This window comes from Eulemur rufifrons, chromosome 8 (assembly GCF_041146395.1).
Source record: "Eulemur rufifrons isolate Redbay chromosome 8, OSU_ERuf_1, whole genome shotgun sequence".
Lineage (NCBI taxonomy): Eukaryota > Metazoa > Chordata > Mammalia > Primates > Lemuridae > Eulemur > Eulemur rufifrons.
Window position 1 is genome coordinate 106,286,422 of NC_090990.1, and position 274,131 is coordinate 106,560,552.

Below are 274,131 nucleotides of genomic sequence, written 5' to 3' on the forward strand. Positions count from 1 at the left end.
CTCTAAATAATTATTACTTTTTGATCTTAGAGTTTAGGCATTCTTTCTCTTTCAAATACTGGCCCATCATTACCACCACACTCAAACATGCCTCTTACTGCCCTGCCCTCTAATATATATTTCTCATAGTTTGATGGGTTCAGTTACTATATTATTATAACTATATAAATTTTATTCAGAGTTCAGTCACATTGGATATGTATAGCAGGGACAAAAGACCAGTATCTTCAGGGACACTCTGGTGGATAAACTTCAGGGATTTACTTAATCTTTGGTCACTCCTCCCCCTCTGTTTTCCTGTTCCAGGTAAGTAATGGATCTGATGGGCTCAGCTCAGGTCAAATCCCCTCTCCTTGAGCAGGGCATCTTCATGAATGGTTCCAGGAAGACACTGTCCAAAGAGGGAGGGATAGTTCCAAGAGAGAAAGAAGCAGGTGCTGGGGCAAAATGAGGCAAGCAAATACTAGGGCAAAATGTAGGCAAAATGAAGACAAGAAGAAAACCATGTCAGTTCTGTGATGGGAATATGCAGTATAAGACAGACTTAGGGTGAGGGGAAAAAGAGTTTTGAGAGATGTCCACTGCGGATACACCTCTATGGGCTGGAGCCACACACACCTGTTGAGGGCTCAGAGGGGCGGGGAGCTAATGAGAATCTGCCCTTCCCAACGTGGGGGGGGAGGGCAGGGGATGCTGGTGAGGGGACTGTCCTGGTCACCAGGCAGAGATGGGGCCTGAACTAGGGCAGTTCTGGTAGGAAAGGAAAGGAAGGGGGCATCTTGTCCTTGAGGCAGAGTAAAATCCTGAGCTCAGGTCTTGATAGGGAGTGAAGCTACCCTGGCCATGGGCAGCTAAAGATGGTTGGCCAGATAAGGGGACTGAAACGTGTGCGCTATAAACTTGCAGTTCCAGGAAAGGAATAGTTCTGGGAAAGGGCCCTTGGGGAGAGGAGGGAGGAGACCCGATTTGGGAAGGGGGGTGGGTTGAAGAGGAGTGTGTGCATTGCTGTGCAGAAGCCTGCTGGTTAATCTGACCATCCCCTTGCTCAGTCTCCTGGCCAGACCCCAGACTCTTTGCCCTAGAAGTGCACAGTTCTCAGCCAGGGCATCTCCATCCCAGACTAGTCTCTGGGGATGTTCGTGGCCTTAGGTGCCCTGGCCTTGCAGTCGTCCTGCAAGGGAAGAGATGGGGGATTCAGCAAGTTCTTGACTTGGCTCCCAGTCACCTGTGAACCTATTTACCCCCAGCCCATCCCCCAAACAGTGAAGAGAAACTTTGTAAGGACAAATGCCACACAAGACGGTCTGGGCCTTGGGCCTTCCAGTACAGCCCAGTCCCCAGGACACAAAAAGGGGACTCAACCCTCCTGCTGGAGTGTCCCACAGTGAGGAGCCAGGTCCCAGGAGGCAGTAGCTGAGCTGTCAGGGTGACCGCCTGGCTCCTGGCTGTCCTCACCCTTTCTCCTCCCTCCGTCCTCCTCTCCCCCTCCTCTTTGTTCTTTCCCCTCTCTCTATTCCTCACTATCTTCCAGGGTCCCTCACCCCCTTCTCTTCAGACCCTCCAGAGTCAGCCCTCAAAACACACTTACGTTTTAGTCTTTGTATCCGCTTAAAGTTTCAAAACAAGAGGGATTTGGCGGCGCCCATTTTGTAAAGGTCCTTCAGGAACCCTGACCAACTTTTCCCGTGGGTGAGAGGAGAACGGAAGCGTCTCCATCTGGTCCCGTCCTAAGGCGTCTTCTCCTGGGAGCGGGGTCCCGGCAGGAAGAGGTAGCCCCGGGGTGCCCTCGCCCCTCGGACCGCTCAGCTCCTCTTCGCGGGGAGGAGCCGGCCACGGAGGAGGAAGCCCTGGTCCCCACGGACGCCGGGGGCCCGGCCGGATTCCAAACACTGGCTGTGTGAGGACTGACAGAGGCGATTCCCCGGGGACAGGGGTCACAGTGTGGGACGACAGCAGCGTCTGGTCGCCATCCCCGGACGCGCGCAGGACCGGGACCGCGGCCGCTGGCGGGGGAGGGTCCGCTGCAAAGATGCGGCCCGCGCAGGTAAGGGCGGGACCCGCCGTCCGGACGGGGCCGCCACGCCCCAACGGAGGGCGGGATTAGGGACTCCGGAGCACAGTGTCCCACATGGATCATCTTCTGTCCCGAGAGACACGGCAACGACCCAGCTGGGCGAGGGAAAGAAACCTCGGGGCCTCGGATTCGGGGCGGCAGCCCTGTGAGTGCAGGAGACTCTTCTCCCCCCACTCCCAGGCCCGAGGGTCCCACGGAGCAGAGTGTGGGGACCGGCTGGGTCGCTGGACCCCTTGGCTGCAGGGCCAGGGCCTCCGACTGCACGGGGCCAGGCGGGCTCGCCAAGGACAGGGACGCCCAGGCTCGGTCTCCCCGACTCCATGTGGCGTCAATTCCTGTGTGGACCCGCCACCGTAAGAACCCGGTTTCTGGGACCCCGACTCCCGAGGAGGGGGCAGGAGAACGCGGAGTACGCGTAGCGAGACGCAGGAGGGACGCGGGGACCTGGGGCAGCCTGTGGCCTGCGGAGCTTCCTTCCGGGACCCAAAGCTTCGTTTCCCCGAACCAGGACGTGGAGGAGACGAGGAAGCAGAAACCACATTCCATTCACTCTTTCATTCTGTGTTTGAGACGCAAGTTTGCTTTCCAGAATCACTTCTGGCCCCAGAGTAAAATGTGTGCTCCAAACGGAAAGGTTCCACCGAGACTTGAACTCGGATTACTGGATTCAGAGTCCAGAGTGCTCACCATTACACCATGGAACCTCCGGGGAAGGCTCTCCTGACTCGTTGGAGTCGGACAAGTCCTTTTTCAGGCCCCGTCGTTTGGAGATTTTCCTTCCCAATATCTCTTCTTGTCAGACAGGACCCAAACACCACTGGCCTGCAACAGGAGTCGCCCCTGACTCCCGTTCTCTCTGCCTGTCTCTGTAGCGCTGTATCTGCGAGAATGAGATTAAATCCCTATTGGGAATTAGGGACAGGGAAGAGGTTTGTGGGCCTCCACCAAATCCACTTGCCCTTCCTGAGTTCCTAGAGTTTCCTGGCCTGATGTAAAATTTCTGCCTCCTTCCAAAAGGTGTTCGTTTCTTTTTCTATGCAATTGTCCTCTTCCCTTTGTCCATGCGCTGATGACCTTCAGTACAGGATTTGGAACATCCTGGGATTTCTTTTTTTTTTTTTTTTTTTTGAGACAGAGTCTCACTCTGTTGCCCGGGCTAGAGTGAGTGCCGTGGCGTCAGCCTAGCTCACAGCAACCTCAAACTCCTGGGCTCAAGCGATCCTCCTGTCTCAGCCTCCCGAGTAGCTGGGACTACAGGCATGCACCACCATGCCCGGCTAATTTTTTCTATATATATTTTTAGCTGTCCATATAATTTCTTTCTATTTTTAGTAGAGACGGGGGTCTCGCTCTTGCTCAGGCTGGTCTCGAACTCCTGAGCTCAAACGATCCGCCCACCTCGGCCTTCCAGAGAGCTAGGATTACAGGCGTGAGCCACCGCCGCCGGCCAACATCCTGGGATTTCTGCTAGCAGCTCCTCTTCCTCCTCCTCCCCCTTTTTTTCCTCCTCCTCCCATTCTTTTCCTGATCCCCCCTCTTTCTCCTGCTCCCCGTCTTCCTTGCTGTCTTCCTCCTCACCCATTTCCCCCAGCTCCCTCCAACTCTCCACACTTTGCGTCCTCCTCCTCTCCCCCTTGGCTAGCACTCGTCTTCCTTCTCCCACCGCACCCACCACCACCCACACACAGTCCAGACCAATACAGGAATGGGCTGCTGCTGTCTGAGGGGAGGATGAGGAATACGTTTCTCTGTGCTCAGGACCCTTTGGGGGTTTCTTCTGGAGTGGCCAGGTGGGGTGACACCAATAGCCACTCCTCCAGGGTGGGCAGAACTGGCCGATCCAAGGCAACTCCATACCTGGGGTACCCCAAAATAGGCACATTCCAGTTCCTGTTGGAAAAGCTAGGTCCAACTGCCAAGTCCAAGGAAACTGAAACTAGTAGGAGCCCTTTTCTTTGCAAATTGAGTTCCAAGTGGAAGGATCTTGGTGGCTCCATGTGCCCCCTGGGTCAGAGTATAGGGATCTGCATTATCTAGAATGCTGCGGGTCCCTGGGACACCTGGCTAGAACATGTCCAATGAAAAGCAACTCACATGCCCCATGCAGATGTAGGCAAAGTTTCCCAGTGACCTAGGCACTCACTCTTTCTGTCCTTCTGATGGTGTCTGGAGCCTCAGTGCTTCATGCTTTTGGCCTCCACCCTAGGGGCGCTGCCAACTCCTCCTTTCAAGGGCATTGAAGAAGTCTCCGCACCTCTGGACACTGAACTGTTGTCGTTTGGTTCGCCAAGAGCTGTCTCCCACAAGGTGGGCAGAAAGTAGATTGCTGTCAGATCCAAAAGGTAAAAATCACATGGCATTTCCAGCTTCAACCAGACAGAAAGTCGTCTCTCTATTACGATTCAGATTCGAAATGAAGATGTGGTTCCTAAACATCACACCTTGACCAGGGTGTGCCACCCATGACCTGCAGAGCTGTGATCTGTGGTCAGGTGTAAGTCATTTTACATATGTAGATGACAGTGTTCTCTTCTGGACTTTCCGTTAGTGGCTAGCTGTGCACATGCCTCTCTATCTCCCTCTCCCTCTCCCTCTGTCCTCCCCCTCTCTCCCACCAACCTTCCCACTTTCCAGTCTGTCCCCTCTCCCCTTCTCTGCCTCTTCTCACTCTGCTGCCCCACTTCCACCTGATTTCTCCTCTCCAACTTATGTGGTTCACCCCCTCTCTGCCCACCCTGTTCCAGACTAAGGCTGCTGCAACATCCCAGTTGGGGAGCTCTGTATGGTTTCAGATGGTGCCTTTAGACACCTCTAGACATCCAGTTTCCAGGATGAAGAAACATGGTTCAACTGCTAGTATAATGATTGAAAAAGAATGCCACTTTTGAAAGCCTTTCACATCCTCCCATTCTGTGATCCTTAAAAATGTATAGGCCACGGGGGAATTCTCGGTTCCCCCAGGATCCTGTTGTCAAATACCTTCTTTCACTGAGCAATTTGAGCATCTATTAGGTACCAGACCCTGCTCTGGGCTAGAGATATCACCGTGAGCAAATCTCAGGTCCCTGTCTCACAGAGTTCTCCTCTGGAGGCGTGGGGAGAGGGCAGAGAGGTAGGGGTACAGCCAGTTCGTGTCCTTCCCATGTGCCCACCTGCCAGGTCCTGAGGGACTGGCAGTGAGTGCAAGGAGTGAAACACGATGAAGAAGGGCAAATGGATGACTTCAGCCCGAGGGGCCGCGGCCATCACCTGCAGCTGGGCGGCCTCTGAGGCTGCTGAGGCATGCGGGGGGGTCCTGGCCTGGTGTTCTGGCCAGTGCCCCAGCTTCTCTGTGTTGATGCCCAAACCTGCCTAGAGGCGAGACTCAATATTTCTGGTCCCAGCAGATTTTGAATGTGTTTTCGGAGATTGATGGAAGAGTTGGGGGCACACTCTCACCCCATGGTGACAGTATGCTATTTTGCAATATTTCATCTCTGTGGCATAACTGGCTAGCATGTAGCTGTTACTGGAAAAAGACTGGTAGGTTACACCCACCCAGGGGTGTTCTTTACCTCCATTCATTTTTCTTGTTCTGATTGTCTCTCAAAATTCACAAAAGTCTCAAGAGCTACTTCTCTCTTTCAGGCAGGGAGCACACCCTGCAGCTCTCAGCCCCTCCAGCCTCCCTTCTCCCGGGACCTGTGGGCACCGCTGGGGCAGCTGCCGAGTGTCAGTGGTTCCTAGCATGCACCGGGTTCTGCCCTCTGGGGTGGTGTCTCCCTGTCCTTAGCAGATGCCTCTGGTCTCCCTGTACTGTCTGGCGCTCTGAGGCTGTCTCCACTAGAGGGACTCCCAAGGCCAGAAGTAGAAGGCACAGGAATGGAAATCACAGCTCAGACTCCAGGTTGGTGCACCTCCACACGCAGCATTAACCATGTAATAACAGGATGGCACCAAAAATTTGATTTGGGGCTGTCACATCCTAGCTTTAAAAAAAAAATAGACTTTTTAAAAAAAATTTCAGAATGTTACAGAGTACAAATGCTTGGGTTACATGGATTGCTTTTGTACTGCCTGACTCAAAGTTATAAGTGTGCCCATCACCCAGATAGTGTACATTATTTTTTAGAACAGTTCTAGGTTTACAGATAAATTGGTGTTGATCTTCAGTCTTCTCCACCCACCAGGCTCAGCAGGGAGCTGCCAGAGGTGGAAGAGCACGAAGCTCCCCATGACTCACTGGCTGAAGGTTACTGGGCTCCTTTAGTTCACCTTGAGCAGTCTGACACCCACCATCCCTACAGGAGCACCTCGCACTCACTGAGGCATGGCAGCCTGCCCTGCTCTGCAGGTGGCCTATGAGTCCTCCATTGTGAAGGTCATGAAGCTCCACTGGTCTCCCAGGCAGCCTCTGTGCAATTTGTTTCCTGCAGCTTGTGCAGAACAGGCTGAGACATGCCATCCCTGCAGGCAGGCACTGAAGACTCATGGTTTTGAATGTGGCTCTTGGATCCAGATTGAAGCACAGGCATCACATGTGTGGAGCTCTGCTCTTCTCTTGTCCCTGGTTGCTCCCCTCTCACCCGGCCCCTTCTCCCAAGAGCATGCTATGCTGTTGGTATCAGGACAGAGCAGAGGGAGGAAAGGTCAAGGATAATTGCAAAGTCTCACCTGGAGAAATCTGTATAACAGACCTTCTTCTCTAAGACAGCTCTTTCTCATGAAATTATGCTGCCACCTGCATTTCCTGAGCCATGCCCTCCACTCTTCTCTGGCCATCCACATGTGCCGGCAGTTTTGTCCAGTTATTTTGGAGGTCTGTTCTCATGATTCCTGTATCCCAAGCCAGATTCTCTATGTCCTCTGAGGTGGCTTCCTTCCAGCTGAAGCAGTCTAGTGTCCCATCCACTACATGTGGCCATAGTTTGCATCCTCTGTGCAGCACAAGTGATATTTGCCATGTGGGTTTGTAGTTTCAATCCTGTGTCTAGTCTCTGTGTTACATTCTCATGTAAACCATCAACAACCAGTGTGCTGGTCTGAGTTATGAGCCGGGCAGAGCAGTTCCCATCCCCATGATCTCCAGACCATCCCTCCTGTTGAGTAAGAGCCCTTTAAAGTAGCAGCTTTGTAGGGTGTATAGAGAAAAAAAAATCCAATCTTCATTTCTCATAATTCTCTCTAGTTTGTGTACTTCTATTGTGGGAGTTTTATGTGGATTATTAGGAATCTACCCATCAAATTGTCTTGCAGTAAGAGCAAGCAACTGTGTGATGTCCTCCAATACATCTGAATATTTTGTAACAAAATTAACCATTAAAAATTTTGTCCTCCATCCTATTTTGGTCAGCAATTGCCTTTTCATGCTGGGACCATCCTCCTTCCTGTTTTCCATTTCTCTCTGAGCTTCAAGGAAGCAGAAGCTTTTCCCAGGATCACAGTGATTCACAACACAGAAATGAAATGCACACTTATTTTGCATCTGTTGTATGCCATGCCCCTGCCAGGGAGCTCCGTATACACTATAACCCATTCAATCCTCAAGGGACACTCTCAAGTAGGCAGTGGTGTCTAACACTGAAGCTGAGTGGCTGAGGACACCCAGGCTCAACAGGTGACTCAACTTGCCCGGCGGTGGGAACATTGGCCCACCTCTGCCTGACTCCACGGCTCAGGATCTTTCCATTGTTCTGCAGTTGGATCAGCCAGTGACCAGGCTGTGAGGGTTGTTCACCCTTTCCTTTTCTCTTTTGTAGTAAATTATTTTGAGCTAATTTTAGGCTTAAACAGGAAAGTTGCCAGTCTGGTAGAAAGCACTGCTGCGGCCCCTCCACCCATTCCCCAGTGACTGACCCTGGGTGCACTTAGTGAGCAGGGCCAGCGGCTCCTCCTGCCTTCCCGGTGGAGACGCAGCTCCATGACGCTCTGTGGGCCATCAGCCAGAGACTCAAGGTCCTTGTCTCTCCCACCCCTGTCCCCAGGGTCTCTGCTCTCACCTTGGCTGTCCTGGGGCCATTGTAAAGTTGCAGGTTTTGTCTCAGAACCACCCCTGCCAGGACTGGGCTCCCGTGAGGAGGAAGGGAAATGACCAGACACGAAGCCTCAGAAGTGAGATGAGTGTTGGGGGGACGGCCCTGCCAGGGCATCATTAAACACAGGCCAGGAGAGGGCAATTCATCTCTGTAGGCAGGTTCAAATGCTACAAGGATGCCTCCTGCGTGGGGTCCCTGTGAGAACGTGTGAATAGTGTGCACAGCTGGGACCACAGCAGCGGTACCACAGATGGTCTGCCCTTCCCATCCTCTCCCTTCAGGTAAAACCCCGGTGGAAACAGCACGAATGTAAACGAAATTGTAACTTGATCTTTCACTGAGTACTTTCCCCACATGCCCAACTAATAATATGTACAGTACTTTGGAAGTTTGAGAAAATGTTTTCCCTTTTCCTCAGTAAATGCAAAGACTATTCAAAGCATAAGCTTACTAAGACTTAGTATTCTGGAAAAGACAGATAAAACAACATGATGAAATTAAGTAGTGATAATTAAAAACATTCATACAGCTTTATAGTCTAAATAGCAAATGCATAGGACCAGAATTGGGAGACCCAGGTTTGACCCGTCTTTCACCAGGAGTTTTGTTGTTTCAAGATGATTTCTGCATCAGCCCAATATCAACTATCGTAAAATCTTAGTGAGTGTCCTGTGTGACTGATGGTTAATGATTGGCAAACTGTGCCTTGAGCAACAGTGGAGGGACGCCAGGCCGAGGGAGGAGCTTGTGGACAAAGACCAGGACACTGGAAGGCCCTGGGTGCAGGGCTGGGGGCAGGGAGGGGCAGCCTGACTCCAGGGGAGGATTCGTATAAGGGAGTGGGGGGAAGTGATGTTGGATAAGAACTTGGGGCCACAGTTAGAAGGACCACAAGGCAGGGGGAGGAAGTGGAGTCGTGTCATGGGCTATGGAGTGAAAATTTCCATGAGAGACCAGGATTTCAAATATGCATAGAGGATGAGGTGCTCAGGCATTGGGACCCCCTAGTTTACGCCTCTTAATGCTTCTACATGTTCAGTTAGAGAGGTAGAAAAATGAACTCAGGTGAATCTGAAGCCAGAGAATATAGGAGAGCACTGCAGTGAATCAAACTTGGGGCCAGTTTTATGAAGTTCCAGAAGATGGACAAAAATGCAAGACAATCTTTGCCCCAGACACACCCAGTTTAGAAGGTGAGTGATTTACCTGACACTGTCAGAAGGAAGACGGAATTCTTGAAGGCCAGCGAGGTTGAAGCCATGGAAGGGGACACGGAGAGAAGCAGAAAGAATGGTGTGAAGTAGGGTAGGTCTACCGAGTAGTTCTAAATCATGTTGTCATATAATGAACACTGGGTGAGCTTTGAATTAGCATGAACACCTTGACCCAACACGTTGAATTCTTATTTAAATGGACCTGGGTGTGGTTTGAGCATCAGTATTTTCAAAAAGCCCCCCCTACTATGCATCTAAGGATTAGCAGGACTATGGGTCTGATAGTGTCTCAGTGAGCAGCAGACAGCCACATACACGGGACACGGGCCATGTCTGCTGCTCACTGAGACACTATCAGACCCATAGTCCTCCTAATCCTTAGATGCATAGTAACCCAAAATTGGAAATTCTAGTAACCCAAGCTGACCAGAGGCCTAAAAAGCTCTTCCCTGTCCCTAATCCCAGGGTGGTTCTATCTCATTCTCTGAGATGCAAAGCAAAGGAGGCCAACAGTGAGCACGTGAGTCAGCAGCGACTCCTCCTGTTTCAGATCGATGCTACTCGGGTCCCTTATACCAACAGAAATGCCTGGAAGGGAGTAATGCAGTAATGTTCTTCCTCAGGTTTGCAATTAAGTTTTTTCATTAAACAGTTCCAGTTAAGTTATTTAATTTGACACAAGATTAATAAAAACTCACCACAGTTCTGTTTAATGGTAAAATGTCCCTGTTCTCCTGGTCACAAGCAAGATGACATTCCCATCCCCTTTGCAGTTTCATGTGCCTGTGGGCCTGACATTCCAGCCAATGAAATGCAAAGCCAAAGGCTTTGTGAGCCACTGTGCCCAGCCTGGGTCTTCATTTCTTAACAAGACTCTTGAGCTATGTAAAACTTACATTAAGCAAATATGTATGTTTTTCTCTTGTTAACCTATCCTTTGCTATAGGGGCCTTAGCCATGAACCTTGGATGGGGAAAGGAAATCTTTTCCTTTCTGCTATATCTTGGATATGGTTTATTTGTCCCCTACAAAACTCATGTTGAAATTTGATCCCCAGTGTGGTAATATTGGACCTAGTGGGAGGTGTTTGGGTCACGGGGGCGGATCCCTCATGGGACGCTTGGTACTGTCTTTGCAGTAGAGAGTTCACATTCTGCCCAGACAGGATGAGTGCTCATGGCATGGATTCGTGCCCTGGAGAGGGGGTTGTTTTAAAGGCGAGGCTCCCTACTTGGTCCCTCTTCACACCTGCCCACTTCCCCTTTGACCTTCTCAGCCAGGTTGTGATGCAGCACAAAAGCCTTGCCAGGAGCCAAGCAGATGCCAGCTCCCTGTACGCTGGCACCACCTTGTGCCAAATCAACCTCTTTTCTGTGTAAACTACCCAGCCTCAGGGGCTCCTTCATAGCAACACGACCCAGACTAAGACACTCCCCTACAACATCACGAATCACATCATACAGTGTGTGCACTCCCTCGAGCCGTGTTTATGGTTCCCACAGCCAGCTTATCCTGCAACATCCAGAGCCATTCTGAGCTCCAAGAGAATCCCAAGTATTGGCTCTCATCTCCCAAGCTCAACCCAGAGACAATGCACTTTTAGAATTTACAGGACTTTCTGGGATTTGTTTGGCTGCAGATGATACTCTGAGTACAGAAATAGACAAACACAATATTACGTGGCCATACCACTTTATTTCTCACCCTAACTGTAGTGGTCTCAACGAAAATGGGAACGGGCAACTGAAACACTTGGTATTCAAAACAGGATATGGGAAATATTTCAAAGTTTTGGTTAATGCATTAAATTATTGTGTCCTCACATTGAATTTAATGGCAAGTAAAGTGAGAAATTCACTGAAAACTTTTCTTGGTTTTACAGGTGGAAATGAGGGGCCAAGAGAGAATGAAATTATGCAACTCAGTGCAGCTTAGAATCTTTCCCGTCACACACGGTTTTTCTTTCATTTTGCCTGATCCTGTGGTCCCTTGCTCAAGTCTAAACATATTTTACCAGGGAGGTAGATATCAAGGAACAATACACCACAGTCATGCCATTAAATACGGTAGTGCATGTTCCTAATGGTAGTTCAGGCTGGGTTATAAGTGCACATGGCCACATTATGGCTACCTTTGGATGCTGCCCCATTATAGCCTTGCTTATGCTTCTCCTTGGCCCCACCTCCAGGTTATAGAGCACATCTGAGCTGGCTCCATTACTGGGGAAAGGATGCAGGTCAAACTGGTAATAAAATGTAAATGGAGGTGATGATAGCAAACAGATGTGTGCTCATAAGTAGGTTATGATGCCAGAGAGGATTGCAACATGCTATTTCTGAGAATAATACTCTTAGCTATCTCTGAAATCTGGCACTGAATAACAAGAAATACCAGGAGAAAATATCTTACCTTTTCTCAGAGTAAGACAATTGAACTCCTGCTGATTTATAGGCGGTGGCCAAAACTCCCCCTGGATAGTTTGGGAACGGAAAGGAAACAGTGTTTCTTTCTGTTGCTATTATCTCCCTTCAGTGGAGGGCTGCTGGAAAGAAAGGTATCCCAGTCAATTTTTCTTATGAACACCCAGCAATGAACCTCCTGGCAAACACCTTCATGATAGTTACTATTGGGAGAGCCCTTACCTCTGGAATGCATTTAGTAAGACACATCTGGTCTATGTACAACTGATTTTGTAATCAAACAGAATCTGTGGATTTCTGTGGCTTAGTTCCCTGGGAAGTATCACATGGTTTATGTAACTACAAATAGAGGTGACCAAAACCATCTCCATTTCCTCCAGACCATGTCCTGATGTGGGAAGAAGGCTCTTGTGATTAGTGTAGGTGTCTCAGACTTCTTGTTGGTTTGCTTGTGTCTCACAATTAATTTTGTCCTTGAAAATGTCAGTAAAACTGGATACTACACAAGATTATGACTTTTGTGAGTCTGATTTGTCCATCCAATCTCTTATGTTATCTCCACTTTGGGTGGATGTGCTCATACACAATTCCCTGACCTTTCATACAATAGTCCCTGTTAGCCAAAAACAAACTAGAATAATCAGTGTAAAAGGTGATTGGCAGATTCTCTATTAAATGGTATTTAGTGACTTTCATGGCCAAATATGCTTCTTAATTGCCTTCCAAAAACATATGTTGTTCTTTTCCATGTGCCCATTTGCAACTACAAAAGTCCAAAACCATATTTCTCTGATACCTTCTGATCCTTGTCATCAACTTCAGTCATCTTAATCTATAAATTGAAAGTCCCTTTTTTATTACATGGTCTTAGAGGCGAAGGCATATGTTTAGCTTATTTAAGTGCATAGGGAGACTACTGTTTCTACGCACACCACCGGAGCTGACCAGTGCTCTTTGTTCTCAGTATTCATGGTAAAATTTTTATATAGAATATGTTCTGCTTTAACTTATTCCTATGGAAAAAAATGAGTTCCCAGTATGCAAGTGACTCAAGAACCAATCGTCACTCTGAAAGCTAGCTTTACCATGCTCAGAAGGTTCTGGCTAATAAGCTTTGTACCTCATTGCTCAATATATGACATATAGCATTAACATTTTTTTTTAATAGCACTCCAAGTAAATCATTGCAATGTGAGTTTAAGTCAGTCACTTGACTTTCATTAGGTTTCATTTCTCCTCAGGTTAAGAAGAATGTGGACAACAATGTTTTTGTTGTCTCCTCTGGGCCCTGGAGACTGTTGTGGGAGGGGGACCAGAGCCATGAGGAGAAGTGCAGGATCCCAAAAGTATGTGACAAGAAAACAAACAGTGAATAAATCTATAGAAAACAAAGGTGTTTTAAAATTATGGTGGGTATGAGGAAGCTGTGATTCTTCTCTTCAGGTTGGAAAAAAGTCTCTTGAGATGCCCCTCATAAGTCAGAAAGTGCCACAGGGCCCCACCATAGGTCACCTTGGAGCTGTTGACCTTCACAGACAAGGCTCAGTGTGGCAGAGCCCTGGGGCCACTGGGCTTCTCTCTGAAGGTCTCCAATGACAGGGACCGTCCCTCCAGGAGCCCCTTCCAGGATGAGCTTCCCTCTGCTGATCCTTCCACACATTCTGTCAAAACTTTGAGGCTTTCTCCTCGTTCATTCTTGCATGTGCAGAGAAAAATGTCAAGGCAGCACTGTTTCTCATCTTCTTTCTACGGAGGCCTCTGTTGAAATCATCCATCAATTTGTTTCAGTGAAAATTGTCCTTGGGGTTTTTCCTCAAAGGAATATGTAAAATTTTAACACATTTTGTTTTTAGTCTTTACCAGTCTTTCACATACTTTTGAGAGTGTGGAGTCAAAATCTGAGGATGATACTCTATTTGGATTATACCTAGTTAATTTAGTGAAAGCATATATTTCCTGCCTGCCCATTAGTATCGCCATTCACATATCCTGTTACAATGTAGACTCAATTTCCCTCCAAGGCAGCACGTTGGGTTTCCTGTAAATTGAAGGCAATTTTGACATCTCTCTCCCTGCTTCATCCTCCATTGATATGTGTGGTTTGTTTTGATTTTTAATTTCTATGAAAATTAAACCCTGTATATGTAACTTATGAATTTCACTACAATTCCGTAGGGTCTCTTTCCTACTTGTCTGAGTCATTTAAAACTTTCCTACGTATCTCCCTGAATGCATGTAGTCAATAGGATGCTATTCATTTTCAAGAAGAGTGGACACAAGGGCATTTTCTGTGGAAAACGATACTAGGTCTGCCTGTGTTGGCACATACCAATGACCTCTGAGAGCCAAGGGAAAATATAGGTCATGGCCAGGGAGAAGATATACGTCAAGTGTACACAGTACTGTTTAGTGGTCAGGCAGCTGGGGGTCAGGAAGAGAGGTGTGGCAGAAAAGAGGGTCATCTCCTAACCTACATCCTACTCCTGGTTTGCCAGCCTGGGATGTGGGAGGTTCCCATGGCATGGCTATGACCTTCCTGGATTGCCTAAGCTTGTGGTTTCACACCGGTGACAATGGCCAACTCCACAGGTTCCACTAAGCATTCATGACTAAGTGAAGGAAAGACAGGGCAGAACAGTTTTCAAAGTTGGGGTCCACCTCCATCTCACTACCTAACGAACTGAGGGATGATATCGCTGTGTGAAATAGCTCAAAAGTACGTTGTGTGGTAGAAAAACATTGTTGTCCACAGTCTTCTTAACCTGAGGAGAAATGAAAGCTAATAAAAGTCAAGTGATTTACTTAAAGTCATGTTGCAATGATTTACTTGGAGTGCTGTTAAAAGAAACGTTAATGCCATACCTCATGTATTGAGCAATGAGGGACAAAGCTTGTGTGGGATGGGGAGCTGTGTGGTGGGGTCACTCGCTCAGGAGCCACCCCTGTGCTGCCCTGTTCCACAGGGACCTCTTCAGTGACCCGCCCTCTGTAAACTCTTATTCACTTCAGCTTATCCTGTGGATTTGGAGAAAATTGGGTCACTGACAAGAGGCATACTGTGTCTCTCTTCGTTATTTCCCCGAACACAAGAGGCAGCAACTGCGATCTTCAAGAGAACATCCTTCCCCTGGGCTCTGGGAACCTTCAGCACTAAAAGGAAAGAGGCGAGCTGAGGCTGGACTGTCGGAGCCCAAGGCTCAGGTTGAGGGACTCTGCTGTGGAACCCCACTCCCTAGAGGAAGGAAGCTCCTTCTGGAGGCCACGAAGGACAACAGGACAGCAGTTGCACTACAACTGCTGATTCCTTGTATTTTTATCCTTATTTTAAAATGAATTAAAACATTTTCCTGTGCCTACTGTACCGAAAGAATAAGTTGGTCTTACTCTCTTTCGTCCGAAAGGCCGCGCCGGTCCGTATGGCTCTCTGTCTGCAGATCCCTCGGGGACCACAAGAGGGCGCCGTGGTGCTTCCCTCGGAACTCGCCTTGCACTGAAGCGAGATGTCTGCTGCCTTCAAAGTTCCTGGGAGATTGTGGGCTGGATGTTACCCCTGGGTGTCCGAAGGTTCCTGACACTTGGTCCCACCATCCCAGGGGTCACCTTAAGTCTCACGCTGCCCAGTCCTCGGGAGTAGGCTGTGGAGGCTCAGCCCCTCAGGTGGCGCCATCTTACTCGGTCTCCTCATGCACAGGTCCTGACCAGAGAGAAATGTATTTGTGCTTCTCCGGCTGGTGCAAAATATTCCCTTATCTTTCTCTCAGATTGCGGTAGTCTTTTCCAGTGCCCCGGGTACCGTTGCCCTGTGTGTTAGGGAAGTGGAGGAGGAGCAGTAAGAAGACAGAAGAGGAGGGGAGGGAGGAGGATGGCAAGAAGAGGGAAGGAAAGGGCTGAGGAAAGGGACGGGACAGGAGGCAACATATGGGAGGAAGAAGGAGGCAGAGGAAGGGAAGGATGGGAGCTGAACCACGTGGTGGTTCTCTTGCCAAAGACTGACGACCACTCTCTGAAGCCCCTTCTGTACACACACCCTGCCCTGGTCTCTAATCCCCCACCCTCCTTTCTCCCCAGGCAAACAGCCTCTCACCCCTTTCCCTTCCCCCTATTCTGGGGACTCTTTCATTTTACAATTTTTTTAACCCCCAAAATGCTTAGATTGGCTAAACATAGGACTAATTCCACTGTTTGTGTGTAACCCAAAGCACAGGTATGAGTGGTCCTCTGCCCAGGACACACGTACAAGAAGGAACATAGCCACATTGTGCCCAAGAGCCACAAAGTGGAAACAACCCAAATGTCCATCATTAAGAGAACAGATAAACAAATTGTGGTATATTTCATTAGCAATGGAAATGGATGAATCACTATTGACTATTAAATCCATAATTTTTAGTGAAAAAAAAAAAAAAGCCAGGCATAAGAAAACATATATTGTATGATTACTGGTTAAAAGCCAGACCTGTTAGGAGTTCACAATAAACAGAAAATTATAAAGTAAGGACTGAACATCATGAAAATCAGATAGTGGTAATTGCTAAGGGCGGGAGGGGAGCTATGATCAGGAAGGGGCATGTGGGAAGCCTCTGGGAATTAGGAATGTTCCAGGTGGTGCTTACATGTTAAATTATAACATTGCAATTTACACTTACATATTATTCACCTTTCTGCATATCATATTACACAATTAAAGAAAAAATATCATCATTTCCTGTCAGTACATATCGTACCAGGAACCACACTGTGCTAAACGTGCAGGTGGGTTATTTCAATCTGCACAGCAGGATGATCTGTGGGGTCTGATGTTGTCCATATGACACATGGAGGAAGCATAAGAGGTGACCCTCCCAACCAGGCTGGTGATGATGCCAGGACTGGAGGGGGCCCTCTATGCAGAGATGGAGACCACAGACCTGACCTAATGTCCCTGGAATGACAGCAGTACCTCCGAGGAGCTGGGAAGCTGAGACATTCTAGAGCCTTGGACTGTGGTGCCAAGGACTGTACAGGGGTGAAAGAATCATCTTAAATCTCGGGCCTTTCATAGCAAGAAGGGTGTGACCTTGGCAGAGCAGAGCACTCCTCCACTGCTCCCGGGTCCTGTGGGCCTGTGGCTAGAGCGCCACTAGGGCAGGGTTGCTGGAGTGTTCCAGATGTCTGAGAGGCATCTAGACAAGATATCTAAAAGCAGAAGTGAGGTGAGGGTTGGTGTTCTCCAAAAGAGTCCAGCAAATGTGGAAAGAAGGGGCAGCCAGAGATGAGGCAGAACCTAGAGGACATGCCCTGAGGTTCCCGCATCCACTCCTCATGTGTCCCCAGAAGCTCGTTCACCTGTAAACGCATGTGAGCGCGCGTGTGCACACACAGTCTCACGCACATGGACAGCAACGACGAAAAAGAAAAAAAGTGAAGCTTACAGCAATGGTAAAGTGACAACTCTGCAACCTTTTACTTGAACTTGTTGGCACAGGGAGATGTCCGGACGGAAAGGGCAGATAGTTTGCTTCTGCGCAGTGAAATGCTGTTGTAGAGGTAAATCTGAATGATGACCCTGCAGGAAACAGAAGTCGACCTAAGGATCTGATGAAGCCTGAACATAAAGGTCTTTAGTATACTCTATGTGGCCCCCGACCATCTTGTCAGAGAAGTGCTGCTCTGGTAGATGTCTATTTGTGAAAGAAAAACTTTTTAAAGGCCCCAAAACTAATTAGAGCAATGTAGATTAATGTTTTTTCTACATAGATTGTTCCTGGGATTTTCTTTTTAAAGGTTCATTTCCTTCAGAATTAAAGTGGACTCTAAGCTCCATCCACAAATTGCTTTCTGTGGCTGTTTTTGGTTTGGAGTTCATTACGAGGGCAGACATGATTTCTTTTCCTGTACTTGTTATCATTCCTGAAATGGAATTTCAGGCTGATCTTGGAATAGTGCTTTGGGATATTAAGCAGAAGTGAATAATGGAAGTTGGGTGGATATGAGTCACATAAAACTGACCAAATTTTCTCTCAGCTCTCATTTATAGCATGATGAGCCTAAAGAGTCGGTTAAGATTTCCATTGCTGTCAGTTGCTCCAATTTCAGTAAAAACGTTTGGCATGAATTAGCAAGTACATATGCCAGAGGTGGTGCATGAGCTCCTTGTGTCTGGGAAGGGAGTGTTTTCATGGTATTTTAGTTTTGAACTAGATGTTCCTGTCTCAGTCCAGCCTCTAGCTGGTGATGAGTTTTTCTCTAGCATGAGGCTTTTCTCACAACCACTTTCCTCTTTTCTGCTTTAAAAGAAAAAACTATAGGGATGAAGCTTTTTGTTTGAAAGTAGAAACTATTTAATTATATCTGGCACTACAAATGTATTCTCATTTATATTCTGCATGGGAAACGGGAAAATGCATCTCAAATTTCATTTTCTTTGCTGTCAAGTGTGAGAAATGTCTGCACTTCAGAAATGGACGAGAAAGGGGATCCAAAGAAGGAAGGCGAGCAAAGGGGAGGCATGATAGGTGGGAAGAGAGCTGGGCCATGATAGTGTCACCGAGTCAAAGATATCAGCACTGTAAGATTGCCCTTGACTCAAGTCTCGTGCCTCTGGGCAGCTCCTGTACTATTTTATGTCTCTTACTGGCTTAGGTGCTAAGCTCGCCTAATGGACTGTCAGCCTCTGGAAGATTGGGAACTGCTCTTATTTTGACATTCCCAGGACAGATTTTTAACAAACTATGGTTATTGAATGAGTGACAACCAGTGGACTCAAATAAGTATGATAAATGGAAAACATTAATCCGAATTTTTGAAGTTATTAGAAATCTTCTGAAATGCAGTTTTAATATAAAGAAGAGAAGCTGAACTGCAGGAAGTTAAAGAGAGAAGTGGGTGTTGAGGAAGGAGGAAAGTTAGCAATGGGTTTGGATAACTTCTTCAAGACTTTGCACAGAAAGGGTTTCCTAAAGAGGAAGAGAGAGAGAGGTACAGGGCAGAGCTACAGGGGACAGAAACTTTGTTCCTGTGACCCACCATAGAGCCTTGCCTAGACTAGGAGATCAGGCAGCTAGAAGAGGGTTGGCTAAGAACTGGCTTGTTGGGAGGGGGTTACTCTTATACTTGTTAGTGGGGGGTAAATTAGGTGGACTTGTTGCTGGGAATGGGAAAGGAAGAAGACAGGGAGTTATAGTCAGAGAGTGGAAGTGCCAAGTGTGAGATCTTGAACTAGAACAATGAGTGTCTTGTAGAGAGGTCCAGAAGGTGCGTGCGCTGTGATCTGGAGTGGATATGGAGGTCTGTCAACTTGACAAAAGTAAGAACTCTTGGCTCAGATGACCTTATTTACCCTCAGCCCTATGCTGACTTCCTGACAGACAGGAGGGGAAAGAGGGAGGAGAATATAAGCCGTGTGCATAAGTCATTCAAAGAAGTGGAAATTGGTCCATAAGCACAACAGACAGAAATGAGATGACTGAAATTATAGTATCTAGTATTTTCATTTTTATAGGAAAATATGTTTAGGCAAATTTGGACTTGAATCAATCAACTTCCCTAATTAGTTGTGTCAAAAATGACACTGTATTTACTGATTCCCTCCTATGTAAAATGAGGAGTTAGAATACGTTTATTTCCTCTTCTCTGTTTTCCTTTCACTCTGCAGATTTTGTTTATATGATCTGGGATTGAAAAATTCATTTAAAAAAAAGAAAAATTCATTTCATAATATTATTATGATGATTGAATTTTAAATGTCATGCATCTTTTTAAAAAAATTCTTGATATTCACAATGTTTTATAACCTAATTTTTAATCTTTTAGACTTAGTTTTATATGAAACTTGATTTGCATTAACTATCATACTATTTATGTCACAATTTTTTCATTCCTGAGTTCTTTATTTTGATTATTTTTTTCAGTCATATAGCCATAACCTTTGAGTATTTTTTTTTTTTTTTTTTTTTTTGCGGGAAAGGTACGTGTTGGCATATATTCAGAGCTCTTGGATATATAGAAAATCTCTTTTGATCTAGTTGCTTCATACACAAATGGCATCTACTCAGTGACTAGCTTTGGTTCCATTCCTGGCAAGATCCAGCATCACTTCATGGTTTTTCATGTTCCCACAGAATGGTTGTAAGTAGCTTCAGTAACAGATATTTCTTGAAGAGCTATTACATCCTATATATATGCTAAGCGCTGTAAGAGACAGAAGAAGAAAAAGATTCACTTGCCTCCCTAGGTATTGCATTCTTGGGTCAAAAATTAATCTCATGAAGCTCCTAGAGAATTCCTTTGCTTGTTGTGGAGAGTATTGGGGTTTCCTCTTCCTTGGTAGCTACCCTGCCCTCTCTCTCTTTCAAAACAAGTCTTCAACCACTATTTGTCTAGGTATACTCTCTTTTTTTATTATTTCCGTCTGAGTACTTGTTGAGCCCTTTGAATTTGCAGACTTAGATCTGTTCTCAACTCAGAAAAGAGTGCCCTTGCTGTATGCCTTAGTGCCTTCAGGAACAACCGTTACCTTTGCATTGAGTCTTCCATCTTTCTTCCCCACAGCTCAGATCTTCTCTTAATATTTCAACTTGCTTGCTTTTCCCTTTGTATTTACAAGAGCTTCTTAAGATTTCATTTCTTATGTTCTTTTTGTGCAGTGTCAGTTCCGTACTTTATGGCTTCCAATCCTGTTTTTTCTTTGTATTGCATTCTTATTTGCTTTAATAATTACCCTTCTCATTTAGATCCTCTGCCTCTCAGCCTTCCCTCTTTTCATCAGCGTCTGATGTCCTACGTTATTTTCCATTTCTTTATAAAACCTACATATGTGCAGATGTCTTGAGAGCACAGAACCAATTTTTTCTAAAATGTATTAGCTTCAGAAGTGAATAATTTTCCCAGTATGTTTTTCATTACATCTCAAGTGTTATGTCCTCCATGTTTTATTTTGTAGGATCATTTAATCGGTGCCGTGTTGGTTTTTGCCATTTTGCTCATTCTGTGCAGAGTAACTGCTTGCTCATAAATAGGGGAGGTAGGTGCTATATGGATCCCCTCACTCTCAGCCTGGCTACAGCTAGTTTTCCCTCCCAGTGAGGTGAGGGGCTCTTTATGGAAACTGGCTTAACAGCCTGCAGCCTAAGGAAGTGGGGAGAGAGTGAGGGCCCCTCCCAGGGAACCGAGCTTGGCAGCACTGTCCCCTCTGTGTGGACAAACCTCTGTGGCAGGGGTGAGCTTTCTGAATGCCCAGCCCTGGCCCAGCTTCCATGGCTCTCCATGCAGTGGCTGAGCCTGGGTGCTTTTTGGTGCAGCTGCATCTGGAATGTGCCGCGATACACTGCAGACTTCTTGCTGCTATAGCGGCCACAGGGGCTGGACTCCCCAGTGCTTGAAATTGCTGTTGACCTGGAAGGGTGAGATGGAGTTCAGTCCATTCTGCTCACTGCAGCAGAGTGTGCTTTCTGAAACACAAATTGGATGGAGTTGTTTCTTTGCTGACAACGCTTCAGTGGGTCCTCCTTGTCTTTGGATCAAGTTCCATGGCTTTGCGTGTCACTCCCTCTCCAGCCACGTCTCTCTCCACTCTCCCATGCATGCCTTGTAATTCAGCCACACTGTTTTTTTTCATTGCCTCAAATGAGCCATGTTCACTCTTCTATTCAAGCCCATACACATCACTTCCTTCTGCCTGAAATACTCTTACCCCACCCCCTTCTCTACACACGCTCGCACACACTTGCACACTCGTACACAACCTGGCAGACTCTTCCTATGTGCTCTACAGGCTTTCCCGTAAAAGCTTCATTCTCTAGTTTTTCTTTACTGTCCCTACTTTGTGCTCTGAAGGCAACAAGTGTGTGTTAAAGCAATTATTATCCTATGTTATCATCGTTTGTGTGGTTATGAAACTTCTATGTGAAGGTCTGCAGGGTAGAAGCTATGACTGTTTGGTTCACCATTATAAACCCAGTGTGCACAGGTCAGGGTCTGGCCCGTGGTGTGCATGTGTGGGTGTGTGTTTATATGTATATATTTGTTGAATAAACAAATGAATGGATGAATGGTAGTGCTCAGTTTTCCAGTTCCTGGCTTGACCTCATCTCTCCCCATTCATAGCTCTTTTTACTTCCTGAGATACTTTAGTATGTTTTTTCAGTGTGGCCCAGGTTTGTGCTAAATGTAAAACCAGACTAATGGTATATTGAAGATTATATTTGACAATCAACGTTAAGCACTTGTCACCATGTCCTGTGCCTAGAAATAGCTTACTACATCTATTTTTACTGTTTGAGGTCAGTAGTGGCATTGGGGAGTAAAGAGAAAGTCTGTCCTTTCTCCCTGAGTGTCCTGTCGGTGGCAGGGTTTGGAAGAGGAGGACCGGAGAGCTCTGCGGGAGACGGCTGACCGGGGTGGTGTCTGTAGGGGAAGCTTAGGTTTCAGTTAAAGAAGGACGGTGTCCACCGTGACGGAGAGTCGCCCTTGGGGCATAGGTGAAGGGTTAGGGGGCAAAGGCAAGGTGAACTTGAGTGTGGCATAGATGAGAGGGAGCGTAGTGACAAAGGAAGGGGACTGGGACACGAAGTTTGAGTGTGGATGGGTGGATATAGATAAGGGGGTGATGGAAACTTTGGGTATGAACAGAACAGAGACACCGTTAGTTGCTGTGAGAGGGGCGAGGTGAAAGCTGGTTATTATTTGGGGATGAGGTTGATTCAAGGAAGAGGAAACAGAAGCAGATAAACATTCGTTCAGCAAGTACTTACTGAGCACTTCTCAACTAGCAGCATCAGCTGGGCACTGTCCTAAGTGCCGGGGTCTCAGTGATGAGGGGAACAGGCTCCCGCCCGTTTCTTCATGGAACTGACAGTCTGGTGAGAAACACAGGCAGAGATCACGTAAGTACCTGAGGAATTTGGAACTATAATGAATGCCTTGCAGGGAAAGTAAAGAGTATCAGTAGAGCATATTAATAGGCAGAAATAATTGAGGTTGGTGTAGGCAAGGTGATGTCTGTTTGAGAAAGTGACATTTCAGCTGTGACACTCAGATTGGGCAGCCCCGTGGACGCCAGTGCTTACACAGAGTATTTCACCCGGCTTTAGTCCCAGCAGGTCGTAGAACAGTCAGGCGTGTCGTCTGTCCGTTACCTCCAGCAGCAGCATGGAAACGTGTACAGAGCAGAGGTTTTATAGCATAGAGGTGACAGGAATGCTCCGTTGTGTATGGCAAGGGATGAAACTCCAGAACTCAGGAGCCCGGGTGACTGCTGGTTGGAAGGATGTATCAGAGACTGAATTCTCTTGATTTAACCATGAAGCGGAAGGTAGCAGGGCCAGGGAGGGGCCGGCCAAGCTCATTTTCTATATGTTCCTCGTGTGGGGACCGTTGTTGCAATGAGAGTTGACCCTTAGCAGGACCACTGGCGTGATGAAACTTTTCCCACAGACGGCACCGTTGAGAGATGACTGGGAAGGGGGAGGGCTTCTCCACAGACTGCTAAGGCTCAGCAGTCTTTCCTTTCCTTTCCCTTCCTTTCCTTTCCTTGTCCTTCTCTTTCCTCTTCCCAGTCACGTGTCAGATTGATGGTTTGCTGGTGGTACCTTGAGAGAGCCACAGTGAGCATTTGTGTCCCCGTGTGCTACGGCTTATAAATGATGTGTGTTCAGTGGTCCCGGCTCACTTGACTGGAGTGTGGAGTGGATGAGGGCCGGGCCATGGTTTTCATGTCAGTGCACTCTTGGCTGCACTCTGTTCTATTTGCTGCCATAGGTTGTGCACATAGTCTCACTCATAAATCCTAAAACCATAGGATGGGCCAACAAGAAAAGTTCAGCGTGAAAGTGACCCCATTCCTGCAAAACCAGTACCCACTACTTATATCAGTTGTCTTCCCCTACTTCCCCCAACAGTCAGTTGAGATTCCCCTTCTCCATTTTGAAAACTAACTTGTTCTGCATTTAATCTCAGATCCCAAACGTCTTTTTCAAGATGTAATGATTTCCAATTTCCAATTCTTCTGCCAACTGGCTGTGCAGACTTGGATAAGTCACTGTACCTCCCTGGTTCTTGTTTCCTCGTCTGTCAACTGAGCATGTTAATTAGATGTTGTCTGAGGTCTGTTCCTCCACTGACACCTAGGGTCTAGTACAGTGCCTGATGTGTATACTGAGGTCGGTGGCAGACACTGTCCCTGCCCTCCTGGAGCTAATAGTGTAGTGAAGGAAGAGCCTGTAAAGAGTAAACAAATATAAAATCACAGCACGTGGTATACACCAGGAGGGATTGAATGGAGTAGATGCAGTGGAAGAGAATCATGGGGAAGTGTACACTTGGAGATCCACTTTAGTCACAAGACAGGTAACTAGTCCTGTGAATAAGGGGAAAGAGTGTTTTGGGTGTAGAGAGAAGCATAGGCAGAGGCTCCAAAGCTGGAAAGAAGTTAATGTTTGGGGATCCAACAGAAGCCATTGTGGCGAGAGTAAAATGTATGAAGAAAAGTGGATCTTGATAAGACTGGAGCAAAAGGAATGTCCACATTATGTAGGATAATGTGAGTTGTGAAAAGTGTTTTTAGTTGTATTTGAATGACTGGAAGTTTAGGCAGGAAGCAATGTAATCTGGTTTTTATCTTAAAATTATTTTTCAGGCCATTGTGTAGAAAATAAATTGAAGAGGAGTAGATGCGGGACTTCCAGTAAGGAGGCTGTTGCAGCAGTTAGGAGAGAAATCCTGATTTCCTACAAAAATGTGCTGGCATGTGAACTGGAAAAAGAGAGATGTGAAATATACGTAAGAGGCAGAAGTGATCAGCCAGAAAATTAGCAGTAGCTGTGGGTGATTCTCAGTGTTTTAAGGTTAATGTATCAGCCAAGTATTGAGCAAGGTGACCTGTCACGCCATGTTAGTCCAGACACATAGTGGCATTAGAACAGAAGGTTTCTTTAGAAACAAGTTGTTACTGCTTTCTCTTTTGCACATAAGAAATGAGAAGGATGTATCAGCCCATTGCCGTAGCCCTCACCTGCAATATCTGGCAGGTGGAAATTACTAAGAGGGATTATTGCTGCCCTCAGAAACTTGCCTAACTGAGCTTTGTGCAACATATATTGGGAGTTCACCAGCAAAGTTCGTGTGTCGACATAGATAATGATACATGCTGAGACTTGTTGAAGATTTAGTAGCTTGGCAGGGCATGGACACAACACAGCTCTCTCTTTCCACCAGAGGCTTTTATTTTTAGGTAGCTCATAAGTTAATGCTCTCTCCTCCTCCTCTGCCTATTGACAGAGTCATTGCCTTTAGTCCCTCCTATGTGCTACTGCCAACTCATTTACAAGCACATTGTTGATCATGTCGTTTTTCATCCATGGACCTACACTCTGCTTTACTTATTGTATCAAGTTCAGAATTCATATTGGAATTCAAAGCCCCTCCCTTCCTCCCTCAGCAAGCCTTCTCCCTCCAGCCCAGGCTGGTCTTTCTTGCCATGGAGTAGTGGGGAAATGCCAAATGACCTCGGACCATACACCTGACGCGTATAGGTGATCACCAAGAACTTTTCCTATCCTAATGTCTAGTGACCTTCTGCCTTTATTCCTCTCTGCTATGAATGTCCCTTCACTGTCCTATGCATTTATGGCTTCTCAGGGACCAGGGACCTAGTCTGTAGATCCTGTTGGTCAAATCCAGGGCTGTATACTCAACTGTGTAGCAGCCAAAGAGTGTCAGATTTAAGTCAGACTGACTGGGTTTGAATGACGGCGCTCTCACTCACCACCTTTGTGAACTTGGGAAGCTTATCTACTCTTCTGAGTCCTGATTTCTTATTTTTGGGCCCCTGCATTGGTTTTCTCCTGTGCCGGGGGGGTGGTGACATGAAGGAAGTACAGTGTCTCAGCAGATGTCCCATTGGGAATTTTGGAAGAAGCAATTATAGTAATGGCCAACCTGGTTACCGTTTTCCTCATTCTGAATTTTAGAACCAGTTGATAGAATTGTAATAATGAGGAAAAAAACATTTGGCAGAAATGAGGCTAAGAGGGAATGTTTTTCTGGAGAAATGTGCCTGAACCTTAGAGAAAAGGGATTCCTAGAACAAAACCAAAAAACTTGGGTTGGCACAGGTCCGGGAGGGACAAGATCCTCCCTGGACATAAGACGTAGACACTAACTCCTCCTAAGGCACCCCTCGCTCCTCCTCTCCTGCTGCCCAAAGCGCTGCGCAAAGGGGAGAGAAGATCTGAAGGTAGAGACATGGAGGTCCTTGGGAGTGAAAGGTGTTCCTCACTCTCCTCTGCTCCACTTAGAGGCGTGGCCAACGTCAAGCCAGGTGTCCCTCAGCACACACTCATGAAAGACCTGCCCCTGCAAGCAGAAATCCCAAACACAGAATTTTGTTAACAGCCTCGTTCCAGACTCTGCCAGGGCTTGTCATCATCTACAGACTGTGCTGCAATGCAGGAGTTAGGACAGAGGAGTGCCTGTTCACCTATCTGAGGCCACCCCAACACTGAGTCACAGACTACATGTCTACAGACCTAGAGCGACCCATAGAGTGATGGTAACAGGGAATACGTGTATAGAAGGGACGCTTCTTGCAATGCACACTTTCTATTCATAAAATGTGTTGTCACCATTTATTGTTTAGCATGGGGCACAGGCACAGACGTCGAATTGATCAAGCTGCGAGAGGCAGGGGGACAGGCAGACAATCGTTTTGTTCGTTGGGATTCTGAGAAACAGAGTTGTACTTTGCAAACCACAGTTATTCTATGAAACCCACCACTTCCACAGCTTTAGTGTTCAGAAAAGCCATGAGGGGATACCCAAAACTTGATCACAAACCGAGGGGGCAAGTGAATATTAGGGAAATAAAATGCACTGATTTGTTTCCAAAACAGGATCATTTATTCGCTGATCAAAACTTGTGGAAAAGTTTGAGTAAAAAAGTACTGGGAAAAGAATGGAGAGCCTTTGGATAAATGATTAGCTTGTGAAAAAAATGATCCTGTGTTACTGAGCCTGTGGATTGCCTGGTTACTGTTTAGGCTTCTTGACAGGCTTTGTTTGGGGCGTTTTATCTCCAGCCTTTACTGTAGGCTCTTTCTGTTTAGTTTTTCCTTCGGGTGGTTGAGCTGGAGGTGTTTCTTTCTGTTTGCATTTTAAATAGTTTGCTATCGCTTCCCGAAAAAACACAAAAATCACTGAGAGGACTAATAAAAGGAGGCGAAATATCATGATGAACACAACCTGAAGTGACGAGGACACCTCTATTTTTAGCAGTCCAGGAGGCCCACTGTCGATGCTCCCTCCATACCCCTCCTCCTCACAGAATGGCGGGGCCCAGCCATACATGCAGTGGCAGTTTCTTCTATTGTTGCAAACACCTCGGCCATTGCACTTCTCAGGCAAACAGTCAAAGTTCAAGACTGAGCTATTGATGCAATTTTTGTTAAAACATATCCGGTTGTCACCACAGGACGTGCCATCATTTATCACCCCTACGTCAGGTATTCCCAGGGGTCTCATGGCTAGATGATAGCCTGTGCCCCAGCACACGAGCTTTTCTGCCTGCAAATGAGAAGAAATTATAGTAGTATGCTCTGGCAAATCAGGAATGGTTTTGACATTTACGCACTGTAGCCTGCCGCATATTGAATTTTGTTTGTCACACTTTTTATAGGTTCGAACTCCTGTGATCTCACAGTTACCATATTGATCACCCATTAAATTAACTGCATCATAGCACTGATGAGGAGCCTCCCTGGCGTCAGGTCCAAAAATGCTTTGGCACTGCATAAATCTGGATCGGCACCGCTTACTGAAACAACGGCCTTCATACTTGCATGGGGTTCCGTCTTGTTTATAAAAGTCACTCGGGCAGAAACTTGAATTACCATCACAGTACTCTGCAAGGTCACATTCATTTTTTTCTTGCCTGCATATGTATCCAGATGGACGAAAGTGGCATTCATCACAGCAAAGTCCAATGCTGCAGTTGGCACCCTGTCTCAATTTACAATTTGATTGGCAACACTTGTTTTGTTCACAGTCCTCTGGGGAACCACAATCACATTCCTCATCTTCTTCCACGATTTTGTTTCCACATCTCTTAACCACATAACCCATTCCTGGGATATTATTTAGACATTTTGCTCCTGAATATACATGTGCAAAAAAATAGACATAACTACAATTACTAAACCCAGTGCGCCCTGTGCCCATGATGCAACTAAGCCTACCCTTACATTGGCAGTACTCTCCATCATGTAGCATTCCCACAGCATGGCCTAGTTCATGAGTAGACCAGGTGGCAGGGCCAAGGATATTTGCATCTAGTAAAGAGCTTGCTGATCCAGCATAGTCTGGAGAACACACTCTTCCAAATGACCATGCAAGGGCATCAGTGTATTTTTTATGAACATATAAATGTACCCAATCTGATGGAAGCCGGCTATTTAGCACACTAGTTTTATATAGTAAAAATCTGCCTAAAACTTCAGCTAAGTTGGGATATCCAAGATGTACTCTGTTATAATCTGTCCATACTTCAAGAGCTTTTAGATGTATCCTCACATGGACATCTTGAAAGTAAGTGTCCATAATTCCAGTCAAAAGAATGGCATCATTTATGACTTGAGAAAGATTGTTGTTCACAAACCTGTATCTATTTTGATCAAAGAGCAGGACCAATTCCAAATACTTGGGGTGTGTATAGGATCCATGATAGTCCCTTAGACTAGTCAGGGACTCAGCCTGCCTTATTCGCCCTTCTACTTCACCATTACTCAAGCCACAAGTGTGATTGCTAAGCTGTTCTTTCTTCAGGAGATAGACCACATGTTCAAAACTGGAAGAGGCCTTAAGGGGCTCGATTTGGTAATGTTTGGCATCAATGTTAAGTACACCGCGGAGACTTCCCATGCATGTACTTATAGTCACTTCAGAGTCGTCAGACCCTTCCACAGAGCCCATATAGTTGCAGCCCTCGGGTATATACGGGTGATCCTCCAGCAGTTCCCCCTCTTCTGTGAAGGAGAAAACGCGCAGATGTCGGGGCAACAGAAACCTCTTGGGCCGCAAGTGGAGGACATGCTTCTTGCCTCCCAACTCCAGGAGGTATGACACGGGACTGTCCGCACCCTGCTCACTTCTCTGGAAGCCGAGCTTCTTGGGGATGGTGATTTCATAGGAGTCAAACCCCCATTCCGGGTGAAAAATTGTATCTTCGCCAAGAGAGTCAACAACGAACACCGCCAGAACTAGCACAGGGAGCGAGCAGCCTTGGGAGAGTAAGACCCACGCCGACCTCATTGTTCGCTCCGCAGTCTCTGTTCCCCACTCAGTCCTGCAACTCCGGCCTTGAGTCACATTTCCGCCGCCCGCCGCTAGAAGCGCCGGAGCGCAAAGCGCGGAGCTCCCAGAGTTTGGGGGCCTCAGGGACCCCAACCTCCCAGGGCTCGGTCCAGCTGACTTTCCCACCAGGCGCGTGCCCTGTCCAACGCATCTAGTCCGTTTTCTGGGCCGTGCCGTTGCGTGCACGAGGAAGAATGGAGGGAAAGGAGGGGAGAATAAATGAGAAAAGAGGGGCTATTGGAGCGTGGGATGGAAAGGGACGGCGAGCACCCTGGGAAACGGAGGAACAGAGAAATAGGAGGAACAAAAGAAGACTTGCTGAAGGCTCACTACATCTTGCGCGGTTCCGTCTGTGTCTACGCGCCCTAGGACACACAGGTTGGAATCCCCAGAACCCGCCAGAGTCCGAACAGAGCCTGAGAGCATCAGGGTAGACTCGACGTCGCCACCCCAGCCCGTGCAGCACCTCTGGCTTCAGCTGCTGCCTTCAGAGAAGGTCCTGCGGCTCCAGCTGTGCGCCCAGGCAAGAGGAAGGTTCTGAGCTCATCTTGCCCGGTGGTTCTTTCTGCTGTGTGTCCCTGGGGTGCCTGCGATCAGTGTGATTTTTCGTGTCCACGTGCAGTGGTGGGAGAATCTAGAAAAAGTACTGGTAGAAGAGCACGACCCAAGAGCTTTCAGAGAAAGGCAAAGAGCTGGTTATGTTTGTAGCGGATTGATAAGGGAGGAGGCGCAAAGGTAAGAAGACCCAGCTCAGACCGCAGACGGGAGGGCAAATCCCGGGCTCATGAGGTGACTTGGAGGGATTCTGGCAGAAGACGAACATTTTCAGTTTTGCTCCTGGGAGCATCATTCTGGCTGCGTTTCAGGAAAAGATTAAAAAGGACCAGGCTTGAGTCAGGCAGACTAGTTAGGAGCTCTTGTACCAAGACATGTTGTCTGTCCTGAAATCACGGCGAAAATGAAAGTATCGCCAGGTGTGTTGAGGTCCTAGTTCAGGTTGCAAACCAGAAATTGCGGTTTCCCTGGTCTGTAAATCTGTTTGATTTTCTCAAACCACACCTAGCGGCCTAAATTGAAGAGGGCAACTGGAATCTATTTCCTGGATCCATTCTATTTTATCATCGTTTTCATTTCTGTACCACTTTTCTTTAGGCTGTTTAAGAATTTCTTGATGAAAGACACCAATTCATCAATTCCTATTGCTACAATACAGTCTGTGTGCTACACTCGGTAGCATCTGCATTTTAGATCCAAAGCCGTGTGGAAATACCCTGCTTTGACACATTTCTCTTTATTTACAAAAATTATATATGGGATAATATATTTAAATTGGCTGATATGTTATGGGATATTTATGTATATATATATATATGTTATGGGATAATATATTTAAAGTGGCTGATATGTTATGGGTGCTCAATCAATTGTAGCAATTATTCTAGCACACGGGAAGGAAGGAAACATTAACTGAACAATGTGCTGAGTAAAATTCCATAAGGGATACAAATAACCCTGAATGATACAGGGCAGCAAATAAAAGCTTCCATTATCCTCCAACCCTGCATGCTCCTCCGATACACTCCCTCCCCTGATGGGACTACTAGGTTTGATTCTTGCTCAATCTTTTGATATGTCTTTAGAAGTACAGAAATTATAATATATTTTAAGGCATTAGGTCAAGTGCAATAAGCCAGACCCGGAAGGACAAATACTATGTAAGCTCACTTATCTGTGGAATAAAATAGTCAAAATCATAGAAGCAGAGAGTAAAATGGTAGTTTCCAGGTTCTAGAGGGAGGGAGAAAAGGAGTGATGGTTAAAGGGTACAAGGTTTCTGTTACGCAAGTTAAATAAGTTCTGGAGATCTACTACAGTCTAGTGCCTATAGCTAATAGTACTGTATCATACGCTTAAAATTTGCTAAGAGGGTCTATCTCTTAGTGCATTCTTACTACAGACACATACAGAAAAATAAGTAATACTAAAAGGAGTGGGAGGAAACTTTGGGAGATGAGGGCTATGTTTAAGGCCTTGCTGATGGTTTCACAGCTCTATATTTACCCCAGCTCACTGAGATGTATACATTAAATATGTACAGATTTTTACATGTGATCATGCCTCAATAAAGTGGTTCAAATAAATACATAGGTACATACTTTTCATATTGTTTTGACACTCGCTTTTTTTAAGTAGAAAACATATTGTAAATAGTTTTCTAGGTTTAGATCATTGCCTCAAATAAATGCATACTATTCTACAGTATGGAAGTAAGTATTTATTTAACCATTTCCCTCATGTACAGTTGTGTTTTTTAAAATTTTACATTTATCTTGTTTATAAGGTTTTTTATATTATGTCAGTAAATATATATGTATGTATTTACAGTTTATATGTATATATTTATGTATAAATACACACATTTTTTGCTCCTTGAAAGTATTTCCGTAGATTTCTTTCTTTTCCTTCCTCCCTTCCTTTCTTTTTTTTTTTTTTTTCAACAGAATCTTGCTCTGTTGTCCAGGCTACAGTGCTGTGGTGTCAGCCTGGCTCATAGCAACCTCAAATTCCTGGGCTCAAGCGATCCTCCTGCCTCAGCCTCCAGAGTAGCTGGGACTACAGGCATGCGCCACAATGCTTGGCTAATTTTTTTTCTATTTTTAGTTGCCTGTCTAATTTCCTTCTATTTTTAGTAGAGACGGGGTCTCACTTTTGCTGAGGCTGGTCTCGAACTCCTGAGCTCAAGCGATCCTCCTGCCTCGGCCTCCCAGAGTGCTAGGATTACAGGCGTGACCACCATGCCCGGCCTATTTCCATAGATTTCTATAATTGAAAGTGTTAGATCAAAGAAAATTCAAGTGCTCATATTGATTGCTATTATCAAAACACCTTCTAAAAATCTTGTCCTTCTTTACAAACCATCTATAAATCAGCACTGTCCAACAGAACTTTTTGTGATGATGAAAATGTTGATATTGTCCAAATACTATTGCCACTAGCTACCTCTAGTTATTGAACACTCAAAATGTGGCTAGTGTGACTGAGCAACTGAATTTTAAACTTTAAAATTTGTTTAATTTAAATTTAAATAGCCACATGTGGCCAGTAGCTGCTATGTTAGACAACACAGGTATAGAAAGTCCCTATTCTTCCAACATTTCCAGCAGTATATAATATCTAACTCTTTAACCTAGGCTCACATTAGAAAAAGAAGGTAACTCGTTATTTTAATTTGAATTCTCTGATTATTAGTAAGGTTGAACATATTTAGTAACTGAAAACCAATCTACTTTTTTAATTCTTAAATTTGTCTGTTCATATTCTTTGCCCATTCTTCTATTACATGGTTTGTTCTGCTTTTACTGATTTGTAGGAGCTATTTATATAATATGTTCTGCTAATCTGTAGTCACTAACTTTTACCATAGTTTCCACCATGCAGAACACTTTAAGCCAGTTCGATTTCAGAGTTTCAAGTCATTCTTCTGTACTCTCTCACTTTATGTTTGTAAAAATGTCTAATATTTGCTTTAACAAATTTCTTTTAGTATGTCTCTGATTTTTTAGTATGGAATACAATTCTGTATCCCATCTAAGGTAGGATTCTCTTATTATTGGATCAATGTATTGAATAATCCTATAACTGACAAAAGACACTATAAGTGACTCTCACAAATCAATGAGAAAAGGACAGATAATCTAATAGAAAAACAAACAAATGAGTTTAACAGAAACTTCACAGAAGATGAAATTCATATGGCCAATAAACAAATGGAAAACCATAACAACAAATGTTGGCGTGGATGCGGAGAGACAGGAACACTCATACACTGCTGGTGGGACTGCAAACTAGTGCAACCTCTGTGGAAAGCAATATGGAGATAACTTAAACAGATACAAGTAGACCTAACATTTGATCCAGCAATCCCATTATTGGGCATCTACCCAAAAGAACAAAAGACATTCTATAACAAAGATATCTGCACCCGAATGTTTATAGCAGCACAATTCACAATTGCGAAGATGTGGAAACAACCCAAGTGCCCATCAATACATGAGTGGATTAATAAAATGTGGTATATGTGTACCATGGAGTACTACTCAGCTATAAGAAACAATGGTGATATAGCACCTCTTGTATTTTCCTGGAAAGAGGTGGAACCCATTCTACTAAGTGAAGTATCCCAAGAATGGAAAAATAAGCACCACATGTACTCACCATCAATTGGTTTCACTGATCATCACCTAAGAGCACAATTAGGAATAACAATGATCGGGTGTCGGGCAGATGTGAGTGGGGGAGGGGATGGGTGTATACATACATAATGAGTGCGATGTGTTTGGGGATGGACAGGTTTGAAGCTCTGACTCCGGGGGGGGGGGGGGGGTGCGGTGCAAGGCAATATACATAACCTAAACTTTTGTACCCCCACAATATGCTGAAATAAGAATAAAAACAAACAAACAAAAAACAAATGGAAAAGTTCTCAACCACACTACTACACAGAATACCGAAAATTAAAGCTGCTATCTGATGCTATGCCCATGAGGTTGGCACCTGTAGGAACTTCCACTCACTGCCCAGTCCACCTCAAGTCTCTGGTCTTGGACTTCAAATGCAACACTTTTTGGCCACCCCAGGTGTGGCCCAGGTGTGGTGCAGGCAGCAGTGATTGGCCCTCCAGAGGGGCACAGGTAGTAAACCTTTGCCGTGTCTACATGGTGCCAAGTCTGTAGACACTCAGAGTGCATGAGATGTGGGAGTATGGCTACCTCCACCTAGATTTCAAAGGATGGCACAGAGGGTCATGAAGCCTAGGCTGAGAACTGTCAGAGGGAGGGGCTGCCATAGAGACCCCCTACTAGGGCATTACCCAGTGGAGCCGTGGGGAGGGGGCCACCACAGATAGCCCGCACTAGGCCAATGTCTAGTGGAGCCATGGGAGCGGGACTGCCCCCAAGACTCCAGAACTGTAGTGCCACCAGTGTGCAACTGCAGTCTGAGAGAGCCTCAGGCACACAACTGCAAGCCCTGAGAGCTGCTGTGTGAGCTATGCCCAGCAAAGCCATGAATGAGGTAGTGTGGAGCCTTCAGGGTCCAACCCCTGCACCAGTGTGTCTGGAAGGCAGGACATTGAGCCAAAGATGAATCTCAAGCCTTAAGATTTAATGTTGTTTGCCCTGATAGGTTTTGGAATTACATGGGACCAGTTACCTCTTTCTCCCTTCCTATTTCTTCCTTCTGGAATGGGAAAGTCGATCCTATGCCTGTCACATCATTGCATTTTGGAAGTACATAAGTTTAATTTCACAGGTTCACAATTAGATGGCAATTTGGCTCAGGATTAATTATACTTTGATTCTCACCCATATCTGATGTAGATGATATTTAGATGAGATTATGGACTTTAGACTTTTGTGTTGATGCTGGAAAAAGTTAAGACTTTTGGGGTTATGGGGATGGAATATGCATCTGAGAACGATTTAAATTTTGGGATGCCAGGAGCAGAATGCTGTGGTTTGAACGTTTCTGTCCTCCCCAAATTCATATGTTGAAACTTAATCCTCAATGTGGTGGTATTAAGAGGTGGGCCTTTTGGGAGATCATTAGGTCAGCAGGCTCCACCCCCATGAAAGGGATTAGTGCCCTTATAAAAGAGGCCAGAGAGAACATGTTTGCTCCTTTAGCCATGTGAATACCCAGCAAGAGGGTGACATATTTGAAGTAGAGAGAGAGCCCTCACCAGACACTGAATCTGTTGGTGCCTTGATCCTTCACGTCCCAGGCTCCCCAACTGTGAGTAATAAATTTCCATTGTTTATAAATTACCCATTGTAAGGCATTTTGTTATAGCAGCCCAAATGGACTAATACAGAATACATGTATAATTGGTAAAATGAATTGAGGAAATGATTACCAAAACTGTCAGGGGAGTTGTTACCTGGAGAGTGAAGGAAAAGGGCTACAATCAGGAAAGGATGGAGAGGGCAAGCAGGGAATGGTTGGTGTATCTTTCAAGATGCTAGGGTATTGGCAATATATTTCTTGACCACTAGAAATTGCTTTATGTATTTGTTAAATTATTCCTGAAAGTCACATGCTCATTTCTGTATGTGCTTATTATACAATTGTTAAAGAAAAACTTAATATAAGTTAAATTTAACAAAGTTTTTTTAAGCAGGTTCAAGAACTGGGCAGCATTCTGAATCAAGGCTTGTTCAAATACCTCCACCTCCAACTTGGTGAGCTATATTTATGATTAGAAAACAAGAAATGACATACAGGAATGACCTTATTGGTGCAGTTTGGTGTTTGCCTTATTTGGGCATAATTTGGCAGTTTTCAGCCTGAAATTGGGTGAGAGTTCAGCTGCTATAATTGGCTGAGACTAAGTTGCTTGGTTACAAAGGTATACTCCTAAATTAGATTACAACTTGTTTACACATCAAGCTAGGGTACAATTTAATACCTTTGAAGGCCTCTTTGAGCCAAACTTTATTACCCAAGTACAGAGGCTACTTTCAGCCAAATGTAACACAATGAAAAAGAAAATTATAATTATATAAATAGTTTTGTCTATTTTCCTAGGTGACACATTTAACTATGTTTTGGAATCATTAATCTTAGGTTGAAAGATTAGCTTGAAGTCACGAAGTTATTGAAGGAATAATGCTAACAGATTAAATATGGCTGATATTTTGATTTACATTATAACAAATTATATCAAAAATGTGTTTTGTCCCTTCCTATGTTTTATTTTCCTCCTAAAATTAAAAAAAAATAAGAAAGCTTCAATGGTCAGTGGCTCTGGCCTGTAATCCTAGCACTCTGGAAGGCCAAGGCTGGAGGATTGCTTGAGGTCAGGAGTTCAAGACCAGCATGAGCAAGAGTGAGACCTCATCTCTACAAAAAATGGAAAAATTAGCCAGGAGTGGTAATTAGCCAGGAGTGGTACCTGTAGTACCAGCTACTTGGGAAGTCGAGGCTGGAGTATTGCTTGGGCCCAGGAGTTTGAGGTTGCAGTGAGCTATGACGAGACCACTGCACTCTAGCTCAGTGACAGAGCAAGACTCTGTCTTCAAAAAAAAAAAAAAAAACAGCATCAAGCTTTTGAGATGGGCTTCATAATTCATTATGTTCCTTTTGCAAAAGAATTGGTAAGTAAGCATTACAAAGATTCTAAAGGGTTTATGACTTATTAAGATAAAACTAAGAATAACACAAGGCAATGTTTATTTCGCTACAAAAGTGATCTTCTGTATCAGCTTGAATTTACTCAGGGAGAGAAACCATACAGTAATTGAAGTGGGAAAATGTAATGTAAAAAATTATAAATTGAAAGAAGGGATTGGTATAACTAGAGTTTGGCTAGTGAAATCTTAAGAGAACTCTAAAGAACATTGGAATAGTGGATATAATACATAATACAGCAGATAGTATATAATAATATATAAATAATATAATATAATCTAGCCTCTATGCTTAAGGTTGAATAGTGTCCAAGAAAGAGCTTTCCTCCCCTCAGGGCTGAGATCCATGGGCACAGCCACGACTCAGCTGAATGGCAGAAAAATCAGTGAGGTACCACATCAGAGGATCTTGCCAGAAACCCAACCTCTAAGGTACTGGGGAAAGCTGTTCACAGGAAGGTGTCTCACTGAGGTGCTGATGGGCATTGGGAAAAACTTTTCACAGGAAGGTATGCCCAGGTCGGGGGGTGGGGGGGGGGTGTCTGGGATTGCTGCTGGCTGCAGGGTGCCTCTGGCTGCTGTATACTGCAGATGCTGGGTGCTGGAGAAGCTGCCACACTGCAGGGGCCTGGAACTTGGGAATTCACTTAAAACACTGCAGAAGGAGTCTGTCCAAAGAGTCACCAGAACCAGGAAAGAAAACCTCTTACTCCTGACAAATCTCTTCAGCACTCTCTACTGACAGAGCTTAACACAGTGTCAGCTAGCAAAGCAAAAATATTTACAGGACCCAGATCTATTTTCACTGAACAGGCAAAAGGATGATTTTAGAGCTAAGAGGCAATAAATCAATAATCAACACAGTCTTCTATGAGGAACTAGATTTGCTAGTTAGGAGAGGCAAGATTACAGAATCCTAGTTAGTGCTCTGTTTCTCTCACTCAGATGTATGAGGCTGGGACAAAGAATCAAGTGTATTTATTTCCAGGATGATACTTCCTGAGGCAGAGATGGAGCTGCTGAATCCATGTTTTTTCCCCAGTGTTCTCCATTAGATCAACAGAGGCCTCCAAATCTATGCCACTCAACAAGCCAGCTTTTCTTATCTGACATGGGTAGATAAACTCCTGTACTCTGCAGCCAGAATGTAGTTAATTTCCTTCGCAATTTGGTTGGATTCAACTAGTCACTAAGAGGAAAGATTCTGATTCTTTAGATAGTTTCTCTTGTCCCCTTTAATGGCAACGAGCTCTAATAGTTTGGGTGTTTTTTCTTTTTGTACTTTTTATGTATATAATCAGAAATAAGCAACGACTCTTTTGTTTATTTTCCTGCCTAGAGTTAGGACTTCCAAACCATGTTGAGTGTTAAATGAGAGAAAGCTGTTGTCTACATTATACCTAACTTTCAATTTTATAATGTCACATTAAGTATGTAGATTGCTATAGATTGTGGTGGGGTTTTGAAGTCCCCAACTTTTATTATATTGGAGTCTATCTCTCCCTTTAAATATAATAATATTTGCCTTATATATCTGAGTGTCATGGCATTGGATACATAAATGTTTAGAACTGTTGTATCCTCTTGCTGAACTGATCCTGTTATCATATTAACATGATGGCCTTCTTTGTCTCTCTTTACTGTTTTTGACTTAAAGTGTGTTTGATCTAAGTATTACTACTCCCTGTTTACTGTTTTTGACTTAAAGTCTGTTTGATGTAAGTATTCCTGCTCCTGCTGGCTTTTGGTTTCTATTTGTATGGAATACCCTTTTCCATTCCTTTCAGTCTCTCCGTGTCTTTATAGATGAGATGAGTTTCTTGTAGGCAGCATTTAGTTGGGACATGTTTTTTCATACATTTGGCCAGTCCATATCTTTTAAGTGGAAAGTTTAATCCATTTACATTCCAGGCTATCATTGATATGGGAGGGCTTATTCCTGTCATTTTATTAATTGATTTCTGGTTGTTTTATATATACTTTGTTCCTCCCCTCCACCCCCATTATTGTTTATCGCTGTGGTTTGGTGGTTTTCTGTAGTGGTAACATTTGAGTCCTTCCTTTTCTTATTTGTATGTTGGCTCTACCAGTGGCTTTTATACTTTCATGTGTTTTCATGATGGTAGATATTATTCTTTTGCTTCCAGGTATAGGAATTCCTTAAGCATTTCTTATAGGGCCTGTCTAGTGGTAATGAATTCCACCAGCCTTTGCTTGTCTGGGAAAGACTTTATTTCTCCTTCATTTATGAAGGATAACTCTATTGGGTATAGTATCCTTGGTGGGAAGGTGGGGTTTTTTTTGGTTTTTTTGTTTGTTTGTTTGTTTGTTTGTTTTGTTTTGTGTTTTCCCTTTCAGCACTTGGAATATATCGTTCCATTCTCTCCTGGCCTGTAAAATTTCTGCTGAGAAATCTGTTAGGTTGATGGGGGTTCCCTTAAAAATGACTAGACATTTTTCTTTTGGTGCCTTTAGAATTCTCTTTGTATTTGACTTTACATGGTTTTCCTGTGATGTGCTGTGCAGAAGACCTTTTTGCATTGTATCTATTTGGATACCTCTGAGCTTCCTGTATCTGGATATCTAAATCTCTTACTATACTTGGGATTTTTCCAGCTATTATTTGTTAAATAGGTTTTCTAACCCTTTGGTTTTCTCTTTACCTTCTGGGACACCAACAATTCAAATATTTTCTTGCTTTATGGTGCTCCATATGTCATGTAGGCTTTGTTCATTCTTTTTTCTTTACTTTTGTCTGGGTTATTTCAGAAGACTTGTCTTTAAGTTCTGAAATTCTTTCTTCTGCTTGATCTAGTCTATTTTTGAAGTTTTCAAATATATCTTTTATTTCAGTCAATGAATTTTTCAGTTCTAGAATTTCTGTTTAGTTCTTTTTTTAATGATGCCTAGCTCTTTAGCAAATATCTCATTCTGAGATGTTTTTCTGATTTTATTATTTTATTTTATTTTATTTTATTTTTTGGTATTGCTTATCCATGTTCTCTTGTATCTCATTGAGCTTTATTTATTTATTTATTTATTTTTGAGACAGAGTCTCACTCTGTTGTCCGGGCTAGAGTGCCATGGCATCTGCCTAGCTCACAGCAACCTCAAAGTCCTGGGCTCAAGCGATCCTCCTGCCTCAGCCTCCCGAGTAGCTGGGACTACAGGCATGCGCTACCATGTCCAGCTAATTTTTTATATATATATGTATTTTTAGCTGTCCAAATCATTTCTTTTCTATTTTTATTAGAGACGGGGTCTCGCTCTTGCTCAGGCTGGTCTTGAACTCCTGACCTAGAGCGATCCTCCCGCCTTGGCCTCCCAGAGTGCTAGGATTACAGGTGTGAGCCACCGCACCCGGCCTCATTGAGCTTTTTAAATATAATTTAAATATAATTAAATAAAATTTAAATATAATTTTTAAATTCTTTTTCTGGGATTTCATAAATTTCTTTTTAATAGGAATCTGTTGCTGGAGAATGATTGTGTTCCTTTGGAGGTGTCACATTTACTTGCTTTTTCATGTTTCTTGTGTCCTTACATTGATATCTGCACCTCTAGTGTAATAACCATTGCTTTTTCCAATTTTTTGAATTTGCTTTTGTAGGGGAAGACTTTTTCTTGAAGATGTATCTTGGTGTTGGTTGGCTAGGGTATTTTGGCTTTGATTCTGGGTGCATGCAGTAGTGTAGTCTCTGTATGATTTGTCTATAAACAGCATTAGTGGTTTCTGTTATTTTCTCAGTGGCTTAAGGTGCTGTTGTTAGTGGAAACTGTGGTGACGTTTTGCTGGGAATGGGGATGACAAATGGGCCAGTCCTTGGGTCCAAGAGGTGGCATCAGTAAGTGAGCCAAGTATGCCTATCTTTAGACCCCAGGGCAGCATATGCTGGTATTGGTGTTAGCAGATCGATGTAGGGTGATTCTTGGGCCTCCAGAGAGCTTTCCCAGGTGCCAGCAATAGCAACAGTGGGAGAGGTGGGTGGGTGGGTCTTTGGGCCCCTGGGCAGTGGGCATGGCAGTAGCAGTAGTGGGAAAACTCTCTGGCTCCCAAGCAGTCTGTACTGATGTTTGGGCCAGTTCCTGGGTTCACAGGCAGGATGTACAGGTGGGTGCCATCTGTGGTGGTAGTGACAGGTTGGTTGGTTCTATCCTCAGGCCCCCAGGAGAAGTGCTCAGGTACCAAAGGTGGTGGATGGGGCAGAGTGGTCCTCAGGCAGTGTGGTCGGGCACTTGGAGGGCAGTTCTGGTCCAGGCGGGCCTATCTTCAGGCCCGAGTGGTGCATGTGGGCACTGGCTATGCTAGACAGGGGTGGGTTTATCCCCACATCACTGGCAGAATGCTCGGGTAGGGGTGACAGTGGGTGCACTGTGACCCTGCTGCTGGGGAGGGTAGGATTGCTTTCAGTGGCAGCGGTAGGCAGGTGGCTGAAGAGAGCATGCTTTGGCCCGAGGTGGTGGCTGTGGGTATGGTAGCCTGTCCTAAGCATGCTTGTAAATGTGCAATAAGCCCACTTCTGGAGGCAGGTGGGGTCACTGCCAATGGCTTGTGCAAGAGTCAGCAGCGGGGGTGGCTGGGGAGGTGGGATGTCAATGGGACACCAAGGATGTGGAGATACAGAGGCTATTGGGCCCCAGGGCAGGATGCAGTCTGCTCGGGGCTGGGCTCTCAAAATGATGTCTTGCTGTAGCTGCTTAGGACTCAAGGGTGTGTGGGACCAGCATGCGCTCCTTCTCTGAAGCAGTGCCATCCTGTGGTCTCCAGGCAGCTCTCTATGGGTTCTCTGTGGTTAGGATTGCAGGAGTCCATTGGGAATGTGGACCACTGGGTGGTCTCTCACCCTTTCCCCACACTGGGGAACCTCTCTGGGCTCCACAGCTGATCCCAGCCCAGCAAACGGCCTCACTTCACTCTCCTTGCCTTACGTGTTTCCTGTCACTTGTCTGTTGAATTCCAGTGTTCTTAGATGATCTATTGGAAATGTGATCATCTCCTTGCTGATTTGGTTCTTCTTTGTGGAGGAGACGAGTACTAGAAGCTTCTAGTCAGCCATCCTGAAGCCTCTTCTCCAGGTTTGCAATTTTTTAAAAGGTTATTGGATGGAAGATGTGTGTATAGTGTGTGTGTTTGCTATTGTAAATGTGGTCTTCTTTTCGATTACATGCTCCAACTGGCTTTTGTTTATAATAAATTAGGTTGTTTCTGTGAATTAAATTTACATCATTTTATTTACTGAATCCTTAATGGTTTATGCCAGTTTTCCAGCAAGTTTTCTTGGATTGTTCAGGTCTTACTAACCTTCTCTCCCATTCTTATATGTAAAACCCTATAATAACCACAGGTACTATAGGGTTTTATTAAGTATTTTGTAAATACCCCTCTTTGATTTATCCTAATATGAGTGTGCCCACGCTTTGCGACTGGAACTTAACTGGTGCAAATGTTTTAAATCTGTGGTCCCCAACCCCCAGGCTGCAGACTGGTTACAGTCCATGGCCTGTTAGGGACTGGGCTGCAGAGCCGTGCCCCACCTCCACTGCCCGCCCCCGCCCCCATGGCTCCCGTCCGTAGAAAAACTGTCTTCCATGAAATTTAGGAACTGGGGGTCCACACAGAGGAGGTGAACAGTGGGCGAGCCAGTGAAGCTTCATCTGTATTTACAGTTGCTCACCATCGCTCACATCACCACCTGAGCTCCACCTCCCTGCCACAACCCACCCCCACTGCCATGGAAAAATTGTCTTCCATCAAACTAGTCCCTGGTGCCAGAAAGGTTGGCGACTGCCGTTGTAAATGTATTTTGCTGAGCTCTAAGTCAAAAGAAGGGAGAGTTCTATTCTGTTCCACACATTCACACACCTACACCTATACACACACACCCTGACATACACCCTATGGCTGGAAAATTTAGCGGCAGAAGCAGTGACAGGCTCACAGTTCCCCATTGCCCACATTCTGGACGGCATGTGAGCATTAAGGAGGGTTGTTCTGAAAGAGGAACCAGCCCCTCGCCTTGGGCTGTGGCCTCCTTAGCTGCATGACAGAAAGGCACCCACCCCCTCCTGCATGCTCACGGTCCAGTGCCCAAGCCTATTGCTCTAGCTGTGCTACAGGGCAGCACATGGCCTCAGCTCTGCTCCCCTGCTTGGCTTTCACAGCTGGGAGAGCCCTGAATCCTCCCTGCACAATCAAGGGTTAGGTTTTAAGGCTTATAATTGCAGAGGTAGGATGTGGTTAGTGACCCAGTGGCCTGCACCCAGATCTACTGAAGTAGATTTTCACGGAGCAAGTTTTACTTCCCTAATAGTCTGTAAGAGGCACCTCCAGCTCTGAGAGACTGGTCTGCAGAGGTAGTCCTTTCTCAGCTCTCAAATTCATTTTCTTCCTCCACCATTATAAAACCCAACATGAAGACGCAAATGCATTTTATATAAAATTAAAACACTCTGGGGATAACCAATAAATGTTACTAATGGTGTTAAAACATATTTGTGCAGATCTTAGAATAAAGCTACTTTACCTGCTTAACAGAAGCACGTCCTATTTCAAGTCAACTTGTTTTAAAAAATACTGTTACAATTTATAATTATGCAGGTGTGATTCAGAAGTTTCTGCAAAATAATGGAATATGGAAATAAGATGCTAAAGTTGACATAAGACTGCTCATGCCACACATACTACCAGCAGCAAATATTCATGTTCGAATGTGTCACTGATGGACTTTAATGAATACATGTGTGAATGTGAACTTGGTTACATATTCACAAATTTATATGCAAAATATGATTTTATAATCCCATATATTAAGTTCTATACAACATTTGAGGAATATCACAAACCAATGGTTTAGGTAACAGCATCATTAAATTGCCTATTGCCAATTCTCAATTCTTGCTACAGCAAATACTCTCCATTCCCACTGGAAGGCACTTTGTCCTAAGCATCTGTCTGTTTGTCACCAGCTATGGGAAGTGCACAGAAGAGTGCCCAGCCCTATGATGCTTCCTATTAGATGGAAGCATTCCTCAAAGGCATTATTTATGATCTGACTAAAGGAAGAAGAAAGCAGCTTAATGCTAGGCCTTGTGGCATTCAGAATGAAAGGAAAATTATTTTTCTCTCACCAAATTAGGACATCATGAGGTAGCCGTTGCAAGGCCAGGAATGCAGGATTGGAAAATAAGAAATACAACAACACTGAGCTTGACATGTAACCTTTTTTATTTTGTGATAAAAATGCTTTCATATAAATTTCATCTTAACTACTTTTAGAATGAAACTTTGAAAAGTAAAAACAAAGTGTACATTTTCCTTACTATGCATAGTCAGGAATATGCGGTCATTTTGTGGTTATTAGGTTTCTCATACAAACAGATATAATACCACTTTTAAGAGAAATGTACACAAGGAAGTCATCATAGTACCAGTTATTAGTGGGGGCCTCAGGGCATATAAACGTTTCCTCCCAAATAGTCATCATACATTCAATATATTGGTTAAGGCCAAAATCCCCAAACCACCTGCCAACAAAATATTATACCTTTGGTTCTTTTCTATGCAAGAAACTGGCAAATTTAATAATAAGATGATATAATGGACTTGAGCATCATAGCTGATTGCTTACACTAAAATCTTTAACTCTCAGTCTTTCTTTCCCTCAAACCTCTCCCTCCCCCACCATCACATAAATCAGAAAATGATACTTAAAACAAAACGTAAGAAACAAACAAACAAACAAACCAACCTATCCCCAAAGGCAGGCAAGAGGAGTCAAAGAAAGGAAGAATTTATAAAAATAAAAATTAACCAAAAATAGGGGAGGATCTATATATGGCATAAAAGATGTGTCCCATAAAAACTGAGTCTCTAATTCAGAACCCCAATGAGAAAGTGATTACCCATCTTACCTTCCCTTTTATTAGATACTACACAATTCAAAGAGTTCTTAAAATTTAAGAGACTGGTAAAATGCTTGAAAGGCAGTGTTGTCCTGCTCATCACTGAAGCCTGTTGTCTGTAATGACACCTTTCACATTGCCCTCCCCCAAACCCAAAGGTTCCAAATTAAAGTATCCCAAGAAAAAGAAACAAGCAAGTTAACCTTATATTGTGCTTGGGGAGGAAGGAGGATATAAAAGATCCAAGCAGCTGGTCAGAGGCTGATACTCTCAGGAAGTTGGGGCTGGAGAAGGAGGGCAGAGGGGGCAGATGTATTGTGGGCCAGAGAGGTCTGTGCAGATAGGTTCTCCCCAGCTGGGAACAATAAGTGGGTCCAAAGGTAGAAAGTCACCATTTAGAATGATAAAATGTTTGTGCACTATGAAAAAGGCTGGTAGAATATTGCCATGTGAGAGAATAAAACAAAATGAACAAACTTAATCTGCTTATATCAGGGCAGAACTAATTATTTTTGCTGGTTTAATGAACTTGGATGGGACAGCAAAAACCATTTGTTTGACATACCAACAGAAACCCAGGGTTTCCATAGGGGGCCTCAGAAAGATTGGTCAGATACATGGGGATCACTGTTGTACACCTCCAGCCACAGCAGGAATGAGAACTATCATCGAAACGGAAACAGAGTAAGCACTTCACCTGTTAATACCTACAAAATGCCCCGGCAGAACTAGTTGCCCAGGTGTCATGAGCATCATAGCACTGGATAGGAATGACAATGTAGCCATGGGACCAATTATTAACTGATCCAGGGAGAAGAGGAACAAAACTTCCTCCTATTTCTACAGTTAACTAAAATGCTTCTGCCCTTGAAAGAGAATCAAGGGTTGCCAAGACCACAGATACAGACAACAGATTCAGGGGAGGTACCATCGTAGTCTGAACATAAGGATGACAATGATGAGCAAGTCTGTAGTTGTCCATTAATCATCTAGAAGGTGACTCTAAGGAAAGGACAACATCCCTGGTAAGTTTCTAAGTTAGTTGTCAAAGGGAATTTCATGACTGCTTCAGAGGAAAAGAAATGGTTGCAAAACATAGCAAAGGCTGCCTCATACTCTTCCTTTCTCAACCTTCTTATAGGGCTGTCTTGGACCCTAGAAAACTAGTCCAGCTTTCCATTTCCTGCACTTGAACACAGAAAATCCATGTCTTCAGTGGGAACCTACTGGTGCACCAGTAACTCAGACCACAGTGTGGAGGGAAGACTGGTGAACAAGCCTGTGATCTGAGAGAGAATCACGAAGTACAGACTGTGATCACCAATAAAAGGAAGATGACTATCACTGGGTCTCTTGGGCTGAGGAAAGCTCGGTCCTAAATGGCAAGGGTGTATCATTTGAGACATTTTCTTCTGTGGAGATGGAAGGAAAGGCTCAGCAGCTAAGACTAGTTTCATCTGCTGGATGAGTGAGTGAAACAGGCCTAGGGTTCTAAGATCTGGGAAAAACGTGTTTCAGCTGGCAGTCAGTGGCATGCTTGGCAGTAAGGGGAGGGACCCGTGTGTGGGTAACTGTTCCTTGTACGAGTTAGCTTATCTCTTGGCCATTCCAACATTCCAACCCTTTTTCTGGTTTAAAAAAGGGGAGGGGGGTCATACTAACTAGGCTACCAAGGACAAAATCTCACATTGACCAGGCCCACAAAGAGAAAAACAACTGACTCATATCCTTCCCGGCAAAGTTTATATGAAGACTTGCATTGAGACAAGAGAAATTAAGGTGCAGCCTTTTGAAGGGATCTTCTACTCTAAAAATTGGTTTGAAGAAAAATATTCTGCTCCTCTTCTCTCTCTAGGAATGATATATGTAGAAGAACACAATACAGTATTTTCTAAAAAAACATACTTGAAAGGTTTATGCTGAGAACCACAACCAAAGTAAACTGTGAGACTCTGAGGGATGCTGGGAAACAGGAGGGAAGAAGGAGGCTGAAGTTGCTGAGGTTGCTTTCCAGGGCAGGAATGATTCAAAGCACAGAAGTCTTGCCCTATAATATGCTGGTAGGGCTACAATCACAGAGAGGTGCGAAAGTGAAAGCACCAAATGAAGATGAAGGAATTTCCAAGGATGAGAAGATTGAGTCAACTCATGTAGAATTCCCGGGCGCAATTCCCAATAGGACTCTAGCGTAGCATCTTCTCATGGATATGGCAGAAGCCCCCAGGGCTTAAGATGTAGTCCAAGCTGCAAGAATATCTGGGCTACAACAGGCATCCATCTTATTCTCCAAATAGAAAACAGTAAACATGGCCCAAGGCTTGTATTCATTCTGCATTTTCATGAACTTGGCTTGATGAGTAAGGGATTAGAAGGAGCCATGTCCTCCCCCAAAAATCTTGCAGATACCCAGTGAAACTAATAAATTGCTTCTTTTGCATTATCTGAAAAATATGAACATCTTCTCTCTCCTGCCTCCAGAAGCTGGTTCCAGAGATTTCTTCATTTCTCTCCCGGATGACCTTCATTTGTTCCTCAGCAGCATTTGCAATAGGCAGTTTTGTCCTTACACTGGAGGCAGACTCTTTCACGCGTAAACCTGCATGTTGCTGTGCGGAGGCTCAGACATGTGTGTCCCAGGTCCTCGCTGACCTCCTCCAGCACCCCCAGGAGTAGGGCTGGTGGTCACATCTGACCAGTCAGAAGCAGAGTGGGGTGATGAACTTGACCACTGGTCAGGGGACTCTGGGGAGGGTGTCAGGTAGGGATGCTCACCCTGGAGGTGACCACTGTGACTGGGTGTTCGCTCGGCAGTATTTGAGGAAGCATAACTGTGCTGTGAAGGGGGCGTGGGATACTTGCCCACTGAGGCTGGGAAAGGATGATAGGCTGGGAGAATGGTCTGAGCCACCTGCTCATCCTGCTGGGGCATCATGGCAGTAGGGAACGCCACACTGGGCAAACGGGCCATTTCTGGGATCTGGTACATGGTGGGCAGGGGGCCCGCAACAGCTGGAGGACAGTTGGCCTGAGGCTGGGGAGCCCCAGCTGGTTGGGCGATACTGCCTTTGGGGATGAGCTGGAAAGTCACAATGGGGGGCAAGGGCTCCCGGGGGGCAGCCATGTGTTTCCCTTCAGGCGGCCTGCTCTGGGGAGCCATGCCAGGGTGGGTGGCCTCAGCTGGAGCCAGGACCATACCAAACATCTCATTGTACTGGGTCTCATTCACCTCCACGCGGTTCATCCAATCCGCTGGGACTGTGACTGGATGGAGCCTACCCAAGCTCCCGGCACTTCCACTGCCTGGGGGAACAATGTGGTGGTGGGACAGCAACTGGCTCACTGAAGGAAGCACCGTGCCAGCCCCATGAGCCAGAGGCTGCATTTCATGAAGGTTAGAGAAAGACAGTGCGTGCTGTGCATGGACCGGGGCAGCGGGGGCAGCAGTGGCCAGCATGGGGTTGGGTGAGGCCTGCAAGATTCCAGGGGATGTGATCATTGGAGAGGATGTGGTGTCAGAAACGTATGTGTGGGGAGACTCTAGGGAATCAACAGGAGATAACGTCACTGAGCTCTCAGAGAGTTGGACCTTCTCGCTCAGAGACTTCTTCCTCCTACTACCCTTGGCATCCTTGGCCTCCTTGGCAAGGTTAGGGAGGCTAGTGGGCATGGTACTCTTGGTGTTAGGCCGTCTAGGCTTCTTGCCCATTGGGGTGTGCTTCAGACTGAGGAAGGACCTGTTGGACCCACAGATGACAGGGGAGAGAGCGGAAGTCAGCACTGTGCCTGGAGGGCTTGGTGTCACATTGTACTCATCCAGGAGACGCACAATGTCGTGGTGCATGCGGTCCCGGGCCACGTCCCGGGGAAGACGATCCATGTGGTCTGTGATGTCTCGATTGGCAAAATGGTCTAACAGGATCTTGGCTGCTTCATAGCTCCCCTCCCGGGCAGCAAGAAACAGGGGTGTCTCTTCCTACAGAAAAGGCCCGCCACAGAACACATTTTAATAATACTCTTGAGAATACAGCAGGGTTTCTCAACCTTCCTTATTATCATCCCCTTAAACATTTTTTCTTAATTGTCTACACCATGAAATATCAATAGCACAGATTAGGCTGTGCATCTACCTATGTACTGAGTGCACAACTGTGATTTATACATAAAAAGAACTCTCCCCAAAACAAATTTTGCCCCGTAGGGACATCTCTTCAGCTGGGAATTCATAAAATAATGCATATGCTGAATCAGAGACTCACTTAAGAGTACTAAGCTTAGCAAAATAAGCTTTTAATGGGAAAAGGAGTTAGAAGTAAGAAAGGTAGAAGGAGAATAAAGTAAAGCATGCACAGAACTGGGAAAAATAAGAGAAAGACTCCAAGAAAGATGACATAAAACTTGTGCAAGAAAGAACTAAAATAAGGGAAAAGAGGAAGTGAATGAGAGAAGATGAATGAGAGTGGGAACATGACAAAAAACTCAGAGAAAGAAAGCCAAAGAGGAAAACTTCACGGTATTTGAAGATAGAAAAAAAGAACAGCAGGAAAAAAAAATGAAAGAAAACAAACAAGAGAAGAGGGAGTAAGCGTGAACAGAAGAGAGAACTGGAGAAAAGGCAACGTCAGACAGAGAAGCGGCAGGGAAGGTTGCACTAAGTTATCTCCAGCCCAGACTGGCGCAAGCCGAGTACTGAGTGGGCAGAGGCTCCATCCTGACACTCCCCTGGACAAGCCCAACATCCTCCATCAAGCTCTCCCAGTTCCTGCCCAACCTGCTTCCATCTTTGCTGTATGTACCACAAGAGAAGCTGTAAGAGAAAGGCAAGGGCCTCGTAACTGGGGCACTGCTACGAGCCTCAAGCTCAGGGCCCGCACACTGTACCTTGTTGTCCTGCATGTCTCGGTTGGCCCCATTTTTCAACAGCAAAAGAGTCGCCTCCACATTATTGACAGCAGCTGCCCAGTGAAGAGCAGATTTTCCTGAAGGGCAAAAACATTTTTATAAGCAGACATATCCCACTCTTAGTATAAAGCACCACGACTTGTATGACTAGTACAAGGAAACCTTGAACTCTCCAGAGATCAGCAGAAAGCCAATTCTTTGTGGGGGCCTATAGGAAAAAGTAGGATCTTCCATTCCCCTGTTCTAGAAATACTTGAGTACAGGCTGCGCAGCCTTCAGAAGACCTGTAGGTAGAAGGATCACTTGTATGAGGAATCCATGTCCTCCACATGGCAGTTGAAGGCAATAATCTATTTATTCATTTATTACACGCCAGAATGTATATTTAGGATATCCCAGAACTCTCTCAGTGAAGTCAGCTCTTATAAATCCTCTTATCAAGAGTGGTATGCCCAGGAAACTACACAGCAAACCTTTCATGGACCTGCTTTAAGGTCCAAAAACTCTCACTAAAAAATCCCTTCTCATCTTTTACTCATTTTTTGTTTTTTTTAAAAGGCAGAGTCTTGCCATTTTGCTTGCCCAGGCTGGACTGGAACTGCTAGGCTCAAGAGATCTTCCTGTGTCAGCCTCCCAAGTAGCTGGGGATACAGGTGTGCACCCCCATGCCTGGCTTCTGTTCTCATCTTAATTAGGGACCTCCCACAACTCGGTTCTCCAAGCTCAACATGAATGAATGAATGCATAAATGAAGGAATGAGTGAATCGCCCATGGATCCAGGTCTGAGACAGTTCTTTAAGGATGATTTTCCTCCTCGGCAGTATGCTCTGAAGGGAAGAGGCCAGACCTCTGCTTCTCGTCCCTACCGTGGTCATCCACTGCATTCACGTCTGCCTGGCAGTTGATCAGTTCTGCCACCATTCCCTCCACGGCCAGGCGGGCAGCCAGGATAAGGGGTGTAGTGCCATCGTTCATCCTGGCATCTAGATCAGTTACTCGGTTGCGGATCAGAATCTAGATGAGGAGAAAGTACAGAAAAGAGAGTCACTTGGATGAAAGAAAACAGTGAAACTCAGAGAAGAAACAAGGGCAACAGAGCGAAGGCTACACTGTAAGTACCTGGAGGGCAGGGAAAATCTTGTTATCTTTGTGCCCAAGATTCTATCATGGCCAATCAATAAGTATTTGTTGAATGAATAAATAAACCAACCAATGGATGCTCAAGGCATAATGGCCCATGTAAAGTGATGGGCCTTTTATTTTCTAAGAAAAGAATAGGGATGTGGGATCACAACTTCAGTCATGGTGTCATTCAGAATGCTTCCAATGTCCTCATAAAGATAAAATAAAAAGGCATCAGGGAGTATGCTATGACCTCATGTCAAGAAAACTACCATGTGACCCAGCAATCCCACTGCTGTGTATATATCCAGAGGAGGAGAATTTAGTGTATCAAAAAGAGAATCTACACACCCACGTTTACTGCAGCACTATTCACAATAGCCAAGATTTGGAATCAAGCTAAGTGTTCATCAACGGATGAATGAAATTGTACATGGACACAGTGGAATATTATATAGTCACAAAGAGAATAAAATCCTGCCATTTGCAACAACATGAATGGAACTGGAGAACATTATAGTAAGTGAAATAAGCCAGGCACAGAAAGACAAATCTCACATGTTCTCACTCATATGTTGGAACTAAATATTAAAAACAATCGTTGTCATGGAGACAGAGAGAATGATGGTTACCAGAGGCTGGGAAGGGTAGCAGGGACGGGGGATAAAGTGGGCATGGTTAATGGGTGCAAAAATATAGTTAGTTAGGCAGAATGAACAATATTATTGATAGCACAACAAAGTGACTACAATCAGCAATATTAGGGTATATACTTTAAAATAACAAGAAGAGTGGAATTGAAATGTTCCTAACACAAAGAAATGATAAATGCTTAAGGTGGCAGATGCCCCAATTATCCTGATTTGATTAATTCATATTGTATGCCTGTATCAAAATATCACATGCACCCTATAAAGATATACAACTGTTATGTACCCATAATTTTTAATTATTAAAAATAAAAGATATAAAAAAAAAAGAAAAGAAAATTGCCAATGAGCAGCTAGAAGCCCATATAGTCAGGCAAATCTATACAGAGTAGCTCATATGATACTAGTGAAAGGTTTTATAACAGGTATCAGGCTCATCTGGTACATGCATTTGGGAGGCATCTTCGCAAACCAAAATATCACTGACTAATTACCAGAAAACTGGTGTTATCTCCTGTTGTCTCTATCACAATGACTGTATATACCTAGGTCAGTTTGCCTGTCTCCCTTTTCCTGCTTTCCCATCTAGGAAGCATGACTCTTAACACCTGCCCTAATCTCTCAAATAATTTAATACATTCGATATTAGTGCCTTAAAAAAGATAAAATATTATAAAGCCATAGAGAATTCTTATTATTCAAACTAACTCTTCTCATGTTCTTTACCTGGAAGACACCTTGGGCATCAGCTGCCACCGCAGCATGGAGAGGGCAGCGGCCCATGTTGTCCTGAGCATTGGCATCTGCACCTGCATCCAGCAGACGCTTGGCAGCATCAGCCCTTGAGTAGCGGGCTGCAAGGTGCAGCGCCATCTCACCAGTCCGATCTGTCTGGGCCTGGAGGCTGGCACCCTGGTAGACCAAGTCTGTGATGATGTTGGCAGAGGAGTCTTCTGCATCTTCATCTTCATCGCTCATATCTGAGCTGCCTCCTCGGAGAGAAGCCAACATCAACGGCGTGCACCCATCTGTAGGAAAGGAAAATTCCAAAAGGTATTCAAGGAGGAAAAGGAGTTAACCCTATTGTTGGAATGGTTCCATTTGAGTAAAATTATGCTTAGGGGCAAAGAATTTCTGTACTTCTTGTGGTAACTGGCAATTAGTTTTACATCTGCCACACACTTTTCCTCTGATAATGTCATTTCTGTAAAGACTAATGAGAAAGTAAGAATTTTTTGAAGCTGGGGGCTCTTCTCTAAGTTAAGTTTTTCTGTTCAAGTGCTAGGTTCTTTTAAATTGGACATTTAAAAATATCTAATATTAACAGAACTTTATGTATAAGGTATCAACTAATTCTCTATCCTCTGCTTTGGGATATTATTTTTCTACCTACTAAAATCTAATCCATGTAATCAGCCTGTTTAGTCTCAACACACTATATATGAAGCAATGTGAAATCCTCCCCTTTCTTCTAAGTTCATAATTTATCCGTGTCTGTATTCTTTAAGCATTCATTTCCTCAAGTTGATTTAGCATCTGTGAAACTGGGAAGGGACATATGTTCAGGTGGGGCAAACACAGGACAGCAACGCAGAACCAAGGGCAAGCACAGCCTAGTGAAGACGGGACAGTGTCCGGCGCTGACCTGGGCCCCGGACGTTCACATCCAGCACATCCACCTCCTGCTCTGCCTGAGGGGGAGTTAGGGCCAATGACGGTGTCCTCCGGATGTCTGCAGCTTCCAGGTGCTGCTGTGTCCATGGGCGCCGATCAATGGGGTCATCTTCTTCTGAGAGCAAGGCCTCGTCTTCAGCCTGGAAGGGGAAAACAATGCTTCCTCTCAATCTCACCTCCTCCAGAAACTGCTGACAAGGAGCTGGTACAGTCTCCTACCTCCCTTCCTCATTTTCCGTCCAATTTTCTCTCTCTTCGTACTCTGACTATCCACTTTGGCTTCCCACTGCTTTGCTGACGGGGTTCCTGCTTGCCGCTCCTGCATCATGTGGACAGTTCTCCCCACCTCCCCGTCCCAAACTCTAGGCTTTAGCCTTAAAATGCTACTTCTAGATCCCCAAAGCACCATATTCTTGCTTCTGAGCCTTTGCCCATGTTGTTCCCTCTGCCTGCAATGGTCTCCTCCAATTCTCAGTAGGTAGACTAACTTCTACCTACCCTCCAAATAGAAATTAGACTTTACTACTTCTTGTTGGTCCTAGAAAGCACACTCTGCTTACCTCTACTTAACTGACCCTGTCACACTACATGGAAGTCTCTACTACCACATTACAAGTTTCTCAAGAAGAGGAAATAAGCCTTCAAGGCTGCCTTCCTGTACTTAACACAGTACCCAGCACGTAGCAAGCACTCAGAAAAGATTGTTGAATAATAATAATTATGATAATCTAAAAGCAGCTAGCCTTTACTGAATACTCAGTACGTGAAAGGAAGTAAGTAAGGTACATTACACCAATTGCTATATTTCATCCTCATAACAACTCACAGAGGAAAGAGTTATTATTATCCCATTTTACAAGTAAGGATAATCAAATACAAAGTGGTTCAATAACTTCTCAGCTACTAAGCAGCAGAGTTTTGGACCTGAATCTAGTTCTTTTTTTTTTTCGAGACAGATTCTTAATCTGTTCCCTGGGCTAAAGTGCCATGGCGTCAGCTTAGCTCACAGCAACTCCTAGGCTTAAGCAATTCTTCTGCCTCAGCCTCCCGAGTAGCTCAGACTATAGGCATGTGCCACCATGCCCAGCTAATTTTTTTGTATATATATTTTTAGCTGTCCAGATCATTTCTTTCTATTTTTAGTAGAGACAGGGTCTCGCTCTTGCTCAGGCTGGTCTCGAACTCCTGAACTTGAGGGATCCTCCCGCCTCAGCCTCCCAGAGTGCTAGAATTACAGGCATGAGCCACCGCGCCCGGCCTGAATCTAGTTCTAACTGTAACTAAAGCAATGTCCTTAACCATCTTGCTCTACCGGCTCCCGGCCATGGTTAGCTATGGACAGATGGTCTCCTTTTTCACCGGAGCCTCAGCCCAATCTACCACTTGCTTCTATATGGTCTCAGTTTTGAGGGCTCAGGATGTGGAGCCTCCAATGTCAGTGGTCACTGGATCTCTTTCACTGTTTGATTCCATCTTCTCTTACAGAAGGAGAAGTGCCCATCAGAAGATAAGGGAGCGATCTAGCCATGAAGGAATTCCCATTTACACACATGAGTTGGCTTGACTACTGTCATATGACACTAGTGGAAGAAGCCATGTTTGTTTTAATATTTTTAAAGATTCCTTCTTGAAAAACATACATAAGAAACCCAAGGTCATCAATGACCTGAAGATTCCTGCTGTTCGTGAGAATCCGGGATAGCTAGTTGGGGCAACATATAATGACCTTTTTCTCCCATTCAGGACACTCTAGAACTAAAGGACAGAAATTTGAAATGCAACCAGATAATGGCTGACAATGATGGTTCTACCACAGCCAGCTTACCTTGACTTTCTTTGGCTGGGGCCCTTCATCATCAACCCAATGTTCGCTTGTTCCAGAACCAATCAGGTTAGCCTCTGAAACTTGCACTGAGAGATTTCTGATGTGGTTGATTATAAAGGGGAAAAACAAGAGCAGAGCTGATGTCATAAACTAATATAAACACAATGATTTTCTCAGCACTTTTTCTACCATGACCCCCTCCCATGGCTATACCAACTTTTGGGGGCCTTGGCCCAGAGAGGATAGGCTGTATTTTATGTGACATTTCCTGAGCATTCATCCTTTCCCTTCCCACTGAGCCAGAGCTTACAACTGAAGTGGGCCTCAACACAGAAGGTGAGCACCACTGTGATAATATGTACAGAACAGATGAACCCACACCCAGACTGTGACTGAGATTTCATAGTCACTCACAAGACAATAAGAATCACAGTCAGCATGATCCAATGTCCAGAGCTTAGAATTTAAGATGACTCAATGAAATATACCGTGCTATGCATCCCTACTTATTCCTGTGCATAGTGGTTTATTGGCAGTGCCTCTTACTTCAGTCCCACAGCATCCTGTCCCACTGGCTCACGACGCTTGTGGTTGCTTGCATCTCGGCGAAGGGTGAAACCTTCAGGCAGCCAGAGAGAGCCATGCTTACGCTTTCGTTTTGCCATGATTACCCCCAGCAGAATAATGAACAGGATAATGACAACAGCAACGGCAAGTAGATAGAGGAGCTGAGTGGGTTTTGGAGCCAGGGATTCACCTGAAAGTCAGGAGAGACAGGGAAAGTGCTGAATAAAACATCAACCTCTCAATATCAGCATTAAATTCACTTAGAGGGCAACTCTGACCTCACCAGCCCTGAGAAGGAGAGGGCTGCATGTTGAAAAGCATAATCCAGTGCTGACTTTCCCTACCCTTCCCCTCCACACCACTGTCACTCACTGACGACAGACACGAGAGGGTACGACAGGGTCCCCTGGATCGCGTGAGAAGCCAGCAGAGCTGCAGCAGCATCCGTGTTCTTGAAGCACTGGTCTGAGTCTTGAACACACTGGCGGTTGTCAATTTCCAGAAAGACCTTAGAGCTGTGGGATGCCAAGGGAAGAGGAGGAAGGGACATGGGGGAAACAGAAGGGTGCAGGTACAGCAGGTGAGTCCCAAAGGGTGACGTGGCCTTCCCTCCCCACCTTCAGCATCATGCTTCCCCACCTTGGAACACTGCCTTCAGAAAGGTCACAGAAATCAGAATGCTGTCCCTCTGGGTGCTAAACACTAATTCCCATGTTGGAGATTATCTCCCCTTCCTTTGTCTGGCTGATCTCAGCCTTCTGATGGAGGCAACACTTGACAAAGCGAGAAGAGCGCTAAGGCTGGTGTGTCTAATGCTTTTCTTCTGAAGGTTTTCGGGGTCTTCTTCTACCCTTTCCTGCCTATTCAGTGGTACTCAGTGCTATCTAAAAATATACCCTTGGACATTTTTGGTCCTTAGTCTCCTCTGTCTCTGCATCAATATCTCACCTAGCTGGAGGGCTGAAAGTTTGGGGATATACCAACAAACAGTGGAGTGTGAATCATAGAGCAACTAAAGATTATTATTCCTTGTCAAAGAGACTTATATTATAAATAAAGGCCTGACAATAAGGTAAGGATTAATATAAAAGGGGAGTCACTAATAAAGGAATCTAAAGCAACTCTGTCACAAGAGGCGGCTGGAGCTGTGGGCAGCATGCTCCAGCTCACCTTTCAGGACCCCAAGATCAAGGCAAGTCTTCACCCTGAAACAGAAGTACTGGGATAATGGGCTTGTCTTAAGTGGTGGGCCATTCCATTTGCCTGAGGTTTGCATTTTTGTAGGTTGAGTTATGGCTTCTGCTGTGTATCAAAGTGCTAAGCTTTAGAAAATTAAATTTTATGAAGTTCAGAAACCAAAAACCTTACCCAGCCACCTCCTGTTCTTGTTCACCAGGAAGGGACCTGCGTGTTATCCTCTGCCTCTTCATGGAAGCTGACTTCTCACCATAATAGGGATACACCATGAGTTCTCCCTGGGAGTCCCGTTTGATGCGCAGGTTGGTGTGGAGCAGGGTGCCCAGTGCCCGCAAGAAGCTGCGAGCATCCTGGAGCAGTTGTTCAGGTGGCATTAGCACCACAATAACCAGGGTACCCTCCGCCAGGTTCTCAGGCCGGTCAGCAGCACAGTCCAGTCCATCCCAGCCACACTCCTCGCTGTTGCATCCCTGGTCACAGTGGTTGTCTTTGAAGTGGTCCGCACAGTATTTGTCATACCTAGGTAGGGAAAGGCCAAGGAGGGAGAGAACAGGGAAAGGGGCTCAGACTAGACTGGAGCTCTGTTTAGTTTTTCACTTGGGACTACCGTGGATTGTCCTACCCAGCCTCTGCAGCCCATAGCAGGACCCAAATGCCCGGCAAAGCCTTCTTTGACTTTCCTATCCCTGATGTTATAGAGTCTACATAGTCTATGCCTCTCAGCACTGTTGAGTGTTCCCTGAATGAGGAACAACATTGTGCTCACTGTGCTGGGGCTTAGGGACTCCAAGGCCGTTCACAATCTTAAGTCAGTTTTTTAAACAAAGCTGCATATCTGAAACAAAAGTCAACCTGGTTCATGCTTCCTCTACTTTGTATCCACTGCCCCTGATAAGGTAACAATGGGCTGTAGGAAGTGAAAGGCTCCTCCAGAAACTGGATAAATAGCCCTGAACCAACAAAAGTTGCTATACCAGAAAACCATATCCATTTGGCCTATCTCTTTCCCTTTCAGGACTGAATTCCAACTACAGAAGGTAAGGGGGAGAGGTATGTCCATATAGGATACCAGGTGTAACTTGCACAGCCTCTTTCAAATATTGGAAAAAAGAATTAGAATCCTCAAACTAAATAATGCACAAACCATTTCATCTATACCCTCCTCTCCTCCTCCCTCCACCTCCCACCCCTTGATATATTTACACCATTTGGTACAACTTGCCATGATAGCTCAGAAAAAAGATTAGGCGTCAGGAACAGCTATACGTGCTTTGGCAAGTTCTTTAACCTCCTAGGCCTTAGTTCCCTCACCTATGAAAGGTCACTAACAATACCTATGCCTCATAAGGTTGTTAAGAAGTGGGTTAAATCAGATGGAATGATTAATAGGAAAGTTATCATGTAAACCATAAAGCATCCTATAATTGCAATAATAAAGACCAGAATGGTTGAGAGGCCTAATCTAGCTCACACTTCCTGATAAATCTAGCTGGGGAAAACCAGTCTTAGGGAACGTAATGGGGTAAAGAGAGAGAGATACAGACCTTTCCATCCATCCTGCAGGCAGGTTATGTGAGAGGCTGCCTGAGAGTGGGTAACACCACTTCCAAAAGTTATTTCCCCTGGGTCACGAGAGCAGCAGGTGAGAAGGCAGAGATAGGCAGAGAGAGGGGGTGATTATGCAATGAGCATTTCCAGCCCTCTGTCAGCAAGGGAGAGCACAGGGTAGCGTGCGATGGGACAAGGCTGGCACCATCTGAAAAGCAGAGGCAGCTTGGGCTGAAGCGCTGGAGTGGTTAGAAGCAAGAACCAGAAACCAAGGTGTGTTAGTGACAGTTCCCCTCAGCTCCTGGAGAACTCGATCCCTTACTTGCACGTCTTGCTGTTCCCCTGGCATTCAAAGTTGTCAAACAGGCACTCGGCTGTGTTACACAGTTCATCACACTGGTTGTTGATGTAATCCCAGCAGGGAAGCGGCGAGGAGCAGTTGGCCCAGGGGTCCTCCATAGTGAGGGAACAGTCACCCCCATCCCACTGGCAGGCGTGGCTGTTGCAGGCCTCATCACAGACGCCATCCCGGGCTTTGTCGGCACAATACTGACTCAGACAGGTGGCCGGAGGGGTGCTGGTGGGGGCCATGTAGAGTTCACAGCGGCTGCCCCAGAATGGTGGCGGGCACTGGCAAGAGTAATAAGGAGGCTGGCGCTGAGGGTAGCAGCTGCCCCCGTGCTGGCAGGGGCCACTCGCACAGCCTGATTCACAGTCCCGGGGGTCGGGGCAGAAGCAGCGGGGTCCTGAGGCAGTGTGCACACACTGCTCCCCTCGCCTGCACTTCACGTGTCCACAGCTGCTCTGGCACCTTGCTCCAGAGAAGCCCTGTGGAAATCAGAGAAGAAATGAGGATGGCGGGCAGACTCTTGAGGGTATTTCCCATGTTCCCCCCCAATCCCCTCTCTTCCAGTCACTAGGGAGATAAAGACTAGGGGCACTCAGCTAAGATCCCTCCATGGAGCCTCCTGGACCAAGTTCAAGGACAGAACTCTTCAAGTCAACCTACAGGTCAGGGCTGAAGGTTCCATGGGATGAATGTAGAGTTCTCTCACTTGAAGAGCTCACTTCCAGAAATTAAGTCCATAGGTCATAATGGGATAAAAGTCAGGTCATGAGGTGACACACTCTCTCTCTCTCTCTCTCTCTGTGTGTGTGTGTATATCTTCTCCAATCATTAACTCACTCATATAATGTATTTTGCAGGAAAAAGTCATATTGAGAGTTTTGGGCTTCTAGAAAATCCACATCTCACTTCATTTTTGTACTTCCTGTTCAGCCCAAGCCAAGGTTACTAGATAGGTTTCCTTTTGGTATCGCCCCCACACACGGATGTCTGTTTTAGGGAGGTTTCTGCCCTTGGCAGTTGCAAAAAAGTTTATAGCAAACAGCTAAAAGTAAGCTTCTTTCTATTAAGAGGCAACTTGCTCCCGAATGGTCTTGCTAAAGAATGTAAGTGGACAGCGTTTCCACCAACTCTGGTCGAACCTGGGCAGTGAGACTGCACTCCAGCATGGGACCAAGAAGCCAGAGATGATAGCCCTATTTTCAAGGGGACATTTCACCCTTCCTTTGGTTTTCTCTTGGTGCTTCTGAAGGTTGACAGTCACAGATTAGGAAGCTCAGTTTCTTAACAGTGTCTAAACAGCTTTAAATGGGAAAACTCAAGCACTTTCTTCTGAAAGAGCTTAAAATCAAGAAACTTCCCCATCACAGAGTTTGATAAAACCAGGTTTAATTTCAGTTTTGTCACAGATTGTACGGAAGAGAGAAGGCCACTTAAAACTGCAACAGGGCACTTACTGGGGGGCAGCGACAAATGAAACCATCAGGCATGTTGCTGGCCACAGCACAAGTTCCTCCATTCAGGCAAGGCATCTGGGGACACACATCCACGAAGGTTTCACAGTGACGGCCTCAGAAGATAAAAAGGGGCGTTAAAAAGCAGAAGTAGTAATGGCAAGCTACTGAACAAAACCCTGCTGGGTAGGAACCAGCCACGCATGGAGCAAAGGGTGTGAAGTTCAGGTTCTAAGCCTACAGGAATCTGAGTAGACAAAGAAAACATTCACTGGATCTCAACAAAATTGTCCATTCCTGACTCAGGCCAGTCCCCTCCTCTGTTATGCCTACACAATATGCACATGTGGCAGACATCTCCAAACCAACTCACACAGCAGGATGGATGAAAAATGTGACTCAAATCCCATCACACACACACACAAAAAGGTAAATCACACCTCATCTTATTGAAGTCACTTTAGCTTTTGTAAGTTGAAGGAAATAGTTAATAAATTGCTGTAGATAGATTGTCCATGCTCTTTCTGTCCCACATTGCCTCAATAGGTATGATGGTCATAATGGAGTATTTCTCTTTTGATATTAATGCATCCAGGGAACTTCCATATTGCACAATCCACCCCCCACCCCATTCTTTATAAAATTCCAAGATTCTCAATCTTAAAAATTGGAGGGAAAAAAGGCTAGAGATGGGTTCAGGATGTAGCAGAGTTCAGTTTGTCAAATTATTAAGAGACTACTGCAGCCTATTATCTGACTCCCAAGGATAATACCCTCAGTATAAAAAATATAGCTATACCATCAAATTGGTATTAACTGACTTAACTGACCAACACTGAAGTACACATACATTAGTAACATTCATCAGTGTCGGGCAGGTGGTGGGGGGGGAGGGGTATATTCACACCTAATAGGTGCAGTGCGCACCGTCTGGGGGATGAACACGCTTGAAGTTCTGACTTGGGTTGGGCAAAGGCAATATATGTAACCTAAACATTTGGACACCTGTAATATGCTGAAATAAAAAAAAATACAGCTACACACCCCAGAAAATGCAAGACAGATTTCAAATTTGACTATCTTATGATCTTGCCACATCTGAATACAAGAAACTGTATTAGTCCCCAAAAGTCACCACATTGCTCTTCTCCAGAAGTCACTAATAAGTGCCTGTGATAAAGCCTCTATCCCAAGGCAGGGCTTGGTCATCTTTATGGCCTATGATGAAAAGAAAGAAGCTCGAGAAAGACTAGGAGCATGGGCAAGGCTTAGCTGGGCAGGGCATATTTGTGACTACTGTAGCTTTCCTATTCTGTTCATATCTCATTAACTGACTTTTGGTTAAACACACCCCAGTTTGGACCTGTTCCCTTTGAGTGTCCTAACAGGTCCTAAGTTTCTCCAGGTTCCAGGGGTGGAAAGATCCTAGTAGGAGGAACTACCCAGTAACTCGTTACATGTCAAAGGATGCAGGGTGAGGAAACCAGAGTTAGATGTATGTAAGGTTCCTGAAAACAAAATGTTATTTTGCTCAGATGAAAAGAGTTCTGTGGATGGGTGGTGGTGATGGCAGAAAAACAATGTGAATGACTAAACGCCACTGAACTGTACATTTAAAAATGGTTAAGATGGTACATTTTAGGTTTTGTGTATTTTACCACAATAAAAAATGTTATTTTGCTGCACTATTCCCAACATACAATTTTTTTATATTCCTGCTATATCGTGATTAATCAATGCATAACAAAGAGCCTCTCAGAAAAAAATAAAGGTAGAGATTGATTACAACATCCATGGAACATAGACCTATGAAAAAAACTGGGCCCTTAATTAAGCCGGTCTTGTTTTTTGTATGTAAGAAAAGGTTCACTTGGGTCTGCGACGAGTCACAGGACCTGCACTGCTCACTAAAATGCTCCTCCAAAGCAGAGCGGCCAGGAGGCTGCAGAGGCTCTCACCGGTGAAGGTGCTGCGGCAGACACACAGGTAGTCATTGGTGAGCTGTATGCAGTCCAGGCTGCCCTCAGAGCTGCAGGGGCTGGAGAGGCACTCGTTGATGTCCCCTTCACACCGCTCCCCAGCAAAGCCAGGGAGGCAGTGACAACTGTAGCCCCCAATCCTATCCACACACTGACCACCATTAAGGCAGTGGGGACCCCCAGCACAGTCGTCAATGTTCTCTTCACAAAGTAGGCCTGGGGAAAAGAGAAGAGATACAAAATTATGAAAATCCTTTGAATGCTGTTTCCCAGCAAGGGAAAACCACCCTTGCTGGCACTGTCACAATTAATCCGACTACACTCCTCAAACTGAAGTGTAACCGTTCAGGTTGGGCAGAGCAAAGCACATCCTCAATCCATGGCAGCTGCCATCCTCTGGTGAGCAGCATGAGCCAAGGAAAGACCAGGTTAGGCCTCCACATGTACTCTCCCACACAATCCACTGCAGTAGTACCCTATGGTGTAGGTATTAATACTATTATTTGTGCTAGCAAAGACAAGGAAGCTGGAGCTCAAGAGAGACTCAGTAATTTTTGATTAATTCATTCATTTTAATTCAAAATATAAAAACAGCTCAAAAAAGAACATAACTTAGTAAACACAGCTACACACCATATAATGATGTTTCGGTCAACAACAGACCGCATATCCTACAGTGGTCCTATAAGATAACAATGAAGCTAAAAAATTCCTATCGCCTAATGACATCATAGCATTATAATGTTGTAGCTCAATTACTTTATTTATAAATTTAGTGTAGTCTAAATATACGGTGTTTATAAAGTCTACAGTAGAGTACAGTAATGTCCTAGGCCTTCACATTCACTCACTGACTCACTCAGAGCAACCTCTAATCCTGAAAACTCCCTTCATGGTAAATGCCCTAAACAGGTGTATCATTTTTTATCTTTCATACTGTATTTTATTGTATCTTTTACATTTTCTAATGTACCTCTTCTTAAATATATTTAGATACATAAATACCATTGTGTTGTAATTGCCTGTTGTATTCAGTACAGTAATATGCTGTACAGGTTTGTAGCCTAGGACAATACACTATACCATATAGCCTAGGTATGCAGTAAGCCATACTATCTAGGTTTGTATTAATGCACTCTATGATACTTACATAATGACAAATTGCATACTGACATATTTCTTAGAATGTATAACCATTGTTAAGTGACACATGACTGTATATAGATAGATTACAGCTATATATAAAAAATATTGGTAAGAAGTGGAACTGAATTTTGAATGATATATATTTTTAAGTTTTATAATCATTGAGTTTGTTTTGTAAAATAGTATAAGTGTTCTAATGCCTTTTTTTTTTTTTTTTTGGCAACAGGGGCTTGCTCTGCTGCCCAGGCTAGAGTGCAGTGGCATCATCACAGCTTACTACAACCTCAAACTCCTAGGCTCAAGTGATCCTCCTGCCTCAGCCTCCCAAATGGCTGGGACTACAGGTGCGTGCCACCATACCTGGCTAATTTTTTTTTTTAATTCTTTATTTTTTGTAGAGACGGGGGTCTTGTTATTGCCAGGCTGGTTTTGAACTCCTGAGCTAAAGTGATCTTCCTGCCCTGGCCTCCCAAAGTGCTAGGATTATAGGCATGAGCCACCGCGCCTGGCCATCTAATGTTTTTTATTAAAAAAAAAAAAAAGAGAGAGAGAGAGGGAGCAAATATGCTGCTAGGAGTTCAAAGGTGATTCCATTTTAAACAGAACTTATTTAATATATTATAAGTGTAAATAAGCCATCTAGTATGAATATCTATAAACATTTTTTTTAGAAAGAAACAGAAAAAATGACTATTCTAGAAATTATGTGATTAATTCAAAAAGCTACAAAAGAAAGCAGTTCTGTATTCCTGCCATTTGCACTTGTAGTATACATTAACAAAAGCAAGCAAGGCTTTAAAAGAAAGAAATGTAACTTAAAGCCCCATTTTCAATAGCAATTCAGAAAGATAAAATATCTAGGAATAATCTTAACAACAAATGTGCAACATCTGTAAGAAGACAACTTTAAAATTATCCTGACACAAAAGGAGACTTGAATAAATGGAAAAATATACCATGATTTTATTAGGAAGACTCCTCACCATATGTCAGTTTTCTCTATACTAATTTATTAATGAGACCTCAATAAAAATTTTTTTAACAGACAAGTGAAAAAATAAACTATAATCATAACCAGGAAAACCATGAAGAAGATCCTTAATAATTAAAACAGATTGTTACTGATAAATTAATAGAACAATGGAACAAAAATATTTCAGAAAAACACCCCCCAAATATACATGGGAATTAGAATTTGATAAACGTGTCATCTCGAAGCATTGTATAAAAGATCAAATATTCAGTAAATTGTGTAGGGACAAATCAGTAGCTATATGGAAAAAGTGCTCCAGGATTCTAGTACTTGAAGAAAATATAGGAGAATTTCTTTATAATCTTAGAGTGTATAAGATATTGCTAACTATGACTCAAAATCCAGAGGCCATAAAAAAACTGATAAATTTAACTGTATTAAAAATAAAAAGGCTGCATGAAAAAATTGCCATAAAGAAAATAAAATATAAAAAATAATATATTGGGAAAATATTTGCATTTTGCATCATAGACTGTTTTTTTTTTTTTTTTTTTTTTTTTTTTTTGAGACAGAGTCTCATTCTGTTGCCCAGGCTAGAGTGAGTGCCGTGGCGTCAGCCTAGTTCACAGCAACCTCAAACTCCTGAGCTCAAGCGATCCTCCTGTCTCAGCCTCCCGAGTAGCTGGGACTACAGGCATGCACCACCATGCCCGGCTAATTTTTTCTATATATATTTTTTTAGCTGTCCATATAATTTCTTTCTATTTTTAGTAGAGGTGGGGTCTCGCTCTTGCTCAGGCTGGTCTCGAACTCCTGAGCTCAAACGATCCGCCCACCTCGGCCTCCCAGAGTGCTAGGATTACAGGCGTGAGCCACCGCGCCCGGCCCATAGACTGTTAATTTCCATAAAATATGAAGATCAACAACAATATAATGGACAAAAAAAGACACAGAAAGGAACAGAGAAACCCCAGGAAAAGGAAAACCAAATGATTCTTATATGAGAATACATTCATCCACATTGAGAAGAAGCTAGTATGTTGACACATTACATTTTAGCAATATTGATTAAAATTACAGGCCGGGCGCGGTGGCTCACGCCTGTAATCCTAGCACTCTGGGAGGCCGAGGCGGGTGGATCGCTCAAGGTCAGGAGTTCGAGACCAGCCTGAGCGAGACCCCGTCTCTACTAAAAATAGAAAGACATTATATGGACAACTAAAAATCTATATAGAAAAAATTAGCCGGGCATGGTGGCACATGCCTGTAGTCCCAGCTACTCGGGAGGCTGAGGCAGTAGGATCGCTTAAGCCGAGGAGTCTGAGGTTGCTGTGAGCTAAGCTGACGCCACGGCACTCACTCTAGCCTGGGCAACAAAGTGAGACTCTGTTTCAACAAAAAAAAAAAAAAAAAAAAATTACAAATGCACATATTATCCAATCCAGCAATTCCATTTCTGAAAATTTATTTTACCGATACACTTAATATGTATGCAAGACAACCCAAATGTCTATTACAAGGACACTGGTTAAGTAAAATATAGCATGCCTATGAAAGGGAATTGTGCAGCTATAAAAGAGATTGAGGAAGTTCTGTATCTTAATATAGAAATATCTTCAATTAAGTAAAAAAATCAAGAGAAAAAGAATGTGTCTAAAAATCTATCTTCAGAGTAAAAAGTAGAGGAAACAAAAATATCTTTGTATTTGGCTTCTACATACATGAAGGATATATTTTTTAAAAACTCTACAAAGTTACGTAAGAAACTAAAAGCGGTGGTTACCTGTTTGTGGGAGAGGGAGAATTTGTTGTTGAGAGAGGGATGGGAATGAGAAGGAGGAGTCTTTTTACTGTATGCTTTTTCTATGTGTGTGTGTACATGTTTTTGGTCCATGTGTATATATGCATATATTACCTTATTACCTATGCACAAACGAAATCAAAAACAGGAAAGAAAAAACAAAAAAATAAAAACAAATAAAACCAGTGTACTCCCAGTCTCACAGAATATTTGACACTTAGGGACTGCTTGTAAAATGAGCAAAAATGCCTATCTTCCCATCAGAATGGAATCACCAGTAATAAACAGACCTGCCAAGTGAGAATGAATTCCAACCTCAGCCTAAACCAAAGTAGGAGGGAGGGCAGAACTGTTACAGTTTAGCCCTTGACCTGTGCAATTGGAGGGGTAAGCAGGCCAAGACCCAAAGCTCACGAGCATAAAGACAAAAACATGTATTGTGGTAACTCTCACAATGAGGTTATGGGACTTCAAAGTTTCCTGTAATGTTCACTAAAGGTCAGAGAGGTTAAGCCAGGATAAAAAAAAATATTGTTCCACATATCTAAACAAGCACACATGGTATAATAATCCAAGGAATTCTAAGAAAGATAAACTCAAAAGAGATCTACACTTACGTACATCATAAACTGTCAAAAGATAAAGACAAAGAAAGAATCCTGAAAGCATCGAGAGAGGCAACTTATCACATACGAGAAGGGAGCCTCAGTGAGATTAGCAGCTGATTTCTCATTAAAAACCATGGACAACAAAAAGCAGAGGCGTAGCATATTCAAAGTGATGAAAGAAAAAAGACTGTCAATAATAGCGAAACTATTATTCTAAGCCATCCTTAACAAATGGTTAGAGGAGATAGAAGTTTTGTTGTCTTCTAAAATGATACATTCTATGACTGGGCATACATAATTAATAGAAAGTTCATGGCACAGCAGAGATTTTAGAGTTCCATGAACATCCATGTACTCTGCCACATTTCCCAGCCTCCCTTGAGAGTCAGATGGAGACCATTTAATAATTCTGGCCAATACACTGTGAGCAATATCCATGTGTGTTGCTTCCAGATTGAGCTAGTAAAAACCTCCTGCACAACCCTTCAAGTGTCTCTTTTCTCCTGCTATTGGAGGCCTTGGAGGCCAAGTGTTTCAAATCCCATATCCAGAACAGAGAGAAAGGTTAGCCCAACACATACCTGACTTTATTTGCGTGACAAAATCACTGTTGTGTTAAGCCTTGAGGTTTAAGGTTGAATTAGCTACCACCAGAATTGTTGCTAGTCCTAACCAGTGTAATTACTGAAAGGTGCAAACTAATAATGAATTGGAATTGACTTCTCCTCTTTCAACCATTGATTCTTCAAATACAGAACAACTCTCTTCTCACATTACAAACTTTCCAATATTTAAAGGCTGTTTCTCCTTAGTTTTCTCTTCCTCTTTGAACTTATACCTCAATATCTAGCCTACCAGTGGGATACTTTTCTATTTTAATTTAGCCAAACCGATCTCGAGGAAGGTAAATTATCAAAATTCACTGATTCAAAGTTCTAACTAAGACCATATAAATACTTCTCTGACACTCTATTGTCTTTGACACCGAGGAGAACAAATTTCCCACCATTGTGGATGTCCTTTCCTTTTACACTTTTTCCACAGCCTGCTCAGAACAGGCACCAGCATAAGTCAGATTTCTTCCAATGAACACTACTCAAAGCTCCTTCAAACAGATTGTAGGTGGAAGGGAGGCAGAGGCATTGCCCTACCATTCACAGTCTTGGGTTGCATCTCATTAGTCCTCTCTGCAATTACTAAGGTACAGCCTTAGGCCATCAGCCTCCCCGCCTGGGTTTATAAAAGTAGGCAAATATTTTCATTTCATTCATCATTCTCCCACCTTATGGAGGCAAGACCTGGCTAGTTTAGAAAAATACAAAAGCAGGTAAATGTGAATTATTTAAGAGACCCTTAGTTGCTTTCCCTTATCTTGATGATCAGCCTGATTTTGTTATAACATTATGTTAGTTCCACATTCTGTGTTTCATGGGACATAAGATGTCCAACAACTGGACAAAACTGAGAACATAAACCAGAGCCTCAGAGCTACCAAGAGATGAGAGAATAAAATGGCGTGAATTACCAGGATGCAGACTACATGCTTGGAATGAAGCTAGTCTCACTGTCTTTAATTTTTTAAAATCCCTTCAATACTAAGAATGGGTCTATAACTTAGAAAATGCTCTGGGTGGAGGATGATGAGGCTGATTTCATACCCCGAGTGCCTGGCGGGCAGGAGCACTTGAAATGGTTCACAAGGTCGATACAGGTGCCTCCATTCTGGCAAGGCTGATTCTGGCACTCATCCACTTCATACTCACAGTTGACACCCTGATATCCTGGGACACACTGCCAGGAGGAAGCAAAAAGGACAAGAAATATTGCATCATTATTGGAAACAGACCATGAGAGCAAGTGAGATCTGGAACGTTACCGTGACCCTTTGCCTCCTCCCCATTTAGCTTTCATGTTTCTCTGCTAATCCTGTGCGAGACAACCTGCAGCTTGCTGGCATTTGTTCAGTCCTCTTCCAACTGAAAAGGCCACTTGAAAGGGAAGGCAAGGACTGAATATTCTCAGGGATATTTCAGATATGATCTCCGTGCAAAACTTTCATTCCTCCTGTGTACAGGTTTCCCCATCTTTAAAATATATATTCCTTTGTATGTGATGAGAACCCCATGACTCAGCCAGCCCGTGTATGTGGATGGTAGTAAAGACATAGTACTTACTGATCTCCAGGTTTGGGAAATTGCATGTATGTGTGAGAAACTGGCTGAGACGGGGGAGAGGGGCAGACAGAGAGGGGGTGCTGGATGGCTGTAGTGGTTGGAAGGATCTCAGGGCTAACCAAGAAAAAATATATGACTACAAGGTGGCTTTTTTAGGCAACACTTTGACAGATTTGCACATGGGGGATAGCCCTCACAACATAGGGCCTTCCAGAAGGGGCAGGGTTGAGGGGAGGAGAGTGAGCAAACTCTAGGAGAGGAGGGTGGTCAGAGGGTGCTTATGAGTCTCCAGTCTAGTGATGTCCGAGTCTTGAGTCTACTGATGTCCCTCAGCAGCCCCAAGGCAGGGTGCAGGGTCAGAGAGCTCTGATGGGCAGCATCAGCCTGGAGTCTTTATGGCCCCAGGGTTTATCTTAACCTAACTTATCCTATGGCTAGCAGGTGTTGGCTGTAGTTTTGCAGGATATGCCAACCAGGCAGGCTCTAAGTGGCTAAAAATCTGTTTATTTGGGCTACTTTTAAAACAATCATATGTATAAAAATTTGGGTTTGGTGCTGGTAGGCTTCTGATTTAATGGGCCCCAGTATGCTGTGAAGAAATAAACAACCTAGGGGTCAAAACACAGAGGCTATCTTTGGCTCATTTCTATAACCGTAGAGAAGGCAAAGCTTTTCTTAGTGCTGCTTGATGGTCTGACGTGGTATCAAATTAAGTCTCTGGTGTTTTGTTAATATCTCACTCTAACAATTATCAGCCCAGACATTAAGAAGACAATGACATGTCCTTTAAAGACACCTAATTCCTCAAATATACGCATGTAACACTTAGCATGGTGCTATGGGGAACAGGCTGAGCAACATTTTTTGTTTTGAGAGAATTATTAGTTGACTGATCAATGACTGTACATAAAGGTGACATGGGCCAAAGGGACACTCCTCAAAGTGGCTTCTCGTCTATCAGCTGCTATTCAGAGAAATGTCAGCGACCGCTGGGCTGTGTAGGCCTGTAAAATGCACTCTGGTGGTGATTTTTGGCTCTGAATCCTAGAAGCAAGCCTGAGGAGGTGGGATGGTTCTAGACCTATATAAAAAATCTTACCAGGGCCATGCTAACTTACTGCATAGGGAGGCTGAAAGAACCAGTGATTGCTAAACACTATGATGGTGACTGGTAAAAATCTATAAATTGCAAACACAAGACACAAGCTGTTAAATTTAATATCCTAGTGCTTATTAACAGCTGCACAATCTCCTGGGAGGTCTCTGACCTCTGCCCGCTCTGTGTCCTCACCTCACATCTGTATCCACCAATGAAGTCACTGCAGGTGGCCCCATGCTGACAGGGGTTGGACGTGCACTCATTGAGCTGCTCCTCGCAGTAGCTCCCGGTGTAGCCCAGGGGGCACTGGCAGTGGTGCGTGTTGCCAGCACTGATACAGACACCTGAGTGCTGGCACAAGCGGTCAACAGGCACACCTGGGAAACCCAGTGAGGAAGAACGATCACAGAAGAGCACACAACACCCTCCAGGTTCAGACCAACCAATGAGCAAGCAAATCTTAAGCCAGCTGACACACATCAAACTATTCTTATCTAGTTCTTCACAATCCTCAGCAGCACATTGTATTAAAAATAAACATGCCCTGAAAGTGGAATATGTCATAGTTTCATTTCAAATACATCTTTTTTTGGAATCTTTAAGCATATTCCTCTACTCTTCCTTCTGTCTTGGGCCCTTTCTCCAGAGCCTTGCCTGTCCACTCTAATCCCACAGTAGCAACACCTGCCCTACATGAAGAGGGCAGGGCTTACCTCTGCGGGAGGCTGCCACCTCACAGGAGACACTGGGCACGTCACAGTAAGCACCAGCCCATCCAGATGGACATAGGCACCGAGACTCTGCTTTTTCCTGAACACAAGTCCCTTTGTTTTTACACGGAGACCTGCTGCAGAGGTTTACCAGGGTCTGAAACAGAGGTAGAGGTGCACATACATCAAAATCCAAATACTAGAAATGAAGAAAATAGGTTCCATTGTGTTACAAGAAATCAAAGGAAAGAACACTAATTAATTACCAAAATAAAGAGCCCTTACCCAAGCCTTAAACTAGATCAAGTGTTCCGAGGTACATCTAATCAATTTTATATACAGTAAGTTCACACTTGGCATCATTAATAGATTCCTGGAAACTACAACTGTAAGCAAAGTCAGTTTCCAAAATGTATAACAAAATCAATTTTACCATAGGCTAATTGATATAAATGAGAGTTAAGTTCCTACAGCATATTTCTGGTCACAAAAACATCACCAAACTTCAAAATAAAGACCCAAACCCTTCTAATATCAAATATTGAAATAAATGTGAGCTATACATACATTTATGAAAGATTAATAAAAACAAATTGGAAATAATTTATCCAATTTTTGGTGAATCAGTGAGTGATGGCAGTCATAGCGGTGGTAGGTTAATTTAAGAAAGAAACATTCGCAAAGTGAAAATTCTAAGGAGCACCTCCGGCCGGGCGCGGTGGCTCACGCCTGTAATCCTAGCACTCTGGGAGGCCGAGGCGGGTGGATTGCTCAAGGTCAGGAGTTCGAGACCAGCCTGAGCGAGACCCCGTCTCTACTAAAAATAGAAAGACATTATATGGACAACTAAAAATCTATATAGAAAAAATTAGCCGGGCATAGTGGCGCATGCCTGTAGTCCCAGCTACTTGGGAGGCTGAGGCAGTAGGATCGCTTAAGCCCAGGAGTCTGAGGTTGCTGTGAGCTAAGCTGACGCCACGGCACTCACTCTAGCCTGGGCAACAAAGTGAGACTCTGTCTCAACAAAAAAAAAAAAAAAAAAAAAAAAAAAGGAGCACCTCCTACCACCATGCAGTTCAAAACCAACAACAAATATGGTAGGCTCACTGAGCACTTTTGTCCCACATTATTTATTGGTGTGCATTTGTATGATTATTGTAAACTTTACGAATTTTATTTTATAATAATTTGTACATTCATTCATTCATTCATTTTCCAACTTGCTTATTCCAGTTCAGGGTTGAGAGTGGTTGAAGCCTCTCTGGCAGCTGAGGCTAAGGTGGAAACCCCTCTCATCACAGGATATATTCACACCTACACTCACTCAAACCTGGACCATTTAGACATACCAGTTCACCTAATGCGCACATCTCTGGGATGTGGGAGGAAACTCTACCTGGCGAAAACCCACACAAACACAGGGAGAACATGCAAATTCCACACAGACAGTAGCCCCAGTCAGGAATCAATTTTTATTCTCCTCATCATAACAAAATGAGGTCAAACAAAAAGCACGTTATTTAAGTCTAATTCCCCTTAGCTCTGCTATTTAAAAAGTTCTTATCACAAAAGTTTAAGAATTCAAGGAAACCCAATACACTAAGTTATTCCTAATGCTCTAGACATAATTGCATCTACATATATGGGCACCCTGTAGGCCTAGAAAGAGGTAAAGCTGTCACATAGGTTCATACTTCCTGTGCTAATTCCATGTGAAAAATCCACATGGGTCTTAACCAAATCTGTCTGTGGTGAATATGGGCTAAAGGACCTAAAGCCTGTTAATAAACCCAAAACTGTCAAAGAGCTTATTTCAAAGGGGAGACATTAGGCTTATGAAAAATGTGAGGCAAAGAGTGCAAGAGGACTAGCACCTTTCATGTTCTTTATTCACATGGAGTGGCTTGGCTCCCTGCGGACAGCAAGGCCACACTCACTGGAGAGACTATTGGAGGAAGGGAAGAGTGCTTCACCAGCACTCCCAATCTACACTGTGAGAATGAGAAGAAACCCAATGAAAAATGCCCCCCGATCCACAGAATAAGCAACAAGCCGCTTCACATGAGGAGGTGTGGGTTTGCACATCCCACACAGCCAAAGCCTTATTGAAGTGCACCCTGTAAGTCAACTTAAATTTTGTCATTTATTTCTATGTTCTTTGGAGTTCCATTATTCTATCATTGTTAAAGAGGTGAAATGGCATAAAATTAAACACAATGCTGTATGGCATACAACCCTGGAAAAGTTACTTTGAAGTTTAGTTACTTCTTCATGAAATGGAAAGGTTAGACTAGTTGCCTACGAGGGCTCCTTCCATCCTAAGAGTCTATGAAAATGTATATTTACATATTTGAATTTAAAAGATATGTAAATAGTTTGCTTTTGAGAATGTTACAACATTACAGGACATGATAATTATTATTATTATCCCCTTAGATATTGCATCCGCCCTTTAAAATTTTTTATTGTTTTCTCTCTTTCAGTGTTTTCTATATAAAAGATACCTATAACTATGTGTTTACTTCCTACATGTATTTTTCTGCAGTTCTTGGTTGGCCTCTAATAACAATCTTACATGTGTTAATCCATATCATATTGCTGGTGTCACCATTTTAGAATCTACCAACTATTAAGAAGTTACCCAGATTTATCTTGGGGATACTCCTGAGATCCATAATTTTCTCTTTTAGAAGGGGCTTATTCTGCAAGTGAATAGGTGTAATACTCAGCTGCTCTTGGGGAGCTGAATGAATGGGAAGGAAGTTAATTACCTGACAGTTTTTCCCGGTGTAGCCCAAGGGGCAGGTGCAGTGGTAAGTACCCAGGCCATCAACACACGTTCCCTCGTTCAGGCACGGATGAGAGTTACATTCATTGATCTCATGGAGGCAGAAGGGACCCGTGAAACCCACAGGGCACAAGCAAGAGAAGGAGTTAATCCCATCCACACACGTGCCACCATTGAAACAGGAGCTGAGGAACAAACAGGGAGAACCACATCAGCCACCCATCTGGTGCCTTGGACCTGCTATTTGGAAAGCAAGATTTCTGGAATATAAGATGTTACAGAGGCAAATACTCTTGAGTATCCCAAATTCCTATATCCAGTAAATTTTATTTTTTTCCAAGCTAGACTGGGTGACAGAAGCCCTGAGTGCCAACCTTTCTATAAACAAAAGGCTTGGGAGTATTTAAAAGGCTGAATTTACCATAAATTCCTAGGGAAAATGAAGTTTTCCAGGTTTTACCCACTCCTTCTATGTTTTTCCATGTATCATCTTTCATTGTATCCCTAAGTCAATTTAATTTATATGAAAAGTGCTAAGTAGCTTTTCACTCTAGATTTCCTTATGAAAGAGAAATAGAACTATTAATACAATAAAAAGAAATGAAACATATCTCCCCAAAATTACTTAAAAAGTAGTAACAAATCTGCAGAGAAATAGGAATTTTTAGATCCATTGTCAACTGAAATAAACAAGAGACCAAGGGAAGAAGAGAATAGAATTAATTGTAGCTCTTTCTGCTCCCTAAGCAAGAAATAAATGATGATCCACTCCACTAAGCTTTTCAACCTCTGACTTTTGACCTTCTAACTATAATAACTACATCTACCAGGAATCAAGAACTGGGCAATAGGAGGCCGGGCGCGATGGCTCACGCCTGTAATCCTAGCACTCTGGGAGGCTGAGGCGGGTGGGTTGCTTGAGGTCAGGAGTTTGAGGCCAGCCTGAGCAAGAGTGAGATCCCATCTCTACTAAAAATACAAAGAAATGATTTGGATGGCTAAAAATATACAGAGAAAAAAATTAGCCATGGCACATGCCTGTAGTCCCAGCTACTCGGGAGGCTGAGACAGAAGGATTGCTTAAGCCCAGGAGTTTGAGGTCGCTGTGAGCTAGGCTGACGCCATGGCACTCTAGCCAAGGCAACAGAACGAGACTCTGTCTCAAAAAAAAAAAAAAAAAAGAACAGAACAGAACAGGGCAATAGGAGATGATGGTGGAGTGGGGCCCAAGTGGATGCCTCATCCCTGTCCCACAATCCTAGCACTGTGCTCTGAAGTTTCCTCCCCTTTCTCCCTTTTTCTCATAAGACACTGCTGCACTGGTTGCTTACCTCTCGGTGCACTCATCGATGTTGTTCTCACAGTGGACTCCATCAAATCCTGCCTGGCACTTACAAGTGTAACTGTTGACATAGTCAGAGCAGGTCCCTCCATTCTTACAGGGTTCACTCAGACACTCATTCATGTCTGTCTGGCACTTATCCCCAGTGAAGCCCGCAAGGCAGAGGCAGGAGAAAGTATTCACTCCATCCACACAGGAACCTCCATTCTGGCAAGGATCTAAGCCATCATGCAAGAATAACAGCAGTGTCAATTTAATCTTAGATTCATAAAGGTGAATAACCTGAATTAAGTCACGTGAAGGGCAGCACAAGTCTGACTTTTTTATACTTGACTTCTTTATGTCTATTTTGCCCTGACTTGCCCATTTATGAAAATGAATTCACTAACACCTGCTTGAGATTTTTCACCTGTTTAATCAGCGGTATAAACTTCATCTTTATCACCACTTTTACAATTTTAGTCTTGTAAAATTAATAGAGTCATAAAACCTGTCTTGGTCCCTCATACATTTTGCAAATCAAACATGTGCCCAAACATACAGAATATCAGAACTATCAATCAATATTTTCAAAAGCTATATGTGACAGTGGAGTGTATAGAGGAAGACAAAATTGATACATTCATTTTGTTCTGGGCATATAACATAAAAAAATTCTCTCTCTCACTCTCCCTTGCTCTCTCCCCTCAACCATTAACTCTCTCTTTAAATTTAGGAAGCCTCACTAAACAACGGTTTGGGTTTTTTTCCTTATTTGAAATATCACATAGCTTGATCTTAACATATTTCACATTCATAGCAATTAACTGACAAATTTTCAGCTACAATCATGCCATGGCCTTCCGCAACATAGATGGCATACAAGCCAGAAAAAGAAAAACAAGATGTAACTACTGCTCTTAAGGACCTTAAAATGTAATTGCAAAGACAGGTCATAAATGTAAAAAGAAAACTAAACACTAGAAGGTAATGTGATTCCTATTTTATTAGAGGGATATTTAATATACCTTATTCAGCTATTGAACTAATTCCATTCTAAGGCTCATCTGCAGTCTCTGTTAGAGCAATTGTAAATATTATTTTATCCCTTCTTTACCACAGTACACAGATATTATAATGTCTATAGCATCTTTCAGAAAATTTACCATCCACAATTTACTGTATTATTTTAAACTCACTGTATATGTTGATGGTCCCACTTCAATAGAAAAAAATTTTAAATACTAAATATTTTGACTGACATATCAATTAATATGAGAAAAGAACCCAAATAGTTTGATCCCACTTCCTAAAGTTCTCCATCAATTGTACCTTGGACATATTTTTTTTTTTTTTTTTTACTATTTGTCACACAGTGTTAAAATTATTTAACTACATGTCTTTCTTCCCTAATAGACTATGAGCTTCATGAAGGCAGGAGCTAGGTTTTATTTATCTTGTCACTGCCAGCACCTAGCATGGTAGCCTCCAAATGATGATCTGAAATTATATATCCTGTGAATTAAGCTGCCATTATTCTTAATGAATTATGCTAACCTCATTTGAAGTTCAATGATTTAATCGGCACTCAAGTAACTGAGGACTGACCAGCATGCACATGAAAGCTGGGGGAAGAACTACCATAAATAAGCAGGCAGAATAATCTCCAGAGTTTTCACTGGGCTAAGAACAGTGCATGTTCATTCAGTCAGAACGAATAAACTGTAGCATTGAGCACAGTCCTAAAAGACTACTATTTTAGTAGTGAGGCATATTAGCCCTATTCTAAAGGCTGTTCTGGACCCACCTAACATACTTGAAGTAAAGAATCAAGAAGATTAAACTATTTCCAAATAATTGAATTCCTGAGCAAAGATCAAAAGCATTTACAAGATTTTTTTAAAAATTCAGTACGGAATAATATAAAATTTACAATGTCTACATCTAATCAAAAATTACCAGGCAGGCAAAGAAAATACACTTTAATGAGCGGAAACACACACAGGAATTTCCCATATGGTAGAATAGTTGGTAAGGACAAGAAAACAACTATTGTCGACTATAAAACAACTATACTCCATATGTTCAAGAGGAAATAAAAGCATGAACACGACAAAGAGAAAGTTGTAAGATAGACTCAAATCGAATTTCTAGATATAAAAATATACTATCTGAGGGAAAAACATACTAAATGGGATTAACAGTAAATAAGACACTACAGAGAAAGCAATTATTAATAGTTAACTTGAAAATATATTTAAATGATAAATCTAAAATGAAAGACTGAGGAGAAAAAACACCAAAAAATGAACCCCAATCAGAAGAAACATGAAAACACTACACCAACAGGCATCATAATAAAGTTGCTAAAAATCAGTGGAAAGAGAATATCTTAAAAGCAGCCACAAGTGAGAAAATTACATATAAAGGAATAAATACAAGAATTACAGCAAATTTCTCCTCAGAAATAATGCAAGCTGGAACACAACAGGATAGCTTTAAAGTGCTAAAGGGGAAAGTCAACTCAGACTTCTACTACCTGTGAAAATATCTTTGAAAATTAAGGCAAAATAAAAGTATTTCAGATACACAAAAGCGTAAGAATTCATCACCAGGTGATAAGAACTACAGGAAATATTAAAAAAATTTCTTTGGACATAAGAAAAATAACTGATAGAAATGCAAATCTACACACAAAAATGAAAAACAAAAATTATAAATATATAGGTAACTATGACTTCTAAATTATTTTTCAAATTTCCTGAAAAAATAATTGACCATTAAAAACAAAAATAATATATTTGGAGGGTTTAATAAATTGTGTAATAAAAAAAAAGGGACCAGGAGGAATATACATGTAAGTATACTGTTAGGAGGTTCTTATACTCTACATGAAGTGGTATAATTGAAGGTAGATTATGATAAAGTTTCATACTGTAAATCCTTCAACCATCACAAAAAAGATATAGCTAATATGCCAGGGAAGAAATAAAATGTAATCACAAAAATATTCAAGTATTCCAAAAGATGATAGAAAAAGAGGGAAATGGAAACAAGAAACAGAAAGAACAAAGTTAAAGCAAACAGCTAGATGGCAAATTTTAAACCTAGTCATATAAAAAACTACATTAAATTTAAAGTCTCTAACCACCTCTATTAAAAGACAGATATTGTCATATTGGAGGAAAAAAGCAAGACCCAATATATATGCTCCTCAAGAAACCAATTTTAGAGACACAGGCCAAAAGTAAAAAGATGAAAAGAATATGCACCCTAATGATAAACAAAACACAGCTAGAGTAGCTATATCAATATCAGGCAAAGTAGATTTCAGAGCAAGGAATATAAGTTTAAAAAAGGCCATTTTGTAATGATAAAGGGGTCATTTCTTCAAAACAGCTCAACAATCTTAAATGTTTATGCACTTAATATCAGAGCTTCAAAATACATTAAACAATAACAGAATTGCTAGAGAAATAGACAAATATACAATGACAGTGGAAGATTTCAATATCCCTCTGTGAATAATTGACAGAATAAGTAGACAGAAAATCAGGGAGGATAAGACATTCTACCAAAACAAATTCAAAATAGACATTCCTCTCTCTCAAAGGGAGAAGAGACAAACACTAATATCAGCAACAAGAGAAGGAAAATGACCACTGATAGACATTAAAATCTGATCTGATAGACATTAAAAATACAATAAGGGAATATTATGAATTACTCTAGGCCAGCCAATAGACACATATTACCAAAACTCAATTAAAAATAGATAGCCCGTATGGCACTACGTGTATTAAATGAATTTATAGTTAAAAACTTTCCTAGAAAGAAAATTCCATGCCTAGATGTTTGGAAGAAATATAATTATACCTGAACTCTTCAGAACATAGAATGGAACAGTTCCCAATTTGTTCTATGAGGCCAGCATTGCCCTCCTATCAAAACCAGACAATTATAGTACAAGACAAGTGGAGAACAATATCTCTCATGAGCACAGATATAAAAATCCTTAACAAAATTTTGGCAAGTCTAATCCAGTAATATATATAAAGGATAATATATGATGACCAAATAGCATATATCCCAGGAATTTAAGATTAGTTTGACATTGGGAAAATTAATTGACATAATTCACTTATAATAAAAGACCAAAACCAAATTAAATTACCACCTCAATAGATACAGAGAAATCACTTGAAAAAAGAATCAACATTCATTCGTTCATTATAAAAAGAAAAAAAATCTCAGTAAACCAGAAGTACAATGGTAAATCTCTCAACTTGATAAAGGGTATCTATGAAAAACCAACAGGTAATATGTTACTTAATGGTGAAAGACTACATGCTTTTCTCCCAGGATCAAGAACAAGGCAAGATTGGCTTCTTTCACCTCTGCTATTCTACATTTTCTGACTGTCTTAGAGAATATAATAATGCAAAATAAAATAAAACAAAGGCATATATTGTGGAAATAACAGGCATAAAGGTTGTCCTTATTTACAGATGACATGACTGTCTCTGTAGAAAATTCTTGTAACCTACACTAATCTAAAAGCTAAGCTAGGAACCTAGAACTCATAAACTGAGTTTTTTGAAGTTACAAAAAAAAAAAAAACGTTACACTTGACTTTTAACTCATGTAAAAATTAACTCAAAATAGATCATAGCCCTAAAGGTAACAGATAAAAGTATAAAACTTTTAGAAAAATTTTAGGAGATAGGCCGAGCACAGTGGCTCACGCCTGTAATCCTAGCACTCTGGGAGGCAGAGGCGGGCGGATTGTTTGAGCTCAGGAGTTCGAGACCAGCCTGAGCAAGAGCGAGACCCCTCGTCTCTACTAAAAATAGAAAGAAATTATATGGACAGCTAAAATATATATAGAAAAATTAGCCGGGCATGGTGGCGCATGCCTGTAGTCCCAGCTACTTGGGAGGCTGAGGCAGAAGGATCGCTTGAGCCCAGGAGTTTGAGGTTGCTGTGAGCTAGGCTGACGCCACGGCACTCTAGCCCAGGCAACAGAGTGAGACTCTGTCTCAAAAAAGAAAAAAAAAAAATTAGGCGATAAACCGTGATTTTGGATTAGGCAAAGGTTTGTTAAACAAGATACATTAAGCATGGATGATAAAAGAAAATCAGTACACTGAATTTCATCAACATTACTTCTAAAGATATCAAAAGAGCAGCTATACATTCGGAGGAAATCATTGTAAAGCAAACATCCGACAAAGAAATTGGTATCTACAAGATAAGGAACTCTTTCAACTCAATAATGAGAAGACAACCCAATTTTTTCAAATGGGCAAAGATTTGAAGAGACGTTTCACCAAGGAAGATACGCAGATGGGCAAAGAGTACACAAAAAAATGCTTAACATCATTAGAAAAGAGGTCAATACAAATGAAAATCACAAAGGAATACATTTATACACCCACTAGAAGAGCTTAAGTTTAAATGACTGATATTATCAAGTGTCCCTGAGCATGTGGTTCAACTAGAGCTTTCATACAATTCTGGTAAAAAATAAAAATGGGACAACCAACTTGGGAAACATTTTGGCAATTTCTTTAAATATACACTTACCACATGATCCACCTATCCCGCTACCATGTATTGACTCAAGACAAATAAAATCCTATGTCCACAAAAAGACTCTTTCACAGCAGCTTTGTCTTTAATACCCCCAAACTGGGAAAATATCCCAAATGGCCATCAACTAATAAACTGTAGTAAATCCATACAATGGAATATTATGCAACTATAAAATAGAATGAACTATTGATATAAACAACATGGACAAGTTTGAAATATTATGCTAAGTCAGAACCTTTCCCCCCTCAAAAAAATTATGCTTATATGACTGCATTTATATAAAATGGCAAAAAAATCATTTAATCTATAGTGACAGAAGGTAAACCTATAGTTGTATGAAGTAAGAAAGCAGGAGGGAAGGCTAAATTATAAAAGGATAAAGATACTTTTAAATACGTTCATTATCTTGGGTGATAGGGTCAGTTGTCATAGGTCAAAATTTGTCAAACTGACACTTAAAATATTTGCACTTCATTGCATGTTAATCATACCTCAACAAATTGTTTAAAAAAATGGCTGTCCTGGCATTGTTCCTACTTTGTCAATGTTCAAAAATTCATAGAGAAATGAATGCTGAAAAAGGATTCCATTGCCACAAATCTTAAAGACACTATCTTCAAAAGAAACAGTTAAAACACTACTGTTAAATACTCTCCATAAATGACTACTACAGCTGATGTCAGCATGAGAGGCGGCAACCTACAGCCAGCTCTCCCCTGCGTCCTGTGTGTCCTCCTCTCCCTCTGGGGCTCAGGACCTGCTGCCATACTCACTCGCAAGGCAGTCATCGATGTCCTCCTCACAGTCTACACCACTGAAGCCTGGAGGACACTCGCACATGTAGCTGCCCTGGGTGTTATGGCAGAGACCGTGGTTCATGCAGGGCTTGGAGACACACTCGTCAATGTCAATCGTGCATCGCTGACCTAGAAACACAGGGCAAGAAACAACCCAGTTTTTGGAAGCTGATTCCCACAGTAATCTGTGTAGGGCCTAAACTTAGCTGGTGTGGGCGGGGCAACTCCAGGGACATCCTGGTTGGTCTACTTTGGGAAGTCCCATGAAGGCTTCTGTGCCCCTGGGAAGTTATTGCCAAGGGGCTAAAACTCACTGTAGAAAGATAATCACGGTTTGAGACTCTCAGGTTGGAGTCTTCCAGCCTCTAGGGGGCCCCAAAGACATGGACAATGAAAAGGCTCCAGTTAGCAGCTCCTATGCAAAGCCTGTGCTCTTGACAGAGGTGGGCAGGCCCCAGAACACCAGGACCTCTCATTCATCTGACGCCCTCACCACTGTGTTTAAAGTTCAGAATGCATGTTCTTGGTATCTCCACCCCCATGCTGTTACCTTGCCAGCCAGGAGCACACAAGCAGGTGTAACTCTCAAAATTTGGCGCCTCTTTGCAAACAGCAGCATTCTCACAAGGATTTGGGGAACAGGGAGCCAATACAGTCTGACAATTCTTGCCTGGAAAGCAAATGACAGTGTTTACAATAAAGAACCAGCCAAGAAAATGAAAAATTCCCCAAATTGTATACCAAGGATGTTCTCAGAATTCAAGTCTAACGTAGTGGTTAAGAGGCTTTGGAATCTGAGAGACTCATGGTCCTTTCTGTCTTGGCTCTGACATAGCTGTGTGATCTTGGGTAAGTTATTGATCTTATCTGAGCTCCTCATAAATAAAACGGGAATTAGAATAGTATGTAACTCATAGAGAATTTGTGTGCATTAGATGAAAAAATGCACGGTAAGTCCTTATTCCCACAGAGCCTGGAGCACCGAGTAAGTGCTCAACCACTCTTGGGCTGCTGTCATCTTCACTGTTACGTCGTGAGTATTTACATGGATTTGGACATCTGCATCAGTCGGGTGTGATGATTTCTGCATCTCCATAGCTAAGATTCAGCTACTCAGAAACTCAGCCACACAGATCCACCTGTGCGTGGCAGAGAAGAGGCAAAAGCATGGCCTCCTGCTCCTCACAACCTCTGTGGGCCTGTTCCATAACGGAGAGGGGGTGAAAGAAGGCACTTCAGAGGAGGGAGGCAAGGAACCAATTCTGACTGTGAGGCAACCTGTCTTCTCATGCCTATACCAATGACACTATCTGCCCACCAATACTTCCTACCTAGTATGCTGGGTATATGCTTAAAGCAAAAACAAACAAAAAATTAAGTAAGAATGCTTTTATTAAAAGAGAGATGAGGTTCTCTTTAAAGTCAAGTTACAACTAGTTCAACTTTAAGTTTCATGCTAAAATTTTGTATTCAGAAAGAAGTTACAGTTACCACAAATTTTCCTTAACATAGCCTCAGGCAGTTTCCAATGTATCTGATCAGATAGTGGCTTACATGGGCAAGCAATGCTGCTTATCCCTTATTCTGGACAAACTCCACGAAGCTTAGAAGCCCTAGCCAAAACAAGAACTAAAATGTGAATCTGCAGAGGCTTTTGGTCAGATATAACTTCTCCAGGGTCACACATAGTAAATTCTTTAATTGGGATCCTTCTCTGGAAAAAAAAAAATCAACTGCCAGCATATAATCAAATATTTTCAGTGTGTCTGAGCAGCATGATGACCAAATAAGTTACTGTCCAGATAAGCTGTATACCTCTGAGACACATAGCAAGTAAGCCTAGGATGTGGTTGACCATGGTGACATCTCCTTATATCTCCCCACAGCCATCAATTCTCACTCTTTCTGGCTGTACATCACATGATCTTCTCACTACCAACAAATGTGATCAGAACTGTCACTATGGAGTGATATTACTTATACTGCCTTTGTCCAGGGATAGTTAGGGACCTCCTATAACTCTGATTTTATAAACCAAGCAGGTTAAATGCAGTTTCCCTACATTAAGATTTCTTCCATAAGGGGCACAAAGGTAACAAGGTAGAATCAAGACCATCAGATAACACAGTCATGCTTGTGGTCAGTCTGCTACTCTATATAGGTTAGAGTCACTATTAACAGCTACTATTAACACGCAAGACTCCAGGGAGGAAATACTCGGCCATGCGCCTCCCTGCATGCTGCAACCTGGTGAAATAGGCAAAGCCATTGTCCATGTTTGTGCTTTGTTCCCCCTGAATGAATAAAATGGAAGAAAAGAAGATAAACAAGCCACAGAAATCCAATCACAAGATGACAGTAATAAGGCAAGACAAAATAAAGCATAAACGTCCTAAGCATAATTCAAACATAACACCTGAAAGAAAGAGCACCTGATGTGAAGTCACACTTGTCTTCTCAGTGTGCAACAGCCATCCAAGGGGTGACACCGCTGAGTGAGGGATAGCAGAACTGAACGTGAGGAGCAGAATGGAAGTTAAGAGGAAAAGCTTTGGATTCTGAGAGCCTTGTGTGGACTAGATGGACTGCTTACCTACGTGACCATGAGCAGGCGAGCTCCCTTTGTCTCAGCCTCCTCATGTACAAAACGGCAATGGGAACTTCCACATTGTAGAATTATTGAGGGATAGATTAAATAACCCAACATATAAAAAGCATCTAGTATATGACAAATTACTGATAAATGATAGTTGCATTATTGAAACTAAAACTAACAGGGTAAGTCCTGGAAATATAATGGAGTAAACCACGGAGGCCACAATGTTTTTTTTCCAAAGCTCAAGATCCGGTCAGTGAGGTCAAGAAGGAAAACCAGGGAGTGAGTTCTCAGAACAGCATCGTTGCCCCACAGACCTGGGTGCTGAGACTCAGGTCCTGGCAAGGCATGGCCAAGCATCCCCTCTGGTCCCTGCTGGCACCTGCAGGACCCACCTGTGTATGGCAGCACACAGTGGCAAGTGTAGCCATTTATGTCATCAAGGCAGGTCCCTTGGTTCAGGCATGGATTTGAAGCACATTCATCAATATTCACCTGGCAATTATAGCCTATAGACAAAAAGGGAAAAAAACAGAAACAGTAAAACTTTCTGTCAGCCTCCTCATTATCTTGATTATTAAATACTAACCAATTTGCTTGGTTTTACCTAAAACTAAACACCTGTGAAACGGCATTCTTCAGGCCGCTGGAACACCAGTTCATTCATTTCAGCCACAGGTCCATGACGTACAGTTAGTCAGTAAATGCCAGCACTCAATGAGTCGAAAGATGAATGGTAGAACAGTATGTTCTAATGATCAGAAAGCCTAATACTCCTCCAAATACATGTAACTTCTCAATCATGAACAGAGAAGTTCATTAAGGGTGAAAGCCTGTTCCTTGATCTAAATATAAACCCTTTGCATACAAATCCTGGTCAGGAAAAGGGATAACCTTTTAAATACATTAACCAAAGCCTCTGATTTCTGTCTACTCTTTCATATGTATAGTCTCTACCAAGCTGTTTTCTCCTGATGCAAGGCATGAAACTTTCTCCCACTAAGAAAATGAGAAAAAGAATGAAGGATTAGTGGGGACAGGACATACTCAAATATTGCACACCTTTGCATCTTCAATAGGGCCTCACGCAGAGCCTCACACTGTGGCACTGTGCCGAAGAACACGATGATCTAGGAGTACAGAGGTCTGGGTTCAAGATGTACCCTGCTCCTCAATGGGCACATGGCTTTGGATTTTACTTGCTGATTTTTATTTTGCTTACTGATAAGTCTCAATAAGATAAAGAAATAAAAGTGCTTTTAAATCAATGAGTTTCATTGCAAATGTAATGCAATATATCAGAAAATTAAAGACTCGAATATGGTCTCAGAAAATTTTCAAGTAATTCAATAAATTGGCTCTAGAACATACTGATGTATCACAATAGCCTGGCACAATGTTTGAGTATGGAATCAATGAATAAGTGCACAGATGAGTACAAATATTAATATAAATGATTTAGCCATTTGTGTCTCTCTGGGAGTATCCAAGAGAAAATGTAGAAATGTAGAAATACAACAATAATAACTCAATGAAAAGATTTTACATAATTCCCACAAGTATATATTTTTCCAGAAGGCCATAGGTAACTAAGTATCTAAGAATATCGCAATGTGTAAAAGAGTTTGTTGAAAGGGTTCTGATCACATGGATTCATCCATGATAGTATTGCTATCATAATTATAGTAAGTACAACATTTTCATTTTATTTCCATATATCTATTTAAATTACCATGGAATAAAACCTGGACCAGGAAGCACACAATTAGACACTTGTCCAAAGCTGTATAAGTGGGGTCTTAAACTGCTCATCTTAAATATTACTGCTTCAAAGCTCACCTCAGTGCTAGCTAGAAGGTAGAAATTATATTTATTCATGTTTTTATTCCCCAAGTTATTTTAAGTAATAACTGCTCAATATGTTTACTAAATGAATGAATGAGAATAAAGAAAAAAAACTAAGAAGTGAGTCAAGCAGTATGCAACAAGACAAAGCACAGACAGAGAAAGATGCGCTTTTATTTTCACCTTTAAAGCCCTTCTTGCAAGTACACCTGTATCCATTCACCAGATTGTCACAAATTCCTCCATTCTGGCATGGGTTAGAAAGACATTCATCTTTGTCCACTTCACAGTTGATGCCAATCCAGCCTGCATCACAGAGGCACTTATATCTGAAAGAAGACGGAACCTTTTACTGTGGGAGGTGCAAATGTACAACTGAGTCACAGAGAGAAATGTAGGACTTAATTTAAGAAATGGGGGATAGAGGAACTGATAAGGTAAACTAAGTTCATTTCCACTTTTCTCTGGACCTGTACTTGTATCATGTTGCACATGATGTGAATCATGTGGACCACCTAGGCCATCCAGTAAAGACACCTACATGGTGCTTCCCTGGCTCACCAAGAAGCTAGTGAAATTAATTAATTGTAATGAAATTTCATATGTAAACAATGGTTGATACAATATTTTGGGACAATCTGAAGGAAACATTTAAGTAGATAAATCTGCACAATGTATTTTATTACACATAAAACTAAAGCAAAACAAACCTTAGAGTCATTTGTTTCTGGTGCAAAATAGACGTCTAGGAAATAGGTCACCAAGAGGGACTAAGCCACTCTGATGCAATCCTGGGATGTCTTACATCTAAATTATGCTTTATTCTGACCTGAAACCTGGCCTCAGAAAGCACCTAGCAGGAAAATGTACAAGAATGAAAGAATCTGAAATATATAATCTCCAATTTGAAGATCATTAGCACTTAAATTATAGTATCAGAAAATAATAGCCTCCCTCTCTGGAGATCTTTAAGAAAAAGGTAGATGGATATGGGTGCTTTGAAACCTGCTCTACTCTAAAACAGGAATACTGAGTTAATTCATTTTGAAATAACTTTATTTCTCACTTACATCTAAAAATACTGTTTATTATTTTATCCGTTGGAAGTTTGGCAAATGGCAAGGCCCAAAGCCCTGTCCTATGGCAAGCAGAGTAAGAGTATAAGACCATCTTATAGGACCTAAAGTCACACTCCGTAATTCTAGAATACTGCCAACACTTCACATGATCCTGAGGGGCTTGCCAGGTGCATATTTTTTACCAGGGCCACGAATAAAGTTGTCTGAAGCAGCTCTACTTCAGAGCATGTGCTGGTACTATAAGGGAACAGAGCTGAGCCATGTTTAAGCAGGGGGAAAAAAATCAAAGGCTAGAATATTCCTTAGAAATCAGTCCTGTAGTAAGTACTGAAAGCACAATCACTAAAGCCTCATAAAATAAGCTTGGGCTCTTCCCATGAGGTCCTTGCCGATGACCTGTATGAGGGAGGCATTCCTCCTCATTTCCCACCTAGGTCCTCATGGAAAGTTGGTGCCAGCTTCCAAGGATGAAGCGGTGATTTAGAAGGCTTTGATGCAGACTACCAAAATCTTCAATCAAGTCTCCGCTCATGTCCCCAGCTGACTTCTTCAAGCTATTGCCTGCACTAAAAACCACTGTCTTGACACAGGTCAGTAAGAAACCATTCACACGTGGCAGCTGCTCACCCACTAAGGCCTCCAGTACAGTTTCCGTGGATGCAGGGATTGCTCAGGCACTCGTTCACCTGTGAGTAGCAGCTGGGGTGATGGGGCCCCTCAGGGCACATACAGCGAAAACCGTTCACATCGTTGATACATGTGGCACCCTTGCGACAGGGATTAGAGACACACTCATCAATGTCAATGTTACATCTCTGCCCTGTAGAGAAGAGGGACAGTGTTACTCACATTCCAAATTCTTAGGGAATAGACCCAGAACTAGGAGACTATTGTGTTGACACTCCTCATCTGCACAGGCCTTGAGGTGCTTTGGGGCACCAAATGCCAAGATCTAATGCCAACAGTACTTAACGCCAACCAAGGAAGGAGCACTGACTTTTGTTAATGAAGCAAAATTAACTTAAGGCTGGAACAGTGCTGAAGTATTTTCACATGAATTTCTTTTTCCTTCCCTCTTGGAAATGGGGAAATTTCACAAGATTTTAAAAAGGAATGTGAAATGTTACCAAAGATAGTTTCTCCTCTTATTGCTGTCCTGAGTATATTCAAAGAAGCTTTCCTTAATGTCCTATCTGCTGATTTACCAAAAATTCATTTTTTCAGTTAGCCTCTTATATTTCTAGTCAAAGGAATGTTTAGTGAATCAATTATTAATTTAATGATTAAACTGATTATAAAGAAAATCTATTTTATTTGCATTCTTAGAGTTGTATTAATCCATTTTTTAAATCTCAGGATATAGAGTCCCTAAGCATACTTTCATTGTCGTTCAATGATAGAGAAAACAATTCAAGGTCTCCCAGCCTAGACATGTGGTTCTCAAACTCTAATATATGTAGACTACCTGCTTAAAGTACTTATTTTAAATGGTGATTTCTAGGTCCCATCACTATAGACTGTGAAGGGTAGAGTCCAGCAAAACACATTTTTTTAAATGTAAGGGGTACAAACAATACATTTTGATAAATTCTCTTCTAGACAATTATTACTTACCATCATTTAACAGTGTAAATGCTGAGAGTGTATGAAATTGAAGTAAATATGTCTTCCTCTAAGACATACACAAGATTGTACTTTGAAAAGATGTCTGCTATAACAATATTTATCAGGCTAAATAAAGTAATATAGGACAGTTATATAATTGTTTTGATTTGTTATGTTTCAAATAACTGAGATTTAACTACATATTCCAAAATGATATGAAATTTTAAAATTACCCATAATTCCATAAATGAATAGCATCAAGCAACTGCTACTAAGGAATTTATAAATTTCAAAGAATACAATGTTCTAATTCAGATTAAAAAGTAGTCATTTTTTTCATTTAAGAAACAGCAATCCTGCATTTAGAACAGGACATTCCCAGTGAAATACATACCCACCCATATAAAGTATGAGTATTAACCTTCTTCACCCTCCATTGCTCTCTAAGCCATAATTGGTGGTTCTTGTGGTAAAGACCCATAATCTGGAAGTGGTTGCTGTTTTCCTCTTAACTGTTTCATTAATAACTTATTTTGAAATACTATTTCCCTTGGCCTTGACCACTGATTCTTTGAGATGTTTGTCACTGGCACCAAGATATGAAACAGAGCTCTTCACCCACAGAGCCAGCCTCAGCCTACAAGGCCACGGAGGATAAGAAAAAGCCTTTTTTTCACTTTTGGTCTTTTTTGGAAACATCTCCTCTGAAGCTGCTCCTCCCAAGATTACTTCATTTTCTTTTAAATTCTTTGCAGAATACATTTTCAAGCCATCTTTTTCTAAGAGTGTTAAGTGCCTCCTTGTGCAGTCTACTGTGTCGATTGACAGATGCTCCACCAGCCAGGTTCTCCCTCAAGGAGTTTCCACCTGGCATCAGAAATATCCACTGCAAAGTCACGCACCCTTGTTGGACTCAGTAACTACTGAAATGAGAAGTTGCCCAATGTTTCTTATTCCCGAGGCAGTCAATAAATTGGCGTTTAACAAATGAAGGCATGGTATAGTCCACACTTATAGTGTCTGGAGTTGGATAGCAAAAGTGCTGCATTGGAGTTCCATTCATTCACTCATTCAGCAACACTTACTGGTGTCCCCTCTGCGCTAGACACTGCTTTAGACACTTGCTGTAAAGATGATTAAAGGAGGTCTCTGCCTTCTGGGAATTCACAGTCCTTACTGTGACTCACTAACTAAACATGGGCATGTATGAAGTTTCATCTCTCAGTTGCCTTGTTAAATGGTAGTAGTGGAACTTCCTTTCTGGACCGTTGTGAGAATTCAGGAAGACACTGAATATGAAGGTGCTTTATAAACCTGAAAAGTAGTTTACAGGAGTATCATATAATTTCTTACTTTCCCCTATTCAAAGAGGTCTAGGAAAACAGAGAACTTAGTCTCAAAACCAAAAAACTCTCCCTAAAATCTCAAAGCTGTTTAAAATGGTAAATGAAAAAAGCATTAAAATAAAACAAGGGAACGAATAAGATTCCTCACATTTACCACTCATGAGTATGTATACCACAGTAGTCTGTAATATTTTCTGCAGCTCATTTGAAAAAAAAACATCTCAGACACAGCAAACAGTTCCAAGGACAGGGTACCACCTAGTAACCAAAACATTCCATTTCTTGGTTATGGAGTTTCATGCTACACCTCAAGTTTATTTTAGAATATTTTTAGCCTATGTCCTCCCTTCTTGACCTTCCTGGTTTTCCGAATGTTAAAAAGAGCAAAAATATGTTTCACCAGTATTTCAAAAAGGAAAAAAGAGTCCAGTAGAAGACTTGCATAAATCCAAAAAGACATTATGACAGGCACCTACTCAGGCTGCCCAGTGTCGTGGGAAGGAGCGTGGCCCCGGGGTCAGGCTATCTGGGATGGAATTCTGGCTGCAGTGCACTGGTAACATTATTAACCTCTCTGAGCTCTGCGTTTCTCATCAGTACCATAGGAACAATAATAGTAGTGACAAGTAAGTGACATTTGTCACTTAATTTAGTGCCCAGTTCAAAATAAGTCCTTAGTAAAGGTTAGCTATTCTCTTCATATTAGCCATTGAACAACAATGGCCCTATTATCCTATCTAACAGGGATTTTTGTGTGTGTTCACTTAATTCCCACTTGATCTTGGGGTAACAAGCTTTAGGACACAGAGGGCTACCATGGCAGGGCTGGGCTGGCACGAAAGTTTTCATCACACCTGGCTTCTCAGTGATTGTCCACTGAACAGGGATCCCTGTGACCCATCTGGGCCACAAACTTTCCATGCCAAGCAGGAGAAATGCTTGTGAAATAGAGAGCAAAGGACACTCCTGGCAAATGAATGACAGATATTCACTTCACTTGACTCTGGCTGCCTTTTGCAGGCTCTGTCAAAAGCTCCAAAGGCTGTTTCTCAAACAGAGTGGAAATGACTGTATGGAAAGTATCAAAAGGCAAAATTATGTTAGTGGCTGCTTGTTTGTGGCAATGTCCAGAAATAATAGAATGCACAGTGTATGCCCTGTCGTGGTGCCAATAACAAACTTAGGTGTGTCACCAAGGGGCTCCACATCTCCACAGTAGCCGCCTCCAGTCCTTTTGATCAGGAAGGTAAAAGGTAAGGGTAATATAAGCAAGTAAAGAGAGGAAAGGGGTGTGTGTGTGCACACACGTGTGTGCACACACATATGTGTGCATGTGTAAGTGGACTAGCTGTTTATGCTTTAAGAAGAGTAATATTCAAAATTATTTTAGCCATTTACTCTCTTCCTCCTGAACAGAATTATCTTACTCATGCCACCCAAATTAGGGGGAGGGTTCCCCAAATTCTGACTTTATCCAACAATCTCCTAGAAGAGAAAGTACCCAGAAACCAGCAGTTAGTGTTTTCATAGAATTGTACCTTAACTATGGCTTTACAGAATGCATTGAGTACTACCTATAGAGGAATAAAGTTGGCTTTGGAAGCCATATAACTCAAGTAAAAAAATGGAAACCTATGGTCTATCTAGGAATTCTTTTTAGGTAGCAATAAACACATGATTTAAAAATCCTAATGACACGTTTGAAGCTTTGACTCAGGGGGGGAGTGGCAAGGGCAATATACGTAACCTAAACTTTTGTACCCCACCAATATGCTGAAATAATAAAAAAAAAAAAAGAAAAAAAAAAAATCTACCATATGACCCAGCAATCCTACTGCTAGGTATATACCCAAAAGAAAGGAAATCAGTATAAAAAATAATAAAATAAAAAAAATAAAAATAAAAATCCTAATTAATGAAAGGTGTACTGTTTCAGTTTAGGAAAGGTATGTAAGAGGAAAACTGTTCAAAGCATCAGGGAAACCCACTTCTAACCTTCTAAAGAGACACAGAAATAAGAGATGTTTGAAAATAACTTTCCTTTTGGTGCCATTTTCTTAAAGTGATAGGCTGAAGGAGGGGCTTTCCAATAAAAGGAGCATTACCTGTGAATCCCGGTGAGCAGACGCAAGTGTAACGATTAATGCCATCCATACAGACACCGTGGACACAAGGGCTACTTGCACAGTCATCGAAATTAATTTCACAATTAACCCCTGCAGAGAAAAGCAAAGAGAAACCATTCAGTATTATCACAGAAATACCATGGCTTTCTGCCTGTGATGCTATGTTAAGAAATCTAAGAAGAATCTAGCCAACCTCAGACAGGATAAAGCAGCAGTTCTCAAAGTACAGTCCAGAGACTTTTCAGGGGTATCTTGAGGTCCAGAGGATTTCCATCAGTCATACTTAAGCCATTATTTGCCTTTTTCACCATGTTGACATTCACAGTGATGGTGTACAGGCAAAAGGGACAAAGCTGATGGCATCGTGGCACAAATCAGGGCAGTGGCTCCAAACTGTACCAGCGGTCATTCTCTCCCCCACTTCCACATGCCCACAGTAAAGGAAGCAAGCGAAAACACCAGGTTCATTTAAAGGATGGCTTTGACAAAGAAGTTAAAATGATTAGCTTTAAAATTTTATTCAGTCTGAAACCCTGAGTGTCTACTATCCCATGTGATGAAATGGGAAGTGCGTAAAGCACTCCTGTGGCATGCCAAGTACAAGAACTCTCTCCAGGAAAAGCAGTCGTGGGACTGCTGGTGTTGTGAGCTGAAATAGCTGCTTTCTTCATGGAACCTCATTTTAAATCAAGAAACAACTGACAGACAAACCAGGGTTATTCAGAATTGAATTTATAGCAAATATTAAGAGAAAGGAGTAAACTTGTGAGTTCAAAGAAAACAAATGACAGAATTTTAAGCCAAAGATAAAATTTGAGCTTTCAAATCAAAATTAGAATTTTCAAACTTGTACCCATCACTGTAAGTTTGACACTGACTGTCAGTGTTACATGCTAAAGTTCAGGATAAATCTTAACAGACTTGGGTAACTTCCTCCTGACGTATGATGCCTTATTCCAGGTCTATTCTGCAGATGATTGGAAGGGTTTGGCTATGTTAACACAAGTTTAGATTTGAATATGGATAACTAAACAGTAGGACTTTATCAATAATTACTATTACTAGTTTGTAAAAATACTCATGTTATTTCACTATTTTTTATGACTTTAGTGGTGTGCTTTCTGGGAATCATCACAGAATACTTTGGTAGCTTAAAATGCCTAAAAATAAAAACTGGCAATAAGAATATAAAAAACAAAACATTCAGGACAAAATGCCATACTTATGATTCACTCACACTTTGTACTAATGTTTACTGATAATAGTTACAAAGGGAACAGGCTGAGTTACATCCATTTTACATGTGACTTGCGCAGGGCCACACAGTCAGAGCAGTACAGCTAGGATCTGAACCCTGTCTCTCTGGCTCCACGGCTCTCTTTCCACAACACCATGTCGTCTTTCTGTCACTAACGGGGCTGCACCACTTCACTGACCAAAATAAGGAAAGGATTTCCATATTCCTTGTAGATCAGTGGGTATCTGCAGATGTTTCTAGCCCTTGACTAATAACCCCCCTTCACACTCAGTTCATGAAGGCAGCACCCCACCATGAAGCCCTGGTGATCCAGTGGGACCCCAGACCCCTGTCCATGGTTTATCTGAGCAGGAACAGACATGTGGATCAAGCTGGGCCAACAAGATTCTCTCCCTGCAAGGTTGAAATGTGGACTGTGTCCTCTGCTCTGCAAACTGCCCTGCTTCCTGCTAGTTTCTCCAAATCCTCATTATTCAATTCTTGCTTGGAATCTGTAAGAGGCTTCTGTGCGCTTTCACCACATTGTTCTGTTTCTTGGTTTTGTTGTTCCTTACTCGTTTGTAAATGATTCTTAAGTTAGCTCAGGTTGGTCTCTGTTACTTGAAACCCAAAGAAACTTACTTAAAACAGTTTTTGCCACCATAAAAGCTCAGATGAAAGTGACTCTGGGTACTACACCCAAGTACCTAGTGAGTGAACACCACAATTTTAAGGGTCAAATTGTAAAGTATCCCTTCCATCCACACCCCTATCCAAACACCAAACTACCAAGTTAGATGATTTTGTAAATGGATCAGGGATTCTTTTGTAGAACTTGAAAGTCTATTCATAATACCTTACTTAATAGACTTTCCACCTAAGTCCCTGGTGCATGCCAGCTCTTTATCAACCCATTACAGACCGATATTTCTTTATGTTGCCTGCATCTCTTTGCTTTAATTCTCCAAACAGCTGCAGGAATGGATTTGGCAGGTTCTGAGAGATTCTGGGTCTTCCTTTCCTCGCCCTACCTGCAGACAACTCACACTGACTTCTTTCCTTCTCAGTGACAGCTACATACACCGTGTCTCTCTGTCCTCCCCCGAAAACACACCTGATACAACCTGGCACAAGGATATAATCCCAGAGAAAACAACTGCTTGCCAACCCACCCCTCACCCAGGTTTCCAGTATGTTTGTTATGATGGGAATGATAGCAAAGCCTTAAACAGTCCCTCCATTCTAAAGGCAGCCATTCAATTGCTTGTAAATCTCTCAAATTTCTTTTCGTACTGCAATTTCTCATGTCTGGGGACCAGCCTGGAAGCAAATTGCTTTTGGAAGTTTTCACAAAGATCTATTCAGCCCTTTTAGTGAGTTATCTAAACGTGGGGAGTCGAAGGCATTTTCAGCTGTGACGGCATGGGATGTTTTTTGTATGCTTGAGCAATTCAAAAAGGACTTTGTTTTCAAACTTGGCATGTATGAGGCCTTGGATAAAGACCAGGGCCTTTGACAGGTTTGAAGAAATAGATTTGGAAATAACAAAATAAAATGAGGGCAACTAACTACTTTTTTACCTCTGCCCCCTACATAGGTCATTTTCTTCAAGTCCAGAATGAGTTCTTAATAAATCACTCCCTTATATTGGCAGGTTCCCTTCAAACAAAGGCACATAGTGGTTAATCTTCCACTAATGTATTTTCCTTTGATCTGGGACATAGTACTTCTCTGTCCATTAACCACAGTTGTGACCATAACCATTCATCTAATAACTAAAGCAGAATCCAGTGAAACCTGTGAGATGCTGCAGCCTGAGAAAATAGTTTAAAATTCACCCCCACTCCACAAGGAACAGATGCCCTCCCAGCTAACAAGCAGAAGCAGTCACTCAACCAGGGTCAGGGAACAGCACTGAACTCAGGATGGGAAATGGCAGTCCCACTTTACAATTGCTGTGTTGTGCTGCAAAGTACCTTCTCTCCCTTAGAAGCCCCCAAGATGCCTAAGGCCCCACCAGGGAAAGAGGGAGAAGAACAGTGTTACATTAAGGAGACTGGACTGTAAAAGAGGAAGAGAGGAAAGAGGGAAGAGAGGAAAGAGGGAAGAGAGGAAAGAGGGAAGACAGGAAAGAGGGAAGGAAGGAACGGAAGGAAAGGAAAAAGGGAGGGAGGGAGAGACTTCATTGATCTGGGTAGGGGTGGGGGGTTAAAGAAAAACTAAAATCAAATCAAGCCACAAAACTAAGAGGGTTTTCAATTTTAAATAATAATTTCAATTTTTGAAGTGGTGTGCCTCCATTTAGCAAAAAACATATATACATAAAATCATCAGCTTTATAAAATTCTCCACTGGCTAGGGCCATCTGTCTTTGAGATATTTATGTGTATGGCTTTGGCTGTGCTTCTCAGAATCAGGACTATTCTTTACGTATCTGAGCATATGCCAACAGTCTGAGACACTTGTGTAAACTGTTTTTGAGAAACAGTGAAAACCCCAAACCAAACATAAACAGAGTGGGCTTACCTGATGTGCCCGGCTGGCAGTTGCACTGGTAGCCGTTCACCAGGTCGATGCAACGACCATCGTTCAGGCAAGGGCTGCTGTAACACTCATCAATCTGGTCACTGCAGATGGCACCCATGTACCCAGGATTGCAGATACAGGTGTAGGAATCGATACCATCCTGGCACTGGCCATGGTGGCAAGGATCGGGGTCACAGTTGTCGATGTTCTCCTCACACAGCACACCGGTGAAACCTTTGAAAGGAATTTTACCAAGGAGTCTCAAAAACCAAGGCAAATGCTCCACACCTGAACACAAGTGGAGCTATATAGTTTTACCCCATCATCCCAAGAATGATCAATTAAAACTGCTGGCCTTGAGCAATAGAAATTGACTATGTGCATTGATTTAGGAAGCATGCCTGGAGATTTGTGCTTAAAATACAGATTTCCAAATCAAATTTTAGAACTGACATACCTTTATGACTGACCACTAGTTTCGCTACAAAGAAGCTTTAACTACATCTTAATTTCTTATTGGGCTTCAGGCTGTAATAGCTCAAAACATTTTTCCTTTATATATTTATCTTTGTATTCTTTTCCTTCCAAGCCCAACATACAGCTTAATTGTTTCATGTATTTTATCTTCCCATTTCTGACTTTGGGGGGGGGGCAGAGAATTTTTTTATTTCTCTCAACCCCTCCCAGAGTCTTATGTTTATATACTGGTTTTAATGAATACTTGTTGAATAAAAAAAGCAATTATGAGCATTTAAAAGTAAAACAGACAAATAAGAGTTCCTGTTTTCCAGGCTTAAATAGACCAACATCACACCTCTCCCTAAAAGGCTCCATTTGGCCTCTCCTCCCTTTTAAACATGAGTTCAAGGTTTTAATCTCCAGTGAAGCTTATCCTCCACAAAAAGAATCTGGCCAGGCAAAGACAAAACCTGGAAGTTCTCCAAGAAGAGACAACTATTTGTAAAAAGAGAAGGAAGTTAAAACGCTCTTCTTAACTTAGTAGCTCTATTATTAGAGATATTAACTTTTTGTACTGATCTTTGTGACTAAATTTGCTTTTCTGTGATTAGAAAGAAATCACACACATAATGCCTATAATCCTTTAATAATTGATTCTCTAAAATAAAATAATGTCTTGAATTATATTGATGACTTCTTTCTCAACCAGTCAGATAATAAAGAAGTTCACCTCTTCTAGTAATTTCTAGCCCTTCTCTACAATATTGGTCCGTGCAGAAGCAAGTATGTAACAGGGAATGCTTGGCTTATTGAAATCCACACCCAAGTGAGAAATGTGAGTGCAGACTCAAAAATGTGGAATATTTGTGAATAGATCCTTTTGACTCTAGAAGTCAGCAAAGAGGACCCAAACTTTTCCAATTAGAGCTCTCACATGTGTGCAAGCGCGCTCTCTCCCCGCCCCCCCCATCGTTTACGCACCTGACTCTCAATAGCATTAGGTGCCTTTTATGCAAAAAAAAAAAAAAAAATCTCTACACTTGTTCACATTCAGCCCTTAGATTTCTGGGCCTTTTTTCAGTCATTTGGCTCAAGAAATAAAGAGACAGGCCTCCTACTGAGAAGCCCCGGTGAAAAAAATAGCTTTTAACTGGAATTCTTCTCTTTCCTAAAGGAGTAAATCAAGCCAGCTGGAAATCACTGCTGCCAGAATCTGTCCTAGAAAGACACAGACACCAAATGGAAATATCCAGCCAGACCACTGTTGTGGCGGGGAAGGAGGCAGGTGTTGTAGAAGGAGACAGTGACAACATCAAAAATCCGTTGGAAGAAGCTCTCTCTAACACAGAGTAGTCCCTGGGAGTGCACTGGCCTGGTAGAGCAGATAGCAGAGGACAGTGACAGCCAGTCTGTTTTGTTCAGACGGACCTACCGTGGGGAAGAAAAGTGAGAAGAATCTCACCTGTGGCACACTGACATTCGTAGCCATTCGGGTGATCGATACACTTTGCCCCATTCAGACACGGAGTACTGGAACAGTCATCAATATCAATCTGGCAAACCGGCCCGGTAAAACCTTAAAAAAAGGCACAGCAGTGACACAAATCAATAGATTATCCTGTGTCTTCCTTTACTATGAGGATGATGTCTAAGGAAGGGCGGGTTAGGTTACTGGCAGGGATTATACCAATGGGCCAGCAAGTACAGCGCCCAAAAGGTCACTTGATTAACTGGATGAAGCTCAGGGCACTTGTGGTATATATCCACCACTGTTTCTTGACAGCACAGACTTTACCTCTAAATAAAGCAAGTAGGAACAGAAATGTTTTAGGCAAAACCCTCAAACAAGTAACTGTAGCTTCACAGGCAACAGGAATCCTCTCTCTGAAGAAACAATGGGAGAGGCCATCGTCTATGGCAGACAATTTGGCATATACTCAACCATAGCTTGGGGGAAAAAGAGGAAAGACAGAAGATCTTGGAAAAAATTGACATGTGTTGTCTATTTCTGAACTCGTGGGGTGAAATGTCTAAAAATAATAATCTCACAGAGTGCATTCAAGAATATGACCCATGGGAAAAAATAAATCCTGAATAGCCTAAAACTAAGGCTTCTGTGAAGTATGAGCATTCTGAAATATATACACAGACAGAGAGGTCATGGGCCATTCAAGAATAGACTTGGACTTCTGGCCACAAAGGATTTGGAAGATATACTAGCTAAAACAAATTCCCCATTTCTGTACACACACACTCCTATCACCAAGTACTCATTTTAATGATTTCCTCATGTACAGCCCACACACATTCTCTCCCTCCTCCCTTCCCTGTGGTCAGCTGGCTTTATGCTTTAAGAGAAAACAGAGGAAGGGGGTGGGGCTTACCAGGTGGACACAGACACTGGAAGCGATTGACTTTATCCACACACTGCCCATTGTTCACACAAGGATTGCTCTGACATTCATTTATCTCCAATTCACAATGCACACCTTTGAAACCTGAACAAAATGGACCACACAAGTGGCTTAGAAGGAGAGAAAGGCGTATTCCAGCCAAGAAAGCATAAATTTTCAAAAATGGCAATATCTTCTGTGAGCATGAACACTTCTGCAAAGAGAAAAGAGACTCTGCCCTGATGGGAACTAGTCACTCTAAGCATCAGCAGGACAGAGGAATACTGTGAGACATCCATGTCACTGCAAAGAGGGGTAAGGGATTACTTTCAAAGATACTGGGAAGACCTAGCACATAAACAAAGACTGTTCCACAGTTTTTGTGACCAATCCACACCTTCTGGACTGTGCCAGGCCCAAAGTGTCCCCACTCTATGTTCCCAAAGACCAGTGAGTTGGGCTCTGGTTGTTCACAGGATGCAGGTCAAGGTCAGGAGGGCTTTCCAGGCCAGAGCAGCCAGCATCCTCAATTAGGCAGAGCAGCCAATGTCAGCCACCATTTCAAACTGGATTTGGCTGCATCCTCTGAGGACTCAAAACATTGTCTCTGCAGAAAAGCTCCAGAATACAACTAAACATGTGCCTCACTATGGATAAATGGCAAGCTCCTATATAACTGTAGGTAAAATTTATTTCTATAAATGGAATGGTGTGGTATTTATAATAGATCAGGAGATCAGAAAAGCTTGCTATATAAAGGATTCTTATAGTAAATCATTTCTGAAATTTTCTATTACACGTATCTGGATTTTGACATAATAGGCTTGTTTAATTTGGTCTACATAGCTCTAAGAATTCTAGTACTGTCTTACTCTTCAAGTAAGGGGTTTGCCTGGCAACCCTGACTTCCTATAGTCCCCAGTCAGCATGAGGAATTAAATGTTGACAGAGCTCATGAAACCGCTCTGCTAAGAGAAGTGCAGTGCAGTCCCTCCTCTCTAATGGGCCCATTTACCTGGCATGCACAGACATGTGAAGCCGCCAATCTTATCCAGGCAGGTGGCATCATTCTGGCAGGGGTCTGAGTGGCACTCATTGATGTCCATCTCACAGCGAGGCCCTGCGTAACCCTTCAGACACTCACAGTGGAAGGCACCGTCCGTGTTCACACATTTTCCTGCATGCTCACAAGGATTGCTATTGGCTGGAAGACACAAACACTGATTACTGGGATCAAAGCACTTTGAAAAATTTTCCAAAAATGTGAACTATAAAAGAGGGTCTGATGGTTATAACATCAGCACTAGGGCTTTACTAATCTCACTCTTAATTTTCTATTTTCGTCCTTAATTTAAAAAAAGAAATAAGACTAATCTCAACTCTTGTGTCTTTTTGCTATTTCAGTTTCTGCCCAAACTGTCACTGAAGTAGGGCTTTCTATTAAGAATCAAGTACAGATCTTCCATATACTTCATTCCCTGGATAGACTATACGGTTACAGAGACACTGAAAGGGTTAGCTGTAAACATGGAACAAGAGAAATCTGAGGTTTGGTGTAACACACTTCTAGAGTAAAATATGCTTCAGCTTCAACACTTGCTGAGCTGGACAGACACTGGAAAGAATAAGAAAGGTTCTGTGTACTCACCCATGGCACACTCATCCACATCTTCTGTGCAGTCAGCCCCTTTGTAGCCTTGTGGGCACGTGCAAATGTACTGCCCATTCAGGGGGTTGGTATCACACAGTGCCCCCTTGTGGCAAGGATTGCTGATGCATGCATCATCCAGATGACACAGGAGACCTGTCACAGGGTGGGGCAGAGGAGACTAAGAGAAATGTCCCTCACTTGGGGAAGTGCTTTCTCTTTCACCAAGGAGGGAAAGAAAACCTTGTGATCACTTCCTCACAATCCAACATGGAGATTTACAGGCAACTTCCCCTTTGCCCAATCCTACCTTGTGGACATACTGCAGCCATCAGCAGAGCAACTAGTTACTCTGGATAATCCTAGAGCTCTGACCCTGAGCCCTCATCCAGACCTCCCCTCCAGGGCAGAAACATTTACAGCCCAGAAAGTAACAAGAGGGAGACATGAAAATGTAGATATGTTCCAGACTGTGTGTCAGATTTAGCAAATAAAAATAGAAGATGCCCAGTTGAATTTGAATTTCAGATAAATGAAAGGTAATTTTTTAGCTTAAGTATGTCTCAAATATTCTACACGTCCTGTATTTTATCTGGCACCCTACTTCCCCAAGATTATGTCACCTGAAGATCACGGAGTCCCCAACATCTCACTTGCCTTAGAAGAAAAAAGCCACTGAACGTCATCAGCCTCTACTACAGCAGGCTTTTTAATAGCATCAACATTCCTGCCTCAGGTGCCCCCAGGTCTCTAAAGATATTACCAGGCTTCCTGTTTTGTGTAGTTCACATGGGAACTGGATTTTCCAGTCTGCAATTAACTTAAAAACAGGTAACCAAGGCTTCTACCACAAAGCTGGAGGTGGGGCTTTTGGGAAGGCACAAGTGTATTTCAAAACTGCTGGGTAGAAGTTCTCCCAGCTAAACTATCTTCTTCCATCACATTACTCCCTACTTTGCTCTTCTACTCCTAGAACTAGTAGCTGTTAAATTGAGAGGCTAGTGCAATGTTAAACTCTGTAGTCTGTAAAAATCTTTCCTTAAAGTAATATTTTCATAGACATTGAGGGTTCAAACGCACTTCAATGTTTCTCTCCTGACAACTCCTTCTGAGAAATAAATGCATTATTTCTTCTTAAAATGAAGTCTGTGAATCCATTTATTAGTCATTTTGTCTTAATACCTGACGTGCTTTTAAGTCTAACATCATAAGGAGTTCAGCAGATGCTTCAAAGACAGTAGTTACTAACTTTCCTTTTTTGGAATGAAAAACTGAAATACATAGAGTTGAGAGCTGAAGTTTTAAGGAAGATGACTAACTTCATAGCACTATGGCCAGTAGATTACATTTCCAGAAGAACAGTCCTGAGTGATATGTTTCTACAGATGATAATTCAAAAAACTCAGCTATTGAAATGAAGGAGAAGACAGAAGTCCTGAATGCTCCCTGCCCCTTCCCTGTTTTCCAGCTCTGTCCTGCTGGCCTTACCTGCCTTCCCCTCTGGGCACATGCAAGAGAAAGAGGCCACACGGTCGATGCACGTGGATCCTGGAGTGCAGGAGGCGAAGGCACAGTCATCGATGTTCTCACTGCAGTCATCTCCACTCCAGCCATTCACACACACACAGCCATAGCCTCCATTGCGGTTGGTACAGGTGCCCCCATTCTGACAGGCATTGGGTTGCAGCAGGCACTCATCCACATCCTCTGTGCAGAACTGTCCTTTTGGGGGAAAAGTACCTTTGATTAGGGCTCTTGAGTCTCAAAAGATTAGTACTGTACCAGTCCCTGTACACCTTTATGTGGCCTGCCTGAAATTACGGCAGGTAGAGCTCACAGTAGGCCAGACACTCACATGAATTTTAAGGCCACCTTGAGCCTTCTAAATGATATTTTTTCAGGGTAAGTCATTTCAAGAAGAACTCTGTGCTCAGAAGTTGCCATCACTAGAATCTCTGACAACCTATCAAAGAGAAGGTAAGACCTGTAGGACCCTTGGCTCAGTGAAATCCCTGAGTCAATGAATATACAAGCAAAAAGAACTAGAAGAGTCTAGGAGATGAGCAAGGAAAAAATGAGAAGGAATCTACGTGTCAAAATGTTAGGGCAACTGTCTTACATCTTGACTGTATAATGCCAGTACCCTGGTTATGATATTGTAGAACAGTCCTGTAAAATGTCCTACAATACATCTACATCTACAATACATCTACAGTACAAAGGGTCCAGGGTATCTCTTTATATTAATTCTAATAACTGCGAGTGAAACTACAATTTTCTCAAAATAAAAAGTATAATTTTTTAAAATGTTAGGGCAAGCAAGGATAGTGAGAAGAGATTAAGGACAATGAAAAGCCCTAATAAAGTGTGGATGTGAAAGGTAAGGCCGAGAATAATGAGATTGGAGCAAACTGTGCTCAGCTTTAGGCACCCAAGCTTGAAGGGTGTGGATTTGTGGAATAAGACACAGGAAGTCCACCCAATGTAATAAGAGATGGAAAAAGAACTAGTTTGCTCTACCTGAAAAAGAGCTCACTGAAGGACGCGAAACATGGGACCACCTATGGCTAAGCTGCAGCAACCATGGGGACCATGGCAAAGGCTCTCAGGCCCTTAACAAAGAATAAGAGGATATCACCAACTTACAACTAAGAAATCTGTGATTAACAAAAGCAGTTTAGTGCCAGGCCACATGAGCTATAAAATAAATTAATGAATTGGTCCTATGTGAGGTCTTTTAAAACCAGCTTCAAGAGCTATCAAAGGGAACTAAAATTTAGATCATCTGAATTCTTTAAAACATGAAAAGTTGCTGACACTCAAAAAAGATCAAGGTGTCCTTCATTCTTCCTTTGTAAATGAAACTCAACAAATAATTTAAAAAGGCATTCTGATGAAGAGGCCTATTAATGAAAAAATACACAATGTTTGTACTTTGAAAATTCCAAGGCTAGCCACAGTCCCCAGAATACCTAACAACTCAACTGGCTCATATATTTGTTGAAGGCCTATACTGCTGGCAGACGCTGGTTGTGTCTGACCTAACCTAACTGACCACCTTTTCTTTACTCCTATCTAACGCGCACCTCCATTACTATAGAGCCAATATCACTCTATTCCAATTATTCAGTTGCACATCCATCTCCCATGGCTTGGCTGCAAGCAGCCTCAGTTTTGAGATTTTTTTCCCCCAGTGAAGAGCCCACTGCCTAGGATGGCAGGACAGGTATGTGGAAGTCTCTGGAACTCTATGCTCAGCATCCCCCTTCCGTGCTCCTCTCCTCACTCCATCCATATAATTCCTGAAGGAAACACCATGTTTTTACATGATTGCACCCTCCTGGCCATAAATGACTGATCTAGGATCAGCATCTGATCCAAACTACATCACTGTGTCTCTTTCCCAAATTATTGGACTAGAGATACTTTGCCACATGGCACAAAAGGATGAGGAGGCTGGTCTGCAGACAAAGTGGCAAGAGTGAATCAGAAGTGCACAGAGAGAAAAATAAAATCATGGTGGCATTCAAGTTCTTGGTTCCAGTTCTTCCTAAAGCTCAACTCCTCCTGAGTTCACTCGGTGGCACAGCCATTCTCAGAGATGTCTCTTGCAAAGGGTTGTCCTAATTTGAGATGAAGAACTGCAGCCAAAAGTTATTAACCAATACAAACTGAGTGAGTGAGGAAGGGAGTGAATGAGTGAACTATTAAGGCAGTGAGTGAGGGAGTTAGTGAGGGAAGGAGTGGGGTGGTGAGTGAAAGAGGGAGTGAATGAGTGAGTGATTAAGGTAGGGAGGGAGGGAGAACTCATTGGCAATCCTCTCTCAAAGGGCAGATAATGTCATTTACTATAAAAACTTTTGCTCCCTTACAGTGCTAGCAGAAATGCTACCTGAAAGTAATGACAGCTGCGTTATCAGGATGCAGGCAGGATTGAGAAACGAAAACACGAACAAGTAGAAGAAGAGCTGCTGTACCTTGGGAAATTGCTGAGTCTTGCCTATTAAACCTATGCTGCTCACCAACCAATTTAGATGTCATTTTTCCTTATTGAGGCTCCGTGATAACTCTGAGTACCATAAGACACTGTGTGTTTAAAAATATTTTGTGTGCATTTCTTTCTTTCTTTTCTTTCTTTTTTTTTTTTTTTTAAAGAGATGAGATCTTGCTCTGTTCCCAAAGCTGGAGTGCATTGGCATGATCACAGCTCACTACAACCTCGAACTCTTGGGCTCAAGCAATCCTCTTGCCTCAGCACCCTGAGTAGCTGAGCTACCAGCACACACCACAAAGCCCACCTAATTTTTATTTTTATTTTTTGGTAGAGATGGGAGCTCCTTGTGTTGCCCAGGCTGGTCTCGAACTCCTGGCCTCAAGTGATCCTCCTACATCAGGCTCCCAAAGTGCTGGGGTTACAGCCATGAGTCACCATGTCCAGCCCTACATTTCTTATTCATTATAATAGACACTGATATAATGTAGTAAGACAGACCAGGTAAATAAAACAATGCCTGCAATGGAAATCTGGCACTCTTAGGAAAGGAAACCAGTAGATGCTGATTGCTTACTACGAAGCAGACATTGTGCTTGGGGCTGTCACAAAACTTATCTCATTTATGGCTGAGGGAACAGGCTCAGGGAGGTAAAATAACTTGCCCATGTGAGGCAATGAGTGCAGCAGAGCTGGGATTTGAACTGGGATGCCTGATTCAAAGATTCTCAACAAAGACTTGAGGTATGAACCTGACCACATCAAACTGTCTCTGCATGCCTCGGCTTTCCCAAGGGCACGCAAGCATGGGGAATTGAAGAGGATAGAGGAGGGGAGGACTAAGATAATGACTCAAACAACAGGTTACTAGAAAATCTTGTGACTGCAAACTACTGTGAAAAATAAAAATGTACTTTTGGGTTACAGTTCATTATTTTTTCAATGAGACTGACTTTTGAAGATTAGATGCCTTCCCTGAACACCTTAGTACTATGTGTCTGTTAGATTGTGTTTGTTAGAGACAGGAAATCTAGAGACCCAGGAGCATACTGGCTTATAAGTAACTTTCCACAGGATGAGTCACCTTTCCCTAAGGTTTAGGTACATTTCTCTGGAACAACATTCTATCCCAGCCTTATTTTGGCCACATGTTTTATCCCCCTTATTACAATTCTATTAAACAGTTCTAAAATTCAGAATGAATTTAGCAAAATGGTAACCAGGTTGGCCATTATTACAATTGCTTCTTCCAAAATTTCCAGTGGGACATCTGCCGAGACACTACACTTCCTTCATATCACGACCCTCCTGGCACAGGAGAAAACCAATGCAGAGGCCCAAAAATAAGAAATCAAGACTAAGAAGAGTAAATAAGCTTCCCAAGTTCACAAAGGTGGTGAGTGAGAGCGCTGTCATTCAAACCCAGTCAGTCTGACTGTAAATCTGACACTCTTTGGCTGTTGCACAGTTGAGTATGAAGCCCTGGATTTGATCAACAGGATCTACAGACTAGGTCCCTGGTCCCTGAGAAGCCATAAATGCATAGGACGGTGAAGGGACACCGATAGCAGAGAGGAATAAAGGCAGAAGGTCACTAAATATTAGGATAGGAAAAGTTCTTGGCAATTGCCTACAGGTCTTAGGTATATGGTCCAAGGCCATTTGTCTTTTCTCCACTACTCCATGGCAAGAAAGACCAGCCTGGGCTGGAGGGAGAAGCTTTGCTGAGGGTGCTAGGGTCCTGAAGATATTGAAATGACTGGAGTGGATTCTTCGGCTGGGGTATTACAAGAAGGAAAGATTGGAGGTCATTTGAGGCTATGAATTTGAATATGAATTCTCAACTGGATACAACAAACAAACGAGGGTGCGGATGACATGACCAACACTCTGTCTGAAGATGAACTGGACAGTAGAACATAGGAGGGAGCAAAAGCAAACACCTTTCTTTTACTAGGGAGAGAGGGAGAGAGCATTAACTTATGAGCTACCTAACAAATAAAAGCCTTTGGTGAAAAGCGAGAGCTAGGTTGTTTCCATGCCCAACCAAGCTACTAAATCTTCAATTCAAACAAGTCTCAGCATGTATCATCACCTCTGTCAACACACAAACTTAGCTGGTGAACTCCCAAAATGTTGCACAAAGCTCAGTTAGGCAAGTTTTCCAGGGCAATAATTATCCTCTTAGTAATATCCACCTGTCAGATATTGCAGGCTACTGCCCTTTGGTATCAGTAGTAAGGCCTAGTTAAGTCCTTTCCATTTCCTATGGGCAAAAGAGAAAGGAAATAACCTGTTTTAAAAACTACTCTCTTGAATGTCACCATGAGTCCGGAACAATCTGAAATGAAACGTCAAACTACAAAATGCTTAGGTGATACCTTAAAACACTGAGAGATACGTACTGCCATGGACAATGTTCTAGCTGATCGCTTTTGCATTGTGAATGCACTCAAATCCATAGCTACTCTTCATACATTTTACTCTTGCCACAATGGCTTCTGTTGGATCCCCAAACATTAACTTCTTTCTCACTTTGGAGCCTCTGCATATGCTGCTCTCTACACCCAAAACACTCCTCCTCCTTCTTCACAGGACTAGTTACCTGTCTTGTGACTAAAGTGGAACTCCGAGTGTACACTTCCCCATGATTCTCTACCACTGCATCTACTCCATTCAATCCCTCCTGGCATATACCACGTGCTGTGATTTTATATTTATTTACTCTTTACAGGCTCTTCTTTCACTGCACTATTAGCTCCAGGAGGGCAGGGACAGTGTCTGCCACTGACCTGAGTATACACATCAGGCACTGTACTAGACCCTAGGTGTCAGTGGAGGAACAGACCTCAGACAAAATCTAATCTAACATGCTCAGTTGACAGACGAGGAAACAAGAACCAGGGAGGTACAGTGACTTATCCAAGTCTGCACAGCCAGTTGGCAGAAGAATTGGAAATTGGAAATCATTACATCTTGAAAAAGACGTTTGGGATCTGAGGTTAAATGCAGAACAAGTTAGTTTTCAAAATGGAGAAGGGGAATCTCAACTTACTATTGGGAGAAGTAGGGGAAGACAAAGACAGCTCATTGTACCACAAGTCAGATGACATGATACTACCAACCCACCATTACTAAAATAAGTAGTGGGTACTGGTTTTGCAGGAATGGGGTCACTTTCACGCTGAACTTTTCTTGTTGGCCCATCCTATGGTTTTAGGATGAATGAGTGAGACTATGTGCACAGCCTATGGCAGCAAATAGAACAGAGTGCAGCCAAGAGTGCACTGACATGAAAACCATGGCCCGGCCCTCATCCACTCCACACTCCAGTCAAGTGAGCCGGGACCACTGAACACACATCATTTATGAGCCGTAGCAAACGGGGACACAAATGCTCACTATGGCTCTCTCAAGGTACCACCAGCAAACCATCAATCTGACACGTGACTGGGAAGAGGAAAGAGAAGGACAAGGAAAGGAAAGGAAGGGAAAGGAAAGGAAAGACTGCTGAGCCTTAGCAGTCTGTGGAGAAGCCCTCCCCCTTCCCAGTCATCTCTCAACGGTGCCGTCTGTGGGAAAAGTTTCATCACATCAGTGGTCCTGCTAAGGGTCAACTCTCATTGCAACAACGGTCCCCACACGAGGAACATATAGAAAATGAGCTTGGCCGGCCCCTCCCTGGCCCTGCTACCTTCCGCTTCATGGTTAAGTCAAGAGAATTCAGTCTCTGATACATCCTTCCAACCAGCAGTCACCCGGGCTCCTGAGTTCTGGAGTTTCATCCCTTGCCATACACAACGGAGCATTCCTGTCACCTCTATGCTATAAAACCTCTGCTCTGTACACGTTTCCATGCTGCTGCTGGAGGTAACGGACAGACGACACGCCTGACTGTTCTACGACCTGCTGGGACTAAAGCCGGGTGAAATACTCTGTGTAAGCACTGGCGTCCACGGGGCTGCCCAATCTGAGTGTCACAGCTGAAATGTCACTTTCTCAAACAGACATCACCTTGCCTACACCAACCTCAATTATTTCTGCCTATTAATATGCTCTACTGATACTCTTTACTTTCCCTGCAAGGCATTCATTATAGTTCCAAATTCCTCAGGTACTTACGTGATCTCTGCCTGTGTTTCTCACCAGACTGTCAGTTCCATGAAGAAACGGGCGGGAGCCTGTTCCCCTCATCACTGAGACCCCGGCACTTAGGACAGTGCCCAGCTGATGCTGCTAGTTGAGAAGTGCTCAGTAAGTACTTGCTGAACGAATGTTTATCTGCTTCTGTTTCCTCTTCCTTGAATCAACCTCATCCCCAAATAATAACCAGCTTTCACCTCGCCCCTCTCACAGCAACTAACGGTGTCTCTGTCCTGTTCATACCCAAAGTTTCCATCACCCCCTTATCTATATCCACCCGTCCACACTCAAACTTCGTGTCCCAGTCCCCTTCCTTTGTCACTACGCTCCCTCTCATCTATGCCACACTCAGGTTCACCTTGCCTTTGCCCACTAACCCTTCACCTATGCCCCAAGGGCGACTCTCCGTCACGGTGGACACCGTCCTTCTTTAACTGAAACCTAAGCTTCCCCTACAGACACCACCCCGGTCAGCCGTCTCCCGCAGAGCTCTCCGGTCCTCCTCTTCCAAACCCTGCCACCGACAGGACACTCAGGGCGAAAGGACAGACTTTCTCTTTACTCCCCAATGCCACTACTGACCTCAAACAGTAAAAATAGATGTAGTAAGCTATTTCTAGGCGCAGGATATGATGACAAGTGCTTAACGTTGATTGTCAAATATAATCTTCAATATACCATTAGTCTGGTTTTACATTTAGCACAAACCTGGGCCACACTGAAAAAACATACTAAAGTATCTCAGGGAGGTAAAAAGAGCTATGAATGGGGAGAGATGAGGTCAAGCCAGGAACTGGAAAACTGAGCACTACCATTCATCCATTCATTTGTTTATTCAACAAATATATACATATAAACACACACCCACACATGCACACCACGGGCCAGACCCTGACCTGTGCACACTGGGTTTATAATGGTGAACCAAACAGTCATGGCTTCTACCCTGCAGACCTTCACATAGAAGTTTCATAACCACACAAACGATGATAACATAGGATAATAATTGCTTTAACACACACTTGTTGCCTTCAGAGCACAAAGTAGGGACAGTAAAGAAAAACTAGAGAATGAAGCTTTTACGGGAAAGCCTGTAGAGCACGTAGGAGGAGTCTGCCAGGTTGTGTACGAGTGTGCAAGTGTGTGTGAGCGTGTGTAGAGAAGGGGGTGGGGTAAGAGTATTTCAGGCAGAAGGAAGTGATGTGTATGGGCTTGAATAGAAGAGAGAACATGGCTCATTTGAGGCAATGAAAAAAATCAGTGTGGCTGAATTATAAGGCATGCATGGGAGAGTGGAGAGAGACGTGGCTGGAGAGGGAGTGACACGCAAAGCCATGGAACTTGATCCAAAGACAAGGAGGACCCACTGAAGCGTTGTCAGCAAAGAAACAACTCCATCCAATTTGTGTTTCAGAAAGCACACTCTGCTGCAGTGAGCAGAATGGACTGAACTCCATCTCACCCTTCCAGGTCAACAGCAATTTCAAGCACTGGGGAGTCCAGCCCCTGTGGCCGCTATAGCAGCAAGAAGTCTGCAGTGTATCGCGGCACATTCCAGATGCAGCTGCACCAAAAAGCACCCAGGCTCAGCCACTGCATGGAGAGCCATGGAAGCTGGGCCAGGGCTGGGCATTCAGAAAGCTCACCCCTGCCACAGAGGTTTGTCCACACAGAGGGGACAGTGCTGCCAAGCTCAGTTCCCTGGGAGGGGCCCTCACTCTCTCCCCACTTCCTTAGGCTGCTGGGCTTTTAAGCCAGTTTCCATAAAGAGCCCCTCACCTCACTGGGAGGGAAAACTAGCTGTAGCCAGGCTGAGAGTGAGGGGTTCCATATAGCACCTACCTCCCCTATTTATGAGCAAGCAGTTACTCTGCACAGAATGAGCAAAATGGAAAAACCCAACACAGCACCTATTAAAGGATTCTACAACATAAAAATGGAGCACATAACACTTGAGATGTAATGAAAAACATACTGGGAAAATTATTCACTTCTGAAGCTAATACATTTTAGAAAAAATTGGTTCTGTGCTCTTAAGACATCTGCACATACGTAGGATTTATAAAGAAATGGAAAATAACATAGGACATTAGACGCTGATGAAAAGAGGGAAGGCTGAGAGACAGAGGATCTAAATGAGAAGGGTAATTATTAAAGCAAATAAGAATGCAATACAAAGAAAAAACAGGATTGGAAGCCATAAAGTACGGAACTGACACTGCACAAAAAGAACATAAGAAATGAAATCTTAAGAAGCTCTTGTAAATACAAAGGGAAAAACAAGCAAGTTGAAATATTAAGAGAAGATCTGAGCTGTGGGGAAGAAAGATCGAAGACTCAATGCAAAGGTAACGGTTGTTCCTGAAGGCACTAAGGCATACAGCAAGGGCACTCTTTTCTGAGTTGAGAACAGATCTAAGTCTGCAAATCCAAAGGGCTCAGCAAGCACTTAGATGGAAATAATAAAAAAAGAGAGTATACCTAGATAAATAGTGGTTGAAGACTTGTTTTGAGAGAGAGAGAGAGAGAGAGAGAGAGAGAAGAGGGCAGGGTAGCTACCAAGGAAGAGGAAACCCCACTCTGACATGACATTTCTCTATAATACTCTCCACAAGAAGCAAAGGAATTGTCTAGGAATTTCATGAGATTAATTTTTGACCCAAGAATGCAATACCTAGGGAGGCAAGTGAATCTTTTTCTTCTTTCTGTCTCTTATAGCACCTAGCACATATATATACGATGTAATAGCTCTTCAAGAAATATCTGTTATTAAAGCTACCTACTTACAACCATTCTGTGGGAACGTGAGAAACCATGAAGTGATGCTGGATCTTGCCAGGAATGGAGCCAAAGCTAGTCACTGAGTAGATGCCATTTGTGTATGAAGCAACTAGATCAAAAGAGATATTCTAAATATCCAAGAGCTCTGAATATATGCCAACACGTACCTTTCCCGCAAAAAAAAAAAATACTTAAAGGTATGGCTATTTGACTGAAAAAAATAATCAAAATAAAGAACTCAGAAATGAAAAATTGTGACATAAATAGTATGATAGTTAATGCAAATCAAGTTTCATATAAAACTAAGTCTAAAAGATTAAAAATTAGGTTATAAAACATTGTGAATATCAAGAATTTTTTTTAAAAGATGCATGACATTTTAAAATTCAATCATCATAATACTACGAAATGAATTTTTCAATCCCAGATTATATAAACAAAATCTGCAGAGTGAAGGGAAAACAGAGAAGAGGAAATAAACGTATTCTAACTCCTCATTTTACATAGGAGGGAATCAGTAAATACAGTTTCATTTTTGACACAACTAACTAGGGAAGTTGATTGATTCAAGTCCAAACTTGCCTAAACATGTTTTCCTATAAAAATGAAAATACTAAATACTGTAATTTCAATCATCTCATTTCTGTCTGTTGTGCTTATGGACCAATTTCCACTTCCTTGAATGACTTATGCACACGGCTTATATTCTCCTCCCTCTTTCCCCTCCTGTCTGCCAGGAAGTCAGCATAGGACTGAGGGTAAATAAGGTCATCTGAGCCAAGAGTTCCTACTTTTGCCAAGTTGACAGACCTCCATATCCACTCCAGATCACAGCGCACGCACGCACCTTCTGGACCTCGCTACAAGACACTTATTGTTCTAGTTCAAGATCTTACACTTGGCACTTCCACTCTCTGACTATAACTTCCTGTCTTCTTCCTTTCCCATTCCCAGCAACAAGTCCACCTAATTTACCCCCCACTAACAAGTACAAGAGTAACCCCCTCCCAACAAGCCAGTTCTTAGCCAACCCTCTTCTAGCTGCCTGATCTCCTAGTCTAGGCAAGGCTCTATGGTGGATCACAGGAACAAAGTTTCTGTCCCCTGTAGCTCTGCCCTGTACCTCTCTCTCTCTTTCTCTTTAGGAAACCCTTTCTGTGCAAAGTCTTGAATAAACCCAAACTCATTGCTAACTTTCCTCCTTCCTCAACACCCACTTTTCTCTGGAACTGCATTTCAGAAGATTCCTAATAACCTCAAAAATTCTGATTAAACCTTTGCAGTTATCATATTTATTTGAGTCTGCTGCTTGTCACTCATTCAATAAGCATAGTTTGTTAAAAATCTGTCCTGGGATTGTAAAAATAAGAGAAGTTTCCAATCTATCAGAGGCTGACAGTCCATTAGGTGAGCTTAGCACCTAAGCCAGTAAGAGACGTAAAATAGTACAGGAGCTGCCCAGAGGCACGAGACTTGAGTCAAGGGCAATCTTACAGTGCTGATATCTTTGACTCGGTGACACTATCATGGCCCAGCTCTCTTCCCACCTTTCATGCCTCCCCTTTGCTCGCCTTCCTTCTTTGGATCCCCTTCTCCATCGATTTCTGAAGTGTATACATTTCTTACACTTCATGTCTAAATCCTCCCTTCTTTTCATTCCACATACTTTCCGGTACAGACTTGATACATTCCCATGATCCCCCAAAAATGACTTAGAATCTGAGTCTCTAGCCACTACCTTTATTCTGAGCTTGTGGGTTTTCCTGATATATGTTTTTCACTTGGAACAGTCACCTTAAATTTACCATCATCTCTACCCTATTTCTCTATCTCTGTCAATAGCCCCTACATTCTCCCATTACTCAGATTAAAGCAGAAGTTAACTCTTCTCAATCTCCTTCCTTACCCCACCAAGTACTTACATCATTCCCAATTCCTACCCACGTTTCTTTCAAATTCACAACCATTCATACTTCTACCACCTATTGTGGTTATATGTAGACTTTCTTATTTCTTCCTAGTAAATTTTACCACTCTTTAAACATAGAAATTAGTATTTTTTTCTTTGTGTCTCTTATATATAGTATCTAGCACAGTATATTAAATGGAGTAGTTAATTGTCCAGTAAATATCTGTTATTGAACCGACTCACAACCATTCCATGGGAACTTGAAAAACATGAAGTTCAGTCAAAGCTAGACACTGAGTCATGGACCACAGGGCAGGAAAGATCCTTTGGTGTCACCTCTAGCATTCTGCAGGGCTATACTATCCACTCGCCTCTGTTTCCACCATGTTGGCCACTAATCATCGCTGGGACTTCTGGGATGAAGGTGCTTCAGGTTAGTACTCCAGCAGTCTGTGCAACTGATGGGAGACTGGAATTGGGGTCAGGAGGCAGAATTCCAGAGAACAGGCTTATTGTAGAGTCCTCACAATCAAGGTGACAGCAAAGAAATTGAAATTTGAGATGTATTTCCCCATGTAGAATATAAATGAGAATACCTTTGCAGTCCCAGACATAATTAAACCATTTCCATTCTCAAACAAAAAGTTCCATCCCAAAATTCTTAAAAAAAAAAAATAAAAAAGGCAGAAATGTGGTTGTGAGAAAAGCCTCATGCTAGAGAAAAACTTATCATCAACTAAAGGCTGGACTGAGACAGGAACATCTAGTTCAAAATTAAAATACCATCATGAAAAGACTCCCTTCCCAGACACAAGGAGCTCATGCACCACCTCTGGCATATGTACTTGCTAATTCATGCCAAACATTTTTACTGAAATTGGAGCAACTGACAGCAATGGAAACCTTAACCAACTCTTTAGGCTCATCATGCTATAAAGGAGAGCTGAGAGAAAATTTGGTCAGTTTTATGTGACTCATATCCACCTAGCTTACATTGTTCATTTCTGCTTAATGTCCCAAAGCACTAATCCAAGACCAAGCTGAAATTCCATTTCTAGATTAATAATAAGCACAGGAAAATAAATCACATCTGCCCCAGGAGTGAACCCAAAACCAAAAGCAGCCACAGAGAGGAATTTGTGAGTTGAGGTTAGAGTCAACTTTAATTCTGAAGGAAATGAACCTTTTAAAAGAAAATTCAAATAACAATCTACGTAGACAAAACATTAATCTACACTGCTCTAATAAATTTTTGAGCCTTTTAAAACCTTTTTTTCCCTTAAATGGATATCTGCCAGTGCAGAACTTCTCTGATAAGATGGCTTGGGGCCAACTACAGTATAATAGAGACATTTGTACTCTGTCTTCATCAAACCCTTAGGTATACTTCCATGTTCTGAAGGAACATCTAGTTATTCAGATTTATCTCTATACCAAGAGTCCTATGAAGAAGTAAACCATCTGCCCATTCTCATTCTCTAACAACAATTTCTTTTTTCCACCTGAGCTTAAACTAGTGCAAAGAGTAATAGTTTTTGGAGGCACAAAGAAACTCCATTTAGACAGCCACGACAGGTAAAAAGGCCTGAATTAGACTACAACACAGTTCTGCCCATAGGTGATGGAGAACCACACCAGTACAAGGCCAACAGGCTTTCTTCCACTGATGCCAACGTAACGCCTCACCTATGGATGGCTACAAGTCTATCCCTCTACCTCCAAAGATCAGTATGGATGCTCCCACTTAGCAGCAGCATGTACCCACACACCATCTTTGAATCCAGAGTAATGCTGTCCAACAGAAATATAATAAGAGTCACAGATATAATTTTAAATTTTTCAGTGGTCACTAAAAAAAAAAAAGGAACAGGTGAAATTAAATTTAATATTATATTTTATGTAACTCAATGTATCCAAAACATGATCATTTTAGCATCTAATCAATATTGAAACATCATTGAAAAGATATTTTACTTTTTTTATACTACGTCTTCAAAATCAGGCATTATACAGTTACAACACATCTCAACTTAGACCAGCCACATAGCAGATGTTTAATATTTAGTAGTCATGTGACTCATGACCACCATACTGAACAGCATGAATCTAGAATGTTTAGCATGATAGTTGTTTTCTGAATAAATGAAAAGATCAAAAAGATTTTTATTACATCACTGATTCTCCCAATACCCCAATGAAGTAAGTAAGAGGTAACAGTTTCCTAAAAAGCAAATAAACCCTTCTAAGAAAAGGAATCTGATATTTACCCCAAATCAAACCATGAATAAAGCTGGAAAAATTTCTGCTCATCTTGAAGTCCAGAACTTGGTACATAAGACCTAGCCTTTTATGTATGTGCACTTACAAAACAAAACTGTAATTATCAGGCTCTTCTCATTAAAAATATGGCAAATTCCCAAATCTCCATTTATTTAAAATTAATGCCCAGCTTTTTTTCAGACATATAATCCCACATATTCTTTTTCAGATAACTAGCAAACTTATTTCCTATTCTACTAGCCTATTCTACCCTTTTTCTATTTTTTCAAAAGCCAGACCAAACAGTTCATGCTTCAACTCTACAGCTGGAAATTGTAAAAGGAATTCAGAACAAAGTTGTAATAAAGCTCTTAGGTATAGTGACAAAAGCACCAGACTGAATATAAAACATTCACCATAATGTTAACTTCTGACCTCAAAGTAACCAGCCAGGTTCTTAAAAAGGAAAAACACAAAGAGTAAATCACTAAATCTTAGAATAATAAAATTATAAATTGACTTCTCAATCCATTAGAAAGACCCAAAGTCCTTAAAAAAATAGACAAGGCAACTAATAGAATCAACTCTATAGAGAAAAAAAGCACATATTTGGAGTTCAACAAGCCTAGATTCTAACCCTAACCCAACCACTATGTGCCTTGGGCACGTTATTTAACCCTTTTGAATATGCGTCATCATCGGTAAAAAAGATATTTACTAAATTCTACCCCTATTACAGTTCTTGCAAAGACTGCATAAAATAAAACATGGTAATTAGCTTGTACGGGGGTGCTAATGTTAGTTAGCTTCTAGACCCCAGCCACATTCATTTCCTCAATTTGTATAAAGCACAAAATACTAATCTGAATTTATAGATCCAATATCAATAGAAATAGAAGCTCTATGACACAGAATTTTCTTCTGTTCTTCTCTTCATAATGGGCTAGGGGCTGGGATGGTAACCAGCCCAGCTACATGCTACTGAGAACAAAGGTTTGTAAGAAGTGCTAGTTAACTGCTGTCATCAACAGTTCCACCGCCCCATAACTTGGTATCTCCTTCACATCAAGCATATGCTAATGTCAGTATAAATGTGGTTGAGTGTTATCACAGAGGAATGCATGGTGTTACTAAGGGAGTCCAGAGGACAACACTTAGCTCAGCCTGGAGAGAGGTCAGGGGAGGCACCCTGAAGAAAGTAACCACTTGATTTCCATCAGGCAGGCAAAAAATGGTTTAAAAAGGGGGAGAAGTGGAGAAGGGAAATCCAGAGAAAAGGAAGAGCATGAACGCAGACATAGGATGTAAAACAACACACAGTAATTATAGGAGAACTGGAAGCAGCTCTTATTGCTAGAGTGTGAAGTGCTGTCAGATGCATGAGAAGACTAGGGAAGAAGATAGGGTTGAGGCCATATGGGGCTTTACCTAACAGAGAAAAGACCTGGACTTTATCCTGTTGATGGCAGGCAGGGCGAAAAATAAGGCTTGTCATTGGAAATCAAAGAAATTGCATTAACAGCCTGAACAACATAGCGAGACCCTGACTCTACAAAAAAATAGAAAAATTAGCTGGGCATGGTGGCGCCTGCCTGTATTCCTGGCTACTGAGAAGGCTGAGGTAGGAGGATCACTTCAGCCCAGGAAATTTGAGGTTGCAGTGACCTATGATGATGCTACTACACTCCAGCCCCAGGCAACAGAAACTCAGTCTCCAAAAAACAAAAAAGAACTGGCATGAAAAACTGAAAAAGAGGAAGGAAATCTGTGATAGAAAACCAAAAACTGAGGATCACTCTAAAAGATAGACAGCAGATCAAAAGAAATAAAAATTACCACATTAAACTTATCCATATCCTCTGCCACCCTTTCTGGAAATACAAAAACACAGAAGGAAACATCTTTTAAAGACTTTGATAGAAAAGAGGCATTTATTCAACCTCCTGGGGTAGGAAATTTGGGTAAAGTATCATTTCACTGGGAAAGTTTCCCCCAAGACCAGACCTTCCTAATTAATATCAAAGCAGGAAACCAAGTGTGGTATCAAAGAAAAACCAGCAACAAAATTACAATGCTGTTTGATCTTCATTGGCATCAGAAGCCTCAGTACCATATAGCGTCACTCTCCCACACGGCAAGCAAGAGATTAGAACAGGGTCAAGTTCCTAACAAGTATCTCATCTTGCCCAATACTGTGAGGACCATTAAAAAGAAAAAAAAAATGTAAATCTTTCCAGTTATCATTTCTCATGTAATTAACTTTATAGTAATTTTCTAATTTTAAAAAACAGCCTCTGAAAAATCTACCATAGAAATGGCAAATCTAGAGAAAGGAAGAATGTGACAGAAAGAGCAGAGGCTTAGGAGTAAAGTCCTAGGATCAAGACACCATGAAGAAATTCTAGGGGAAGTCCAATTTCTAGGGAAACCCAGTGGGAAAGTATAAAAAAGGGCAGTTTGAGGATTAACAGCAGAAATGTGTGCCCTTCCAGGAAATCATGTTAATTGAAGTTTTAAATCCTTTTTGTCTTTTTCTATTCAGTCTATAGCTCTCAAGAGTACTCTAAGTAATTAGATGCTACAGATAAGGAAAAGCAATTCAGAGACGCTAAAGAATATCAGGTAGTAATGGCTGCAATCCAACATTAAGACTTCCTTGCAGGAGACAGTCCATCACTAGACTGTAGTTTCTTCTTATAATATTAACTTACTTCTTGGGTTTCCACATTAAATCAATCAATTTCTCTGGAAAAGGCTCAGTTCTTAGTCCCTTAATCAGTTCTTAACTGTCTCTACTTTCAGTAGATAGATGAACAGATATAAAGAGAAATTAGAAACAAATGTCTACATAAAATCACTCAACTTTCAAAAATAAGTGAAAAACCTTCCTAAGACACTGTCAGAAACTCATAAGAAGCTGTAAATTAAGCAGTACTACTCTTCTAATGTCAGAGGCAGAAAAATCTAATTTTGTCCTGTGTGCAAAAAGGGATAAAAGAAACAAAAAACAGAAATGTAGGATGGATATCATAAAAATACCATCATCAAGAGTACCTGCCTGACCCTTTGCCTAGTTATGTGACACAACAATATGGTGGGATAGATTTCTGTCCATGAACAAACAATAAGCTCTGAACTCTTGTGGTCTGCAATTTATTTTGGCATTTCAGTATATTTTTTCCTCTCAAATATTTATTAAGCATCTACTATGTTACAGGCAATATGCTGCTTTTTCCAGATAAGCAGCTTAGGGTCTATTAGTATGGGGTCTATTAGTAGGGTCTATTGTAATGCTCTTCTCTCACATCTGCCACAAGAACTAGCAAGGTGCTGAGTTCAGAGCAGCTGCCCAATAATACCTATGAAAATATGTCTTTGAGTGAGCACAGGAGAACATATGGGATTAGCATTACATCCATTGATCTAGCATGGAGACTTCACTCAGTTCACACACTAGATCCAGACCAGCCCTAAGATAATTTGTAAAAGGTGCTGACTTCATTAACAGTCTGCCTCTGGTTACCAATCCACACCCCACTCTGGTGGATGCACGAAACTGCACGTACCTGTCCACTGAGGGGGGCAGCGGCAGTTGTAAGTATTGACCCCATCCACACAAACCCCTCCATTCTGACACTTGTGGTTAGGGCAGTCATCAATATTCCGCTCACAGGTGCTCCCTTCAAAACCTGGTAAGAGAAAAACAAAAGATGAATTCTCGTACAGAAGAAGTGATCTGCCCTTCTCCCACAGGACATAGTCGTCAGAACAGACCTGCTTCATGATTTCAGTACAACAGCCAGCAGCTGCTCAGCCCAGGACTCAGCTCATGAAAAATCCCCCAATCCTCTGTCTTCTCTGGCCTCAAGCATAGGTAGACAGTCAAAGTGACTCATGCCAATGACACACCTTCATAGTTACCTCACAAGTACTTCAAAGTGTTTTCATGAAATAAAATCCCAGGAAAGATAAATGTCTAATTGGGACAGACATTCACTGGTTCTAAAAAACAGGGGTATTAGATTTTCCCCAGCTCCATATCTAGTCTAATGGGAAGAACAGAAAAAAGACTACCTAATTAAAGTTCCTTTTATTTTTTTCTTAGGATGATTGCTCAAGGAGGCCTCCAAACTAGGTGGGCAATGGTGTTGGGGGGGGGACACAGGAAAAACATTGAACTTAAAATATGAAGATATAAGTCAAGTCCCAATCTCCCCACCTATAAGCTATTTAATACATGGTAAGTTAAAACTCTGAATCAGCTTCCTCATCTGTAAAACAAGGCTAATTCCACTTGCCCAGCCTGCCTTTCTAGATTGTTGTAAATGCCACATCATGAGTAAAGTGCTATACAAATGTTAAACGCTAGCTGAAAATGGGGTAGCATTATTACTAATTAAACTTACCAGCACTTCAAATTCTTCATGCTCTTCTCTAAATTTATAGCATTGCTTCCCTCCTCTTGATTTTTTTCTTTTATGAAAAATGAACCCAGCACCTCAAACTTCACTCTAAGTGCTCACAGTGTGGTCCTCTGTAATTTACATATTGGGCTACTTCCTTTCTCTTTCTTGGCTACCAAACCCCTGAGCAAATAAATTAGAAGACTATCAGCTTTAAGATAAGACAACGTTCAGTGAACATTCTCCTACTTGAAATATAGTACAATTAAGTATTTGGCCTCCTCAAAATATCCGTTAAGATTCCTCTTGCTCAGTCAAAACATTTATTGGGTCTTACACTAGGCACTGGTGATATAACACTGATTACAAGAGACAGAGTCCCTGCATCCATGGCATTTACCATCTAGTCAGTGAGACAGACATCAGTCACACCTTGCTTTATTCACTCCTTACCACAGTTACCCTGGGATTCTGTGTCTGCTCTGCTACATTGGAACATGCTGGTTTCTCCAAATACAGTGGCAGTCAAGTAAATGAGCATAAACCAAGTAGCCAAAAAAATTACCAGGAAATCAATTTACAGAAGACAGAAATAATTAAAAGCTTAACTGAAGGAAATTATATTTTTCCAGGTATTTGGTACTCTGTTCATTCAAGTGCATAAATAACTACATGAGCCTGAGAAAGGCTATGGACTTTTAAAAATTTATCATATTTCATATTTCTGTTTAATTATATGAAAAGTCATACAAATGGACTAATGAGTCAGAAAATGATGAACTGTTCAAGCCCATCCCTAATTATGATTAAGAAAGTGAAGCTGAATCTACAGATCTATCATGTAGCAGTCCCTGAATGAGGACTGAGGTCTGTGTTCCTACTCTAGCGCTCTTAATGAAGTCATTCTTTAGAAAAGTTAAAGATATGGTTTTAGATGGTTGGAGGAAATGGGCTCCTGGCCCACAAGTGCTAGAACTTGTGTGGTCTGGTGATGTACTCAAACTGGTGATGATCATCCTCTCCTTAACTTGATCTCTCTGGTGACTAAGACTAAATAGGGTTGACTGGGGCATCAGGGAGGTAGTAAAGCCCTTGTAACTAAGCTATAAGGAATAGAAACTGGCCCTGACTTGATATTAGCCAGTGTTACAACTAACTGAATTTATCAACAAATTTGTTCACAAATTAAGAAAGCAGAAGCATAATCAAAACAGATAAGAAATAAAGTATTTTTTTTTTATGACTAATTGACTGTTTTTTAGGTAGTTCTTCCCTGTCTTACCTAGGTAGATAGGTAAGAAGGCAGCTAAGTAAAAGAGTTAATTCTGGTTAAAAGCATGGCCTCTGAGGCCAAACTACCAAGGCTCAACGTTTTACCATGCAATAGCTGAGTGAAAGTGGACAAGATACTTAAAATTTCTTGGAGGATAAACAGTATCTACCTCAAAGGGTTATTGTAAAGATTAAATGAGTTAGATATAAATAGCACTTAATTCAATAAATGGTCCTGGGATAACTAAATGTCCATCTGCAAAAGAATGAAGTTGTATGGACCCCCTTCTCATGCACAAAAATTAACTCAAAATGGATCAGAGAACTAAAGGTAAGAGCTAAAATTATGAAACTCTTAGGGGAAAAAACAGTAAATCTTTGTAACTTGGGCTAAGCAAAACTTTCTTACATAGGACCAAAAGCACAAGCAACAAAAGAAAAAATAGATAAATCGGACTTCATCAAATTGAAAAATTTGGGCTTTAAAGGATTCACCAAGAAAGTGAAAAGACAGCCCACAGAATGAGAGAAAATATTTGCAAATAATATTATCTGATAAGAGATTTGTATGTGGGATATATAAAGAACTGTTACAACTCAATGATTCAATTATAAAATGGGTAAGGGATCTGAATAGATACTCCGCAAAGAAGATACACAAATGATCAAAAAGCATGTGAAAAGATGCTCAACATCATCGCCTATAAGGGAAATGTAAATCAAAACCACAAGGAGATATCAATACCTATCCATTAGGATGGCTATGATAAAAATGACAGATAATAACAAGCATTAGCAAGGATGTAGAGAAATTGGAACGCTCACACACTGCTGGTTGGAATGTAAAATAGTGTACCCAGTTTGGAATACAGTCTAACAGTTCCTGAAAAGATTAAACAGCATTACCATATGACCCAGCAATTCTGCTCCTACATATATACCCAAGAAAAATGAAGACATATGCTCCACACAAAACTTTTACAAGAATGTTCACAACAGCATTATTTATAATACTCCTAAAGTGGAAGCAGCCCAAATGCCAATCAACTGATGAATGGATAAATGTGATAAATCCATACAATGGAATATCACTCAGCCATGAAAAATGAAGTACTGATATGTGCTACAAGATGGATGGACTTTGAAAACATTATGCTAAGTGAAAGAAACCAGTCTCAATGCATATTGCATGCTTCCATTTATATGAAATGCCCAGAATAGGCCAATAGAGACAGAAAGTAGATTAGTTGCCAAGGGCTGGGAGGGAGTTAGAAGAAATGGGTAATAACTGATAATGGGTGCAGGGTTTCTTCTGGAGTAAAAAAATATTCTAAAATTGATTTTGGTGATGGTTACACATATCTATTAACATACTAAAATCCACTGAATTGTATACTTTAAAAGATCAAATTGCACAGTATATAAATTAAATCTCAAGAATGCTATTATAAGAGGGGGAAAGCACTTAAAATAGTGACTTACACATATTAGGTAATATTACTACATATCAATGGTATTAGAACATCCCTTAGAGATTGTCTACTCGAACTCTCTTACGTTACAGATGAGGAAGTTGAGGGCCACATGGCTGACTTACCCAAGATTACATAGCTAACAGGTTAAGAATCAGTGCTGAATCAGAAACTTTACCCAGTGTCAGTCAGTATGTTTTCTGGAACTCAGAGTTTCCTTTCAACAATGTGAAAAACCGACCTTAGGTCAAAAGTTCCCCAGTCTGAGAAAACCAAGCCAAATCGGTTCTCCAAAGTTAAGACAGGATTTATGCTTTAAAAACAGAGATACAGAACTCTTTTTGGAAAGAACTACCAAATTCTTATAAGAAACAGTCTACCCAAATGGGGAGAAAGGACTATCTGCATAAGTTACAGTGCAGTCACTCCTTAAAAATATATGTTAAGTTTTTAGGGGAAAGGGAAACACACAAGTCTGCAGACCCTTGGGTGGGATGGGTGTAGCAGGTTCACGGAGAGGCTCACATGCCATACTAAAAGGAGTCTGCTGCCTAAAGCCAATTCACATCCTTAAAAGGCCAATAGGAGAGAAATTAAACTTAGAAGAAAAATTTTAAGACTGTGCTGTTATAAAACCACAGGCCACTTATCTGATTAATGATGGCAATGAGGGTGGGGAGCAGAAAAGAGTCACTGTCATCCCACACAGAGGAAAGCACCTCTCAAGAGAGTGTCCTGTCTTTCCATTTCAGACCCTGATGGGCAGGCTCAGTGGAGAGGAGCAAGAAGAGAGCAGAAAGAGGAAAATGAGATGACACAACCAGGCTTCTCTCAGGCCAGGCTGAAAGTCCTCAGGAAAAGCTTCCACGAACAGGGAACGAAAGAGTGAGGAAAAAACAGGGAACTGGACAAAGGTGAAAAGAGACAAAGCTACTTTTTTTTCTGGAAAGAGTCTGTCATAAAAGCAAACCTTTTAAAACACAAGTAGTATAACCCTCAAGAAAATGTCACATGGCCCTGAGTATGGGAATACAAGAATGCCTGTCCTGTGCTTGCCCCCGCTAGTTTTCTTGGTACCAACTTCTATCCTTTGATGGGCCCAGGCTAGCTCACTGCCCCCATGGCTGCCCCCGTGTCCCTGTCCCTCACCCACTTGGGCTTGCTGCTCCCACCTGCCTCCCCTGATATCTCCCCAGTGATCTCCACTTTTCTTCTAACTTTATCACCACAAAAAGCCAAAGAAATGATGATAGGGAGTCAAAAAATAATTTAAGTACGTTAAAAAAAATGTAGAATATAGGAATTCTCTTCTGTTTATCATGTTCAATTCATTCATTTGTCAAACATTCATTAAGGCTCAATTTTGTGCCAGGCACTATCTTGGGTACGAGAGGGAAAAGTTAAAACGAGAATGTCTACTTGAAAAGATGAACAGATAAACAATTTGATAAGTGTTGTACTAGAGGTATGCAGATGCTAAAAGACCTTAGAAGGTCTCTAATCCACATGGAGGCAGGGAATATAGAAGGCATTTTAGTGAAATAGGGTACCTTTGACAAACAATAAGGGACAAGTTCTATATAAAATGGGAAGAAGGTATAAAAAGTTATAAAATGGGAAGAAGTTATAAAAAGTTATAAAATGGGAAGAAGGTATAAAAAGTTGAGGAAGTCGCATAGGCAAAAACACCAAGCGTGAGAGAACAGTAAGCACTTCCAGGAAAATCAGGTAAAACTGGACTTGGGACCAAAGTCAAAGGAGCTAAAATAACACATCCTGGAAAGTGGCATGATCATTTCTGCATCTGCTCCAGAGAAACCTGCCAAAATATGATTAGCATAATACCCAAGAGAACATCACATGCCCCTGAGTGTGAAAATGCAAGAGGGAATTATTTCTAATAGTTCTTAAGCTCAGCAACAACTGAGTAGACACAAAAGCCACAAAGTGTGTTTAAGCTTTATTTTAATGCTACAGTGATATTACACATATAATCAGCCTGTTTAGTGTAGAGGTGGTTTACAAAGGATAAACCTTCATGTTTTGGAGAGGACAGATCAGACAGCTTTTTATGAAGTTAAAAAAAAAAATCACAGAGGAATAAAGAGATGTGGGAGAGAAAAAAAAAGGGAAAGTATATTAAGGACTGTCCAACCCAACTGTGAACTCACAAGGGATGGCCAGTAGATTCAAAACAGCCCACTGTTTTCTGATTACTGGTGCTACTTTATTAAAATAGCCACAAACACAAGACCATTCTAACTCATTCTCTCCCCACTGGTTGGCCCTAACCCAAAAATACTGGGAGTCAGTGATTCAGTAATTTATTTTCATGCTCTAGTTTGTTTTTAAGTTAAAATTACTGTGGCTGAGTGCCCCTCCTTTAGCTTTTGTTAAAGACTTTACACAGTGAAAGCTCATTAAGTGTCTAGAATATTAACAGTTACAGATCCAATGAGAAAATGAAATGTAGTTCCTTGATTTGATTCTATTAGTTTTCTCTCAAAGAGTATTTTTTTCCCTCCCTCTCTGGAGGAAAATTTCTTTCTATGTCACATAAGATGAGTCATTTTTGCAGTTTTAATTCCCTCCCCATGAGTCCTAAAATAATACTAAAATGCACTCACAGTGACTATAGTACCCTTTGCAGAAAAAGAATTATAACTTAACCATTTAAATATAATCACTATGGCATTCACAGACTCAGAGTTGAAAAAGATTCCGAAATTTCTCATCCAGTATTAGTGTACGAGGACAAAAGGAGAAGTCAAACTAAGTCTAGGGTGCAGGACACCAGGAAGAAATGAGAAGACAGAATTTATATCCTCAATACTCTGACACAATACTGAACACATACAGCCAGTCAGCCAATAAATATTTGTGGGCCTATTATGTACTGGACACTGTTCTTAGGTGTTTGGGATACATCACTAAACAAAAACAAAGATCCTATCTTTCATTCTGGAGAGGGGAAGAAGAGGCAGTAGAATTGGAAAAGACAGACAATAAACAATAGACATAATGAAGTAAATTACATAGTACAAATTATATAGTAAGAAGATAGGAGTTACAGAAAAAGAAAAAAAAAAGTAGACCAGGGTCAGTAATTAAAGGGGTTGGGGAAACAGTTATAATTTTAAATAGGTTGGTCAGGGTAGGCCTCAATTAGAAGTGCAAAGACATGAAATGTGGTGGGAAGCAGCCGTTTGGGAGTTGTAGAATACTTGAACATGCTACTTTGCTTCCTGATGACTTGGTTTCCCCATTTTTAGAACCAAAATAATAATTCTTTTCAAATAAGGGTGCTATTTACATTGAGGTGGTGACTATCATTTGAACTAACATTTTAGTCACTTGACAAGTGTGAGGAGCAATGGAAAGAGGGGCTAGGAGATGGCATACCATTATGAAAAAGGGCTTTTTAAAGAAAACCATCTCTAGGCACTATTTCCCTACATGGAAATAAAGTGAACACTCTCCAAAATCCACCTGGGACATAAAAACAATGAGCATAAAATCTTACAAATTGTTTTAAATACATATTTATTCATAGTATCACTGCATCATTTATTGTTTTGAATTCTTTTTGAATTTCCTTCAATACATTTGTCCAAAGCTGAAGCCATCTGTTTTAGATCATGGGACCCTGCAAGGCAAGAACTAGTCTACTTAACTTTTTAAATATCTGCACAATGATATATAGACAGATGTAACAAATACTATTTCATTATAATTAGGAGTATCTCACTTTTCTTATAATTGAATGTATTTTTTAACCCAAACAGCTCAAATATTTCACAAAAAGTTTCATGTCTTCACACCTTTAAGAAGCAGATGAGCAGTGTGGTATGGTACAGTAAGATGCACAAGCACAGGCTTTATAACCTGCCTGGGTTTCAGGACCCAGCCTAACCACGTATCAGCTATGCAACATTGGGTAAATCACTTAACATCCCCAAACTTCAGTTACTTCACTTGGGAAAACTTGAAAAATAATACCTGTCCCCAAGGATTTTGTGTAATTAACAGGTGGGGAAGTACCTGGCATAGTACCTGGACTCATAAAAAAATGTTAGTTTTCTCTTTGTCAAATCTTCTCCCCACTTGCACCCTTCACCCTGATCCACATATACATACACACACACACACAAACACACACACACATGCCATCAGTGAATAAATAAATTTGTCTTGCTTTAAACTACAAACAGAGCCTAAGAGACAGCCAAGATCTCCTTACTCCATCCCACTAACCCTGGCAGCCTCTCGACTGCGGAATCCCTGGTTATTTCCTTTCTCAAGGAGGAGATACTATTCTAGTTTGACAGATCCTTTCCTGGACACACTCTCAGAATTCCCTAAGGTTCTTATCGTGGCTAATGGATAACAATGCAGAGACTATGGGAGTGAATAATCACTCTCTCCCAGCTAAAAACTTCCTTTATTGACTTCTCTAACTTCCCGTCAATATCTTGCTGCCAAATCAACCTCTTACTCTAGGCAACTATTAAAAGTAATTTTCTTAAAACTGAAAAATTATTTAGCCTTTAACAAAAAAATCACACTAACCTTAAATACTAGCCAATAGGACTATCAGAATATTAGACTGCTAGAATATTTGCAATATTAAATTGTTTACATTTCTATTTTCTGTCTTTAATCCTTAAAATGCAAACAAATACAGGGATGAAGAAATCTACATTTTAGTTATTTCTTCTACAAGATAATGTGGATTATAGTAATATCAAGTTAATAAACATTATTTAATATCAAGAATGATAGCATTTTCTATTCTTTATTAAAAGAGAAACTAAAATACAATTAAATAGCTTGTTCTTGTAACTTGTTAAACGATACCAAGTTTTCATTTTGACTGTGTGGTAGTGTCTTGTACTGCTGCATCCTAAGCACACAGCACTGTGTCTAGAACATAGCAGACAGTCAATAAATTTTCACTGAATGAATTTGGTGGTTTTATACTGGGGACCAATATATGACCTTTAATCCCCAAAAGATAAAATACACAATCCCATTATATGTGAACCATATTGACAACACCAGAATCTGAGATCCCCACTCTGAAAGAGTAGCTAGAACAACTTCTTTTTGAGGCAATTCTGCTAACTTAGCACATTATTCCCCCCTACAGTTTTCCTTCTTTTGTTTTTGTACTAAGGATATTTGTATAAAAACAGGATCTTTGTTGCTTAGTAATTCATCTGCTCCAGCTGCTTATGTTCTGTTCCCAATCAAAATTCTTGGTTTTCAGCCTCCTCACCATTTTTATAAGGAGTTAAGTGAGTTGGCCAGGCTTGCTCCTTTCTCCCTCTCTGTGGAACACCAGGCCCCAGGTTCCCAGGCACGGTCGTCTTTTTGCTTCTATCTTGGGGTTGTATGTGTGCTCTGGGGGACTTACAGCAGTGAAGAGTATGACAAAGCATTGTGTCACACATAGTTTCTCATACATCATCTCATCAAAAGTGCTCATTGACCCACAGAGGACCTCCTCCTCAGTTTCAAAATTCTCCAGCTTCAAGTTAGGGCAGGGATACCCCAAAGTCAGAGAGGGTACTTGGGAGAGAGTTCTGAAGCCTCTGTAGCCCAGGGAAAATCATGAAATGGCAGATGGGTGCACTTAGGTGGATAAGAAAACAATGAATTACTCCATGAGAGGCAAAAGCATATAGGAAAGCTGATTACCTATTTTTAGTGTCAATTCAGTTAAAAGCACTTTATTAATCACACATACATATTTTCCAATGTCTAATTCTCACTGTGTTCCTTTCCATTTCAGATTTGCCTGCCCCTTTCCCAGAGCTCTGTTCCTCTTATTTCTCACCGTGCCTCCAAAACGGACAATAAACAATTTTCTAGCCACTCATCATCATAAACCCTGACATGTTAAATTATCCCCTGCTCAGTTTATGGACCACAGTGGGCCCATAAAACTCCTCCCTCACCAGCAACCCACCCCACACAAATTTCTCACTTCCCCTTTTCTCTGCTTTAGGAAGCTTCGTAAAGGAGCATTTGAGCCACACTTTCCACCTTCCTCCTGTGCTAGGGGTTTGTCCTCCAACCCCAGGACACTAGGGAGCTCCTTACCTGGAAGGCAGTTGCACTCAAAAGTGAAATCACCAGTCTGCCGGCAGGTGCCTCCGTTGACACAGGGGGAGGGTGCACACGGTACATAGACGCTGTCACAATGCTGACCTGTGAAGCCCTGGGGGCACTGGCACTGGTAGGAACCAGGCAGGTTGAGGCAGGTGCCACTATGCTGGCAGTGTCCTGGAATGTCACATTCATTGACATCAGTCTCACACTTCTGCCCTGTGAAGCCTGCAAGGCATCTACAGGAGAACTGGTTGGCCACAGTGGTGCAGGTACTTCCATTTGCACAGGGATGAGACAGGCAGGCATCAGTCCATTGGCACAGCTTACCTAAAGGAAGGATAACAGAACTCAGTACTGGTCACAGAAATAGGAGTCAGCCCCATCCTCGACTCCCCCACTTCCCCATGAAATAGGTGACATTAGGGAGCTCTTGCATGGAGAATTTCTAAACTCTGAACTTTACCGAAGGCCAAACCAAAGTCACTTCAAGACCATCTGACACAGGGCACTCTCCAAGACCCTCATTCGAGACACAAAGACTCAGTGGATGGAGCACACAGAGTGAACTGCAGGTTAGTCACATGAGGTCCAGTCCTGCAGGATTCTATCAGATCCTGTGGCAAATGAGGGTCTGGATCCAACTACTCTCTCAACATCTTCATAATCTTTGCACATGCTGCTCCTCTGTTTGAAATGCCATCTTCCTTTTTGTTGACCTAGCAAACTCTCACTTATCTTGACAACTCTGCTCAAAAGTCACGACCTTTGTAAAGTCAGTCATTCTTTATGCCACCCCCTACATGCACGCACACACACACAAAGTTTGCTATTTCCTTCTATTATACCACCTGCCATCCTGGCAGGGGTTAGGTACCTATAGTATGCTTTAATATCATGTTTATTGAATAAATAAAACGTATTGCTATTTAGTTACTAAATAGACCCATTGGTGATAGAAACAGGCCAATACTACTTTATTTCCTTTAAATACAACGCAAACACATTCTGGGAAACATTTTATTAATTGTTGTCTTATTATAAATATTGTTTGATGTGTCTGAAGATGATGAAGGCTCCCTATGTATCAAAAGAAATAGAATCTTTCATGAGAATAGAAGTCTAGAAAGGTAATTCTGTGGATTCTGTCAGGTAGGAAAGTACCAGCAATAGCAGGAAGACTCTGACATGTTGAATCCTAAGGCATGACTCTAAGGGAAGCAAAGCAGATTCTTTGAGGCAGAAAGAGAGAGAAAAAATATGTTCATGGAACTAGTAAATTTGGTATTCATGTGGCTTTTTGTTTTCATTAGCCCAAGTCTTTTATTTTTTAAACTAAAGAGATGAAAGCTGCCTGAATTTATTAATACTCCAACTGGTGGTCTAGGAAAAGATCCAAATCTCTGACACCCCCTTCCCCATAGAAGAGCAACTGAGGGACATGACAGCTTTTCTAGCAGAGGACAAGGGTGGTACATGAGCACATAGCAATGTTCTTTGCTTATCAGGAAATGTCAATCAAAGGGGAAGGGAGCAATGCAAATATGGGCATAGCACATGTATCTTAGGGTGCCAAACAGAGAGAAAATGAAGGAACTGCTATTTTTCTTCCTATTTTTTTCACTAAGATGTATTTCCTTACAACAGAGAAGAGACACAAATGCTTACTTCTGCCAACATGGATATCAGAGTGTTTGCCTACAACTGAAACAGAAAGGTCCCTGAACTTGGTTTCCCTTTTATATTATATATAGGCACTAACTTGCTGCCTCTGCTTCTTCATCTATGAGTGGAGATGAGGTAACAAGGTCTGACTAGGTGAGGTATAGGACTATCACAAAAACCAAAAAGATTAACTTGATCTGTGGTGATTACTAAAGTGATAGACAAAAGCAGCAGATGTAGAAAGATGGTCAGAACCCTGGAGAACACCAAGAAGAGATCTTTTTAATGGCAAAGGAAGAATTTTTCATTTGGGGACCATTTCAGAGCGACATTTTAATTATGAAGAAGGCATTATTGCCATTTCCACTAGTCAGGGTTAAAATGTTTTAAATGGGTATGCCCTTTCTTTTGCCTTATGGTAGCAAAACAACTAAAAATTGACAATCATGAAGAAATTACTCTTGTAATCACCAAATCTCTTCAATGACTTACATCATCAATACTAGCATAGTCATGATGGAGATAATGGATCATCCTAACCAAGCTCTACCCCCACCAACATCTTTCGAGGAAAAATTTGCAGAACAAGTATTCCAAACTAACTGATCCAATCTAGTTTTCTGAGCAGACTTTTCATTTTTGGCTTAGTAGATCTACAGAATCATTGATTGAGTGCTAAAAGCAGGCGAAAAAATAAAGAATGTTTTTCCTTTTCTCCTCTAATTTAATAAACACATATAGTTTACTTTGAATAAAACCTAGGCTCACTTCTAAAGAACGATTATATATAAAAATAATTGTAATAAAATGTGACATAAAAATAACAGAAACTTAGAGACAAACTGCCTAAAGGAATCATAAAATGGTCACTAAGACCCACAAAATTTTATTTATTTATTTATTTATTTTTTTCTTGTTATTTATTTTTTTTGACAGAGTCTCACTCTGTTGCTTGGGCTAGAGTGCCATGGCGTCAGCCTAGCTCACAGCAACCTCAAACTCCTGGGCTCAAGAGATCCTCCTGCCTCAGCCTCCCAAGTAGCTAGGACTACAGGTACTCACCACGATGCCCAGCTAATTTTTTGTTTCTATTTTAAATTGCCTGGCTAATTTTTTCTATTTTTAGTAGAGATGGGGTCTCACTCTTGCTTAGGCTGGTCTTGATCTCCTCATCTCAAGTGATCCTTCCGCCTTGGCCTCCTAGAGTGCTAGGATTACAGGTGTGAGCCACCACGCCTGGCCTAAGACACAGTTTTAAATAACACTGGGAAATCACCAATTGTAGAAAAGGGCATTCCAGGCCAAAGGGTGTGCAAGTGCATGGAGGCAATAACAAGTATGACATTTTTCAGGAAATGATGAGAATATGGTGTGACTGGACACAGATGCTTGTAGGGAAGTCAGCCTACAAAAGATATAAGCATTCAGGGGTGAGGAACCTACAGGCTCAAGGCCAAATGTGACCCTCCAGATTGCCAAGTGTGGCCCCTCTACAGCACATAAGGTAAAGGGATTTGTTCTGTGAAGTCTGGATTCAGTCAAAAGGCCACACACAAGGATCCAGAAGGCCGCATGTTCCCCATCCCTGTGTGAATTTGCAGTTTATTCTATAGATGATAAAAAATCAGTAGACATTGTAAGCGGGTGAGTTTGTTAGAAGATATGCATTTGTAATTAAAGGTGTTGCAATATGATGGCTGAATGAGATGGGGAGAGAATAAATGCAAGAAAACCCATTTGGAAACTATTTCAAGAGTCCAGGTGAGAATTAACATGGCCCTCAACCATAGAGTAGCAGAGAAAGTGGACAGAAGACAGGTGAGAGGTAATTCAGAGGTTAGGTTGGGTGACTTGAGTTTAAGTGAGGTAAGGACAAGGGAGAGGGAGTTTCTAGTTTGGGTATTTGCAGTGTACACTGGTGATACTCATTTCTATCAACATGTTGAGTTGGAGGCACCTGCAAAATTCCCAATAAGAATGTGTAACAGATAGTTAGAAACATAAGTCTGAATGTCAGAGTGGGGTTGGAGCTAAAGGGATGACTACATGAGTCATCAGCAACTGAGGAAGACGGCAGAAGAGGAGGCAATGGAAGACAGTGAGATTCCCTACGGAGAGCTGGGGTATAGCTCAAAAGAGGGCTCAAAACAGTGCTCAAGGGAACACAAAAATTTAATGGCTAAGGACAAGGCAATGGAGAAGAAAAGGAACAATCAGAGTTCAGAAAGCCAGAAAAGCCAGTGCCCTAAATGTCTAGGAAGTGGGTAATCAATAGCATCAGCAGCTTTTCTTCTGGTGATAGTGTATTTCTTTTAGTGAAACAATTCTGATCCCCAATTCTGACATATATACTTTAAGCAGTCAAATACTTCTAAATATCTGGCCCTTTCTCTTTCTCCTTCTTCACCCCTTAAACTCTCAAAACGAAGTTACGGACAGTTGTCTGGAACATTCCAGTTCCTTATCATAATGTTAAATGTGCACCAGAGTCAGGGACCCCTTAAGAGCCAGATACCAAGATCTAAAAGATGCTAAATAAAGGTACCTGCTGAAAGTAGGAAGTACAGGTTTGAGTCCCATTTGTTACCTGTAAAACCAACTTGGCAGGTGCATTCATAGGTATCCCGGCTGAGCATATGGCAGGTGCCTCCATTCAGGCAGGGGTGAGACACAAAGCAGGGGTGAGAGGTTGAATACTGGCAGTCCTCTCCTGTAAACCCTGGGGCACATCGGCATGTGGCTTTTCCCAACATGGCCTGGGCCACACAGGTCCCACCATTCTGGCAGCGGTTCTTCTTACAGGGGTCTCGATGTTGACAGTACTCTCCCAAGAAGCCCTCCGGACATCTGTATGGAAAAGAGAGGAGTCCGTGAAAACACCTGACTTCTTTTAAGTCCATACACTTACAGTAAGACAATACAGTCCATTCAAGAAAACACTAGATTGTGAATCAAGAGACCTAAACATGCAACCTGTAAAACGGCCTTTTATGAGAAGGAGGAGTGCTTAGTGAACTCAACCACATACTCGCATGTCCTTCTGAGTCCTGGCAGGTGACAGAACACCAAGTATCTGATCCAGCAGGGTCTACCATAGCCAGTCAGCTTGACCCTTATTTAAGGCAAAATATACTATAGCTTTTATCATGTAGGTGTCAGCTGGGCTGGTGTAACAGCACCTCTTTGTAGAGCACTGTCCATACTTGTCTGCTTAAATTCATTTACTTTTTCATTTTAACTAAGCTATTTGATAGGATTAAGATGTTCACATGATAATGTACAAATGTGACTCTTTTATTCACCCCAATTTAAAATATATAAGGTATCATGTGCTTTTTCTCAATTAAGCATTGAGAAATATAAGTTCTTCTTTCTCGTTTCTACTAAAACATCAATTGGCCTATACCTAACTTTCTGGGTTATACTCGGGTAACAAAGACTGAACAAAGAAAGCGGAGGAGGTATAAGAATGGAGAAGGGTTCACAGTGGCATTTAAAAATTTGTTAATATATAGGTAGCAAGTAGTTTTTTTAACTAAATAAAAAGGCATAAGATAACATAAAATATCTAAGATACCATATAAACACCAAAGTGAAGGAAGGACACAATTCAAGAATAACATTCTATAACATTTGGGGTATTGAGGAATCTTTATACGCCACCCTGTGATTCATAAGATGCACAACTACCTCAAATTGTGTGTAATATTTATGACAATTTTCTCTTAACAATATCAAAAAGACATGAGAAGTCTCCATTTTCATAATGAAGAGGTTGTTTAAATGGCACCCCTAAAAAGCATTTAAAAGGAACACAAAGAGGGTTGGGTGCAGTGGCTCACATCTGTGTTCCCAGCATTTTGGGAGGCCAGAGTGGGGGGACTGCTTGGGGCAGAGAGTTTGAGACCAGCGTGGGCAACATGGTGAGACAAAACATGATGAGACAAAAAATTTAAAAAATTAGCCAGGTGTGGTGGTGCATGCCTCTAGCCCCAGTTACTCAGGAGGCAGGGGCAGGAGGATCACTGAGCCCAGGAGTTTGAGGTTGCAGTGAGCTATGATCATATCACTGCATTCTAGCCTAGGCAACAGAGTGAGACTCTGTCTCAGGAAAAAAAAAAAAAAGAACACAAAGACTTTGACTCTAACTATAAATTTTGATATTTGGGTGGTGCCCCAGATATTTGGTTCAACTTATTCCTTCACTTTACTTTTGGGGGGATAGAAAACCAAACCTAGAAGACTGTTCCACCATTATCTCAACGATAACATGTTTAAACCAAACTCTACATCTTCCCCCCTGGAGACCAGCTCCTATCATGCCTTCCTATGCCCAATCCCTGGTGTCCTGATTCTCCTAATTGCTCAACCTGAAGCACTGGGGTCATGTTTGACTACTTTCTGTCTCTGCCAATCATATCCAAGACCTTTCATTAGCCACTGGTTGGCAAAGTGAGGTCTTCAGGGGTCACCATTATTGAGAAGAGAAGGAAGGCCAGATATTAGGGTACTAAGACAGAACATGCCCAGAATTATGCAGTAGCTAAAATGTCTGGAGGAGAAAACAGAGCTGGTAAATAGCTACAGTGGTAGTGATGCAAATGGTCACACCCTCCTTACCCCTTCCCAGAGCTGTATAAGGTAAATGTGGCAGAGCTAGGAGTAGCTGGGGCTCTGAGCATCTTCATGAGTAGGTGAAACCAAAGACCAAGATGCAATGAAGCATTCGCAGCACTGAAACTAATGACTAGCTGAAGGTAACAGTGAGGGGTTTGCACTCAGAAGGTCAGCTGGTGCTGTGACCTTGGACAAGTTATATATCCTCATTGACTATCCATTCTCTCGCATTTTAAATAGTTAAGAGGGCTACCTACAATCATGGGATTGCTGTGAGAATTGAACAAAATCAAGTATGAAAAACCTTATAAATATTAAAAAGTTTTGCAAGGGAAAAACATTTTTTTCTCTCCTTTGTGCTTATTCAGGAAAATCTGATGCCTTATTGAAATCCCAGCCTGATTTGATAATAGTTTTTTTTTTTTTTTAATGTAGAGGAGCAAAAAGTGCCAATGTGGCATAGCTAAAATTAACCCTGAGATATATCATTAAAAGCATTTGCAGCTTATTCAAGAAATGTGTTACAAATGATGTTAAAAACTGTAACACAATTCTCATTTATAATGACAGTCTTCTGGGCATTAGGCCTGGTTGATGACTCTTGATTCTCCCATATGGGAATTATTCACCTTGTAAATAATGGCAAGCTTGTAAACCTGGGTGGGCTTTGCCCAGCTTTTCTCCTGGACTATTACCCCACCCCCCTAGCACTATCCTGTGGCATCTGCTAAGAGAATGCAAATGCATTTAATGAAAACATAAGGTTCCCAGGAAAACAAAAACAAACCATGAAAGTTTCTGAAGCCAAACAGAATTATTTCTAAATTATCTGTTTCTATAGTTTAATCCACATTGTTCCTCCCTACCAAGCATGGAAAAATAAGTTTCAAGTAAGATATGTTTAAGAAACCAATAAAAGTTGAGATTGGCAAAGAATAGCTTGTGGATCTAATTTGGCCCACTGCCTGTTTTTGTATGGTCTGTGAACTAAGAATGGCTGTTAAATTTTTAAATGACTGGAAAAAAATTTAAAAAAGGATAATATTTTGTGACATTTAAAAATTATGTAAAATTCAAATTTCAGTGTCCATAAATAGTCTTATTGGAACACAGTCATGCTCATTCATTTACAGATTCTCTATGGCTTATATTGCACTACAACAACAGAGCTAAGTAGTTGCAATGAAACCACATGACCTACAAAAATATTTACTCTCTGGCACTTTACAGAAAAAGTTTGCCAACCTTTGAGTAGAGAATATATGAAGCCTAATTCTACAAATAACAACCAATGTGCTTATTAATAATGATGAGTTTCCATAAAGAATATTAAACTCATAATATTCATTTATTCATGCAACAAATGGTAAGTGCCCACTACGTGCCAGCCATTTTTCTAGCACTAGGAAAATCCTCGCACTCATGGAGTTTAAACTCTAGTAGGGGAAGACAAAAATAAAATTAATAAGTAAAAGATATATATATTAGATAGAATTAAGTGCTATGAAGAAAATAAAACAGGAAGGGATAGAGTTGAGGATGGGGTAATGGGGTGGGTAAAAAGAGGTATTTCAGCTTTAAATAGGAAAATTAGAGAAGGCCTCACTGCAAAGGCAACATATGAGTTGAGACCTGAATGAGGTGAGGGACTAGCCACGAAGATATCTAAGGGAAAAATGTTCAAAACAGAGGGAACAGCAATTTCAAAGGCCCTATGTTTAAGCAACAAGGAGACATGGAGACCTACTTCTGTGGCTACACCAAAGAGAGTAAGAAAAACAGCAGCAGAAAATAGATGAGACCTGTAACTGGAATGTGGATCGTGGGGGGCTTTTGGGCCACTCACCATAAAGAAGGATTTAGGGTTTTCCTGTAAGTGAGCTACTGCTTAGATATGATGTACAACAGACTTACTCTCCTAAAGCCCATGTACAGAACCACATCTTTTCTCTGTGTGGAACTAGACCTACTGTTGGTATAATACAGACTTAATTTCTTATTTAAAAGGTTCTAGAGGGATGGTTCTTTACTTTTACCTTGAAACATATACAAGTCTCTTTTAACCTAGATTTTTCATTAAGTCCCATTTCCTTTTCCAAACTCTTCTTCCTTCACAACCAACCCTCTATGATTATAGCCTAATTTCACAGACATTTCTCTCTTTTCCATCTACTTCTTACTTGTCCTTTGTGACAAAACTTTTATTTTATTTATTTATTTATTTTTGAGACAGAGTCTCACTCTGTTGCCCGGGCTAGAGTGCCGTGGTGTCAGCCTAGCTCACAGCAACCTCAAACTCCTGGGCTCAAGTGATCCTCCTGCCTCAGCCTCCCGAGTAGCTGTGACTACAGGCATGCGCCACCATGCCTGGCTAATTTTTCTATATATATATTTTTTAGCTGTCCATATAATTTCTTTCTATTTTTAGCAGAGACGGGGTTTCGCTCTTGCTCAGGCCGGTCTCAAATTCCTGAGCTCAAACAATCCGCCCGCCTCAGCCTTCCAGAGTGCTAGGATTACAGGCGTGAGCCACTGTGCCCAGCCCAAAATTTTTATTTTAATCATTGCCTAGAAACTATGTTCTAAGAGCAATGACTTGCCCTCTGTCAAGTGGTCTCATCTGAGATGTCATCATAAAAAAAATTCTCTCTCCAATAGGAGGTATTGCTGACCCCTCCATGCACCATTTTTATCTTTTACCCTTGGCCTCTATGACTCCCTCTATTCATCTCAAAGCCTGATGAAGTCTTAGTCTAGATTGCTGATTCCCCTTCTCCTTCTTCCCCATCAATTACAGCCATCTGAAAGTTTAAGTCTGGGGTTAAACTCACATACATTTGCTGCTGTCGCTGTTCACTTGATTTTAAACAACCACCTTTGTGTAAATGACTCCAAAATATTCTGAAAGCCATCTACCCTAATATGTCCTGCTACTACATGAAACTAAACAGTTGGAAAAGGAGACCATTTTCCCACGAAACTTTAATTCTTCTATTTTTCTAAAGCACAGTTTTCTAACTCACAGTGTAAAGTCACTTTTAGTTAATCCCATTAAGTGGTATATAATTTACTACGATGTTCTGACAAGTCTTGTTAATTGACTTTCTATAATACTTATCATTCATGTTCAGTTTTTTTTTTTTTTTTTTTTGATACAAACTCTGATCATCTTAAAAACCTTAGGCTAGACATCTTGTTGCTGGCCTTTCCCCTACTCCCATCCATCCTTGGAAAAATAACACAACCTTGAGATTCAAGGTACACTAAGGTAATTTCTACCAAATGAAATAACATTTTTAAAATATTTCTGAAAGATGTTCACTAGCCTCTGCTTGAATACAAGCATGTAGTGCAGTACCTGCCAAATAGTAAGAATCTAATAAGCAATAAGTTATTATTGTTCCTGCTGTTAAGAGTACAGACTCTAGGCAAGGTACATGGCTCACACCTATAATACTAGCACTTTGGGAGGCTGAGGTGGGAGGATCATTTGAGGCCAGGAGTTTTAGACCAGCCTGAGCAATAGTAAGACCCCATCTCTACAAAAAATAAAAACATTAGCCAGGCATGGTGGTATGCACCTATAGTCCCAGCTACTCAGGAGGCTGAGGCAGGAGGATCTCTTGAGCTCAGGAGTTCAAGGCTGCAGTGAGCTATGATGAAACCACTGCACTCTAGCCTAGGCAATAGAGGGAAACTTCATCTCAAAAAAAAAAAAAAAGAAGGTACAGACTCTAGAACCAGACCACCTGGATTTCAACCCCAGCTCCATCATTTACTTGATACGTAATCTTGGGCAAGGTACTAAACCTCCTCATTGTAAAACAGATTTAATAACAGCACCTACCTCATAAGGTTTTTAAATAAAAACACTTAGGTAGATAAAGCATTTAGTACACTATCCAGTACATAGTTAACACCACATATTTGTTAAGTAAAGTAAAATTACTGGCTTGCTACTTTAACAACAGAACAGACTTCAATGCTGGTGGATCCCATTGTCAGAAAGCTTTCTTCAAATTCTACCTCCTCTCCTAGGTATGTACCCAAGATAACTGAAAACATATGTCCACACAGTAAGAATGTTCATAGCAGCACTATTCATAATAGCCAAAAAGTGGAAACAATCCAAATGTCTACAAGCTAATGAATGGATAAATAAAATGTGGTATATCCATATAATGAAATATTATTTGGCCATCATAAGGAATGAAGTTCTGATACATGCTAAAACATGGATGAACCTTGAAAACATCAGGCAAAGTGAAAGAAGCCAGACACAAAAGGCCAAATATTATATAATTCCATTTATGTGAAATGTCCAGAATAGGAAGATCCATAGAGATAGAAAGTAGATTAATGTTGTCAGGGGCCAGGGAGAGGAGAAATGGAGAGTGAATACTGAGGAGTGCAGAGTTTCCTTTGGGGTGATGAAAATGTTTTGAGATTAGATAGTGGTGGTGGTCCCACAATTCTGTGAAAATACTAAAAACCACTGTATTGTACACAGTGAAGGGTGAATTTTATAGTATGTGAATTATATCTTAACTTTTAAAATAATAAACTGTCTCTCTACAATTTCCAGGCTATCCCTCCTAGAACAAAAAGGAGCAAACCTTCTGCTTCTCTTATACATAGCCCTTCGGGAATCTGAAGATAGACATGTTGACTCTTTGTTTTCTTCTTTTCTAGGGTTCAGTGCTTTGGATGATTCCTCCATATAAAGTTATTTCCCCATTTCCTCACCTTTTTTGGTAGCTCTTCTATGCTTAACACAATAGTAGTAATACTCATAAAGACCAATATTTTTAAGCACTTACTATGTACTATACATTTGTTAAGTATTTTACAGCTATTATCTCTTTTATTACACCTTACAATGTTATATTATAATCTCCATTCTATATAAGAGGAACTTGAAGCTTAGAAAAATTAAGATTTCACAGCTAGTAGATAGTAGAGGCAGGATTCAAACTCAAGTATGACCCTAGAGCCAGGGTACTTTGATACTGAGCTATCCTGCTTCCTCCCACTGGAAGATTCCAGTTCATTAAAAACCTCTAAAAAATGTGAGGCTCAAAATAGAAAACCACATAACATATGTGTTCTCACCAGGGCAACACAGACTTGAACCATCACCTCCTGACCTGGACCCTATGCTTCTACTATCTCAGCCTAAAGCTGTGTTCACTTTTTTAGAAGCCATAAAATACCACTATGTGCTACTGAAGACACACACAGCTAAAAAGTTCAGAGCTTTCTTTCACATGAACTACTGTTGCGCCATATTTCTCTCATCCTATACTTGTGCCACATGTTTTTGAACCCAATAATTGGAACTGTCATTTATTCCTTTTAAATTTGCCACGTTGAATCTCTACCCCCAGTTTCCTTGATTGAGACAACTTTTACATTATATTCAATCACAAAATTTCAGCACTGAACCATACCTCACAAACCTATTGGTCTGAACTCCTTATAGCACTGACGAGGACACCAAAACTAATTGACCTGCCCAAGTTTGTCGTATATGAATTTAGCATTTCCACCAGTTTTACAAAGATATTCCTATCTTCACTAGATCTTTGAATAACATAGCGTACTGCTAAAAGTGTACTACTAAGACTACTAACAGTGTACCAAGACCTATTCAGTCAGTTCTATCATCCTAATGGGACCGGCATCCTACCCACACTTCTCCATAAAGACAGTCTGGAAATTCCTTGCTGAAACTAAGCACACTATTTAAAGAATAATCCTTCTCAAGCATAATTTTGATCATGTCACTCTTCTGCTCAGAAATTAGCATTAGGACTCAGCCTTTCAAATCCAAGGTCCTTGGAATCTCTAACCTATTTGTCTTCCCTATTCCTACCATCTAACCATCTTACTCTTTAGCAATCCATGACTCAAACACTCCAGATTATTTCCACAATCTTGTCTACTGTCCCCTATATAAAATCTTCTTTCTAATTTCCAGTGAGTAATATTATGCTTCCATTCTGAGATGTCTCCAATGTACATTCCTTTCTTCCCTCTGTCTTTCAAAGATCTTCTTAAAGCCTATGTTCTCCAGTAAGCCTCCTCCAAACCATCCACCCACCTCTGATCCTTCCAATAGCAAATGCCATGCCATGCCATGCCATGCCATGCACTACATTGTTTTTACCAGTATGGCCCTTCTTCATTTCAGCCATTGTTATGTCTTTCCTGTGCTTCTCTCAAGCTCCCATCTAGATAGTTTTTGTGCAAAAGAGTATGTTTTAAACCCCTGGTGCACATTCCTTGAATACCATGAGTACCCCAGTTCCACTGAGCAATTGATTCTAAGGTAGGTTAAATTTCATACGATAGATAAAGTCAGTCTCTCAATGCAAATCTGCTACATGATCCAAATCTGCCTGGTAGAACACAGGCCAAATCAACCCTAAGAGTCATCCTGAGGTATACAATTATACTTCATACCCCAGGAAGCTAAGCAGAATTATGAACATGGGAAGAAGGGGGAGTAATGGGTGAGGCTCCCAGAAATAATGAACCCCTGTTTCCTAAGGCAGGAGATCTTTCAACTCACAAATCCCTGCTCAACTATAATGTAAAGATACCATATACCCTGCTAGTCTAAATGGGAAGTAAGACTCTCTGCCTGGAAACAATGAGATGGCTCAAGATGAATTCGTTTAGAGGCTGGAGACATAACTAGATAAACATCCAAGTTTCCTCACAAATCTATAATTCTATTAAGTTACCCACTTAATAGAAATTTTGAAAAACAGTCTACCACTTAAACTGTAAGAGTATGTAAAAAGCTTTCTAAAAAATAACCAAATAAATCTAACAGTTGCCTTTTGTTCTCAAAACTATATGAATGCCTCCCTCCTGCAGGGAATTCTCAGTGATTTCCTTCTACTCTACCCCTAGCTTTGGAACTCTGAAAGAACATAGTTCACAGATGAGGCTGTGAATACAGGGAAAACTTTGGGGGGTGGGGGGTTCCCCGTAAAACAATTCCATAAACTCGTCCAAATACTTATCAGGTCCATACAGATACATTCATGATTTTTTCTTAAAAGTCTGCCATTTCTGACATGAAGAGATCCACTTTTTCATTGTTACTGTTCAAACACACACACGGGGGAATGGGTGAAGGGGAGGGCAGGAGGGAGGAAACGAGAGAAAAACAGGGATTCCTCCTAATGGAACTAGAAAACATTCCATTTGAAAGGATACCCATACAGTCCCCCCTCACTGAAGCAGATGAAAACCAGACCCCAACTCTCACATGTCACCAGCAGCCTGGATTAGTTTACATGTAGCCACTTTACAGATTTCAGCAAAGCTGGGATTTGAATAGCAATTCCAACCTATCTGGCAATGGCTGCAGTTCAGGATCCGTCTCCTTAGTGATACAGGACAGAAAAATTTGTTCTTTCACGTTTCTAAGTGAATAGCCACTCGTCTAGAGAAAAGCTTAAAACAGTGTAGCAGCTTGTGTCAGCTCCAAGATGACTGAAGTCTGAGCAGGAAATAAGCCCCTTTTCCAAATAAAAGCCAGTGTTCTCTCCCCTTGTTTTCTCCACCGAATGTTCTGTATCAGCAGGGTGAGCCCAAATTGCATCCAGGGCTTTGCTGCAGCTCTGTCTTTAGCTTTTTTTAGTGAGGATTTGTCCATTAAAAGAAAACAACAACAAAGCAAAACTCCACCACATACAAGAAGAAAAAGGGAGCCGTGCTTTACAAAACAGCTATTTCAAAATCATGATTTTTAAAAAACTATACAGAATGTGGAACGAAGGGGAAAAAAATGTCTCCTGTGGGTTGTGTCGGCACTGCAGCTGCTCCTCATTAAAGCTCCTCTTTACTCCCTCTGGGCTAGTTTCCAGCAGAAAATTCTTTAAACAGAACTCTGCTTTCAACCCACTTTCTTCTTGCTCCGGGCCTCTCGGCCCCCCAATCCGCAGTGGCAGCCTGCCCTAGCTGAGCTCTAGAGGGGGGAGCTGTCGTTAAGGTGAATGAGGTAAGGGCAGGGGAAAAAACTAACAAAACCCAGAAACCAAATTAAGCATCGGTCAGTAACAAAGGTCTGCAGTTTGAAAAGGCCCCAAATCAGTCTGTTCTTTCCTGTGACCATAATGCCAGCTTAGTTTCCTGCCCCTTCCCTGTTCCCCTGTTAAAGTAGATAAAAATAATTGCTAACAGCCAAGGCTGGCTGTAACCAGTGAAAGTTCCTATATAACATTCAATTCCCAAATTCTGGCTGCAAACTCGTAGATAGCCCAGAGCCTACAGAATCAAGTCTAAACTCCTAGGGTGGTGTTCAAGAGGCCCAATCCACCTACTGGTCTAACCCATCTTCCCTCCTCCCAGAACCTCCGGCATGTTATCTCATCAGACTGTCAACGTTTTTAATTCTGTAACTCTGTGTAAAGGTAACTAAATGGGTTATGCTAATTACTGACTGTTTTAAAAAAAAATGCATGAAGACTGCCAGTTAACTTCCTGGTAAAGAGGGGAAGAAAAGGGAAGAAGCTCTGTCATGTTGACTTCTTCTTACCAGTCCCACTCCCACTCTCACCTCCCATCCCCCAAAAATAGAAAGAAAAAAAAAAAAAGGAAACACTATAGCTTACTCAGCAAGAAGGAAAAACAAAAAGAACTTAAAAAAAAAAAAAGAAAAGTATTCATGTATAGAGGAGGGCCCAGAACTGGGCTGTTTGTGGTAAAACACTTTCTAGGGCCTTACCAATTAGATACAACGGAAACAAAGACAAATACACAATCTCTCTCTTCTCTCTCACACACACCCCCCACAACACAAACTTGTTATCACAACTAATACACAAAGACTACCAAATACTGCAGGGCAGCCCATTTTTCTACTATGTAAATTCAGCTTCCGGGATAGAACATTTCTGCTTTTCTTGTAAAAGTATTTCAGAAAATGTTAATCTTGGTTCCCACATTAGGCTGTATGCTTCCAAATTAAAAGTTTCCCACAGGAAAAGAACTTCATGGAGAATTGTGAGGCTGGGAATTATCTTCTGAAACTCCACCTCACTTAGTTTACATATGTTCAGGTTTTTCACCCCTTCATCCAAACAAAGCAATAAATGCAAACTATTTTAATAAATCCAAACCAAAAAGAAGCTGAAGTGGTACAGACTTTAAAGCTGTTATTTCACAACCTCACTCATCTTCATTGGAGACCAAAATCAGTAGCCACTGCAATGGGAAACCATGCTTTATTTATACAAGAACTGTGCAAATGCCCTTATCTTCCAGTTCATACTCTGGGCTCATTTATCAGAACTCAAAGGCTGAGCTGAGCACCTAGTCTCTTCAATCATCACTTGAAAGATCCGACAGGGGCACACAAACTGTGTTGAAAGACTTGCATTGCTGCTATAACAGAAGTTGGTCTTTCCTCTGTCTTCCAGCACATAATCACGACCTTACCCTATCTGACTGCACTGATCCCTGAGAAAGTACCTACTGGTGATTAAAACATGGGAACACACCCTAAACATATTAGTTTACAAAAAGCATCCTTCAACGTAACAGACAAAAATGAATGACTTAAGCCAGTTGTTCCCAAGCTATGAGCTGCAGAGTTATTGCAAGGGGTCTGCAATCCTTATAAATCACTCTCTAAACTACTAAATGTGTCTTGTCCATATTTGAATATATGTAGATGCTGTTATAATTATTAAAACATAAAGGTATATTAAAATAATTCTGGAATTCTCTGTAGATTTTGACATTACACATTGTATTCAAACAACTGCCTGAGAAATGGCTTCCTCTCAAAATCATCTCTTTTATGCACTACATTCTTGCTAAACTCAACCTCTTTCGGCTCCCAGAATATGCTACAATGTACCACTTCTCACCTCCAGACCTCTGTACATGCTGTTTACTCAGCCCAAAATACTTTTCCCCATCCTCTTCTCATAGCTAAACCCTTAAAACTACTTTAAGCCTTAGCTTAAATGTTATTTCCTCTGAGAAACAGCCTTGACACCCCCATTTGTTTCCATAACCCTGACGTATCATATCACTATTAGCCTTTATTACGATTATTTGTCTTGCCTAATCGACTAAGAATTATTCTTCACTGCACTCCCAGTGCGTAACACAGTGACTGGCATGTAGAAAGCATTCAACTATTCAGTGCTCATATTCTTAACAAGACAAAAGGGCAAAATGCAAGGGTGCATGGAATCTTTACACCCTAAAAAGACTCTTTAATTACACTGGAAGTTTGAGAACCACTAGGTTGAGCTATTTACCCAAAGGATTTTCAAAACTAATCAAGATTCCTGATATATATAAAGTACTTCTTAAGCTTCACTCACCCCTAAATCACTCAAAGTGGCCCAACCCCATATGGAGTGGATTATTTTTTTAATTACATTTCCCCCCTAAACATATATGAAGTTAACCAACATACACACAGAGGCATGTGTGCACTGCACACGCACATACACACACAGTCTTCATTCTCTCTCTCACTTTCATTAGTCTTTCATTAGTCTTTGACAGAAGATTAACTACATGAACCACCAGGGACCTGGAGCCCTGAGTCATAGAACATCCTACAAAGTGACCTCAATAGCATGAACTGCTAGATTCTTTAGAGACTGGCAGTGAAAATTAAACAAGATTTCTAAGAAGAAAAGAGAATGTGGGAGCCTGCTTTCCATCCCCCAATGTTGGTAGATGACCACCTTCAAAATTCTGAAATCCAAAAATGTCTAAAAGCAGGATACTTTAAAAAGTTTACTGTTTGGTCTGAAGAGATTCCTAATTCAAAAATAATTATACTCATCTAGATATCATAAATGAAATGAAATAGTGCTGAATCTTTAGATTGCTGAATGGCATCTGGAGAAACAGCTCTTAGTCCAGTCTACGTTCTAATCAGTTACGTAATACTGGGTAATTCATTTAGCTGTATTAAGCCTTGGGCTCCCCACATATAAAACAATGGAAGTAAGAAAGGAGCTCTCCCAAGACCCTTCAACCTCCTAGTGTGATGACTCTACAATCTTGGCTTTTGTACTCCCTCAGCAATACCACCCAAGGATGCGATGATGCTTGCTGATGTTAGTGCTTGAAAGTCCATGGTTGTGTCTATCTTGACCACTACCCCTCTCTAAGCAGGGGTTCCCTGGGGCAAGAATAGTGCTGTGTCTCTTCATTTATATCCCTCACAGTGCCTACCGATCATGCTTCTAAGTACACAGACAGTTCAATACATGCTTATGTAAATGAATTGTTACACAACCCACTCACAGGAAGCATAGAAAAGCAAAGCAGCAGCAAAGAAGGAACAATATATTTAAACAAGATAAGCAGAATGAAAAGGAATCCTGAATCTAAAAGGGACAGAAAGGCCTTACTATCTTCCCCAAAACAACTGGCCAACCTGGGAGCCTATTTTCTTCAGTAGAGAGGGCAGACAGCATTTCAGTCTCTATGGAATCAGACCTGCTGATAAATTACACAAGACTAGAAATGACTGATGTGTGTATAAGACAATGGTCTGGGAAGAGAAGCACTAAATTTAAACTCACAGGGACTCAAGCACTTAAGTAAATTCATGGAGGACTTTTATCCAGATATCATTTTTATGTATCCTCTCAGCATAGCATAAATGTCTATCTTACTTCCCCAGCTCATCACGCTATCATTAATTCTTATAAATGTAGAAAGAATGGGTGCTGTCCCATAATTAGAGAGTTTGCCGCTGTGGAGACTAATTATGAACCCTGATAGTTAGTGTCAGCCTTTGCCTGGAAGAAAATGAGTCACCTTTTCATTAGTAATCAAGTTCTGTCCATCTCTTAGGAGTGACCCAGAAATTCATGGCCATAAGTTTCAGCAATATGAGACAGAACATCAGACACCAAAACCATTATATACAAGTATGACTAAGACAGAAAAATTAAAGTCAAGGAGGTTCCTGAGATACTTTTCAGGATGACTGAGGTTTCATAACAGGCAAGTTGCCCAGTAAAATAATTCCTCATGGAGATGTGTCTGGCTTATACAAGACGACCCAGCATTTCAAAATCTTAAAGTGATAGGCAGTTAAATGACTAAGGTCCTACCATGGTTTAAGCAAGAGAATCATAACCACTGTCAAATGTCTTCCATACAGAACAGGCAGCTCTGGTTTACTCTGGATAATTGAGGGTTTGGATATGTACCGTATAATCAGAGGAAACAAGCAGTAAAGGGCCCGAGCTAATTTGGGGTAACCAAAGACTTGGCTAACACATCCTTGCTTACTCTGGATCCCTCAAATGAATTGGATCTGGTCAATGATATGTTGGACAGAAGATATTTGAGGTTGAGATACCTGAATTCTCAACTGAAAAAAATGAACCATGAAGTATATGAAAATTGTCCCTATTTTCTATCACTCCCCTTATACCAACTCATTTTGTTCTTGTCTTAGAGATTATTGGCTTCTGATTTTCCTTGCAAAACATGGCCACAAGCCTACCTGCCTGCTCTGTCTGGCTGTAGCACAAGAATCAACAGTCAAGGCCAAAAAGGTCTGGAGAAGGGAAGACAATTGCTCCCAGCTGCCCTCTCTTCCTGTCCCCTGGTCCTCCCCGAACCCTCTCTCTAGGCATCCTAACCTCCAAACATTCAAGCTAACGTGCTAAAGGAATGACTTTTGAATCACTAACCTGTCACTGTGAAACTAGATTAATCCACATACTGGTTTTGGAGTATAGACAGAAGAGATCAACCGAGATGTAGATAAGTTTTGAAACTATGTCATTAAGCAAAAAAACGATGAAGAAATTTGTAATGACTATTCCATGAAATAATAGTCCCTTCTAGTCTCCCAGGCCCCTTACTTCCATCCTTCTTCTACCTATCTATCCCCTAAGGCACCACTAATATTCTAAGATTTAGAATCTAAGTGGTACACCAAAAAAATTGTCTGATTTTATTCTTCTGTCTCATAGTAGTTGTTCTCTTGTCTGATTCTCCACAGTTATCATCTGTGCCACTACACTGGACAATTACAGACTGTTTTATTTTATACATCTACCTATGCTTCATCTCCCCACCAAGAAGACAGCAGGACTTCAGAGGACTGCCACCATGTCTTATGCAGGAGAAACAACATTCACTGGCAGACACTCCTTAGGTATGTATGCTGTGAATAAGGAAGTCAAGTAACACAGGCCTCTTGGGCTTTTCTGGCTATTCACCATACTAAGCACAGCGGTCAATCACAGTAGCCTGCTCAATAAATACTAGTGTGATGAAAACTAAACTTTTGTTTGAACAGTGCGAATGCTATACTGCTTCAGAATCAATCTAACCATCAGTGTTCAGGATACAGGATTATAGATAGTGGCCACAGGAAAGTAGCCTCTATCTACACAGATTCAATACCCTAAATGCTACTATTCTACATAAATCCTGATCAGATTATTTTCTCATTAACACCTACCTTCTCCTCATATTTATGTGAAGAAAAAAAACTGGACAGATGTTCTGGTTGAATGTGTTCACTGAATAATACCGCCAGTCACTTAAATAATGCCTTTCTTCATCTTTGCTTTCACTTTTCTTTCATAAACCCCTTTTCATAAAATAGGACACTATTTAGGAGAGAAACATTTTAAACAGTAACCGTATTAATTTTTAATAAGGGAAGGCTGATGGCATCAGTCAGAATCAGCAATACATTTTTGGACATAGAAGACTAAGTGCTGGTGAAGGTTACTGACAGTGAATATATAGGATCTAGAAAATTTGGGAAAACCCAAGAGAAATTTTAATTTACCTTACATTGGAATGTAAGGTAAAACTTAACTAGGACAAATATGAAAACAAACTACTCACATAATACGCTCACATGTGTACACACTCATACACACACACACACACACACACACACACGACAGGGGAGTGAAGAAGACACCAAACTTCATTCCTACCTACAAAAGTCCTAGCTACTGGCTGTTGGGAAAAGGGCTTAATGAAAACCTCCATCACACCCACACATTTATGCTAGCTTAACAAATAAAAAAGTGCTTGGAAATTTTTAGATAATTACATTTTCATCACATTCTGATATCCCCTACTCCTTTGCTAGCCTTGATTAAGAGATAATATAGACAAAATTAAAATGAAGAATTTAATTAAGCTTCTCCAGATCCTGAAAGAAAAATGTTTCTCATTCTGCTTAGTGACAAGGAAAAGGGAGAATAAGAGAATTACTACATTAAATTAATGGTGCTGACAAGACACAACTGAACAATAAGAAAGAAACTTCATGTAGGATTATGGTTAACCTAGAGACTATGTTGAAAGAATCTACTAAACCCACATCTCTTAATGCCAGGTTTGTAGGCCAAAATTAGTTGATTTAACTTATTGGCAGTTACCCAAGACAAACAAAAGGCTACAGGCAGAACTTAAGAACCACCTTCTCCTACTTCTTTACTGAACACTGAAATATATAAAGGTTTCAACCTAAAGAATAAAGATTAGTTGAAAAGAGTATGGGAATTCTGTTGCTGTGTTGATAAGAAGTTGGTAATCAAGACTTCCTTTATCAAAGAACCCTCATGGACACTTACCATACTTGTAAACAATTTTTAAAGCATGTAAGTATTAATAATAAAAATCACCTAGGAATGGTACTGTCAGAGGGACCAGGCTGCAAGTCCTAAACAAGGAAAGGCCTTGTAGGAAATATACATATACATCTGTAACTCACTATGCAAATGTAGGGTGCCATGTTTAACAACTTGTGACTTTTGTGCTGACGGTAACATTTATCAGAAGTCATTGCATTTGACCTTTCTCAATTTCACAGCTGCATAAAATCTGTCTGGACTTGCTTATGTTCTATTAGAAAAAAAGAAGGGAGAAGTTTCAAATTGGTTTTCTCTACTGAAGCACACTTTCACAGACAATATCCTCTCTCCCCACCTTCAATGCCCTCTTCTTATATTTTGTCTACAGTAATTACACTGAGCTTTTAAAGGCCACTTGTCAGAAATGCCACACTCACCAAGCCTGGCCCATGCACACTCATGTAACTACAGGTAGGTTCCATGTTCTAGTATTATATGAGATGCTCAGGCCTATTTAATGCTACTGTCTCTACTTTAAATTCAGGAACTGTATAAAGCAGAGTTTTAATCATATTCTTGATCTAAAAAGCCACCTTTCATATACTTTCAAATCTTTCACATTTTCTTTTCAGAAGGTCCTGCTTAAACTACCACTTTAAAATAGGTAATTTTGTCCTACTTTATTAACAGGCAAACTGAGATTCAGAATGACAGCACATTTTGCAAAAGCACATCTCAGGTCAGCTAAAGACTACGGTCTTGGGCAAATTACTTAATCTCATTGGTAAAACAGGGATATTAACATTATCTACCTCAATTGAGAACTAAAATAATGCATGTAAAGAGCTTAACTGAGGACGGACTCTAGTACATAAGTGTTCAATAAATATTAGCCAGCACTATAGTCTTTAACTTTGCAAAGATCCTACTGTTAACAGGAATTACAATTCAAACTAAAGTCTACCTTGCTTAAAAACCTATGTCCTTTCCATATCACCAGGCAAGGCTCTTCCAGGTACCTTAATCCACCCACCCATGCCACGCTGAACATACTGGATCCTGAGGCAAAAGAAAAAATCAGTAATACTGACCACCTCTTTACGTAAAATTTGGTAATTTTCATCTTTTTTGCATTAATTTTGATTTTTTGAGCTATTGCTTTAAAATATTATTGACCTTGGTTTACTGAGTTTTTTGGCACCCCCTTAAATTTCCCATCTGAGGCAAGTGCCTCACTCTCCTCACCCTAGTCCCAGCCCTGCCATTTGCTGGTGGTTCCTGCACAGAAGACCACACTATAGTGAGTTATTTTATACCTGACTTTACTCTGAACCTAAGAAGTTCAGGTTAATGAACTGATAATTATTTATGACTTATCAAAGAAGTGTGAAGTTATATGATAACAATATCAATTAATTGCAACTGCTACCACAGACTTATCTGTTACATGGGGTATACACAGCTAGCATGCAATAAATAACTCTTGAATGAATAAATCCTTAAACATCACATTCAATAAAAAGATTACTCTGTGAAAGGTATTTAGTGAGCCGAAAGATAGCATTCTTTGTTTTATGTTAAAAAGAGAAAATAACTATGGAAGAGTGACCAGGCTTCTGCTAGCATCTTCCAGAAAAACTATGTATATGATGTTCTGCTAACTAGGGCACCCCACTTAAAGGAAGAAGCTGGCAGAACCAGTTTCAGCAGAGGAAGAAAGTGATTTAGCAGTTGATATTTTCCCCTGTGTATTTCTTTGATCTGACACTGCCCCTGTATAGCACTGAATGCACTTACAAGGTGAGTGAAAGGGGAAAATGTGTCAGTCATGACTTTTGAAAATGTCTTTCTGGAGGAGCAGCACAACAAAACAATTACAATGTATCCTCCACTATAAGCTGGGTTCTGAGAGATTCTGAGTGTCTCTATTCTCTGCTTACTGTACAGAAATTCACCAAGAGGACAAATAAAGCAATAGCTCCAGTTTTCTTGGATGGATTTAAGAGGCCTGGACTACCACCATTACCCCTCCCTAATCCTGGCAAGGAAAATTGTTAGCTGTTAATGTTCAATGTTACAGCTAGCAGACATGTTTTAGATAATGTGTGACATTTATTTATAATTCTTATAACAATTCACTTTAAAATGTAGTTTTTAGATAGGTACTTTGGCAAAAAGTAGAGATTCTCAAGTGCAAGCACCCATCCACAGGAACCTGTATAACTAACTCATAGTGACTTTCCATTGTTTCACAAACACTGTGTTAGAAACTTCCTAAGTGGTATGTAGGAAATTCTGAAAAACCCCTTTATATGTCCAATTTTCATTATTAAAAATGATGGCAGAGCAACTTACATCAGACCAACCATCTTGCTCTTAACAATTTTAAACTTTGGATAAAATATTAAAGGCATCGAGAGGGCAACCAAAAGCAGAAACTGGAAAGGATATAAGCCTCAGAAAAAAGGAAGCAAACTACATGAAACCCAATTTATACAGCCACTTTCCCCCTTGAGGTACTCCCCAGTCCATGCAGCAGAAAAGGAATATTGTGCAAGCAGAAAATGGATGTCTTCTTGGGCTGAGGTGTCAGAGGTATCTGGAGCAGTTACAGCAGCTAGAATTTGAGGAGGAGAAATCCTGGAAAAGACAGAACCACAAAGGGGTAGCCTCAAAGTATGCACATAACTCTGCTCAAATCCTTAAATGATTCCTGCCTGTACATGAGCAAGATGAGATTCAGAAACCCAAGAGAAGGCAAGAGCTGGGAAGCTGAAAAGACTGAGCAGACACCTCCTGCTGCTGGGGAGACAGAGGTTTGAATTCAAGTCCTGACAAATTAGAAGGGCTTGATAAACACCCCAGAGCTTGGCAAACTCCTCATACTTTTCAGTGAGCCCCTAGAAGGGTCACATCTTGGGAATAAAGACCGTATCCCAGGACTAAGATTTATGGGGTTGGACCAAGGGCAAAACAGAAGTAGACCCATCCTAACAAAGCCTAAAACCAAGCATCCATAGGATAAAGATGATCTACCAATGATATAACCACCTATTAGACAAAACTCAACATTCTTTAGTGGAAGATAAACTTTAAAATGAGTCACCTACAATGTCCAGTAAATAATTAAAAACTACCACACCTATGAAGGGAAATTGTACCCATAGTCAAGAGAAAGAGCAGTTGTTAGAAACACACCCACAGACAACCCAGATGTTAAGAATTGGCAGACAAGGATTTTTAACTACAATAAATTTATCCTTAAAACGCACATTTGGTAAATTGTACAAATCATAACCTCACCTACCACCAGTATCCCAGTGAACTTGAGTTGCCCATGATTTTTTAATCAAATTGGGATTTGGAATGGTTTACATTTGAAAGCCCAAGGCAAACAACTTGAAAGTGATTAATGACATCCAAAGTTAATTATATATTTATACCTCCCAGTAGGACAAGGGAAAGAATAAAATGTCTTATCTCTCTATAGTGAGAGGGTTTTATTAAGATCTGACAGCAGCTATTTAGCAGCAATAATTCAGTTTTATGCAAGATTACACAGGTTCTCCTTGTCTGGCATCAAAATCTAATCACAGACTGGGTACTTAGGCTCTGAACAGTGAGAAAAAAACAATTGAGTTGAGTGCAAAACTAATCTTTAAAAGTACTTATCCTCATCTGTCAATGTGATCTTATCAAGGACTTTTACAATTTCTATAAACAATCATTATATTTTAGCTGAATCAGTAGCATTATGCTCTTTAGTCAGATACCTTCTACTTTAAAACATTTTCCACCAATTCCCACCCCCCCATAAAAGGAATTTGGCTTCACCCTTCTTTTCTTAATCCACTAAGCAATCTCATGAATAAAAAGATAATCACATGCTCTGCATGCCTGATATAATTTTTATAAACCTCCTAAGTGTTTTAATATTTATTTACTATTGTGGTAAAAATAATATTTACTGAACAAGCTGAATTACCTTCTTTCCCCAGGGAAAAATGCAAGGTTGGTGAAACTATCCTGAAAGGTCTGCTAAGCAGACAATATTTCTGCTTAAAATTTTGCTTAAAATTCTGTGGAGATTCGCACAGCATTGTAGAAATGATTGACTTGGCCTCCTTGATATTGTTCTTGCTTTTCCTGTGTCCAGTTACATTGACCCTGCCACTCCTGAAGAGGCTAATATTACTTTTGCTGAGGCAGGAAAACATTCTCTTTTCACAAGTTTGGTTGTTCATCTAGGTCTCCCAAAAGGATGACCTCACTAATTTTTCTTCTTACTCTCCCTTTCTCAAGGAGCTTGTTTCCCTCACAACAAGGTTGAAAGATATCTGAGAGACACATGCAGAAGCATATCCATAAGTATTCCGTCCTGTCAACAGTTAACAAGTATCCAGGGACAGAATATAGGCAGCTCCATTTTGATCAACCACAAAGTTGTTCCTTGCCCCCTAGCAGTGTTTCTTTCAGAAACTGAGGGCAACCTTGTCTCCTTGAGAGTTTGAGACTAGCAACCCACAAATTTGCTTGCTCCCAACAGTGACCCTTAGTGTCCTCTCCTGGTAAGTGCTTAGAAATTGGTCTCCCCTAGAAACCCTCCCTCCCCATGTCAGACCACAAATATATAAGCCAACATTTAGAACCTATTTGAAATTCTCCCTGCATAAGTCACTAAGTTGAATTATCTCCAAACAGTACTAACTTGCCTCTCTATATGGCATTATCATCTTGAATACTATGAGGAACATATATGGCATTATCATCTTGAATACTATGAGGAACAAATAAAATTCTCAAAGGAGAGAACCAGTGTCTTCTTATTTAAGGTAAGTGAATAAGAGACATGTGAATGATGATCTCTACTAAGCACCTTTTAATTCAGAAAACACATTGTTGAGCAATAGCTTTATACCAGGCACTGTACTAGGCATTAACTATACAAAAATCCATAGATTGAGACCTCATAATCTAGTGGCAGAAACAAATGCATCAACAAGTGATTGTAATGCAAGGGGTTAACTACCAAAAGAGAGCTGAGTAATAGAATAAACCAAGCACCTTAGGCACCAGATGCCACAAAGAAACTAAATAAGATTTCAGTAGCCAATTCTAAGGTTCTAAGTTCCCTCCCTTATCTCCAGTCATTTTTCCATTCTTAGAAGGGAACACATCACGTGTTTTTTCTTCTCCCAGATAGAAAAACTAAGTGAGCAGCCCATAATCAGTTATATAAAAACTTTCATTTCTAATGTTATCTTTATTCCAAACCAAACAACCTATTGTTAAGCTTTACTATCATCACAGCTTAAAATATTTTCACTTTAGTGAAGAAAATTGTTTCTGACTTGGAAAAAAAATCTTGTTTATGACATTAAAGAACTTAGATTCTGGTGTCAGAATGGACTTGATTGGAAAAAAAGTCCTAATAGTATTTTTGGTATTCAATTGAATATCCAGAGAAAAAACAAAAACTGTGTTGGATAAGCTCACTTAAAATGCTTATCAAGCAAGTACTTCCACCAAAGCAAAGAAAAGCTATACCTCACAAAAGTGAAGAAAAAAAAGAGAAATTTCATATTATCAAATCTTTTCTCAACATTTTCCATGAAATAAATAAAATGGATATATGTTCCCATTGAAAATTTTCAATTGATGTAGAAGGAAAAAATGGTCTGTAGGAAATCTAGAGAAGCTATTTATCTCATAGCCTTCCTCAAACAAACAAAAAGTCTGGCTAGACTAGACAGTTGGAGAAAACAAAGAAAAAAATGCTCTTGAGCTAAGAACTAGCCAACATTTCCCAGTTCTATCCTTCATCCTCACGCTTAACCCCTTGTAATAACGTGCACCCATAGTCCCTGCTGCCCTCCCCACCCCACACATGTAGATACATCTTCCTCCCTGTCTCTCTTTTAGAACTGGATTTTTTACACTGGAAAAAACTTTCATATGACTGTAACATTCACTTATACTGAGCAGAATTAAAGTTGATATATGCTTGGTTTGACTTAAAAACAAGATCATAGCTAACATGTTGAAGGGAGATTCTAAGACTATACTTTAAACTGAAAAATTCAAGAGAATGTATTCAATATACAGAGTGTCCCAAAAGTCTCCATACAAAGCAAAAATTCTGTAAAATCTTATAATGAATATTTTATTAATAAAGGTACATTTAGCTACAATTTCCCATTTTTCTTATGTATGGCAACTTTTCTGATACCCTGTATAATAACTAGCCACTCACTGAAGTCTTTTTCATAATGAAAAAGATAAGAGTAAGAAGTTCTTATTATCTATTTATCTAACATCCACATCCTTTCATCCTCACCCCCCACAAAAATTGCATCAGGAAAGTTCAAGAACCAGGCCCTGTGCAGTGGCTCACACCTGTAATCCCAGCACTCTGGGAGGCTGAGGCAGGAGGATTGCTTGAGGCCAAGAGTTCAAGATCAGCCTGACCAATATAGTGAGACCTTGTCTCTACAAATAACAAACAAAAAAAAATTAGCTAGGCATAGTGGTGCACGCCTGTAGTCCCAGCTACTTGGGAGACTTAGCCAGGAGTATCACTTGAGCCCAGCAGTTTGAGGTTACAGTGAGCTGTGATCACACCATTGTATTCCAACCTAGCCAACAGAGTAAGACCCTGTCTCTTTAAAAAAAAAAAAAAAGAAAAAGAAAGAAAGAAAGTTTAAGAACCAGTAGCATTTCACAGAAGTATTAAACATAGAGGAGTAGAACCAAATCTTGTTCAGTGTCTTACTGTAAAAAGAAAATATACGAAGATAACAACTTACTTGCAGTATCCTGTGCCATTGTGGTAAGTAACACACATTCCTTCATTTACACAGGGTTCATAGCCATCCCGACATTGCAATGCTAAAAATAAAAACAAATGCACATTAGAAATAAGTCACTAATCACAAAAAGGACAAATGAAATACACAGATAAATGAGTTAGACATGATCTCTAACTTTTAGGAGCTTACATAAAGATGAAGAGTAGATCATGAATAGAGATTGCAGAGGAGGGAGGATCAAAATAAATAAAATGAGAATTTTATACATATAGAAAAATCAAAAATTCTCAAACTCTTGATTCCCCCAGTCCCACTGAGAGACAATAAAAAAGTGTCTTTACCACTTTACCACCTGAGTCTCTCCCCAAAACAGACTATTCAAAAAAAAAAGAAAAAAAAAAAAAACCAACCAGCACTAGGAGAAACTTTCACTAATCTCAGCCAGGAGAGGCAAAAGTCTTCCTAAAGTCTGCCACTCACTTGCTGGATAATTACAATACCTTGATTGATTGTTTAGCTTTTAGTTGGAATTTTCATTAGCAAAATACATATCAAGAGTCCTAACAACTGGAAAGGCAAGACAGAAAGAAACCTAGTCAAACAATTAAAAACCAAAATTGAATAATAAGCTTAGAGCTTATTAAGATGTCCATCTCCTAGGCTGGTTCATGTATAAATACCTGAAAGCAAAATTGAAAAGTTCCCACCTCTGAGTTTCCTCTAGCCACATCACTCTATGCATGAACTGTGTAATATCAGAGGCTCTAAGGCTGCCCATCCTGGGCATTAAGACTGGAGCCCAGGCACAAGCTGGATGTCAGAACAACTCCTCCATTAACAATTACTGCATAAGAGCCCTTTGTTTGCCCAGTACTATATCAAGCGGTGGCATCACTTGAGAACATGTTTACAGAAATCTCATCTCATCCTTAAAATAATAATTTTAAATACTAATAGTAATAACAATAGCAGCTAACACAATGCACTTACTAAATACCAGGTACTGTCCTAAGCACTTTATGTAGATGAACTAATTCAATCTTCACAATAATCCTATAAAGCAGTCAATTTCATTATACCCATTCCACAGGTGAGAGAACAGAGAGGATAAGTGACCTGCCTATTGTCATACTAATGAGTTAGCCAGAATTTGAACCTAGGGAGTCTGAATCCAGAGACTGTGCTCTTAACCCCTGAGATACACTGCTCCCACTACCTGACAATTCTTAGGATGGGCAGGGTAGATATTATTATACCCATTTACCAGAAAGTGATGGTCAGGAAGGTTACATGGCCTCTTCATGGGGCATCACATTACGAGCTGGTGGCATTGCTGGGCCTAGGACCCAGGTCTCTTTCTAAGTCCAACCCATCTCCATGACAGCTGTTGGGATCACACAAGCAGTCACTAGGATGCCAGCTGAACAGGCAGATTCAGGAAGAGGGTCATCTTGTTGTCCATATCCCACTTCCCTGTAAGACTCAAATGCTCCCTCTTCCCACACTGATAAGCTCAATGCAACAACTATAATTAAAACAGTTAATGTCAGGTTATTTCCTCCATACCAAAGTTCTCAAGCTGATTTTTTCATTCTCTTTAGACACTTTTATTAGTTTCAATGAGAACTTCCTGACTTTTTTCTATTTGCTTTTTTTATTTAAATTAAAAAAAAAAAAAAAAACTTTCAGTAGGAAAGGAATGTCCTACAGTCACAGAACAAACTGCAGCTCTGCCCCCCTGCAGGAATCCTGGTACAGTGGAAGGGTCAGGAGACCTGCAATCCTGCCTCTACCCCGAACTAGCTGTGCAACGCCAAGCAAAGCACAACCTCATGGGGGCTCAATTTCCCTACATGTAAACCAAGCTGGGAATGGACTACATGCGCCTGAAGGTTCCCTGTGATCCAACAGTGACAGCTCTCTCATTAAAAGTACATGAGTGGCATGCCCGGGACCTACAGAATTCTATCCAGGAGAGCATAAGGACCCAGCTACCCATGACTCAGAAAGCCGTGGGTGCAAAAAAAATCATGGCCTGTTCCTATTAAGTGTCCTGGCAAATCATTACAGTGACAGGTTCAGAGAAATACAAACAACCCAAAGTCAATATGTGGCAATCAATCTAGCAAATAACTTTATAGCCTAGCCTTAGTGAACCAATCAAACTCAGTGACTGAAAAGGAGGTGGGCTTATCAGGCTAATAATTAATGCCATTTGGCTGATTTGTGGGATCAGGCTACCTTGAACCTTTAACATTTACTAAGCCATGGTTCTCAAACTTTAGTAAGCATCAGAATCACCTAGAGGGCCTGTTAAAATGCAGAGTGTTAGATTTGACCCCTACAGTTTCTGATTGGGTAGGTCCAGAGGGGGGACCTGAGAATCTGCATTCCTAACAAGTTCCCAGGTAGGGCTGATGCTACAGGTCTGAGGAACCACACTTTGAGAACCACTATACCAAGGCATGAGTGTCCACTTTAAAAATCCCCTAAAACTAAATAATCTACTAGAGGTCTTGGATGATCTAGATCAGTGGTCCCCAAACGTTTTAGCACCAGGGATAGGTTTCATGAAAGGCAATTTTTCCATGAATGGTGAGGTGGGGAGGTCTGGGAGGGTGATTTGTACAATGGCGAGTGGCTATAAATATAGATGAAGCCCGCCGTTCACCTACTACTGTGTGGCCAGCTCCCCCGCCACATCCCACTCCCTAAATTTCATGGAAGACAATTTTTCCATGGATGCGGGCGGGTGGTGGAACAGTGGAGCTCTACAGCCTGGTACCTAACAGGCCATGGACCAGTACCAGGCCATGGACCAGTACCAGGCCATGGCCCAGGGGTTGGGGACTGCAGATCTACATGACAATATATTGCCCTGAATAAACAGGATGTGGGAAAAAGGGAACCCTCATACTCTGATGGTGGGAAAGGAAATTAGTATAACCATTATGGAAAACAATATAGAAGTTCCTCAAAAAACTAAAAATAAAATTACCATATGATCCAGCAATCCCACTTCTGAGTATTTACCCAAAAGATTTGAAATCAAGTTTGTTGAAAAGATGTCTGCACTCCATGTTCATTGCAGCACTATTCACAATGGAATCAACCTAAGTGTCCATCAGCAGATGAATGGATAAAGAAAATGTGCTGTATATCACATAATGGAATACTACTCAGCCTTTAAAAAGAAGGAAATTCTGTCATTTGCAACAATATGGATAGAATTGGAGAACATTATGCTAAATGTATTAAGCCAGGCACGAAAGGCAATACCACATGTTCTCACTTATATGTGGAACCTAAAACAATCGAACTCAGAAGCAGAGAGCAGAATGGTGGTTATAGATGTGGGGGTGTAGGAAGGGGAAGATGATGGCCAAAAGGTACAAAGCCTCAGTTAGACTGGAGGAATATGTTTTTTTCTTTTTTTGAATCCTAATGCACAGTGTGGTTAATATAGCTAATAACAGAGTATTGTGCATTTCAAATTGCTAAGAGAGTAAATTTCAAATATTCTCACCACAAAAAATGTTAAGTATTTGAGGTGATGGCTACGTTAACTAGCTTGATTTAATTTTTCCACATTGTATTCATAAATTATAACATCACTTCATACTCCATAAATTTATACAATTATAAACTGTCAATTATAATAATAAAGTAAAATAAAGTAAAACTTGGGATTCATGGCTTTACACAGGGGCTACTTCTAAATGAATACTGTATTTGCCATACAAAGAGAAAAACTTTGATAACTTGAAACCATGAAAGTGAGACTGGAAAAGACCTCATTTCAAAATTCAATTTACATTTTTTCCAATGTAAAACAAATTTAACAATGAAATTAAAAGTAGCTTCATGTTTTTAGAGTAAAAACAGAAATGCTAAATCATACCATAATTAGAGAGCTAATGCTTAAACTGATGCTTTAATAGACTCTGAGAAACTAGGCACTAACAAAGAATGATTTTTTTCCCCAAATTTTCATGTTAAGCCACAAAAAGCAGGCACTCAATAAATACTGGCTGACTGAAATCAATCTCTGTGTTTGTGTGTGTATCTGTACATGCCCTCAGAAAAAGAATCAAAGAGAAATAATCAATCTCCATCTTATTGCTCCATCACTTGACAATTTCCAATTTTCAAACATTTTCAAGGCAGTGTGTTTGGGGACTAGCTTTTTACAACACTCAGAACATACTTAGAAAGCATCTACTATGGGCAGGTGTAGGGTCTGGTGTCAGAGATACCCTGGTTAATGGAATAAAGTCCCTGTCCCCATGAGCCTTATTTCTATTAGAAAAAGATGGATAATAAATGAATAAATAAATAAAATCATTTCAAACAGTGATAAGTTATATTGGATACAAAACCCACTAATGGAAATCACAAAGTCTTAGGGTATAAACACATCCTTTAGATAGATAAGAGTATCTAAGAAAGGTCTCCCTGAAGAGGAATCCTTTGAGCTAAGATTTAAATGAGGAAGAGTCATGAAGATACCAGGGAAGAGCACCTCAGGCAAAGGCCTTGAGGTGGAAACGAGACTGATATTCCAGGTTCATATGGCTGGAGATTATTAAGCCAGGGGGAAAGTAACAGGAGACAGGTCAGGGAGGCAGGCCAAGGTCAGACCACAAAAGGCCACGGTAAGGATCACAGCTTCTACTCTGTAAGGGAGAGTAAACTACTGGGTTATGTTAAATAAGGAAAACAATACAGATTTATGTTTGAAAAAGTCAAGATTATGAAATGCTCCAGTGAGTGAAGGGGTTTTCCCCCTCTTCTTATATAAGCTTATTCAAGTAATTCCTTTTTAGACTAGACTGAAGACATCCATTTTCCCAGCTCCCCCAAAATGGGAAGGATTTTATTCTGAAAGCATCTAACCTTCCAGAAGCACCACTTGTAATGCGTCATCCTGCTACTATCTAACCTATAATGACTTTCAGTTCTTCCTTGGTTTGCAGAACTTACTCTTAGTTTGGCTCTCAGAAGAGCCAGCCGGGAGGCTATGAAATACCTTCACACAGTACCAAGCCTGGTACTTTTTTCTTCCAAGAACAAGCCATTTCTTACTTCAGCCAGTCTGAACCCTCACGCTGGTCTTCAAGATCAGAGCCTGCCTTACCTGACCAGTATTACCTCCCACCACTTCCACTGCCTCCTCTGCTCAATTTATCCCCTCTTGCCTGAACAGATCATCACTGAACTCAGTTCCATGCCTCCACTCGTGTCTCCTCTTCCCCTGATTGCTGCCTTCCCCTTTACTATCGAAATTCTACCCATTTCTCCAAGGTCCCGCTCACCTCCTACCTCGCCCACAAAGCTTCCTCTTGATGGTTCTGGTCCTCACAGGGCCACGACCCCTTATCCCCTAACACTTATAACTCACAGTTTAGCACTTAATTCTATATTGTCTTCTAGTTGTCTCTGCTTTTTCACTTTTAAGTTCTTAGAAAATTGAAAATAGTTCTTCTTTTCCACATATTTGAAGCAACACACTTTAGCAGCTGAAAGCATGGATGCTGAAATCAGTCAGATCTGAGTTTGAATTCTAACTCCACCATTTACTATCTCTGTATCCTCTTTGTGCTTGTTTCCTCATCTGTAAAATAAAGATAATCTCTCTCAGCATCCTGGTGAGAATTAACTGAATTAATACATTTAAAGAGCATAGAACAATGTCTCATACACAGTAAAAGTTCAAGAAAGGCTAACTCACATAGTAGGTACTTAAATTCTTGGTAACTGATTGTATAATAAATGGTACCTTTAGGAAACTTGTTATATCAATCAAACCCCAGTTTAAACAAACTGAGAAATCTGGAAAAATATAAGAGCGCTACACAAGTTAGAATGTGATATTAATAAATGGAATAAATTCTTCCCAGTTGTCACCACTAGTAATCTAACAAAAGACATAATGAACTACTACAAAAAAACAAACAACAACAACAACAAAAAACAGCTCACTGCTCTTCTTTTAAAAAGGTATAGCACTGCAGGCATAAAGGGAAGTAATTCACTAAAGGTAAAATAAACACTATATGCAAACAAAAGTGTCATTCAATTTTAGTACAGGTCCACTAATATTTGTTGAACAATTACTGTGTGCATTGCCCTCTACTAGGCATTGCATGGAAATTAAACACAAATAAAACTATCTCTGTCCTCATGGTCCTTACAATCTAATGGAAGGAAGTTAGGGGCAGGGGTAGAGAAAATGTGACTACCCAAATGACTCTAAGTTAAATACAAACAAAATAAAAATTGCTTAGCATGCCTTTTTAATATCAATCTCAGAATCATTCCAAAAAGAACCTTTCAGAAATACAATATGAACCCTTGTTGTTTAGCACTAACTGTAACTCAGTACAGATAAGGCTCCAGTATTTATTCAAGTTTATCAGTCCCAATTGTATATAAAAACTGCAAACAACAGAATAAGCTTTCTATTGATTTTAACCAGTTCCAGTGCCTCAGGAATTTACCCATTTAGGGATAGGCCTATGGTGTCCAGACTTGATGAAATCTTCCTTAAAATTTCCTCTAGGCATATACCTAGGTTTTCCAGGGCTTTTCAGTATCATGCCAGCTACATATCACTGCCTTAAAAGCCTTCCTTTGTTTTAGGAATCTCTAACATGAGTAATTAAATTTGTACCCCAGCCGGTGTAATGTGAGCAGGCTTCAATGTGTCTCACTTGTTGCATTAACATGTAATCTTTTAAAATTGGCATTACTTGTTGCTTTGCAGCCTCTTCAAATAAGCCTCTGTCTGTGGTCTATCTCACATGATTTCTTTCATATCCTGCTCCCTGTCTGTAGTGCGGTGTCTGTCTGTGCTTATACCCACTGCTCACTCAGAAGCCATTTTAATGCCTTGAATGGCTGGGGCTCCTAAAATATAAGAAGAGAAGTTATACAGGGCTCTTTTAAATTTTTCTTCAACGTTTATGCAAATTTCAAGTAGCAGTATTTGAGACAGATGAAGTCTGAGTTTACGCCCTAGGATCTTGGCTGCGGTTGGCTGCTGTTGCTTCTGGCACATGGCCTCTGGAAGAGACTCAGTAAAATGAACAAAGCAAAGTTTTCTAAAATGACTGCTTACATTATTACCAAAAATAGGAGAATTGAGGGAAGACAAGGAGACATCAGGGATTTGCAGTAATTCTCATAGCACCCTGCAATTTCAAACAACAAAGCTTTCACTAAATTTTTTATCCCATTTTTTAGGATTCATGAAAAAAAAATCCAAACAAACAGAAGAAGTACAGAAGCTTCAAATCCCAAGTGGTACATTTAAAAACGAAGTAGAGAAACATCTGTTTTCCTCCTTGAAATCTGTCTTGATTAAAAGAAAAAAAAATTCAGTAAGGGAGATACCAATATTATTTTCCTGATGGTGTTCCAAGATTTCTATGCTCTTTACAGATATCATCTATAATAGAAAATGTGTTTTCTACCTGAGATGAAGATACCAAATCCAGAGATGAAGGATTAGGCTATAGAGTTCATAACAAAATACTACTGCTTTTCAAAAACTGAAAAATATATCTTGATTTAAGAAAATATAATCAATAAAAACTGAACTTACAAATAAGAGTATTTTTAACACTACTAATACAATTTTCATTTTATAAAGAAATTCATTCCAGTGAGTTACTAAATGTAGAACAATCTTTGATTTTTAAAATTCCAATTTTGCCCTATTTTATAATGTTAGATGTATTGCAAAAAACAAAATTCATCAATATTTGCTGTGATATACTGAAATCTACTAAGCACTGTTTTTTTCCCTTCTTTTATTTTTCTGTCTTTTTAAGGACTGCAGAAAAAAATTTTAAATTATGAATGAGATAAATTTCAATTCTTGGGTTTTGGAGATGAAACTAATGCCTTTAGCCCTACCACTGAAATATAAGGTTTGATAAATCTACATATACTTATAAATCAGGATGTGGCCGATTTGCTAATCAACACCTCTACACACATGTACATTCTTTCACCTCAAAAATGTTTCCCCTCCCTTTCTTCTTTCTCCATCTTGTTAAATTCCTACTATATTTCAAATTATAGACAAAGCACTACCTTCCTTTAAAAGCCCTCAGAGACCCTCCAGTCTGATTCAGATGTTCCTCCTCTGTTCCCATTTCATCTTGAGCAGATGTATTGTCAGTGCTGGTTCACCTCCCATCTCTATGCAAATTCCACAAAGGCAGTGACCATAATTGGCTTATCTTTATATACCTGGGACCTAACAGTGCATGGATCACAGCAGGTACTCAATACTCAATAAGCTCTTCAATGAATTAAGTATCTCTAACTGAGACAAAACCTTTTAACAAACCCAACAATCAGCCTATGTGTTTATACGTACAATTTCACTTTGTGTAAGTAGAAAAGGAAAATGAGAATGAAAAAATGATGCAAATTTCCGGGCCTTTAAAGAAGATGAAAAGTTGAGAAAGTGGAATTGTACTTTTCTAATCTTCATAAAACTAAAACACCTTTGAAAGTTCCTGGCCTAAAATTTGCATGAATGAGAATGCATCCTCCACCCCTGGCCCCCCATATGAATCTTAAGCCATATGTATTATGGTAAAAATTTATTGAAATAAGTTGAATGGAAGCCAAAATAATTATATCCAAATGGCAAATACAGAAAACAAAATAAAAAATTCCAAGTGAATGGTAAACCATTGATACTCTGTTTCCATTGTACAGTACCATTTTCCCCATGAGTAGATTTACTGATACACATCCATGGAATAATAAGCACCAAGGTGATCCAAAGAAGCCCCAATGTATTTCTTCTGCATAAGTATCTAATTCTTTGTAAAATGACACTGACCAAAATAATCACAGTTTACATGTAGAAAAAGTTCTGGAGCTTGGTGTAATAAAACCCAACAGAGAGGAAGAAGTATATCATATCTAGAAGTTAAACTATTCTCTACACAAAGGGCTATATATTTATGTGCTGCTTGGTGGTCAAAAAAGACCAATATAAGATGCTATTCCATTGTCTTATATCTTTTATTATCTCTTCTGTTCTACTATCTATATCTGTTCTTGTTATCGAGACAAATTTTGCCTGTCACCAATTTCCTGTACTTTTAGTATAACCCTCCCTTTCTAAAGTTTTCTGAAGACTATTTTGTTAAGTACAGCTTTTTTTTTTAAAAGCCCTTAATTTTAAATGCATGCAAAAGCATTTAAGTACTCTTTGCAGGAAAAAAAAAGTTATAAATATATATAATCTTCTTTGCTACCCGCCCAAAAGAAACAAAGTATTCTTTTAGCTTAAATTGTTCAGAATACTTTTTAAATGGAGTAGATAATTTCTAGTGTTTGTTAATTTAGAGGTAGATCCCTCCCCAAACATAAAGAATAAGGGACAAAATCATGTTAAAAATGAAAATGGAAAAATCTCTAAGATTACTACATGTTATATGAAATCATGGAGACTTGCAAAAACCAAACAGGGAAAATCCAGAGAATGGCTCAGACTTCCCCATGGGCATCCTTCCCCGTGGCCTTTTAAAAAAAAAAAAAAACCCTTGGCTGGTAGCAATGAAGACTACTCACAAGAATCAGAGGAGTCATCAGAACACTATAATTGACGTGCCACACAAATGGTGGATAGCAGATCAGGTAGTCCTGTATAAAGTCCTACTACATGTATAGCTAACTGCTCTAAAGTCAGGGTTTGCAGAAGCTAAGGTCCTAACATCTGCGTTATTTTTATATTATTATCTGGGTCACAGAGGCTCTATATACCTTTAGCCAAAAACAAACTCTGTCCACCTGTGTACAGTATTCAACCCAAAATTCCTGTACACAAGCACTGAGAACTGTCTTAAACCCAAGAACCTCAAAAGGTTCTAAACCCTTAACTCACACCCAGGATATTTCAAATAAGCACAGAAACTAGGATTTTTAAAGAAACTATCTAAATCTGGAGACGGTAAATGCACATCATTCCCATTTCCAGAGAATATGCCAGAGGCCAAAAACTTTGGAACACAGGAAGGAAGATGGCAGAACAATGCAAAATCTTTATTAAATACTAAGAGGAAAAGAAAACATGAAATATAACCCCAAACTTCAATTCTTATTTAGTTTTGTTTTCAATTTCTCTCTTCCTTTGTTTTTTCAAACACAAATCTATGTCCCACATCAACAGAACTTGGGCCTCATGGTCAACAGAAAAATAAAAATAATAATAATGCATACTTAAAGATATTTGATGAAGAGCTGAGAATTTCAATGTTCAATCAGTTCTTCCTAAAAACACTAGTACTCCAACTCCATAAGCCTTACAAACTACTCATACTCTTTCTTTATTGTGCGTATAAGCAAGAATTTATCTCTAAGACTACTTAGATTTCCATGGAGTTGTAACAGTCATTTTAATAAAAACAGCCCAAATCACTAACAGACAGTCATGATTTGGTTTGCAAACACGCACGTCCATTCTATTTGCTCATTCAATTGTTGCTGGAATGACAAAGACCGAAAATTTTATATACATTAAGCAACGACATTGGAACTTTAACTTTTCATCTTTGTGTCTCCCAGCAGAGGAGGGAACTCTAGGTTTCTCTATTTGCAGCAACACCTGATTTGGCAAACCCAAAAAGTTACAATGCCTTTGATAAAGGCTTTCTATAGAGGCCAAGACTTCTCTCGTTCTAGCTTTAGTTTGGAGTTCTCAGAAAGGTCAAAAGAAACAATGTAAACACCAATATATTCAATTAAAAATTTGGGGGTAAGTCCTGTAAGAGGAGTTAGCTTTCTTGGGCCCAGAGCTTTCTCCACTCTCATAAATGAGCCATTAATCTCTAGCGGGATTTAAGATAAAAAGCAGATGCCCTGGCCTACCTCCCATCTCATCTGATTAGCTGCCACTCCTCCTGTCTGGGAACCTAAGAGAGTTCCAGGAGAAGACTGATTCTGGAGCTGGGTTATACCTAAGTGACGTTTGCTCCACCTAGCTTCAACTCAGCTATGCATGATGCCAGGCACATGGTAAGTGCTTGGAAAATGTCTGCCAAGCTAAACTGCTGAAGGAGCAGGCCCAATAGTGTTCTATCTCCCTCCAAGAGAATGATAAGCAACTCTTTAATTTCCCACAAGACAAAAAGAAAATCTGCAAAATGATAGTTTATTCTAGCCTTTTAAGGTCACAATGACCTGGCAGGGAAGATATTTTAATCTCTTTTGTTTATCACTCTTAAAATTCTCTCCTTGATAAAAATTCATTCCACTTTGGGGATATGGGAGTGACACTCATGTTGAACAAGAGGGATTTACAAAGGGAGTTTTACCAGTTACACCACTCCAGACCCAGTGGGATTGTCCTTCCCACCATCACCTCATCACATTAACAGGATTAAGTCCTTTGGAAAAACAGTATTAAAGCAAGTAACCCTCAGTTCAAGCAAAAGGACAAAGGATTAGTAAATGTGGTTATTAGTATAGTAATGGTTGTTAAATAACATTTCTCCTCCTCCCCACTAAAGCACACATTACCTCACTGAAAAAATTAAAACCAAGGCATTGTAATCATTTGGCTATGAGCCTAAATATATGTTACCATAGAAAGTCTCAAATACTCTAAGTTTTATATAAAAACATCAAGTGACTCTAGTATCCACTCCCCCACCCAATATAATCTGTCTTCAAAAATTGCTAAGTAGAACAAGCTTATAAATTTGAGCACAGTGAGCTTCTGTACGTGCCCACCCACTTCCACAGAAAATAACCTGAAAGCAGCAACCTTCAGAAGACACAATACTCTCAAGGAGTAACTCTAATGACGTGAAATTCAGAAATTAGCCAGCCATATCATAAATCAGTTGGCTGGTTAGTGTACTTCAAGTGAAATTAGAGTAACTGGCACCTACTTTACCTAAAAAGCTGATATTGACTTGGCATCATGAAGAAAAGCAAGGCATCAGATAGCACTCCATAGAATACATTTAGGATTAACATCCCAGCTCCTAATTGGCAGGGGTATTCAGCTGATTTCCATCTATGTTACCCCACCTAAGCCTACAAGCATTATCGGGCCTATGTGAACACTGTGGCCAAAAAAATCATAACGGCATTTCACAATCCTCAGTTTGTCAGCCCTGAGAAGGCTGACTATACACAGATCAGCTGACCAAAGACAATGCTATAATAAATGTACCCTCAGAGTTTACAAACATTTTCATACAAATGATATCACTTGATTCCCAAAACACCCTGTAAGGCATGCATATTGGTATTAGCACCAATTTACAGAAGAGTAAACTGTAACTCAAAGAAATAAAAGATTTGCCCAAAGTCTTACAAATCAAGGTTATCTGAGCCAGGACCACAACACAAGTCTTTTACCTACTGATCCAGCTTTCCTTTCACTCACTATATCTGTAGAGATGCAATTAGAAAAACTTGATATCCACCATAACCTACAAACTTCCATAATATACATTTGTGACTACAACACTCTCAAGGAGATAACCACATACCAGCTATGCATATAAACATTTACACCAAAGATCAGCTAATGACCACATGCTTGTAAAAAACAAAACCAGGACTGAGTTCCTGGAACAAGTAGGGCCACCAATGCTGCACCTCAGACCACCCTTCACACACACACACCCTAATGACTGACACCTATTCATCTGTATCACCCCCACCTTCACAACAAAAGAATCCCACTTTTGAAAACTTGCCAACTCTAGGATTCAATATACTGCTATGTATTATTCCTCTGGGGGGAAAGAAACAAAGACAAAAAAAAAAACTACCCTATGAGGTAAAAGAATGGCTAGAATTGTTTAGAGTTCTTACTTTGTAAAACTGTAACTGGATACCATTTCTTCTCAATAATAGAGTAGCATCACAGAAGCAAAAGGAAATTTTGGAGTGAGAGATCATACCTTACCTTGACAAGATTTTACACTTAAACATGCTGACCGTATTAAAAAAGTAGGCAATTCATCATTATTTCATTAAATAATTCATAATTCAATTGATTAGAAATGAATCCCTCCAAAGAACACATCTGTAGTTAACTTAGTGAAAACTGAAACACTGAGCAGGAAAAGCGTGGCCTGCTACTCAGAGAAGATGGGTAGTAACTAATGTGATAAACAAAAAATGCGATAAGAGAGGATTTTCTTGATGTGGTCTGCTTCTCTCCAATTAAAGGAATCAACTTAGAGGACAAAAAAGACAAAAACTCACCTTTCTAAACCAAGACATAAACTATCCAGACATATCCCCTTCATGATGTTGGATCTCAATTTAGGAAACCTCAGATAGCTCACCGCACTGTCTTTTCCACAAGGTAAAGAACACTAGATTCTTGTCTTCCAAAATCAAAAGCATAAATTTTATCACTACAGTTTGGTATACGATCCCATAAAATACCACCTACTTCATGTTCACACCAATAAAAACTGTAGAAAATAATGACATGTTAAATAAAATAGTTCTCTTTTCTGTTTTCCTTATGACATTTTTTAAAAGGATATCTGACATATATAGATAGCAACCATGGACCTTGAAATGGTAGATGAATTAAAATAAAATTTTAAACTATGATAGGTCCATAGCAAACGATATACTCTATAAATAAATACTATAAATACTATCAAAATTCAGGAAATTTGATGATAGAAATCTAAAGAGAAAATGAATTTTTGAAAAGTCTCAGGCAAAAAGAAAACTAAATAACTATAATCAAGAAAGAAAGGAAATGGGAAACTTCTTTTTGTGCATCTAAGTCCCACTTCTGAAACAACAGCTGTCTTTGCTCAGCTGGAGGAAAACCACAGGACTTGGAATAACTCACTTAATATACTGTCCCTCCTTATGTTAAAATGACACTGTTGACTCACCCTCAGTAGGACATGTGCTTGGTTTAACCTGTTTTTCCAGTAACAGTAATGAACTGAGCTGCTCTAATATTGAAATGATTTGCATCCCCACAAATGAAAAAATATTTGGAAACACCTACATATGTAGTATGCACGTCCCTGCGTGGGTCTGGTTTGGCTGTGTAGCCAGAGTTTTATGCCTCTTTCTAATTTGCTCTCCAGAGTCTCTCCACAAATGATGACCAGTGTTACCCCTTTCTATTCATTACAAAAATGGAAATGCTTTTAATTACCAAAATAATCTTTCACTGTATTTGCTCAGTGTATCATTATCTTAGCTAAACCCTAGTCTTGGGCTTCCAAAATCTGAAATCAAATGAAGTGTCTAATTTATTTTCCTTACTTTTAGTTACATGTCATGCTCAAATTTGGGTGACACTGTAGAAGGCCCACAACAAATCCACAACCCTTGCACGCTACCAGTATCATTTAACAGGGTCTCATAGGAAAGTCTGGTAGATGCTCTATTCCATTGCTCTGTCATCTCTTGCTTGCTCTCTAGTTAGGGCTGAAAGAATTAAAAAAAAAAAAAAAATCAGTAACTTTTACCAAGCCCTAACTCTACATTATGAAACAGCTAATCACTATAATGGTGGGATGGAAAGACTTAATGATATCAAACAAGGGTTTTACTTACAGCAACCTAGACCATGGAAGGGAAGGTTATTAATTCTCCTTAGAGCAAAAACAGTATTCTTTCTCAAAGACAGATTCCATCTAACTCGCATACATCTTCTATGCTTATCTTTTCCACCTAGAAAGACAGTTGTTTAATTTAAAACTTTAATTCAAAAATTATTTTGCAAAGGGACACTAGAAATATTGGGAGTAAAAGATAATCTACTAACAAAAGGATTAATAGCTCTGACTGGACCAATAGTCTGAAAAATGAGGTGTGTGTATCCCAGAAGTGGGGGAGGTGGAAGACCATCCACTGGGGTATTGGAAGAAATTTTAGCACATCTACATATTCACAATGTAAAAACATATAATTAAGCTTTACTAAGAGTTAACGAATACATATGGTCCAATAGTTGTGCATTTATACAATTTATAAATATTTATTTATTTATATGGAAGGAGGGTCTATGCTCAAAAAAATATTTTTCTTGGGGCATACATTTTTCTTTAAAGTTTGGACTGCTTTATCCCTACATTTCACAAAGTAGGATATATATACCCTTGAGAATACACTGTGTGCTGGAAAAGTGCTAAGAAACTGTATAAAACTGGTACATCTTTCTGGCATCGCTCTTGTACTCACTCTAGGGTAAGTGACATTCATTATTCTCTGTAATCAGGAGCTTTGGAAGACACCTGTGGTGAACATGACTTAGGATGAAAGAGGCCACAAAATGATGACCTGGGTTCTGGGTTCCATGCCTGGCTCTCTATCATCTCACCATCTGACCAAGGGCCAATCACTTCACTCTTCCAGGCCTCATAGGCTCCTTCCCACTGGAATTTTGTTATTGGCAAGTTAAGTTTTTATCTCACCCTCACATGCTTCCTGCCCCAGCACATCACTCTTCCAACTAGAACACTTTTGCCACTCCTCTCCCCAAGCTCAGCCTCCCTTCCCTTCCCTGATGAGGCCTGGACTTTTGCATTCCCCCAGCTTCCAAGGACTGAATGGCTCTATGATGCTAAATGGCACTTGCTAGAAAGGTCTGTAAGTACTTTCAAGTTACTTCCAGTGTCCCCCATTACTTCTGGATAGACTGTAAGCTACCGGGGGTAAAGTGCCTGGGGCAACATTCTGCATGGGAGACCAACATCTACCATCACCTGATCATGCTGACAATGAATAGCCCTGTACCTGATCCAAATCAGCAATATACTAATTTTAGGGAAAAAAATAACAGAAACCAAAATTACCCACCTAATGAAGATATATGATCCAGCAAAAGAAAATGAAGCTGAGACCATCCCCAGGTAAGCCAGGCTATGAGGAAAATAGCTCTGAACTCAGCGGGAACAAAATGAGGAACTGGGGACAGCATAGAGAAGTGCTAACTCATGCTGGCAGGCTGCCCCCTCTCTCTCAAAGCAGCTGAGTTCACATCCCAGCCACAGCCACCCTATCAAAATAATTAGTAATTAAATAAGTTAAGATATGAAACGAGCTTATAACCTGGCACTGATAGTTATTATTACCCTTATTTCATCAAGCATACCCGAACTAACAGGAAAAATGTTGCACCATTATCTGCAGATGTTGGGGGCTCCAGGGCAGAATTTTCACCTACCCAGAACAGGCTGAGATTCAACTTCCCTTTTCAGGTTTTGTCAACATCCCTAAAGGTTCCACAACATATTTCCCATCACATGGAAAGATAAGATTGAATTCCCAGGCATTATGGTGCACTTTTAAGCAAGCAGTATGGTGTGAAGGATAAAGCAGTGGACCTGGGGCTTTTAAAAAGTCAGACATCTTGTCTTTTTACTGCCACTGACTATTTTTGTGCTCTTGAAAAATTACTTATTTTTCTAAGGCCTAAATTTTCTAATCTGTTAAAAAAAATGACTAGATGATCTCTGATCCTGTAGCCAACAAAGCAGTAGCTTATAAACATGTTTTACTGTGACCTGTAGGAAATAGATCTTTTTTTTAAATTTTTTATTTATTTATTTTTTTTATTTCAGCTTATTATGAGGGTACAAAAGTTCAGGTTACATATGTTGCCCATGTACCGCCCATCCCCCCGAGTCAGAGCTCCAAGCGTGTCCATTCCCCAGACAGTGAGCATCATACTCATCATGTAGTTATACCTCCATCCCCTCCCCCCAACCCCCACCTCCTCGAGTCAGCACCTTCAAGCGTGACCATTCCCCAGACGGTGTGCAACGCACTCATCATGTAGGCATACACCCATCCCCTCCCCCAACCCCCCCACCTCAGTCTGATATCCAATTGGTATCATTCCCAAATGTGCATTTAGGTGATGATCAGAGAAACCAATTTTCTGGTGAGTACATGTGATGCTTGTTTTTCCATTCTTGGGATACTTCACTTAATATAATGGGTTCCAACTCTCTCCAGGAGAACCAAAGAGATGTCATATCACCGTTATTTCTTATAACTGAGTAATACTCCATGGTATACATATACCACAATTTACTAATCCATTCATGAATTGATGGGCATTTGGGTTGTTTCCACATCTTTGCAATTGTGAATTGTGCTGCTATAAACATTTGGGTACAGGTGTTTTTGTCATAGACTGACTTTTGTTCCTTTGGGTAGATGCTCAATAATGGGATTGCTGGATTGAATGGTAGGTCTACTTGAATCTGTTTAAGGTATCTCCATAATGCTTTCCACAGGGGTTGCACTAGTTTGCAGTCCCACCAGCAGTGTATGAGTGTTCCTGTCTCTCCGCATCCACGCCAACATGTGTTGTTTTGGGACTTTTTGGTAAAGGCCATTCTCACTGGAGTTAAGTAATATCTCATTGTGGTTTTGATTTGCATTTCCCTGATGATTAGGGATGTTGAGCATTTTTTCATATGTTTGTTAGCCATTCTTATATCTTCTTTTGAAAAATTTCTATGCATGTCGTTTGCCCACTTTTTGATAGGGTTGTTTGATTTTTTCTTGCTGATTTTCCTGAGTTCTAAATAGAGTCTTGTTATCAGTCCTTTATCTGATGTGTAGTATGCGAAAATTTTTTCCCATTCTGTAGGTGGTCTGTTTATTCTCGTGACTGATTCTTTGGCTGTGCAGAAGCTTTTTAATTTAATCAGGTCCCATTTATTTTTGTTGTTGCTGTAATTGCCTTAGGGGTCTTCTTCATAAATTCTTTGCCTAGGCCAATGTCTGTAAGAGTCTTTCCTACATTTTCTTCTAGAATTCTAATCGTTTCACACCTAAGGTTTAAGTCTGTTATCCACCGTGATTTGATTTTTGTGAGAGGTGAAAGCTGTGGGTCCTGTTTCAGTCTTTTACATGCGGTTATCCAATTTTCCCAGCACCATTTATTGAATAGGGATTCTTGTCCCCAGAGTATGTTTTGGTCTGCTCTGTCAAAGATTAGATGGCTATATGAGGATGGTTTTATATTTGGATTTTCTGTTCTGTTCCACTGGTCTGTGTGTCTGCACTTATGCCAATACCAGGCAGTTTTAAGAACCACAGCCTTGTAGTATAGTTTGAAGTCTGGCAAATTAATACCTCCCATTTTGTTTTTATTGCTTAAAATTGCTTTTGCTATACGGGGTCTTCTCTGATTCCATATGAAGTGTATAATTATTTTTTCTATATCTGTGAAAAATGATGTTGGTAATTTAATAGGGATTGCATTGAATCTGTAGATCACTTTGGGTAGTATAGACATTTTAACAATGTTGATTCTTCCAATCCACGAGCATGGTATGGTTTTCCACCTATTTACATGCTCTGCAATTTCCTTCCTCAGTGTTTCATAGTTCTCCCTATAGAGGTCCTTTACCTCTTTAGTTAAATATATTCCTAGATATTTTATTTTCTTTGTTGCTATTTTGAAGGGTATTGAGTCTTTAATTTGGTTCTCCGATTGACTGTTATTGGCATATATGAATGCCTCTGATTTGTGTGTATTGATTTTGTAACCTGAGACTTTACTGAATTCATTAATCAATTCCAGGAGTCTCTTGGTTGAATCCTTGGGGTTTTCCAGATATAACATCATATCATCAGCAAAGAGTGAGAGTTTGATCTCTTCTTTCCCTATTTGGACTCTCTTGATTCTGCTCTCTTGCCTGATAGCTCTCGAAAGGACTTCCAATACTATGTTGAAAAGTAATGGGGAAGAAATAGATCTTATACTAGAACTCAATATTCACATATTTATGTACATAGCAGAAGCAAAAATTTCAAGAAACATTGTTTATCCTAACTCTGTGATATTCTCTATTCCACTCTTTTTCTACAAGTGATGTTTGAAACCTACCAAATTGGTTTCACGACCCACTAGTGATCACAATCTGCAGTTTAAAAAACACAAGAATAAAAAACACAAGACTAGAGCATTTAGTTAGAAGTGTGGCCTTGCAGCCAGACAGACCCAGCACCACTATTAACTAGCTGCACAACCTTGGGTAAACTACTAATCTTTTCAAAATTCATCATCTTTTAAATTCAGATTCAAACGCCAGGGTTTTCTAAGGATTAAATTAGATAATGCATGTAAATCACTTAACATGACAAAATAAACACTCAATAAAAAGTTATGGTGATGACTAATATTAATATCATAATTAATAAATTTAAGGATTCCCAAAAAAAAGCAAAATGAATGGAAGGGGATAGAAAGGAGGAACAGGCTCACTTATAAGCATGAATAACCAGCAGGACTGATAACAGGTTAACCCAGGCCTATTCCCACTGAAGTTCCACAAACTTTCTTCACAATATTCCCTAGCAACTATAGCAGTGCCTGGCACACAGTAGGCACACATATCTGTGTTGAAGGAATTTATACATCTGAAGGCTCACCTCTATGCACTGCAGTAGCTATAAAGAGATCCCAGCCAGGTATGCATAGCACCCCCTGCCCAAAAATTCAAACACCTTGAGGTTGCTCTAAGCCAGTGGTTCTCAAAGTGTACTTCCCAAAACAGTAGCAGCATTACCTGGGAACTTGTCAGAAATGCAAATTATCAGGTCCCACTCCAGGCCTATCAGATCAGAAACTCTGGGAGTTGGCCCAGTAATCTGTGTTCTAGCAAGCCCTCCAAAACTTAATGCACACTCAAGTTTGAAAAACACTATTACAAACTGTGATAATTTAGGAACCAATAACAGTCTCAAGGAGCTGCATGTACAACCAAGGAATTCCTGCAAAGTTCATTAGTTCTAGGAACTAGTTACTCATCTAGTTCAACCCAGACTCTTTAGAGTTAGCCACAACCTGCAAGGAAATTCCCAAGAATTCCTTCTCCTCCTCTGCTTCTCCTTAGCTCACCAATAAAGCCTAACCAAGACAAAGTGACCCCCTGAAGAAACTACTCTAAAGGAAAGCAAAACGTATTTGTTAAATGTTTTTTTATCTAAGTACATTTCTTGGGCTCACAATGTCCATACCAGGACTTCCAAAACACAGGCTCAGGGTGCTTCCTCCAACTCTACATTGATTCTCAAAGAATGAACAGGGAGGTCCCCCAGCCAATCTACACACAGGAAACTTGCACCGAAGTTATAACGGCACTGCTATACCCATACTCACCTTGTGTTTCACCACTTGCTACAACAGTAAGACCTTATTAAGCATCCACTTTATGCACAGATAGATATTTTAGAAAGAAGATAACCAGATATTAAAATTCCAAAGTTAAGGTTTGTAATGGGTTGATAAGTCAAATAATATACACTTATATCACTGAGACTGCTCCTGCAGAAAGCAATGGAAAAGCTTGGCAATTTCTATAAAACCTTAATTTCCCAAAAGGCTCCTTAGTCAGAAGCCCTGCAATGCCACCAGACTTTAGTCAGACACAAGACTTAGAAAAAAAAAACAATAGTTTTTATCAAAAGGCAGGAAAATATAATTATCTTCTTTCAACTCTAAAAAGGATTTCTTAGCATACTTTCCAAGGATAAAACAGTGCCTTTTAAAAACAAGAAGATTCCATATTTCTGCCAATAAAATAATGATCCAGTTACACACCAAGAAGCAGACAAAAGATCTGACTTTGGTTCTCCCAACTAGCCCTAGTACCTATAGTGTGACTCTCTGCTTTAGGTCTCACAGGGTCTCTGCCTCAGTCTCTACAAATGAACACATCATCTTCTCAACATGCTACTGTGAACTGATTACTTCCCTCCCACTCACAGTGACCAAAATGATTTATATTAGAAAGTGTCCATAGGTGGCTTAATAGCAGTTGTGACAAAAATAAAAACTAGAAAAGAAATTGAACAGTTACATACATAAAAAGCAGCATGACGCCACAGAAGGCTTCAAATGACAAATGAGTTGGAAAAATGACCCACAGTACACTGGCCCTTCCTGGTTTGGGCAGAGATTTGAGCTGGAAAGGCATGGTATTTAAGAAGAAAAATTAGTTTAAAAAAAAAAACAAGAAGTAAAACGAATTCTTTCAAAACTTCACAAAAAGTTATGGTTAAAAACAAGTTTGGGAACAAAGGTGGCAGAATGGCTAAGTTTTTGTCAGATCTGACTTATCCTTTGCTACGGGTATGCTGTCTTTTCAAGTGGCCTCAAAGAAATAGTTTAGCCATTACTGCTGTTGATAATGATGAGCAGATGCTGATGGGATGATTGCACATCAACAGTTCTCAGACTCAGGTCTTGTGTAATTGGGTGTGTCAATCTATGTCACTCCACAGATGGTTATTAAACTAGTTACAACTTCCCTAAATCTTTTCACTAGACCTGTGCAGCATTCTCGATAGCTATTCTCTGCCAACTGAAAATAGGCACTATTATAAAAAAAGTTTTTGGTTTTTTTTTTTGTTTTGAGATAAGAGTCTCACTCTGTTGCCCGGGCTAGAGTGAATGCCGTGGCGTCATCCTAGCTCACAGCAACCTCAAACTCCTGGGTTCAAGTGATCCTTCTGCCTCAGCCTCCCGAGTAGCTGGGACTACAGGCATGCGCCACCATGCCTGGCTAATTTTTTCTATATATATTTTTAGCTGTCCATACAATTTCTCTCTATTTTTAGTAGAGACGGGATCTCGCTCTTGCTCAGGCTGGTCTCGAACTCCAGACCTCAAGCGAGCGATCCTCCCACCTCAGCCTCCCAGAGTGCTAGCATTACAGGCATGAGCCACTGCACCCGGACAAAAAAAAAAGTTTTTGAAAAAACAATTCCAAGGTCTATTACTCCTCCCAACACACACACACACACACACACACATGCTCGCTCGCTCTCTCTCTCTCTCTCTCTCGTCAGGGATGTTTAATATTTAATTCATATATCCAAATTTTCAAATTCAAAATTTAAAATTTTACCAAAAGCATATATATTCCTTTACTGCAGTGAATGTAACAAGTCTATTAATTTCAACCTGTCTTGAATTAAAAATGTAACATACCCCCAATTTTAGCCAGGTGCAGTGGCTCACGCCTGTAATCCTAGCACTCTGGGAGGCCAAGGCAGGAGGATTGTTTGAGCTCAGGAGTTGGAGACCAGCCTGAGCAAGAGCGAGACCCTGTCTCTACTAAAAAAAAAAATAGAAAGAAATTAGCCAAAATAACTAAAATATATAGAAAATATTAGCCAGGCATGGTGGCGCATGCCTGTAGTCCCAGCTACTCGGGTGGCTGAGGCAGGAGGATCGCTTAAGCCCAGGAGTTTGAGGTTGCTGTGAGCTAGGCTGATGCCATGGCACTCACTCTAGCCTGGGCAACAAAGCAAGACTCTGTCTCAAAAAAAAAAAAAAAAAAAATGTAACATACCCCCAATTTTCTATGAAAAAAATTACATGCATTTTAAATAATCTATGTACCTCAGGAGCAGCCCTGCTATCAAGGCTCTTCTCAGGAAGGTGGAGAATGGTGAATTTCAGCTCTCATGAGATACAACTGCCAAATTCTTCCTAGGAAAAGAGGTGCATAGCCCTGGTATGGTGACATGACTGTGGCCTTCATGGAGGAAGCTCTCAGCTGACCACAGGGCATGGCCCAGCTCGATTGCTGTGAGAGTCAAAATGATCCACTTGGCATTTTGTTGATATTGAGATATTATCAAACCTTCAACTAGTTGGCCACTCCTTGTGGTAAGCTTTCATACACTAGACACCTGAAAGAATATTTGTTAAGAAGGTTCCATGAACAAAAGGCACAACTTGGGAAATAAATTACTGTGGAAAGGCAAGTATGGTTTCATATATTAACAGATGTAAACAAGGCAGGGGCTCTTGTACAAGTTATTAGCCTTAGAATTAGTAGGCTAAACTGAAGTATAATATGTGAGTTCACTAATTTCTCTTTCTTTCCCTATGAACATTTGGCAGAATTAAAATTTTAGCCATCGTGCATTTTCTTCCCCGAAATGTATCGGTTACAGTTCCCACAGAGGCTCAATACGCATTTCCTTGTGGGTGTATGTGTAAAACTACCATAACAAAACATTTTCTATTTCCTCATTTTGATTAAAAGAAAAGAAGAAATGCTAAACTGCACTTACATAAGTGACAGTGCAATCCTGACACGCCCATCTGCATACTCAATTTGTATTCCCTTTAAAGTTATAATGATTAAGGTGAGAAATGCCAAGAACTAGGAAATAAAATTACACCAAGGGCCTATAGCACAGGCTTTTCTTGAGAAATTTTAGGGAAGCTTTAGGAAACAACAAAATCACTTCAGGCCACTCAGGAAGGACTAGGGCTCAGTCATTAAAAATGGCTGAGGAAAAATATAAGAAATAGACATCAGAGAACACAAAATGCCTGTAAATGAACATGACATTATGGATCCACAGGCAGAACATATGAAAGTTATGATGGGTTAAGCTGAGTCAGCCATGTTCTCCTGCCTATTTCACTTTGGATCAACATCCTGTCTAGGTACCAGGGACAACTGGTTAACAATGCAGGTACAGAATAGCTTTAAGAAAAGCTAACTGACCCATCTAGGAAAGGATTCTTAAATTCTGCTTCATGACTGTCATGCTCTGATAGCTAATCAAACAGAAAAGAACAGGCCGGGTGCGGTGGCTCACGCCTGTAATCCTAGCACTCTGGGAGGCCGAGGTGGGCGGATCGTTTGAGCTCAGGAGTTCGAGACCAGCCTGAGCAAGAGCGAGACACCATCTCTACTAAGAATAGAAAGAAATTATATGGACAGCTAAAAATATATATAGAAAAAAAATTAGCCGGGCATGGTGGTGCATGCCTGTAGTCCCAGCTACTCGGGAGGCTGAGACAGGAGGATCACTTGAGTCCAGGAGTTTGAGGTTGCTGTGAGCTAGGCTGACGCCACGGCACTCACTCTAGCCTGGGCAACAGAGTGAGACTCTGTCTCAAAAAAAAAAACAGAAAAGAACAGAATCCTTTCGTATCATGAGGAACAGAATTCAGATTTAGGGACATTATGTAGGAAGTAATAAATTAATAGTATAATGAAGCAAGAACTGTCCTGGAAATCAGAATTTGGGTTCTAGCCCTGGCTTTGCCATATACTAACCATGTGATCTAGAGGAATTCCCTTACACTACTTGGGATTATTTATTCTCATCTGTACAACTAAAATAATATAACCAGCCCTTCATCTTTAGAAGAGTTCATCTGTGGCTCATATAAGACCGTGTCTATTAAGGTACTTATAACATGGAAAGCATTATTTAATGTAAAATATTACTTTATAATAGCACAATTCCAAGCCCAAAATTATGTGAAACAGAAAATCCTCACCATCAAGCCCACAAATGATAACATGATTCAAATTAGGTCACATACACCTATATTATTATGAGGTCCATTCGTTCAGCACAAATGGGGTTGGGAAGTAAAAGCATGTTAGGCTAAGGTAATTAAGTTCAACAACTTTTTAAAAACAATTTCCACACTGCTCTCCCAGTGACTCAACCATGCTCAGGAATTACAAGCAAGTGTAATAATCTCCTCAACCTCCCCTAGCCTTCTCTGGCCCAGAAATCTGACATAGGCCACTTCACATGCCTGATTAGATAAGCTTTCCCAATGCTGAAAACCAACTACTTCTAACATTTCAAAACTGATTTCCATGAAGACTCAGGAGTGAAAGAGGGAAACAAATAATCCAACCAAATAGGCTCCTCCTTATTGAAGAGTTCTTCAGCTTTAATTTGAAATCCTGATTTTTTTTTCTATGAATCAATAGCTTCTGAGATGAAAGGTTCAAGATGCTGCAAACTATGAACAGACAAAAGAGTTAGAAAAGCTTTTAAATCACACTGAGTTAATCTACAAACTTGAAATTACTAGACAATAGTGCCTTTAGTCTGTTCTTTATGTAATCCATAATCTTGCCTTGGCATTGGAGCACAGCCTAAAGGGAGTCACTGAAAGAAACTGAAACAAGGAGGCCCAGAGACCAGTATTCCCAGCCCGTATCTTCCAAAGGGGAGATTACCATGAGACTAATGAAGTTAAAACTTTGGGGGTCCCCATACTTGGGTGCCTATTTTGTGCCCAAAACCACGCAAGCCCAATTAAATATGTTGTTTTCAATCTTTACAAACAACCCTGTAAGTTAGATATTACTATTATTCCCAATATATAAATAAGGGAATTGAGACTTATAGAAGTTAAGTGGCTTGTCCAATATTATTAGCCAGTACAAGTCAGAGCCAGGTCTATCTGATTCCAAAACTCACTATCTATGCTAAAGTAAAAATCAAAATGCAGTGGGAAGGGTATCTAAAAGCCATTCTGAAAGATAATTAAAAATAATGTTTACTGCCATTTATCTCTTTTATTATCCTTAATATCCCTGGGCATTCTCTCCTGCACCATTCAGCTGTCAGCTAAAACAACTACAACCTAAGGACAAAGTCCAGTATGTTTGAAAGGACCCACAGGTCTAAGGATACAGGTTTAAAACAGAAGGGATAATCTGGGATTATAGTATCAAACATACTTCTCTTATCTATTAGTACAGATGACCAACAGTTTTTAGCAACAAAGGAGATGGTAACAAGGAAAAAATTCACAGAAAAGAAAAAGCAAGTTTATCAAGCTTGTTCTGTAACGATCTGTGTACAAATGCTACAAACAGTTAATCCCAAAGTTCCCAGGCCAAGATAGGTTAGTACTGGGTAGTTTTAATAATTGGCTATGTCACTGTTCAGATGCTGAGGCATTCCAATCATTTTACATGGTCTTTAACATCGCTTTCAGAATGATACAGTAAGAATACAACTGCACATGCAAAAAAAGCTATTTTGTACAAAAAGCCTGGCATAAAACATTTCTGAGTACAAATATGACTCTGGATTGCCATTTTCAATCTTTCTAATTTTTTTTTTATTAAAAAAAAAGCTACACATTCATTCCTGGTTTTAATCTACTAAAGAATTTCTTTGAGGATCACGATGTAGCAGGGAAAGAAATGCTAAACAACTTTCCTTGGATTATGATAAATATAAATCCATTCTTCCTGGTTACAAAAAGATTTAAAACAACCAAAACTCCTCAAAATGGAATTCCGTAGTTTAAATCATTCTCATATTATGCAAATGTTCATTCAGAGTTAAGATATTATTAAAAAGAGTAAAATGTAAGTCAGCTTAGTACACAAAGTATTATTAGATACAAAATTACTTTATCTGTGAGATTGCAGGATTCCAACAAACATTATGAAGTGTGTCAGCTTTGGAGTCAGGCAAGAGGGGTTCCAGTTGTGGCTCTATACCACCTGGATGACTGTTCTTTGTAAACGGGAATCATAATCTACTTTAAAAACTAAAGGAAACAGGGTAAAGTTCTTTCTTCCCAATCATCTGTCACATAATAAACCCTCAGTATATACACACTATTGTTACTCATATAAGCTCCATGAAAAAAGATTTTTGTCTGTTTTGTTCACTCTATTAACAAGGAAGCATGCCTTGATCAGCTTTCATGTAAATACTTCCAGTTCCTCCAAAGTGATATTCACATTTATCTATATTAATTACATCCAAATTCTGCTAACCTTAGTGTATACTTCTCTCTTACTATAAGCAGCTTCAGTCGCTTTTTTGGAAAGACAAATTATTGAAAAATATTTTAAGGATATTTGAATTAACAAATGCCTCACTTTTTCTGTAAACTGTGTGCTTACACATAATTTTAAATATCTCAGACTGTAAAAGAAAACCTTTCATAGTGTTCCCACAATGGAAAAACAAGTCTTAGAAATAATTATAGAGGGAGCAGAAAAGGGAGTGGTAGGTAGAAAAGTTTACTAAATCTGCAAAATAAAATTTGGAATTTTGTCTTAAAGCAAAACAAAGAACATGACAACCATTTGTTCAAGGCTGCCAAAACTTGAGAATAAGCAAACTGTCATGGGAAACAAATGTTAAAGTACGAAGCTCTTTTCTGAGAAAGTAACTCCACCAGTCCTGACTAACCCAACGCCGAATCGCTAATGACACCAGACCTGCTAGTTGTCTTAACTACAGCAAAGAAGTCCAAAGGGACAGGCAGGGGTTCACGGCAAATATTTTCACTGCAGTCACTGACATTTTCAATATGGCCACACCTCTCCCCTCCCATACCCTTCCTCTTTCTTCACTGTTGGCTGTGACATTAACCCTTTTGAGACATGAAAAACCAGAGGGCTGATATATTGATACATCATTTGAGTAGTGAGCCTGGTGGAAAAATCAAGAGCTTGGATTCTGACCTCAACCCTGACCTAGCGTTGAGCACTTTAGCCAGTCACTTTGCTTCTTCGGGCTTTGGTTTCCTCATCTTTAAAAGAAGGATGGATTAGATGGGTGGTTCTGGCCTGAGATCCCAACATCTCCAGGAGCCCCTGAAGTTGCAATAAGACACAATGGGGTATTTTTATTAATTCAAAATGTCCAACAGAAAGAGTTCATTAACTGCTTTAAGACTAATTAAAACATCAAGTATTTTGGCTTCGGACTAGTATTCCACCTGGCTACACTGGATGGCATGTGATGACGTTTGCTGTATCATAGGAAATCTGGGAACAGATAATTCTCAAAGCTGCACCTCAGAAAATCACAGTATCTATACTAAACATAACATCCAAGCACAAATATCTGGTTAATAAATAATGGGGAAATGATTTAACACCTATCAGTGCAATTTGTATAACACAGGCATACCCTGGAAATATGGCAGGTTCAGTTCCAGACCATAGTTAATAAAATGAGTCACACAAATTTTTTGTTTTCCCAGGACATAAGAAAGTTATGTTTATACTATACAGTAGTCTATTAAGTGTGCAGTAGCATTATGTCTAAAAAAATGTATATATACCTTAATTTAAAAATACTTAATGGCTAAAAAATGCTGACACAGAGACACTAAGTGAGCACGTGCTACTGGGAAAATGGTGCTGATACACTTGCTCAACACAGGATTGCCACAAACCTTCAATATGTAAAAAAAAAACGTATCTGCGAAGTGTAGTAAAATGAGATATGCCTGTAGACAAATTGGAAGTGTAACCAATTAAGGAAAGAGACTCAAATACAAAATTCTTAAATATTTATTAGATCACATAAAACCAGTGAACAATCCACATGTTGCAAAGGTTGAGAAGCTCCTACTTGGCAAGCTCCTCACCAAAGTTCCCAGTCACTCATTCACTTTTGATTTAAAAAACTGAATGTAACAAAATTCCAGTCCATAGGACAACATAAAATAATACCACCAACGATAACTATAATATTATTAATATTTACCACACTCTTACTATTTGCCAGGCATTCTCTAATGAATCTAATATTAGCTTATTTAATCTTCATAACAACCCCAACAATTAAATACTGCTATCCTTATTTTAAAAATACTGAGGCCGGGCGCAGTAGCTCACGCCTGTAATCCTAGCACTCTGGAAGGCTGAGGCGGGCGGATCATTTGAGCTCAGGAGTTCTAGACCAGCATGAGCAAGAGTGAGACCCTATCTCTACTAAAAAAAATAGAAAGCAATTAGCTGAACAACCAAAAATATATAGAAAAAATTAGCCGGGCATGGTGGCGCATGCCTGTAGTCCCAGCTACTTGGGAGGCAGAGGCAGGAGGATCACCTGAGCCCAGGAGTTTGAGGTTGCTGTGAGCTAGGCTGACGCCACAGCACTCTAGCCCAGGCAACAGAGTGAGACTGTCTCAAAAAAAAAAAAAAAAAATAATAATAATAATGAAATTGAGGAACAGAGTGCTTAAGAAACTTGCCCAAAGATACAGGGCTGGTAAGTTTCGAGCCAGACTTGTAAGTATACCCACTTTCTCCCCCTACCCCCCAAAAGCTGACATCTCTCTCTTAAAAAGAAGTCTCCATAAATACAAACAGGAATGTCTCCAAGCAGAGCCCACAGGAGTTGCACCACTGCTCTTGGGAGCAGCTTCATGAAAAGTTCATCGCTATGGCCATTTAGCTTAAAGGCTCATCCTTAATGGGAATTCAGCTCTTCTCCCTCCAAATTCTATTTGCTTGTCCTGGTAATGGAAATCAACTCAGAGAAGGCAAGGGCCATCAATGCATCAGTCAATAAGGTAGTTTCTTGAATTAATATTCCGTTATACTCATCATAAAAACATGTACCGCAGTGTACTAGAATGAGTGAGGGTTATGGATAAAGACAGATGTAGCTATGAATCTCAACTAAGCCACTTTCTAACTGCATTATCCTGAGCATGTTACAAGCCTCAGTTTCCCCATTTACCTATCCCCTATCTCATAGGATTGTTGTGAAGTGTAACTACATGAATGTACGTGAACCACCATGATTGACTGCAGAGGCTCTGGAGCCAGACAGGGGTTTGCATCCTGGCTTCATCTCTCACTAACCATATGACTTGCTCCAAAGTTCTTATCTGTAATAGAGATAAATACTGTCTACCCCAAAGGATGGCCATGTAAATTAAATGAAGAAATATATGTAAAGCTCCCAGCAGAATGATGGACACATAGTAAAAATTCAACAAATTTTTTTTAAAAAAGAAAAAAGCTAATGTTTTAAAAAATCAAACCACAAGTTTAATTAAGTCCCAGCTCTGTCACTTATTATCTAGGTGTAAACAATGTTATACAGGCCACCTAACTCCTCTGAGGCTCAGTTTCCAGCAAAGTTCTGTGAGGTGAGGATTAAAGGAAGCAATTGTGTAAGAATATTTTGTAAACTATAAATTGCCATATAAATGTTGGGGGTTGTTTTATTCTATAAAAATAATTTTTATGTTAATTGTATTTACCGGTCCTTCCAAATACTATCTTCATCTTTAAAATGGAAAAACTGAGGCAGAGAAATGTTAAGCCATAGAGGGAAGGCTAAAGGTTCCAAAAGTAGGGTGGAGACAGGGATGAGCCAAAATAAATTGAGACCAGGACAAAGCAGAAATTTCTAATAAGCCTTAATGGAGATAGATGAGAATAATACTCATCAACCTATGTTTTTAATCAGCAGCTTCACCTGCTGGTTAATCCTCTCAGTGCACAATCTGGGCATAATAATTCTCTTAATTCCTCCCAGAAAGAGTATTAGACGTTAGGGTAAGAAAGAACTTCACTATCAAATCTCTTCTCCCATTCTTAAATTAATTTTGTGACGAGGTCCCAGAAACAAAGACCAGTGGACACAAACTCAAGTCTCAGTCTAACTGGCATTCTCTAAACTACCTCATAAAAACAGTTGCAATCCTTCAGAGAGGTTTCTTTCTTTGGTTGGTCAGAAATGTCCTCATTCCCCAGGTCTCCTCATGCTAAATATGGTAATAGCTGGCAAACAACCAGCCCAGTAAATTCCAATGATACTTAAGAAAGCATTCATATTGCCTGAAATTACTCCGAAACAAACGCTTGAGACCTGCAGGGCTTCAGCATAGAGCAGTTCAGCTGGAGCACTGAATGCCAAAAGCAGTGGGGTGCCTTAAAAACACACAAGCTTAGAAAAAAGCAATCTATTCTTCTTTATTGCAACATTCTTCAGCAACAACATTGATCTCCTACCCACTGTGCACACAGCACAGCACTGGGGCAGTCAGAGGCTGGAGGGAGGAGGAATGGAAGAAACAGGTGGTGTCCAGAGGGTGCCAAAACAACAGGTTGCTTCAGTCAGTTCTGTCCTACAACTAATCAATTTGGTGAGGGGAGGAGGCGGGAACCTTAGTCATCCTGTTGTCTGTCCAAACTGACTGGCTAGACCACTGTACAGGCTAATCAATGAAGTCAAAAGTGTCAAAATTAGCAGTGCATAGTGGACACAGCATTAGTCCTGCCTTTCAGGGGTGTTAAATGCTTAAGGAAGACAGGACAGTAGCAGATTACCCCTCACCCACCCAAAATTACATATTTGGCTCCAGAATATACTGTTTTCCTCCAACATCTTTTTTTTAAAGTATTAAAGTAAATGTACATTTCCTGGGCACATAACAACTGACAGTATGTTGGTTTATGACACAGTCAGATTAGAACTTTAAAGTAGCTACAGAAACTACCAGTTTACAAATACATTGAAAATTGACCAAGCTCATTAGAAATCAAAAGATAAAAATAATTAACCTATCAAATGAACAATTTTTATACCAATGTTGACAGCACTTTGATATTATGTACTGCTAATTACTGCTATACATATTGTGACATATTTAAGATAGACAAAGTACCAATACCGTTAATAGTTAAAGAGCTTTCAAATCAGTAACCAAAAAAGTGAATATTACGATGAGTAAAAGATAAAATTTACCAAAATAAATAAGCAGAAAGAAAAGGCAATACAAATGGTCACTGAGGATATGAAAAAACATTCAACATCGCTGTAATCAGAGAGGCAAATTAAGATGAAGTAGCATTTATCACTTATCAAATAGTAAAGAGTTTTAAAAATAAAACCTAGTGTTGACGATGGTTGGAAACATTGACGGTCTCATATTCTGCTAATGAAAGTATAACTTGATCAAACCATATGGAAAGGAATTTGACAGTATGAATCAAAATCCATATGAGAGGTACATACCCTTTAATACAATAATTTGACTTCTGAGTGTTTATGTTAGGAAATAAATATTCCTACCAAGATTTATAAATAAGAATGTTCATTACATGATTATTTACAATTATGAAAATTGCAAACTAAAAATGGATTTCAATTTAGATGAAACATAGTGGATCCTTAAGCTAGAACAGTATGAAGCCATTAAAACATATTCTTAAAGAATATTTATATATGTGGGGAAATGTTCATAATATTTTAAGTGGCGAAAAGCAGATAATAAAACTGTATGTATTTTTAAATCCCAATTACAATAATAGACACAGGAAAAAAACTGTCTGTAATCCATTGAAATGTTAATCATGAGTTTTGGTTAGAGATGATGGGATTACTGAAGATCTTAATTTTCTCTTATGTTTTCCTGTTTTTTAAAAATCCTATTTCCTCACAACTAATGAACTCGGTGAGCACTGTAGAGGGGAAGGGCATCCCTCTAATCCTCACTTGGGTGAGGCAAAGACATAAAATGTAACCAAAATGTTTGTACCCTCATAATATCCTGAAATAAAAATTTTTTTAAAAAATTCTATTCCCTGATTTTTAAACATCACTCTCTTTGATATAGTAATTTCTCTTCTGGAAATCTAGCTTATTGGCAAAATCCTAAAGAGAGGAATTTCTTTTGTATAAAGATGATCAATGCCATTTCTATAAGAAAAAAGAGAGCTAGAACCAACCAAATATGCAACGAATGGAGAGTGGTCAAAATATAGTAAACCTATTAATTAGAATACCATTTAACCATTAAAATTAAATTTATAAGAAATGATTGAAAACATGAAAAATATTTATAATAATTAAAGAAAGAACAGAAAATTGATATATATCAATCAAAAACTAAGGGAAAAAATACCAAAAATGTATACTAAAATATTAACAGTGGCATGATTGTGAATATTTTTCTTATACTTTTCTAGATTTTTCAAATATCCTTAACTACTTTTAAATATAACTACTTTTTATTACCAAAAAAAAAAAAAAATCTTGTAAAGGTGCCAGAGAAAATCAACAAAGTATAAATATAAGTTAATTGTGTGGAAATATAAGAAATAATTCTGTTGCTATGTAAACCTACCTTAAACTGTTACAATGTTTGTTTTTAGTTACAGCAATTTTGTTTACATCTCTTAGAAAGTATATGTTACAGGAGCCACTATATATATATATATAGTTACTTTAAATAGTAACATAATGTCAAAGATTTGCATGATTCAAATCTTTAGCGATATGGTCTTTTCCCTAAAAATCCTCATGAACATGAGAAAGTGCTTTAAATGACAACATAAAGTAAATGTCCTTAATGTTTCTTATTAAAGAAGATCTAGCAAATAAAGTCATGTTCACAACAAAGGAAAACATAATAAAAAGTAATAATCAAAATATACATGCCCTCAAACTTCAATTAAGTCAAAACACTTTCTGAACAAAAGCACGTGAGAGCAGAGAATAAGCAAAAGTGCCTTTGCAGAGCTTACCACATTAACCATTTATAAAAGTTAACACATTAGCACTGTCTAGTTTTGTGACTACTCATATTTAGAAACCCAACAAAATAGAGTAAGCAGACAGCATTCAATTATTCTTATTTGAATGTCAGAAAAATATACCAACAGAGCAATCTCTCCCTGCTAGGTACCAGTTAAAATAGACCATTGAAAATGTTCAAGGCTTAAAACCCTTTCAGAATCTTCTTACACACACAAAGAATAAGAATAAAAATGAAGCAAACAACAATTTAAAAATGCACCTGCTTCTTCTGAACAAGGCAGTTTACTTTAGAATATAACCACAGCTTCTTGTATAACACCTTATTCAGCAAGCAAAATTGCATTTTAAAGGAACGCTGTTTGTTAAAAGCAACATATTATTAAGGAGACAATATCTGACTCCAATCATAATATTACCATCATGTTTTCCTTACCTCACAAAATACACACACATTCTCTTCATATGAATAAACATATAGAAGGGTGAGGGAGCTACTCTTAACCCAGAAACAGGTTCTGCAACACCCATATCCAACCTGTCTTTGCGCATAATGAGTCCAGCTTGGCACGATGTTTGGCTGATGTATTCAAAGAAGCCAGAATTACTGCCCTGCCCAGCTGCCGATATCCTGCAAAAGGAACTGACTTGGAGACCAGAAACTGCCCTAGGCAGGCCTCCAGGGAAAGGTGCTTCAGTCTACAATGGGAAGAGAGACCCAGGCCCCTCACTGCCTGGCCTGAAGACCAAGGGTACCACAGCTGGACCAAGGTAGCTGGCCTGAAGTTCAAGAGGGGCAAGGAACAGCAAAATGAACCCCCAAGAACTTGTTCAATCATACATAACTAGCAAAGCCCAAATGTTTGAGGAGCTAGTAGAACAGGGTTTTGCCAAGACAAGTACAAAAGGGTGAGGGAGATGTTAGTATGATTAATCAATGTCACCTGAGGCTGCAACGCTGGGCATGGCCACACCACACTTCAGTCTTTGCCTGGCTGTGACAAGAAGTTCCTTCAGCTATTGCCACTGAGAACTGAATCTTCCAAAGAAGATATTTCCACCTTAACTTGTCCTAGATCAAGCTTGGCATCCAGGACTAAGAACACAGCTGTCTCTCTTGCCACAAACTCAATAATAAACATAATAGACACCACAACATGTGCCAAATTTGTATTTACACCCCCACTAGACAAAGGGGTCTTTGTCTTTTCCCCAATTCAAGTTTTGATACTTCTAAATTACAACAAAGAAAGCAGAAAATGGCAGACAGCTCACAACAGCAGACAAACCCAGCAAGGGTGAGCTGGCGGTCGCTGTGCCCCGGTGGTATCAGGACCTGAAGTTTACTCCCCTATACCCTACAGCTCTCAGTCACCCTGACTGCAGGAAACTGCTTTCACAGACTGTAGATAAATGACTAAATGACTATATTTCATAATACAGTCTGTGTGCTCATCTGTCTTGGCTCCACAATGATGTCAGCTCCTTGGGGGCAGGACCATATCTTCCACTTGGTCAATGATTCCCACACATCTAGAAGAGCAGACTACCCTGTACTTGCTACCACATGATGCCAAGGGAAACACACAAATTAAGTGTGACAACATACCATAGTACTCCCCAATACACCATTAAGACAGCAGAGGTACAAAAATAATAAATCTTAGAGCCAAGAGCTAGGCATCCTACCAGAGAATTATACAGAAATGTATAATACATATTTATATATAATTTATATATGTATAGATGTATAATACATTTATATATAATTTATATATGTATAAATGTATAATACATATTTATATATAAATTAATTAATACAAAAATTTCTTTGCTTTTCTCACTCCAAGCTGTGGTTCTTATCATCCCCTTTCTTGGCTTTACTCTTCTTTTTAAGGCCACAATGTATTTTCTGCCAAAGAGCTAATATTCTCCTCAAAAAAAGGAGAGAAAAAAGCAGATCTATAGCAAGCCTCCTCCCACCACCAGTGAGTATTGCACAGCCTGTGCTGTCCCAAGCCCATGAGCATATCCTTTCAGATCTGAAGCCACTTCCTTCCCCTCGCAAGGACATCAGATGTCTTTGTAAGAGGAGCGATCCTGGGTCCCTTCTTGCAGACTGCTCTGTTTTGCTCAAGAGGCCCCAGATTCCTCCTTTATTCTCCCTTCCTTATTCCATTTGCCGCAGCAGCCTAGACACCCCAAAAGCAAGACTGCCTGAAATGAGTGACCTTTTATCTCTTCATAGTAACACATCTGAGGGAAATTCCTGACACCAGATATGTGTTCATGAGTTAATAAACAGACATCCTCAACGGAAGCATCATTCACAAGGACTGAAGACATAATTCTTTAGTGGGCACCAAAAAGGCTGTGAACTCCTATGCATTCTAGCATCTCAGGAAACATTCTGATGGAGAGATAAAGAGGCTTCCACCAAAGTCATCCATGACATAAATAGAAATCCTACAACATAGGACAGTTAGCAGATAAAAAAAAAAAAAAGAGAGAGAGAGACAAAACAAACAACTTTACTGTCCTTATACAAGAGCCACTTCCTTTTCTATAGTAAGTTAGGCATTCAGCAAGAAGCAGGCACTTTCAAGGGGATAAAAATGATCACAGGACCCAATTAAAGTAACTCAACTCTAGCACTGTCAAAGGACAAACAAACAAAAAACCAAACCAAAACAACAACAACAAAAAAACCTTGACCTTCCCCAGATTCACTCTACAGTGATTCTAAAACTTCCTTAATATAAGAATCACCTGGCTATTTCTTAAATATACAAATTCCCAGACACAATTCTAGACCCACTGAATCAGAGTCTCCAGAACATGAAGGTATTCTTATCATAAGAGAGGTAAGGGAAATACTGCTCCACAAATTCTTTCCTCCCACCAGCGTCCACCCGGGCAGGGAGGTATGAAACATGCAAGGCTAAGATGGTTCACCCAAGCAATCATACCACAGGGATCGTCTTCATGCTCCTCACTGGATTTCACTCCTTAAATGGAGGGTTGAGTGTCCATTCAGTAGCGGGTACATATAAGCACCCCTTTTGGATCCCTGTCACCCACACAGTGCTCTGTGAGACAAATTCCTGAGAAGATCTTAATGGGTATAAGTCATAAGGAAGTAGATTACAGCTGAATATAAGATCTTTCTAAGAATTAGAGCTGGCCAAAGATGGAATAAATTGTCTCTGGAGGCAGGGAGCTATCTACCACAAAAGGTGTTCAAGTAGAGAGAAGGTATGCTATCTCTTGACCAGGAGACATTGTAAAAGGATCAGATTCAGCATGGGGTGGATAGAAGGACTAGACGAACTTTAAAGTGCCTGCCAATGCATAAGACAACAAAGAGAAAAATTTCAGCCACTCCTTAATTATTAAAAAGGGATAGCATACAAGTCTGTAGGTGTGGACAGCTTTCAACTGATCCTATCTCTTCAAAGGAATAAAGGGCATAGAGACACACCCAGACTCATCATCAGCCTCTCCTACAGAATGTCCCAAAAGTGGCAAAGCAAGAGTCACAGGTACTATGACCAAGACCTGCTACTTAGTTGACTCTGAATGTTGGGCATATTCCAGACAAGTTCTGTAGCACAGAGAAGGGATGTGTGTAGCATAGTCTCTGCCCTCAAGGAGCAAAATCTTATGGCAGAGTCGGCTCACACACTATGGGATTCTCTCAGATATTTATTTATCATCTCTTGCCTTTAGTTTTTGTTGGTAGGATGTTTGGGGAACTGTCTTGGTGGGGAAAAAAACAAATATACTTTACTAAATGTACATATTCTCTCAGTGTAAGTTTGCAATATCCAGCCAGAGATGAAAAACGTCAAAAAAGTTCATCAAAACAAACATAAATTTAGTTAACTCTAACTTTAAAAACAGTATTCCAAAAATGACTAGTCCCCAAAATGACAAAATTACAATAAGATGTGGCAACTGTAAACACAATAATAGAAATTGCTGGCCTAGTAATATAGTAATACAGGAAGCAGTAGAGCAAATTTGAGTGAGAGGCAGGGGGTGGATGCCAGCACCTTTGAAGTTAGATTCCAAAGTCACAGTGACCTTTATAAATTGCAGAAGTGATCAGAAAAAAAAAAAAGAAAAAAGAAACCCACACACAAAGAAATTCAAAATGGCAAGTTTAAATAAAATTTCTGGGGATGGGAAAAATTTGGTTTTTCCCCAAATGTAAGGCAAGAAACAATTCTTGCAAACACTATTTCAAAAACATCTGGGAGTACCATAGTACTCCAGAACAAGAAAATGACTAAAAGTAATTGTTCAATTGAATAAATATTTATTGAGTGCCTATTAGATGTCAAGGCACCATGCCAAGTACAGGGGTAGGGGTATGAGCATTAAACACATAAATTAAAAGATACAATTCTTTTCCTCATGTACACATTAACAAGTACTTGAGGATGTCATAGGTGTTTTGTGTTTTGTGTACATAAGCTCATTTGTACATGAGACGGAAGCAGTGTGGAGAGGGGTGAGGCACTGGACTGAGGACCAGAAGAGAGAAATTCTAGTCTCAACTCTCACTGGTTCTGTGACCATAGACAAAGTACATGAGAAAGGGGAGGACCAAAACAGTGCCTCTCCTACAAGGTCACAAAACCAATTAGTCACAGACCTGGAGGAGAATTCTGGCCTTCTGGCTCCTCTTCCAGTTATCTCTATAAAATACTACACATATAGGAGACTGAGGAAGAAAGAAAAGTAGAAGAAAAGAAAACCTTTTGGTTTCAAGTCATTTACTGAGAAAAGGAACAAGACAGGAGAAGGATAATTAGGAAAAGGTGGAAGGAAAATGAATATTTCAAGTTTTGGCATTCAGATAGAGATCTCAAGAAAGGAAACACTTAAATATGGAGTGTAAACACAATATAAAGATGATGTAAAAATCTTTTTTATTTTTTTGAGACTGGGTCTTACTCTGTTCCCCACCTCCCCCCACCCCCACCCCACACCGGAGTGGCATCATTGTAGCTCACTGCAACCTCAAACTCCTGGGCTCAAGCAATCCTCTTGCCTCAGCTTCCTGAGTAGCTGGGACTACAGGCTCACATCACCACACCTGGCTAATTTTTCTATTTTTTTGTAGAGACAGAGTCTCACTCTTGCTCAGACTGGTCTTGAACTCCTGGCCTCAAGCAATCCTTCCGCCTCAGCCTCCCAAAGATTAGAATTACAGGTGTGAGCCACCACACCTGGCCGAAAATCTCTTATTATATTATCATTCAAATCATGCCTTGGAATGTTTTTCTCTAAAATCATTACAGACAAATAAAGGTTCCAAAAATGACATATATGAATAATGCCTAAGGAAAAAGAGACAATAGAAGAAAAGGGGAGGGGAATTTATAATATCATTCAAATATATGAGGCCCCTTAAAGAGATAATGGAGACTCATTGTATCCAGATGAACAAAAGAAATGACATTATATTCCATAGCTTTTATGTTAGCAACTTTAAAACTCCTTGAGAGTTAGAATCATTAAATATTGGAATGGCTAAGGTTAGTTTCATTATAGAAGTTATTGAAATTTAGAAGGAAAGACCCCGTATATACACCTAAAGGCAAAAAATTTAATCAGTGTGTTCCACCTATGTTACTATGTCAGAATCACCTATAAACCTTGGAAAAATATGGACTCTCAGACCTGCTGTATCAGAATCCCTGGGTTTCGAGTCCAAGAATCACCCCAGCTAATTTTGAAGCAGCCAGGACAGAGCTGTGTTCTACTACAATGGAAGGGGCAGAGAGCAGGATCACTAGGAATGGCATCAGAGAGTGGGAACTAGATCAATGCAAATTTTGTGGGCAAAATAGAATTTCTGTGGGTGTGATATTTTTAAAATGTATTATAAGGCTGCTCTGAAGCATCCAAGCATATCCCACTGAATTTAAACATTCTCTAAAGGTCCTGAAGTCAGCAACTATAATCCAGGTGAACCAAAAGTTGCTCCTCTATGCCACAGAAGCCTACAGGAGAAGCAGCAGAGTGGGAATGGGACAAAGAGATGCCAAGGAGATGTGGGTAAATATCTTAAAAATCCAAACATAGGGAAAAATGAGAGAGAGTAGAAGTAATCACTCTCCTCCACTCCACCCAAGAAAAGGAGTAACAATAATACAGAAAGAAGAAGAAAGAAAAGGGGAAAATAGTTTTAGGGTAAATTTCATCTCAATATAAAAGAAAAAAACAATTGTTCTTTGTGATTTTTTTTAAAAGGAAGAGAAGAATTCAACTGAGAAATTATCTAGCAGGCAGCAAAAAAAATCAGGGAGTCACTTCCCATTGCAAAGCAAAAGAAAACAAGGAGCAAGGGGTGGTCCTGGATAGCTGTTTAGACAATCAGACAGATGGGCTGACAGCTCCTTGCCTTAGGACTCAGTGATGTTTAAATTAACAACTGGCCACAAGCCAAACACAGGAACACTCAAAAGTTTGAAAGGGTGTTATAATTGGTACCCTGGCAAAACACAATAATAAATTAGGAGGATTCAAGAAGCCTTCACTGCTAGACTCTGAGAAGACTTAAGATCTGTACCAAGAAACAGACTTTTTAATCTCTTCTGTTGCAGTAGTTTAGCATCTAAAGAACACCTGTCTAAAAATCAAAATATCTAAATCCTATTCTTTGAGCCAACCTAACACTCAACTTTACTACTTAAAAGCTAGCTACTAACAGCAGTAACTCATAGTTTTATGCACTGAGGTACTAGGGTAAAACAAGCCCTATGTGGCAGGGTAATCCCACTTCTGACATCAGTCTTATCATTTAACACTTAATTTTGCAAATCACTTTACAATCATATTTAATATTTCTTACAACTCTCTAAAGTAGGTTATTCCTTTTGTCCTATTTCACAGGTGAGGAGACTCCAGATCATAAAAATTAAGTTATTTACTACAAGTTAATGGTAGAGCAAGGATTGTAACCCTCAGAACTCTCTCATTGACCAGACTCCTCTGTGTCTTAAATCTACACTTACAGTAAAGTTTTCACTCAAAGAAAAAGGAAAGGCAAAAATACCATTATACACTCTTTATTAACTGTTTCAGAAACAACAATTTTGTTTCATCATCACAAAGCCTCCTATTCCACTTCTGAAATTCTTACACCTAGAGATGTATGAAATTTGAACTTTCCAAGAAGTATCCAGTTGGTGCTGAACAACCCAGTACTGTTTTCAGGTGATAAACAACTTTGTTCTCTTTTTACACATCTGTGATTGGCATATCAACTGCCTATTAACAATGAACAAAGACCATATTTTTCTGAAGCTCATCATCTTCTTAACCTTTCCTCTGAAAAGAGATGTAGTTCATGTACTAGTTTTTTGGTAAAGGCAAAATCTTTCTTCAGATTAGGCCCAGGAAAAAAAAGGGCTCCTTTCAGTTCAACAAACATGCACAAAGCATCATCCCATTGGAAGCGTAGATTTCATAAAGAATAAAACACAGTCCCTGCCCTGAAAGGACTTTCTGAACACCTTTTGAGTGCCATAGGTTTAACATGCGTTTTTAAATTAATCCTATTAGCTGAGTAATTTCATTCCCATTTTATTGGTGAGTTAATACAGCAGAGATTTGAAGCCAGGATTGCAGAGCAGGGCTCCAAAGCCCAACCTCTTCCTACTAAACAGTCTGAAGAAATTCAGAATCTAAAACTGTGGGTGGGATGGGTAAGGCATGATTCGATTCGATTTCCTTTCCTTGTTCCAACCGTGCTCTGAAAGACTGTTGGAAATATCCAACCATAAAGAGGCTTTCTAAGGAAGCGCTTTGAATTAACGTATCCAACTTTTCCTCACCCGCCCCTGCCCCACCCCCAGCCATGCCAAAAGAGCAGCAAACGCTGCTGCCAGGTTGGAGGAGTTGGTGATCGTCACACCACATTCCTGAGTCTGGACACACACTGCAACAGCACCAGAGCTCCGCGCCTCGGAAAGAATAACAGCGGTTGAGATTTTTAAATCATGTGCCTCAGCGTGCGGCCACACCAGTTTCCCTGCCGCTCGTGCCTCCACCTTTCAGAGACACCAGCACCACACCCGCCTCATCCAGACCGTCGGTCCGGTCGGAGTGTCAAACCCAGGCGAGCCGCAAAACCCTGTCCCCATCCAGACCAGACCCCCACACACAGACTGTGCGTGCCTCCCTTGGGCAAAGCCAAGTCCGGCCGTGGAGGTGCCGGCGGCTGGGCTGCGAGGCCCTGCCCCGCGCGCTCCACGCTGGGGTCTAGCATTCCTTCGCTCAGCCCATCCCGGCCGGCGACGGTCCGCGCGGGCTGCTCCCCTCGGCCCGAGACGCCGAAGCTGAAGGCAACACTGCCCAACTCCCGAACTCAAGTCCTCGGAAAAGGGAGATTCTGACACTCCGGCCAAAGGCGTGTGGGGGGCCGCGGGGCGCAGAGGCGGCGGGGAGCGCGGGGGAGGGGCCGGCCACGAGCGGGGCCCCGACGACGTCCAGACTTTCGGGAACTTAGTGGCCGCACTCCGCGCCGGCGGCCGAGCCGGCCCTCGCGCGCAGAGAGGGACGGAAGGGGGAATGGTCGCCCCAGGTGGCCGGCCAGGCGGGGGCGGGGGGCGCGGGAGACAGCCCGATACTCACCACGCGCGGGGGCCACGCGGCACAGCCAGAGAGCAAGCAGCGCCCACAGCGGAGCGGGGCGCAGGGCGGGCATCTTCTCGGTCGCCTCCTCCTCCGCCGCCGCCGCCTAGGCAGATCCACATGGGGAGGGGGTCCCGACAGAGGAGCCCCACTTTGTCCTCCCCTCCTCCTGCTTCTGCGGCTCACAGCCTGGCGCAACCGCCCAAAGCCCAGGCTTAAGTGCCTCGACGCCCCGCACCCCGAGTCCGTCGCTCCTCGGCCGCCGCCTCAGCCGCCGCCCGAAGCTTGGCTGAAACTTTCTCGGGTGTGCAGCCAAGCAGCCTCGTGTGTCCTTCCGCCTCGGCCGCCTCCTCCCACCGCAAGTCCCGCCCCTCTGTCGCCGCGGCCGCGCCGCCTTGGGCACCCAGGGGTTTCCCGCAGGAAGAAGCGCCGGCCGAGCTCCGCGCGGAGGGATCCACTACAAGTCGGCAGACGCCCCCTCCCCGACCCGCCTCGGGCCGGCGCGCCGAGCTCGGCGCTGCAGCAGCGAGCTGGGCCGTACCCCACCCCGCGGGCGCGGGGGCGGCGGTTAGGGCTCTGAACTTCAAGCACTGGGGTTTGCCGGGATCGTGAACTTGCCCAGAGAGGCAGCCCTCGTCTAGTGACATCGGTATCGCCCCCACACACCCACACATCCACACACTGCCTTGCTGACTAGAGGAATGCGGTAGAATGACTAGCGCTGTCAAAGAAGGAAATGGGGTCTGAGGCGCCAAAGTGCATTTAAAAGAAACGGAGCTATCGCCTGGATTGTGCTGCATCATTCATTCATTCATTCGCTCATTCTTTCGGCAAATATTTCGGAGGCGCCTCACTTTGCGTAGCAATGTGCTCGGCACAGGGGAATACCAGAGATGCACAGGCTACTTCGAGGACCTTGACTTTGCTGCAACGGGATAGGGATTCAGGGGAGGCTTTCATGGAGTAACTGGGATGAAAGCAAGATCTTGAGAAGTCCGTAAAATTTGTATAAGACAAGGAGACCATCGAAGAATATTCATTGTAACATTGTAATAGCCAAAAACTAAGAACAACCTAAATGCCCACGCTTAGAGGAATGGATGAATAACGTGTGGTCTATTTATAAAATGAAATGCAATACGGTAGCTGAAAAGACTTCATTTATATATGTCAGAGGGATTAATCTTAAAAACCAAATGATAGTGAAAATACTAATTGCATAAGGAGACATAAAGTGTACCATTTACGTATATTTAATTTTTTTAAAACAATGCTGTATATTAATTGTATATTAATTGTGGATGCATATATATAGTAAAAGAATATAAACATATATATATAGTAAGAGAATATAAGCATATATATAGTAAGAGAATATAAGCAGAAAAGTAACTACTTCCAGGGCAGGAGAGTGGACCATGTGACCAGGCCTGGGCACAAGTGGGCTTCTAAGAAAAGAGCTGAAATTAACAACAACAGAAGTTGTGTGGGCCTGTCATTCCAGAGGAGAACCATCATAAAAGCAAAGGTAGAGTAAATGAGTTCTGGCATGGTTAGCAGTGAGGGGAGGGAAGGAGGAAAGGGTGTTGCAAACAGATTATGCAGACTTTGAATGGTAAACTGAAAAGATGGGGAGGCAGTTTTCTCTCAGGTCACAGAAAACTACTGAAGGTTTTTGAAGAGGGGTTAAACTTGATGGAAAGGAAGACCGCTCTGATAATCCTGTACAAAATTGATTGTCAGGAGCAAGAAGTGAACTGGAACCCCAGGACCAGTCAGGAGTTTGTGAAACAATCCAGGCATGGAGTGACGAAGGCCTGAACTAATGAGGCAGATGTCAGAGGGCTGGATATGAGACAATCTTGAAAAACAAAACTGAGGGTGGGAGTTGGAGCAAAACCTATTGTGACTAATTGGATGTGGGAGTTTACAATCCTGTTGGGATGAGAAATTCTACCCACAGAGCCTCTTCCTAACTCCTATAGGATAAAGTCCAAACTTCTAAAAAGGGTACACACAAGGCTTTTCCCTCACTGGGCCCCATCTCCAGTCCTCCCTGTCCCCATTGTGAACTTCACACAGTAACAGTATTATGCGACTTGAGATTCCCCAAACATATCTTGCTGTTTCAGTCTCTGTACCTTCTAATCCTGTCTTAGAACAACTCCTCCTCCTCTCCTTCTCTCCTCTTCTTGATGAACTTCTGATCATCACTCATATTTCAGTCCTTAGAAGGCTTTGCCAACACTGTACCAAATTCCTAACCCTAACAGACAGTTCCAACACTGTACTGCTTCTTTATCTTACACCGATATCTATTTTTCACACAGGATTTTTTGTATTTCTATTTTCTCAACTAGATTAGGAGGTCCTTATGGGTAAGGACCATGGCCTGTTCATCCCCAGCACCTATCGCATGGTAGATGTTGAACTAGAATGTAAAACAACACTAAACAAGTGCAAGTCAGTATGAGCATAGGCCTATAATGTCCCCAAACTAATTTTAATAAGCTCTTTAAAACAGATAAGCAAGTACTATTATCAAAAGTAGTCATCCTGGGATGCTAGAAACTCTTTTCAAAAATCACATAATTAGTCAGAAATAGTTTTGGAATTTCTTTTGTGAAAATACGTTCAGAGAAAGATAACATTACTTTTTAGTTGTTGTCCCCCAAACTGTTACCAGTTTGATCATCCTCTTTACTTACCAAAGATAGTTCACAGTGACTTGGCTATAGAAAAATTTGAAAAATCACCTACAAAGGTCAGATTTGTCACTATTACAATAGATTCAGAAGAGTGTAAGGTAATTATCCCCAAAGAGCAACTCCAGAAGTGACCGCAGCTATGAAAACATTATTAAAATAGATGTGCAGTTTCTCAAGGTGACTGTTTTAAATATAGCAGCTCTTATGTTCACATATAACTTTTGTTGAATTCGTTATAATGTTAAACTTACTGCATAGGTTCAAATGTTATGAATGGAAGTAGGAGAAGGCTATGACTGAAGAAATGTTTTGAAAGACATGTTTTGAAGGACGCTATGGAAATAAACTGGTAAAAAACAAAACAAAAAAGGAGTGGAAAATCAAGGGAAGAAATTAGAATCAGCAAAGACTAAGAGATAAGAACAAGCAAGTCCAACCCATCAACTAGCATTTTAGTGACTATTTACAAGGAGCTGAGGCATAAAGAAAGAGAGGACACGTGAACTGACAGTTCAGATCCTGTAGTCAGGGAAGGCTTCCAGGAAGAACTCGACAGCTGGACTAATAATTGGAGGACCAAAAGACTAATTTAATCAAGTGAAGAAAAGAGGAGATTTCTCAGGTTTAGAGGTTTAAGGATGTTCCAGGCATGGGAAAAACATGTATGGAGGCAGGTAAACAAAAGAAATCAGAGCTTCTTCCCTGAACCGGGAAGATAAGGAGTTAGGCAGGGGCTGTGGGAATGCAGAAAAGATGGGCACTGGCTCCTAAGACTAATAACTGCACAGGTGAGAGAGGAACGGTAGATCAAGGAATCAGCAGTGACCTCAGTACCTTGAGGCATGATGAGGCAATTCCTAGATGTGGGAGAGATGGGGGAAAGGGAGATTTAGTAGAGGAGATATGTAGGCAAGAGAAGAAGAATTATCCCCAAAGAGCAACTCCAGAAGTGACTGCAGCTATGACAACATTATTAAAATAGATGTACAGTTTCTCAAGGACTGGATAGATAGCTGGAAGGGGAAACTGCTGGAGTAACAGCAGTGGCTGTTGACTGCCTTAGGGAGAGTTCAGAGTAGCCTGATTGATTAGCAATATGGCATTGTACTCTTGCAACTGGCCTTTCCCCAAAGTTAAGCCTAAATTCCACTCTGCATGTAGGTGACTATTTCCCTTGTCCCTATCAGACAGAAGCCAGGGGAACTTGTGGTGGTGTCTCAAAACTTGAGCAGCAGCTGAACACATGAAATGCCAGGATCTGCCTGGAGATGTCAGCCCCAAATGTACCTAGCAGTTTAATTGCTCAACTGGATTGGGGAATGATCTTCCCCAAGGACAGTGCTTCTAGTCAAAGCAAATACTACTTTATAAGAGAAATTGGCAAGAAAATATTCAGGGGGGTCCTATAATGAATCACAGCTGTTGTTATTCCTTAAAGTTCCATAGCTGCGCTGATAAAAATAAAAATGGGATCCCACAAACTTTCATCTGAAAAAAAATTCCCAATCTCTACAATTTAAATCCAAAAACCATTAACAGTAGAAAAACTTGAATAAGGGCTACGAAGAGTTTTAGTTTTAGTCAAAACTAAGAACATACATATACATCTATACTATTAATAATTAAAATGAATACAAAATTGCCTCCCCAAACAAATGCAGGATTGGGCACTTACTTGTTCTGATATCTGACCCCTCAGATTCAGCAAGCTATAAAAACCCTCAAGGGAAGAGATTGTCTTATTCTTTTAATTTGCCCCAGTTTCTAGCATAGTAGTGTACATAAGTGCTCAATGACAGGTTTTAAATGAATGTTGAACGAGGAACATACGTATCTATTAAACTGGGGAGAGATGCAAGACTGGAAGAATGTCTAGATGTCTTGGAGATGAAGAAGAAGATGTTCTGGGGTAGATATCAAGCATAGGCTGAGCCACTCCACATATCTTGCCACATAACCCATGAACCCAAGGACATGTGATGAGATGTTTGTGGAAGCAGGAATTTAAAAGATTCCTTTTAATAATGCCTTTCATTTGTGCAGTGCTTTATACTTTCCAAAACACTTTTAAGTATATTATCTCATTGGATCCTCAGTGAGATAGTGGGAAATAGCAATCGTGGGAAATAGGCAGGCCAGTCATTAGTATCCCCATTTCACAGATCAAGAAACTGAGATAGAGTTTGAGTGTCTTGCCCAAGGTTAAATAAGTAATTAGTGACAGAGCTGAGATAAAAACCCCACTGTTTCTGACTTCTTATTCCATCTCATTCCACTCCACCTTGGTGCAACAGTGTGAAGAACTTCAAGATGATATTTAGTGTGGGGACCTATGGGCAGAGGGCCACCAGATTCTTGTCACTCCCATATTGATACAGAACAAGCTGACCCACTGTAATTAGGAAACTTAAACAAGTGAATACATGTTCTTTTAAAACATTTTTTGGGAGCCTGCTGTTTACAAAGCACATGCTTGACTCTGTGGCAATACAGATATAACTAAGACCCAGCCCCTGCTCCTTAGGATCACAGTGCATTGAGGGAGGCCACATACAAATAACATGACTACAAAAGGGGTAAAGCGTAGGGCTACAGGAAAGTAGAGAGCACTGTGATTAATTTTGAGGCCACTTTCATTTCATCCCATCCCCAGCCTGCAAGAAATGAACTGAGGTGGCCTATACAGCTGGATTGTAACCATGTGAAGACAGGAACCAACTCTTATTCGTCCCTTATTCATGTTTGTAAACTCCATTGTAGTTGGTTCTTTGTCTTGCATAGAGTAAGTGCTCAAAAAAGACCCATGCTATGAAAGGTCCACAAAGTTCAGCCAAACACAGGACAAGTTCTAGAAGGCAGGAATTAACCTCAAGATTCAAACTAGCTGTGAGAATGAGGAACCAGTCAGACCCTTCCACTAAACTTAGACCCAATTGTCTCTACTTTAATTAAGGGTATAACTAATTTGTAATTTGGGTTTCTTGATGTATTTTTGCCCTTTTACAAATGTGATTATCTCTGTTTAATTGATGATAAAGAGAAGAAAATTTAAGATTCTCCCTTTGTAATGACCTATTTTTTCATGTGCATGTACTCTATGAAAAATGATACCTATAAAACTTGATCAGGATTCCAAAATCCTCTGCTGTCCATGAGATAAGCAGGAAAATTAGTATAGGAATGCTCACTTTTTGTCTACCTGACTTAAAAACTTCTCTTAAGTATCTTATGCTAGGAGGTATTACACTTCACTTCCTAAGCGGGTGTGTACTTTTTATATATAATGATGTATGAAAGGGTTGACCTGTATGCACCAAGACATCTCCCCAATTCAAGAGCATCATAAATCCACAACTGTGTAATTATCAAACCACAATATTATTGGATTAGTCTCAGTGCTTCACTCACTAAAATGGTTATGCAATTCGGAATATTTATGAATGTTAGGACATTTGTTTTCAGAGACTATTCAATTGTTTTACCTACATTCTTATATTCTTCCTCCATGATTAGCCAAGAAATTTTTGAGAAGTGAGGTCCAGACACACAGAAAGTTTCCACCTTAAAATATAGAAGATCTTCATACCATCTGGGTACAGATCACATCTAATTCCTCTGAAGCAGAAGAAAAGGGAACATTTTCTTATTATGTGGAATTTGAAATGGTTAACTAAGTATGAAGTGGGGGCATCAAAAGTAAGGAGGAGAAACCCCATGTTTTAAAGTAAGCACAAAAAAAAAAATCTCCTTCTAAGTAAGTAATTCATCAGGAGATAATTAATGGCTGCCAACAGGTATTTATAATGGAAGCATACATGGCCTTAACGATAGGGTTTGCCTCTGAAAACACTCTTAAAAAGGAAAGAGTAATTTTATAGGAAAGTACAAATCATTGGTGTGTATGTTTGCTAATGTGTCCAAAGAGGCAGCGGTGGTAATTGCTGGGCTCAGACCAGGTATCTGATGCTGAAGATAATGACTCTGTAAATATGCAAATCGGGTTTCTGAGAAAGCTGAAAGTACATCATTATTATTATTCCTTAATGTGGAATGGAATGTGAAATAGGAATCAGCAGGTAAGGGGTGATTGTACCTGAATATCCAGGATACCACCTTGTTTTTGTTTTTAACCGTTCTGATCTGTTAAGAATAATGTAATATGACTGCTTTTTCTACTTGCTCAGATCAGTAATCCAAACTTTTCTTTTTCCCCAAATCTTTGACTCCTTCGCTCTTAAAACACTAACAGTCTAAGCAGGAAGAGAATAGATGGTAGTAAGACAGAGAATGTTTCCTCCATGAAGATCTGTATCTGAATGCAGAAGGGACACTTCATTGCCGAGAAGAGCCCCGCAGACAGTTCACACCTCTGTTGGTTTCTTTTGAAAGACACGGTTACCTCAAAAAAGCCTTCCTTAATTGAACTCTTATGGCTTGGAATCCTCGTCTCTCTACCAATGACTATCATTTGAGCGTATTCACTGTAGACAATGGCTAGGGAAATAGATATTTTAAAATTAAGGGAAGAAACAGATAGGGTGAACACAGACTTATGTAAACTGTAAGTGCAGGAATTAGAAGACAACCTTTCGGTTTCAAAAAAGGCAGACTTAGAACATGTAAAAGGTGGTGTAGTTCCTGACTCATCCACCACTTGGGGTTTTGAGGAGAAAAGGGAAGTAAAAGAGTTGAAGAGAAGAAAAACAGAACAGAAGAGTGGGAGAGGAAGGTGAAAGGGTGCTCTGGAGTACCACGCACCTGTTAGAAGTGGGGAAGTAGCACAAACACTAGCAAAAGAAGAACCAATGCGGAGTTCCCTCTTGCACATCTCCCTCTCCCCTCCTGAAGGCCTGGGGTGAGCCCACAGCATGGTTCCAGCAGGGAGAGAGAGTGGCCCTCAGCTCACCTCCTTGAGTTCCCTCCAAAGAATTAAACGTGCCCCAAGTCCAAATCAGTTCCCCTGTCATAAATATTCATAGATAATAACAATGATAATGGCAGTAAATATTTATGGAGTGCTTTTGTGTGTCAAATGCTGTCTTGAGCTCTCTACCTGCCTTATCGTTTGTAATACTCCAAGCAACCCATGAGCAGGGATTGTTATTCCTACTTCACAGACAGAAAGTTGTCCAAGACTGCACAGCTACTAAGCAGGGATGCAGAGATTTCAGCCCAGGTCCATCTGGTCAACCCCAATGGCATGCAGTTGACCTCTGCCTGCCGACAGGTTTCTGCCTCAGAGATCCAATCCCATCCATTGTTTAGATGACCCGCTTGAGCACTGAGTAAGTTGTCCTCTAATCATTTGTTGTAAGCTTAGTCTTCCAAGTGTATTGTGAGACAAGGGCTTGGGCACATACCTCTTTTGTGCTTCCCTACAGCACGGCACCCAATCTCTTGCTTGTCAGCCTCCAGCTCTGGGGCAACTCAAGGATTTTTTTTCCTGCTTCTGCCCCTCACATGGGAGAAGGTCAAACAATTCTGTTGATTGGCTCCACATTACAGCTTTTTATTTTGAAATACTCTCTTCTAAGTGTTCCTAATAAAAAGAGAAAGCCAGTAAGGAAAGAACCAGTTCTGTTTATCACCCCTAACTTTAATTACAAACACAAAAACGTCAATTTAAAAATTAAAGGAAAAATGACCTATAGTGCTACTGCTGATAGCATTTGGTGTGTTTTGCTCAGTTGTTCTTCATATGTATATTTCTACAGAGTTGTAATCCAGGCATACATATAGATTTTATCCTGCTTTCTCAGGTAATTCATAGATCGTAAACATTTTCCTTAGTTGTACATTCTTACCATATATTGCATTGTTATCATTTCTAGAATATTCCAGCATTAATTGTTATATAGAGCTAGAATACTTTCTATATTAATACTGAAAGCTGTATCCAGAAGTCGTGCATCTTATTACAAAGACAGCCCCTGGAGAAAATCCCCCCATACTGCTTTTATTGCCAAAGACAGTTAGATAAATAGATGGGCTCTTCTTTATCTTGAGTCAGGGAGAAGGATCAGCCCGAAAAAATCCCCAGCTGCTGCTCTCTAACCCCTCCCTGGCACTTATAAGCCTTTACCACTCTCCTGGAGTCTCTTTCCCTCTTTCTGTTCCCTCATTTCCTTCCTAGCAAAAGGCTTCACTTCCTACTTCACTAAAGACATCTCCTAGCTCAAATATCACCTCCCCCGCAGCAAAAACTTTCCTAGCCCTCACCATTTCTACTGGCAGGCGGTCCAAGAAAGCTCCACCCTCTCTCCTCCTAACCTCACAACTTATCTCTTATGCACTCACCTTTCTATCTTTTCCGTGTATCTCAGAGAAAAGAGTCTTTCCTTCTTTCAATGCTAATCCTTCTGCATTGACCATTGATTTCATCCCCTTCTGCCTCTTCCAGGACCATTTTGCAGTTCATTATCCACTGGTTCCCACTGGCCCATCATTCATCTCTCCCTCTCTACTGGCTGAATCCCCTCTACCAACAATTTCCTTCCAGCCACACAGACACATACACATACACGTATACACACACACACACACACACACACACTCTTCCTATTGTACTTCTATTTATATTTCAAATTTATCTTTCCTTTCACTCCTAAAAGAGTAGTTTATCCTTTGCTATTTTTACTTCTCAACCCACTACAACTTCCTCTCTTTGCATTTATTGAGCAATTGCTATGTGAACAATGTGGAAATAGAGATGGACAAGGAAGTCCCTACTCCTAAGGAGCTTCTATTAAATAGGGAAGGCAGATAGTAAACCAAAACAATACAACACAATAAAATAAATGTCATGAGATATATATGTGCAAATGTATTCATAGGAGGGCTGCCTGGAGGAAATTAGAGAGGCTCCCTAGGAAAGTAACATTTGAAGTTTAATATTGAACAATGAGTTTAATATTGCCAGGCAGAGAATATAGATGTATTGTGCATGACTGTTAAAGGAACAACTTATTCAGAAAGCTGAGAAACAATAATATTAATGATTATTTAGGGAACACCAAATGGCTCAGTTGTTTAAGAGTTGGAGTCCTAGCAAGGAATGTTTGGAGAAGAGATTTATTTAGGCCATTTGTTCTCAAACTTTAGCATGCATCAGAATCACTCAAAGGCCTGTAAAATTGTAAAAACACCAATTGCTGGGCTTCATTCCCAGAATTTTGGGGTGAGCTGAGAAATTTGCATTTCTAGCAAGTTCCCAGGTGATGCTTATGCTGCTGGTCTGGGGACCACACTTTGAGAAACATTGGCTTAGTAATCTGACTTCTACTTGAATTGTTCTAGGAAATTACTATTAGATGCCACCAAAAATCTCCAACTTCCAAATCCAGTGAACTTATTCTCAGGCCCCATCCTCCTTCACCAGTTTGCAGCATTTGACAGCATTCATAATTTCAGTGACCGCTTAGCGGGAAGTCTCCCAGCTTCCAGCCTCACCTTCTTTCAGTCCATTCACTACTCTAAAGCCCACAGAGTTGTCCAAAATAGGAAGATAATCCCTTCACTCCATACTTAAAACCCACCAAGGGCGAAGGTGCCATGGCCTGTGGTGAGAGCCCAACTCCAGAGACTGGCATGGAAAACCCTTGGCATTCTGGCCACATTACCTCCACCCCTGCTGCTGCCCTGTCTTACACAGCCTGTGTTCCAGGCACATCAGACTACCCGCCAGTCCCCACACATGCTGTGGGCTCATGTCCTCTTTACCTCTGTGCATGTACCTCACTTTGCCTGGAATGGCCTCACTCCTTCTCGTCTCCTGCCCCATCCTCCTCTGGGCCCGTCCTCCCCTGTAATCCTAGCTCAAATGTTATCTCCTCTGTGAAGCCTTCGTCATCTCCATGGCTCCTTTCCCTAAGCGCCTCTATGGTTGGCGTCTACATATTATATGTAGCATTTAAGAATTATTTGAACATGTGATTACCATATTAGGACTTACTTGAGTCTCTGAGTCTTACTCTGAGTCTGCCTTACTATTTTTGTAGGAGACATTCAATATAGATGTGTTAAATGTATGTTGGGAGCATAGTACACACTATTAATAATGATTTGGGTAGTCACTCTCTGCCTACCCAGTGGAACAGGCAGGCAGGCAAAGAGGAGGAGGACACAAAGAGAAACTTTGTTAATGAGCAAGGGTCAAATGTGCCACCTCACAGCCACCTAACTCCCTGCCTGAGAGGTGGAACCACAGGCTTTTATTTCCCATGACTCTCTCTTTCTTTGATGACACAGTGGCTTGTCAGCTCTGTGGACCAGGCAGTTATACAGCTGCCTTTCTTGCTTTCAGCAAAATACTTGCCGGGGGACTTATCCAGACCTGAGGAACAACATCTGTGGAGACCAAGCAGGAAACACTTTGGTAGCTTGGCTTGGTGTGTGCACCACCAGCAGGCAGCCATTGCCTCTCCTTCCTGTTCTGCAGCTGGAGGGATGCCAGGAGGTTCTCTCCCTGTAGGGACAACAGAGTCTGTCCACTGTCCGTTCTTTTCCCTCTCTCTCTCTTTCTCTCTGTCTTCCTCTCCTTCCGTTAGCCTTAACCCTGCACATTCCAATTGCTGTGGTGACTAGATTGTGCAGAAATAGAACAGAGCTGCATTACTCTGTGGCTTAGCTGTATTCTCCTCATTCTCTAATGATACCATGAGGTTAAGGAAGCATCTATCGCTAATGAGCTCAGATACTCATGCCTTTTGTCACCTCGCCTTCTCCATCTCTGTGCAGATACTCCTACGAGAGCAGCCACTTACACAGTGCCTCCCATGTGTTGCGTGTTTTGCATACATGATCTCACTAGATCCTCGCATCGTTCCTGCAAGACAGATATCTTTCTCTCTGTTGAACAAATAAAGATACTGAGGATCAAAGAAGTTAAATAACTTGTTCAAGGTCAACAAGCTAATAAGTAGTAGAGATAGGAGTTGAACTCATGTCACAATAATTCCAAAGCCTATATGCTTTCCATCATCCATACCAGTCTGAAAACTGAAAAGGCTGAAAGTCACAGAGTCAGCCAATGTCACAGCAGAAATTAAATTCACTGTGTTCTGATTTCCAGGGCATACTGCAAATATTCACTGTATTGAAGGAATTGTTTAAATGGGTATGTTTAATGTTCCAAGAATTTATAAAACTTAAAAAAAAGATTAATGCTACAATGTGAAATGACCCAGAACTGGAAAAGCTGTCTGATTACTTGCCAGTGTACCTTGTCTCTGCTGTCCTGTAGTCAATGGCCCCTCTCAGTTGGATGCACCTGAGCAGAAAATGCTTTCCTATCACCTAAAGTCACACATTTATTGTGATTCAGACCCTCCCTGGGAGCAGTGCTTTTAAACCTGCCCTCCCCTTCTTCTCCTCCTTTTGGAGTGCAAAGTGTGACCAAAAAGGAGGAATAAAACTGTGTCTACAACTAGTTTGACAAAATATAAATGGTTATTTTTAAAACAATGCCAAATTCAGTAAAATAATGATGGGGTTTTGTTTTGTTTTCTAGTCACGTTGACACCTAAAAAGTGGATTTTCCTGAATATTTCCCTTGTTCAACTGGTGCTCTTGGCATTGTGAATAAACAGAGCTGGTGATAACATCCATCGTGGAGTTAAGCACATAGAGTGGGTGATAAAGTCAACAAGAAGCAGAGAGCAGGATTTACCACGGATAAGCTGCCAAGAGTTGGCTGTAGATTCTAAGTGGACACTGTGGCTCATTCATCTTCCCATTTCAGCTTTCCACCCCAACAGCATCACCCCTGCTCCAGCACTCATGACAGGAGTAGGAAAGTAGGAGAGAGGGAAAGCACAGGAGTGAAGTACAGGAGATAAATGCATAGCACTGACAATCTTCCTAGGGTAAAATGCAAAGTCTCAGTAGTAAATTCTTAATGAGTGCTGTGAGAGAAAAATAAAATAGTTTTTTTAAACTCAAAACCAACCAGCCAACAAACAAAAGTCATACTCTAGAAGAGCAAATAGACAGAAATGATTGCTGGATTTCTTTTAAGCAACATTCTGTTCTCTTGTGCTAGCCTATCTCAAGTCCAGCTAACGAGCTTCTACAGTCTATTGTTCAAAAACTTGAAATTGTTTTCTTGGCTTATTCCTACTCATATTTTTTCTTGCCTCTTTTCAAAAGTAGGTCAAGGATGTTCAGGTTTCCCTCGAGCATCTTAATGAGTTACAACTGCATCTTTTAAATTGCCCAACCTGTTGAAAGGCTGCCATGAAAGGAGCTTCTACAAACACAATCCGGGCTGTGTTTCTCATTGTCTTATGTTGCAACATGTGAATGAGAAGTTACCTTCTAGTGGGTAATTAGCATAAAAGCTGCCGAAGCAGAGGAGGGATAAGTCAGCTACAGTCTCAATGGAAAATGTTGCTGTTTTTTCTGCAAGGAACATAACATGTATATTGAAACTAAAATACGGACAGGCTCTTGCAAACAAATGTGAAAGAGTTTCCCACAGCTGGTGGCACATACTAAGTGCTCATGGTTTGTTTGCTGGATTGGAATCCTCTCCATAATCTACTTCTCAGTCAAATGGTCAACCACAGCTACCTCTATTTCCTCACCATCCACTCTTCTTGTATAACTCCTCCTATAACTTGAATTGCTGCCTCATCACCCATCCCAGTGTTTCTCAACCTTTTTCTTTTCGTTATTGCTTTCCTAAGGAGCATTTTTAGACACTTTTTAAAATGGCTCTCCTCCATGAAATTTTGGTACCACAGTGAGATGGTTAATTTTATGTGTCAACTTCACTGGGCTATTACCCAGATAGCTTGTAAAATGTTATTTCTGGGTGTATCTATGAGGGTTTTTGGAAAAGATTAGCATTTGAATTGGTAGACTGAGTAAAAGATCACCTCGCCAACGTGGATGGGCACCATGCAATCCCAAGGGCCTGAGTAGAACAAAAGGGTGGAGGAAGGGCAGACTCCCTCCCTCTTCTGGAGCTGGGACATCATCTTCTCCTGCCCTTGGATATCGGTGCTCCTTGTTCTTGGGCTTTTGGACTTGGGCTGGGACTTACACAATTGGCTCCCCTGGGTTCTCAGGCGTTGTGGCTTGGACTGGAACTACACCATCAGCTTTCCTGGGCCTCTTGCTTGCAGAAAGCAGATCACAGGACTTCTCAGTCTCCATAATGGCTTGAATTAATCTCTCATGACAAATCTCTTTCTATATATCTCTATATATACTGTTGGTTCTGTTTCTCTGGAGGACCCTAATACAGACAAATATATCATGATATCAGTTTGTATACTGTATGTATATCTTTACTTTATATATTAAAAAAAATAAGTTGTTTTTAATCCCTAAGAACCATACTCCTGTTGAGAATGTGTGACCTATCAGACCACAGTAGACTGATCTAGGACACAACAGAAGCAGGTCATAGAAATAGATGCCAGACAAAATCAAATTGGGCAAAAATCTGGGCAGATGGCAGGCACAGGACTCTGTCTAGATTAGGCTTAGTATGGGTCAAGACAGACAGCAGGCCGGAAAGCATAGCCAAGCAATACATAGGTTAGAGAATACAGCAGCAGGCAGTGTTGGTAGAAGACAGGGGAGCAAGGTTCAAGCAGGCAGAGATATGAAGACTATTCATCCACTGGGTCAGAGAATGTCTCATACAGAGAAATGCAATCATCCAGAAAAGTTCCATGGAAGAGAAATTGCTCTTAGGTATGAAGCCAGACAGACATGTTTTCTTTGTTCCTAAAGAATCTGGACTCCTCGACTGTGCCATATTGATGAAAATCTCTGGTTATTATAGGAGAATGTGTTATGTTGGTCCCTGTATTCCTTGAGAACCATCCACCTCTCCTAGTACTTTGAACTCTTTAGATCAGATGAAAGAACCAAGCCCTCCAGCCTGACTTGGAGCTGTGCTGGGGTGTTCATGTCCCCAGGAGTTCAAGCAGGTTGATCAGATAGGAGGTCTGGTATCTTCTTCCTCAAGTTATTCATCTTCTGGAGATCCTTCCTCTCCTGCCCTAAAACCAGGAGCAGCCGCACAGCCCTGACTGGGTGCTCCCAAAACTATGCTTCCTAAAACCATTAGGATCTCTTAATGGTCAAATCCAATGGCCTTTCTCATTGACTCTCAGGCCTGAGCTCCTCTTTTATTAAAAGTCAGCCCCTCTAACACCAGCCCACATCACAGTCTGCCTCCTAGAGTCTTCTGAATGCTGTCTGCAAAGGTCTCCTTGGTCTTTTTCTTCCTCCTTACCTTTTATCAAGGGCACTCTTTTTATCTTTTGTTTCCTTTCTATTGTCCTTCATGCTCATTTGTTTATATGCTCAATTTAATTTAATAAACATTGTTGACTACTTGCTATATGTCTGGCAGTGGTACAAACAAGATATGGTCCTTGCATACTCTTGTGATGGAACAGATATGTACATAACCAAGCAAAACACTATGTGAAATATATAATACAGATATGTACACGGTGTGTTAACAACTCAAATGAGAAAGTGATTATTTCTGCCTTGAGAAGATCATAAAAAGCATTGCAGAGGGAAAAATTTTGATGTGTGCCTTGAGAGCGAATAGGAATTCATGGTACAGAAAAGTTGGAGGAAGAGCATTACAGATAAAGAGATCAGGGTGGGGGAGGTACAGCATGACCAAGAAGGTTAGAAAGTCCATGTGACTAGAGGGGAAGTAGGCAAGAGTAGGCAGGGAGAGTGGCAGGCTATGACCCTGGAGAGTCAGGGACACACTGTAGCTGCAGTCACCATTTAAGCTATATTTCTGCATAACATGAAAATGGGTCATTGAGTGCCCAGCACATTCATTTTTTAAAAATAAGTTTAGTCTGGGCATAGTGGCTCACACTTGTAATCCCAGCACTCTGGGAGGCCAAGGTAGGAAGATCACTTGAGGCCAGGAGTTTGAGACCAGCCTGGGCAACATAGCAAGACCCTGTCTCTACAAAATAATTTTAAAAATTAGCTGGGTGTGATGGTGCATGCCTGTAGTCTTAGCTACTCTGGAGGCTGAGGCAGGAGGATTGCTTGAGCCTAGGAGTTGGAGGCTGCAGTGAGACATGATTGCACCACTGTACTCTAGCCTGGCATGACCGAGCAAGAGCCTGTCTCTAAAAAAATAAAAAATTTAAAAAAATTAAAAATAAATGAATTTAACTCATACTACTTATTACTATATATATATATATATATATATCCTGTAATGTGCTAGGTGTTGGTGATGCAAAGATGAATAAGCTGTCCTCTCAAGAGCTCAAAGCATAGTAGAGAGGTAGATATGTTTTAAAAGTTAATGTATGCAACACAAGCTGATCCATGCAGTGATGGAGATATACATGTGACACAGAATAGAGTGACTGGCTCCGAGCAGAGTATGCATCAAGTGAGAGCTGAGCTGAGCTTTTAAGGGATCAGTTAAGGTTGGGTGGGGGGGTAAGCTGTATAATGGCTCCCCCAAAATGTCCATGCCCTAAACCTGCAAATTACGTGGCAGCAGAGACTGCAGATGTGATTAAGTGTACGGAAAACAGGAAGATGAGATTGTTCAGCTGGACTTGGTATAATCACAAGGGTCCTTATATAAAGAGGAGGCGGGAGTGTCAGAAAAGGAGATGTGACAATGGAAGCAGAGGTTGGAGTGACATGGCCGTCAGCCAAAAACATCGTGGGCAGCCTCTGGAAGCTGGAAAAGACAAAGAACAGATTCTGTCCTCGAGCTCCAGAAGGTATGCAGCTCTGTCAACACCTCTATTTCAGCCCCATGTGACTCATTTCATAGGATGACGAATTTGTTTTGAAGCCATTAAGTTTGTGGTGATTTGTTACAGCAGCAATAGGAAACTGATACAGATGGAGAGGCAGGCAGGGTGGGGAGGTGGAGAGCATTCCAGGCAGAAGGAATAGCATAAGCAAAGGCACAGAGGCATGAAATAGATGGTGCAGCCTTGGGGCAGGAGTATTGGTAGTTTAATGTTGCTTGGGTTCAAGAACCACAGAGTGAGGCGCAGAAGAAAACGCTGGAGTGTGAGGCAAGTGCCGGATGATGCAGGGGCTGGTAGGGATCTACCCTACATGGAGCTTAGCTATTGCTTAGGCTGAGAAGGTAAATCAGGAGCCAGTTCATGGGTTCAAACAAAAAAGTAAAAACACTGAATATCCTTTCTTTCCTTCTTTCTTTCTTTCTTTCTTTCTTTCTTTCTTTCTTTCGAGACAGGGTCTTGCTCTGTCACCTAGGCTAGAATACAGTGGTATCATCATAGCTCACTGCAACCTCAAAGTCCTGAGCTCAAGTGATCCTCCTGCCTCAGCCTCCCAAGTAGCTAGGACTACAGGTATGTGAGATCAGCTAATTTTTCTATTTTTGTAGAGATGGGGTCTTGCTCTTGCTCAGGCTGGTCTTGGATTCATGGCCTCAAGCGATCCTCCTGCCTTGGCCTCCCAAAGTGCTAGGATTACAGGGGTGAGCCACAGCACTCGGCCTGTATTTCCAATTTTGAAAGACAGGTTGAATGGGGAAGAGCCTGGGGTAGGGAGACTATTTAGGAAGCTATTACAAAAGTCCTGGGGGGAGATGATGGGGCTTGAACTAAAGCATTGTGAGTAGGAGAAGGAGAAGGCAGAGTAGGGATATTTAGGACTCAAGAGAGTGACCTGAATATTGGAAGCAAAGAGAAAGAGAAGACAAAAATGAGCCAGATTTCTAAATTAGACTTTGGTGGCTGGCCATGTGCCTACTAAGGTGGGAAAAACTGGACGTTTCTCCCAATATTTCTTAAATTCATATTTTCTTTATTTCTGTATCCACTAGGCTGATCAGCCCAATCAACCTACGTCTAGATTGTCTATAAAGTCTCCTAGCCACTTTCCCTAATTCTAGCCTTTCCACTTGTCAATTTAGTCTCTACCTTGTAGTTAAAACAACTAATTCAGTGCTCGTCAGATTTTTTTTTTTTTTTTGTGCCTATCATGTGCCAGGTATTGTTATAGACTCTGGGGATGTTGCATTGAACAAAAAAACAATAAAAAAATAAATAAACTAGTCTACATTTTCTCTAGAAGATCCTTTCAGAAGGCAATTTTGGGCATTTCCATCTCCAATTCACATCTTCTACAGTGATTTCTAATTTCTTCTTATTTTATATCTAAGTTTTTTGGTGTGTGCTCAAGCTGTCTGTCAATTTCCTTGCACCAAACTAACTAGAAGGAGTCTTTACTTACAAATGGGTTGTGATTTAAAGCACTGCTTCTTACACTATCTCTGGGGTTTAACAATTTTTTAAAAATTTCCGCTAAGTGTCTTCCCGCATATGACTAGTGCACAGGTCATGCCATCCGTGACTCACTGTGTGAATTCCACAGCACCCAGACTAGTCCCTACCCTGCTCGATGACATGAGTCCACTATGATGTGCTTATATGTCACAGAATTCTCAATTTGCTTCAAAAATATCTAAACGCTTACTCTTGATTTCAACACTATCCACAGGCCACATTTAGAGTCCCCATACTTATTAAGGCCCTTACTAAAAACAGTTCTGAGAAATTTGGAACAAATTTTTTATAAATGCCTAATTATATAGTGATTGCATTTTTTTGCTAGCCCACTGATGCCAATATTGGCCATGCTAACTTATATTTTTCCTGTAAATAGACCTTAGATTATATGGAGACAGGAAAAGAAAGAGCTCTGGGACTTCTGTTTGGCACATAATCTTTTTTTAAAGAACAAATACTTCTTATTCTCCCTTCCTTTTCATGTTTTTCTTTGACTTCTTTAGCCAGCCACCTCTTTAAGCCATCCCAACTCATACAAATGAAGAATAAAATTAATGTGAAAGATTCTCAGTTCTTTTATCAAGTTATTGCCACAGATAGTCCAAACCACCTCAGTTTCACCAGGCCTAATTAGAGGAAGATATTTAGCATAAATCATAGTTTCAGTTCAACCCCAAGCTTATGAACTGGCTGGGACTAGGAAAGAGCAGGAGTCTCTTGTCTCTGATTCACTGGCTCAAAGCTGGGGCCAGCTTATGCTGGGCCTCCTCCAGCCCCCCGTGAGTGTGTCTGCAGCCTTATAGTACAGCTCTTCCTGGACTTTTTCTCATCCTCGTCATCTGAGTCCTTTCTTTGGTTTTTAACACTGTGGACTCTTTCTTACCTAGGAATAAATTCTCTTTTGCTACGGCTCCCATGACTCCACATTAGATTTGCTCCTACTTCTTTGTCTACTCCAATTTAGTCTTTGTTTTCTCATTCGCCTTCTCCTCTCTTTCCTCCTTTCCAAAGGGCTTCATCCTAGACCTTCTTTTCTCACTCTCACACCCTCTTCTGTGGATTCAGTTATCATCTAGATAGATTCACAACCTAAACTCTGTCCTGAGTATGAGACACATCATTCCAACTGCTTTCTCACTGTCATCATTTAAGTATCTCACAAGCATCATAAACTCAAGTCGATGTTATTTTCCTGCATTCCATGTCAGGATGCCTTCTACTTAAACATTCAAGATAAACACTTGGGATCACCCTTGACTCCCATTTCCCCTTATTTCTCATCTTCAACCAGTCACCACTCACCGTTACATCAATGCTGTGTTTGTTTCTCCAATGATTCTTTTTTTCTCCATCTCCACTGCCTCCGTTCAGGCTCCCATCACTTCTCAATGGGACCATTCTCAGTTCTCTGAACACTCAACTCAGCAATGCCCTGAAAGAGATAACCTTCCTGGAGGGTGATGAGAAGAGGGCATTCCAGATATTCCAGACAGAGAACAGCATGAGCAAAGGCCTGGAGTGATGAAAGAGCATGCCACATTTAGGGAAAAGCAATTGGCTCTTTGTGGCTAGATTTTGGGCATCAGCATAGACCCAGTTAGACAAGAGCCTGGAGAACACAGAAGAGGTTTTACCTTATAGGCAACAAGGATCCACTGCAGGGCTTTAAGCAAGAACACATAAATGACAATTTGTATATTTAGCAACATCATTCTAGCAACAGTGTACAGAGTATAGTAAAATTTGGGGGGAGGTGGTCTATATATCTGCTTTCTCTATTGGATTGTGAGCTCCTTGATGTCAAATATTATGTCTGTTTCATTTCTGTCTTCCCAGTGCCTAACACATTCACTCACCGAGCAATAAGACAGAGGATTCATGATGTTGGTGCTACCAAATGGGTCTGAGAGTCAAGGGAACTGAGCTCTAGGCTGAGCCCCAGCTGTGAGACATCAGCAAGTCACTCTGGGCTCCTGTTTCTTCATCCATAAAATGGTGGCCTGTACAAGATCATTTTTCAGATTTCTTTTGCTCTAACATTCTGTAATTACATAAGGGAGGTTCCTTTTTTTTCCAGTTTGCAGTCAATATTTGGTAATACAAACAAATAAAAATTTACAGAGGTGAGTGTCAAGAGCTAAGTGCACCGTGAAGTACAGGTTGACCCAAGGTTACATAAATCATTCCCTGAACAGTGGGCAACGATTCTGGTTACATTACTCACACGGTAAAAGGACACGTTCTTCCTGCTGTGGGAGTACAGAATTATCTCCTCAAATGTTTATTCCCTTTTAGAGGAAATAAACAGAACTTAGATTATTCTCATACCTATTATTATTACTATAAGCCTTTAAGTGCTAAGGCAAATACATTAGAAGCCTGAGAGAAACCTGGCAGTTTTACCCACCTTAAGTTAGTTCTCTCCTCCTTAGTTCAGCACAGTGCACAGAGCTCTTTTGGGCTCTGCATGTCCCTTTCATAATTTTTATATATTTTTGCCTTAGTAGAATATACTCTGACATTTCTGCTTCATCAGTATATCACTGGCCTGATCACCAGAAAATAAAATGCAGAAATGCAGGGTCGGCCGGGCGCGGTGGCTCACGCCTGTAATCCTAGCACTCTGGGAGGCCGAGGTGGGCGGATCGTTTGAGCTCAGGAGTTCGAGACCAGCCTGAGCAAGAGCGAGACCCCACCTCTACTAAAAATAGAAAGAAATTATATGGACAGCTAAAAATATATAGAGAAAAAATTAGCCGGGCATGGTGGCGCATGCCTGTAGTCCCAGCTACTCGGGAGGCTGAGACAGGAGGATCGCTTGAGCTCAGGAGTTTGAGGTTGCTGTGAGCTAGGCTGACGCCACGGCACTCACTCTAGCCTGGGCAACAGAGTGAGACTCTGTCTCAAAAAAAAAAAAAAAAAAAAAAAAAAAAAAGAAATGCAGGGTCTCCAGCAACAGAGCCAATTTCTACTGAGGAAAAATAAAAGAAAGAAAGAAAAAGAAAAAAATTTTAGCTTCCATGCTGTTAGCCTCCATAGCTATATCCTGATGATATAGCCTTCAACTCTCTGACAAACACTGTTTTTTGCTGATCAGATGATTATACTATTTTTTACCCAGAGGTTTGCTATTTTAATTAAAAAATAAGTTTTTTGAATGTACTTCTGTACTATGATATGTCTCCATGGATACCGGAATGGAATTATTTAAATGTAATTTATTAGAGATTTTTGTGGTCAACCTTTAAAATTAGATGACTTATTAGCCTTTTCCTAAGAAATAATATTCACTATCTAGTATTGAGTTCAAACATATAAATTATCTAATTTCTTCATATAATATCTATATTGATTAAAAAAACCAAAGAAAATTCCCACTTTGACCATATTTTTATAATAAACTTTGTCCCTCTGTTTCTTTTTACTGTAAAATATAGCTGCTAAATTTGTGCTGGGGCATAATTTTCCAGAGTGGCTTGTAAACCAGCCACAGTAATTTGGAGATATTTCAACTGAGTTGAACCTCCTTTATAAGAAGGCCTGAGAAGAGGAAAAGGGGCCTGTTTATTAAGTTAGAGAACAGAAAGCTAGTGATGACACCACCCATCCCTTATTCTCTCGCAGATACTCTCATGCTCGTGGTGGGGCAGGTGAGGCTGCGGTACCAGTAATCCCCTAGGCTTTGACGTAGCTGAGCATGGACTCTTTTCAGTTGCTTGGCTTTTCTTGGAGCGTAGACTAACAGAGCAGATTTGGTTATCAGCGTATCACCTAAACAAACGTGTTGTGTAGCAGTTCCACCTCCAATGAGGGGCTCAGCCTTCTTACACACCCCTTTCTCCACCCTTAGCCTCCTGTACTTGAGAAGCAGCAGGACTGCCCCTGGCTGGTTCATCCCACAAAGCTGCTACACAGAAAGGGTGTATTTTAATGGGCTCGCTTACCCCTAAGCGCACTCAGAGCATCTAATTTTATCTCTTGAACTACAGGTGACATATATTTGGAGGAATAAGATTAATAATTCCTGGGAATCAAAAGAGTCTCCTAGCTAGGTCACTATGACACAATAGAACGTTTTAAAATTCACAGCAAATTTTAAACCAAACACAGTATTTGAAACTTACACAGAATATGATTTTAGCTTCTTTTTTATCTCATGAAGAAAGTCAAAATAATATTCTCTAGGAAAATTCCCAATATACAGGCTGACATTTGCTGTTCCTTTCCTTATCTCCAAAGTAAGATGATTACAAAAAATGTTTTTAATTTCTTATGCAAGAAAAAATAATGGAAAAGAGAAATGTTGTCATTCCAAGTGAGTTTCCCCTTCCACCCTAGACCTAGCAGAAGTTGGAGAAAATAGAATGACAAGAGTCACCAAAGGGCTAAAATATAACAAATTAATAAATTACAAGTCTGAATGCTTTCCCATCCACTTCTTTTGCCTGGCTTTTCCCCAGGGCTAACGATTGTGAAAAGGATAATCTTATAGCAAATGTGGGAGAAATATGAGGGCATTGTGTACTGACTTAAGAAAATGGCAGATAAAAATAAAAGATGTCTTTTGTTATATGGGAAGATTTTAATGTATATACATACATTTTATGATTTTATTGAATATTAGTTACATTGGTATGTATGTTGCCTTTGCATACTGGCAACTAACATTTGTTCAAAACAAGTTCTTGAATGACTGGCCCCCCACCATTTATTTTAACAAAAATAGCCCTACTTCACTTATTTTGGTTCTTAAAAGTTACTATCCAAACAACCACTTCTCATGAAAAGGAGAGCCGAAAAAGATACGTTCTTGTAAAAACTAAGCTTGTCACTTTTAGAAACAAACTTAACAAATTTCAGTGGGTAATAGGTTATCATCCAATAGATGAGTGCCAAACATGTAAACAGACTGTAAACAGATCTAAGTGTTGTTTTAATAAACCATTTACTTGGAGAATGCGTACTGCAATAACTAAGATTATAGTTAGCATGTAGAATGGTGGCTATGAGTGTGGTCTCCAGAGTCAGACTGTCTGGGTGTGAACCTTGACTCTGTCATTCACTAGCTGTAAGATCTTGGGCAATCTTTGTGCCTAAACTTCCTCATCTGTAAAATGGAAACAATAATGATGCCTACCTCATAGACTTGCGAGGTTTGAATGACTTAAAAAATGTAAAATGATTAGAAAAGTGCCTGGCATAAAGTAAGCACTTAATAAATGTTAAGAGTGGATTACACTGATTGATTCTGCTTTAAAATTCTTTGTAGCAATGAAATGCCCTGAATTTTTAATTGGGTATAGGACTAAGACTGAAATAAGGCAGACTACAGATCTAGAAACTTTTAAAAGTGGCTTCTAAAATTTTCAGTTTCCTGGAATCCTCATAATTTACATTAAAGCAGAGACTCAAATCTCTAGAACCTATACTTGCAATCATATAGCCAAAATTAAATGTGTTTCAAAATGCACTTTCACTTTTGCTCCTCCTCTTATTCGTTTTCCTATTCTTTGCCCTTTTTTCTACTGGTGTAACATTTTTTCAGTTAGTATAATTTGAGTTCCAGTTATAGTGAAAATGCTGGATTGGATGCTGCTCAGGAGGCAACAACATGTATATTCTGGAATACATAGGCTAGTATAGAAATCTTACTATCACGTACACAACATTGTTACTAGAGAAAACACATTCCACAATGGCAAATAATTGAGTGAGTATTCATTTCCATTCTAATCAGTGAGGACCTGGGTCCATAGATTAGATCAGCTTTGTTTCTTTAATTCCCTTGTAGTAATGAAGAGGAATACTCTTGCTGAGAGAAGGGTTGGGGGGGTGGTGATCTAGCAGACCTATTTGAGCTGGGTGAGATGGAGCACACACTCTAACCTGGAGGTCCAAGGCCAGGTTGCCCTTACAAGTTAAGTGGTTACCAAGCATTGTGTCTGAAAGGGTTATGGGTGGGCTCATCTCTCCAAATTATCTGCTGCACCGATGGACCCCCTACTCTTGCGGTGATTTTAAATCCTTATGCTCTACTGTGGCACTTCCTTACTGTGATTGACGGCTTGCCCATGTAATGAAGTAGTAATGAAACAGAGTAGTCACTCCTCCTCCCATAGATATTGAAGGGAAATATTGACAGGGGGGAATATGGAACAGAGGGAACAGACTGAAAAAAACAGCAAAAATATTTTCTGTATCTTTAAAACATTCTCCACTCCTTTTTGAGAACTAAAACCTGCATCCTTGCCTCAGGCCAGTGGTTGGGAGGGACACGGTAAGTCTTTGGTTATTTGTGCTAAAGGAGATGGCTTAGCCTCACCTGGGAAAGGGAGGTCCCAGGTGGAGGTCAGGAGATTGTCTTCAGTGGAGTTGGGACCATCAGAATCATCAACTGCAGTTGATCAGTAATTGCCTGAAGCTGAGATCCATCCTTTAAAAGCTCTGTATTTATTATTAGGATGATGGCATTTAAGACAGAAGTCTCCATCCTCCTCCTTTGCTGGCAAAGTAATACAATTCTCTTTCCTCCTCCCCAAACCACTTGTCCCGTTCTGAGTCAGCCTTGTGGACAAGTGCTGACCTTTCGGTAACAGTAATGGATCATGCCCTTTCCCCTATTTGCTGCCACTTCTACTGAGGAATTTGAAATACACTTATTTTAGGTGATTGTCAAACCCAGCAATTTAGACACACCATTGCCGTTAAGATTAAAAATCAAAAGCCACCCCCAAAACTCATGATTGCATACCTAGAAATTACTTACAAGAAAATATAAAATAGTTAACTTGCTTATCAAATATAAACAATACCAAGTTGAAAATAGAAGATAAACACCAATTTCAGCTATAAATATTGTATCTGCCAGGCCTGCTGTCCCCAACCTGACCCCATTGCCCAAGGTGATGTCTGTTTCTTGCAGACACAGCCCTGCCCAATCCCTGTGCCAATGAGAACCAGACCTCATTCCAGTTCTTTCTCCAGAAGGGAGGAGAGAAATCAGGAAATAGTTTGTTGTTTCTATTCCTAGCACCTAGCCCAATGCCTGGCACAGTGCCTGAAATATAAAGAGCATTCAGTAAATATTGATTGAATGAACAAATAGACCTCCCCCCTGTCCCCAGCCATGTAGCCAGGATCCCGTGTGAATTGGGGTAGACTGAGCCTCCTCAGTCTTCCTGTGTGCATCAATCTTCATTTTCTCTACCTGCCCTCACCTTGTGTGGCTGACCACCCTAGCTAGCCATTCTGGTCCCCGCTCCAAAAGCCCTGGGAGGACCACAGTGTAGTCTGCAACACCAGCTGATGGGCCGGGGGTGGGGAGCACCAAGGGAGCCAGATCTTCTTACCTGAGCCCTACAAGTCCTTTTCCCTAAGCCAAGGCCTATTTCAAGGGTCTCTTATGTTGCCCAGGAACCTCGTGATTAGCAACCCTGAGTCCTAATGTCAAGAATCCCCCCTTTCCAAGTCTTTGCACTGCTCCCCTGTTGACTCCTTGGATACTGTTGCCACAATCTTCTCCACAATATGACTCAGCTTTGACTCTTTTTGCCCTAAGGAATTTTACTCTCATCTGTTTTGCAGTTAAAAATCCAAATATGAAGTCAACTTCAATTTTATCGTAGATTTGCTAAAAGCTGCAAGAACTTGACCTTCATCCATTTCTTTCTTGGTTACCTATTACCCACTGAAATTTGTTAAGGATTTTTGTAAAGGTGACAAGCTTAGTTTTTACAATAATTTATCTTTTTCTGCTCTCCTTTACACAAATCTTCTTCTCTGGAAGAAACTGAAGTTACCCTCCTTTTAGAAGAAATCCTTTCCTCATTTGGTTTTTATGGGCTACTTCTAGTAGTATATTGAATTCTGTCTCCCATATTTCTAATCAGTCTTCACAGTTCCTTTCTTTTCCATCCTTTTCCTTCTGTTCTGTACCCATTAAGGCTTTCCTTAGCTCTTGCCTCAGCTTAGCAATACCTCCTACATGGTCTTCTTACGTAATACACCAGTTTTATGGTGGTGGCTGGCTCTGGTCTTTATTATCCATGGGGCCTGGGACAAGCTGTTTTCACTCTAATCCCCAGTTTCCTCATCTGTAAAATAGGCATATTAGAGTATGGAGCTTGTAGGGTTGTTATAAATGGAAGCAAACATCCTAGGTTTGCCTAAGCTATAAATCCAAACGTGATAATGATCATTAAAAATCTTAATAGCTCTCCCCCTCTTCTGAGACCCCCACAAAAGGGATTAACTCAATGAATATCTATTGAATACTCTGTGCCAGTCACTGATCTAGGCTCTGGGGACACAACAATAAACAAACAAACAAACCTATACACCGCTTTCTTGGCATTTACATTCTAGGATAGGAAAATGGATGATTAAAAAAGGAGAAATAAAAATTATACAACATGAAATGGGGATAAGGGCCATGGAGAGAAATTTGGGGTGGGTGGTTACAGGGGTTGGGAAGGCAGGGGTTTGTTCAGTTTTGTGTGGGATGGTCAGGGAGGGCCTTGTGCAGAAGGTATTTTTTGTGCAGAGACCATCTCCGTGTCATTAGTAGGCAGATCTTACCTGTGCTCGTAAGTCAGCACTGTCATCAGGTATTGTTACAGTTAGCTTAGCCAGACAGCATGGTGCTGGCTCTGACAGCACCCCTGTGAGCTGGAAGTCCACAACCTATGTGTCAGTGCAGAGCCTTGCATGGTTACCCCAGCCAATGATGCTTTTGAAAAACAGGAAGTAGGAGAGTTCATTTTTTTTCAACATTAATGCTCAAGGTAAAATGTTATTACTGACTTAACTGAAATCAAGTGAGATTACCTTATAACTTGAATAAAACCCTTTTTGACATCACAGCTGGCCCCGTGGCACTGGTTCTGTGGGAAATTGAGGGCTGTGATAGCTCCTGTTATGCTTGTCAGCATTCTCTGTCAAAGGAAGAAGGGAAAAGCTCCCTTCCTCATGTTACACTCACTCACCTGCTGTGTGATAGGCCCTAGAGCATCACAGAGTTCCATACATGGCTCTGATACTCAGAGGCCTTTCTTTGTTTCTTCCAGGAGAACCCATATCTGGATGGGCGAGGTTAGGCCCTGGCCTGTGACAGCCAGACTGGCCATGGCCTTCTAGGGCGAAAGCCCAGTCTTAGCATTGCAGAGGCCTTTCTCAATGACCGTGCTCTTTCCTTGGGCCCCACTCTCCCTGCCAGCAGTCTGCCTACCTCTGGAACTCCCTCCAGCCATGCCGTGCAAACCCTACTAAAGCAAAGATTTGCGTTTTTCCCCCAACAAACTTCTCAGCCTCCTTATAAATGGATGGATGCCAATAATTGCTTGAGGAGAAGAGATACTGTCTTACTTTGCATCACAGACATATCTGTCTGAATTCTAGCCCATCTGGGACTTAGTATTACACAAAAAATAGAAACACAGTTCATAAAGTTCCTAGCATAGTTCTTCTATTTAGTAGGTGCACAAAAAGTGGTAACTATCATAATTATTTAGATAGTGATTTAATGTGGAATTGTAAATTTATTCCTTATAACTTTCATTTTTTGAAGTGTTTTACAAAATCATGTATTATATATTCAGAAGCAAACTTAGAAAAACAAACTCTTGACACATAGCTGTTTTCTTCCCCTCCTTTTCATCTAAACTTCTCAGAAAGGTAGTCTTAGACTCACTATTTCTACTTCCTCAACTTGCTTCTATCTGGTTTCTACCCCGACCATTCCTTTAAAATTGCTGTCACTGAAGCAACTGCTTCTTCATGTCATTCCCTCAGGAGTATGTTGGTGGGCCTGGGTAGGGAAGGGACCCTAAGGTAAATGACAACACAGAGCAGAGTGGGTTTGGGTAGAAGGGAGGGGACAAGAGGTGAGGTGGTTTCATCCAAGTTGAAAGAATGATCCAGAACCAAAGTTGGACCCAAGCACTCACCTTGCCCAAGAGTCCAGCATTCCAGGTAGATGTCAACTCACCTAAGCAGAAGAGAGCATCTAGAAACAAGCCAATTCCAAACAGGTAATAAGCTGGAAAACCAAGGTAGTCCCAGAAGGAAGAGTGCAAGGAGATGGAAGGCCAAGAGGAATTCCAGACTCAGCAAGTTACCAGCTGGATTTGGCTGGGCTTTCCTGGTAATGTCTGATAAAAAGTCCAAACCCACATTTCTGAAAGAAATTTATCTCTTTCAGAGATGAGAGATGGGCTCCCAGGAGCACGCCTATGCTGGAGACGTCAACACAGTGCCTGCCACACCCAACTTCCTCTTTGAGATGAAACTGCCCCACCTACAGCCCCCTGCTCTGAGAGGCAGAGGTAGGTTGTGCTTTACCCAGGGATGGCTCCTGATTGGACCAGGGATCGGCCCCTGACCTTAGGGCTGCCTCTCCAAAAACCAGGGCTTGAATGGAAAAACATGAGTTCGGTCAATCAGATTCTCTCCTTCTGGGATTTGAATTGGGAAACCTGGATATAAAGAAGCAGTTAGCCTTGGAAACTGAAGCTGAAAGGATGTCACACAATGGAGTGGGGCCATGGAGGGTTATAGCAAACCAAAGTGAGGAGGAAACAGAACAGGGTGATAAGAAAGCAGAATGTGTGAATGAGCAGCAATTATGCGGGAGAGAAAATACTCTAGGAGCAAACAGAGTTTGTCAGTCAGAGTAGGAAAGAAGGAAGCAGACCTGCAAAGAGTAGCTGAGAAAGGGTGCACCGCTGTCATGAAGCTCCTGGCTCTGGCTCTGCTAAAAGCCACTTTCAGGCCACCCAGACTTACTGAGGCTCCTGTGCTTTTCGTCAGGCCTAGCCCAGCTCGCTGGGTTCCCATGTGCCTGTTTGTTGGACATGGTTCGAGGTGTTTGGGATCAATCTGTGAGTGAAACAGGAAAGAATTTGTAACAAACTCCTCGTGACTTGAGGTAGGGTCTGTTTCAAAGGGCCGAGTGAAAATAACTGCTCTTGCCGTCACCCTTTGCCATGGTCCAGTTGGTGCCATGAGTCCATTTCCACTTTGGAACACAGTGCGTATTTATCCCCCTGCATTGCTGGGCCGGGTGGCAGGAGAATTAGGAGAAGAGGAAAGAGCAGAAGTTGGGAGATGGAACCTGAAGGAAGTCAGCTGGTCTAGTGGCTGAATGCCCAGGCTTTAAATCAACTTGGGTTCGAAATCTGGTTCTACCACTTACTCATCATGTAACTGGCAAGTCAGCTTTCTCAGCTGCGAACTGGAGAGAAAATAGCATTCTCCCCATTGCATTATTGTGAGAATTAAGTGAGAAAATATACACAAAGCCTGCGGCACAGTACTTGGCCTATGGTAAGTGCTTGATAAATGTTGCTGATCTTATTATGGTCAGTGATCCTCTAGCCTTCCCTTTAGTTGGGTAAAATGAATGGGCTGTGGGAGAATGAGATGGCGTGCTTTGCTCAAACCTCTCTGAAGGCTGCTGCCATCGTCAGAACTTGGTATGATCATCAATGTTCCTTCTTTTCGGTGCACACCTTCCCAGGTACCATCCAGCTGCAGGAGTAGCAGTAATGCCAAGAACAAGGAGTGCAGGAAAATGGCAAGGATGAAAACTGTCGTGCACAGAAAAGCAGTTCTGGAAGGAGGGAAACAATAATTTATGAAAGCAAAGTGTGTGGCAGTGATATCAAGCAGAGCAGCCACTTGTGTGGGGAGGCAAAAGAACACAGGTGTTCCTTAAACAGTATTCTTGTCACCTTGTCATTCTTGTCTAGCGGTGCTGGACAGATGGATGTAGACCTCATAAGCCCACACTGGGGCACAGCTGAGGGCTCTGGTTGGAGAGCAGTGTTTTGAGAGACCACTGAAGTTGAAACCCTCTCCTACCCATCAGGGCCTAAGTGGCCGGAGTGAAAGGAGAAGCAGGAGGGCAGAGCCATCACTGGGCAAGAGGGGCAGACCAGAGATGCAAGTCCCGGAAGCAGGGTCCCAGAGTTGTGTGCACATCAGGAGTCACCACTGCTGTTGAGGAAGCCCAGGTTATCTTTGCTTTGGGTCCAGGTGTTTTCGTGGTGATATACCAGGACACATCACATCAGAGAGGGCCTCAGATTGCATTTTGATTGCAGAACAGGAAGGCAGCTGGGCTGAGGCTGCGTTCAGACCTTCCTGGCAGGGATGAGCACCACTGTATTCCTACAAAGGCCTTCCTGGCATTTAACATAGTTTCAAGTTGCCTCCAAGAGTCCTTGGATCAGGATTAGGACCACTCATAAATGTCCAAAATATGTCATTTGAGCAGAATGATTATAAACTGTTCAACCCAGAGTCTTCCAGGGGCTAGTCTCTCAGCTGCCCCTTTTACTGAGGCTTCCAGGACAGAACATCTGCTCTGTGATTCTGGTTGCTTGGCACGTAGCTGATGGAGCACCCAAGCATAGATAAGGTGAGCTACCTTGCATGCATGAGCTGAGCTTCCAGGCTAAGGCAGGCTGCAGTCACTGTCCCGTGTTAGGCCCTCTAGGGCTTGAAGACATCCTTGATAGCAAGCCCTTTCCTTTCCAAGCAGGGACACTGGAGAGCAGGACAGGGCTCCTCCGGGGTCAGAATGGCCCGCTCCCCAGTGTTGCAGCGCCAGTCTCAACAGAGTGAGGCTGGACCAAGCTGAGTTCCAGTTGCACACAGGTTCAGAGGACAGACTATGGGGCTGGTTTGCCTACACTGAAATCTCAGCTTTTATTTCATAGTAAATTTTCTACCTATGTGACTTTAGAGGAGTTATTTTATCTCTATGTGTTTCATTTTCCTCATCTGTAAAACAGCAATAATAACAGTGCCTACCTCATAGGGTTAATATGAATATTAAATTAGCAGATAGAAGCAGTCCGATGACAGTGCCTGGCTCATGGTGATTGCCCAGGCTGTACTGGAGCGGAGGTGCAGGGAGTCTTGAGTTGCCTGAACATAGTGTCAACCTCAGCACATGAGAAAAACTTCCTTCTCTATTTTAGGAGGTCATTACTAGGACAGTTCCACAGAAAAGAACAAAGTGATGTCAGGCATCTTTTAGAATGTCTAGGTGTCTTCAAGTGACCAGGGTGTCTCTCACTCGAGAACCACAGATACCTGGCTACACTGAGCTTGGTCCAGAAATGCCGCGTATTTCTAGAGACTGTTTTGGAGGTGCTGATGCTTCTGGTAACTAAGGGCTGCTGGGACTAGAGTATTGTATGAAGCATAGTTGGGCAGGGTGTGTGTGCGGAAGTGTTCAAGGGTACGTTAGGATGTTGTCCAAGAAGAGCAAAAAACATGCCCTCGTAGGTAATGCAGGATATTGCTGCCGTAGGTCAAGGAGCATCGTGGTCTCTGCAAACTGTCTCGACACCTCTCGAAAGCCAACTTCTACTCTTTGCCTTCCAAATGCAACTGAGGGAAGGCAAATGAGGTGATAGGCACTCAGAAGATCTAATTTTATGGACCCCTCCAAGCTTGCGGAGGAGCATGAGGGAACCAGATGGGATTAGGACCCCAGTAGTCCTAGCAGAGACCCAGTTGCCTGGTTTTCTTCTTCACAGAGTGCTCCAGTGCTCTCTTGGGAGAAGTGGAGGCCCAGTGGGTTTCAAGGCCTATGAATTCCTACCAAGCCTCAAGTTATGGGTATTGTGGTGGCCGCAGGGTGCCAGATAAAATTCAGGACACCTCGTTAAATTTGAATTTTGGAGAGATGATGAGTAATGTTTTAATATAAATACATCCCAAATATTATGTGGCATATACTTATACTAAAAATGAATTTGTTATCTGAAATTTAAATTTAACCAGGGGTCCTATATTTCACAGAAGGCTGATGATGGGTGCAGCCTCCAGCTGAACAGAAATAGCGGAGATGCTAGATGATTCTGGTGCCCTACTTCAGACGGGCCTCATAATACTGGCTCATTTGGTTCAAATAGCTCAGGGTGAGGCAGGGCCGGATGCCTACCGCTCTAGTGTTGCCATGGGCTACTCCACAGAAATCAAGGGCTCTTGCCGACCAGTCTGGGCTGCGAGAAAGTCCCAGTGGTGCCCACACAGTGTGGGCTTCCAGCCTGTAGTCCGGCCACTATCCAGCATCCTGCTTTCCCAGCAGATATAAGAAGTCCCATTTATGTTAAGTGTCTTCTTGTCCCCAAATATAAATCTTATATCTCCATAAACTGTTGGAGCTGGACAGTGGGCAGGCTCACCGGAAGACAGAGCTTGCTCTGGCAACAGGCACTGCAAAGCTTGGCAAGGTCTGATCAGCAACCTGGGATCTGAAAACCAGCAGCCCCACTCTCAGTGGTTTGCCACATCTACAGGACAGATACAGCAGCCACCACCAGACACCACAACTCCTTATTCCCCTTTCAGAAGCTGAGTTTCAGACAGTCAGCTGGAGACAGCCTGTGGATTGAGGGACAGTGCCCAACCCCACTCCCTCAAGGCGGGAGTAGGTAGTAATCCAGAGTAAGGATGTGTTATAAGGCTGGGTTGCCTAAGCTGAGAGAACAGTTAGAACCTCAGACAAGTACATACAGGTACAGAGTCCAAAATTCAGGTCACTAAGACCCAGAAGAAAAGATCGACTCAAACAAGTCAAAAAGTCAAGGCAGTCTCCAGAGGCAGAGTTCAAAGAGTGAAGCAGCAACAGGTTGGTGTTTGCAAAGTCAGCATGTGACTAGCCACCTGTGGTTCCTTTTTTATTCCTGGCTTCTCATGGGGAACATGGCTGGCTACAGAGACTTCTTTGAGTTTAGAGATGCTGTCAGGGACCAGACCTAGCTCTCAGCGCCAGTGGGCATTTCCCAGCTCTGCTCTTCGAGTACTCTGTCCCTGTCTGATAGGCCACTGTCTGTGTTGTTCTCTACATGCTTGGCTTTCGAGGCTTTGTACTCTTCTGGTCTCCTCCACACTGCTCCTTCTGTGTCTTCTTCAAGAGCTCTTCTTCTTCCTGCTCCTTAAATGTTCATACTCCCAGGGTCCTGCCTTTGGCTGTTTTCTTTCTATCCATGGTGCCTGAATGTTCTCGTTTGTTGTCATGGTTCCAACTGAGAACATAATTGGTTAAAATGTGGGTTGTGCAGACAAAGCACTTGGGTCCTTTTTGCAACTTCCTATCTGTGAGACCCAGGTCAAATTTTGTTTTGTCTCTGTAAACTTTTCTAGGCTTCATTTCCTTATCTACCAAGTGAAACTAAATAACTCCAACTTTTATATACACACACTAACCCAGCTTATATGGTTATTATGATAATTAAATAAGAAAATGTATGCAAATTGCTTAGCACAGTGCCTGACATGTCGTAAGTGCTCAATAAATGCAACCTTAATAGCTATTATTACTATTGATATGCTGTTGAATCTCAGAGTTTTGTTTCCAGCTCAGTATTCTCTCAGGATCCACACTCATACATCCAGCTGTCTACTGTGTATTTTTACATGGATGTCCCAAAGATACTTCATGTTCATTGGTTCAAAATAAAACTTGTTCTTTCTCTTTCTAAACCTTCCTTTTTTTCTCTAGTCTCTACTTGAATTGTTGATGCTATCATTCATCAGTCACCCAAGCTGGAATCTTAGAAGTTATCCTTGACTCCCATCTTTTCCTTGGCATTGCCACTCACCTGCTCCCCATCGAATTAGCCATTAGAATCTGACAGTTTTATCTCTTCAACTCTTTCCTTTATAGCCTTGCCCCATTTCTTGATTTAAAAACTTGTGAGAAAGTAATAATTCAAGGCCAAGTCCCTGGCTTTGAGGAAGTTCATGACTTTGGTGGCAAAGACAGACTCCTATGGCAGATTACATTACCATTTAAAGCATTTGTGGCCCTGCCTATGGGGCCCATAGGAGGAACTAATATCTGGCTTGGCCACTGGCTTGCATTGGCCAATAGGATGTGAGCATACGTGACATGTGCCAATTCTGAGCAGAAACTGTAAGAGCCATCACGTGGTTCCACCATTCTCTTTTCCCAAATAGAATGGGAATGCTACCATGTCCCAGATAGGGCCTGCTCCTTCAGTCTGGACCAGGAATGCAAAGGACATGAAACAGGGCAGCAGCCTGTTCATGATATACATAAAACATGAGCAAAAAATAAATCTATTTTGTTATTAGGATACGGGGATTGTTACTGCGTCACAACCTAGCTAAAACTATTAATAACTGATATGACTCCTTTCAAGATTACTAATAGAGACTTTGAAGCCAATGCACGATGCTATGGAAATCAGTGAGTCATGATGATGTGAGGCACAGTGTTCTCCAACACACTAAGAAAGGTCAGTGTGCTGCCAAGCATCACAGGGACATCACCCATGCATAGGATACCAAGATCGTTCTTTGGTCAAAATTCTGTTCAGCAAAGTAAACTTTGTATCATTTGAAGATGTCAGTAGTTATAGGAGTTTTCAAAAAGGGCCAAAAAAAATCAAACTTTAAAAATCTGTTTGGTGTGTATATAATACACAAAACGAGAAAACAAAACAACAGCTGACTGAACCGAGAGCCATCAGGAATTCATAGAGTTGCATGCTGAAAGGAAATGGCATCGCTGTGAGTTTCTTTATGACCTACTTCAATGTATTAGAAGAAATGTTAGCAATTTGGGGGTTGGTAACATAATTTGGCAGAAAGACGGCTTCAATTTTCTAACTCTACCACAAGCCCCAAATTAGCCTGATCATTTCTAGGGCATATATCTCCTTTGCTTGGGAGCAACAGCAGCAGCAAAAACAACAGGTACTGACACAAGATCACATATAATGAAACTGTGAACGTATCAACAGATGTTAAACAGGGCATTACTTTGATGTTCTACGTGACCAATTTGAGTATTAACAGGGCACTTCAAGACTAGAGTAGTCTTGAATCAGTACCAAATACTCAATATTAAAGCAGTTTCTAAACCTCAGCATATTGATATTTTGGGCCAGATAATTGTTTCTTGAGGGACTGTTCTGTGCATTGTAGGAAGTTTAGCAGCATCCCTGGCCTGACCCGTTAGATGCCAGTAGCACTCCACATTTGTGACCACCAAAAATGTCTCCAAACATTGCCAAATGCCCCAGGGGTGACTTCCTGCTCTAAAGAAATGAATCTAGTGGTAGGAAATTAGAAACCAGGGCATACCAGGTTGAAGATATTTTTGAGTAGGCAGGCCTTTTATCTAATTACTTCAGGAAGTTTGCTGATCACTTTGCTTATAAATCAAGCCAACTCTGCCCCAATTCTTAGTAACAGCTCTTGACTGAGTACGTATTATAGTAGACAGTAAAAGTAAATATAATTTGCATAGTCAATATAGCACGGAGATTAAGCACTTGGCTCTGGAGTCAGACAGCCTGGGTTGGAATCCTGGCTCTGCCATTTGCTTGCTGTGTAACCTGGGATAAGTTTCTTTACCTCTCTGCCATTGTTTCTTCATCTATAAAATGAAATGATAGCATATATGAAATCACATAGGGGTGTTATGAGAATTCTATGCATCAATGCACATGAGGTGCTTACTACTGAGCGTGGGGTATGGAAAATAGTCAATAGATACTTGGTGGGTTTTTTCCTTTTTTTTTTTTTGGTAGAGATGGGGTCTTGCTACGTTACCCAGGCTGGTCTCAAACTCCTGGCCTTAAGCAATCCTCGTGCCTCAGCCTCCCCAAGCACTGGGAGTACAGGCGTGAGCCATCACACCCAGATGTTTGCTGTTATTTTTAGCCCTTACAAGAACCCTTCAAGTGAGGCAGCATTATCTACATTTTGTACATGTGGATGCAAATATTCAGGGAACTCGAGTCCAAAATCGCACAGCTGCTAAATCATTTGGTTGGCAGGAAGAGGAATCAGCTTCAAATTCCAAGACTGAAGTGTTTCTCACTCCACACCGGGCTTGGCTAGGATCCAAGTTAAACCTGGGAGAAAGAGCTCTCTTTCAGGGGAAAAAATTGGGATTTGTCCACTTGGCTTGGTGTACTCGCACCAAGTAAGCACTTTGAACAGGAAGAAGAAAACCAGCCTTTTACAGCTACTGACTAGCTGTGTGAATTTGGGCAAGTGTCTCGAACATCCTGAGGCTGCTTACTCATCTGCAAAATGGACACAAAAAGCACCTGCCCTGCCATCGTCACGGTGGTGGTCAGAGTCATGTGAGAAGACGCATGCAGCAGAGCGCTGTAAACCTGTGAAGGGCTCAGAAAATGTGCGGTGGGAAAGATAACTCTTTCTCCGCGGATTTGGGCTGTCGGGGAGGCATGTCAAAGTCCTCTCGATTCCTTGGTTATGTCTTGTTTCTCCCGCAAAAGTGAGTTTTCCTGGGGCCCCCGTGTAGCCGTCTGGTTGCAGGGTGGGCAGTCTGAGGGGTGCCCGCAACACGGAGGCGGCAGCTGCTACTAATCTGCAGTTAGTCAGCGGCCTAGACAGATGAGGTGTCCGTGGTGACCTTCCTGCCTCAGTGAGTGTGGGAACTCAGGGCTTCCCAGGGCGAGGGAGTGGGAACATAAACAAAATGGCCCCTGCTGAAGCTTGGGCGTCTCCTCCTCCCCCGGCACTGCCCTAACGAGGAGGAAGCAGGGCACAGATCATCTAGGCACCGTGGCCGGGGCCGCTGTGGCTCTGGGGCCTGCCAGGGTCACTCTCACCTCCCGGCATGATCCCGACTCCCCTAAAGGTGGACGTTTCCTGCCAAAAGTCCCACCACCGGCACCCTTTGCTGTCAAAGGGCAGAGCCAGAAATACATCATCCTGGAGGAAACTCTCCTTCCGTCCCTCTTCCCTCAGCAGATTTAGCTCTGGACGCATAGACTGCTCCAGCGGTCGGTCTCCTGTAGACAGCAGGGCTTCCCCACGTCTTTCTAACGAAGGGCTGCAGGCGTGTGCAAGGGGAAGTTTGGAGACGATGGCTAATTCTCAGCAACCTTTCACGTGCCTGCAGAAGGCTTGGCGTGGCCGTGGGGTCCCGGTATGGGACCTTGCGCATTGCATCGATTGGCTTCTCCATGCCTTCTAGTGCTGTTGAGTGTCTTTCCTCTCAATTCCTCTCCGTTGCCTCCTTTCTGTGTCCTCGCTGCCTGACTCCTCCCAATAGCACCACCCGGAGCAGTCCTGGGGCAAGATAGTACAGTTTTCAATTTGTTTTCGTGACTCCCCGTGCCCCAATTTCTTAGTCGTCTTCCTCTCCATCTTTATATTGGCCAGCAGCCGCTCTGCATGGGACAAATGTGCCAGGCACCATAAAGGTGCGGGAAGACAGCAGCCCACGAGCAAGGTAAAGTTGGTGACTTCTCAGCGCAGCCATCCTAGCTGGGAAGGCAGATACTGGACAAGTATTCTCCAGAGGAGATGCTCAGAGTGCTGAGAGTGCCTGCGTCAGCGGGTGCAGACACGGGCTCAGGGAGAGCTCCTGGAGGAAGAGAGGTTTGGGTTGGGCCTGGAGGCATGAGAGTTACAAAGTAAAGCGTTGGGGAGAGAGGTGAAGACAGAGAAGGTAAGGGACGAGGACATCGTGTATGATGGTGCTGAGGGAAGACAGAACATTTGAGGAACCAAAATGAATAGTACAGCTGCTTGTGGTACATGACCTGGGCCTCACCCTCTCCCTAGAGCAGGGTTTTGTCCCTGAACACTTTTGCCTACTCACCCACCATGAAACCTGTCATGTATACTCTTCCTTTGAGCCTCTGCTTTTTTTCCTTCTGTGATTGTAATCTCAACTGATAATTTCCTAAAACGGGTTTGCAGTCTGGAAACTTCGATACTTTACTGAATTCTGCTCCTCTGCTCCTTCACTGTGCAACCTCGAGCAAGTCACTTAGCCTCTCTGAGCTGAGGTTCCTCATTGGTAATATGGGCTAATAATTATGCTAATAATAACATTTAACAATTGTTTACTCTGTATCAGCTTCCAATGTTAAGTGCATTTTGTCATTTATTGCATGAGTCTTACAAATCTTATTGGCCAGGTAATGTTGTTATCCCTTTTTACTCTTCTCAGAGGATTTTTGGGGAGTCTAGGTATGACACTAATCATGCATGTGCTTTGTAACCATTAGGGTTAATGCAAGAAATAAAATAATATTACCATGGTGTTCAACAAGTATGTTTTTAATGCATAAATTCATTTGTTAAATGTCATGACAGTTCTGGGCTATACATAATTAAATAAGTCTCAAAATCTTTTGTGTCTTTCTCCTGAACAAACCAAACGAAGACCAGTAGCAAAAATGAAAACTACTGTCATCACCAAAGAGCTAATCACCTGTAGTGCCAAACCATAGAAGGGAGAATTCCACAGATGTGACCTTGAACCTCCAAAGTTTACAGTCCGATAACCACCACTACCTGGAATGCTCACACAGATAACAGAGTGAAAGCTCAGTGTTAGTTAATGAAGAAATACTGGGTTGTATCAAACTCATTGCCTACCAAAGGTAAGGGTCTTGTGGAGACTGAATGAGCTGGGAGAAATTCATAAGCTTATAGCAGAATTCAGGGTTGAGGCTGAAGCCAGAAGACTCTAAGTCTCTTGGTATTCCCCTTAGTACATGTATCTCCACTTTCTACCAATTTGTCACTGCATTTTTTTCACTCTGAACCGCAATTCTGGGAAATTATTTATACATGATATATGCACTGTCATAATAAGGACATGTTCTTAAATCATCAATTTCTGAAACCACATATGTGTATCACAAACTGATATGAATGTGTGTGTGTGTGTGTGTGTGTGTGTTGGTGTATTGTGTGTGAGAGCGGCTTCCTGCACTTACACTCCCGTACTTGGCAAGAAGTTGCGCCGGCCCCCCTGAAAGCAGCCAGTGTGGGAGGAGAACTGACACCAAAAACAAACGTGAAAGAGGATAACTGTGCTTGATGCGCTCAGATGAGAGGAGAGGCAATGAATGAGAAAGTCAATGAGCTGAAAATGACTTAAGCACAGGCCCCTCCTAGGGGTTATACCCCCCCGTAAATGACTGTAACAAGCTTTTGCTCAAACTCCTTTAAAGCACTTTGAGCTTTAACAACATCGTTTCCCCCCTCACAGTATTAGGTAGCAGAGCTTGGAGGTGAAGAGCACATTCTGGGTTCAAATCCAGGTTCTGTCATATTCTGCCACTTACCAGCTGAGTGACATGGGGCAAGTCACAATATCTCGAAGCCTCTCTTTCTTCACTTGTAATAGGGGAGCAGTAGCAGTTCTTATAAGGATAAAGGAAAATATAACGTGGCAAGTGCGAGTGATTATTTGATGGCATTTTATAGGTGACACAACAGATGCCCGGAGAAGTTAACTCCCTCTTCCGTGTCCCCTGAGCTAGTTAATGCAGCGCCAGGGAAGCAGTCAGGCGTCCTGTCTGTGGCCCAGAGCTCTTTCATCCATGTGAAACACGAATCCCCCGCCGAAATGATTTTCACGTTACAAGTGATTTTTCATGTACATTCTCTTTAATTTGCGTTTCTCTGCCAAATCCACACATTAGCAAGCACAGAACTCCAATGAAAAGGCTTACGTAGGAATTTCTGGAAGATTAGATCCGGGAGGACCCTAGGATACCCGAAGAACTACGTGTGAGAGAAAAAAAACAAAACAAAACAAAAGAAAACTACCCGGTCACACTGCCTTCGATTGTGGACAGGTAGATTATTTACTTTGTGGGTTGATGTGACACAGTTTTAGTCCCGTGTTGGCTATGCTCTGCCACTTCCCTCCACCATCTGTGGGGTGTGCTCAGGTGGTGCAAACTCAGGAAAGTAATGCAAAACCAGGAGAGTAAATCCGCCTCTTACACCTACCTCTCACCCTGCATTGGCCTCCTCCTCTCTTTTTATTTCATCTACTCCAGCTTTAGAAAACCAGAAGTAAATGCACTTTTAATTGTCTTTACTAGAGGTGCATTTTGGAAACCACAGAGAGGCAGCTGGACTAGACGTCAGGAGCCGGGGGCTCCAGTCCAGTCCATTGTCAACCTTCTGACAATGGTTAACTGTGGGCCCCAGGCAAGTGAGATCAGTCCTCCGGGCCTGGGTTCCTTTTCTGTCAAATGAAAAGAACAAGAATGGAGTGTTTATGGAGTGCCTGCTCTGCACCAAGTGCCTCCAATTATGTCACTTTATTTAATCTATACGAACAGACCCCTGCCAGATAAGAACATTTACCTGTATCATGCAAATAAGAAAATGGAGGAGCAGAAGAGCCGAGTTAGTTGCCCAAGGCCACACAAGTGGAAAAGAGCAACCTGAGTTGAGATTTGAGCCTGGGACCATCTGATTCCAAATGTTATGACTGTTCGATTTATCCAGTACAATCTACGATGCCCTTTCCTGTTCTAATAGCACGCTGTCCTGTGAGCACCATTAAGCAATATGCAGTTGGCTTGGTCTGTCTCAGCGAGTCTTTCCTCCATGTGGGGGTGGGGGTGTCTTACTCTATGGAGGTAGAAGCCTGAGATTTACTACATGTCTTCTTTAGTCAGCTGTTGCATTAGCTGTACACCCTGATATCATCAGAAGTAGTTTTAGTGCCATCCATGGAAATGTAACACTTGCCTTCATCTTAAATGCTTCTTCCAATAAGAAAAAAACATTTTTTCTTGGAAGTCCCTCTTCTTTCCTTCCTTATAAATTTAATATTTATATAACTGACTTTATGTTCAGTTATTTAATATTGTTTATTGATAAATCAATGGTAGTTTCCATACATATATTTAAAAGATTCTAATCCATATAGAATCAGGGCATAGGATGAAGGGTACTGGATTCCTGAGAAGGGTGAGCACAGGACAGTTACTGGCCCCTCACCATTGCAATGGAGATGGTCTCTTTCCCTGGTATTCTCAGGTACCTCTGAAGTACCTGACTCACATGAGAAGTAAACTGTAACTGGACTACATAATGCCGGAAGAGGAAAGTACATTGGAGTGCACCCCACGCCATGGAGGAGAGACAGGAATCCTTAGTGTTACCTGTTTCTTTTGTCATCAAACAGGTACATCGTGAGCCCAGCTCCTTCACATTGTAGGTATATTCTCTAAAGGTAAAGATAATGTTTGTTTTTTTGTTGTTGCATCCTTGGGCTAGCCCAGTGCCTATCACATAGTAGGTGCCCAATAAATATGTGTTAAATCAATGACCAGGACAAGGCAAACCAATAGGAAAGATAATCAGGAGCACCTGGATTAAATGTCAGTTAGCAATTTCAACCTGCCCAAACCATGTGATATCAGCTTCTTGAGAGCAGTGACCATATTTTACTTATCTTTGTATTCCCTTAGGATTTAGCCTTATATAAAAGGGGTTCAAAAATTTCTGTGGGATTGGATCTTCTTACAGTAAAAACATCCTAGAAGATAATATGGTGGAGAGATGAAAGAAAAGCTAAGAGATTTGAAGGTGATAATGATAAGGACGATGACGACGATCACAAAATCAGACTTGATGGTGGTGGAACACAAGGTGCTCTTGGAAAGGAAATGATGCTGTTACTAGTGAAACCGCATCAAAAGTTGTCCAGGGAAGGGTTGTGGTGTCCTCTTTCTGCTGCTTTCATGAGTGCCAAAAGTCAGTTTACATTAGTGCCTTAGAGAAAGTGATTCCCAAAAAGTCCACTCTGTTTCGCCCTCATCATCCCCTAAGAGGCCTGAGTCCAAAATGTCTCAACTTTCATTGAGCAATTGTAGGTTGTCCCTGCCCAACCCATTCTCATATAGAGTCACTTCCTGGGTACGTGAGGCCTAAGATGAATTCCAGCATCTTCCCCTCCTGGACTCAGGACTGCATCCCTCTTCCTCTCCAAAGGGTGACAACTTCTTTCCAAAGGGGGGCGGAGGGCGTTTTCCCTGCTCCCAGGACTCCTCTCCCTGCCCCATCCTCCTAAAGACAGCCATGCCCAGTGATCCCAAGCAATTCCCTGTCTCACCCTGTGACACCATGACTGACGACTTCTTCTAGTAGAGAGAAGAAAAACATACTTTTTAAATCTTCAGTGGAACATCTCCTGTGGTTAAGAGGACTGTTATATAAGAAGCCCAGGAGTGGGAGAACAGAGGAATTAGCGATGCTTCCTCAATTTCTGGTTGTGGGGTCAATTTAGAGATTGACTCAAAGTTGATGTAAACAGGAATAAAGTAATGGCTTTGATGGGGGAGTGAGTAAGGCTAGTTTAGAGTCTGGAGGGAGTAGTGTCCTACAGAGATGAATAAGACAGACAGGAAATATTCTTGAATTGAGCAAAAATGTGGGAAACATTTGGATGACAAAACAGAAACAAAATAAAGAAATGCAGACAGCACTCCCCTAAGCTCTTCAGATGTATCACTTTATTTAATCTTAACAAATCTGTGAGGTAGATGTTAGCATTATCCCCATTTCACAGATTAGGAAACTGAGGCACAAAATTGTGGAGCAACTTTCCCAAAGCCACATATCAACGTAGTGGTGAAGAGAGTTGGAATTCAAAGCTTAAGTTCTATTCTACGCTAACATTTATTCAGGACTGTGTGCGACAGTGTGCTTTAATCTGACCCTAGGTGTCCTAAAGAGCTATGTGCAAGGGAAAAAAAGTATGTCCTTTCATACACCTTCAATTGTCAACATGTAAATTATTTACTCTGTGAATTGATGGGGCACAATGTTTAATCCCATGTTTTTACATACATTCTTCCCATAAAATATATGTATCTATACACTGTCACTAAGTGTGTGTATGTGGTGGTATTTATATGCTCAAAAAAATTAATTTACTACCAGTCTTCAAGGTCCTAAGATCATGCCTTGTTCTTACCTCTAGTTTTTAACATGGTTTCCATTAGCCATTCCTGAGAAGAAATGAGCAGTCCTTGCATTTTACAGATGGTGAAAGTGGTTTAGAGGAGGTCGATGGTTTAAGCAAGGTCACAGATCAAGTTAGCAGCAACATTTGGCTTAAACCAGGATCAATAACCTCTGTCTGTCCAGCCTGATCCTAAGAGGGTCTGCCTGTCCTGAGGCTTGGGCCACATTCCAAATTGGGTCATCTGGTGCACGCTGCCTGTCTGAAATTCCCCTTGTGGTTTTGCTCACATCTGGTGTTTTTCACTTCTCTTTCTAAACACGTGCTTTGATCCTATTGCTGCTACAGCAGAAAGATGTCCATGGTTCCAAGGAGCATAGCTAATTTAGTGAGAGGTGAAAGATACTCCTCTCAATAGGACTTCTAAAAATAAACAGTTTCACAGCCTCACCATGTCATGCTTGAAGCACTTCCCAGAAACCCCCAAAGTAACTTCTGCACTATCTCTCTATGGCCCCAAATCTCAAACATGCCTGGACTCCGAGCTCCTCAGCCCCTTTCAAATGCCCAGCAGGTCTGAAGTCATCCTTGTATTGTTCTTCCTTTTGGTCACTCTCAGAGTAGACTGCAAGGGTGACAAATGGTTGCATGTCTTCCATAAGAGCTCTGTGGTCAAGTTTCCCCATCAGTTCACACACACAGAGCTGAGAGCTACGTGTATTTACTTCCATAAAACCTTATCTACAACTAGCTTTCCTGTTTTGTTTTGTTAGCAAAGTCTGCTATTCATTCTGCCCTGTACCTTATCTTACTATGACTGTTTCTTAATTATAAAATTATTTTTCATTACATTAAAATTTTTAGGTAAAGAGAGAATAAGAAAAAAAATCCACAATCTCAGTACTTAACCATAGCAATTATTCATTTTTTGGTTTGTTTTCTTCCAGTTTTATTTTACTTGTATATGTGTGTGTGTGTTTTTGTTTGGTCATTTTTTCACATTGAAGCATAATTTACACGCAATTTTTGTGTCCTCATCATTTCACTATTTAACGTCATAAATGTTTCTCATGTTGCTACATAATCTTGTAGCTATAAAATTAGGAATGAAAGGAGAGATGTAGATTTTGACAAGGTGAGAGGGAAAGGGCATCGGCGATCTCCCATGAAGCAATGGATTGTGAATATCGTTTGTGGGGACCCTTCTCTTCCCTGAGTTGCCGGGATTTAGGATGACGATAGAGAAGACATAACTGAATACAAAGAGGCAAGACAACCCAGTATTTTGGGAGACCAAAGATTAATATGAAGTCACAAATGGTTAAATTCAAGATGCAAGACAATTAACCTCCCCTGTTGAGGCAAGGCTACATGTTTTGGTAACGTCCACCTAAACAATCCCTGGGAAAGAACAGCTTATCACATATATGGCCAGAAGGAGGGATGTTTGGGGAACACTCCTCCTGGGGAAAGAACATCTTCCCATGAGCTGGGGAAAACGACAATCAGTAAGTCATGTTTTCAGAGAAGCAATGAGGAGATGGGGCCTTGTTCCTATTGGAGGGGTTGTTTGGCTTCCTAGCTATGTTTTCTACTGTATCTTCGTCCCTCTTTCTTTTTTAGTTGCCCCATCAGACCACCCCAAACTAAGAATTTGTACCCCAAATAGGGTAGGTTGTCCTTATTTAACCAATCTTCCTCCAATCAAACTTTCAATCTCTCTTGCTCTTCTGTGCGGACCCTCTCAAACCCAAGACGTCCAGCCTGCTGCTCCCTGTGCCATCTCATCTGCCCCCGTCACCCTCACCAACACAGGCCGAGGCGGAGCAGCTTCGCTGTGCCCCGCTTAGCAGCAGTGGTGAAGCCTGACGATGAACAGAGGGACAGAGGCTGCTGTGTCCTACTTTACTTCTCTGGGGCTGCTCTCCTATTCTAGGGACACCAACTGACCTATTACACGAGTCAGGCACTTGAGTTCTCACAATGCTGGAAGATTGGGACGGCTATTCTCAGATTACAGATGAGGAAACTGAGGTCCAGGGATTTGTCTATATAATAATACATAAAATTATAGGGAGGTAAGAGAACTGAGAAAAGTACAAAGCAAAATTGCCCATCATCCACCATCCCAAATGAATTGCTGTTAAGTTTTTAAATATATTTCCTTTAATTCTTTCTATGTATTCGTGTGTGTGTGTGTGTGTGTGTGTGTGTATGTTTAAGAGGATAACCCATAATACATATGAGTTTCTTTTGCTTTACAAAATTGGGATTATATTATTTCTATTAGTTTGCTAGGGCTTCTGCAACAAGGTACCACAACCGAGTGGCTTGAGCAAGAGAAATGTACCGTCTCACAGTCCTGGAGGCTGGAAGGCTGAGATGTTGGCAGGTGGGTGCCTCGCGTGGGCTGTGAGGGGGAATATGTTCCAGGCCGCTCTCCTAGCCTCTGGTGTTTTGCTGGAAACCTTTGGCGTCCCGTGGCTATTCTGCATCACCCCGATCTCTGCTTTCCTCTTCACGTGGCTTTCTCCCTGTGTGCACGCCTGCCTCTCCACATGCCGTTCTTTTCATAAGGACGATAGTCATTTTGGATTAGGGGCCATCCTACTCCATTGCAACCTCATCTTAGCCTCGTTAACTATATCTACAATGACCCTAGTTCCAAATAAGGTCACATTCTGAAGTACTAGGGGTTAGGACTTCAACATATGAATTTGAGGGGACACAATTCAATTGATAACAACTGTTTGTACAATATTACATCTTATTCCCCCCCCATTAGCATTCTATTGTGAATGTTTTCCAGAACAGATCCTGTTTTGTCCAGGAAAGGGACTAGAATATGCACCTGTGGGCAGGGAGCGAAGCCCGAGTGCAGCAGCTTAATGGGAGCAGCCCAGAGCCTCGGGGGTGGGTGGGGGGCAGGAACCATGACCAGCACAGAGAAAGGGGCGAAGGGCTGCTAGAACACTACCCACATGGTGATTTTCCTGCCTCACGGGTTTCCTGGGGGCTCCTCAGAAACACTGTCAGAAAAGGAAAGCTGCAGGACCGCCCTGCCTCAGCCTGACACAGTTCCCCAGCCACACGCCACCCTCCAGTGTGGATTGGGTCCTGGAAGGAGGACACGGAGAAACCACAGAAACAGACAAGAGGAAATACATGCGAAGGAAGTTTTAGAAGGTGATTGTATTAGATCTGTCAACTAAGAAGCCATATAATATGACAATTAAGAGGTCCTACATAGAGTCAATATTTCAGTATTTCAATATTTTCAAATCCTAGCTCTGACACTCATTTTTAGAAATAAAGATTTGATTTTTTTTAGAGCAGTTTAGAGTTCCCAGAAAAATTGAGCAGAAGGAACAGAGATTTCTCACATGCTCCCTGTCCCCGCACACACAGCCTCCCGCCTTGTCAACATCCCCCAACAGAGGGGTGCACCTTCACAGCTGATGGACCTAGGTTGACAGAGAATCATCCAAAGTCCATAGTTTCCACTAGGGTCCACTCTTGGCGTTGGGCACTCTACGAGTCTGGACAAACGTGTGGCATGTATCCATCATCCATTACAGTATCGTGCAGAGTTTTTTCACTCCTTAAACATCCTCTGTTCTCTGCCTATTCATCCCTCCCTCTGCCCAACCCCTGGCAACCACTGATCTTTCTGCTGTCTCCATAGTTTTGCTTTTTCCGGCATGCCATATAGTTGGAATCATACGGTAGGTAGCGTTTTCAGATTGGCTTCCTTAACTTAGTAATTTGCATGTAAGTTTCCTCTGTATGTTCTCATGTCTTGATAGCTGCCTTCACTGTTCTGTGATATCTTGGGCATATTAGTCAGTCTCTATAAGCTTCAGTTTCCTTGTGTGAAAACGGGCCTGACAATAATACCTGTGCGTAGGGTCGTCGTGAGAATAAAAATGAAGTGATAAATGTAAAGTGCTTACTGCACTGCCTGGCACGAAGAAAGCACTTGGTTCATTCATTTATTCAACAAATATTTATTATCTACTGTTTCAAGGATGGTGCTGAATGCTAAGTATACGGTGTTAAACAAAACTGACATGGTTCCTGTCCTCATGGAAATTACACTCTGGAGAGAAAGGTTATTTAAGCAAATAAACATACCATCAAAGCTTTTAATTTTAAACAGTACAAATTATTTGAAGGAAAAAAACTATTTCTAAAATAGAAAAATGGGGAAACTGATTAGCGTGGTGGGTGCGGGAGGGGAGGCATTTAGGGAGAGTCACTCTGAGGAAGTGATGTGAAGTTCAGACCTGAACTTTGAGTTGGAAATAGCCAGGTGAAGGGCTTGGAAAGGGAGGTGGCAGGGAAAAGAGTGTCCCTGGTAGAGGGAACAGGCCCTAAGGCAAGAAGGAGCTTGGCCCATTAGAGGAACTGAAACATCTGTTTGACTGGCGTGTAGTGAGCAAGGGGTACCGGGGCACACATGAGGTCGGAGACGCAGGCAGATACCAGATCTTGCAGGGAGTCGTGGGCTCTCACTGGATGCCTGGAGAAAGAATAATAAGAGAGGAAGGAAAAACAAGAAAGATGAGTGACCCAGAATATGAGGCTGGGGGTGGTGGTGAGAGAGATAGAGACAGACAAGAGACAGAGAGACACAGAGAGAGAGAGACAGTGAGAAGTTTTAAAAGTCAAAGGCTGAGAGACGTTGAGTAGGATGATGACTAAGCCGGATCAAGGGATTTAGCAAGCAAGAGGTCCTTTGAGACCTCTGAGACAGGAGGTTCGGTGCAGTGGTCAAAGTGAAAGCTAGACTGCAAGGGGTTAAGAAGTAGCGTGTGGTGAGGAAGTAAAGGAAGAGAAGGAAGTTAGCATATATATTTGCTAGCAGTATTGTGATAAAGAAAAAGAGAAAGTTGGGGTGATAGCTAAAGTGAGAATTTCTTCTTTATTTTTATTTTTGATTGGGAATTTCGGAGCATTTTTCTAGGCTGTGAAGGATCCAGCGGATAGAGATTAAAGATAGGAAGAAAATATAGGACAGATTCTGCCTTCAGAATGCCTCATTCCCATGGGTATTTTGCCAGCACTTAGAAAGTGGTAGACTCTGGTATCTTGTTAGGGCCACAGACCTAAACGATGCAATTTCAATCATAGATATGGTTAATCAAAAGACTGTACGAAGCATTGCCATGTTTTTTTAAAAATTAAAACTATAAATCAGAATAGTCATATTTTTAACTTCTGTATTTTATAATAGGTAGTTAAAGTAAAATGTTAAGAAATTGATATCCAGACACAATAATTTATTACCCTGACATTTAAGTGCTATTAATAGTCCCCTTAATATAATCCTGGTTTCATTTTTGCATTTGGTAGAATCTTTCCTTTATACTTAGTCCCAGATTTCAGGTCAGTTTGACATCAACAACCCTTTTAAAGATTTTTAAGTCACTGCTCATAGTTTTTCTTCTGCCTCCACAAGGCATGGAAAGACATTTACCTGCTGGGTTGATGGTCTCATGAAACAGGAAAGCTTCATTTGGCCTGCCCAGTTTCTTATCAGCTAGGAATGATGCACATTTTCCATCTTACCTCCTCCCTCTTTCATGCAGCAGAGGAAAAAAGATAGATTGCTGATTTTTACTTAGTTATTTCTAGCAAAGTTAAATATACATATAGTTTAAAGCAGGGGTGGGGAACCTTTTCATGTTGGAAGGCCGCATTAATTTAGCTGTAAACAAATAACGACACATTCAAGAAACTTCAATTAGATATACTTAAAATATACATTATTTCGTAAAAATCTAACTACCAGGTACTTAATAACTTCAAAAAATGAAAATGATTTGTTAATTTTAAAGGTAACTAGCCTTTTAATGACTTTGCTGTGTCTGCTTTTTGTCGGAAAGCATTTGAATATTTGGTTGCAGCATGGAGGTCCACAGCTGCAGTTGGTCCTCTAAATGGGTATCAGTCATTTGTGACCTTAAGGACATCTTGATCTGGGTTAGGTAGGAGAATGTAGATTTTCAGCAATAAGTGGTTGAAAAGCAAGAAAGCATTTTTTGGGCACGCTACCGAAGGTGTGAGTATTCTGCATTTTTCCGTATTTCAGTTGGCTCTTTCTTAGCATCAAACAATGACTTTAATATGTCATCTACTGAGAGCTCAAGCAGTTTCATCTGTACTTCTTTAGGTGCCTCAGGGATATCAACTAGGTGAGGCTGACATGCTAATTTGAGTGTGATGCCATGATTTTCAAACTCAGTGGACCTTTAATTGTATTCTCCAATTAATAGGTCTATAATAGCTGCGTATTCTTCAAATGATTGGCATACATCATCCTGCTTATCAATGACCTTTGCTAACTGGGGAAAATGTTCATCCGAAATTTCCTTTTGAAAAAGTGTTTTGAAAAAAGATAGCTTTTCTCAAAATGCTTGGATTTTTTTTGCCACATATCATATATAGACTTAGTTTTACCTTGCAAAGAAATATTCAAGTCATTTTGATTTGACATGTTATCACACAGAAATGCTGCATTCCTACAGAAATCTTCTTTCAATAATTCACATTGCTGATTCTGTTCTCCATAAAATTTAACTATCTGTTCTTACAGAGATAAAATTTTGGCTAATACCTGTCCCTGTGATAGCCAACACACTTTAGAATGATATGGCAGATTCACACTGAATAGCTCATCCTTCAACTTTAGCATGTTACAAAACTGATGATGCTGTGTTACATTTGCATGACGGTAGTTAAAAATACTTATAATTTGTTGCAAAGTGTTACTAAAAATAGTAGCTTGAACACAGATTTTGCTGATGCAAGATACAATAAAAGAAATGAGAGCATCGTCTGGATCTGTTAAAACTTTTTTTATCTGTGCAATAAACCCCTCATGTTTTCCTGTCACAGAAGGGGCACTGTCTGTACATACACACTCACTAAATTTACAAAATTCAGTCCAACTTCATGACATTTATCTAGAAAGTTGTTGAAGTTGTCTATTCCCCATGTTTTGTTCCCGCAAGAGTGTTCAAAGCGAGTAACTCTTCATAGCAAAGAAAATCTTCTATTATGACCAGAATAAAGTATTAAACCTGCACTGAGTCAGTAGTATTAGTTGATTCATCCAAAGCAATTGAATAATATATATTTTCCTTTTGAAGTATTGCATGAAGTTGTTCTGTTAAGTTGAAGCCTAAGTCATGCTGCTGATCAGTTATGGTTCTCCTTGAAAGAGGCGGTTGTTTGTACTTTGAAACATTATCGGGGTCTAAACATCCTACAACTTTGACAATGCATTCTTTCACAATTTCTACATCACTGAATGGCTTCCCTTTTTTCCCCCGAGCATATAAGCTATTTTATAAGTTGCTTCAGTGGCATTATTTCCAGGTCTTACTCCTGCTTGAAAGAATTGTCTTTGCTTTTGCTTTTCACCTTTTAATTTCTGCAATACAACCTTTCATGCCTCTCCCTCTAATTTAAAATATTTGTGGTCCTTGCGAGTGTTATAATGCTGATAAGCATTGAATTTCTTTAACGTTGATATTGCAGTATCATAAAGCAAGCAAATCATCTTATCTTTAACAGAGACAAGATAATATTGTAATTCCCAATCCTCATTTAAAAATCTATTTTCTTCCTTCAGCGTTCTCTCGGTCTTCTTTGACATGATGGGCTGTTAAACAGAATTAAAACATACTGTCGAGCTGTGCAACTATTCACAAATTCCACTTCAAACAGAAACACAGTGCACAGTTGTCAAAAGCTGATAACAGACTGGCTTACTCAAGCCCCATAAATTCTTGCCAACCAGCCTTCTGCGGTAGTGGCGGCAGCCAGGTGCGGGAAGTTAGAACTAAAAGTCCTGAGTGCAGCAGCCGTCACTGTAGCCCTTATTGCTTACTGATGTTCTAATTGTGCCGGTCAATCTGGGAGGTTTATTTCATTGAAACTTATTTTATTCTTTGGTATTTTAAAAATAAGAATATAAAACATGAGCAAAAATGTTTTAATAAAAATAAAAGCATTTGTTATGTTAAATTTGGATTCATTTAAAAGGCCTCACTTAGGGACCTATAAGGCCACATGTGGCCTTAACGCTGCAGGTTCCCCACTCCTGGTTTAAAGAATCAAATAGTTCTACATCACTAATTCCAAAAAACAGCAGTCCCTGACTCCACTCCTTCATTTCTCACTCCTCAGAGGAAATCACTTTCAATGCTTTAACGAATTCTTTTTTTTTTATAATCACCATATCTCTAAATAGCTACTTAATTTTATTTATTGACTTTCCAGCGTGGAAGGTGGAGACTCAGCTTTCACCCCTTCCCATACATGCATGTGCATTTCCTGGGCTCATGTATCTATATCATGATTAGACTGATACTCAGTGTTTACATTGCTAAGGCCAAATATACACTATTCACACCAGTGTTGTGTAATAAATTATAATCACTTTCTTTTGTTCAAAAACATTTTGCTTTCTGTGGAGTTAATAATTGTCTCATTTTTCATTTGCCTAGCTCTTCTATGCATATTTCAGTAGTTTAATCCATACTCTTCTCCAGTTGTTTAAGTTTCTACTCAATATGTCCAGACAACTTTGGCCTTCCATCCATTTCATCTTGAAGACAGTTCTTCCAGAGCCTTCTGATCCGCGCCTCTCTGGGCTGATGGACCTCTAGGCCTGTGGCACAGCTGTCACCCTGGGATTTCTCTTCCTCACATCCTGGGGATTCTCCTCACCTCTGTCTTCTGTGCTCTGGTTCCTGGATACTGTTCACATCTCTTCCTCTTCCTTGATCCACTCCATAGTTTTGGTGGAGCACATTCTCCAGTAGCTTCCTGGGAGACAGTGCAGGGATGACACAACCTACACCATCAGTGCTCTGCCCACATTCTTAAGGCACTTACCACACCCAGGCCTTCTAAATTGCTGGTATAACCTCTAGTTGCCTGAGGGCTTTTTCTGACCATTGAAGGTTTGCTCAGGAAATATTGGGGAATGAGCCCCTCCTCCCTGGGAGAGGCCCTCAGCAAAGACTGATGGGAGTTAGTACATAACTATCCCAGCCTGCTCAGCTTGAGGGGGTTTGACCCTACACACGTCTCTCAGTGTTCCCCAAGGGACCCAAGTTCCAGTTGTTCCCAGTGACTTGCTGGCTCCGTCAGCTCCCTCGCCTTCCTTTTCTCCCCTCTCCACTCCCCTACAGATGTTTCCCAGGATCATCTCCCAAATAAACTCCTTTTGCTCTTGTATTTTTTATTTTCCATCTCTTACCTGTGTTTGCTTTACTATCTACTTTCCGAATCTTCTGCTGAGCTTTTTATATTTTTGCTGTCATATTTAAATTTCTGAGATCTCTTCTTGTTCTCTAAATGCTCCTTTTTGAAAAACAGCATTCTGTTCTTACTTGGGTATGCACTATCCCTCTTATCTCTCTGAGGTAATTAATAATTGTTTGTTTTCTCTTCCTTTCAGAGAGGCTATTGTTTCCCAATTATCTTTGGAGCGTTTCACTGGCGTGTGTCAGGGGGTCAGAGGAGGCTTCCCTAGTATTCAGGCTGGCTGTCAGGGTTGCGCAACTAAGTAAGGCAAGAAAGCAAAAGGCAATGCTATAAAACCTCCTTTTTTTCAGTATGTTGTCCTTGCCTGGTCCTGGGGACAGTGCCTGGTCCCCATCCCATCTGACTCTCCCACCAGAAGAAAAACCTCCATTCTTGGGGCACTGTGGGGAAGGAGTCGCCCACTGACAACAGCAAGAGGAAGAGGAGTCTGGGGACCTCATTGCATCCTGAACTGACTTTCAACTCATTGTATTGTTTTTAGCTACAACTTCATCCTCATTTCCAAACGTACCTGGTGCCACCAGTAGCTAAGCATTCGGGGGACCCTGAACTGTAAAGAGGTTTGCTTTAGCTCTCTCATCTGCTGGTTTAGGATTCAGCTTTCTCAGCTCTCTTGATTCAGTTACTACTCATTTACCTACATTCTGGCTTTTAGAATTATCTTGCTATTGTCCCTTTTGTATTCTCTTTGTCTTTAATAGGTTTATCCTTAAAAAAATTCCTTTATCTAAATTCTTATTTGCTTAAATATGCATAAAGAAACCCTGGAAACACACATAAGAAACTATTATAGTAACTTACTTCTGGACAGGAAGAAAGCAAGAACTGGGCTAATGGGTGACACAGATGAGGGAAACTTTTCTGTCTATGCTTCTTTATATTCTTTTGGTTTTAAAACCATATGAATGAATGTATTACTTAATCAAAACATTAAATTTTGGCTGAGTTCTAGGAGGCAGTGGAGAAAAATACATGTGTTTAATCTGCTGTCTTTAACCAGAAATCTCAAATGTTGTTTTTCTAAATTAGCAGCTTCAATGTTGACACCATGAAAAGCTACCCAACCAAAAGCTATTCCAAGCAAATCCAGAGCCATAAGCAAAAATATAGGCAAATTTGGCTCCATGAAAATTAAGAATTTATGCAGGAAAAATAAAAAAAATCAAATAAAATAAAGTCAGAAGACAAAAAACAAATTTGGAAAAAATATTTGCAACAAATATGACAAAAGGCCAGTTTACTTAAAATATGGAGTTTGGGGCTGGTCATGGTGGCTCACACCTATAATCCTAGCACTTTGGGAAGCTGAGATACAAGGATTACTTGAGACAAGGAGTTTAAGACCAGCCTGAGCAACATAGCAAGATCCTATCTCTACAAAAAACACAAAACTTAGCTGGGGATGGTGGTGTGCACCTGTAGTCCCAGATACTTGGGAGGCTAAGGCACGAAGATCCCTTGAGCACAGGAGTTTAAGGTTGTGGTAAGCTGTGATGACACCACTGCACTCTAGCCCAGACAACAGAGCAAAAAGACACTGTCTCAAAAAAAAAAAAAAAAAAAAAAAGGAGTTTTTACAAAGCAATTAAAAACAAATCAAAATCCAATAGAAAACAACGAAGGACATGAATAGAATACACAGGTAAATAAATACAAATGGCTTTTAAATATGTGAAAAATGTTCAACCTCACTCATAATTTAAAGATTAAAAATCAGAACAATGAGAAAACCATTTTTAACTTATCAGAATGGTAAAATTATAAAATTTAATAATATACATTGGTGAGGTGAAGATTTGGGGTGACAGAGAGTCTAAAACATTTTTAGTAGGGTTAAAAATTGTTGTAGCCTCTTCGCAGTGCAGTTTGGTACTATCTGCCAAAATTTAAAAGTTATACCCTTTGACCAAGCAACCTCACTACCAGAAATGTATCCTCTGAATTTGCTTGCACTGGGCATTAAGACATTTATAAGATATTCATTGTAGCATTATTGTAATCACAAAAACTGTAAGCAACCCTGCTGCTCATAGTAGGAGACTGGCTCCGTAAATTATAGTACATTCATTCTAAAGGATTCTAAGCAACCAATAAAAAGAATGAGGCAGATTTATCCATTGATCGAATTATTGATTGATTGGATTATCTCCAACATGCATTGTTAAGTTTAAAAGCAATGTATGGACGAGTGTGTATGAAATGACCCAATCTGTGTGATTTTTAAGTGTTTTTCTTAAATACATGGATCTACTCTGGAGGAATACATAAGAAAGCAGCAATTATGACTCCCTGTAGAGAGGGGACCTGGGAAAATGAGGGGTTAAGACAAAGAAGGAGACTTGTTTTTTTCCTTAAATATATACATATTTTTAAAACCCACTGCATGTTTTAAAAAAAATAATGTGTGCATTAGTCAGGGTTTTTGATTGCAAGCAACAGAAACAAACTCTAGTTAATTTCAGCAGAAGCAGAATTTATTAAAGGATATTAGGTAGTTCACAGGCTCTCCAGGAGGACTAGAGACCCAGGGCTTTCTGTTTTTGTTTTTTGGAGACAGAGTCTCATTCTGTCACCTTGACTAGAGTGCAGTGGCATCATTGTGCAACCTCAAGTGATCCTTCTGCCTCAGCCTCCCAACCAGCTGGGACTACAGGTGTGTGCCACCATGCCCAGCTAATTTTTCTATTTCTTGTAGAGATGAGGTCTCACTCTTGCTCAGGCTGGTCTTGAACTCCTGGCCTTAAGTGATCTTCTTGCCTTGGACCTCCAGAGTGCTAGGATTATAGGTGTGAGCCACCACGCCAGGCCAGAGACTCAGGTTTAAAGGCTACATAGCCAGAAGCAACATCCAAAGTTGTACTGCAGAACAATCCCATGAAGACACAATGCCTCCACCTCATGGACACCACTGCAGGGGCAGTGGACACCCCAAGTCTGAATTTTGGTCCCTGCTGCTAGGACCACCACCACTGCAGCACCTGGACGCTGAATGTGGTTATTGTAACTAATACCACTCTCTGCAGAACAGACTCAACAGTCTTTGCTATTCGAGGTCACCAGTTCCTGAGGCAAAGTCCAATGCAGATTCTTATGCCTATGTATAGCTGCAAGGGAAGCTGGAAAACAAGCATCTGACATTTTCACCTTCCAAAGTGGGAGATTGTCTCTGTATCCCAAATATAGAGAGTTTGGATAACTGAGGTGGAGAGAGAGAGAGAGAGAGAGAGAGAGGAGTAGGGAAGGAAGAGAGAGTTTCACGTCGAGGAAGTTTCATGTTGCTTTGGGGGAAAGTATCCGGCTGCCATATGGCATGCTCACTTTCCTAGCTGGGTCTTTCACATGCACTATTATTTAGAATCATAGGACTTCAGAGTAGAAAGGTGTCTATAAATCATTTAGTTCAAAAGCTGTATTTTATAGTGGAGAAAACCAAACTCAAGTAACGTTTGGGAAAACTCAAGTTACCCAGGGTTACTCAGTGAGAGTTTTTGATAATGTGATCAGAGCCTCCCAGTCTGGAGCCCTTTCCTCCATAGAATGTTTGGGTATAACCAGTGCTTTGGCAGAGGCTCTAATGCAGCCTCAAGATTTCTCAAGATGCAGATTTCTTCTGGTAGAGCCTCTTCTTGAAGAAGCTGGTGCCATTTATTACAAATGTTATTAAACATTTGTATAGGACTTTAATGTTTATTTAAAAAATAATTTTAAATAGTAAAATAGTTTATTAAAAACAAACAATATAGAAGAATTTTAGGTAAATGGTAAAATTTCTACCTTCATCTTCACTTTCCTACCTCCTAGGAATAGTCAGTATTAAAAGTATGGTGGGTATCTTTCGGTTCTTCTTCTATATATATATATATATATATACACACACACACACACACATATATACATTTATATTTATTTATAGACATATGCATAACACATATATAATCTTTTCTGTCTTTTGCACTATATACATATTAAGGACATAACTGGTACTTGAAGTGGCTGTATGCCAGTTGTCACTAGCAGGTTGGAAAGCACCACAGGCAGACACAGTGCCTGAGGAAGGGATGTCACGGACTATGGAAGGCTTGGTGGTAAGGTGACATTTTTGGTCCAATGAGCCTCATGGTGTCACTCATAGTATAAATTGCTTCATGTGGAAAGCTACCAACTTGGTCTATATATTCAGTGCTGCTTCAGAACATGAAGAGGTCTCTCGAGTCATCTGGTAGTCCAACCTCATTTGTAAGTGAGGAACAATTTTCCTGGGAGTGGAGGTGGTTAGGTGGCTTGCCCAAGATAACCAGCCAGGAAAGTGACAGAGTTAGGACTTCTTTCTCCAAGATCTTAACTCATTGTCTTGTGTCGCATTGCTTTCTGCAACTTTCAGAAGGAGAGGGAAGGCAGTGCTTAGTTTGAAAACACTCTATGCTCAGATTATACTCGAGTTTTCAGACAGTAATGTCGGTGCTCCATGCCTGACTTTGTGTCCATGAATTCTTCTGTGAAGTTTTACTTTTACCTCTGCTTTTTCCTATTGTATGCCTTATTAACTACCAGTAACTATCTTCTTGGGGGCTACAAATCTTGTACTTTTCAATCTTCTCATGGAAATTTACACTCTTCTTCTCAAACACAGCTTTGTTATTTGTTCAAGTCTTGGCAGAATATTGAACAAGACATTATATTAATGTCAGGTGGATGACAAAAAGAAGGGAAAAAACGAAAGACAATCAAGTTCACATAGATGCCAAATTCATTTAATCAGGAGTAATCATTTAGTACTAGATAATGAGGAGGGGGTGGGATACAAAGTAGAACAAAACACATCCTCTGTTCATGAGGAACTTACTTTCTAGAATAGCTACCTCCATTCTCACTTCATTGTGCCACTCCATAAAAAAAATCCTGAGCATACACACCCAATAATTGCATATTTACTATAAATGATATATGCTCTACTGTAATCATTTTAAAATACTGGCTAAACCAAATTTTCTTAGTATTTTAGATTTTAAAATAAATAGAATCAAATCACATATGTTCTTCCCATACCTCAGTGTATCGTTTTGGGCAGTCCACTTTGGAGACCACTATTCCAACAGGAGAATCAGATGGATACCTAAAAATTCTATCACAGAAGAGAGCATGAAGAGGGCTCTAATATCCAGGTAAGCAAAATATTCCAAAAGCATTAGGGAAGCATTGCCAGAAGAAAGGAAGGCTGAGCATATGTGAGGACTTCTGACCTACTCCCTGGGCACAGCATCTCCAGCTTGGGCCAAGGATTAGGGCCAGGCTTGATTTTCTCGGCTGGTGTCTGTGCAAAGGCTGCTTGATAAAAGGCTGTACATGAAGAGGCTGCCTCACCCTGGAAGCATCCATTTCCTGGCACCCTGAGCATGTGAGGGCTTAATAAATAACATACCATTCCATGAGGATGGGGACAGAGATATTTGACCCATGGCCCAGAGCCACCCTCAACTGTCTGCACTCAGTGGTGGGGCAGCAAATGCCCTTGGTGTAGGGTCAGGAACCTGAGCTAAATCCTAGCTCTCTTACTAGCCAATTGTATGACTGCAGCCCTTAACTTCTCTGAGCCTTATTTTTCTCATCTGTAAAAAGGGAGCAATAAATGCCTTCCAGGATCATTAACCATTTCTAACATCTATTGGGTTTTTCACTGTGCTAAGTGCATGACATATATCATCTCATGACAATATAATGAGGTAGATGCTGTGATTGTTCCCATTTTTGCAGATGTGGAAACTAAGTCTTGGAGTAGATAGATTGCTAGCACAAGTTCGCACAGCTAGAGTGTGCAGAGACAGGATTCTGAGGCTTGAGGGCCCCTGTTGCCCATGTCCTACCCACTCCACTTGGCTGCTGACCATGAACACACTTCATGAACTTGGAAGTACAAACAAGGATTTAGTCCTTGTCCTTAAGCCTAAACTCGAAATATGTTTTCCTACACAGCCCTAAAGTTCAACCGAGTAGGATTTGGTCAAAATGAAAAGGTGGAGAAAGTTAACTCTCCTATTTTTTACCCTTACAACAGTGTATGCAACTGGAAAGGGAACCGGGTTAGGAAGGAGACCCGTTCTGCCCTATACTTGCTCTCCGCTTTGGGCACATCATTTAAGCTGAGTTTACTCACCCATTAGGGGTCCTAATAAATGAACTCTAAAGGGTCTTCTTACCTGACAATCCTCAAACTCCAGTCTCAAAACTTCCTGCAGTCTGGCATCTCCGAGCTCTCCAGGGAGAGGACGGCACAGGGGCATGGGCAGAGGCGACTCAGGTCAGCTAGGGCTTAAGCAGAGCGAGTGGATGGGGCCTCAGGTCAGAGCCCTAGCGTGATGGGCGGGTAATTATAAGGAAACATTGCAAAGAAAGTTTCTGTTGTGGTTGTTCCCTCTGTTTACTTTGGGCAGTTCTACCATTTTTTAACTGACCCTTCCCAGATGAGATCGTCAGTTTTCAGCTGGGTAAAGTCAGGGCCTTGCAACTGATGGGGTATTTGAATCTCCTGTGGCTCAGTTGCTGGAGGGAGGCCAGGGCAGCTGACACTCCCTGCTACCCCTTCAGGGAAGTGAAGCCAGGACTGCAAACTTGCTGACAGTGGCCAGCGGCCTGTAAACCCAAACATCCTCCTCTCCTCCGCCTTGGCGTAGCAACGCAAAGAAAACAAAGCCAAGAGCTTTCCAGAGCAGAGGAAGGCTCTAGCCATATTCCTTTCCAGCCATTCCCTCTTGCACTTTGGCTCACAGCCATGTGGGTACAAGGGTATAATTACAGTTTGAAAACTGCTGACGTTTACTTTTTGGTTATTGCTCAAATGCTTAAAAAAAAAAAAAAAAAACAAAACCAACCAAAAACCGAAAAAAACATACTTTTCTTCATGGCTAAAGATTCACATAGTTGATTCAAACCCAAAGGTGCAAGGTGCATATTTGCTTTTTTTTTCTTTCATGTTTTAAGTTTGAACAATATTCATATAGGTGTTTAAGAATCAGAGTGAGGGAAAGCTCATCTGCTTAGTATATTTCCTAAATTGTCCAGTTTTTTGTTTTTTTTTTTTGTGTGTGTGTGTGTGTGTGTGTGCCTCTGAATGCGAAAGAATAGAGAGTCTTTTATGTGTTAAGATTAGAAACATCTGGCCAGCACATCTGAGTAAGGCTGAGCTGCAGTGGAGCAAAATGAGGTGGAAAGGCCTACCTTTTTGAATTATGGAATTTTAAGCATCGATGGGACTAAAAGTTGCTAAATTCAATCTCTTCATTTTGCAGATGAGGAAACAGGCCCAGAGAGGCTAGGACTTGCGTAACGCCACACAACAGTGTCAGAGGCGAACCCCGGACCCAGGTCTCCTCACTCCCAGTCTGGCGCTCATTACATATATCCCTGCTTACAGAGGACCTGTGTATTAACATTTCTTAACTAAAAATGCATAATCCCTTTATTTGAAACACCCAATTATTTCCGCTTTTGCAGTTCTTATTCACTGAATACATATTCTTTAGAAGAGAGGAATTCAATATTCATAGAGCACCTACTGTATGCCAGGATTTTAATATATTTTCTCATTTAATTTTCACAGCAATATTATAAGGAAAGCACTATTGTACCTGTTTCATAGATGATGAAACTGAGAGGTTAGAGTCACTGCCCAAGTTCACACAACTGGAAAGCAGCGGGGTCAGGATTCAAATCCAGATCCCTCTCACTCTGCAGCTCCCAGACGGCACTGCACCACGTTGCCGTAGCCCTGTGCACATCACAGCTTGTATTTTTATACCTTCCCACTTTCAAAATTATGAACTAATTTTCATAATTGTTACTATTACAGATGTATTAACTCTTTTAGTAAACATTTAATAAACAGCTACTCTATGCCAGGCACAGTCAAGACACTGAGCACATAGTCGCGAGCAACGTACATAATTTCCAGCTGTCAGAGAGATAAGATTGTAGGGGGAGGAGCCCACAAGAGTCCAGATAAATAAGTCATCAGACAGCAATTCTAAATAGGATGGTCAGGAAAAGAAAGTCTCATCTGTTTCATTTGAGCGAAGATCTGAAGGTAGTGAGGGAATAATGGCTATCTGGGAGAAGAAAGTTTGAGGCAGAGCAAAGAGTGAGTTCAAAGTCACTGGGGAAGGAAGAGGCCTGCTGTGTTCAAGAAACAGGCCATACATGCCTGTGTGTCCGGAGTGGAGGGTGTGAGGAAAAGTAGTGTCAGATGATGAGGTCAGAGAGGTAATGGAGGCCACATGAGGTAGCGCCTGGGACTAATAAAAGACATTGGCTTTTATACTCAATGAAAGGGGAGCCATGGAAGCTTTTAAGTAGAGGATTAAGTTTTCTAAAGGATCACTCTGTGTGCTGTGTTGAGAGTAGACTAGTGGGGCGGGAGGAACAAGGGTGAGTGCAGAAATGCCATTGCAATAATTCAGGTGAGGGATGACGGTGACTTGGACCTGGGGTAACAGCAAATGCAGTGAACAGTGATGCAGTTCGGGGTATATTTTGACAGTGAAGCCAGCAAGATAATCTACCATCTTTATATGTCATGATCTCACAAAACATGCTTCTAATTTGGAGATTCATGTTGTTTCTGCTTGTACTGTTATAGATAATATTCTCATTAACATCCCCACTCACATTTTTTGTATGTCTTATTTCCTTAGGACAGGGGTCTCCAACCTATGGTGAGTTGTACAATTATTGCATTATATATTACAATGTAATAATAGAGATAAGTGCACAGTAAATGAAATGGACTTGAATCATCCTGAAACCATTCCTTCCCACATCCTGTCCATGGAAAAATTGTCTTCCACGGAAACAGCCCCTGGTGCCAAAAAGGTTAGGGACCGCTGCCTTAGGATACATTCCCAGGAGCTGGATTACTGAGTCAAAGAATGTGATCGTCCTTATGAATCTTGCTACATATTGTCATATTACATAGTAGATGCCACCAACAGTACCTTAGGGAGCTTTAATATTAAATGCTCCAGAATTTCTCTCCTGTCCTCAGCATCTCTAACTCTCTCCCACTATGGGTTTCTTCTTTGTCTCTCTCCTCCCTCTCTTTTTGGGGAACTTCTAAAGGGAGGGCTAACAAAGATGGACAAAGGTTAGGGCTGGTCACAGAGAGAGGTAAGAAAAGATGGGGAAGAATTTCTTCATTTTATTTTCTTGTCTTACAGCCCTGAGAAAGGGCCAGCTGTTTCCCTTAGTTGGATGAGAATCTTCTCCTGTGAGAATCAACAAACTAACAATACTGCTTGCTTAGAGACCTTTTTTTCCTTCTGGGGAGATCAATGGGTTTTACCATTTCAATTATCTTTCACAATATCCCCTGGAGCTAGAACAAACTGCCTCCCCTCAACAAACATTCCTCTCACCAGGGTGGAAAGTTTACCAAACTTTTTGGTTCCTTTATTTCATTCCTCCCCCAGTTTGGTCCCCCTTTCAAAGGACCCATCCCCCTTCTCCACAACTCAAAAGTGTACCTGCTCAGTTCTCCTTATTCAGTTTCATCTTAGGTATGAAAGAAAATGTTTTAATTGTTTATTAGAAGTAGGGGTTTTTGATGAATTTTAGGATCGGCTTGTCAATGTCTGCTGATCCTAAAATTCATATGGAAATGCATGGGACTCAGAATAGCCAAAACAATGCTGAAAATGAAGAACAAAGTTGGTAGCTTCATGCTTCCCAATTTCAAAACTTACTGCATAACTATAGTCGTTAAGACAGTGTATTGCTGGTATAAACCTAGACATATAGATCAATGGAACGGAATTGAGAAATACAAATAAACCCTAATAGTTATGGTCAACTGATTTTCAACAAAGGAGCCAAGACAATTCAGTGGGGCAGAAATGGTCTTTTCAACGAATGATGCTAGGACAATGGGATATCCACACGCAAAAGAATTAATTTGGACCCCTACCTAATATCACACACAGTTATTGACCCAGAGAGGATCACAGAGCTGATTGTAGGAGCTAAAAGTATAAAATTGTAAATCTTTGTGACTTTGAGTTAGGCAGTAAATCTTTGTGACCTTGAATTAGGCAATTATTTCTTAGATACAATACAGCACAAGTGATAAAAGAGAAAGAACAGCTGATAAGTTGAACTTCATCAAAATTAAAAACTTTTGTGCTTCAAAGGTCACCATCAAGAAAGTGAAAGGACAACCCAAAGGAGAAAATATTTGCAAGTCACATATCTGATAAGGGACTTGCTTCTAGAATATAGAAACACGACTCACTAATAAAAGACACATAACCCAATTTAAAAATGGGCAAATGATTACAATAGGTATTTTTCAAAAGAAGATATTCAAGTAAGCACATGAAAAGTCATTAGGGAAATGTAAATCAAAAGCACAATGAGATATCCCTTCTCACCCATTAGAATGGCCATAATAAAAAAGGCAGACCATAACAATTGTTGGTGAGGATGTGGAGAAATTGGAACTCTCATACACTGCTGTGGGAAAGTAAAATGATGCAGCCACTTTGGAAAAGTTTGGCAGTCTCTCTAAATGCTAACAATAGAGTTACAGCAATTCCAATCCTAGGTAATCCAAAAGCAATGAACACATGTCTATACAAAACTTGTACATAAATGTCAATAACATCTTTGTTCATAAAAGCCAAAAAATGGAAACAACTCATATATCCATCATCTGATGAACAGATAAACAAAATGTGATATACTCATACAAGGGAACCTTATTTGGCAATAGAAAGAAAGAAAGTACAAATAGATGCTATAATATAGATGAACCTCAGAAACATTATGTTAGAAGCCAGTCATAACAGACCCCGTATTGTATGATCCCATTTATATAAAATGTCCAGAATAGGTGAATCTGTAGAAATTGAAATTAGATTAGTGGTTACCTAGGACTGGGGGAGCGAAGGGGTGGGGTTTGGGGAAGTAGAAATGGTGACCGATTGCTAATGGACACAAGGTTTCTTTTAGGGATGATGAAAATATTCTAAAATTAATTATGGTGATGGATGTATAACTATGTAAATATACGAAAAGCCATTGAATTGTACACTTTAAACATGTAAATTTTATATTATATAAATTTTATTTCAATAAAGCTGCTTTTAAATGTGGTTTCTTGTTCACTCTTGGAAAAAAGACACCAGATTGTTTGGTTCTGTGCCCTCAAAAAATCTGTGCCTGTAATGCCTGAAGGAGCTTGCTATGGGATTGACCTAAGATGTTGCTAGGAATAAAAGCTGGAGGTAGAGAAGGACAGAGGAAGAGGAAGAGGAAGTAAGGGGTTGAGAAGAGAAATAAAGAATAGGTGAAGAGATGCAGCTGAAATGAAGGCACAAATCAGCTCAATGTTGGCAAATCAGGTGGGAGATGGAGAGGAAAAGGGGGAATGAAACTTGCAGATATTTTTACTGCAACTGTGTCAAAATGGGGGCGGTTCAAAGCAAAGCTACCAAGTAAATACTGAAGAGGAGAAAGACTTCACTAATCTGCTGAGTGTTTAAGGCCCTGTACAGCTCACAGGAATGATTTTGTAAAAGCATGCAAGCACTGTAACCAATTGGAAAAATGAATTATGATTGCTATTGCCAAATTTGTAACAAAGAAAAATTCTAATGTGATTCTGCAAATAGCAGAAGAGATGAAAGATTAACCCTTCCTACAAACAAAATTGTGAATTAACACTAGGTAACTTTCTAAGGAACTGCTCATTTGTCTAAGCAGAAGTTCCTGTACGTATGTAGTCTTAGTGTACAGACTCTTGCATCTCAAGAGTCTGTTTTCCCCAAATTAGGGCTTTTTAGAGATATGTTGGATCTGACAGGTGTCCATTTTAAAATAAGAACACAGGGCAAGTTAAAATAAATAATAAAATGGTTGATGCATTACATCTAGGAAAATACACACACACATGCACACACACCCCACTCTTCAAAAGTTCAAAGTATGTGAAGATACAAATCACACCACTATTAGCGTCTTCCTTAAGTGTCTTAACCCTGCCCACTCGAGAGCCTGCTCTTCCTGACAGCCCTGTCGTACAGGGTAGAAGAGACAGAGACAGAACAGCTGTGACCAGGGCTTACTCATCTGCACAGTCACTAGATGATAATAGTTGTAATAATTAACATCTGTAAAGGGTTTTGCAGTATAAAAGCCACTACTGTGCATATGATTTTAATTTAATTTTAATCATCATAGAAACTCCTCTCCCCCAACCCCCAGACGGGAGTATCAAAGCTTAGGAATGAAGTGACTTGTTAAGATCTCTCACTATGCTCTCTTTCTTCAAGCATATAAACCTACCCAAACTTCTCTCAAATTTGAAAAAAATGAAATCCATTCTTTATTTCACATGCTCTCAAGCCAACTTATCTCTCTTCTGGCATAACTAAGCTTTTTCAAAGAGTAGCTTACACTCCCTGCCTCCTCCTCTTTGTACTCATACTGTTCATTTTCCTTGTCTAAGGAATGTAAAGTACTAAGTCAGGTCACAGGCTGAAAGATCGCACCTGGGGAGTGCAGTCACCCAGTTCCTGCAGTTTGGATCATGCATAATAATGAAACACCACTTGAGGAATGTCCTTGACCACTGAAGAAAGTGGGAAAACCCTGGGCAGGCACTCAGACTTGGGCAGCCTGCAGCACTCCTCCGAGCTCCAAGGGGCTTCCCATTCTATGGTTACCTCCTCCCCCCCTTTCAGAAGGGCAGGCTGGCAAGAAGGACAGGAGGGAGGGAGGGAGGGTAGTTTCAAAACAAAGTCATCTGACTACCAATTCCATTCTTTCTTCTTTATTAGATCCTTTCCAATTCGCTGCTGTTGGGGTTGCTAAAACAGAGAATGCATTTTTACCACTTGTGGAGAGACTTTGTAAGAGAAGAAAGTTCCCCTACTCCAGAAGTGTTCCCTCATCTCCTATCACAACGCCTAAAATTCTTCCATTTAAACTTCAGTAGTGATCTACATCTTGGGAGGTTTTCTGGGTTGCAGAGACTAAAGAAACAGAACATGACGGGAGGGGGAGAGAATGCCGTGAGGGATTGGGGCGGGCCTGAAGGCATGCTTCATCCATTTCCCAGCGCTCCCCAGCCGGGTCTGGTCACGCACACGACAGAAAGTATGATGCAAAGAAATGAGTGAGTAACTTCATGGTCTTGGGTACACAGTAAGTTCTCTTTCCCCTCCCAGCTGCGCTAACAGTATTTCCTGTTCCGTTATCTGAAGTGTGAGGTTGGCACTCTCTGAAGACACAAGTGCCCACTTCCAGTCAAGCCAAGCAACATTTCCTCCAGACTGAGATGGTCGTCTCTATTCTCTGAGCTCTGACCCTCCAGCTGCAAAAGCAGAGTTCAGCCCTGGTCTCAGATTCTGAGGTGGCGAAACCGAACAGGTGAATTACAGAGCCACAGTGAAGCTCTGCAGGTCCAAGGAGTTCCCAAGCTCACCAGGGTTTAATATCTAGACTTAGCCACTATACATTTTCCCACCCTTTTCATCCCCTTCCTTATAATTCCAGCTGCTGAGGAATTAGTATCTCCTTCGATAGCAAAGGGGACAAATATAAACAGGGTGGGCCCTGGGCAAAATCACAAAGTAGGTGAAATATGTCTCTGATGCCCCCATCTTCTTCGTTTTTCCTTCTCCCTCCATTGAAGTCAGGAAAATCTGAAAATAGTCATTATACCTTAGCATAAATTTAATGTTCTCATAACTGTATCCCATAGCTATAAAATTTTAAAAGTTTTGGCCACTACTAGAAGCAGCCTTTTACGCAGGCAGCAAAGGTATTTTTAGGGAACATGGGAGCCTTCATCTGGGAATCACCTCAGCTCCTCAGAAACACTCTCATTCTCCTGATCTTTGTGCTCACCAAGCTGGACTGTGCAGGGAGTTTGAGATGAAATGGTCCAGAGTTTTCATTTCAGGGACTTCCCCCCAACCTCTACCTTTCTGGTTGCTTTTCTGTCGTCACCCACCTTCTTAGGCCAGTACCTGGTGATACCCATGGTGACCCAGGAAGGCTGGACCAGGGGAAGTGGAGGACGGACTGTACTGATGATTTATTAAACTCTGTGGCTTCTTACTCCTCCACAAGACTCCTCATCAGAGGGTGCGGCTTGGGTCATGCTGGGCACTCAGCAGCTTTGTGGTGGGTATCGGTTTGTGCTTCCTCCCCTTCGCTTTCGATTCGATGCTTTCCTGTTGCAGTCTGAGCAGTTCTATGTAACCACAGCCTCACAACAGCTACCTCTGCATGCAAACTGGATCCATGCAGGGGTAAGTGTAGGGCAACCATAGGGTAAGGGTTGAGAGGTAACAAAGGAGAGTGGTAGAAGCCAGCTGGAAATTAAAAATTCCAAAGCTAGAATGTCATGATGAATAACAATCAAGAAAATATTCTAGTACCATTAAAAAAATATGTTCCAGTTTACATTCAGCTATGATAAAAGTCAATCCTAAGTTAGAAGCTCAAGTACATTTTCATTAGGACATACCCTTGGATGTATTTTTCAAAGAAATAAATATATAGGATGAGATAACAAATTCTGGAATTCTGGTTTTAATGCAAGAATTAAAAAATTTAAGTGTCCAAGATCAGTTCTGAGTCAAGAATAAGCTAAATGACAATCTGAGGGTAGAATTTAGTCTAGGTATGTTTGAAGCCATATGATAGAATGTTCCAGGCAGAAGAAACAGAATTTGTGAAGGCCTAGGTGCAAGAGGAAACAGGTATGTTTGAAACATGAAGGTCAGACTGACAGCAGCTGCTGATCATGACAGGCTTGTGCACGGTGTTCAGAAGTTTGGACTCTAGCCTAAGGAAAGTGGGAGATGACTTAAAGGATTTCAATCAGAAGAGGTGAATTTACCAAAATGGCATTTATGTAAATAACCTTCTGGTGGCTGGTGGAAAATGACCCAAGGGGAGAAAAACTGGAGGCAAGAAACTTGCAAAAGGATAGGCAAAAGTCCACACAGGTGGCGATCACCTGGGCCAGGTGGTGACAGTGGGGATGCAGAGAAGTGGATGGATTCAAAGATTTCACTGGACTTGGTTATTGATTGAATGTGGAAGGTGAGAAAAAGAGTAATCAAGGCTGAATCCTAGGTTTCTGGCTAGAGAAACTGGGTGGATGGTGTGATACATATGTGAATAAAAAGCGTCATAAGAGGAATAGGTTTGAGGGAATGAGTTGTTTAATATGTTTTCAGGAATTTCCAATTGAAGAAGTTCTAGAAGATATATGAGTCTGGAATTCAGGGAAGGTAGAGATTTGAAAATCATTGACATACAGTTCTTAACAATGCCATGGAAGGGGATGAGATTTCTCACAGAGAATGTGTAGAGGGAGAAGAGGCTGGCATAGAACTGGGTCCTGAGGAACATCAGCACTTTAGGAGTTGATAGAGAAAGAGGAGCTGGCAAAAGATACTGAAGATCCATGACTAAGGTAGGGAAAAAATAATACTGCATGGAAACCAAAGAAAGACAGTGATTCTATCAAACAGCATGTGGTCAATCGCATCAGGTGCTGCTCAGATGACAAGGAAGATAAAGATTGATGTATCCACTGGACGTGGTAAGATGGGAGGCAAGGGCACTAGTGTGCTGTGTGAAAGCCCTTTAAATACAGTGAGAGCCAACGCCAGATTAGCTTGGATTGAAAAGTGAGAAGTGAAAAATTAGAAACAGCAAGGGTACATACACATCTCATTTAGCAAGGTGCACATACTATTCCCTCTACCCTAACTGCCCTTCCACACTGTCCCTGTTTGGTAAATCTTACTCATTCTAGGACAGGGCTGGAATGAAGGGGATCTATTAATACAAACAAACAAAAATATGAGGAATATGTATATTTTTCCAGCCAGAGCTGAAATGCAGGAAGCGAGTGGTTTATTCCGTGCTCACCAGACAAGAAGTTTCAACCAATACAGAAGGCCTATATATTCCCTGGTGCCAACGTGGGGGTGTTGGTCTACATTACGCCAAGAATGTGATGCAATTCTCAAGAACGGGAAGAGGTTTGGCTGGAATGGAAAGAGGACTGACTTGGGGGTGGCGGTAGAATGGGTGGAGTGAGAAACAGGGTAGTTTTTTTTTTTTTTTTTTTTTTTTTCTCAAAGAACAGAGCCAGAAACAAACTGGCAAAAGCAGAAGGAATTGAAAAACTTAACTGAAGGCCTTCCTATCCCATCTCTGGTTGTAATAAAGCAGACAGAAAAAGCATCAGATTCAGAATTAGCTCTTATAGCAATTATTAGGAGAGAGAAATTACCCACCTCTTGGGGCTCTCTTGACACATGGGGTGTCCCCCTGAATTTTGCTCTTCAAAGAACAGCTATTCTGATTACAGATGAGGAAATTTATCTGTAACATGGAAATAGTGGCTGTCAATCTCACAGGGCTTTGGTGAGGATCAGATGAAAGAACCTTACATGCTATTAAGAACAGTTCAAATGTTAGCTGCTCTTATTATTATTACAAGATGATTTACTGATTAAAGATGCACAAGGATATTTTTAAACAAATTTAAATAAAAGAATGAGAAAAATTAGATATAGACAACTTTTTCTCGGAATGACAAAGACACACTCTGTGACAGCAACAATATTTAGATACTGTTGGGGATCATTCTTTGGACTTGGCCAGGCATCTTAAATCAGAAATCAGGCCCAGACCTTACTTTCATCTTACAAAAAAGTAATCTATTTAAAAACTGGTGCTAAGTGAGATATACAAATCTGGGGTTAAATGGAAAAACATGCCTGGGAATTTCTGAAAATCTAAGTCAAATCATTAAAATGAGATAAAAGAAAAAGTCAATTATTTTCTTCACAGGACACAGAAAAGGCAAAATATTATTTGCAATGAATGTTTGTTGTGGTATTTATTAGAAAAGGATTAGCTTTGTCACCTAAAAGACCATCATTTTAAAAAGGCTGTTCTCTTTAACAGTGTAGTTGTTTTTCTCTTGGACACTTTGAGGAAGTGGCAGAGAGCCTTTGAATTGGAGCTCTGCTGTCCCCTTCTGGGAACACTAAGTCATGGCCTGTTAAAGGTTGCCCTACAGTTTCCAGAGGAAGGGGCAGGACTGCACTGGTCACAGATGCTTCTTTTGAAGTTATAATAGTAATAATACCATATACAGTATGGTATACTTACAGGTCACTTCAAGGTTTATAAAATCCTCACAACCATTATTGCATCTTTACCTTCTTTGATCCTCAAATAGTCCTCGTGAAGTGGGCAGAGAAGACTTTATTCTCATTTTTTGCATGGAGAAATGAGGCACATAGTTTAGGTAGGACATACCTAAAGTCCTACTCCTAGAGAGTGGTGAGCTGGGCCTTGAAGTCATGTCTCCTGACTCAGCAGTCCCCAACCTTTTTGGTACCAGGGACTGGTTTCATGGAAGACAATTTTTTTCCACAGACTTGGGGGGGGGGGCGCGATGTGGGGGCAGATGGTTTTGGCACGATTCAAATTCTATTCTATTCTAATAGAAATAAAGTGCACAATAAATGTCTGCAAGCAACTGATTTATTATGGTCTCTGTGCAAACCTCTCTGCTAATGATCATCTGTATTTGCAGCAGCTCCCCAGCACTAGCATTGCTGCCTCAGCTCCCCCTCAGATCATCAGGCATTAGATTCTCATAAAGAGCACACAACCTAGATCCCTCACATGTTCAGTTTACAGTAGGATTCACGTTCCTGTGAGAATCTAATGGCCCGCTGAGGCAGAGCTCAGGCAGTGATGCAAGCAATGGGGATTGGCTGTAAATATAGAAGAAGCTTCACTGGCTTGCACGCCACTCACTTCCTGCCATGTGGCCTGGTTCCTAACAGGCCACAGACTGGTACCAGTCCACGGCCAGAGGACTGGGGACCCAGTCCTGACTCACCTTACCTTACATTACCTACTGCATGTGCTGTAAGTAATTTCCATTGCAGTTTCATGACTCTCTATGCATCTTCAGCAATGTCCATTTTATACTATAGTGTCCAACTAATTTATAAAATGCTAAATATGCTACTTTGTATATGATTCTAGCAAGGTCACACTGTTACTGTAGCAAAAACAAACATATTAATATCAATTCCACAAGCAAGTTGATAGGCTAAGAACCAGAACTTCTTAAACTTTTGCTTAGAAGTTTTTCAGTGTCTATTTTTTTTTTTCTTTTTAAAAGACTCTTTAGCAAGCAAGAGTTTTGTAATATTGAGTCCCAACTCTGTTACTGGGGAAAAATGAGTTTCAGAAAGATGGAAGAAAAAGTAGAGTATAAAGATGAAAAAAAAAAATCAAGAAAAACCAATTTGAAAGTCAAAGTACTTTCATTCTAAAGTTATAAACACATTCTGCATATTAAGGCAAATGGCTAAACAAAAGGCAGATAAATTGATATGACCTTCAGTCCTTTTGTCATCTTACTGCCTGTCCCTGCATGCCCAGTCCTACCTACACAACCTGCAAGAAAATAATTGGGAGTTTAACAGGTGCAAACTGCCAGTAGTTGGTCAAAACTAAGCCTGAAACCATTTTTTTAACTTTAGAATGTTAAAATATTTCTTACCTTATATGGCATATTGGTCAAAGTATTTATCACTGGAGTCACTTTTTCAGATGGAAAATTGTTAAGTAGTTAACTAATTTGAAAGTTCCTTAAACGTTATTTACACAACATAGAGCAACTATAGGTATGGTGGTAAACTGGAAGTATTCCCAGACCAAGATCTGCTGGTCTGACTTTTGTGCTTTCTCTCCAAATCTAAGTTGTATAATCTTACTGGTCCTCTTTTGTTTGGACTTTTTTTTTTTTTTCCTCAGGAGCCCCTGGCGCCCCCGGCGCCCCGGGCTCCCCTTGTTTGGACTTTTTAAGTGCCTTTCTTTTACCATCCCTCTACAAGGTCTATACCATTTTACCCCACTTTGTTTTCTCCTTTTATTCAAATTAAATGTGTATTTATGATTTATGAAACAGCTAGTTCCAAAAAACTTGTACATACACTTTTGTAATTCAGTGTACTCATCCTGCAAATATTTGTTGAGGACCTCCAATGTGTCAGCCACCATAATGAATGGCTAGGATTCAAAGACCATATGAATAACAACTGGTCTCTGCCAGGAATCTCACAAGGCATGTAGCCAAGGAGACAAACAAGTACACACTGAATGCTATTTATTTATTTATGAGGCAGAGTCTTGCTCTGTTGCCCCGGCTAGAGTGCAGTTGCGTCACCATAGCTCACTGCAACCTCAAACTCCTGGGCTCAAGTGATCCTCCTGCCTCAGCCTCCTGAGTAGCTGGGACTACAGGCACACACCACCATGCCTTTTTTAAATTTTTGGTAGAGATGGGGTCTTGCTCTTGCTCAGACTGGTCTTGAACTCCTCAAGGGATCCTTCCACCTTGGCCTTCCAGAGTGCTAGCATTACAGGTGTGAGCTGTGGCGACCAGCCCGAATGCTATTTTAAATTGGGAGATTCCATACTGGAAATATGAGCAAGTTGCTGAGGGAGGATAAAACTGTAATTTCTCCTAGGTCACTAGGAAGGAGGGCGTGAGAATGTTAGAAAGGCTTTACAAAGAAGATATTCGAGCTGGGTCTTTGAAAGAAGACCAGAACTTTAGCAGGTGTCTTAGTCTGTTTTCTGCTGCTATAACAGAATACCTGAGACTGGGCCATTTATAAAGAAAAGAGTTTTATTTAGGTTACAGTTCTATAGGCTGGGAAGTTCAAGATTGGGCAGCCGCATCTGGTGGCTTCTGGTGACCATCTTGTGCTGCATCAAAACACGGCAGAGAAACAGAAAGGGAACCAGGCATGTGCAAAAAGAGGAAAATATGAGAGGCAACCTCCCTGTACAACAACCCATTCTCACGGAAACTACTCCTTCAAGAACTAATCCAGACTTGGGAGAAAGACATTAATCCACTTTAACAATCTAATCACTTCTTAAAGGCACAACCTCCCCAAACTGTTATATTGGCAATGAAATTTCAACATGAGCTTTGGAGGCTTTATAAAGCACATCCAAACCATAGCAGCAGGTTTAAAGGAAAAAGGATAAGAGTAAGGTATACAAAAAGATATTCTGGAGAGAAGCCATAGAATAAGCCAAGGCACAAGGTAAAGTGTTTGACTGGTTAGAGAAGCCTAGATTTAGGCTGAAACAAAATATAGGTGGTAGGGAGTGGCAGGAGATGAGACCGGAATGGTACAATGGGGCTGGATTGTAGATGGCAGACTGGAGCATATGATCTTTTATTCTACAGGAAATGTGGTATGCTTTGCTTTTAGAAAATCTCTGGTATTATCATGGTATTACTGAGATGAAAGAAGGATAGGTGTAAGGAAAGCACTAAGGAGGCCACTGCAAGAATCTACATTAAAGTTAATGAGTGTTTGAACCCAAGGCAAAAAGAATGGAAAGGGAAGTGATGGATGAAAAATATTTCGAAGGTTATGAAAAAAGATTTTGGTTAACAGTTGAATTAGAGGTGGAAGCAGAAAACAGAGGAGTCAAATGTAATTCACGACTTATAATAGTTAAGAAAAAGGGGTAGCAGGTGATGCCTAAAAATTGGAAATACAGTAGGAAGCACAGATTAGGTTTTATCTTTGAGAGCAATGGAGCGGAGGTAATAAGACATTTTAGATGCAATGAAGTACTTACGGGATATTGAAAAAAAGATATCCAATGAGCACCAAAAAATTTGGGCTTGGAATACAAGTTTGAAGATAGATGTATCTGGGAGTTACCAGTAATAGAGGTAATAGTTGAAGCCCTAAATATCGCAGATAAACTAGAGGAGCTTGCTTCTTGAAGAATTCTTGCAATATTTGAAAATTTTAATAAAGGAATTCTTTAAAGCAGGGGCATTATTTTCAGCAACTAATTATGTGTTGACTAAAATGAGAAAATACAGCAAACCATAAAATCAATAAAAGGTAAGATAATGCCTAAATATAAAGAAAAAATATATGACTCAGTTGATTTTGGAGCTCTCATTTACAAAAGCAAAGTTGCAGCATTATATTAACCTATAAGCAAAAACAGCACCTAGAGAAATGAAAAAGAAAGTAAAATGGAAAAGGATAAAATAAGTGAGGGAAAGAGAGAAGAGAATGAGCAAAAAGGACATAGGAAAATTAGGGAGACTTATTTTTTTAAAAAACCACTTTCCCATCTCTTAGTAAATCAGATGTAGAAAACTGTTGAATTAACATTGAGATCAAATGAATAAATAAAGGAGTAGATAAGATGTACTACAAACCAAGGTGGAAAAAGGCAAACGAGATCACAAGAGCAAAAACTATTTAAAAGTAATAAAGGGGGAAATGATAAAAAAGGGGACTGGAATAAAATAAAATTGTAACACACACACACACACACACACACACACCCCTTCCAAAATAAGTTTACTAATAACTTAACAGGACAAAGTGAAATGCTGAAGACAAACATGTCCACATCATTTTTAGTAGTATACAGTATAGTGAAGTAGTAAACTGATTAGGTGTTTAGCAGCCCTAGATTTGAATCCAAGTACTTCAACTTGCTAGCTATGTGACCTTGGGCAAGAACAGAAAATGGTTATAAGCATTGTAAATGCATGTAAAATGCCTAATACTTGGTGCTCAAAAAGTGAAGGTTGTGAGAGAAAAAAAATTTAGTTCAGGATATATTACTATATGAAAGTCAAATTTCCACTGATTTTTCAAATCTAAAACGTGGATTGTTACAGCACTTGAAATAAACTTTATTAGAACTTAGTGACTACATTGCTTGAGATACTTTTTCCTGGGAGTAATGAATAAGAATACTATGTGAGACTCAATTTGCTTGTTCTATCTCAAACTATGTCACACATGCTGCAAATTTTTCTTTGGGGACCTTCACAGTACAAGCTATTTGGTCCCTTACTTAATATGCAATTTCAGAAGTAGTAGCATCTATCTATATATATATATATATACACACACACATATATATATATATATATACACAATCACTGCTGTTTGCCTTCCTGCTGAGCGGTCTGAAACAACAAAAACACTAGGTGGGGCTCAGTCAGTTATGCTAAATACACTAACCAAAAGCCACAATTGTGTGGCCACCAACATCCAAGCCCTTAGTTGTGAAAACTCCCAATAAGATGGGAATTTAATGTTTTTATCATACATGTTTTACTAAATCCTGTGTGTGCAGAAACGATCATCCATTTTCCTTAACTTGCTTTTGTGAGAAGAATTCTTACTGATAAAAGTACAAAATTTCAAGCTCCTTAAATGTGATTTTAAGTAACTGGGACCAAAAAAATTTTTTTTTCTATAGAACCAGATCCCTGAATGTACTACAGGAAAATACTATTTGATATAATTTTTTTTTGTACACACAATTTTTCAAGAATACATTTCATCCACAAAGTGAGTTCAAACTGTAGAATTCTTCCAATTCACCACAGCTGGACAGTTTTCGAGGCTTCTGGGTACTTACCTTTGCATTCCACATCCTATGTATCCGTAGTTCTTAACTGAGGGATCATGGGCCACTAGATCACAAACACTTTGTGGTCCTTGAATAGCCTGAAATAGTATGTGATACTTGGTGTGCACATACACATGAACAGTTTTGTGGGGCAAAGGCACATACCTTTCATGAGATTTTCAAAGGTTTCTCAAAAAGCTTAAGAACCACACCGTTAGACATTTAAATAACAAGATTTCTGTGCGATGTGTCAAATATTTCTAAATTTTGACATTGGTGAGATGTCTTAATTAAAACAAGCCATGAAGTTCAGTGTCATGATAATCAGAAAAGCTACTTGTGAAAGTAGTTCTATGTTTAGACTTCCCAGTGCTTCATACGATTCTCAACCCATTGCAATCTGGCTTCTGTCCCCAGTTCTCTTGAATTACTTCTGCCCATGTGATTTAGTTCCTGGTTGTTAAATTCAAAATATGCGTTTTGGTACTTATTTTATTTGACCTCTTTGTGGTATAGTTGTTAAAATCACAGACTCTGGAGCCAAACTGCCTCGGTTCAAATCTTAGCTCCATCACTTTCTAGCTCTATGACTTTGGGCAAAGTACTTAACTCTTCTGTGCCTCAGAGTAGTATCCTTTGTAAAGGTGTGAATTTACTTATATAATGGTGTGAATAGTACTTACTTCAAAAGGTATGCCAATGTGAGCATTAAATAAGCTCCTAACAAAGAAAGCGTTAAGCAATAGTTATTATCTGGTACCTCTGATCACTCCTTTCTTGAAAATCACTTGAAACCTCCCTATTTGATTCTGCCTTTGATAGCTCCTTAGTTCATCTCCCTTCTTCCAGGCTTATTCCTTGATAATATATCTTTCATAGTTTAGCCAAAATGATCATCTGGAACTATAAATCTGATGTCATCCTTTGCCATAGCTATCAGTATAGTCTAAATTTCTCACACAGTAGACATGTCCCTTTATGACAGTGCACTAGTCTAATTATCCTCTCACGTCTCCTCTATTGCCCACACTTAACCTATAAGGTTAAGCTGAACCAAGCTGTAACGTTCCCGAAATGTGCCTCATTCCCTTTACTCATGCCTTTGCACATGCCATTCACCCTGCCTAGAATGCCCCATTCTCTCCTTCTTCTCTAGAAAGTCTCCTCTTACCACACTCCTTCCCAAAATAAATTAGGTGTCCTTTCGTAATGTGCCTCCAATAGCCCATACGGTATTTATCACATTCTACTTTAGAATGTCCGTTTGGCTGATGATACATTTCACTAGTCAGATCCTTCCTACTATCTCCTATAAAGAAAAGAAGAGGAGCTCAGTCTTGTTCTCTCATTTTTCTGCTGTTCCAATCTTAAATCACTTTCTTATTCCTTTGTTCATCATTTACCCCGCCCCTTCTTTTTTAATTAGCCCACTGAGATTAGGCAGAAATGTACCTAAGAAAGGATATGTGTACATTAGTTAACTAGATAATAAAACTTCACACTGCAGGGAACATTCTAGAAGTATTTATTTCATTGCTGACCATTAGGTTGCAGCATGCAACTCTCAACAATGAGCTGCTACTCTCCACTCGTATAGAAGCACCAAATGCTATGGTACCACTACTTAGGTTTTCAGCCTTTCAAAGGCTATTGCCAACATCATTACTTAGGGAGGGGCCTTTTAGGGACTTAAAAGCACTTATTCTCTATAAAAAGTAACTTCATATATTTCATGCACATAACTCCAATTGGCAGATTTAGGTCCATAATAGAAAGAAAAAGAATTTCTAGTTTTGTAAATTATCAGGAATAAAATAAACATTTCTCTTTGCTTTGTTATAATGAAGATTTTTTTTTCCTTTACCAGCAATCAGGACAGTAGCTTTGATGATCTCTCAGGGTTATAAAATTGCTTACTGGTTAAAGTTCTTTCCAAAGATGTTAAGAAATAAGAAGTTGGCTCATTTTTCTGTACAATTTAAAGAAATATTTGCAGTATATGCAGGAGTTATAGGTTATATTGTAGACCCTGTGATAATATTTAAAAGGCCCATTCTCCCCATTTAAAAAATTCTACCTCAGAAGGTAAAAGGAAATCCCCATCATCCATTAGCAAAAAAGGAAAAAAATCATAGGTACTTTTATTAGTTAATAGAAGCCACTGTAAATGAGTTATCTGGCTCTAGATCATCCTCAGGGAATTTACATAAACTGAAACGGGAATGAGGTGCCCTCAGAGACTTTCTCAGATAAATGTATTTAGTGGTTTGAGTAGTTGATCTGCAAAAACTTTAAATTTAACTATACAGCTGAACATTTTCCATTTTGAAATTTGAGAATATCCTGAAAGGATGTTTATGGAACATAAAATTACTGGGCAGGGGGAAGTTTTTAAAACGTTAGCAAATTGTGACAGGAGGAAAACAAAGAGTGGGGAAAACCATAGTAGAGAAAGTG

General features: G+C 41.2%; 2 protein-coding genes and 1 non-coding gene across 4 annotated transcripts; all 3 read right to left on the reverse strand.

Moving 5' to 3' along the window:
* Positions 1–2,706: 2,706 nt before the first annotated feature.
* Positions 2,707–2,778, reverse strand: TRNAQ-CUG (transfer RNA glutamine (anticodon CUG)). Its single transcript has one exon. It is a non-coding gene; the product is annotated as a tRNA-Gln (tRNA).
* Positions 2,779–26,725: 23,947 nt separating this feature from the next.
* ADAM30 (ADAM metallopeptidase domain 30) lies at positions 26,726–29,002 on the reverse strand. The gene has a single exon (XM_069479241.1). It carries the CDS (start codon positions 29,000–29,002, stop codon positions 26,726–26,728), a length of 2,277 nt encoding a protein of 758 aa, XP_069335342.1.
* A 15,594-nt stretch (positions 29,003–44,596) lies between these two features.
* NOTCH2 (notch receptor 2) lies at positions 44,597–197,379 on the reverse strand. Of its 2 annotated transcripts, XM_069480746.1 has the most exons (34): positions 197,057–197,379; positions 155,312–155,393; positions 131,861–132,120; positions 127,603–127,938; positions 117,917–118,039; positions 100,756–100,989; positions 99,268–99,423; positions 98,635–98,823; positions 97,611–97,724; positions 96,689–96,802; positions 94,768–95,001; positions 90,984–91,094; positions 86,555–86,747; positions 85,032–85,177; positions 83,399–83,512; positions 80,958–81,077; positions 80,384–80,536; positions 74,026–74,254; positions 72,678–72,879; positions 69,910–70,063; positions 69,389–69,573; positions 67,582–67,714; positions 61,375–61,611; positions 59,420–59,532; positions 57,939–58,444; positions 56,240–56,587; positions 55,244–55,386; positions 54,851–55,061; positions 54,305–54,401; positions 52,451–52,619; positions 51,532–51,833; positions 49,900–50,047; positions 49,012–49,109; positions 44,597–48,106 (listed from the first exon to the last, which is right to left on the reverse strand). In XM_069480746.1, exons 1-34 carry the CDS (start codon positions 197,127–197,129, stop codon positions 46,718–46,720), a joined length of 7,416 nt encoding a protein of 2,471 aa, XP_069336847.1. In that variant the 5' UTR covers positions 197,130–197,379; the 3' UTR covers positions 44,597–46,717. The 2 variants fall into 2 exon arrangements, with proteins under 2 accessions (XP_069336847.1, XP_069336848.1); XM_069480747.1 differs by lacking the exons at positions 44,597–48,106; positions 49,012–49,109; positions 49,900–50,047; ... (25 more) ...; positions 100,756–100,989; positions 117,917–118,039 and adding an exon at positions 126,260–127,341 and having other exon boundaries at positions 197,057–197,350.
* Positions 197,380–274,131: the final 76,752 nt, after the last annotated feature.

Excerpts from the sequence above, each read along its gene's own strand:
- ADAM30 (XM_069479241.1), bottom strand. The coding sequence starts at position 29,002 with ATGAGGTCGGCGTGGGTCTTACTCTCCCAAGGCTGCTCGCTCCCTGTG.
- NOTCH2 (XM_069480746.1), bottom strand. The coding sequence starts at position 197,129 with ATGCCCGCCCTGCGCCCCGCTCCGCTGTGGGCGCTGCTTGCTCTCTGG. Across the intron at positions 132,121-155,311 it reads AATGGCACAGGATACTGCAA|ATGTCCGGAGGGCTTCTTGG; the intron begins GTAAGTTGTTAT and ends TTTTCCATACAG. Across the intron at positions 91,095-94,767 it reads CTGCCAGCCGGGCACATCAG|GGGTTAATTGTGAAATTAAT; the intron begins GTAAGCCCACTC and ends TTTTCTCTGCAG.